We start from the raw sequence: 261,535 nt of genomic DNA on the forward strand, positions 1-261,535 counted from the left end.
CTGAGAACTGCAGCCTCCATTAAGCTGCTGTTAACTATCAGTCCATTCTTACTGAAGTCACAAACTCTACTTGAGAACATTAGGTGGTTCCTCAGCCCTTAGAAATTCACTCCTTCATGCTTTCTTTGGCTAAAATGTCTTAGCTCTGTATTAATCAGTTTCTTTGACTTTTTGATTATATGAACTTTAAAAATATAAATACCTTCAATCTTCCTGAGATGTGTCATCTTTGATTTTTTCCTTTTCCTCTCACATATTGCAGCTGTGAATTGAATACAATATTTTTGAAGAGTACCATATATATTTTCATTAATTTTTATATTAAATCACAGAAATGTTCAGAGTCATACAGCTGCTAGGTTTTTTAACATACAGGAATGTAGTAGCCTTTTTCTACCTTACAAAATTATGCTGTCACTTGTATCTGTGCAATTCCACATGCATTTAACTCCATGTGCATTTAACTAAGGTCTGAGTTTCAGGCTCTGAATTAATTAGTCTACCTAATAATCATTCCTGTTGGCTCCAAGATCTATCCTGTCACCTAAGACAATAAAACAAACTTACTGCCTGCAGGATTTAGAACTAGCATCACCAGTAATCGTGCCTCCCATAATATGCTTTTGGCAAGGACGGTCTGAAAAAGTGATTCGACTGGAAGTGAACTAAATGATGTCAGCTCTGCTACTTGTTTATTTTACCTCCTGCTCACGGATAAGAGCTGAAATAAAAGAAAATACTGCACAAAAGGAAATATGAGGGGTCGTGTTCTCCAAGTTCAATAGCAGTCCTCACTGAGACAAAACACAAAGTCAGAATGTCTTGGATGGAAGTCTTCTGTGAATATCAAGCGAGAAGATCAGTCACTGATGCCTTGCAGTCATGAAAACTGAAGTAGATTTTTTACATATTTTAAACTATGTTTGAAAACAATCCTTGATTCTGTGGTTTTTCAATGGAGAATCATCACATTTGAATGTGTATAGCCAAAAAACAGAATAAAAATCATACTGGCAGCCTGCTACACTGGCATAACTACAAGCCCCCATGTGGACAATGAAGGCATGAGATTTAGTCATTAGCCTTGACTCAGGGAATGCAATTCACAGAATTACAGAATCACAGATTCACAAAATAGTTGGGTTTGGAAGGGACCTCTGGAGATCGTTTGGTCCAAAACTGCTGCTCAGAGCAGGGTCAGCAAGTTGCACCAAGAGATCCAAACATTTCCAAAACTCAGTTCCTGCTCCTGGGAGAAAACCTGAGATGTTACCATCTTTCTCCCTTTGATACTTCATTCAGAGGAGAAGGTCTCTTGCCCAATCTTTACTGGGAGAAGGCGGAGCCGCCTTTTCTAACATCAGAGCAAAATAGTTCGTATTCAATATGCTAAATGTATATTAAACATAGTTTAATATTTTAATTCAAGTAGAATTTCAGCATGACATTCATTTTGAGACCTGTATAGAGGGGAAGTTAGAAAAGATAATCTGATACAACTGATACCCTCTTGTCTACTGTTGTACCGTAAACTCCCATGTACCATTCAGTCTTTTGTCTTTCTAGAACTTGGTTTAGCCTCTGCATAATCCTAGATCTCCTTTTTTTCCCCACCTCTCCTTGCCTACTGCCATTGCAGAAGTAAGAATATTATGTATATATATACTACTGAGTCCCAGTGTTGCACCAGCCTAAAAGACAATGAAGTCCACAAAGTATCTTTCTTGGAACCCACAGGTTAGAAATGCTTCCCATAGGGTCCTAAGTCCAATTGCCTTTCCCATAGTGAAACAATCAATAAAAGGACACCCCAACATTTTGTCAGAAGCTTTTAAAAGACTCTGCAGTCTCCATTGTGGAGGGAGGAGATCCTTTCCCAGGATATTTTTTATGGAGATATAGGCAGCATCATTCAACTCTCCTGCGCTGATCAGAAGCAGGGCATGGCCAGACAAGTGTACTGACCAACCCTGTTTACATGCTGCCAATTCCTTTTTGTCTTCATATCCCTCTATTTTCCCCAATTTATTCCTTCCCAAATCACCCAGATCTCTCCTTTTCTCCACCTTTGTTTCCACCCCTAAACATCCCAAAATAAGTCTTGCACAATCCCATAATGCTCTTCCGCTGGACAATGTGTCCCATATCCACACCTAGGCAATAACCTCCTCCAGACCGAAGAGGGGACCTGCTCCTGTTGACTCAGCTTGCTGGGTTTCACACCTGGACCATGGGGCAATGCTTTCCTGGGACAGTCCTGGGAGGAGCTGGATGGGGGGGTCTCTTTTCTGAGGAGGTAATTTGGATTCCCACCTTCCACTCTGCCTCTGCGCTCCTCTGTGCTTGTGGAGATGAGCCCTGGAAGGATTGAGTGCTCTCCTGTGATGGGAGCAGCCAGGTCAGAGTATCATTCGGGCTCCACCACTTGCCATTGCTCTCTGTGTTCCTTCATGCTTCTGGAGATGAGCTCGTTACCACATAACCTAGCAGATACATGTTTACTCTTCTACAATACAAATTTTCCTCAGTGTATTTTTGCAGCAATCTATCAGACTGTGCTTACCTACCAAGAGACAACATGGTTAGCACATAAAGGAATAATATGAGTCATTATTCTAGGCAAGCCTTGAATAAGTACAGTACCTAGCAAATGTAAATATGAATACGAAATGTGCTTTTGTTGAAATATCAGATCTAAAGCTGTACTTAAAAAGCAAGACAACCTTGTCAAGATGAAGGAAAGAGAGAGATACATGGAAAAAAGCTGTGTAGTTTCTCTGAAGTTTTGTCAGTTAGATGTGTGGCATTGGATTTATGAAGTCAACTTTGTACAACGGAAATGTACATCTTATGGTTAGGCAGCCAAAAATGAGTGGAAATGTCACATCATACTTCTTCGCTTTATCCTTCTCTCACATTTTTGCTTTTATTATTGGGAGAGAGGGAGTTGATTTTTATTCAGTCAAATGAAACAAGGGCTCCTGGAATGGCACTTGCATGGACTCTCATCCCCAGTTTGGCCTGAATTGCTGTGGATTTAGAATAGCAGTATGCACATAGAAGCACAAGTAAATGCTATGATAGCTGTCCCTCTATTGAATAAGCTTTGTTACAGGATGGGATGCCTTATTGTTCAGGACTTAATTACATGGCTGTAATTGGTAAGATATCCTGTACAGGCAAGAATAGAAAATAGTGCTGGAAGGGACCTTGAGAGATTATGTAGTCCAATACCACCCAGGATCAGCTATCCCTAGCCCTGCCCAGCATTATCGATTCATCTAATCTGTCCTTGTAAGTATTCAGAGAAGGATATTTTTATACGTTATTAGAGCATCTATTCTGATGCTTGTCTAGCCTTACTGTAATAATTTTTCTCTAATATCTAATGTTAATCTAATCTTCCTTGCTATAACTTAAGCCCCTTATTTCTCGTTCTATCCTGAGTAGGATAGAATAGGAAGAGTAGTTTTTTCTTATTTTCTTTGCTGTAGCTTTTCATATACTTGAAAGTTGTTATACAGTCTCCTCCAATCTGCTTTTCTTCCACTAAAACAACTCCCTCAATCTTTCTTCAGAGGCCACATTTTCTAGGCCTTTTAATTATCTTTGTTGTTATTCTCTGCACTCTTCCCAAATTGGTCCACAGTTTCTTAAAGGGTGATGCTCAAGGACTGAATGCAGCTCTCCAGCTGAGTTTTTGCCAGTAATGAGTAGAACAGATGGAATACTTTGTGTGTTGCCTTATATTTGTAAACTAGGCTAAAGTCATGCCTTTTCTTACAATATGTGTGTGACATTCTTTTACTTACGTGTTGTTTGTAACTTCTAGGCCCTTTTCTAAAGAACTGAGGTGTGGTTAGTAACTCCCAGTATTATAATTACACTGTTTATTATTCCTGTTTAAGTCATTTGGTCTCACTGAATTACATCCTATTTATTTTGGATCGTTTCTTTGTTTTATTGAGGTTATTTGAAATTTTGATCCTCAAATTCCAGCTTCATACAACTTCTACAACATTGATTTTTCACAGTAGGGACCCACAGTCTACTCCCACGTAGTCTACCAAAGCCACAGTTACAGACTAAAATTGCCTATGCAGGATAATCTCTATCTCCCTGCAAAAGTTTTTGAAGTTCACTGGAGGATTTAAAACTGTTTAAATAAGGTTACCTTCTAGTTATAGCACACAAATCAGTCTAATGTAGTATTTTCATTACTGGACATTGGAATCAACAAATAAATAGACCTCATCTATCAAACTATATGCTTGAAAACCTTTCTGTTCCAAGAATTGAAGGTAAGCATATAAATGTAAGGTATAGGTTCAAGAATAAGCAATACTTGCTTATATATATCCTAAAGAATGACTATAATATTATGAGTGAATATAGAATCAAAAAGGGATGAATGAAATACACAACTTAAGTATATTTGTAGATCTTTCAATTGTGCCATGAGCTCTACTGTGCATATGAATAAGCCACAGATTAAAAAAATGTTGTTTTCTAAAAGAAATCAGTAAGTATATATGCCAAATTTTCAAAGGAAATAATAAACTTTGGGTTTTTTTTTTAAATCATACTGAGCATAGATAGGTAAGAGGTCCCATTATATTTGTTTTGCATATTTGGGTTATTCCTATTGGGAAAGTTGGGGGGGGGGGGTTTAAACAGACATAAATGTGAAGTATTTACCCAGCTCTGATGACGGATGACAGCTGGCAATGCAGGATCTACCAGCTGTAACTCAGATTACAGAATGATTAATTTCCTGTGCTGCTGGAGTCTGAAAGTGGGGCTTGAAGGCGAGATGGTAGACTGGCAGACACTGGCAGACACATGGCTAAATATTGCACATGATGATGTCCTGCAACAATAAAGACCTTACTTAACTTGCTGAAACAGAAAGAGAAGCTGGCTGAGGAATACGCATGGGAGAATATGTATGAATATTTTCATGAGATTTGAATTTCATTATTTTCTGCCCATCCTTGGATCTCCTTCAGAGTTTCTAGAACTGGGATTAGTTCAGTAGGTTATTATGTAGTCCGCAGTTCAAAAAAAAGAGATTGTATCTGCATGTGAAATGTGAACATTTGGCACAGTACAGCTATTGTCCAGTGTACTTCAGACAGCTGAACAAGGGGCAGGTTCTCCATATGCTCAAAATAAATGTGTCATTTGTATGCTTCCATTGGCCATAAGTGATAATCAATCATTTTTAAACTATGTTCTACCTAATTATCCTTTTACACTTTTCTGTAAAAGGAGTGTAAGACTTCTTTCTTGATATTACCAATGAACAATTATCTAGGAAAATAAGGGCTGACCATCTGAAACAACAAAACAAGCCTTTCCAGAAGACTACTTTTTCATCAGGTCTCATATAAAAAAATCTATGTTTTTTACAGTGTTTTCATAAAATATTTTTTGCTTCACCCTTTTTGTCTCATTTAAAAATCTGCAAAGCATATTTAATACTTTGTAGCTCTTAGAACAGGACAGTGCAAATAGAGGGCTTGGGATCAGGTTCAGAATAACTATTTCAGGTTCCCCAGCAGGATCATTCAGAACTTCCACACTCAACATTTTGGATCCCTGTAAAGGCAATGGGAAGAGATAGCTGAGGATCAGAACACAAATTCTCTAGCTGAAGGTAATTGCCCTTAAAAAAAGTGAGTAGTGCTCGCTTTTTTAAAGGAGAGTAGAAGAGCGGAGGTAGATACCACTGTTTCAGTGAAGCCTGATGACTGAAATACTTACCTTCGAGGTGGGAAAACTGCTTTCAGTTTCTCCTGTGTTCCAAGGATGTTCAAATCCACATTTCTGACCTCCCAGAGAGTGCCCAAATCATCTGCTGCCTACATTCTATTGGAATTGGGTTATCAAGCAGACAATAATATTAGTGTTAAAAAGAGTATAAAAAGAAGGAATCCGATTGTGTAGCGCAATCATTAGCTGGGAGATATGCAAGAATCTGACACACACACACACACACACCCCGCATCCTGCTCCAATAATATTTCCAGGAACTTTTCAATAAAAATGCAGAAACCATCCTAGCAACAAGGACTGAAATGAGAGGTACCTCCTTTGCCTCCTCCAGCTGAAGAATCTTGCTTTCTCTCTTCAGCCCTGTGAGTTTTGTAATCTCTCCCATATAGCAGCTTCAACAGGGCTGGTCTCCAAATCTGTCAAGCTTTTAACCTAGTGATCAGGTCACTGTCCTAGGAGGTGAGAAATATGGGTGGAAACCTCCTCAGGCAGAGGGAGGCCTAGAGTGCACATCTTCCCTTAAATAATGCTCTTGTATTTAATAAGGTAGGAACCACTGTCACCTTATTTTCAAAGAATGAGTTTTTCCTCACTTAAAAGCACTTGAAAGCAGGAGGAGATGTGATGTGTAAATTTCTGTCTCACATGAGCAGGGAGACATTCTCTCCCAGGGAGACAAGTAACCCCAAGGAGAAGCATAAATTTCAGAAGCACATCTCAGCATTTCTCATTGCCTTGTTTATGCATTACCTCTGCTGAGCTTGTGTTTGCTCATGAATACCAATCTGAGACACCTAGCACTTCACAGCACTTCCCATGCCATATACAGGAAATGTAGGTCTGTGAACTTGCCCTGTGCATAATCATCTGAGGCATTAAGGAAAGGTAATGCCAAGTATGTGCCTCATGGATTTGCTCATATATAAATTCATGGCACACCATCATCAAACAAAATTCAGCTATATATCATGCTCTTTCAAATAAAGGTAGTTTAAAAACCTAGTTAAATTGGTGAAGGGACTCAGTAGAAATAAAGCAGTATTAACCACTAAAGTATTTGAATCAGAGCAAACATATGTAACGTCAAAAGTCACTCTCAAACCTTGAATTTAAGCTAGTCCTCAAAACCAGCCTTAATCTTACTTCTTTGTTTCCTGCAACCATTGTTACTGTCTCTCTCCTAAATCAAACGTTGGGAAGGGAAGCCAAACTCCTAACCTGCTAGAAACTTTTGCTCTTTGCAGCCTTCCACAGGGAATTGCTGGAAGGATCAAAAAGCTAGCAATGACAGTAAATACACGTTAAGATTTCCCTGAGGCAATCCAACACTATAACAGTATCATCTGAAGTCATCATATGTAGACACACATGAAATGTGTTCTTAAATGCCATTTGGGGGAAACGGTAATAAAATTGAAATGGACAGGGTAAAACTGTAGGTTAATAATGTGATAAACTGTAAAGGAATAAAAATAATGAAATGTAGAAAGTAGCATCTGTTTGGATCAAAATCAGTCTGGAGAAGAAAAACACATTTTAAGGGAGTGTAATGCTTGGAGTCTTTTATATGATCAGTTTCAGATGAAGACGTAAATCTGTACAAAGTCGTTAAAGAAATAATTCATGTAGTGTTTGTATTCTTTGTGGGACTTTCTAATTTAAACAATAGGGAGAATATCTGCTATTCTTGATGTGACAATGTACCCATGAGAAATTACCCTTTCTCAGGCTTAGTTCTACAAAGTAGCGAGAACTTTAATGAAAACCTGATGATAGACACTAACTTTAAATTGAGTGGTAAGCTGATTCAGTTTACTGGAAAAATAAATAAATATAAGGGTAAAACTAAAGCTCTTTTTCCCAAGAAGGAAACTGTATCTCAGGAGTGAGTTGCGGTTATGAATCTTTAAGAATTTAAGATCTGCCTCTAGTTCCATCCTTCCTTTGTCTAGGAAGTCCCAGGTTCCTGTGCCTTCCTTCTTCACCTCTTCACAGAAGTTGGAGGTGCCTTTACCTGTGCCTTTTAAGCTGGTAATTTACTTTGCTCTAAACTGGATCTGTGAAATGATCTGATTAGAAAAAGGTCAGTTTGTTGTAGTTAGAAGAATCACTGAAGCCATCTAGGGTCAGGTTGCTAAGAGGCTTAACCATGAAATGGCATCTGGAATTTCTTTTAAGCTGGATGTAAAACTTCATGATGCTTGCAGCCCACATTAAGAGGAATACATATAGAGGTTGCAGGTCTCCATAAATTAAAAAAAAACCTTTTATAAAGAATGTTAGAAATAAATGATAGCATAAAAGAATTAAGGAGAAAATGCTGCATTAATGAAGAAATCTGAGTTATATCTTGCAAAACAATGAACCACAAAATGTTTATTTGAAAGTTATACAAATCAAGAGAAATAGGAAATAAATAGAGTTGGTCCTACATGGAGAATGGGAAAGATAATCTAGGTATGATGCTCAAACAAAGGAATATTTTGTCTTGGTTTTCAGCAAAACCAGTGTTGTGAAGTATGGGACTGTTACTGGGAATGAGGTTACAGAAATAGAAATATTGAAATCAAGGACCAAAACTAAGAGTATTGTTTTCAGTAATCTCTGAGTCCTGAAAGAAGTAGCAGGTGAAATTAGTAGTCTGATAGCTATGATTTTTAGGTAAGCTGTCAATCTGCAGTTCATGTCACAAGACCGTGAATATAATGCCCACTAGTCCAACATCAAGGTTGTAGAACAAGTTTTAAAGCAAAAGACAGGCTTCACTGAATTTGTTGAAAGTTAAACAAGTAGCTGAGGCAGAAGCCTGAACGCAAAGAGTCTGTGCTTCATCTGATCAAAATCCCAGTCAGAACTCCAGGGCATCAGCCCGTCTTTAACCAAAATTAGTTTCAGCGTGTTTAAGAAGGAGGGGGCAACTGAGGACAGTGCGGCTAACTAAGAAGTCTGAAGCAATAAGATCAATAAGCATTAAATATTCACATACCAAAGACTGCTCGTTAGGAAAAGGAGACAGTGTGACCACTACAAAGACAGAAGCATTTCAGGGTAATTGGAGCAATAAAATACTTTTATCTTTTAAACTTTTAAAAGGAAATCTTTTAAATCTTTTAAAATCTGTTAAATGGACCCTAGCAAGCTACTAGCTTTTCAAAGCTTAAAAATGTGTTGGCTATGATTAGTGTCCTCTGGGACAACTGTTTACAGCTTGTTATCTTTCTGTTTGTTGCAAGTTCGTAAAACAGCTTCTGGAACATATCTAAGTTGCTTGGGTTTGCCTGTTGGTTAGTTTTTTATTAGTTTAGTGTTTACATGGGGTTCCTCAAACTGTTAACCCCTTATCTGAACACTCTTCTACTTTAGGTCACAGAAGATGTTGAAGATGAAATTGATAACCGGCCCTCCACACTATAGTGATGCTGCACAGTACCTGGTTCCTGCAGGAAACTCTCTGACCAAACGGGAACTTGTCCAGAGAGTTTCAGCTAGGTCCTTCTGGAGCATGAGATTTCTAGGTTGCTTTTTGGGGTATAGGCTGCTGCATTGCACTTTAAGATAGAATTTAAGTGGCTTGGATCTTGGCCAAGGGGATTCTGAGATTTTAACATTTTGCTTAGTTCCTCTCCTAAAATACTTGAAAATCTAGTTCCAAATGAAAAGCTTAAGATCTCACAGAGAATCATTTGATCTTATCATTTTATCATCTCATTCTACTACCTAAGAGGCTCAGATCTGGTAATTTCTTCAAGTGATTTTTATTGATCGTAAATTAAAATTAGCTAGCTAGGAAATAAAATGTGATTTGCAGTGTCATAGAGTTTGGTTTTAAAAGAGCAAACATCAAATGCTTACTGTGAGCTGATCAGGATATGTAGCAAAAACCTCAGAACTAGCAAAAATATTGACACAAACAGAATAATGAGTAATATCAATGTTTTCAGGCATTAAATACATTTTAATCTCTTTGATTAAGCTTTCAGTTCCCCTGGAACTCCTATAATCCCTTGGATTATTCATTTCACTCCAATTTGGCAACCTTTAGATGTTTGAAAGGAACTTCAAGCATCTGTACTATAACATCTCATTTTAATCCCATGATAGCAGACCACACTGTGTGTTTCCCAGTATAATTTAAAGCAGGTCCCTAGTGAATAATGATGATCTAAGGGTGTGCTAAACTGTAGTGATTTACCTCTATTATTGTGCCAATACTGAATAGTCAGTGCTTAGTGGACTCCTCATTGCTCTTCCTCTCTAGCCTTCTTGTTATGTCAGGGAAAAAAGCCCACTACGAAGTAGCCTAGTTTAAATAAAGTTAGCGGTTACTCTATGACATTGTCTTCTAATCAAATTTCCAGTCACTTTTTTTTAATCTCCTGCAGATGCCAGTTATGTTGACCTTCTATTCCTTTATTTTCTAAAATAGTCTTTTTTAAAACTAAAATTTAGTGTGCTCACTACCAAAAATGGCAGCTTTTCCATGTCTTTGGCAAAGAGCAGCACCTATGAACATCCATTTGTTCTGTTTTCATATACTGGAGATCACTATTTAATGTACAGACTATTTCTTCCCTCAGTTTCTCATTGCTTTTTTTGTGATACCATTTTAACTCCAGTTATCAGTTACATTAAGATGATACTAAACAAATATTGACGATATTGGTTGAAAGTATCCAGATAATATTTTTCCACATATTCTCAAGGTTTCTGCAAACTCCATGAGGTAATAGAAGGTAAATCATTCCTCATTAATAGCTCTTACTGGCACAGATACTATAATATGTTTGGCAGCCATACTATATTTCTGTATAGAAATATAGACTGCTATACAGAACTTTTCTAGTCATAGAAAGGTTCATACCTACACCCAGTTCCCTACACACATGTGGGCATCTGATAGACAGAAACAGGACGTAAACAGGGCATCTACAGACATACAGTTTGGTAAATCGTTCTCAGAGTAGCTTCACAATTTTCATACTAGTATGGAAGAACACCATCTCTCCGCACAGAGACAGAGCAGGATCTCCCAGTTAAAGGGAGTTCTCTCTTTTTGCACTTTTGTGTGGTTGGGATGCATTGTGTTTTAGCTAAAATAAAGTCATTCTTCCGAGTTTTGTAATTCAGGACCAGTTGAACTTGACTATAAGAACGTTTTAGTGACTAAGGAATGCCACTAAATGTAACTCATTTTGTTAATCTGGAATGTTACTCATTTTGTTAGTCTTCTAATTAGAAGCATATTCCCTTTTTCATCCTAAATATATTAACTGCTGAAAAAAATATTTTTGATGTGTATTAATAAATCACAAAAACACAAGCATGGCATTATGCCATTACTGAGTGAACCACATCATAGCAAAAATTTGCTCTTTTAGGTTATTATTTTGGGCAAGTTGCAATTGTTGAATTAAAGCATTATTTTGTTCATTAGCTGTCTTCGTGACAGATCTAAAGCAAATGGAAAGGAGTATTGTTTCACAAAATGCATAGCTAAATTTTGGAAATCCTTGCCCTAGGAGGCTGGGCATGTTCACAAATATAGAGAGAGTCAAAAAGGCTGGACAAAATTATGGAAAAAATCCAACAGGGCTATTGAATACAAATAGACCCATTCTGGCTCAAGAATCCTTAGAAGCTTGGAGGTTATAGGTGGGAAATTTTATTATACACGGCATAGTTTTTATATTCCTCTGGGCATCTGCTGCAGACAATTGAAAAAGATTACCATATTTGATGGACCTTTAGCTTTACTCAGTATTGTTTTTATATCATCCTTCCTTTCCTTTGTGCTGTATAGACCTAGGTGTCTCAGTCAGCTTATGTACTTCTTTCAAGAGACCAAAAATGTATTTCTTACGGCACTTTCAACTGGGTCATTAGCAATTTCTCCCATTTTAACAATTTACAGGCAACAACTATGATACATTATGTAAGTTACTGTGGAAATCACTCTCCAAAGGAAGAAGGCTTACTAATGGTAGCCATACATACTATGGCATTTGTGTGGAAGTGGACACACAACAGTGTTTGTTGGTAGCCATATTATAGGTGGAAAGGAAAGCCTGTAGTATGTTGTACATATATTTTGGTCATGAGCAGCTAGAGCAGAGCTCCCTTCCCAAAGACCGGCATGTCTGCATCTTGCCGTGGTTATGTGCTGTAATTTGTATATCATTTACCCCCATTCTTGCTTTACTGCATGCAGTTCCCGTGGTTCGCCACTGGCAGGGAGCAGCTCTGGCACCCCAGAGTCCAACTGCACGAGTCTATACTGACTGAGTCAGCGATACATCTGTGTTAGCTGTAGCTGAAGAGCGCTGTAGTCCAACACGGTCAGGATGCCATTCTAAAACACTTTACTAGTAATAAAAGCTGCTTTCATTCACATAATTCATTTTATTTGTGTACCTGGGATGCCTGGAAATAAAAGAAAACAGAATTTCATTCTTGCTCACATTTTGTGAGCCAGTTTCCTCATGTGTGCTCTTTAACATATTATACCATAAAAGACAAGCACAAAGTCCAAGTTCCACACATCTGAGAGCTATTTCAAACCATAAAAAGATTTTACACTGAGGAGGGCAGACATACTATTAACATGGACAAGACTTGCCAAGCTGCAGATGAATAAAATGGAAGTGTTTGCATAAAAATGCATTTTAGATATGAGAAAAGGTCAGGAAAATGGAAAGAAAGAGAGGGATAGCCTTCCTCTTTAGCTATCAGTAAACCTACACGTGGTAACTTTGCCCAATTAAAAGATTTAGATAGCATGGTACATGTCAGAAAATATTGGATAGTCAACAATAAAAGCCAGACATTTACTAACTTTATATTTTATATCAGAAGTCTGAAAACATTAAAGAAGTAAATATATACATATATTGTCCATTGCTTTTTTCTTTTTTTTTTTTACACTATGGGCATAAATCACTGCTCATACATACGCATAATTCACCTCTCCATTTCACCTTTAACTCACTGCACTAATGACACACTTTTGGGAAGTAAGCTCTGAAACAGCACGTTGCAATTGGCATAGAATGGATCTTTTTTTCTCCAGTACTTCACCTGAACAGCAGCTTTTTCTTGATATGAAAATTTGCATGGCTAAGCACAAAGTACTGTCTCTGCTGATAAGCCAGGCAGGAATCCTGCTACTCTAATGAATAAAAATAATCGAAGGTTTGCATACACATTGGAAGCATTTCTAATATTTTCCCAGATGTTCATATTACAACTGTTTTATTTTATCTTCCTTGCATTTCATTTTTTTAAGAATGAATTTTTCATTTTAGGTACTGCTTTGCCTTCAAAGCATTTGGCAGATAACAGATATTTTGAAGTGCATTGTGTGTCATGGATATGTTTAAATTTATGCAAAAGTTCAAGTTATTGACCATTCTCCCCACCTGCTTATGGTAAAAATAATCCCATGATCCAGGAGTAGAACAAGTTGAATATAGCAGACAAAAATAATGAAGAAAACCCCTCAGACATTTGGATACCTATTTCAGTTCTCTTAGGTATTTGTTCTGGTTATATCTGCATTTATATATGCACTCAGCTGCCATTTATGTTCTAGTAACTTAATTCGTTGTCAGGAATGTTTGCTAAATAAAAGAAGAGAAAAGACTGAGAAAAAAACAGAGTGCAAATTTTTATCTTGATACTAGAAATGGCAATAAATTAATGAGGAAGTAGGAACATGCAACATCTTATAAGCTATCGAAACAGCTTTCAGCATCCAGGTATTAGCAACATAAAGCTGAAGAACAAGTTACCATCTAGGAAAATCCATAAACATCATTTTACATTTTAAAGAATTAATAAATTTAAAATGATCACAATCTGTTGAGTCAGTCTATTCATAATAAAGTATACATTTATTGTGCATGACATTTTATCCTAAATGTCAGTTATAAATGTCTGAAGTAGTAGATTTCAGCCACATTTAAAAAACAGAATAAGTCTACAACAAACAAATATGTCTAATGTTATATTGTCGGCTGCAGCTAGCCAATTTCAAAAAGGTGAGTGGTAGTCAAATGAAAAAGTTAGGGGAAAAAAGATATTTGTAGTACTTTAGGACCTTAGTGTAAAATACAAAAATTAAATTATAGCTCATTTCAAGGGTTAAAATTGCATTCAGTTATACTTGAGGTGTAGCTTGTAGTTCTTCAGCTTGAAGATCCAAATCTCTCAGAATGAAAAGACAGACTAGGTTAAAAGGTAATTCTTTTAAACATAAGTATAAAGAATTAACAGAAGAAAGATGAAGATCATACATTGGTATTTGGGGATTAAACTGAAGAGAGTACAGCTCCCATGAACAGAATGGAAAAGCAGAAATTTCAGAAGTGGATTTAGAGGTACATTCTGGTCCGTACTTTAATTGGAACTATAATTAATAAAATTGTCTAAAAAAGAATTGACTTCACAACACTAGAAATTTCCACCCTTGTTTTCCGGGAGGATCTGAATTATATATGTGTAGTCCAGTCTGGAGTCCCGTGATTACAGTTCGTCAGGCACACAAACCCCTTCTTCCCTTTTACCTTTTAGCAATTCAGAGAAACTTAAGTTTGGAGCACAAGTTCTTCAAGGTCCTTCTGCAGTCAGGGAAGGCTTCCAGACAAGCCTGTCCAAGATTTCCGTTCTCTGGAGGCTTCACTGCCTTTCTCTCCTCTGACCCAAAGATGATGTTCCTGACTTGGGTGTCTCAGTTCAGTATCTAAATTATTTTAAATAAATCTGACCCATTTTGCCATAGATAATATAACACATGCTAAGAGAAGACCGTCTATTAAATAGGATGTGGCATCTGTGTTCTGTCCTTAGGTGGTACATGTCATAAATAGTTCTGCTTTACATCCACAGCAGTTCTGCAGGTATCTTGCACTCAGTGTGGAGCCAATGAATTTGCTGACTCACTCACTCACCTGATCTCTCCGTCTCAGCATTCAGTTGCCATTTTCTGATAGTAACACCCCTTACAAAGCTGGGACCATCCTAACAATGAGACAGTTTTTGCATTGCATTCAGTTTATGGTTACCAGAAGGGTTAGTATTATTATATTATATTATTATTATATATATTATATATATTATATTTATTATATTATATTATATTATATATATTATATATGTAATATATATTATATTATATTATTATTATATTATTAACTTTTGAGCCAACACAAATAAGAGATCAAGAGAGTTTCATGACAGTGAACTAATCCCCTTGCATGCTCCAGACGTCACTCTTATTCTTACTCCACTATGGGCACAGCCAGGTGCCTAGGTGACCTTCAGGGACAGGCAGGGTTTCCGGGGTTTGTCTGCTGACAGCTTGTCAAACTAGTTCATATGAAACATGGCTAACATGTGAATGAGACAATTAAACATATTTTTCATGGCTTAGGCTCCCAGGGAGAATTGCAATTAAGCATCTGATTTTTTCAGTTGATATCACTTGTGTGCCCAACTCCTGTTGCCTTACTGAAGATGTAGTCCAGGTTGGCTAGAGCTTGGCCACCACTGTGTCCTCTAAAAGTGCTAATGGGCCACCAGAAAAACAGCTCTCCTCTGAAGAATTTCTAATGATCAGATGGTGAAAAATTGATTGAATTTAGCTATCATCAAAATTTCAGTGGCTTTCTTGCATCATGGCTAAGCACAAAATATAATGAGAGGCACATAGACATTTCCCGTAGTGGAAGGTGTTACTGAATTCTGTGAATGAGTCTTTGATCAACAGACAGTTACAAGCCCAGTTTAAACTGAAGGATGTCCAGTTCAGCCTTCTTCTATGTTAAGTAGATGCAACAAATAAAACTCTTTCACATATTGTCAGCTGAAAAAATTAAGAAGTCGTTTCCTAAAGAACTTCACCGAATAACAGAACCAGCACAGAGATGAGCTGTACTCTGTGACATGCAACTGTTTGGCAAAGTGGACACACATTAAGAGAAGAAAAAAGGCAGAAAAGCAGTCATGCACCTGGTCCCAAGAAGAAGAGAGCTCTGTGGGTGCAAAACTGACTGAGAAGGTTGCTGGAGGAAACTAAAGCAAGGTTGTTGTTTCTCTTCTGCACAGGGAAAACAGATTTTGTGTGTAGGACAAAAAAGAACCTCATTTTTATCATTCATTTCTTCTTCAAATGGAGACAGTCCTGGGAGTTCCTGTCTACTGACTAACAGTTCGGAGAGGTAATGAATAATGGAAGTCACAGAATCCTCACTAGGCTGTCTAGGAAATCGATTCTGTAAAAATATGTGATTGTCAGTCAGTGGATACAGCAGATTATTTAGCGCACGTTGGCAGATGAGCTACTGCCTGATTCTTCTTTTTGAAATGCAGTTCTGCCACCGGTGGGAAAATTACAAGGGTTGTTTTTTATCATACTTAAATGACATTAGCTTAATGATGAAGTTAGAGCAGATCCTCTGATCTCAAGGGATCTTCTTTCCTCAGACACTAGCATCCTAACTATTAGCTGTCTTTATTATCCTCAGATGCTGCTCATCTGTTCACAGGGGATCAGAAAGCTAATTTTTCTGTGTGTCAGTACAATGGGGAGGTAAGACCAGTTTCTAGTCAGATTGTTGAAAAAGGAATCTACATTCATGATATGCCCTAAATGTTGTCAGGTTACATCTGTGTTAGTAAAGTAAACAATGTCCAGATTCGTTCTCTAGTTCTGAGGCCAACCGGCACAGTTTGGCTGTGTCTATATTGTTAAACACCATCAGTCTCCAAGACAGAGAATTGCATTATTCATATATTATATTTGGCATACTCCTTCATCTGTGCTTCCTCCTGAGCTATTCCCAGGAATTCTTTGGTGGAGAGTTATTTAGTGTGGTTTGAAAACCAGGTCAAGAATGATTTTAACAACTTAACGTTGTGGACACACAAGTTCCAGTGCCTGAGTCTATGGCTTGGTACTGATGACAGGTTAAATGTTTTTTTGTCATGGAGACTTCAAGTGAGATCTTTCTTCCTCCCCCCCCCCCCCCCCCCCGACAGTTTGCTGTTTTGTTTTGTATCCTAAAGCACAGGATAATGTTTACTGTAAAATGAGAGGGAGTAGTGTTGTATTTGAAATGTCTCTGCCATCAGCATGTTGGAAAACTTTCAATTTTTCTCAAATAGAAACACCCTGTAAAGTTCCCATGAGTTGATGGCAGCTTCTTAAATCTTTGTATATATTCTATTTAGGCAGCTGAAAGCAAGGAGAGATGTTATTGCCTAACACAGAAAGTACTTGTGGGTAGTGAAATTCTGCTGTCAGACTAAAATATAATCGGTTTTGGTTCCTTTCCTTATTATTATTTTTAATATCTATTATCATCTCTTTCATTAAAAATCATTTATACAGTAAAAAGAGAGACAGAGGTTTTATTTTCCTATTCACTATAGATAGTTTTGCTGTAAGCCAGTCATCTGCACCCCTGCAAACATGCTCCTTTTTCAGACTCTGTAGGCTGTTGCCTGAGTGAGGGAGGGTAAAGTGAAGTGAGTGGGACTAAATCTCTGTGTGCTAAATGCAGTATGTGCACCCATGCCAGGAGCTATTTCCTTGATTATGCTGAAGATGTAACTATTAACAGAACTCCATTTCTGGTGTGTCCCTGGAAATTAAAATAATGGGCAACCTTAAAGAGGGATCAGAAGAAAATAAGTTCTGTTTATTAATGGTTTAAACAAGAAACACTAAAATAGAGCTGTTTTTTCTTTGCTGCTTTCTTTTCTTCTTTTTTTTTTTTTTAGGAAGATCCCTAGCAATTTTATCACATAGGGTTATTAAAGTTTCATAGCCACAAATACATGGCTGGAATCAGCACCTGTGTCAGAGCTTGATGAAACCTCCCTTAACTGGTATATTCACATTGTAACTTCGTAAGACATGAGCTAGAATCCTTCAACTAATTTAGTAACAGACTTTCATTTCCTGTGAGCAACTTAATATTAGAAATATACGGATTACAGCACAGGTTATAATATTCCAACACAGGTTATAATACTCCTTCCTTATGGTTGCAACTAAATTCTGCTTGGAAACTTTTTCAAGTGGCTCCCTAGAAACTTCACATGCCATCTCTTATGTACCTAAAAAAAAATTCTGGGATCCTCGGATAGGATACAAACCCAAGTGTTTTTAAGTCAAGACATTTAGAAGGTTTCCTAATTTTTTAAGGTACTTTCTTATGGGAACTTCTGGGAGAAAAGGGAACTCTTCATACATTATTAGACCCACCTGAACATTTCTGCAGTTTGGTTTCTGTCTTGAACAGGCATTGAGGCTTTGAGCAGGGACAATAATTCAGAATAGGCCTAAGCTGTCCCTTGCCCTAAGAATACAGACGTAATAGAAATCTCCAAGTTAGAACAGTCAGTCTGTCCAGTCATGCTCATGCATCTAAGGAAATATCCGTATGACATTGTGTCACATGCCTTTCTTCAGTCCAAAGCAAACAGTTACTAAAGAATATCACCAATAAAGTTGAAACAGATATGTTGAAGAGTATTAGTTAATGTATCTAACTCTTTGGTTATCACTGAGAATGACATCAAGCTTCCGGAGAACATTGACAGGAGTTGTATACATCCACACATGCTTGTGCTTATGCTGGTAAATTGAAATGCAATTGGGGTATGGTACCTTATTTTGCAGGGTGAAAGAGTCTAATAGTACAGATGCAATTGCTAGAGAAATGTTGCTGGCATACTAATTTATTAGTATAGACATAGCCTCACTTTCATGATAAATACCACTTATTTACTCAGATGGAAGCTCCCAGGAGAGACTGGGAGCTGTTGGCAATGGTATTTGGCTGCCTGCCTTGAAGCACAGTGGGTTTCTGTACCAGCACTTCTGATGTGTTACATTTAAACATCATCTCTGAGAAAACCTGACCTATACACTGTTAACTGTCCCCCCTCCATGTTCTGGGGAGCCAAACTGAGTTTGAGAGAAGCCTAAATAGGTGCTGATTACGAGCAGTGCTATTTCAAGCCTTTTCAGCAGCCTCCCTTGCATGCAACCCTCAATAGGGATCCAATAAAGGGAATGGCGGCTTTGATTAACAGCTGAAACAACAGGGCACACAGTCAAAGCTCTGCTGTGATCAACTGCTTCAAGAGAAGAATCTAGTTTCAGATGTAATAAATATGTTAAAATGCTTGGGTTTGTGGTTGCCTAGATTTTCAGCAGGCCATATCAGTCACAGTCCTGTGGTTCTAAGGTGCAATGGTCCAGGGTACAAGATTTGAAATCAGGGGACATGAGTTTGATTTCCAGCTGTGTGAATGATTTTCTTTAGGTCATTACAAAAGGTCTTCACATCTCTTTTTTTCCTGTTTCCCCTCCCACATTTTTCTTTCTTGTCTGTTCCCACAAAAAGCTCTTCAGGGATGTTTTTTTAACACTGTATTTTTATGTTTTCTAGTCTATTGTAGTTTTCTCTTAAACTCAGCTTTTTGGAATAAGAACAAGGCAGTTTGTCCTGACTTTCATGGGCTTTTATTGATTTATAACTGCTATGATTTATTACCTGCACTGCCTGATTTCATTTAAGTAAAAACTCAGTCCAAACATAATGCATATAGCACTTGTCACAGAAAACATCAAAAGGTGCTCCTCTTCTTCCTAGGAGAATACATCTTCACTAAGCAAATAGTGTGCTCAAACAGAAAATAAATATTAAACACAGCAGTCTGTGGTATGTGCTGCCAGGACCTGCAGCCGGGATCCACAGGAGACGTAACAGGCTGTTCCACGCTTACCTTTCAGCTCAATCAGCAAGCTGTAGACTGGGACTGCACCATCATCAACCCAAGATCTGGGTGCTACTAGGTCACCCAGCAGTAGCAGCTGCATCCAAATGAAAATAAGGCCATGAATGTAGGTCTGTTGATTTAAAGGGAACATATAACATGTTGTTTATTATGGTTTTATGCTAGCTGTGCAGAACTGATGATTCCTGACCTGGCTTAAAAACTCATAAAAAATTATCAACACATTTGTACTAGCAGACAGTGTTTGTACCGGTTAAGCATTTCACATCAGACAACTGTGAGCTTTTTTATCTTGTCTAGCCCTGAAAGCAGATTTGCCGCTGTGCTGAACCGAATGAAAAGGAAATACAGAGAAGGTGGAAATGGGGATGGGCTACTTGGGGGACTACAGAGGTGTTGCCCAAGCATACAGAACTGGAGTTAGGAAAGCCAGAGGTTAGCTGGAGTTGAGACTAGTGAGGTACGTGAAGGGTAGCAAGAAGAGTTTCTTAATGTGCATCATCAGCATTAGGAAGACTAAGGAAAATGTGGGATCTCTTCTCAATACCCTCATCTAGTGACAAAAAACACAGAAAAGGCAAAGGTATTCAACAATATTTTTCTCAGTCTTTACTGGTAAGATTTTCCATTAGGTCTCTTGGATCCCTAGGCCTGTAGCAGAGGGTTTGGGAGCAGTCTCTTAGTGACCATTAGCTGGTCCCTAAGGAAAGACTTAGAATAATTTTATAGTGTGTCACAAAAGAAGATGCTACATCTTACAGAACAGCAAGGAAGCTGTACTTCTTTCGACACAGGGAATGGCAAGAATATCTGCAGAAAATAATCAACAAATTATTTGTGTAGGAAAAGGCTCTATAACTTAAACAATAAATGGTAACCTAATTACCAGCCTGAATAATGCTTTTAGATAAAAATTTAAAAAGGAATAAATATAAAATTCTTAAGAAATCAAATTAGCATAGTATGTTGCCTTCAAATTAGAATTTAGGACATGGTACTCTGATTCACTTGCTATACAGCTAGGAAGGCTATTTCTGTCTTTTTGTTGCTTATTTAAGTGTACAGTCTACAATAAGCCAGAACACTTTCAAAATGAATTAAAAGACTGTATTCTCTTCTAACTTTCTCATGACTATATGATTAATGCAGATCTTGCACAACAGACTGAAAGAAATAGTACTGCAAGTTACAACATACTACAGTGCAGTATTACAGCAGTGCAGTACAGCATAATACAGTATATTATCAATACTACACTATACTACTGTTTGCATCAATACTGATAGCAAAAGGAAGCATTCAGGAGCCAGGTAGAGTGTATTCCCTCTTAAATGTGTTTTCTCCTCAGGGTGTGTAGACATATGATCAGACTAACTTGTCTCTGGTAAAGTAATGGAATAACTTTGGGATAATGAATTAATTACTAGTTGCCTAGGAGATAGATTGATACACAGGAGGCAGTATCAGTCCTTTTCTCTGGAGCACCGCTTGCTATCCAGCGTACTCTCAACATACAGTATTAAGCTCTGCTAATGGGGCTGGGAATAGAAAACCTGATTCTGTGCATCCCTTGAATGTCTTGAATAACCAAAGAGCAATTTAGGACAGTTTCTAGGTTACATATTCTAGCCTGTAGTTTTCACTGCAGAAGGAGAGCAGAGTGAGGACAAATAGAGCATTTATGAATGACTGTGTTACTATAATTCTGTGAGGTCATCTTCCCTACATACACCAGACACCCACAATATTTTGCTGCTTAATCTGCATATCTGAGTTGGAATTTCTGTGTCCTGAGGTGTACACCTATACCACTTTCACACTGATGCTTCAACAGAAAGTCAAACCTAACTGTTTTCTTAATTACCCCAGGAGAAGATTATAAATGTTATATTCAAAAAGCAATATACATTTCTTAAATTATTTTCCTTTAACTGTTTTTGGATTTGGACTGATAACATAAAACTTGGAAATTGTACTTGGTTCAGCTGTAATCTGCCATCGTTGCTGTTATTTTGTGACAGGAATAACAGTTTATCTGTAGACATTTTGTGTACTCACAGTGGATTTAGTGGAGACAAGAAATTTAGCTGGATTTAAGGTGCTGCCTTTTACATTTATTGGACAGATTTCATAATGCATTGGTCTATGAGCAAGATGATCCATGGTAGTTGAATTTTCCATAGGAAGCTTCAGAAATCTCACCTAATTTCTAAAACACGAAAGTTTTAAAACCTGAAGATAAAGGCTAAGCTAAAACTTCTGTTATAATTAACAATGACAACCTTAAATATTCTTGTTATCTATAGAAATGACCAGGCCTTTTAAAATGTAGCGAAATTTTTGGTTTTAATGAATTCTACATTCTATTTTTTTGGAAGAAAAACTGTTGGATCTAGCCTGCATTTTCCGCTACTAATTTCATTCAGTGATTCCTTCTTGTGCTGTGAGCTAGCGAGAACAAAAATATACAGTCTGCTTTCCTCTTTCTGCTCATTATTTGGCTTTTACTTATATCTTCTCTGATTTGTCTCCTGTGGTAAACTATCCCTGTTTTTCAGATTCTTTTCAAAGATAATGTCATTGCCTTTATTATTCTCACCAGCCTTCGCCAAAGATCATCAAAACCTGACGTGTGCTCTTTGAGTGGTGGACTGACTAGCACTGCTGATGGTATTACTGATAAGGCATCATCATGGATTTCTTTAATGACATTATATTTTTGTATAATTCTTCACACTGTACTTTCTCACTCCAGATACACATTAATTAGAGATTTTTCAATAAACTTTAACAGCAGTGTAACTAATAATTTGCGACACACTGTTAAGGACTCTTTATTCAGTGCAGATTCTCCATCTCATGGTCTAGCTCACTCTCATTCTCTGGCATGGGGAATAGAAAATCAAGATGCAATTTATAGGTTCTGTAACAGAATACATATATCTTTATATAAGCTATGATCAAATCTATTTAGGTATTTATATACGCAAATAGATATTTTAAAACCAGACTCACCTGTGTTTACTTCTATGCAAAATGAATTGTTAAGCCAATTTATAGAAAAGGGACAAAATAACATGCAAAGGAAGGAACAGTCCTTTCAAGTCTATCATTTTGTTTGGCCTTTGTCAGTGCACCAAATGAAGTGCCAGGCTTTCTGCAACTCCTATAAACTTTAGCACTCAACTTCTCATCCTTCACCTCTTTACTCTTCTTTCTAGAGTCCATCTATTTATATGTATCCACTTCTTGAGTTGATATATTTGTAAAAATACTTTAATAGTAATTGTACTATCATAGCACCTGCAAGTCATAAATATGGATCAGAATCATATTATATAGCCTTTTTCCTCTTCTATTATATATTGTTATCATGTGCTAGTGGGCTTGTCAGTCAGCCACTGACTTTCTGTCTATCTACATAGCACCACATGCGTCAGCTAAGGTACTGTGAAAATAATGATGAAGTCAGCTACTGTAATAATTGAGATTTTATCTGGTCTGCATTTTCTTCCTCTGAGCTCCAACTTTAAATGCTTCCTTTTGTATTTTTCAGGCTATCAGCCTACACAAAAACAATATCTTTGGGAGCTACTGTTTATATTCAAGCCCTAAAGTTGTTGGCTACAGTTGTTGGCAAATGCAAGAATTCCTAATGACAGCTGTAGGAGGCCAAGTCTTGGAAATAACATCTTGCCCTGTGATCCCCCTCTAAATAGCTGAGTTCTGTGCAAATTTCAGTCAGAAGTATAAAAACAAAAGGCTATGTATTCATCAAGATATTTTTAATGATTAACGCTAAAGACCTTTCCTCCTGCCTTTGTTTTTGTCAGAACCCTGTACATTTAGTGAGAAGTGTGGAAATAGTTAGGAATTGTATGAGATTCTGAAGAACAGTTGAACAATTCTCATATAGCACCTTCATTTCATGTTTTTACAGACCCTCATAGTAAGGAAGTTCTGTGAACTCAGTTTATAGGTGGGGAATTAGAAGCCGGGACTAAGTGATGACGGAGTTTCCTATAGGTTGCAAGCAACTTACTATGATGTGTATTAGTATACAGAATCCTCATGAAGTTCATGTAATCCTGTTTGCAGTGAAAGTGCTGGTCTGTGTTTCTCCAGAGATGGCTTTTACACCTAGAGTTACGAAATCCAGAAGAAAAAGCCACTGACAGAACTGAGGAGGTTTAAGCATTTAAAAACAGGAAACTTGGAAGAGGTAAATAATGTTTTCTCAAATAATACTTTCTCAATATCTGGTCGTGCCTTAGCATGAGATCTTTAGATCTTCAGCTGAAGATTTTGGGTAATCCCAATCCAGCTGGATTTAAACTGAGACAAGGCTGCCTTGTTTCCATGTTGTTCTATAACAGTAAATGAAACGTGCAGACAATATAACTATATTTTTAAAGTTAAAAAATCAGTAAATTAAATGTTACCATTGACAACATTGAAGTGTATTTGAACAACTTTTAGGCTAATTTATCTAAAATGTGTGTGATTTAAAATTTTGATAGGCTTGTTTTATAAAAACACAGATGCAGCTACTGTATGTACTATGTGTCCCTTCTTTAATTCCTTAACATTTATGCTTCTTCTAATGGGGAAGTTTGCTGGCTTTTAAAAAAAGCCAGAGAAAATGCCTAGGTATGCCAAGCCTTTGGAAACAGATGTGCCCTGCAATGAGTTCTTCAGAGCCCCATATGTTTTGCCATACATTTAGGTAACAGGTAATATCTATAAACACTATGTTAACAGCTACACAGGTTAGAAGAAAGGCTGTCTATGAGAGTGAGTGAAATACACAAGTGAACACACCACAAATAAGCAACTTGATCCTTTTTTCAACCTATATAAAGTGCTTACAGATCCTGAATGTGAGACTAATTGACAGGGCAATTAAACTCAGTTAATCAGTTTACTGATAGTAATGTATTTTTTCATTTCCTAATACAAAAAGCTGTCTAGAGGTTGTTTCTGATGGGACTGTATGGTGTTACGGACCTTTGAAATCCCTAGCTTTGGTTTTCTTTAGAAAAGGAAAAAGTTAATAGTGGCAGTAAGTGAAAGTATGCTTTTACTGTAGCCTGAGATGCTGAGAAAATGGATTATCTGTTTTCCAAAATACCAAAAGGATTGCACAGATACGGACTTTCCTCCAGAAGTGGCAGTGGAAGGGCTCTAAGGTTGCCAGTCTGCTAAGGTCTCCAGGTCCTCATACTCATGGCAGCACATTTTCAATTTCACAGAAAGGTGCTGCTTAAGTGTTTGTCCTCTTCAGTTCTAGTGCCCCAAAATGTAACAGTAATGTGAAGGATTATAATGACTTGCTTATACACATGGCTCTGACAGCTTGCATCTTGCTCATAAATTTATGAGACTGGTGAGACTGTATGGTCTAGCAAGTGCTAGGTTCTAGTGCTGAAAGGTTTCCAGTCCCCTGGTGCAAACCCAGAGCCATGCCTGCAGCAGCACACCTCTGAGCCTGTTCAACGTCCTGTCAGTCCCACTGCACTGCCACACAATCCACGTGCTCACAGGAGTGTTGCCCCAGTCCTGAGCCTTTCACCATTGCCTTTACAGGTAGCAGAGAGAGTCCTTAAATGACTTCCTCCTCCTCCTCCCCTCCATAGCTAACAGGCTCATCCTGCAAAATACACACACATCTTAATTTTAAATCATAGATAAAAAGAGATTTTTTATAGTAGGCAAAAATATAATTATCTGAGGCTCAAAACCTGCCTAGTGGAAAAGCAGAGAGAAAAATCTGTCCCTAATCATGAGGACTGGTATTCAGGCATGAGAACTGAAGCTAGATTTGACTCATAGAATGCAAGGTGACTTGAATTAGATAGAAAAATATGGGTTTAATTCACTAAAGGACTCATCTTATATTCAGGCTGGGCTAATTTCTAGAGTACAAGGTTGATCTGCATTTAGGCTTTTTAACATTCCCACTCCTTTTCATCTATGTGATATATTTTTCCTTCTTTTATTTTATTAGCTTTTCTTATTTTTCCAAGTTGAATCTTTAGTTTACAGTGTTTAACAGAATAAATATCTGAGCCAGCAGCTGTCTAATGGGAAATTGGATAATGAATAGTAATGACAGTATTCTCTGATGCACAGCCAGGCAAAGTAAGACTTACTGAAACATGGAACTGACAGTAACACATGAATACAGAATGCAATATTCAATACTCGGGGAACTGAAGAAGACTACTAACGGTTCTAGTTTTAGTGATTCTACAGCAGAGGCAGCTTCTGTTATTTATTTATTTTTGACCCAGTATGACCTTAGGGCCTGAGTTCTTCACTGTTTTGCTGTTTAGTTTCAGACTTCTTGCTAACAGTCTTCTTCAGTAATTTTGCATTTTATGGATACAGTAGCAAACTGTAGGAAAAAAAAATCAACACAATCTATGCTGGCACAAGAGTCCACTTTCACCCTATACGCTGAAACATTAGAATCTTGTCCAAGAGGGGTCAGATCAAAAGACATAAGAAATGCCCATCGTTTTCTTCAGAAATTGTATGTCAATATATCTTCAATTTCTAAGGCAGAAAGTATGCTCTTATGCCACAAGAAGCCTTAGAACAGTTATGGAAATAGAAGTAATGTTTTTAAATGCCACACGAAAATACCAATGCATAAACAGATTATGAAATCACTGTTTAAGAATCAAATAGCAAACAGTAGAATAAAACATTGATCCAAATGATTTTGATGCTTTGCATACTGCTCTCATGATAAAATACTTCTGTGTTGTTTTCTTATGACAGTGTAAAAATGGAAATCTCAAGACGTCACATGAAGACTATAGTAGGAACAGGTAATATAAATACTTTGAGGGAAACATGTTGAGAAATGTCCGTAGTACCACACACAGGGCTAGAGAGAGTGCAAGATGTGTGTATGTGGTTAAGAAAATGGCATAGAGAAGAACAGAGGAAATTAGGAATGGAAATTAGGAAGAGCAGAGGAAATTAGGAAATGGGTAAACTTTAAGAATAAATGGACTTTATACAGGAGGGAGATAGTCCATCCAAAGAAAATTATATCCATTGATGATACTAAAAATCAAAATAGTTGTAGGGAAGTTTTCAAACTAATGATCTGAAAGCCAACATGTTGGAAAGTACACAACTTGATATGATTCATCCTCTGGTGATGAAGTTATGTACTCTATATTCAGATGAAGCATAGATCAAAAGTCAGCAAAATTCAAACAAGCGACAGCAAAGAAAGACTAAATGAATAGAGTCTCATTTAAACACATAGGCAAACACCCAAACACACACAAGAAGCAGGATCGTACATATGAATACTTCCATGCAAAGTCTGGAAATCTAAAATACAGGATAGAGAACCTGAAATGACTGTTTGAAGTGAGGATTTGGACAGACGGGCAACTCAGAAGTGAGGAAGTTATTCAGCAGAACTCAGTAGGTATGTCTACAACAGTAAGTGGAACAGGACCATGGCACAGGCTCAAACCTCTCTCAAGCAATTCCCTGGCACAGTTCAGGGGCTGGCTTAGCCTGGAGAGCCTTCCAAATTGGCAGCCAGCACATGATCAAGACATTCTGCAGAAAGGAAGGAAAGGTTTTAAGCAGCATGGACATAAACCAGGTCATATCTGGCTTGTTTCATAGCCAGCAATTCCTATGTACAAGTGATGTAGGAACATCCAGCAGTCTGCCTGTATTTGTCATCTTAGGGAAAATATATAGCCCTAAAAGATTTCCAAGACCAGTTGATGCTTACAACAGATACTAAAGGAGTTAAAATGCTGAATTATTGGCCCAATAGTTATAACTTGTAATTTCTAGTCAAAAACCATACAGGAGCAGTGAAAGGTATCAAACATGAAGCCAGACTTTTAAAGAGACCCCAGAGGAATCTGAAAAAATAAAGACCCCCTGCTCCTTCTCTGCATAGCTGCTTTCTGGCAGGTCGGCCCCTAATCTGTACTAATGCACGGGGTTATTCCTCCCAGGAGGCAGGACTCAGCACTTTCCTTTACTGAGCTTCATGAGGAGAGCATCCTCATAATACGAGGAGAGGCTGAGAGAGCTGAAACTGTTCAGCCTGGAGAAGACTGAGGGAGGATCTTATCAACGTTTATAAATATCTGAGCGAGCATATAAAGATGGTGGAGCCACTTTTCAGTGGAGCCCAGTGACAGGATGAGAGGCAGCGGGCACAAACTGAAACACAGGAAGGGCCATCTGAACATAAGGAAAAACTTCTTTACTGTGAGGGTGACTGAGCACTGGAACATGTTGCCCAGAGAGGCTGTGGAGTCTTCATCGTTGGAGATATTCAAAAGCTGTCTGCCCAGGGTCCTGGGCAACATGCTCTTGGTGATCCTGCTTGATCAGGGAGATTGGACTAGATGATCTCTAAAGCTCCACTCCACCCTCATCATTCTGCGACTCTGTGATCTGTTGGTTACCTCTGTTAGCTGTGCTCTCGTTTATTCTATTTCTTACAATGTATAAGCAAGTAAACCAAACAGAAGAAGGTTTAAAGTTTTCAAAGGAGCAAAATTGTGGCAAACCATGGAAATCATTGCTTCTAGTTGTGAAAGGTAAAAGCTTGGATGGGTTCAAAAAACAATAGAACAACTTTATCGGAAGAAAAACCCATAAAGACCTATTAACCATACCAAAAATGTTTTGCCTCAGGAGACTGTGAACTTGGTGACTGCACAAAGATGGAAAGTTGTAATGATGGAAAGTATCGCTGCAAACTTGTCTTACCTTCACATTGTTCTCTCAACATCTATTCCTGGCCACTGTCAGAGATGTAACAGAGATTAGAGGTATCTTTGACCTCATCTTGTATGGCCTGCTTTTGTGAGGGACTAGAGAACAAAGTCAGAAATAGTCTGATGAAAACACAAGGAAAATCCAGTACTTTTTGTCTGATCTAATGTCAGTGTGGCCCAGTAGATCAATGAACCTGAATGCAGAAAATACAGATCATAGCCTGTCATTTATCTTCTGCTGCTCTGTCATTTATCTTCTGTATGACTGAAACTCATATGTCACTTAAAACCATCTTCGTGACTGTTCTGCTTCCCACTCTTAATTTGTCTTCTCTTCTTCAGGTGCACATTCTGCAGAGTAGAGATTGCCCCTTGCCACATGTTTTAAATACCCAGAGCTCTAATCTCCATTATTTTCTATAAAAAATACATTTTTTTCTAGATCACTAGATATCATGCTAAGTTTACCTGAAAGACATTGATTTCCTTTAAAATAACCATGATAAAATTCTTTCATAAAATTCTTCATCAAAAGCTCTGTGCCCCTTCCTTCTAAGTATTCCTCAAAATGCTCAATATAAACAAAATATGAAGAAGTATTTATTTCTTTTCTGCTTATTTAAATTTGCTGACTGATATTTTCATTGGATGCATCTTGTCCGATGAGAAAGAGTAAAAAGCCATCCCTCTTTTGGTTTCTGTATACAGTTTAGGGACATTTTGGGGAAAAGGGTGTTGTAATTTGTTATATCAAGGTTATATCTGTGCCCTGACCATTAATGATTTATTTGCTTTTAAATCTTTGTAGACTTGGTGGAGAAGTGCATATTGCAAAAGGAATTGCCATTTTTTTCTGAACTACCTTTAGTACTTAGAGGTTAATAAACAAATAGCCCGGGGAATGGATGGAGGAGCAGTGTACTTGCACTGATTTTTTTCTTTCTTTTTTTTCAATAAGACTTGTACCTAGTTGGAAATTATACCTATAATATATAGGAAAGGTGGTAGGCATTTGTGTTGGTGGCTGCGCTGCAGCATTTTCACCAAGACTCAGATTCTTATATGACTTTTAGATCACCTGCATTTGCACAACTGTGGAACATATCATTTCAATTTGTATTACAGCAAAGTAACCCTACTGACATGAATGAAGTTGCTTCTAATTTACAGCAGTGTGAATGAGACTAGAATCAGACCTTTTCACTTAAAATACACTGGTGGATATTAATGATGGTGATGTCAATGATTTAACCAACTGCTGATCTTTTCTTATTTGATCACTGTAGTATTAGAGCAAGTCACCCTGACCGTGCCTCATTTTAATTGCATTAGCAAACAAATAAATCAATAGAATATAGCTGATATTCTTGATGAATTTGGGTAACAGTGCCTTAGCAAGCTCATTGGAATTTTTGAAACAGGATCCTGCTGAACGAGACCCTGCCTTTGTTTATAAAGAGAAAAATGCCTGAGGTTGGCTAAACAAGGTTAACTGCTGGATGTTTCTTGCATCACCAATGGTTCCAAAAATTCAGTAGCATGAATGAATATCTGTCATGTTAAAACTAATCTTGTCTTTTAAACTTACAGTATATTACTAAATTAATGCTAAGACAAAAGAGAGCCTAAAGGAAAGGTGTTTCTGCAAGTATGTTATTTGATGGACCATAGTTACGTGTGGTTATAAGGTTTGCTGATTAGCTCATTCTTTCCGTAAACTATATAGCCTTCATTTTCTTTTGTGGCTCCTTACACCTTAGTGACTGGTAGTTATTATCCTTTCCCCATGGAATTTTATGACTGTTGAGATTTCCAAACCTGCCTTTTCTATCAGTCTTTCTCTTCTGCTCTTAGCTTCTCTCTTCTTAATTAACATCTTCCCTTCTTCGCAATCTGTTTAGCTGATAATAGCCCAACTGCTACACAGGAGCTACTTAGTGCTGCTGCCAGGGAAGCAGCAGATCCACCTTGACTTACTACTATGGGAGGAAAGATACCAGAGGGGCTTCACAGCCAAAATCTGGGACATGACCAAGCAGGATGGCTACGGCAAATAAACAAGAAGGTTGTTTTTTCTGTTGAACCATGATGTGGCATACTGCATAATAGAGAGAAAGGGGGCAGAGAAAAGCTATTAAATCAGAACAGTCAAAGGAAGATGAAAAAGAAGGCTGTATTCACACAATTAATCTTTACTGTCAATATAGCAGTGTATTTCTCCTCAGCAGCCATGCTTATGGGGTTTGCTTCCCAAGAATGAAAGCACTTGCTAAAATGTTCAGCAAAGGTTGAACGGTAACCCTCAGGCTCATCTACCTTTTTAACCGAAGTTTTCAAAAATGTTAAAACTTGCTCTGCTGTGAAAAAAGGCTCCTAATTTAATATGCTATTAGATTAGTATGGAACTAATCCTCTGAATCAAATAGATTTTAAAATGAAAGGGTTAGTCTAACATATGAAGAAATGTGGTCTATCTGTGTGATTACTACGAATATAAGTCTGCAATAGAATGATCATTATGGAGGGGGAAAATGTGCTTGACAAAGCAATAAAATTTGGATGCTGAAATAGAGTTGGTTTATTCTCTATAAATGCCAGTTTCTTTGAGCTACCAGATGCAAAAAAGCATAAAATTGTGTTTGATTTATATTCACATGGTCTAATATCATATAATAACTGGCATTAAAAGCCACAAGACACATCTTCCAGGGCTGATAATTTCATTTCAATATTTCGGGATTAGCAGTGGAAATTTATGGATTAGAAAAGATATTAATGTACATGAACCTTTTAGCTAAATAAAGTATGAGACATTACTCTCCTGAGGTAAAAAGGTTAATAGGTATAACCTTGAATTTATACTTCTTTTAAATGTTGAGTAGCTAGTATATTCTTTGTTTTATAAATTTGTAAAACCACATGTTAAAGAGGTTTTGAACTGAAAAAACAGTTAACAAAATAAGACTTATATAATTTTGAGCATTTACTGTTCACTTGCATATAAAAGGGACAAATTTAAATTGCATTAGTTTTGGTGCAAATATAATTATAATTTTATATATATACATATATATATGAACATAATTTGAAAAAAGATAAATCAGCATTACAATTCATCAGGTCAATCTATTTTGCTAATACGCTTTCAGAGATTGGAAAGCCAGAAGGGACTATTGTAATCACCTAGTCTAACCTCTTGTATATTGCAGGTCATACGACTTCTCTGCATTAATTCCCATTTGAACTAGCACTTATCTTTTAGAAAGGCATCCAGTCTTGATTTTAAAATGTACAGCTGTAGTGACTCAAGTTGATAAGCTTTTCCTCAGTAGCAGATTGTTGTACATGTTGCAGATTTTAGCTCGTTAGTCGAATTTCCCTTATACTTCTGTATACCTTAATCTACATTCAGAGCTATACAGCTATAAGTATTCATACCATCAAGGATCGCTTTAACCTTTTTGGGTATGTATTCATGATGGGAGGTTGTGTTTAGCTGATTCTTCCTGATTTTTTTAACATCTGCCATCTTCTTCAAGGTCAGTAAACGTTGAGTGTAATAGAACCAAGAGTTGACCTGTTTGAGACCAGTAGAAATGCACAGGCTCAGTGATGATTCTTCACTTACCATTTCATTCTGAGACCTGTTAGTCAGCTAGTTTTTAATTTTTATAATGTGTGCCATATTGATTCCTTATTATCTTATCTCCCTAATCAGACTATGCTGTACCAATCAAAGCAAATGTCTTACTGCAGTCTGGGAATACCAAATTTATGCAGTTGCCTTTATCAATCAAACTTGTAATCTTGCTGAAAAACAGTGAGTTGTGAGATCCATTTTTTCATTAAACCGTGTGGATTCTTATTATTTATATTTCTTTGATTCAGTTCCTTACTGTTAGTGAGAAAGAAGGATACACTCTTTCACTCCTGGCACTCTATGCTAAAAAGGCATCATCTGTTTCTGAGTTTATGGCAACTTGGAAACAAATATTGAAGCCATGGAAAAACATTGTACCACATGAAACAAGCTGGAGCACAGGTGTGATATCTGTTACTGACCACCAAATAGTCAAGTTCTATGTCTGTTCACCATTAGTGAAGATCATGACAAGCTCCTGTACCAAATACACCTACATTCCTGCATTCTGAGGAGATCATAAATACCTTCCAAAACCTCATACCACAACTAATATACTCTTAGATGTTTTCATTATGTGCAGAGTGTCTAGTCTTTACTTATAAGGCTTGCAAAGTGTACCTTCCTAATCTATGTAAGATAGGTGGTGATCCTACCTTTATATCTGAGTATACCTCACTCATTAATGTATTTATCCTAAAAAGTCCTCTCAACTTTCCTGTGGAATAAAAAAGACATTTTTCTTCATTTTACAGAGAGGGAACCAAAGTGAAGAGAGCAGATATATAGAAACAGGTGCTCAATGGCAACAACAGGTGTGCATATGCTGTGTTGGACTTTGCAGTCAACAGAGCAGGCTGCATGCCTATAAAGAATGATTTAAGTGCGGTCTATAGCTAAGCACTAGAGTGTTTCTGAACTTCTGCCTCTCTATGATGCTCACGTGTTGGAATTAGAATAACACAATAGTTCATTCTTGTGGAAATGCAGACCCTACACGTAAATTACTTAACTGGATTAACTGAGCCAGGTGTGTCATTGCACAGCAGAAGCGGTGGTTATACCCTGCTCATTAAATCACCCAGCTAGGAAATGAAAAACCTAACAGATTACTTGGATATCAGGGTTTTTCCAGCCAGGAGGGACAAGTCCAGACTTCCTTTCCCTTCACTTTCAGGAATAGTACACTGGGCAAAATATGAATATAGTGAGGAAGCCATGACCAGAAGCCATGGGACCTACCATGCTGCTTCAGTAGCGCCCGGCTCTGGGCACTGCTCGGCGGCTCTCTGCCAGGTCAGCCCAGTCGGGAACAGCCAAACAGCGGGGAGCTGCTCTCCTGAGGTCCCGAGCGGGACGGCGGAGGCACCTCCGTGCGGGGAGCCTACACGCTGGGCTAAAGCCTACAGTGAGCCCTCACCATACCAAAACCCAACAAAACCACGCGCTTGTCTCTTCAGTGCCTTTTTTGATTTTTTCCACCGGGGTTAATGAATCTGTTTTGGTCACACAAGCAGCAGGACTTTTTGAGCGGCACCCTGAGGAGAGGGGCTCGTTAGCTACCCATTTCTGGACAGCTGCCTTTGCCCCACGGCCTCCCGCCGCCGCGGGTGAACTCGTGCCCTTAACGCCCAGGTGCCCTGAATTCGCGTCCTTTCCTGCGCGACGCCCAGCAGCGGGGGAGGAGACGAGAGGCGGCCGCGGCCGCGCGGGGGGACCAGAGGGGGCGGGGAGCGGCCGGGGAGCTCCGCGTGCGCGCCGCCACCGTGCGCGGGCTGCGGGAGGCAGCCGGCGCCGCGCGGAGCCCCCCCCCCGCCTCCCGCCGGGTCCCTGCGCGCCCGCGGAGCGGCGCGGGGCCGGCGCGGAGCCCAGGCTCGGCCCGCATTGGCTCCCCCCGCGCCCGCGTCACTTTCTGCCCGTCTCCCCGCGCGCCGGCAGTCGCGCGTCTCGATGGACGGGCTGGAGGGCGCGCCGGAGCGCTGAGCGGCTCTGCTCCGAGCCGGAGCGCCACCAGGGATGTCCGGCACCGGCCCAGAGGATGACTCCCCGCCCTGCAGGAACTGGTCGTCCGCTCCAGAGCTGAACGAAACGCGGGAGGCTTTTTTAACCCCTTCCGCCGACTACGACGACGAGGAGTTCCTGCGGTATCTCTGGAAGGAGTACTTGCACCCCAAGGAGTACGAATGGGCGCTGATCGCCGGCTACATCGTCGTGTTCATCGTGGCGCTCGTCGGGAACGTGCTGGGTGAGTTTCGGTCTTCAAAGTTGCCGTGCAGCCCGCAGGGCGACCGCCCGGCGGCTTTCCTCAACGGCTGGAGACCGGGCGCGTTTCTCACCTCCCGCCGCAGCCTCTGGAAACACGACTGTCTCCGGCAGCGGGAGCAAAAGTTAGGCGGCGCGAAGGACCCCCGGCGCGGGACAGCTCGCACGGGAATCGCCCCGGCTCGCCCGCGAGGGGCTCGGGCAGCGCCGCGGCCGCGGCGCCATTCAGGGCCGGCGCCGAGCCCCGCTCCGCCGCCGCCGGGCTCCCGCCCCTGTCCGCCGGGCCGGGGTGCTGAAACCGCCCTCCCGGCCCGCGGCGCTGGGGGAGGCGGCCCCGCCTCGCCCCCCACCGCCCGCCCGGGGGCTGCTGCCCCCTCCCCGCCCCGGCCCGCCCAGCAGAGCCCTGGAAATAACACACACACATATTTTTTAAGGGACAGCCTCGGGGGGAGGGCTGGCGGCGCCCCGCCACCTCCCTCGGGAGCCCCCAGCCCGGGGAGAGCCGAGCCCGCGGCGGCCCCGCGGCCGGGGCGCAACGGCCCCGAGGAGAAGAGGGGGCCCGGCGCCCTCCTCGCCGTTCATTCAGGGAAGCGAGGGGAGGCGGCACCTCGGAGCCCGCCTCCTGCCCGCGCCCGCCCCGCTCCCATTCACCCGTGAAGGAGCCGGCGGGCGGGGCCGCGGCCGCCCCGCGCCGGGAGGGGCGGCTCGGCGGCGGGAGCGGCGGCGGGGGGAGGAGGGGGCGGCTGGGGGGGGCCGCCGGCGCGGTTGCGGCCGCGCGGGGGGCGGCTGGGGAGGGGCGCGCGGCGGTTGCGAGCGGCGGTTGGGGCGAGGCGGGCGGCGGTTGGGGCGGGGCGCGAGGCGGCTGCGGGCGGCCCTTGGGGCGGCGGGGGAGGGGCAGGGGCGCCTTCCCGCACACGCGGTGCTGTGCGGGGCTGCCGCGGGGAGGCGGCGGGGAGGGGGCGTCGCTCTCGCTCGGTGAATGAAAGTTTCATTGAAAGCTGAGGGCAGAGAGGAGCGGCCAGCGGGAAGGTGCGGGGGGGGCGGGGGCGACGGCTGGAAGAGGGAGCGTTTACGGGAAGCCGCGGGGGTGGGTAGGGGGGTCGGTGTCACGGAGCCGGCGGGCGGCGGAGGCTCCGACCGGGCCGGCACGGGAGCCGGCACCGTCCGTTGCACCCCTCTGCCTCCCTCCGCGCCCGGCCCCGCGCTCCTCCAGCGCTACGGCTCCTCCGAACGGGCGCGGCATCCCGGAGGTGAGGCTGAGCTGCCCGGGTGTACCTCCGCCGCGCCGGCTTTTTAGCGGATCGTAAGAAAATGTGTTCGTGCCCGTGTCCGTGGGGACAGCGCACACCGGCATGGCTCGTGCCACCGCTGCCGTGGTGATTGCTGCTCCAGGGCGGTGTGAGCACGCACACACACACACGCACACGCACACGCACACACACTCTTGGGGCATCTGCATCCTGACCGACTTTTCCCTGTTACTGCAGACATTTCCATTTTATTTTGCTGATACTCGGATTAGCTGAGAATACATTCATCTTAGTGAATCCTGTATTTATGAATGAACACGCATGCAGTATGACCGCCAGGGAGCTGATTACGCCATGAGAATCCACTTATCACGGCCATTTGCATTTTTTATTTACATCAGTGGTATTTTCATGAAAAGAGTGGCGCACTAACGTACGGAACTCTGCCTTAAGGGTCTTTCATTCATGTTTTTAAAAAGGATTTATGTATGGCAGGGCTGTCATCTGCAAGCTTTGTAGGCTGCTCTAGCTAAGCTGCAAAGCTTTGAAGCCAAAAGCAAAATTTTGGAAGTCTTTTTTTTTTCTTTTAAAGGACTGATATTGCTGTTTTGTTTCTGTAATGGTGTGTTAACTGCTGATAAATACTGAATATGCACAAAACCAGTGTGTCTTTAGCGAAAGAGATTACATTATTCAGAAGCCTGAAAATCTGCTTATTCGCTCCATTGCTCGGTAGTGGGCTTGATAGACAGTGCTAATAGCCTTCCTAAAGAGGGTGTACTTTAAACTGAAAAGAAAATTGTCCTTCATTTTGATCCTGAGCAAAGAGTGTTTTTGGAAGGGATTTTAGGATCTGTCTTTACCTATTTACCTCCACCCGTTCTGTAAACAAGCTGTCCTCTAGCCTTTAAAGACTCAAGGTCAAATCTTCGGCTATAGGATCTCTCACCCTGTTTGCACTCTTTTCCCCGTGAAAGCCACGAGGAGAAACAGTTTTTCCTCTTTGCACTTGCAAACAGAGCCAATATTGGTGCCAATGTGGAAACGTTCCTCCCTGACATTTGTGTACATTATCTTTTTGTTTGGGACAGAAGTTGGCATTTGGCTGTCCAGCCACTTTTCCTTTGTGTTGGACCGGGTGCTGCTTCTGCCAAAGTTGCCTGCCGTTTGAAGTGCCTTTGGGGGTTACAGGGACCTCACCCACCCAAAGTGCTGCTTCTGTTTACAGGCAAGAAGTTGTTTATGGGGTCTGCAGGTGCAAGTGCTCATTAGCTGAACACTGTCTCATCTTTATGTAAGAAACCTCATAACGCACTGATTGCAGGCTCATGTGAATTTGGGGAGAGGAATGGATGTGGTTTATGCTCTTTTTCTGAAGACATTTTTTGCAGCCTTCTTTGTTTATTTGGCTACTGGTATCTGATATAAAGCAATACACATTCTGAAGTTTTCCAGGGGCTAACTATTCCTATTTGAAAAATCCATGTTCCAGGTTAATCTGGAATTTATTCCCGGACCACTGTCTTGAACACGACAGAAGTGTTTCTAATGAGAGTTTTAGTGGCTTATAGTGTCATCCTTAGTGTTGCAATGTGTTCCTCTGCTTAAGTCTGAGCAATGTTGCTGGACTGGTGTGGCATGAGAAGCCAACACTTTGGTTCTATTTCATCCACGTCCTATCCAGATAGCACTTAAGAAACCAGGGAAGACCTTTCCCCTACTTATATTGATCTGCAAAATGACATATCCATCTCTCACTTTCAGTACTGCATTTGCAGGGCACGAGGAAACTCATTGTGTCCCCTCAGTAACATCTGTACAAGTGGAAGGCACAGCACATCCCTCAGACATTAGCAATAGACTGGGTTAAAACATTCTGACAGTTAACAACAAAAGATAGAATCAGAAGCTTGAACTTTGATTGACATCTACTGGGCTTTTGGCTGAGCTGCACTGCAGGAATTCTCCCTACTAATAGGGAGAATAAGTAGCATATAACAAGGTCTGCATTGCCATATAGCTTTCAATTTAATTAGGAGAATTGACATGCACTGTCCAAACTGCTGCAAAAATAGCTAAAATGAAAACCATCAGCAAGTCCTTGCATTTGAATGCAAGTCGGATTATTACAGTCAAGTGCTTCGTGTCACCGATTCTCATGTGTGCCCACATTGGCTGCCCACCAGAGATTTCATCTGGAGCCACTGAAAAGAAACATGCCCTTATTACATAGTTGCATTTTGACCTTCACTCTAAAAGCTCAAGCCACAGATTATTTTTTTTTCCCGAGAATTACTGGCTGAGGTTTTAAGGTATAGAATGTGAACCCTGGGTGATAACATCAGCATGTGCTATCTCCATGTTGTATTTCATTTTCAATTGGTCACTGTGTATCTCTAGAAGCAGAATAGGTATTGAGGGTAAGGACTTTCTGTTTTGCACGCAAGATCAAAAGATATCTCTGCCACAGCCCAGGAATGGAGATCTTGCAACTACCTGGTGGTGCAAAACAGGACTTGTTAACTGGATATGTAAGCTGAGTAATTGTTTGTTTCTTCTTTATTAGAAAACATTGTTTAAAAATAGAAAAACAGAAAATTGAAGTAGGAAAGGTATTTTTAGGATGCACTGAGGTCTTTAGTCCCTGGACATGATCATTCCACTTTAACCAGTTGCAGCAGTTAGAAACTGGAATAAGACTGTAAGGGATTAATAGTCAATGCCCAACTCCATACATTTAACTGTTTATACAGGTAAAAAGGATGTGAATGATTCTTGTTTAAGTTGTTCATCAGAGTAGGTCAGAATTTTTCTGATGAAATGCTTTCCCTCAGGGAACACTCACTCGTTCATCAAAATCAAAACATACAGTAGACGTCACTTGGTTTCACCAAGACCCAGCACAGAACAAGGCAGCCTCCTGGTTTCCTGCCAATTGGCCTGCTGGGCCTCTTGGCAGCCCTCCTCGGAGCAAGCAGGAGCTGAGAGCCTGCCAGCTCTTAGCTTGACACTCCACAACATTGCTGGCTTCCAGGGCCTGGGGACACTGCAGAGCATTAGAGAGAGATCTCAGAGATTTTCTTTACTCACAGAATTTGGTGATATTTGTTTTTCTTTACAACTCAGAATAAAACTAAGTTCCATTGACAGAGAATTAGTCTTCTCCAGATAGGTTTATTGTCTATAATCTGTTTTATAGTAACTCCTAGCAACACGCTATGCCGAGATCTATACAGAACCCAAAAGCAGTTATTTCCTCAGAGTTCACAGACTGACTCATAGAGCTCAAGAGCATTTGTTTGTTATTTGCTGTAGTTTGATTTTAGGCCTGCTTTCTTCTTGGGTATAGAAGAAAGGTTTTGCTTATAATTACATATAACACCTGAGTTCAAATCAGTGTCTATCAACAAGCAACTGTAATCTCTCAAGTCTTTCTCTAACATGATTTTGAAGATATTTGATGAATTGCTGAGGTCTATGTATACATGCAAATGTTGGTAGAATAGGATGATTCACGTGTTCTCTTAAATGGTGTCATGATCTTCATGAATCGTTTTTGATGGCTGTAGATGAGGCATATTTCATTGCATTGTATTTTAAGTTATTTCTTTCCATTTTGTCCAGATTATTTGGGGAATCTGGCATTGAAAGGGCTTTAGATCTGTAATATCAGCATGAGATTCACTTTTATCTCTTAGATGGAGAGTAACTAGGATTGCTTAGTCGTATTTAAAAAGATACCACATAAGAAATGATATGGTACTCATATCATTTCATCTACCTGTGATGTAGAATGCATGAGTTTCATTTACGTAAGATGTAGAATTTCAACTGACATACATTGATGTTTGCATAATATCATGAGGATTACTAACAAGAAACAGCCATGCACAGCCTTGTGAAATACATCAAGAGCAGAAATATATTAAAAGATGAAGCTGATTTAAAATTATGCCTATTTCTCTATAGATTTTCATATCCAGATGCTTAACTCTAGTTCTACTATATAATCCTTCTGACCAGAGAGTCCAGAGGGGACACAGCTCTATTTCCCACTAGCATCCTTTATGTTGAGAGGCGACTCTGCGTAGTATGAATGGTGCAGTCCTATTGTACCTGACTCTGAAAAAGGGCAAAAGGGTGGGGACTGATGAGACTGAAGGGACTGAAGGAAGATGAGCTCCAAGAGGTCGCCTGCCAACTTGAATGTTAATACAAATTTTGTTGATTTTCATTTCAGTTCTTCTAAAAGAAATGACAGTTACATCTGTCTGGAGGCTGCTCTTATAGTTGGATAAAAAAGGAATCTACTTGATAATGTTTTTTTAGTCAGTAAAATAATAAGCAGTTTGACTACTTGTATTCTAACATCATTCCAAAAGACGCTAGTTCTGCTGTAAACTATTCAGTGATTAAGGAGGAGGACTAGAATTTAAACAAATGGAAAAGGCCTCAGTCTCAAGGATCAAAAACTATAAAAATGCATTGAAAGAGAAATAAAAATTATATTATTTTTCCAAGGCCTCTCATATCCTGTTTAACTCACACTTACCTTTGATTGTGTTGGTCTTATTTGTGGGGCTGCATGTGTATGTTGGAAACTGAAAATTTTGGACTCCTCTTCCATTAAACTCTCTTCCTTTCTTCTGTCTACAGCACTGCTGATGAAATCTCTCTTATATCATAAGCCTCAGCCTAAGGGCTGGCTACTCGACAGCTCCCTCAGAAGAGCTAACTAACACCAATTAGTCATAAATGCCAGAACATCAGGTGAGGTGGAAAGGGAAAGCACACTAACATGCATTTGACAGATTAAATAGGAAGTAAATAGCAAACTCTTCAGCCAATGCACAACACTAGTGAGATTGCTAAAAACAGTAGACCCATGTCTACCAGGAACTGAGCAGAGACTATCAGATCATATTCATTAGGTCAGTGATGTACCCTTCAGACAGAAGTGTCTTTGGAGCATTACCAAATGAAATGTAACTCAAGATTGTTGTCACTTCTTGCTTTAACTCACCATCTTTTCAAAATGGAAAGTTTTGGAATGCTGCTTAGTTTTCTTTTAAGCAGTGTTTATTGTCTGTGCTGCATGTCAAGTGAAGCGTTTTTCTGGGTATTTGTTAGCAGCTGATTTACTTGCTTTCAATACTGTACTTCTCACAAATGGAATTTGTCATAGAACAGCAAGAGCCGGCTGTTCCCCTGGGAAGGCGAGCCAGGAGCCGAGGGTGACAGCCAGGCCAGCAGGGCAGTGCACTCACCGGCAAGGTCACAGCCCCCAGCACCCAAGCAAGGAGAGCAGGGCAAGTCCAGTGACAGTCACCAGGGTCAGCCACAGCCCAGGGATCACCAGGCAGGTCTGTAGGGACGAGACAGGTCTGAGGTTAAGCCAAGAAATCAAGTCAGTGGGTCAGGATAATGACCTGGATCAGCAAGGCTCACGACCAGGCACAGGCACGCTTGCAACACGGTCTCTGCCAGAGCTAAGGGCAAGAGCCTGAGCTCAAATGCAGCTCCCAAGTAAATAACAGACAACCTCACAGCTCTCACTGATGCCTCCCAATCTCTTTTCCCAGCAGTCTGACCCCATCTTACATGGCTGCACTGTATGGGAGTTGGCCTTGGGCTCAGGTGGCCAAACCCCAGGCTAGAGGAAGGGGCTGCAGATCCAAGTGGTGCATTTGGCCCTGACAAAGCTGTCCTCTGCCTCGTGGTTCTCAAAACAGACTTCATGGGTTTTAGCCCACTTTTCGGAATACAATATTGGCAATGTGGATTTATCGTGTAGCTTCAGATGTTTTATACTGTGCAAGATATTCGCTATAGCATTCCACTGGCATAGTGAATTGTATTTTCTTTGTATAGTCTAAAGAAAAGGAATTCTTACACCCATATTAGAAATAAACAGGAAAGGGTTTTTTTCCTAATGTAACTCCATTTAATGCTGACTGATGGATGCATTTTGAAGCATAAGGTTTCAAAGTTGCACAGCATTTCAGTCACAAAGTTTACCTTAATTTTAATGAGCCACTTGGATTTCAATTTGAATCATATTGAAGTATGGAATCTTTTCATTGTAGAATCATACAGTATGACATTTGTATTTAGGGTCCTTACATCTCTAACATGCATTGTGTGTCAGCATTTTGTAGGCTTTTTATTGTTATTACAGAGAGACAAATAAGTTCTTCAAATGTGATTATTAAATCACTGATCATTCAGTATAGCCAGCTCTGCAGAGATGACCAGAAATGTCAATTCATAGTTGTAATGATGCGTGTGTGTGCGCGCGGAGGGACAATTCATTTTTTTAGTCAGTATAGTTAGCTCAAGAAACTGTGTGATGGTGCCTCTCAGTTCCTCTACAGATGACCAAAACTGGGATTTTTGGCAGACCGTTTTTACTGCATAGCTGATCTTCTGATAATAACTCCCATTCCCATTAGACTGTTAATTGTCTAAGATTATGTAATGGGACTAAGTTAGAAAATGAACCCCGTGCCAATTATATGATTGTGCTATTACTCCCAATTCTGCTTTGTAGAGAATAGCTTCCAGCAAGCATAATTTGGTTCTTGTGTTCTTCTCTAGCACCATAGTAATGAGGCAGTACATAATATATAGAAGTGGATAGGAGAACACAGAAGTAATCAACAAACTCCAAATCACAATTCCTTTTAAAAGCCAGAGTGCAATAGAGCACTTGGTAGCTAGAAAGCATGTTAGGAATTACATTGCTATAAGCAGAGTAGTTATTACATGCCTACTTTTATTTACGTAGATTTTCTTTGTCTTCTGTGGGAGACAGTTCCTCATAAATACATTTTAGCTGGGCTGACAATCAAGAAAATATTTTAAGATTTCATTTTTTCAATGTTATTCAAATATATTTCTTACAATTTCAGTATATTTCTAGACTTTTACTAGAAAAAAGTGATAGATTCCCCCTCACATGGACTTTTTTACTTATGATGCATAGGCAGCACGTTCTAACCACCTACTCCTTTTGTAATGCTTCTGTGATTTTGTTCAAATCTGTTGATGTGTTTCTAGTGTGTCTTATGAAGAGGAGCTATCAACTCACTGACAGACTATGTGATTCCTTTGTATATACAGCCAAGAATATTATCCATCTTTTCAGCTGTCACATCACGTATACAAGGACAGTTCTTATCTGCTGGGCATTATTATCAACTGTAGAATTTTTTCAATATATTTTTATTACAACAAACATTGTATAAAAAGCATATTCTCTTTATGTCACTATTTCTATTAGTTTTTCAACCTTAACCTGATTCTATGATAGATTTGTTTTTTTCTAGATAAGATTAGTTATGTAAAAATGAAGTAATGTGTGAGTCTAGAACTTAATAGTTGGTAAGAGATTGACAGCCTAGGAAATAGATATCCTCTTCTTCTTCACAGATGCAGTCTTTGTGTTTCAGATCTTTTGTTCTTGCTGCTGGTCTCAAAAATCCCTAATTAAATATCCTCTGCAATTTAGTCAAAATGCTTCTCTCCCCTTAATCAAGATCATCATTAAAATTATTGAAAGACTCACAGAGCTTATCTAAAATAAGTAAAATAAGCTTAGACTTAGGCACCTAATTTTTGTACTCTTAAATTAAAGCAGAAGGATTCTCAATCATGAATAGATCATACTGACAGTAGTTTCAGTCATAGCATTTTCCCTTCCAATAGTGTACATTCATTCAGTGTCTGAGCGGAGGCTTTAGCACACCAAAATCACATTTGGTTGCCTATCTACCCAGCTTTTCTTTCAGTGTGATTGTGTTGCTAGACACCTCACCATCAAGACCTTGATTCACAGTAGATAATGTCATCACACAAAAAAAGAACAAAAGGGAAAATACCATATAAGGAACCAATTATTTGGCTGGAGGGGGGAGGAGGGCAGGAAGGAGGAGGGGACAGCATATAACCCAAATCTATTAAACACGTATTTCTTATAACTGTTGTTTATAAATCATGATGAAGTAAAGTTCTTTAGAAGTTTTCTGCCTCATACATTTGAAGATGTTATTGGTCAGTGCTTATAACCACAGAATTACTTCCATATGACTTCTATGTACCAATATTATGATATTTTAGACAATTGATTGTGATATTAAATTAATAAAGCAAAAGTAAGTCATCAAATTTGTTATGATGAAGAAAGAAAAAAATAGTTCTTTATTTATATGCCTTTGGGATTGAACATTCTTATTCACCAAAAAATGAGATAAGAGGTGGTGTCATTCATTTATATGTGGAAATGTCAGGTATTGCTAGTTATGGAAATTATTTTTTTATTTGGACTGAGAAGTCCAACTGGAAGTTCATCCATTGGATGAGGTTGATGAGACTTCTGTAGTGTTAGAGAAATGGTTTAGAGCTAACATGTAGAAAATAATTGACAGCTGAGCCAACTATTTTCCAATGGAAGGACTGTAACATAGTGTTTAATATGCCCAAGACAGCCTAAATCTTCCAGGATGCAATCAGCTGCATTTTATACCAGCTGGAGCCTTTGTATTGTTTTCATATTCAGCTTCAGATACAATGAGTTATGCTAATTGAATAGATGGCATTACAGCCTCTAATTAAAATACCCCAGGATACTAAACCAACAAGGATTAAATTTATACATGAACAATACCAGTCTAAAAACCTCACCATACTGTGATATTTGAGAGGGTTTTTTCTTCAGGAATATAATGAGGTACCTGAAGCTTTCTTGATGGCCTTCACATAGCATCTGTCTTAAATTTTTTCTCTGATTTGAATTTGTTGTGTTCAGTCCTTCACGAGACTTGCCCGTGAGACTTTTTTTGAGGGAGATGATGAGCATTTGGAGGGGTGAGTTCTGAAAGAAACTTCACTGTAATAGAGCTCTTCACTGGGGAAAGCCGCCACAAGTTTTTCCAAACAGAGTCAGCCAGCAACTCTATATAGTTTCCAAGCCTTCACTGACACTGTGTGGCAAAGGTAAGAATAGCAGTTGTTTTGCTTAAAGCTCCTCTCTTAATTCTGATAAAAGAAACTGAAGGCATCAGTGGTGAGAAATTTTTATGCAAGGAAGGAGTTATGACAGTATGATTATGTAACCACTAAAAAACCAGATGCTCTTTGTGATGACTGGCCTGTTTGTTTTCATTTGCAGGAGGGTTACTAACTGTAACTTTGAGCATTTTTATAAAATAAAAACTAAAATACAAAAAATAATAAAATAAACTGGGCAGGTAATTGCATTCCAATAGAGAGTTATAACAGTTTTGAAGAACTTACAAAATAAAGGAGCTTTTCTCAGATTCATTTCTCTCACATTTTTCTCCTACTTTTCTTTGAATTTCTGATCCTCCCTTCTTCACTGCCCATGTTAATATTGTGCCTCCTGCTTTCTAACTCACACTTGTAGCTGGGTATATCAAAGGTCATGTAAAAGATTTGCATATAATGTTAAATCATGATTTTATTCGGGGCTATTTTTACTAGTTCATAGATTTTCAGTTGAGGTCCAAAGAGTTTAAGACACTATATTGTGCCCTAGCTAAGCAGACATCCTCTTAATTCTGTGCTGTCTTCCAGGTTTTTTAGGAAGGCTGGTGCTGGCCTCATCTCCTGCTGTATGATTTTGGACTACTTTTTGGTAAAATCCACTTCCAGCTGAGAATCTTTACTACCTGTCTCTTCATTGCTTCTCTAAGCTCAGCAGAGAGCTATTGCTCTCTGCCATTTCACTCTGGTTGGTAGATAGCATTTCTTACTCTATGAAACTTCCCTTCTCTAGCATGTTTGTTTAGGGCTTATATGGAAGCTGAGTGCCTTCATTTCCTTGCAGGACTGGCTGAGACGGAAATGGAAATGCATATTTAAAGGAGTGAGAGAGGAGTAGAGAGAAGACAAAATCCCCCTGTTCTGATGTTTAGCCAATTATAATATATTCAGTGGCATATTCAGACTACTTTGCACTCCCAGAAAAAGATTAGCTTTTGAATATAGCATAGAGACACTTTCTTGATCATCTGCTAGATCATCAGCATATGAATGAAACTGTTGTCCAGGACTGTTGAACAAGCTTAGCACTGTAGTAGACTCAGAAAGATATCAAGTCTGGAGAGGAATAAATTGAACTAACTTTCTGTCATTTACATCATTCTGTCCTATTCATAGCAAATCCTTATAGTTCTGTTTATCCTTACACTTAAAGAAAACACCATATACTTGCAGAGGTTCAAAGCAATACTTCAACCAGCAGAGGGCGATGAGTTGGGGGAAAAAAGGCTGACTGTCATTTTTAAAATACTTTCTCTTCAGAGATTTTTATAACAGCCTCTCTTGCACATACTCATTTTCTGTATACATTCATGCAATAAGTTGCTGAGAGACTTCTTAATTATTATGGTAGTATGTAAACACATAAGTTAGGATGTTATTGCACTAAGCACCATACAAAGAGAGAACGGAAAATGGTCTATGCTGCAAAGAACTTATCAGTTCAAAAGGGGAAACAGACAAGTATAAACAGAGGAACCTAAAGTAACAAAATATCTTACATTTCTATGCTTGTAAATCAACTTTCCTCCACCTTTTAGGTGCCTCTTGCCCCTACAGACTAGAATTCAAAGGAATTAAGAGCTACTTTCTAGATTACTACTCCCTGAGTAGCAAGGGGAACAGTCTTTTATATTTCTCTGAGGAATAGTAGGCACTGGAGTTCATCTAAATTCCATCCTTGATAAGCCAGTGTGACATGGAAGTCTTAGTACAGAGCTGAGACTTCGGAAGTCCATGTTTCTTACTCTGGGTCTGATTTACTCAATGGCCTTTGCTGACTTCTGTACTGTGCTTTGCTTTACTCACATCTAAGATGAAAATTTTCTTAGCTGCCTGGGGTATTGTAAGGATTCATTTCCTCATACTGATAGAAAGCTTTGAATACAACATGCAAAATGCTATGAATTCATTTTTGGTACTGTCTGTGGGCAATGAGATTAACCTCACATTTGTTACTTTTTGTGGATTTTTTTTACCAAAAATAATATTTACAACCAGATTCTTTCCCCAAACATGGCAGCACAGGAAGAAGAATGGGCTTTGTCAAAGAGTACGCATATCTGCTTAAATCTGGCACATTTAGGCACTGACATCTTCTGCTGGAAAATAGGCACTCGTATGAATCAGTTAGCAGTGTAAGACTGTTGAAAAACATAGCATGAGAAAAAAGCAGCTGAACCTTGAACCTTTAAAACAAGATCTTATTTAACTGTTGCCTATTGTTAAAAAGTAGCAAATACAGAAAAACCTGGATGCTTGATATAACTTTTGCCTAAGACAAGACGGTACCATACTTTCAATATGAATTAAATTCAAGACAAAGAGAAGGCCATAAATAAAAGCCAGAAGCATTAACATTGTTGAAAGTGAAATGGTGTTTGCAATTTTTTTCCAGCATTCCTGATGTCAGTGAAATTCCAGAGAGGCAGCAATGTACTATCTCCCCTGTTACATGCTACCTCTACACTACCTCAACTTATCATTAGTCATTGTTGTAAGTTATAACCGTATGGATCAAATAAAAACAGTAAAGCCCTGAACAGTTATTTTGTAACTACCATGTGATGCTATACAAATAATTACTTCATTAGGTAACTTAAAATACCCAAATGAGCAGTCAAGACAATTAATATGGTATTTCCTTTAAGCTTTGATTTATAAGCACTGCCTTTCAGCTATTTGAGGCCAGAGTGAAGAAGAACTGAAATTCTGTATCCACAAAGAACACAATAGAAGAAATGAAAGATGTGACAAATTTTCTCCAACAGCAGTCCAAGGACAGGAAAGAGCCTTGCAAGGGGGATTTGACTTGAATTTACAGTAGCATGATGGATGTATATCAAAGATTAAATCTAAGCAAGCTATATTTTGAAATCCTAGATTTTGCATCCAAGTCTGCACAGGTCAGAAGACAAGAAGAGCATCTATTGTGGCACAACAGGGTTTTACGTGAGTCTTGGAAGCCTGCTTCCTAAAAGGATAGTTGATAAAATCAGCTTCTCTTAGAGAAAGTGAAGGCCACCTAGCCCCTCTCTACTTGCCCTAAATTATCCCCAAATGTCCAAGCTTAGCCTTCATGAAGGAATGTTCCAGTCTTAGCTCCTACTAAAGCTTTAGTAAAGTCTTGAATCAATATTGCGCCAATTTTGGGGCAATGCACTCTGACAAATAAGTTGTGATCCAATTTGAGGAACATCCAGAGAACAGCAACAAGGATGGTTGCAATAGCTCTGAAAATGATCAGCAGTAAAAGGTGAAGATATCTGAAGTTTATAGCCTGAAAAGATGACTGGGAAGAAACGTGATAAACAGTCTCCACATATGTAAAACATTGCCTGAGGGAAAAACTGTTCTTTGTTGCCAGCTGTGTACAGAAAAAAAAATATATAAATAGCAGCAAAGGAGAAGTAGATTACAAATAGAAAATCTTTTTTTATAGGGAGGATCATTAAACACTGGAACATATTTAAGACAGGCATGAAATCTTCCCCAGTAACAGACTTTAAAAAATGAACTTGCCAAGAATGGCTTAGTAGTAGTCTTACCGTAGTTGTGTTGGTCTAAAGACTTAAGTGACACAAGATTTGCAGGGTGAAGTAATATATTTTATTATATCAGCTGATGCAGCTGGAAGATGCACACAAGCTTTCAGGCACACCGTTCTTCTTAGGATCTAAAGAAGCACCTGATCTTGACAGATTATGTGCCTTAAAATCTGTCTATTTTTTTTCCAACTGTGTTAGTTTAATAAAAGGATGGCTTAACTCTAGCTGATTCTATTTTAGATTTGGACAACCTCCTGAGAACCTTCTCACTCTGTTCTGGAGTGCTCTGTGATCTGCTTAACATATCTGAATTGAGCCTAGTGCTATATCCTGAAAGATTAAGGAGACTTTGAATCTTCTTCCAGATTTACATGATGGATGAATTACTCTTTAAAGGAGAAGAACCTTTGATGTACAATGAATTGTATTGTTTTCTTACAAGAAGTATTGTGGTATTTCAGGAAAATTTTGTAGATTAGTTTTTAAAGAGCTTTTAGTGATTGAAGTCTAGAAAATTTGAAAGCTATCAAATGCTCCTATCTCTTAGGGTTTTACTTCCCAAGTTATTCTAAAACTTATTTTTTTTCAGGCTAGCTTCTCAGACTCAATTTTGGCGTTTCTAATGTATTATCTTATGCATTTAGTGCCACCATGTTCAAGGAATGATTTGCCTCATTTATAAAAGCCTTTCAAATTTGAAAACAAAAGATATGAAGCAATCTTTAAAGGCATATCTTGTAGAGTATTTGCTACATGCTGCTTTTGATCACAATAGTCGTGATCAAAAATATACCACATTTAAAATGGTTTGCACTTAATACTCTAAAAATTAATTTATTTACTTACCTCAAATCCCAAACACCTTTTGCCTAGACAACAGTTACAGATTTTCTGCAGATACAATGGATATAGTATACATAGCAAAATATTTTACAAATTATTGCGTAGATGCCATGCCATTTACAAGACTCCATGTGGTAGCATTTTAAATTGAGAATTACATTGTCATAAAAAAATGAATTTTTACAAATGTAGACATGTATTTCCACAGAATATAGCCAAGTGATTAAAACAGACATGAAGACAATTATTTTAACAGTTACTGAAGTTAGTACTTGCAGTAAAATAGGCAGCCTTATACATCACATTAATATTTCTCATGTTGTGGTCTTTGGAGAACTACTCTTTGTGTATTGAGATTCTCCCCATGTACTACTCTCTTGTTTCCACTCTAACACAAAACACATTTTTTATCCTAAACTACATATTCAAGTATTCTTTATTAAGCAAAGGACATGTTTCCTTTAATTCCACAATGCAAAGTGTTTTCTTGTTGAAGCATTGCCTAGGTTATTCGTAGCACACTAACTTTTCTTTCCAAATTCAGTTTGCTTTGCAGTGTGGAAGAATCATCACATGCGGACAGTTACCAACTATTTCATAGTAAATCTCTCTCTGGCTGATATTCTGGTCACAATTACTTGTCTTCCAGCGACTTTAGTAGTGGACATCACGGAAACTTGGTTCTTTGGGCAGCCTCTCTGCAAAGTGATTCCCTACTTACAGGTATTGTATTACTGTGTTTGCACACACACTACCATTGTTATGAAAAAAACCAAAAGCATATTCCTAATCAAGATTGTGTGATGGAAGTTTATCTCAGCTAGAGTAGATCTCTCAGGATACCTGCATAGGACTAAAGGACTGTTCCACATGTGAATTATATGTTTATGCTTAATAAATATTGTTCTTGATGCAACTGATTGGTAGACTTGGACAATACATCTACTGGAACAATTGCCCGATGCTCTTTACTCTGTGAGATCATTTAAATAATTCAGAAAGGATATAAAGTAATAAAATGTAAGTAAATAGAATTACAGGCATTTATACTCTCTGTATGTGAACAGGAACATCTAGTAAGTGCCCATGACAGAGAATCAGACCCTCTGAAGAACTCTGAACTGAGTTTATACTTTAATATATACTTAGTGACTTACTGAGCATTATTTAGAAATAGTCAAAGTATCCTCATGCCCTGGAAGCTGATCACATTGTGTCCCTTAAGCAATTATTGTCACTGTTCACTCATAATCAGTGGACTTAGTTATGAGAACATATCCATCAAAATGATTGGCACCTTTTCTAAGTATATCAGGTTAGATGAACAATCTGGGCTTACTAGAATGACAAGTTGTTTGGTCTTGCAGTCACTATAAATCAAAAGAATTCAGCAGAATTCCAAATGTATCCAGCACATTTAATGTTTTCAGTGGATCCACTGTATGTTCAGGCTGAAGAGCCACATTGCCAAGGGGAATCATTCTCCAGCAAGTATATCCTCTACTGGATAGAATCAAGATCACAAACTTCTTTCAAAGCCTCCTTTCTAGTGGAAGAAAATCTGAAGCAAAAGTGAAATGATCACCTAATGTATAGAGTGAAAGAATAAAACCGAAGTCACAGATCATTTCCTATATTGAATAGAAGGGTAAAATGGCTTAGTTTGCTGTAGGCTGATTGATTGTTTTTTCATGAGAATTTCCATTCTTCCTGTGAAAACTGGAAAAGCAAAATGATAATACTGGTATCTTGAGTACAGCATATAAAAACAAAAAAAAAGTATTCTACAAAATAAAAAAAGGATTATGTTTTAAAAGTAATTTTTCAGATAATGTTTTGTAAATTCTAAGTTGCGTAATTTTATTCTTACAGCATCTGACCCTGCTACACCTCTTCACCTTGGGTAGCACCTTAATTTGTGAATTGTCCTATTGAGTCCAGTGGGACTGCAACAAATGGGAATATCACACAAAATAAATAGGAGATTTATACATTAGTTTGTAATTCTGTAAGAAGTGATTTAAAAGGAAGACATTTTTCCTGGGAATAATTTCTACTTAATACTGCAAATAAAGAGCTAACGATGTTGAAAATATAACTCATTCTTAAAATTCTGAGAAAGTTTATATACTATTTTCTTTTCTTTAGACAGTTTCAGTCTCTGTGTCTGTACTAACACTGAGCTGCATTGCTTTGGATCGATGGTATGCAATTTGTCACCCTTTGATGTTTAAAAGCACAGCCAAGCGAGCAAGGAACAGCATTATAATTATCTGGATTGTGTCCTGCATCATAATGATTCCTCAGGCTATTGTTATGGAGTGCAGCAGTGTGTTCCCAGGACTAGCCAATAAAACCATCTTATTCACAGTGTGTGATGAACACTGGGGAGGTGAGTGTATCATTGACCATAAACACTGAATTTGTACTGCTATTATGTAATAAACATATCAGAATATATTAAAATGAAGTCAGATTGTATAAGCATATCACAAAATGTTAATTATATAATCTTTCCTAGAACTACTGCTTTTCAAATACTCTGAAATTACAATTTCTTTTGTATTGCTAAGACTAAAAGTACATTTGAAACCAAGCTTAAATGGATGAGGCTGTCTTGTGTCTTGACCATGTTAATGCTTCCCAGAGGGGAAAACTCTTCCCACCCTTCAATACTTCTGCTTATATAATTCTTATTGATTGATGGACATTGCAAATAATTCAAAGGCTGCAGTATTTAGCCTTCAGAAATAACTACATGAGAATAGAACTTCTATTTACCTGAGATACTGATTTTACTAATTGCTGATATTTGATTTAGTCTTTATAGAAATCTTCTGTGACTTCAATACAAATTGTATGTCACTACAGAATTTAGAGATGTCATTAATATGGGGAGGAAGGTTAGTCTGCAATTTGGAATTTATCATGGACAAGATTATTTAAGTAACTTGGAAGGTGTAGTCAGTTTCAAATGATTTCAACCAAGAAGTGTTACTCTGCTTGTCCAGATTAACTTTGAATCTAACTTGTTATGTGTTTGAATTCAAGTGTGAGAATTCCTAAGGGTTGCATGGGAGCAACTGCTTCTGTTTTGTCTGCCTTCACCTAGCAAGTAGAGCTAGGCACCCCCTTGAATGGTTCATATCCAGCTCTGGTGGGCCTTGGCACAACTCCAATGCTAACAGAGTATATGAGTTACATGCTGTGACTCTGACACTGGATAAAGTGGCCACCAGTAATACCATTATTCACACACAGGAATATAAAGCCAAGTTTGCCAAAGCGTGTAACTGAGGGGTGCTTGGTTAATAGCCTCAAAGCAGACTAAAATACAATCAGATTCTCTTTCAGAACTGTCCCTGTACAGAAAGGCTCTAGTCCTGTGAACAATTAAGATAAATTAGTTTAAGCCGTTTGAACTGATGAGGGCTCTTCCATGTGCTGTTCTGAAAGTTCCTTCTCTGCAGGGCCGGGGCAGGGGATGAATGAGGAGATGCCAGCCATCACATTCCCTGTTCTTTATCTCCTTCATCTCAGCTGGTCCTCTGAAACAGGGCAATGGCTGGTAGACATGGCCATTAGCTACCTGGCAGCCGTTCAGGCAAGGATGTGCTGCAAGTTTGTAGGTTAATGGAAACCTCTGTTAATCTATGAGTATTGTACTCACTGTTTCATTGAAGAGGACATGTCTGCTCTTTACTTCTAATGTTCTTTTTTCATCTGTGAACAGTTTTGTATCCCAATCTGATGCTGGATGCTGCAGTGTTTATGTGACTATTTTCTTTCATAGCATGCACTCAGGGTACAATTTGTGTTCATCCATTTTGTTTGAAAGCTAATTATCCATGCCTTCATCACTTCAAGGTTAGATCTGCAGCAAAGATTCTTTTAATCAGCATAGGAAATGAAAATGATGGAAAGCTCTGCAGTTAATTAATTAGGGAGTCAGAAAAGCATTTTATCAGGAGAACACAATCCCAAAATTTCAAGATCTATATTGGCCACTTTTTGATTTCCAACAGAGAAGTGTTAACTTTCAAAGGACAGAGTCTGTAGTAGCTCTGGAACTATTTTAAAGAGTGCCTCTTGTTCCTTTCTTCACTAGAATAGTTGCAGCCCACAGATATGCTTGAGCTGAAGCACCCACTATATAAAAGAAAAAAAGCTCCCACATGTGTTTGCAAGACCCTACCCTTCTGGATTGTATTTGTCCAAAATGAAATCTAACAATCTTCTGACTATGTTATGAGTCTCAACTCAGACTTTTGGAGAGGTAGAAAGGGGTATGACAAAGGCAAGTACTTATGCACAGAATGAAGTTCTTTCTGTGTTTGGCTTCAGAAATGAAGTGCCAACACTCTAGAATGACTTTTGTTTTATGTTTTTTTATTAATATTGAATATAAAATGAAAATAATTTTACATTAAAAATACATGGAAGTTTTCTGAAGTAAGAAGATTTTTATTTCACTTAAAAATAACAATCCTGATTGTTATTAGATTCTGATGAAACCTTTGCAGAGTATTGCATGTACTTCAACTACCATATGTCCCAAGGGTGTTAAACCGCAAACTGCCAAGGTTGGGACTGTAAAAGGGGGTGCTTAATGACACTTCCCAAAGTGTTTTGGAAGCCTGTACTAGTTTGGGGGAAGGCAAAGTTGTTGAAACATGAGGTACTGTGGAGGAGTAACAGACAGGAAGCTGTATCCAGGAAAATGTTAGAGATGCCAAAGCAAGTGACAGTGCTGCACCCTACCCAGACTTAGGTCCAGCTGTTGAAATCCCCATAAGTCTGCTGAGTGGCTGGAAGGACAGTCTGTTCAACACTGTGACACTTGGATTGCCTTAACAGTGATCAAATAGTGGCCAGCCTGACTAATAATAAGATTTCAAGTATGCTATTGGAGAGCTGCCAGTGACTGCAAATAGAGCAATAGTTCAGCCTAAAACAAGGCTCAATTTATTTTTAATTGCTTCTGCTATTCCTGAATATGAAATTCATTGCTAATTCTGGGCTGAGAGTTTTCTCATTTCTAGGACTGCCTAATAACAATATTTTATTTGGGAATGCAGAAAGATCCAACATGTGACCTAGGCAGACTCATTTAAGGAGCCAGGGCTGGCCATAGTTCTATAGGAGTCTGTAATTGCTATGTGCTGAATTTGATGATAAAGTACCAAAATAAAAGAAATATATATTGAAACAAGTTCATCACATGTCCAGGCCAGCTAATCACATTCTCTTACAGCTGTTCATGAAAAGAGTGTTAGCCAAAGTGTGCCAGCCAACCTCTTTGCATATGATAGAAAGAATATGAAGATAATTCTTTCCCAATACTATGTGGTTGAATGGAAACAAAGGGAGGACTTTCTGTATTCCATTTCCTCCTAGATTACTCATAAAATAGTAGAAAAACGTATTTTTTTATTGTGAAGAAAGTAACACAGCTGGAAATTGCATTATTACATGAAGGTTTATACATGCAGTTTATCTAAGTATTCAGCAGTTAATTCTATAATACTAATTATTACCTGCAGTGCAGAAAGACAAACAGGTTCTAAATCTTGATCCATGACTCTTCCTTAGGTGTACTTTTCAACTATTAAACATGCACAACAATTAGATTGCATAGTGTTAGAAACTTTGGGAGTTCCGATTTGACCTAAAACAGGCTAATTTGAGTGATACTAAAGAGCCCATAAATTTCTGATGTCCAGAATAAATACAAGGAATGAGAACATTCAGACTACACAGTTTCAAGTGATTCAAAAATGTAGAATTTAAGGCAAAACTTCTGGGCCATTTTTATGCAGGAGTTAGAATATTGTTAATACTAAATTATGCTTTGTGGTATAATGAATTGATAATACAAGCATAATATATCAGGTTTTAAAATGTGACTTTATTATTAGCAAGCTGTAACTACAGTGATATAGGAACATTAATCAGAAGGCATTATGTTGTGTAATCTGATTTTTTCTACTGCAGGCACCCACTTCCTAATATCTCCATCCATTAGGCTTTATCCTAAAAGCATACTTTTTTACCTGTCTTGCTTCTCCTTATTGGTTACTCCAAAACCTAACAGAAAATTTCCTGAGACTAGAGAACCCAGGATCCCTCCACAGATGCTCATAAAATCTTGATAGTCTTGTTATTTTTCTCTATTGGTATTCTTAGAGAAGCTGTCTAGAGCCAAAGAATTTCATTGTACATCTGTGGTTTAAAGGAATATTTCATCTGTTAGACATATTAAAACCGTTTGAGCTTAGGTGTGTGTATGTGTTTAGTAAAATTCTGGCAAAATCCACAAGACATAGTTTCACACCTCTTCCTCCTTGCTTCGTTGAAGAACGGCCTGGAACTGGAATACAGTACTGAGAAGGAAGCTTTAAAACAAATTTTTAAATTTAATAAACCCTGCAGCAGACAGAAGAAGGCGTGTTTCAACATATCATTTATCAGGCAGAGTAACCATACTATCTGACTGGTACTGAGTAGGAATGCTGACCTCAGTCCAATCCCTGTGACCACTTGTTTTCTTTTTCTCCCCTTTCCCCTTTTCAGGAAAAGAAGAGCCAGTAACCCAAGAATCATTCATTTCTTCTTAAAAAAAGATGGCTTTTGCAACTAAGAATGATCTCCCCTGTCCCAAAATCTGTTAAGTGACCCATAGAAGGCAAAGATGCTTTTCTCCCCTTCTGCTTGAGAGTAAGAGGATCAGAGGTTCCAGTCAGGCAGCTGATATATCACCAACCCCAAAGGCTGATTGATGTTCTCATTCAAGGAGCTGGGAACTTACCCAGCTGATAAATGAACAGTATCCCAAACCAGTCCTTCTTCCTTCTTGTCACTGTGATTATCAAACAGCTTTAAAGCTTTTCTTTGGCTTGAGAAGCTAAACAGAGTCATTCTTCTTAAGGAAAAGTTCTACAAAGTGATTTGCCCTGAGTGGAGGAGGGACAGGTTTCCTTTGATGTTTTGCAGCTGGCACTTTCCAGGTGGCTAAACTTCAAAGGCAAATGTTAGGATCTTCCTCCAACCTGGCTGATCAGTTCTTTGTAGATAGCTAGGCTCATTTAGTGTTTCTTTTTATTTGGAATGCTAAACTGGAAGCAATAAACTCCAGATGGCCTTTTAAATATGTACCATCTTTCTACCTGTGAGGAGCCTGGCTGCCTGCAGAGTATTGATGAGGCAGGTGACACCTCCTTCTTAATAGAAAGAACGTACTCTTAGCTCCCTCACTGACCTCCCGTGATCCCAGTAAGTCACGTTACTCCAGGTTCTTCTTAATCTCTCCACCTGTGAAACATGAACACCAGTATTTCACTGTCTGACAGGATTGTTGTGAGGCTGCATACCCCGAAGTGCAAAATCATTTTGAGATCATCATAAATATACAAACCCAAGTTATTGCCAATTATAAAATAACTGCCCAGAATGGTCTGCCTTCCCCAGGAACATTAGCAAGAGCTAGTAGCTGTAGCTGCTCAGTTAAGAGTTAGTAAGTTGGTTTGCTGAGGAATCTCAGAGCAAGTAAGGAGCCAAATCCTGCTCATCTGAATTGTTTGAACCCTGATCCATCAAAGTTGTCAGCTATCAATGGCTATGTCTCTATTGCCTTTGTAACCACAAACATGTGCTAGATTTTGCCATACCAAATTTCTATTTCCGTGATACTGAATTTTTTATGACTCGTGAACAGCTTCTTCTCTCCTACATGTGATAGCTTTGTGTAATGTCCATTCCCTTTCTGAGGCTGTCTGTAAATGTAAAGTTGTAATTAATATCAACATTTAGTAATACCAAATTACATTTGCTAGTACAAAAATGAAACCAAGTTTTCCAAGCACCCACTGCACATTCTGCTATAATCTAAAAAGGAGCACTCTGATAAAACGTTCTTAAAGTCATAATATATGCACAACTCATGTAAGATATTCTTCTCTAATAGATAATATCCATAAGCTGTCCTTTGAAAAGAGATCACACAACGTTAGGACACAAGGGTAGCAAAATCACTGTTCTTGAAGTGGAGTCAAAAGCTCATGAATTTCCTAACTTCAGAACACTTGGCTGAATTAACTCTAGTTTATATTTTTTCCATGTAGTCTTAATAATATATTACTAAGTACAGCTTGAAGGTACATTTATTCCACCACTGAAAAAAAACCCACTGAAAAGTGTTTTAAGAAATGCCTGCCTCTCCCCTCACTGATATTCTAATGTGCATGCACTTCTGTGCTGTAGTCTACGTTCTCTGCTTACGAGAGACTGTACAACTCACTCAGGGATACATAGCAGCCCTTGCAGAAGGAAAACTAAAGATAGTTACACAACCTCTTAAACACATTAAAAGATGAGATAGTTCAAATAAGTGTTTAACTACTGATAGATAGTGACATGTTCTATCTTTCACTGATTTAATACAACAAAAACTTCTCGCATTTGGCTTAAATTTGCTCAAAGTGTTCTTAATTTGGCTGAAAATGTTTTAAAATGTATGTATATTTAAATGTTTTTAAAATGTATGTATATATTTCTATTTGAATTCTCTTTCCAGCTGAAGTTTACCCCAAAATGTATCACACATGTTTTTTTCTGGTGACATACATGGCACCACTGTGTCTTATGGTGTTGGCCTATTTGCAAATATTTCGAAAGCTGTGGTGTCGGCAGGTAAGTCGCCTGTACTAGCTCTATTTGCTTGCTGTTGTGACAGTGTGTCTATTCTCATGTATAACCTTCTCCATATGTTCCATATTGTCACTTGGGATCTTACTTCTATGGATTTTTACATTCAGCGTTATTACCAAGTTCAGTTACACTGCTGGGTACAGCTCCCTGGGTTAAGAACTGAGATGCATTCAGAAATCAAGGCAGTCAGACTGCCTTGCTCAGGTCTATGCGAGACTCCTGAGAGGGAGATAAGGAGAGGAAAAGAGTACAGAAAGACTAATTTCAGGGAGAAGAAAGATTTCTCCCATTCTTTTTGAAATGCTTAATGAAAGATAGACATAGGTGACCTTATATGGTGATTTTATACTGCTAAAATATGCTGTAGCAGTCAGAAGTTAGGATTATCTTTCTCATTTTGTTAGTAGTCTGTTCAGCTGGGTTTTTTTATTGTTTTTCATTTTCCTGGCATATCAATTTCATAGAGTCCAGGCTGAACAAAAGTTGTACTCAAAAGTACAGCTATCAGAGCTGTGAAATTAGAATTCTTTGTTGTGAACCTGGATATTTCAGTCGTGTTTGATGTGAATTATTACAAATAATTGCAATAGTTTCTAATGCCAACATATAATTTCTCAGGCTTCAAATTAGAAAGACAGGTCAGAAAAATAAAAAAAATCTGAAAAACAAACAAGCAAGCAAGCTCACAAAGAACATTTGAATTGAAGTGGCAAAAATGATGTGGGTTGTTTTCAGGAACATTTTTCAAATAACAGCATTTCCAAGTGGTTTTAGCTTGCCTGAGAATCATTTTATGGGTGCAAGCAGTGCTGTAATCAGTCATACATCAGTTCATGGTTCCATCTGCTGCTTTGCCCAGGATTTATCGATAGTTATAGCCCCCCTGTTTGTCATTCTATAAAGGGCAGTAAACTCATCTTGTTGAAGATATTATGCAAGATATTCCCTGTCCTGTCCTCTCAAACAGCTCTAACAATGGCTGTCATTTACATCAAGATGTGAGCATGAATTATTTCTCTCTCACCATTATGTTTGATACTATCGAAATTTGAGGCTGTCCTGTTTTGGGCATAATACAGAAGCACCACATCAGAAGCATGTTCTGCACAGTTCAATTTAATCCTTTAGAGAAATCATAAATATACTTTAATTTTCCAAGTATATGTATGTTAAAAATAAAAATCAAATCTTGTACTGACAAAACACGTGTCTCACACAAATAATGAAAATAAGAAACAAAACTGTCTTAAAGGCATTTTGATATCATCTATTCATCAGAATAGCAATTATTCTCATTTCTAATCATGTTAAGTTAAAACAAAAGAAAAATGTTGCTGTTTTTCTTTAAGTAATTATTTTTATTTTTAATTCCTTACATTTATAAGATTACGTAATAAGATAGTTTCAACATAAAATTTAACCTTTACAATTTGGGAGGACCCTGTTCACCAGAAAAAAAGGCTTAGCTCTGTTAGTTTTGAAATTAAGTTCAATCTAACATAGATTTAAGATGCTTTATGTTGTTGAATAATTATTTGTCTCTCTTTTTGTCCTGTAGGTCCCAATGACCTTATCACTATTAGCTTTCTCTTCTGTGCAATCCACCTATTGTCTCAAACTAACCATTAATTAAGTCAATGTAAAACAATTATTCTTAACCTGTGCGTGGCTTGAAATTTGCTAGTTAAGATTCAGAGCAGAAGTGTCTGGAAACTAACCTGTTTTGTTTTTTTCCTCCAGTCGCATTAGTTGGCCTAATTAAAGTTATTATCCCTATACATCTTGCCAACTGAGAAACAAGGTTAGGATGATTCTTACATATTTTTTTTTCCAGTGGCAGAAAGGCAAATGCTGCTATGGCCTTAGAGCTATCAGTGATGGAAAATTACAGATGTCTGTTTTCCTAGTGTAGATGATAGCACTATGTATAAGGGGCCACACTAAGTGAAATTAAAACCACTTCACATCTATTAGCAACTGTGACTTGGCTGCAGATATCAGGCATTTTTCTAAGTGAAACAGGTGCACTGTAATCAGTCATGTAGAGCAAATGAATACAGTGGTCTACATATATTATTTCATAATAGCTTCTATTAAGAAATCATGCTGTTTACCACAACTGCAGTTAAATATGGTGATTCTCTTGTGAGCTACAATGAACCTTCCAGATGTACGCAATAGAATAAACACTGCAAACAGCAAAATCGTTCTATGCCTTACAGTTTTCTAAAGGTTATTTTTTTAAATGGAGTATGTTGTACATGCAAATTTTCAGATGACTAAAGGTAAGACAGATTCACAGACCATCCCTTCCATACTCTGTGCACTAACTCTTACAACTAATGATTATGTCTTTCCAGCAGGTCTTTGTGTAAAAGTGTAACAATCTTTAAATTAGAGACTGATCCTTGTAAAAGGAAGAACAGTTATGCCACAGATACCAGAGATTTTGAGTGATTTATTTTAATTACTAACAAGGAAGTTGTGGCTTAAAAGACTATATTCTCTTGTGGATTTTAAGGAGGAGATTAAAAATAACATTTCAACAAATAGGACTGAATGGTCTTATGATAAAAGTGTTGATACATAATTTATATATTAACTGCTTGCATATTATATATTTGGATATATTGATGTCCAAATGCATTTATACTGAAGCCTTTTTTATATTAACAAACAGGAACCCTGCTCCTTTTTATTTTGACAGCTGAAATATATCCTTGCAATCTTTAGGAACTATTACTACATTTGGAGAGATTTCCTTTGTTCTTCAATAAATCCCATGATAATGATTTGAGGGGTCAGAGGAAAGGTGCTTAAGATGGTAACATTGTGGCTTTTAGTACCTGTTAGGGCACAGCTAGTCAGTTTTTTGTGAGTTATTGGCATTATACAAATTCTACACAATTATCTCCATAACTGATTCAATAATAAAAGCAAATGTATACATTATGCTGGCAAGTGTATACTTGCTAGAATACATGTGTGTATTTACACATACACATACTTGTAAATGTATCTGTACACATACATATGTAAACACACATGTTTATGAAGTGTTATGCTCCTTAGATGGTGCTGGTTCAGCCACCCTTCTGTGGATTTTTTCTTCTTTTTTTTTCTGCCTGAAATTTTTGCTCTATTACTGCTTACTGGACTACAAGTAGCAAAGCCCAGTTATTTGCCAAGTAAAGACAGAGGAGAAGAGGATTCTGTAGAAACGGTCTCCATACAAACTCCTGCAAGATCCAGCAATTTGATATGTAGTACAGGGAGTTCATATATTGTATCACAGCCTCTACTTTTAATCACCTCTTGCTATTAAAGACTGCTTGAAAGCAGGTAAGACCTTTCTACCTGCATGGACACATACAAGCAATGTACACAGTCATGTCTAACATTTCTGTAGAAATAGTTATTCACAGTCTTGAGCCAAGATTCTGTTTCTTTTCCTCTTAGCTGCATCTAGGTACTAAAAAAGTTGACCATGTCAACATACCTATTTTTCTTATTATAGCTGCCCATAGTGTTTGTTTCCCAAGGTGCCAATAATGAGGATGCCACTTACTGTGTGCTTTTTTAGATCCCAGGAACTTCTTCTGTTGTTCAGAAAAAATGGAAACCTCTGCAGTCATCAGCACTGCCCCGAGGGATGGGACAATCAACAAAGTCAAAGATTAGTGCTGTGGCAGCTGAAATAAAACAGATTCGTGCAAGAAGGAAAACAGCACGTATGCTAATGGTTGTCCTCCTGGTTTTTGCACTTTGCTATTTACCAATTAGCATCCTCAATGTCTTAAAAAGGTAAAAAATATAAACACCTGGTAAAGCTTTCTGCTAAAAACAGTTCTCTGTGGTATGATTCCTTTTATTCTGAGAAGTACTTTTGAGAGAGAAGCCTATATATTTCATGATAAAGAAACTGAAAATATGCATAAGGTTGCAAAAAATATATAGCTAACCTATCTATAGCACAGAAATTGAAGGCCAGATTGTAGAACTCCTATTAGCAAGCTCTGATTCATGAAAATGGTGTAACCTACCTCTAAATTGTTTCCTTTGTCATTTACATGGGATTACAGCTTGTTTGCTGTAAATGCACACACAGACCAGCACCACCTAAAGGTTAGTGGAAGACTGTAGTGTTGTGATACGGCCCCAAGGACTGAGAAATACTGCTTTCTCACCTAAGGTCCATCACGTGCAATAGTGAGACCTAAGGCTGATCCTTCAATTTGTATATGAAGATGGTTTTTTTACGTTTTTACCTTTTTCAGTCTTGTTCACTTGGGACAGAAAATTGTTTACATGCTGTTTTTTATACAGTGCTTAGCAGTCTTAGAGACCTTTGGAATACTGATAAATAATGACGTATAGCAGAAGAAGTTTCTGTCTTGAAGCCATTTGCTAATTTCCAGGAAAATATATCTTAAAATAGAAACCCTCTTTTGTTGGAGGCTTGTGGTTGGGGAACATTTTATTTTTTAAGGAATAATTTCAAGTTGGACATGGAGGCTTAAATATATCCCACTCAATTCTGTCACTTTCCTGAGGCATAATTAAAGTGCTTATTCATTTTTGGGTCCCTTGGTAGGCGAAGCAGAGAGGGAGATGTATTTCCAGAAGAGAATTCAGGTCACCTATGAGCAGAACCACACACTGCAGAGGAATTAGAAAGGCTGCGTAGGCTACAGCAGGAGTCTAGGCCCCTACTTATATTTTCGTTTAAATAGCAAAAGTTAGGTGTAAGGAATCTGGACAAAGAAGATTTCTCTGGAGGACAGAAATTTTGGGGCCAATTTAGTGTCATTCTAATTCCACAGAATGCCTGTGTACAGGAGACTGAGCCCACAGTTGGAAAGCGCAATGACATGAGTAAGACAAAAGCAACTTGGCTAATCTAACAATCATTTACTTAAGCTATTTAGCAGAAAAATCATGCATCTGCACCCCTACAAAGCAAAATGATTATGAACTCTATGTTGTACAAAACCATTAAGAAAAGAGGCTGATAGATGGGGAGAGGTCTTTATTCTCTCAAGAAAGCTAGCAGTGTTGAATTAGCTTTTCTGTGATATTGCAAATAAGTCATCTGAGATAAATGTAGACTAGAAGTTGCATGTAACTTCTTCTTATATGATTTCCATTGTTACCATCTTTCAGGTTTGCTTTTCTTTTCCCTTAGGGTTTTTGGGATGTTTAATCATGCTGACGACAGAGAAACTGTATATGCCTGGTTCACATTCTCACATTGGCTTGTATATGCAAACAGTGCAGCCAATCCTATTATTTATAACTTCCTCAGTGGTAAGTTGCAGTTATCTAAAATTCAAGTTTAATGTATAGCTTAAATGTAATGAGCCGCAGCAAAGATTAATGGCTGTGTAACATCAGCATAGCTCCTGCAGTGGGAGCTAGATCCTCTTTTTGGATGAAGTTGCCTCATGTATCCCATTACTTTCAGGCTATGTACCTATAACTAAACTAAACAGTGCCAGGGCATGGGTCCAAGTGCTTGAATTTGACTGTCCATACCATTAATTTGTTAGATAAGTCCCTGGCATGACTGCAGCCTGAAATAATTGCTATTCCCCCAAACACTCCCTGGATACAATCTGAGAGTTAGCACAGGCCAGTGGCTGTCCCCATTTGGCATTTTATTTGCAGCCATGAGATTTTGCAGGCTGTGAGGGTTTACTGGTATGGGCATTGCCAGACGGTGCTAATTAGCTTTCCGTCCAAAAAACACACTAGGATGATATTTAGTTTACTAGTACAGATTTGTCTTAGTTTGGATTTGTCTTATTTCTCTTATTTGATTTTATTTGGAGTGCAGAATCAGGACCTAAACTGGTCCCCTATCGTTTTTTATTGTGTGTAGTGTGAGGATGACTTGAACCATTTACTCTGAGCTCTAAAAGCAGGTTAACGAGCTATCATACACTTTGAATTTTCTTTTTAAATGTACTCAAGGTGAAACACAAATTAGCCATGCCCTCTCATTTCACATGTCAAATAATGATTCAGTCATTTAAGCCCACCAGTGTTTAATCATTTGCTTTCATTAGATATGCTATTAATCAACAAACTATTTACAGCATAATTTCAGAAGTCATTGTAGTTTGCCTGCTCTGTCTAGCCAAGAATAATATGGGATTCATACCATGTCTCGCGTGTGTTCTTTTGAAGGTTGTGTCTTTTCTGTCTTTCTCTAAACTGTTGAAATTAGGACTTCCTACTTCAGTGGTGTTAGGAGGACATTTGCATAACCTGGGTTAATTTTGCATTAGATAACTGCTTTTTTCTAATCTATAAACTTCGTTGGAACATAGTTTACGACACAATGTTTTCATGAGTCTTTTTTGTGATTGACAGGGAAATTTAGAGAAGAATTTAAAGCAGCATTTTCTTGTTGCTTCTTTGGCATTTGCCATCACCACGATGAGCGGCTTACCAGAGGTCATGCCAGTACAGAGAGTCGAAAATCGTTGACCACCCAGATCAGCAATTTTGATAATGTTTCAAAACTTTCAGAACATGTTGTATTGAGCAACATAAACACACTTCCAGCAAATGGTACTGCACCTGTTCCCCACTGGTAGTATATTTGTCTCTGTGTCTTCTGATGCTGTTTGGCTGTAGATGATGTTTTGCTCTATATCCATTATCTGTCATCATTCTCCTGTTTGGGCCTGCCCTATATTGACTTCTACACAAAAATCTGTAGTTCACAGCAGCATCTGGATCAGAAACCATAAACTATTTAAGAAAGGGGATTTAAATAAGTAATAGAACATGCTTAAAATGTTTAACAGTAAGAAAATTAAGATTTATGCATTAGAAATCCCCTTAGCCTTCAGTCAGGGAGTCTTTGCTTAAAATTTGCAGTGCAATTCGGAACATTTCCTGGTAGATCTTTTTCTGGTAGATCTTTTTGTTAGTAGATCATCTTTATATTGTTAAAAGACAGTGCGAGTCACAGGGTGAGCCAGTCAGCTACCTGTTACAAGCAGTAAAATCACCTTAAAATCTATATTTTCTGTTACAGGTATCACAGCTACACTGAGCCCATTGAAATCAGTGGAACTGCATCTCCACATACCAGGGATGAGTGTGACTTCAAATTTAGATGAAGCAGTGAGCGTTTCTGCAGAAGACACTGGTGCAGCAGAGAATGCAAAGTGGGATAAATTAATCCCTAGCATAACTAAATTTACCTCGATGGAGTTACAGCAAGGCTGACTTTGGCTCAATATGTTAAAGACCACCTGAAAATGGCGCATTTTTAGCTGTGTTGCAGACTAGAACAACAGGACAAAGGGATTCCTTCAAAATGACTGCCTCTGCTATTTCTTCTCAGTCTTATGGAAACCTGCTTACCTCACTATGAGCTAAAGAACACATCTTTACAAGTCTTTTTAAAGATTGGATTGTACCATACTTTGTAAATACTGTAGATATTTATTTTTATACATTTTAGATGCTGTAGAACGTTCTAAATTGTATCATACAAAGAACTATAAGCATTTGAAAGCAGTCTCAAACATCATTTATTTATATCCTGTTTCTATTAATGAGTGACTTATTTGCAAGGAATGCTTACTTATGCACTAGTGATATTCTGGAATTATTTTGCACTTCTTTTCCTGCTACTTCACTTGCAGTAAATTCTATGTTTGTTATGGAAGTTTCACTTCAGACTGATTTTCTGATATTCCAGGTTACTTTACTAAGCACAGACATGACTCTTAGACATGAACCCAAAGCACTGCAAGTCACACATGTTTTCACAATATTACACTAAATTGACATTTTTTTTTTCTTCAGACTAGAGTGCCTAAAAACTAACTACTTAAGTAAACTTATGCGATACTCAAAGGTGCTATAAACTCAAAATTCCTACTCAGGCCAATAGGAATAACAAGTGTCAGCACCCCTGAAGAACAGGACATTAACTTTGGTGGCTCATTTTAGTCCATAATGTCCACAAGTGTTGCTCTAGAAGATCTCTGAGGATCTTTATAATAGAAAATGTTGGTTATCTTGTATTTTCTATCTCAACTGCCATTTAATACTAGAAATCCAAAAAATTAACAGATTTGTTTGCCAAGATAATGTTTAATTTTCAACAAAAATTAAAATAGAATATTTTTCTCTGGAAATATGAAGGAGATATCTCATTGGACTGGTAGATCAAGTACTCATGTATCCATTTTCCATTCATGGGATAAGCTCCCTGGCCTGGGGCTTCCTACCATGTATTGTAATTTTCCTTCTTAATGAGAGAAGATGGTGCTTCACTGGAGACTTAAAATGCTAGGGGAATATGCTGGTTAGAAAGAGGCTAATTTAAAAGGGCCTAAGACACAATCCTGGTGTGGCAGTATTCCTAATTCTTGCATTTCAGATAAGATTTTGCTTCGGAGAAGAAATTTTTTTCCCTGGGAAGGGTAAAATGGGAGGAAGGACTTGCTTTTCAGTAAAAGATTGAGCATTTGACAGGACTTTTTTCATACGATCACGTTTTGTTGAAAAAACAATCTTTCATAGAGAAGACGTTATTGACTAACGTATGTAAATATTTTTTCTAGGATTTACTTTGACCTAAGCCATGTCATGCAATGTTCTGTCCACCGTGAGAGCTATAGTTTTATAAACTGCTTGATCACTTTATGCTTTAGCTTTCTCCAGTACTTGTTTTACTAGACATTGTTAAAATTTACACTGGTGTAAAGTGAGATAAAAATCTCACGTTGTTTGTATATAAAAGTTTTCTTTTTCTAATAAATGAATAAGGAGAAATACCTAAATGGAAATAATATTTAACCATCAAATAAAATCATAGGAATTATTCCTATATTCCTATGTGTAAGCTTAATTTTCATGTATAGCTAATACATCACTGTTATTTGAGGAAATTATTTTACTTTGTTTCTTCTAAGAAAAGAAAATCCAAATAATAGTGTAAATGAGAGTTTTAAACTGTGTGGAACAAGATATTATTTTTCAATATAATTTCAAATGATCAGAAAAGCAGTTGCTGAATAAAAACATAATAAAAAGAGGCGACTGGAATTTGGACATGCCAAAGGATGTTTGAGACTGCACCAACACTGCTGCCAGCATCACTTTTTTGTCTGGTCCATTAGGGGGCTGGTGGGCTCCGGTTCAGACCCTACCTCAGATTACGGTTAGGGTTAGGGTTATGGTTACAGTTAGGGCTAGGGTTAGGGGTAGGGTTAGGGTTCGGGTTAGGCGAGAGAGAAAGCCTAGAGCCCCATGTGGCGTGGGGATGTAAAGGGCATGTCAAAGGAAGTGTGAGGCTGCAGCAACACTGCTGCCAGCATCCCTTTTTCATCTGTCCCATTAAGGGCACTGGTGGGCTTGGGTTCAGGCCCTGCTTGAGTTTAGGGTTAGGATTAGGGTTCGGGTTAGGTGAGAGAGAAAGCCTAGAGCCCCATGTGGTGGGGGGCTGTAAATGGCATGCGAAAGGAAGCATGAGGCTGCACCAACACTGCTGCCTACACCACTTTTTTCTCTTGCCCAGGACAGCAGCTGGGGGGGTCTGATTCAGACCCTACCTGAGATTAGGATTAGGGTTAGGGTAAGTGTTAGGTGAGACAGAAAGCCTAGAGCCCCATGTAGCATGCGGCTGTAAAGGACATGTCAAAGGAAGCGTGAGGCTGCAGCAACATTGCTGCCAGCACCAATTTTTTGTCTGGTCCATTAAGGGGACTGGTGGGTTCCGGATCAGGCCTTGTCTGAGATTAGGGCTAGGGTTAGGATTAGGGTTAGGGTTAGGGTTAGGGTTAAGTTTAGGCGAGAGAGAAAGCCTAGAGCCCCACGTAGTGTGGGGCTGCAAAGGGAATGGCAAAGGAAGTGTGAGGCTGCAGCAACATTGGTGCCTGCACCCCTTTTTTCTCTTGTGCAGAAAGGGGGCTGGTGGGGACCGGTTCAGGCCCCACCTGAGGTTAGGGTTGGGGTTCGGGTTAGGGTTAGGCAAGAGAGAAAGTCTAGAGCCCCACGTAGTGTGGGGCTGTAAAGGGCATGCCACAGGAAGCGTGAGGCTGCACCAACATTGCTGCCAGCACTACTTTTTTGTCTGGTCCATTAAGGGGGCTGCTGGGGACCGGTTCAGGCCCCGCCTGAGGTTAGGGTTAGGGTTAGGGTTAGGGTTAAGGTTAGGCGAGAGAGAAAGCCTAGAGCCCCACGTAGTGTGGGGCTGTAAAGGGCATGGCAAAGGAAGCATGAGGCTGCAGCAACATTGCTGTCTGCACCCCTTTTTTCTCTTGTGCAGGAAGGGGCCTGCTGGGCTCCGGTTCAGGCCCTACCTGAGATTCAGCCTAGGGTTAGGGTTAGGGTTAGAGTTAGGGTTAGGGTTAGGCAAGAGAGAAAGCCTAGAGCCCTCGTGGCATGGGGCTGCAAAGGGCATGCCACAGGAAGTGTGAGGCTGCAGCAACATTGCTGTTTGCACCACTTTTTTGTCTGGTCCAGGAAGGGGTCTGGTGGGCTCCGGTTCAGGCCCCACCTGAGATTAGGGCTAGGGTGAGGGTTAGGGTTAGGGTTAGGGTTAGAGTTAAGTTTAGGCAAGAGAGAAAGCCTAGAGCCCCACGTAGTGTGGGGCTGAAAATGGGAATGGCAAAGGAAGTGTGACACTGCACTAACATTGCTGCCAGCACCCCTTTTTTCTCTTGTGCAGGAAGGGGCCTGGTGGGGACCGGTTCAGGCCCCACCTGAGGTTAGGGTTAGGTTTAGGGTTAGGTGAGAGAGAAAGCCTAGAGCCCCACGTAGTGTGGGGCTGTAAAGGGCATGCCAACAAAAGTGGGAGACTTTACTAGCATTGCTGACAGCACCAATTTTTTTCTCTGGTCCATTAATGGGGCTGGTGGGTTCCAGTTCAGACCCTACCTGACATTAGGGTTAGGGTTAGAGTTAGGGTTAGGGTTAGGCGAGAGAGAAAGCACAGAGCCCAAAGTGGCATGGGGCTGTAAAGGTCATGCCAAAGGAAGCGTGAGGCTGCAGCAACACTGCTGTCTGCACCGCTTTTTTCTCTTGTCCAGGAAGGTGGCTGGTGGGCTCCGGTTCAGGCTCCACCTGAAATTAGGCCTAGGGTTAGGGTTAGAGTTAGAATTAGGGTTAGGGTTAAGCGAGAGAGAAAACCTGGAACCCCACGTGGCATGTGGGTGCAGAGAGCATGCCAAAGTAAGTGTGAGGCTGCACCAACACTGCCGCCAGCACCCCTTTTTTTCTCTGGTCCATTAACAGGGCTGGTGGTTTCAGCTTCAAACCCTACCTGAGATTAGGATTAAGATTAGTGTTAGGGTTAGGGTTAGGGTTAGGGTTAGGGTTAGGGTTGGGGTTGGGGTTGGGGTTAGGGCTAGGCGAGAGAGAAAGCCTAGAGCCCCACGTAGTGTGGGGCTGTAAAGGGCATGCCAAAGGAAGTGGGAGACTGCACTAATATTGCTGCCAGCACCACTGTTTTCTCTGGTCCATTAAGGGGGCTGGTGGGTTCAGGCTCAGGCCCCGCCTGAGATTAGGGCTAGGGTTAGGGTTAGGGTTAGAATTAGGGTTAGGGTTAGGCGAGAGAGAAAGCCTAGAGCCCCATGTGTCATGAGCCTGTAATGAGCATGCCAAAGGAAGCATGAGGCTGCAGCAACATTGGTGCCTGCACCACTTTTTTGTCTGGTCCAGGAAGGGGTCTGGTGGGCTCCGGTTCAGGCCCCACCTGAGATTAGGGCTAGGGTGAGGGTTAGGGTTAGGGTTAGGCGAGAGAGAAAGCCTGGATCCCCACGTAGTGTGGGACTGAAAAGGGCATGTCAAAAGAAGTGTGACACTGCACTAACATTGCTGCCTGCACCCCTTTTTTCTCTTGTGCAGGAAGGGGGCTGCTGGGCTCTGGTTCAGGCCCTACCTGAGATTAGGCCGAGGGGGTTAGGGTTAGAATTAGGGTTCGGGTTAGGGTTAGACAAGGGACAAAGCCTAAAGCCCCCCGTAGTGTGGGGCTGTAAAGGGCATGCCAAAGGAAGTGGGAGACTGCACTAGCATTGCTGACAGCACCAATTTTTCTCTGGTCCATTAAGGGGGCTGGTGGGTTCCAGTTCGGGCCCCGCCTGAGATTAGGGTGAGTGTTAGGGTTAGGGTTCAGGTTAGGCGAGAGAGAAAGCACAGAGCCCCATGTGGTGTGGGGCTGTAAAGGGCATGGCAAAGGAAGTGTGAGGCTGCACCAACACTGCTCCCAGCCCCCCTTTTTTGTCTGTTCCACTAAGGGTGATGGTGGGCTTGGGTTCAGGCCCCAGCAAAGATTAGGGTTAGGTTTAGGGTTAGGCGAGAGAGAAAGCCTAGAGTCCCCTGTGCCGTGAGGCTGTAAAGGGCATGCCACAGGAAGCGTGAGGCTGCAGCAACACTGCTGCCAGCACCACTTTTTTCTCTTGTCCAGGAAGGGGGCTGGTGGGGTTGGGTTCAGGCCCCGCCTGAGATTAGGGTTAGGGGTAGGGTTAGGCGAGAGAGAAATCCCAGAGCCCCCCCCCCCCCCCCCGTAGTGTGGGGCTGGAGAAGGAATGCCAAAGGAAGTGTGAGGCTGCAGCAAAATTGCTGACAGCACCACTTTTTTCTCTTGTCCAGGTAGGGAGCTGGTGGACTCCGGTTCAGTCCCCACCTGAGGTTAGGGTTAGGGTTAGGGTTAGGGTTAGGGTTTGGGTTAGGCGAGAGAGAAAGCCTAGAGCCCTCGTGGCATGAGGCTGCAAACAGCATGCCAAAGGAAGCGTGAGGCTGCACCAACATTGCTGTCTGCACCACTTTTTTGTCTGGTCTATTAAGGGCACTGGTGGGGTTGGATTCAGGCCTCACCAAGGATTAGGGTTAGGGTTAGGGTTAGGGTTAGAATTAGGGTTAGGGTTAGGCAAGAGAGAAAGCCTAGAGCCCCATGTGTCGTGAGGCTGTAATGAGCATGCCAAAGGAAGCGTGAGGCTGCAGTAACATTGCTGTCTGCAGCAATTTTTTCTCTTGTCCAGGATGGGCCCTGGTGGGCTCCGGTTCAGGCCCCGCCTGAGATTAGGGATAGGATTAGGGTTAGGTGAGAGAGAAAGCATGGAGCCTCAAACAGTGTGGGGCTGCAAAGGGCATGCCAAAGGAAGTGTGAGGCTGCATCAGCATTGCTGTCAGCACCACTTTTTTCTCTGGTCCATTAAGGGAGCTGGTGGGCTCCTGTTCAGGCTAAAAATTAGCTATGTTAGCATAGCTATTACTATGTTAAATATTACTTTGCTAAAAATTAGCATAGTAACAGAGCTGGAAAATAATATTCACTGATCTTTTAATTATGGCATGAAATGTTCCCCCTACCACTGCCAAAAGGTATGTCAAAGGAATGATACAAAGCTATATTTTCATTTCAAAAAATGTATTTCTATCTTTTCCTTGAGGAGAGAGCAAGAATGTAAAAAGTAAATGATTATGTAAAAGAACTTTGTCAGTATGAAAGGGGAGTATGCACATTTATCAAACACATAAGGTTCACCAGTGACTCTGGAGAAGCCAGAAAGATTCTTGCGCCTTGTGAGGCATGTTGCCCAAATCCCTGTGAGATGAATATATGTGGAGGGGAAAGGATAAAGTACTTCTAACTTGGGTGGCTAACAGAGCCAAATAGTAATGTTCATGGCAAAACTGTAAGTATCATCTTTCTAGAGGAGGGCTGAATACAACCGACCAATTGAATTTATCTTCTTTTTGCTGCTCCCTTAATGCAAGTGGCATAAATTGTGTTAGTTAATATGAGGTAAGAAGATAGCCAAATGTCACTGGCAGCTTTTGACTCCTGCAGATGTTCTGTGACAGGGTAGAAAAGGAAGTTCTGGCCTTAATTTTCTCTTTTTTGCATTCCTGATTTTCACTCAGATCCCCAAGAATAAAATATTCCAAAATTACTGGGAATTTCTTTTAGTCATATATTTAACCTAATAATACTTTTTTGTGTGGAGACTGTAAGAGATGGTATTTTTTTCATTGACATACGGATTTGATTTTGTTCTGGCCAAAATTTTGTTGCTTAAATAGCGTATCTTTCAGACGCAAATAGTACAATCAAAGTTTTTTGGAAGTTTGAAAATCTAAGGACTAGTAAAAAGTGTAAATGAAAAGAAAACACCTTCAGTTTTTTTCCTTACAAGAGAATGCAATGTGACAATTAAAAACATATTATCAAAGTAAGGGTTGCCCACCTGAGTAGAAAAAAGCAAATGTAGTATTTTTAAAGGACATCATAGAGACAAAGTAGTTATAAAACCTGGTTTAAAATACAGCATTAGTTTTTCAAAGGTAAACTATGCCAAAGTAAATCTGATTTTTTTTTCTTTCACACGTTAGATCAGTTTCTAAGTTAATTAAATGAGAGGAATCTCCTCTGTTTAGCCATCAGTGAAGCATCTAATATAGTCCCACATGATAAATTAGTACTGAAAATGGGAATAGTAGGCAGACCGTAAGATAAGTTGGATTCTATCTAACAACAATGCAGCTTGTAGGGATGAGATATCAGGCTGAATAGACACTAATTGAAAGTTTTAATTTATTTAATATTTTCATTAATGGTTGGCACAAAAAATAACAGCATGGCAATGAAATTTGATGGTAACATAAAACTGTGAGTAATAAGAGGTGCAAACAAGGATCAGGATATCACACAGGAATCACCAGCTGACCTAGAGAATGAAATGAATTTCAAAGTACAAATTCCAAGGTCACGAACCTATCAGTTAATATCAAGAGTGTCATGTGAAAACTAAAGATTCATTAAATGGAAACTACAAACACAAATAAGGAAGGATAATGCAGAATCACTTATACAAGACTTGCAGAGGTGGGATTTGAAAAGAACTCTGTACAATCTATTATAGCCATCCCATTGCCTGTCTGTTAATGCATTCTGGAAAAAGAGGGAAAATCCTGGGAATGGCAAGAACCATTTTCTGGGCCATGAACGGGAATACTACTGTTCCCTTATAAGAAAGCTTTATTCAGCCTGTAGTGTGAAACAGAAGAATTTACAGGAATTTACAAGAAATAGTAAATTACTGCCCTGAGAGCATCAATAGGCCTTAATTTGCCCTGATGAGGCCCGCCTGGGGCCACCACCCACAGCCCAAAGGCTCCATTTAGCTCAGCCCTGGGCACCCAGTCTCTGCTGGAGCTATGCTGTTGGTGTCCCTGTCTCCAGACCTGTCTTTGGTCTGGCCTTCTGTATGGCCCTCGGCTCAGTGCTGTGAGTAGCTCAGGTCCTTTCAGGCCATTCCTTCAGTTTGTTTCCACCTTCTAAATTCTGAATCAAACCCTGAGTGTGGCTATAGCTTTCCTCAGCCTGGGAGTTACCTGCAGATTCAAAAGGAGTATTGAAATAGAAAATATAACAAGATCCAAGGAAAGCAAAGGCTTTGCGAAGAGGAAGGAAAACTAGCAACAGATGAGGCCGAGGAGGTTGATGGGTTAAACATCTTTTGCTTCACTCTTAGCTGAATAAGTCAGCTTCAATTAGATGACTAACACAATTGGCATTAACAACAAAGGGGTAATAATACAAGCTTCAGTAAGAAAAGAAATGGTTGGAGAGTCCTTTGATAAAGTAAATGTTACCAGTCAGGCTGGCCCAATGGTACTGACCCAGAGGTAATTAAAGAACAAGCTAAAGGAATTTCAAATCAATTAGCAATTATTTTTGAAAACTCATGGAGGATCAGTGAGACTCTAAAAGACTAAAACTGGAAAATCATTAAGTATCTGTCTTTAATAAATGGAAAAAAGAACTCTGACACTGTAGACCTATCAGCCTAACTTGTTTCCTTTGAAAAATACAGACTCTCGATAAATGTTATACTGAAACATAAAAGAAGATCAAGAATGGAGCTTGACTACTCAACACCCAATTGTCCACAATTCTTGATAGTTTTCTTGCTTGTTGGCTAAGTTTTGGGCCTCTTCAATTAGTTCTTTCCAAGATAAAGCCAGGACATGATTTGGGTGATATTTCAAGGGAACATTCCCCAAAACAGAATAAATAATTCCAAAAGTCAGTATAAATGAGGCTGTACCAAGCTGACCTTCCTGTAGTAGCAGTTCTCTACCAGTACCCCAGCAGGTTTTATACCTTAAATATTCTCACATTTGATTATAGAGAGCATGCAACACATGCAACAGATACACATCAAATGCCTTCAGTTCCATAGCAGAGCCCCTTATTTCAGGCACTTTTCTAGAGGAAAAAATATATATATATGTTCCCCAAAAGAGTGACTCTATTTTAAGGCCAGAAGGGAACCGAATGGAGCCCAGAGAAAATGCATGTCAGATGCTATGGAAAGTGGATAAGGCCAGTTTGATCTAGAAAGAGGTAGTCCTAAACTATACAACTTTGGAATGACTTTGCATTAAATATGTTTTTGCTGCATGTGTCACAGTGGTATCCAAGTAGTTTCTTGCAGTTGTACAAGGCTTTCTTTAAAATTGGTGAATTCAGAGGCTTCTTGTTAGGAAACTTAATTTCAATAACTTAGGGAGAGGCTTTCATGCTAATGTGCTTTCAAAAATGTCCTGCTTGCTCCTTCAGGCACCTAATACTTCAAAAATCCAGTCCTGAATCATGGTTTTGACCCCATGATTATTAAAGTCCTTTCTCTCATATTTATTCTGTTTGGTTCATAATTCCCACCACAAGTCAGAGATGTTAACAATTATGTGGATAGAATTTCATTCCAAGTAGTTCACTCCCAACTAAAAGTCTGTGGTGTCTTTTATTTACTAACCCTAAGGAGATAGAATCATTGTACTGAATTTGAACCTCAAATACTTTGAAACACCCAAGTGTATTTTGAAAATCAAGTATTTGAAAAGCTTTGTGTAGGATCAACCAATAGGATAGTTTTAGAAACAGTACTTCTGAAATGACTGGCTTGGTGGTTGAGGAAAGAGCAGTGGGTGTTGTTTACTTTGACTTTAGTAAGGCTTTGACACCGTCTCTCATAACATCCTCACAGAGAAGCTAATAAAGTACAGGCTAGATAAGTGGTCGGTGAGGTAAACTGAAAACTGACTGAACTGCCAGGTTTAGAGGGTTGTGATCAGTGGCTGACCACAAAGTCCAGCTGAAGGCCAGTCAATTGTGGTGTGCCCCAGGGGTCAATAGTGGGACCAATACTGTTTAACTGTTCGTTAATGACGTAGATAACGGGACAGAGTGCACTCTCAGAAAGTCTGCAAATGATGCAAAATAGGGAAGAACGATTGATACACCAGATGGTTGTGCTACCATTTAGAGGGACCTCAACAGGCTGGAGAAATGAGCAAATGAGAATCTCATAAAGTTCAGCAAAGGGAAATGCCAAGTCCTGCACCTGGGGAGGAATAACCCCAGACACCAGTACAGGCTGGGACCTGACCTGTTGGAAAGCAGCTTTGCAGAGAAGGAGCTGGGGGTCCTGGTAGACAACAGATTGAACATAGGCCAGCAATGTGCCCTTGTGACGAAGGCGGCCAATGGTATCCTGGGCTTCATTAGGACGAGCATTGCCAGCAGGTCGAGGGAGGTGTTCAGCCCTCTGTTCAGCCCTGCTGAGGCCACACCTGGAGTGCTGGATCCAGTTCTGGGCTCCCCAACACAAGAGAGACATGGAGCTACCGGAGTGAGTCCAGCAAAAGGCTACAAAGATGATGAAGGGGCTGGAGCGTCTGTCATGCAAGGAGAGGCTGAGAGAGCTGGGACTGTTCAGCCTGGAGAAGTGAACGCTCAGGGCAAATCTGATCAATGTGTATAAATACCTGGTAGAGGGATGTAAAGAAGACAGAGCCAGACTCTTCTCAGTGGTGCCTAGGGACAGGACAAGAGGCATTTAAAATACAGGAAATTCTGTTTAAACATACTAAACTTTTTTTCCCATGAGGGTGATCCTGTGAGGAGTGGAGTAGGTGGCCCAGAGAGGCTGTGGCATTTCCATCCTTGGAGATATTCAAAATCTGACTGGGCATGTCTCTGAGCAACCTGCAGTGACCCTGCTGTGATCCAGGGGTGTCAGACTAGTTGATCTCCAATGTCCCCTTCCAGTGTCAACCATTCTGTGATTCCATGGATATAAAGCAGCAGTTTTGAACTACTAATTATTGCCCAATTATTGCCCAACCATCAGATATGGTTATCAAGCTAAAGCTTTGTCTGTTTTAATGAAAAGGTTTTTCATCAAAAAATTGCTTTTTTTTGAAAGAATTTTTTCTTTATAATTTTTGAAGAGATATTTTTATGTTCATTTTGTTTTAATTCTTTATTTCTAACAAATTAAAAAAATATTGAAATGTTTTCTTCTTCAACCACATTTTCAAGCACCATTTCATTGGAAAAACTTTGTGAGCATGTAAAAATTTGTCATTTACCTGTGTAAAGTAATGGAAATTTTTTGCCACTTCTGCTGCCTTTTACTCTAGAAAGATGTAAATATTTGGATACATTTAAAATATTATTTGGGTGCATTTATTTTTGAATTAAAGTGATCATAGGAAATTTTCTGTAAAAATAAACTGCTATTGAAAAAGGAAAATGCTGTAGAACAAAACAGTGATAATAATGCAGACCAAAATGACTCTAAGACAAAGCTAACATTTTGAGTGCAGTACCGGATCTTAAAGAAGTTTCTGACATATGGAAAAAAACTTTAAGTTTTGATGAAGCAGGAAGGGAGGATGACTGACTAAGTCATATCTACATTACGAAACTTTGCCAGTGTGGCTATTTTGATGTATAGCCAGTCCTGCCATCAATATGAACAGGACTGTAAAAACCTCCTTACTCCTACCTTCTTAACCATCAAAAAGAAGCAGCTGAGGAATGTATGTTTCTTACCCAGGCTGTAAATATTGAAAAGCGTTTGAGAGCTGAGCTTTAATCAGGGTTTGTTATCTCTAACTGCTTTGGTGTACTAATATCTCTGTCAACAATTTAAGAGCCTAGAAACAGCTTTCCAACGCCAGTCTCTCTGCTCCAGCACTGTTTGGTCACAGAGACTTCAGGCATAGAGTCTAAATCACAATACAGTTGCTCCCATGTGCATAAATTGTTGTACCAACATCATTTTGGTACTTTGTCTCTCAACATATTTCACACTTGGGTCCTGGAAGATCAGAGATATCCCTGCCTTCTCCCTCCCTGTCATCATTGGAGCGCTAAGCTTCTGCTCTGCAGTCACGAAGACTGCAAGACCACGTCTTCCTTCTCCACCTCCAAAAGGGCAATTTTTTCTTTCATTTTGCATAGAGGGCAGTATGTTATCCTCTGATATTAGCAAAGTTGATGTATGTTATTAACCTGGAGAGTGTTTTATAGGCAAGAAAGTACACTAAACATAAGCATAACTCAGCCCTCAGTGTATCACAATGTATTGCTGCATATTACAATGGAATTACGCCAAAGCACATTTAGCCATCAAACCTAAATTTTATCTCCCAGCTGAAATGATATTCATCTTTCAGGCTACTCCTTTCATCTGATTGTATGTCTCTTTTTTTTTTGGCTGTTGGATATATTGGATGAAATAGTATTTTGTTTTATTGAACATGCTTTCAAAGAATGACAAGCTTTTAGCTATGCTGGCATTAAGAGCTTAAATAAAATATACAATAAATCATGTAACCTAAAATCTAAGTTAAAAATGAAGAAATTAAATGTAAGCTTAAATTTTCTTTGGCTAAACAGAAAATAGGCAAAATCTTGACTTCATTCAAATTCTATTGTGCCAATGGGGACAGAATTTCAGCCAGTATATCTCTATCTCTGCTAGATATTCAGAAAGTTTTATGATGTCTTTTTGCTCTCAGTATTCAAGGACCAAATCCAATTAACAATACTATAAGGGATAAGCAGCTTGCAAAAAGAAGACTCAGGAGTGCATGGAGAAATCGGTACAGACCTGTTGTTTACTATTATCAGTGCAAGAATAACAGGGCGTCCAATGACGCTAGCAGGTCTCACATTCAAAATAAATTGTTTCTTTACAGACACCACTTGTCCATGTGAATGCTAAAAGTTTGCATGGGTACACAGGGATATGTGGCTTCTTTATGGGAGAGGGTGCCACAGGACACTCCTCCAGCTCAAGAAGTTCCTGAGCAGCAAATGGTTGTCCTCTAAGGATTCAGGGAAGTATCACTTTATACTTGTCTTATACTTTTCCCGAAGTATATGCCTTGTCCACTCCTGAAAGAGGACACATAAATAGGTGTACCTTTCATCTGAGCTCTTATAGCAAATTTAATATTGTTATGATCCATACCATCTACTCATGCTTCAGCTGGACCTGTGTACTAAGGTACACTACTCACATGTTCGTTCTCTGAATTGTCAAGTAGCTATGCAGTCTGAGGATTGTTCAGTAGCCAGAGCGAAATATGCAGCTGTGCATATATCTCAGTTTCTCTTAACCTAGCCCTTGCAAAGAAAGCATTGAAATTGGAAAAGGGAAACATCATCTGCTGCTCTCATTTCCTGCATTTATCTACAGAGAAACAGCCTAAGCTGACATATTGTTGATTGAAGGTTTATGATTTGTTTGTTTTTTATTAAATATCCAAGTCAGTTGCTGACTCTTTTACAGCAAAGTGTTAGTGAAACTCCTGAAGTCAGACCCATAGTCAATATAGATTGTTTATTTGTTCCTCTGGCTTGCTGTCCAACATGCTCTATAGCTCCTCTTTCTCATTCTCAATCATGGGCCACATGCGAGACAAAGGCAATCAAATTCACTTCTAAAAGGCATTGTAAAGTGTTCACGGAGGATGATCAGACTTAGCAACAGCTAAACAAGACCAAGGGCTTGAGATGTCATCTTCCTGAGCAGCAGCCAACACCGTGCTCTGTTAGTTTCTCCTGAAATCAAATGGCAAGAGGAGGAAGAGGGCAGCTAGACTGTATGAGCAAGCCTAAGAACCACATCTTTTCTAGACTCAGTCCAGCTTAAGGATTGCGAAAAGGAATGTAAGATAAGAGTTCAATAAGGGGAGTTCTTGAGGGGAAAAAAAAATGATCGGTGTACTGCTTTTGATCAGAAGAGGTGGGAAGTGTGACAGGTCTGCCTCCCTCCGCCCTTTGCGATGGCCATGCCGGCACAGCGCCCTGTCTACAACCCGCCCTGCGCCGCTTCCCGCGGCAGGCGCTCCGGGACTGCCAGCGCCGGGCTCCGTCCGTCGCGCCCGCCACATCTGCTCTGCGAGGCAGCTCAGGCCTTCGCCGCCTGCCCGTCCCCCGCCGCGGCCTGCGGCGCCCTCCCCGGCACCACCCCGCGCGGGGCCGGGCGGGGCCGGGCGGGGGCCGCGCTGGGCGGGGCGCTGTCCGCGCCGCGGGTGCTGAAGGGCGGCGCGGCGCCGGCACCTGCCGCCCGGCGCGACCCGCTCGGCTCGGCGCGGAGCTGCAGCCGCCAGCGCCCGGCCATGGCCGCGCTCCTCGGCCTCGGTAAGTGCCCCCGCTGCTCCCCCGCGCCTGCCCGCATCTCTCCCGCCCGGTCCCCCTTCCGCCTCCATCCCTCGGCCCTGCCCCTGGACCCGGCAGGTGCCTGTCGGGGGTTCGCACCGGGCCCTGCCTACTGCGTGGCACAGACTTCTTCAGACTGTCCCCATTAGCGTGACCGGGGCGAGGAGTAAGGCAGAATAGCAGGGGCAGCAGCGCCAGCACCGATAAAAAGTTGGGCCAGCGAGGAGACGTGGAAGTGGCATGCCTCATCTAAATAAACAGGCATTTGTTTCCTGGGGGGAAAGCCCTGAGTGCTGGCAGTGCTTCAGGGAGGGTTATTGACATTTCCCCTTGAGTTTGAATGGAAAAAGGGAAAAATCAACAAAGCAGGGACAGAAGGAGCTGGTGAAAGAGACCACAATGAAAAACACACCCCCAAATATAGACAGCTTTTTTATTATTTCTTTAATCTTCCCTTTTCCCTCTCTACTTTATGTGTATGTGCTGCTTCTCTCTTTAACTACTCTAAATTCCTTTTCTGTGGTTAAGAATATTCTGTAGGTAGTTCTGCCCTAGTTTTTACTTCATTAGAATCAAACTGTCCTTTACCATATCTGTACCCCTAAATATACAACTATAGTTTACTTTTTCCCTTGAAGCTCACTTTTTTCCCTATCTTGCTGCTCTTGGAGTTAGATAAGGAACCACAGCTAGGGAAATCTGAGTTTTCCATTATTCATTACTATCTGTCAGAGAATTCTATGGTCTTGAGAGAGACACTGCAATTCCTCTGTGCCTCTGTTTCCCGTGTGAAAATGAAGGTGTTACTATGCCCCTTTCTTTTTCATTTCATTTTACACACTAAATTCTTCAGAATAGGGAATTTGACACCTACCCAGTATGTCAGCAGACATCTGTAAAACGTATAGACACCTGCAGAAATCTAAATTTGTGTGTTTTCATGTCAGACTGGGTCCCCTGTAAATTAGCTTTTATCAGTAAATTAACTCTTAGACTCCCTGAACTTTCTTAAATAGGATCCACTCTCTGAGTACTCCGAACACTAGAGTGAATAACTAGAGTAAAGGACTAAAGTAATGCCAAAAAAGCTATTTATAATATGCCATTAGATGTGCCCCTTTCTTAGACTGAAATAGATTCAATCATATATTTTGCTACTTGAGTCTTTTTTTTGCAAAGGCAGCTCTTCCTTTTTGTGGGCACAATTTCCAGACGAGTTCCAAATAAACACACTGAAGTAATCTTTAAAAAGATTTTAAAAAGGAAGGTGCTAATTGGCTGTTTAATCAGTCCCTACTTTGACTATTCATTTTCAGCCACTGGTTCTGGAAAGCCATCTCAACAGGAGGGAGATAGCACAGCTTCTTTCTGCTGTGGACCCCAGTCAGAGGCCTATCGCTTCCCCACTGTGTTAGTAGCTACAAAATATGTAAGTGGTCACCCAAAAAGATATCCTTTCTTAAAAATTCCTGGGTTTGCAATTTTATAGTCTTATAGTGTGTTTTTCACCTGTAAGGTATATGGCAAATGTTTTCCGGTCAAAAAATGTCATCTAAATAAACAGCAAATAACTTCACAATTAGAAAGAATATTTAGAGACAGTCCCACGAATGATGTTTTGTCATTAAGAGCTGAAGCTATTCCTACAGACAGGCCACCTGGACCTCCCTCGGTATCTAGTTAGAGGGGCTGTTTCTATTGATTAGTCTCCAAGCTGAATGACAGAAGGCTGAAAGAGTGGCTCAGGTTGGAGATGACTGACCTCACAACCAGCTCTGCCTAGATCTTCTAACTGGGAGGAATATGCACAACTGGGAAAGGATTAGCACCAGCTTCACCATCTTATGGCAAGCATGTGTGACTTCTCACACATCCCTGAGGCACACTAGATGTTACTGCACCTGTCAGTTAAAAATTACTAAATGGTATTGCATCCTTGTCAACACGTCTCCAGAAAGTGTTCCCTACAGCAGCACTTGTGTGTCACAGGAAAGCACCATTTCCAGAAGGGATGACATTATCTCTAACCAGTAGCAGCTGTTTAACTTTATTAAGAGATATATCAAATATCTACATTTCATTTCTCTGGACAGGGCATGGACAAGTCCTCAGAGAATATTTTATGCCCCTTGCAAATGATGTTTAAGGATTTAAATAGTACTAAAAGTTCCTCAAATTCCACATAGACTTGCCTGAAGAACACAAAAAATAAACATGGATCTGGGAAATGCTGAGTGTCCTTCAATACCCCCAAAAAACACTCCCAGCAGGTATTTAACAGTTAGTCGGATGAGGCCTGAAATCAGTGTCTGCAACTTAATTTTACAGAAGATTAAGACATCTGGTTACCAAATTAGAGACCGTGTTATCATGGGAATGTTGATGAAAGAGCTAAACCCAAACTGATTTCTCTTTTCTTCGCAAAGCAATCTAATTTTCTACTGATAAGCCAGAAGTGGTACTGATTTAAAATTCTTTACCTTGAAACCTCCATAGCAGTCTTAAGTTTTAGAACATATTTATGCAATTAATATGGCCTTTAAGTTCAGTGCATGCAGTGAAGCAGATAAAGACATGAATTTGGGGATGGCTTTCAAGAAATGACGCATCTGCAAAGTAAAATCAAAGAGGAGGAAGAGTATTGTATTCTGAAATAAAATCCCATTTATTATCTAACAGTTTTGTAACTGTTGAATCTCTTTCATATGATCTACTGATAGGAATTCCTGTTTAGTCTCTAGCTTGATAAAACTGCAATTGAAATAAAATGTTATGTTTCCTCTGAATTTTATACTCAGTCTTCCTTTTCATAATTTATTATAGATCTCAGCATAGCAGTCATTTTTATATATCTATGGACCGATGTCATATATAGCTATGGCTGATGTTATAGTACTGGGGTAAAGTCAATACAATTTTATGACACTGCAACTTTGAAAATTTAAAAGTTGAATTTGAATTTGCAGTAGTAAAATTGAGAAAAAGATTTATTTTACTAAAAAGTGAATTGCTAGCTTATTTAAAATGATCAATAAGCTATAGTAAAGTATATTGTTATAAGCCAAACATAAATGAAAAAAGTCAGTACAACGTCTGTCATTATATTCTGTTTTTACAGTGTTGCTCATATACTTCACAAGTATATCTGCTGCCCAGACTACTGACTGTGGGCATCTGAGGGAACAATGTATAAATGCTGCAAATGGATGTGAGGGTGTCTGGAATGTCGTGGAAGATGTCTGCAATATTTCAGGTAATTCTTTATGGTGCACATGGAATTATTTTGAGTTGGTGAATGGTTGCATATTCATATCATAATATTACTGGGGTGATTGAATGAAGTCAGTGAGATTTCAAAGAGCAAATGACAGCAGCAGGCAGCCAACTTCTGAAATCTTTGACAGTAGCCAATGCTACCTTCAGTAGCAGTCACAATGTCCAGTCTTTAATGTAATAAACTGCATTTCTGGAATGTAACTGAAGTCAAAGTCTGAAGCAACTCAACAAGTGGAATTCAGTGGAAATTGTGCTTTTTTAGGATCCTGTTATGCAAAGCAAGCATTTAGCGCCATATGTTCTGAACTAGGAAGTCCTGCCCCTGCCCCAAAAGAAACAGAACTGCAGAGGAGCTGATTTTATATCATACCTGAGGCAGTGTAGTAGTTACTTACAATAATTTTTAAAAATAGCATTAGAATAAGAAACAAATCAAATAAAACATGCCTCAAAGAAAGTTGAGGGGAGGCATATTGTATTTGTTCAGTGAGTAGTACCTACATGTCAAATTGATCCACATCCAGGGAATGTTGGTACAATAAATTGCAAGTTATGAATATTACTAATACTGCTTCCATTGTTAAACAGATTCTCACATAAATGAAAGCAGAAAATCAGTCTCTCCACCTTTTCATTGCTATGCTAGTAAAGTATGACTATATTTTAAGTGGGGGAAGACCAGATATTATTAGTTTGGCCTGAAACTCATCCTAATCCCTACTGTAGTCAGATGAAAATGTTATTTTCTCCAACAGCCTATTGTCTTCTTGAACCCACCACATCACAAAATTTCTTGGGTATAAGTCACTATCTCTCCCTTTCCTTAAATCTTCCCAAAACCTTGCTACTAAATTTTGAGTATTCACTTTCCCAGTACTGTGAATGTGGAAGAGCAAAGAGTGGCTGGGTGAAGCAGGGTAGAGCTATGTCGTTAGAAGGAGCCTGTGATGACCCCTTTGCTGATGGAGAAATGTCAAGGGCTACATCAGTACTAGTAAATAAAAAGGGCCGGGGACTATTTTCTGGCCACGGAACAGCATGTACACCTACAACTAAACTTTCCTACAGCCAGGCTGGCTGCACAAAACTGCTTTCTGGGGGTGGTACCAGGCCCAAGCTATCTTCTCAACTATGACAAAGCAATAGCTGGAGAGTGCTAGTTTGCTCAGTCCAGACCAGGTACTACGCAAAAATGCAGCAGTATAAATACAGTCACTTGCCATTGGCTTAGTCCAAGCCTTATTCATAAATGTAGTCAAAGGGATTTAGATACATTACTGCCACTTCTAGCAACTTAATTCCAAAATGTAGATTCCCAGCCACTGAGAATCACCGAGGTACGTACATTTCCTGGACATCTAAATGTCCATGGAAACCTCTCTTCTCCTTATATTGGCACTACCTGAACAAAACCATCCATGTCCTGATGCCATAATCAGTCCTGCAGCAGAGTTCATAAAATGAACTGTCTAGCTTGACTTCTGGGACCCAGTCTCACAACTGGTCTGTGTGGAGAATCCAGGCAGGAGAAGATACTGCCTGACTCCAAGCTCGGCAGCCCATCTGCAAGAACATGCATCTGCAGTGTGAACTACCTAAACTCCTCTGTCTGTCAGATTTATTGCAGGGATTTGAACCCAAGTCTCCCAGGTCACAAGGGAGCATTTAAAATGCAGCAGAAAATTCTCTGCATGTTCCTTCTTAGTGTCTGCTGTTCTGGATACATATATGTTTTGCATAAAATGTCTGAAAACTCTTAGAAGCATTGAGAGTGAATGAAAAAGACACTATATTCTAATGATTTTGACAGCCTCCAAAGGAACTAGATTTTAGCTCATTTCTACTGAGTCTTTAAATATTTTATATAGAGTAGACCAGTTTCAAATGATATGGTTGGTATTAAAAGGAAAGTACTGGAATATCCAGTACTTTCAAGGTCAAGACACTCACCTAAAGATGAAATCTCCACACACAACCCTCTTCTCCACATCAGAGGAAGAAGTTGAATCTGCATCTCTCACATCCTGCACAAAGGCATTAGCACTGAGGCTGTTTGGCATAATGGGCTGTGACCAGGTGAAGTGACCCAGCATGACAAGTGCTGTGGATTCCCTTTTGGATTTGTTGCATAGTCCCATTTTATTTGTGTGTATGGTTAAAATACTCCATTTCCTTCACATGTTGTCCTATGTGCTTATTCACTGGTATTAATGGTGTTTGTAACTGGGCTAATGGTATCAGAGAAACCTTCTGAAAATAAATTCTTGCAGTTGGTTGGCAGTTTTTTGATTCTGTATATTTCATTAGGATAACAGCCTTTGGCAAGGATTGTCCAGCATTGCAGGACAGTCAGATATTCTCTTAGGTCTGGAAAAAAATATTATAAATACAGTCACTGTGTGCTATGACCTCAGAGGGTAAGAACACACACTCAGACAGCTAATGGTATTTCTCAGAGAACCCAGCCAAGAGGCTTGATTTGGGGGTTGGTTTTTGCTGGTTTTCTTTTCTTTTCTTTTCTTTTCTTTTCTTTTCTTTTCTTTTCTTTTCTTTTCTTTTCTTTTCTTTTCTTTTCTTTTCTTTTCTTTTCTTTTCTTTTTCTTATTTCATGAGAAACAGAAAATGCTGTGGCCTGGTCCAACCACAATAATACATTTTCCTCATTTTTCAGAACTTCCAACACCTTAATTCCAAAAAAACTCAGGTTGCTATCAAATTTTAAGGAATCACATTGTGAACTATATTTGAAAGTAGACTTTACTTTTCATAGAATGGCAGAATAACAGAATGAGGTTGGAAGGGGCCTCTGGAGATTTCTAGTCCAACCTCCCTGCTCACAGGAGGGTCAACTAGAGCATGTGGTCCAAGACCATGTCCAGTTGGGTTTTGAATATTTCCAAGGATGGAGACTTCACATCCCTGGTAAAAAAATCTGTTCCAGTGTTCGATCACTCTCACTGTAAAAAAGTCTTTTCTCATGTTTAAACTGAATTTTTGTATTTCAGTTTGTGCCATTTGCCCCTTGTCCTGTCACTGGGCAACACAGGAGAGTCTGGCTCCACTTTCTTTACTCCCCCCATCAGGTATTTATGCACAATGATAAGACCTCCCTGAACTTTCCCAAGTCTCTCAGCCTCTCCTTGTACCTCAGATGCTCCAGTCCTTTCGCCACCTTTGTCGCCCTTTGCTGGACTCACTCCCATATGTCTATGTCTTTCTTGTACTGGAGAGCCCAGAACTGGACCCAGCACTCCAAATGTGATCTCACCAGGCCTGGGTAGAGAGGAAAACCCAGTACTTTCATCTACAGTCTTCAGATGCAATTCTCATTGAGATGATTGAAGAGCTGACTATGCAAGAAGAAAGATTATCACCCTGGAAGTGTCAGCATCCACTCTGTCCTGCATCTGTTTGTGGTCATATGTGCACAAATTATGTACATATAAATAAATCAAATAATGAATAATGGCTGCCTAGAATTAAGTCAGAGGGTATTTTTTGTAAATGCCTTGGTAGCATATGTATTAACTAAAATATATTACCTAGAACTAATTATTGATAAAGCAACAATAATTGAAAACCAGCAATAAAATATTTTCTGCTGTTCATCACAGCTGAATCAACACAGTGTACAAACAGACCAATACTGATAATAGGTTATTTCCACACTGCTTTTAAGAGGCCAGGAAAGGGAACTTTATAAATGTGATGTGCTTCCTGATTCTATGCCCTTTGAATGTTCATAGCCCCACAACCTTTACATCTCAACCCCTGGTTGTCACATGCTGTAATTTAGGGTAGCATGTTCACAATGCATAAGGGCGTTCTGAACACAGAGAGTGCAGTTGACTAATGAATGCAAAATATTAGTGCCATAAAGGTGGCTGAGTTAAGTGGAGCTGAACTGGGTAAAAGATACTAGGATCTCTATTTCTTTTGCCACCAATACCCACTTCTACCCTTGAAATGTCCTGAAGCCCATGAAAGAGGCACTCATATATTTTGTAAATTAGCTCACTTTTATGCAAGCCCTTTCTTTTCTTTTTTCTTTTTTCTTTTTTTTTCTTTTTTTTTCTTTTTTTTCTTTTTTGTTATTTCTACCCCTGAGAATCCTCCCTCTGAAGTTCTCTCCTGAAATTCATTTATTATCCCTTGCTTATTGGATAAAATGTAAGGCAGAATACCCACCCACCTACCTTTGTGGACCTCTATTGTTCTCCCATACCATGACATACTTTCAACCCTATATTTACCATCAGGGAGTCTCCTATGTCTGCGATCTTCAGTAGCTCCTACTAGACCTCTTGAGCTCCTTGGCTACTGAAAGGAAAAGAAATGTGAGGGCTAAGGTCAGGATCGTGATTCTTTTCGAGATGCATATGGCAAGCCAGAGATGGGGTTGGAGAGAGACGAGAAAGCCCAGGCATCATGATTTCCTCCTGTTGCTGATATAAGACATGAAGTGGGAGCAGAGACTAGGAATTGTAACTCTTGCTGGGCTGGGACACTCTCTGTAGCAGTTCCTCTTTTTCATACACACCAAACGCTCCTTAGCTAGCAACAGCAATTGGAGCAAGGGCAATGCAAACACCGGTTGAAAATGGTCTTTGGGGTGGTAGAATGGGGACATACACGTCCAAACAGTTAATTTTCATTCCTTCAGGCATAGGCAAAATGCAGTATTTCCTCTTGCAGACCTTAGCCTGGACTGCTTTCCGCTGCTATTCATGTCAATACTGCATAAATGATGTTAAAAGTCTGCCAGCAGCAGGTCACATTAAAGCCTGTCAGTGGCAATGATGACACATGGCTGTTAACTTTGAGTTTTACTAGCACACACAATCTCTGCTGCTCCACACTGGTTACCTAAGAAGCAGCGAGGTAGGAAGCCAGACATCACCTTTGATAGGGCAGAAAGAATAGCATATGCATTTAGTTGATTGAAACAGATCCTCATGCAGCCTCATGAACAACCTGGAACTTTTGAGCCACATATTCCTATTGCTATGTATTTTAATATAATTAATACTCAAGAGGCAAAGAAAGAAATGTGCTGATCTGGGCAGCTGCACACCCGTTTTGACCAGGTAGACTATGCTTTTCACAAAATAAAAGTTTCTTAAATGGTAATAAACTACTTCTTAAGTAACTTTCTTAACTAACTAGGAAGTTCCTTAAGCAATAATAGATAGCAAAATACTTCTAAAACTATTTAGTCCATAAAGTACAAGGTTGGTCTATTTACCTGTTTGCACCACAAGCTGGTACATGCTTTTTATTTTTTACTATTCATGACACTCCACATGAGTGTCTCTGTCACTGAGTCCAAGCGCACATGCAAGCAGCTGGCTTGAAGCTGGAGTGGCAAACTAAGGCTCTGCTCTGTTTCTGTTAACGTTCTAGGCTAACTTCTCCATTTTTTTTATAAAAAATAAAAATTAAAAATCAGAATATCCACTTCTTGGACTGCTTCAAATTTGTTATCATAGCCAAACTTAGGTAGTGAAGTTGTTCTACAGGGAAAATCATTAGAGCTCTAAGGGCATATCTAAATGACCAGAGGTTTGCATCATCCTCAAATGAACTAGGGGCCTGAACCAGAGGTGCTTTCTCTTAGCATGGGGTTAGCATTATCATTTTCGTGGGACTGCGTGGGCATGTAGGATGTCGACATCCCATCTCTTACCCCATTATGTGGAGGCACCTCATTCAGCATTGTGATTTCCAGCCTCAAAGCCAGGCACCTCGTTTCTAGACCGGCCCAGGATGAGTGTTTCAATGCCTCAGTCCAGGATATGCCTATAGATTCTGATGCATCTTTTTTAGCTTGAGCTCTGTGCCTCACCTGCCTAGAAAAGAGGTGCAGTTACAGTCCAACACTAGCTGTTCTCCTATACACTTCACTGCTGCGTAGTGTTGGTTTTATCTGCGTAACCAGAATCCCACTGAGGGGGAATACTGATTTCTCTCATCCCAAGGATGTCCTGCCTATTTCTGATAGTCAGTTTGCAGCAAGCAACTAGTCTCTGCACATTCAGCTAAAGCAGTCTCAAAACGCAGCTGTATTGCTCCCCAATTCTCTTTCCCTGGGGCTTATTTCTATCAGTGAGATTCAGCACAGCAGTGTATGCTGGCTTACCTCACTGTAGACCCCAGTGAATATAGTCCCTTAAATGGACTCTCTTGTAAGCCAAAAGTACACTAATTCTGTTTAATTCCTGTCAAAAGTAATTATTTTAAGGTTTTACGTACTTTGGAAATGCAAGCTGAGACAGATATTCCAGGAAGCGGTCAGTTTGAATAAAAGGCGGCAATGTTGTACCCACATCTTTATTATATCACTGAATATTATTTTAAAATTGTGAATTATGACATGTTTTCAAATAAAGCTAAGTCAAAACCATCTTCTCTTGGCAAAGCATATTATTTCTGTGCTTAAATTGAATTGTTTTATGTAACCTTATCCCCTAAGCATCCATAGACATTACTATATTTTTAACTGTGAGTTCTAGGTAACAGATGCAAGGCTGAAGATGCCGTTGGCTGTAATAGAATCATCCAGGTCCTGGCTGATGAATATCCAGCATTTAAAAACTGCGTCTGCACTACAAATGGTTTCTGTAGCATCACAACGTTGCTTGAGAAACAATGTCGTGTTATTAAAGGTAATTAATTACAGATGATGCTTTAATTACACAGAACAAAAGAAAAATATAACTTTTTAACTCTCATTTTAACTGACTTGTTTTTTTACGTATTTCTCAAACCTGATAATTTCCTGAAAGAATTGCAAAGTTTTGTTTTGTCTTTTCTATGACATTCATATTCCAAAATACATATGAAAGCAATGTCATATTTGTTTTAAAATAAAATCAAGGAAAAACAGAAGGCATGTGAGAAATTGAAATAGTTTACAAAGCTCTTGTTTAATTCGATGGAAAGCATGAGTGAAAACATTATGTGTGTTAAGGGCTACTTGCCCAAGGAAACTTAAGCATCTCTGAGGATATGCTGTGTATAGAGACAAGCACATTCAGATGCCTTGTGAATGAGAGTGTGAGTAAATGGGGCTGTACAGCTCTGTAACTGTGTCATGCTGTGTTACAGGAGCATATTCACTATATCTACTAAAGGTTAATGGATGTGGGAAATAGTATTACTGCCTTTATGAAGCCGTATTTACTACATAAAATACAATCTTTTTTTTTTTTAATTCCATTACAGTCACTGGGCCTAGACCCCTTTTTTATTTAATTATGAGAACTTTTTTCTCTTGAGAAAGCTTATTTCTACAAATAAGAGCTAGTCGGAAAGGCTTTTAGTTTCTGATCAAGAGTCTCCTTGAGTAATGATTAGCGAATCTGACATAAGAGAGATAAAATCAGCCAGGGAATGAGAGTCTGGAAAGTGAGCACAGAGGCTGATTCTCTGCTCTGAGCCATGTTTCCACACAGGCATCAGTCAGTGCATGTCATCAAGTAGTAAAATATATGGCTTTATTGCAGAGGAAATAATAGCATCCTGTTCTGAAACTCCTTGCCCCAGACGAATAGTGGGTATCTAAAGCCTGATGTCAATGTTATTGAACTAGTTGCTTTTGCTTCTAGCAAATGGAAGTAATTTTATATTTTTGTTGATTAGACATGATTGCATTTCTTGCCAGTATAACAAAAATGTTGAATTAAATTGCACCATTACTGGGTTTGCCTATAAATGCAGAATGTTTCATACTTGTAGTGTTGGTAGGTACTTTCAGGAGTAATTCTCCCTGTCTGTATTAAACATATATTTTACATAATTAACCATCCTCTGCAATTGTCTTTTTCTCCTCACGGATTATAAAGTGCATCTAGAAGATAATCATGATATGTTCAATTTGTAGGTGGCTGAAATTATGTGAGACAAATCTCTTTATGCAGTAATTTCAGTGAGGGTTTGTCATTTTAGGGTTATCATCTGAATCGCTAAGCTAGACTGCATGATGCAGACACTAGGGCACAGTAAGCAGGAGAAAGATTCATAACCCTGCAAGAATCTGAAATGATTATGTATGTGCATACCACTGAATTTAGTCATGGCATAGTTATGGCTGTTTAAATCATTTCATTGCTTTAAGACAGTTATTCTTTTCCTAAATTTGTTTCAAGGTGACCAGGAGAGAGTGATGATGTTTAGTCTTCCATTTGACTTTTATATCTGTTTACACCTATTTGTACAGATTATTCGGATACTTCCTCAAGACCAGATACTGAACTGAGTTTCAGGCAACACAGCACTCCCAAAGACCAAAGACACCCAGATGAATCAGAGAATGACTGCAGTATCGCAAAGCAAAGCTGCCGGGAGGACCCTGACTGTTTTTTAGCATACAAGAACTTCCAGCGAGTTTGCCAGGCAGAAGTGGCGAAATGCCGGCTCCAGATGGCTGCGCAGCAGTGTTTATCAGCATGGAAAGAGCTGAGGAAAACAGCACTGGGAAAGTGCAAGTGCTCAGAGCCACTTCAAAAGAGATGTGCTAAAATATGGAAGGGAATATTTAACAACCCTTGCTTACAATACTCTGAAGAGAATCGAGCTTCAGCATCTAGTGAAGATGATGATGATGATGATGACGATGATGAAAATCAGGACTCTAACACAGGTTAGTGCTAATCCAGGAGTCTGAACCCATTCATACATACAATACAATCCACATGTTTGTGAAAAAGCTTTTTTGGTCATTTGCAGTTTACCATTGGAAATCGAATAGTTTTATTTAGATACAAATAAATAATCTGGTAGTGAAATGACAACCTGAGTGCAAATAATATTTTCCTTCAATGTGTTAATTTGAGGCAACCTGGTCCCAATCAGCGTCTTTTAGTATTATGCTATAACTAGAAATAATAATAATAAAAACAATAGCAACAATCTGGTAATAATAGTAATTCTCTTCCTGCGTTGACTTTAAATCATGATATGTGGTTGTAATTTAAAAACTGGGTATATTGCTGAGCATATTAAGGTCTCTGGCCTTTATTTATTCACAAGAAATCTGATTTTATACTATGCTGAACATCTCTAGAAATTTCTTGAGATCATAAGTTGTATAATTATGTAAAGAATGGTATTAACAATCATCGGGAGATTGTGTGCATTCACCTCAAAATCTATGAATATATGTAACAACACTTTTAGAGTTTATGAACAAGCTGACAGTTTCTGTCTATCAAGCTAATTTGTTTTATTCTTGTTGACTTTTACTACTGACTCTATGCTAGCATCACAACCAGTACTTTAAAGTTTAGAACTAAGGTAAGACATGATTTATCATTCCTGCTTATGCGTATATCCATATCTTTTTGTTCTAGATAATATTAGTATGGAAGCAAAATTACAATGGAATTTATCCACCCTCTCCAAGCAAGGTAATTCTGAATTTATTTATGAATCTTAATAACTGATTTTAGCTCTGTTTTAAGATATTGAACAATCTCCGTCTGGATTAAAGTGAATAGTTTTAATTCAAATTACTAAAGAGCAGGGAATCAATAGATCCCAAAATATTTTCAGTTAAGCTTCTGCATATATAAGAATCCCAGAACTGATAGGTAACAGTCCTGATCCTGCCAGATTTACAGAGGCAAAACCTTACCCCAGTTTAAAGGTCCAAATTATCTAGGTCTTTCTGGAAGGTTTATAGCATAGAAGTACCTGAACTAGCTTTAAGAACACAGAAATGTCATGTATGTTATCTTCTTCATTAGTTACTGTGGAGCATAATTTAAGGTTGAATTTTGGAGATTTCAGCAGTTCAAAGCAGCCACTAGCACTCTAGAAACCATTACAGCAAAGGAACTTTCTCCTTGCCGCTTTTCACTTTCTTCTCTCCATTTACCTGTGAAGGACAGAAACCTGCAGGAGGATTGCTTATGAGGCCCAGGAAGGGAGAATTTTGAATAATGTGCAACAGGCTTTAAAGAGGCAATGTTGGAAAAGGTGGTTCGGAGTTTTGGGAAGCCAAACTTGTCTTTAATGGGAATACTGAAGGCAAAATAACTACCTGTCATCACTTCAGATGGGCTTTCTTATGATTACATTTTAAAAATCATTATTCTTTTTAGAATACACAGCAAACAGAACCTGTTTGGATGTGAACAAAGAGTGTGTTGAAGATGAAGTATGTAACAAACAGTTGTCCCTATACCTAAAAGCTTGCTCAGTAAATAAAAAATGCAACATGAAAGAATGTCAAGCAGCCATAAGGTTCTTCTATCAAAACATGCCTTCTGAAGTTGCCCAAACCATGACCTTTTGTGATTGTATCCAGCCTGATGAATCTTGCCACAGAGCTAAAGACCTTCTTCACGGCAAGCCCTGTGCAGTGACTGCAGTTCCTGCCCCGTCATGTCTAGATGTAATTCCCATGTGTGAAGAGAACGATTTGTGCAGGTAAGTAGAAGAAAGTTTACTTTTCCTGTGTTTTGCCCTGTAATGTGCATGAGAAAAAAAGATTTAATCAAGTAATTATATATATATTTATATGCCATATATCTCATCTATAGCAAAATGATTTTCTGTCCTGCATCTATTCTATATTATTACTTGTATCCGGCATGTGCAAAACCCGTATTCTATGGATGCAAACAGTGGAAAGTTTGCTGTCTTTAAACTTCAATCCTGATATCCCATTTAACTGGGAATCTTGGAGCCCAGTTCTAAGCACATCTTAGCCTTTCGTGCCACCATTTATTTTTTGGACAAGACCTGGTAATCATCTTGCAACAGTGCTCCAAACTATTCGGATTTCCAAGGTATGTTCTAAAATTCTAAAAGTCTTTGCTGTAAATTCCTTTTTCTCTGATAGGGGATAAAGTCAAGAGGAGACAGATCACAACCGATATTTCTAGAACACCTTCTGCTCATTATGCTGTTGTTGTTAATAGAATCCAGACGTTATGAACAGCAGAAAGCTAACCACACAGCACGTTCACTTTTTCAGCCACACAGCACTTTCACACACTCACACACACCCCCAACACTGCTTAAAGCAGCAGCTGGGAGGCCAACTCCAGCTGTGAACTCATACAAGTAGGGTTGTACTGGTGGGCCAGTGGCTTCCAGACAGATGTTAAGAAAGTATCTCAGAGGGTCGTCCCATGTTTCCTCAAATGTCTATATAAACCTGTAGCCCCCAGCCGTGTGCAGCAGCCACGGCCATCGAGGGGGCGATCCGAGCTTCACAAAACCACCGTGGACGCCAGAGTGCACGGGTGTTTCTTGCAGACCCAACAACTCTCCAGCGGTTGTCAGCCCTTAGGAAATTGTTACATGTCACCTTCCTGCTTTTCCTCCCTTCGGCTTGCTGTTTGCTGGTAGCAATTTCTCCATCCAAACCCATGGACACCTGCATAACCCCTTCACAGGCTCACCCAGAAGGGGCCTCTGTGCACCTCGCCCAAGAGATGTAATGGCCACACTGAATGTTTGCATGAACTTGTTCTCCACCCAAATGTGCTTAGATTTTACCAGGTTAACTTACCCAATTTTAGGAGTCAAAAAGCTAGGTTATCTATCACTTGGCACAGACATTAGCAATTCCTCAAAGCCTGTTCTCATCTGAAAAGTGACTATAAAATGGAAGTTTCACCTGTACGTCTGTCATAACTGTCTGTATCAACTGTGGTAATTTTCCAAGTAAAATAAAAAGGTTCTTTTTCAGCTAAGGTCTGCAATTTAATATGGACTTTTCTTCTGCCTGTGTTTGACGACTTTTAACACCACTTTTGCTGGACAAACTATGTTGTTAGGTATTTTCATTACCACTTTCTTCAGATAACACCTGCCAGTCTGCACCTTTGCCCTCTAGCAGTTTAAACAAATTATGCAGCAGACTGGGCAAAGTTTGTTGGGTTAAAGTAATTACCTCCTCCACCCAAGAGTCTGACCCTTTGTATCTAACTGTTGTACAACCAGCTTGGCCTCTTTGTAAAACTTTCCTTTTATTCTTTTTAACTCAGACTGACTGGCATGCAAAAAACTCTCTTGCTAGCCTGAAACATGCATAGACCATCGAAGTCATGAAGAATAACATAAGTTTCAGATTTTTATTTTATTTTAGAAAACATGCAATAGAATTGGTCCATATTCATAGTGCTACTTAATTACCGACATTTGTGGATATCAACTGGCCACTTAAGTTTTCAGTGTCGTCATTGGATCTTGTGTGGATTAAACCTGAAGTTTACCTCCTAACTGAGCTTAAATTAATCTTCAGTAAACAAACCGAGAGACCAAGAGAGACTTTCAATACTGTGCAAGCTGTTCAGATTGACGTCAGTGGGAATTGCCCCCTTTTATATCAAGAAGATTTGGGCTACAAATGTATGTCTGTGCATGTGTGCACATGTAATACCATAATGGACACTTGCTGAATTACCTGTTATTTTGGGAACATTAATGTTTCCTGACAATAAGTGGACATAATTAGCAAAATTACTCTGTGAATTATGGATAGTTATATCTATAAATTAGGGGGCAAACAAAAATGATTCCATTAACACAGAGGTGGCATCTGCTTTGAACCCTTTGCCTGTGTAATGAAAATACTTATAAATAAGGTCCTAGCTGGTATCGTAACAGTCCACATTTTTAAACGTGATTTCCTTTATAATAGCTACACAACAGCAGCACTAAATTAATAGACTAATCTTTATGACTAGAGAAAGAATATTTTAATATATTAATGTCCAATATCCAACAACAATTTATTTCTATTGTCCGTAAATATTTAATGTAAGTGATAAATTAGTTTCTAATCAATATCTTTGCTTTTCTTAGTTAACTTTTAATAGATGTTTTCTATTGTCATGCATAGTGTATTAAAGGCTAATTTTGTCTTACCCCAAGAGCAAATAAACTGAAACCATTTGAGATTATTGAGCTGGCAACGAAATTAATCCTTCCTGTAACTCATCTCCATTATCAATTAATTTTTTAAGTCTAATAAGTGTAGCTGAATTCCTTCTAATTTATCCAGATTTTTGGACATTTTACATTTTGTTAGTATTCTGATCTTTTTAGCAGTGGACGTAAATTATTTTATGTCAAATTAATTCTTCCTGTCACACTACCCAACAAACTTATCCAATAGAAAGCACCTGTTTTACTCCTTTACCCACATTCCTTCTCTGGGTATCTGAGATTGCCAGTACTCACACTGAGTTTTACTGGACCCTGGGAAAATCTCCGCAGGTGCTGATTTGGAGTACAGTTGTTTTTTCTCAAAAACTTTTTGAATAAAACTCATGTTTTCCTCAAACTGCAATTTTGCAATTTCACTGAAATCAATCAGAGCTAAATCGGAGCAGAATTTAGTTCAGCTGCCATTGAATATCGTGACTGGTAAAGTTTAAATGGCACCTTTGGAGAAATTCTCTTTTTTTCTGATTATCCTTGAATGTCTTTTTTGCGAAATCACAAAGTTTTTCAACTGTCATTGTGTATTTCTTTTTCTTTTCTACTAGGAAAAAATACAAAACCTTTCGGTCAAAGTGCTGGAGGCATGTGACAAAAGAGTGCTACAAAGATGAAGCTTGTCTTGAAACTTTAATCAAGGATGACATACCCTGTTCTGCAAATGCTGCTTGCAAAGCAGCTTACATCAGCACCTGGGGCACGATGCTGCGTGTGGAGTGTACCTGCCCTAACTTACCTCCCCCTGAGCAGGCTTTATGCAAGCTCTTCCATCACATGCTTCATAGCAAATCCTGCTTCAGTGAGTTACGTGAGTAACAAATAATACTTTAAGGAGGAGTGGTTTAAAGGATTATTAAAATGCTTGTTCGTGCCAAATTATCTTAGCAGTAACCCCACTGATTTCAGCAAGGTTTATGTCTGGAGTTTTTAATCCAAATTGAAACACAAATTGTAGGTGCAGTTTTTTCTCTGGTATTGGAAATATTTTGGATTAGTAATAAATCAATAAAACTGCCTACATGACTCATCATATGGATTTGCTGGAATCACCATAAAAGAATAGTTTCTGGGGACTATAATACTATGTAGATTAGAAAAGTTCCAAAGCATTTCTGCCATTGGCTTAAGATTGTACTTTGCTGCAGTACTTATAAATAACACAGTATTTTTTCTTTCTTTTCTTATTGGAGTCTAAATATTAGTACACCTTACTCTGTAGGTTAGCTAACATATATTTGGAAAATTATTTAATAAATGTTAACCTTAAAAATATCTGGCATTGGAAGAACAGTTCTGTTGTGAAACATAATAAAAAAACAGGAGAATTAATGGTCTTCTGTCTCCAGATAGTTTCTTAATAGAAAAGAGTAAGAATACTAAACTGAACCAAGAGTTTTCTAGCTTTAACTTCTGAACACAGATCTTGTTTGCAATAGAAATCAGGACGTACATAACAATGCATTAACTGTCATTTTTTTGAGAGTAATTTATTTATTTTTATTTGCTTTACATATAGTGGTAGAGTATTTTGCAGGCCTACATATTTAATAGTAAACAGTTTCAACTTCTTGTATTCAGAATGGTATTGATATCTTTTAGTTTCATTCACTTTGAATTCATATCTGTGTATCTACCATCTATCAACATCATCACACCCCCAGACAGGGATGGCTGCATCCAAAATGACTATTGGGAGCTGGGAAAGGAGTCAGGGCCGTGCAAACGCCAGAAGCATGCCTGGGGTCTCGCTGCCTGGGAAAGCACTGGCTGGCCCCAGCCAGAACCCCAGCCTGCTGGTAGTATGATGGCAAATTATCAGATAATTCAATAACTATTACCAATTAATAGATAGTTAACTAATGAAAACTTAATTAACATGGGCTGATTAAAAATGAAAAGTTGGACTGGGAAGCCCTACGCTCATTTAGCAATGGCTTCATTCTGCTGAAAATAACTTTAATGATTTAAATAGGGCCTCTAGAAGAAAAAGCTGCTATGCACAACGAATAGAGGCTTCAGGATTTGACCCTCAGTAAAAACCCTGGGTTTAACTCAGGGAAGCTATACTTCCTCAGAACCATTCAAGCCTTTTATGTGCTAAACTAGCTATTTATTTTTGTTAAATATAAAAGTCGTTGCCAAATCCTACTTTAACAGGGAATTATTAGTGCAATGAATAGCAATATGGGTGCATTTATTAATGTTTTAGTGTGGATCAGGAATGTGCTTTGAAGCAAATCCCCTCTCTGTCCCTACTTCCTCCACTGTGGTTCAAACCGCAGGGCTGTCCCCGGGCAGATGATCCCACTGGATAAAATTAAGCTGGAAGGTTCATCTGCCGCATCTGCAACCCTCCAGCTACTACCAGTCCCTGGCACCAGATTAAAGACCAAAGTACCCACTTCTCCCCAGATCGGTACACAGTGGAACTCAAGTCTATTACACCAGCTCTTTCGCTGTATAAATCCCTTTGGGGAACACCATTTGCTAATATACCATACCCTATGTTAGTCATCTTCTATATTCTCAACCTAGCTTGGGAAAAGTATCCTTTCATAATGATTTCAATGAAAAGCAATGTCAGCAATGACTATCTCATAGTCCCAGCTAAAGGACTGCCATTTAAAAATAGATCGTAGTTGTATATATGCTTTTCATTGAATTAAGTAGCTATTTTTTGAGTTTTAGCAGCCAGAATGTTGTCACCGATAACTGCTTAACTTTTGCTTGTCACTCATAGAATTCAAAAGCGACCCAGAAATGAAAATTAAATTGTTGAAACACTGCCCTCAAGCTTACACGGTCAGTACTAAATTTCAGACTATAGCATGAGTTTACAAATTTAATATAAACTCCCCTGGAAAAGTGATACCATAACACTTATAGATTTGCGACTGTACTAGCTGTGGTGTTACTGATGAGCATTATTTATTTGTTTGTTTGCTTTATGGCTTCATTTAATGATCCAAATGAGTGATCACATGATGGGATGAGTTATCCTTACCTATAAAGCAAAAAGATGACCCTCATATCATGATAATCAAATAATTGCTCATCAGCTGCTGCCATTCCCTGAAGCAGTCTCAGGATAAAAAGCTTTTCATGATGGAAACTTCCCTAACCCAATTGAGAATGAAGGAAAAACACTTGCCTGCTCCTGTGGCGCAATGAAGTTCCTGCTAGTTAAACAAAAATACTTTGGGGATCTGAGGCCTTGGCTAAGTATAGGGTTGGCATCTACTTCACTGAACATTAGTATGGTGTTGTGAATTTTGCTTCTGTTTTTTTTCTAAATGCCCAGCCGTGATACAACTACACTAAGAAAAACATGATTATGTTGTTCATTGAAAGGCTGTCATGTTCGGTGCCAACACTGCAGTACTGTATGAGATGTGAAGTGAGTGCTCTCTTGTAGCTCATCCAAGCTCTTCTGCAAACTTGCTTGTTTGGCCTGGGTGCGAACTTTGGAAAACTTCCACTTTCTCAGTGATGATGACTTTTTAACATTGAAGTCTTTCTGAATAGGCAAATGCCCAGGACCAGCAAAAGGGATCTTTGTCTCTAGAACTGGTGAGAGCAGAGCTGAACCTAGACAGCTCTACCTTCCTGCAAATGGCATTTACAGCATCACGCCTTCCTGCTATCACATGGGATTGCCTTGCTACAAACGTTAGCTCTTGGGGCTCTGCTTACAAGATTAAAGCCTGCAGCATGCACAGTAAAAGGCAAGAATTGCAAATGGCTGGCTGCTGTATGAGACAGGAGCACAGTGTAAACTAGTATCAGTGTAGGCTCGGTGTCCCAAAAGGAATAAGAAAAAATACCAGTGACAGAAAATAAAAGGTTATTTTTCCAAAGTATTTTAACTTTGGATTGTACTGTTGGATCTCGTAGAAATAATATGGTACAAGGAGATTTAGTTCAGGGCTATTTAGATGCTATTTCAGACTGCAGACATGATTTTTTATGTCTTATTGTTTTCATTCCTCAAGGGAATAAAAAATTGTCAGCTTGCTCCTGTTCATGTGAGTGATCACGCATATCCTTGCATATTTTAGCCTCTTACTCTGTAAACTGTTCTACTCAGGTAGACTTTTCATTGGGCCATTTTTCTGTAAGATACATATTTTCAGATACATTCATGAAATTATGCCAACTGAATGGAGTAAAGCTTTGTAAAAGAGTCAAGGTCTAGAAATTCACTTGGAGAATCAGCTTTTTGAAACTACTTCAAACTACTACCCATCCTCATCATTTCTAAATTTTTCTTCCTTTTGATGGACCTATTTCTAAACTTGTTACTTTCGTTTCTGTAAAAAGAGAATTTAATCAGTTTTGAGGCAGAGAATTTTTTTCTTTAAAACACACTTCTTTCCTAAAACAAACTACAGTGGAGATACAACTGAGACAAAAAAGGAAGACTCTGTATTCACTCATTCATTTGGTTCATTGAGTACCAGTAAACCACACTTTTAAATAGCTGCCTTCATAAAATTCTGTGACTTCTATCAAAACAACCAAAAAAACTATTCACTTAAGTCATCACTTAAAAATCAACTTTTTAATAAGCATTTTCTTTTCAATATTCAGGTCAAATCTCAATTAAGAAAAAAGGTTTCCATTGGGTAAATACAGAAATACCAGCAGAAAGGTTTTCCAGAGCACAGCTGCATTCTTCTTCAATTAATGGTGAGTTAGCATGAATCGCTTCACAATTTTACTAGAGGTACTCTTGAAATTTCCCTTATGTATGACAGGGAAGACTAAAGGTTGGGGGTCTTGGATGGCTTCAGGAATGTGAACTAACTCTACCTGTAGCTGCCCCATTTGACATAATGTGGACAAGTCTTTCTACCTGTTTGTCTTAGCTTATATAACTACAGAATAAAGATAATGAGACTGACCCAGTTTTGCCGATAAATGGTTTTGAAATAGATGGCTCAAAATCACTGTATTATAATTGGGTAAAAGTAAGCTATTAAGCCTGCCAGAGCCCGACTCTCCATACAGTCATTAGAGAGCAGTAGTCATAATGTGTAGTATCAATGATTAACTTTGATGTCACACCTACTTCTCTCTTAGCTCTCTTGATGTTTTGTGCCATAGTGGTTGCAACAACTAAATTAGGAAGCCCCAGTAAGCAGGCTGAGAAGGCTGAAAGTATTGTGTCACTCTGCATCTGACACTACCTCCTCGTGCAACAGAAGGGCATGCTGTTGTGGATCATGATATCCCACAGGTTGAATAGCTGCATCTAGTTTTATTTTCAAGCATTTACAACACACAATTGACATAAAGCTAAAGGATATTGAATTAATATGAAAATTTTCTCATAGTTGGAAGAACATTAATTTTATATTTCCTTTTGAAGGACCCCATTACAAACTGAGAACACTGGAGAGCTAATGCATAAATATTGACTGTAATGAGAATGACCTGCTCTCCCTTACATGGAGTAGATTGCAATACTCTAGACATTACTATGAATTAGCTGCCAGAAATGTTCACACTGAATGTCTTTTACAGTGAAAAAGTAATTCAAGCTCTGTGCACAGTATGAAATAAAGGGTATTCTGTTATCTCTAGCCTTCAGCTACCCCTGAAGTGAGCCGCCTGGGAGGTATAAAAATAGATTGTCATGACTGGGATTCCTGAGACCTGTGTGTGAATAATTAAGCATTCGTTTGTTACTTTAGCATTAGCATTACTTCCTCAGTAATCACGCATGTCATCTGCGTGTTCTGTGTAGTTAAAGAAAGTCAGGGACTGTCAGGGGAGGATGATCCCATTTTAGGCTGTCTTTGCTGGTATCCACGGTGTCCTGGCCTGCTCTTTGCTGACTACAGGGGCAGCCTGAATCTCCAGGTGGAACTCGACTCCAGTGTTTAAATAATTAAAGTTAAGGGGGAGAAATCCTACTCTTAACTGAGAAAATGTAAGATGTGAGGTATTTCACCCCAGTGACTACTATTAACTGCATATCCTTTCAGTGGGCAAAATGTATTATGCATTTTCCTCAGAGATCCAGATAAATGTTTGCAAAAAGCAGGCTGCACCTAGTTAATTCTGCTCCCATTGAAGTCTGAATACTTTCCAAAAACCCATCCTTGAACTCCAACAAAATTTTGGATGGCCTTAGACAAGTAAAAAGAATGCTGACCAGCCTTAACCAAATAATAAAATATTCCTCCTATTGGAACTGTCATGTGTGCTAGTTGGGAACTCTCTTAGCTATAAATGTCTCGTAGGAAGCCAGGTCAAGGAGAAGAATCTGATTCAGAATATCTACCTGATAATAAAAACCATATTGCAAATTGTTTCATAAATCCCACTGCCAAAAATATAACCCAGTATCCTAGATTCATATGCTAGTAAATGTGCATTACTCCAGCAGCAGAGGCTTACCATCTTTACAAAACATTTATCTTTACTAAAATTAAATCTCAAGCAGAATCTCAGGGTGCAGAGGCAAACAGTTCAGTGGTCAACTGTGGCCTTTTGTGTGTGTGAAGATATTTGCCAAATTTGGGAGGCAGGAGATAAGATTTGCCGATATCTTGTCCCTACATCAAAATTTCAGAAGGATCCTTTATCAGCTTGCCTTTGAAAGACAGAAGGAGCTCTTTCACAAAATCAGTTGATGACCAGCTGCAGATGAACATGCTAGGAAAGAAACTCTATTTCTTCAACTGTATTTTAAATCATAAAATTCAAAAAGAGATAAGATTTTTGTCTTCTATTCAGTGGCACTGCAAACCATGCCATCAGGAAGGATTGTTTCTAAGTAGAAGTGTTCTTTGCAGGTGATAACAGGATCTTTCAAAAAATATAACTGCGTTTACACTCATTTGGATACCCTGGAGGGTACACGGAAACGTAGTCATCTGTGGGTTAATATAACCCAGGTACCAAGATGAAGTGTGGGCAGAATCCTGATCTTACAGTAGTTAATGAGACTTTTGTTGTAGGTTTAGATGGGGCTGGAATTTTATATCATTGTGAAAACAGCAACAGAAAATGATAAAGCCAACAAAAACTCTCCCAACTTTAAAAATGTTGTTATTGCTTACCTAGCTTTGCACTTTCAGCCTGGTTTTGACTTTATACTATGCACATTATCCCCCTGATTTTAAAGATTCACATCATTTAAAAGATTACTGCCTACACTTTAATTTGAAAAATGATTCATGTATGAAGATAAGCATTTACTTTCATCAGTGTAGAGCTTTGCAACTAAAGTATTTTTTGGCTGGAAAAGGAAGCCGAGAATACAGAACTCTTATCTGCTTCTTGTGAGATAAAATAAAATTGGGCTTAACCCAAAACTGATTAAATTAATCTTATTTTCCCCTTAAAGTGTAGAGCTATCAGATATTTTCTATTGCGGAGTGTTGCTGTACTGAGAATCTAGACAAACAAGTAATTGGCAGGGTTTATCTATAATTATACCAGCTGCTGTGGGAACTGAGATTAGTTCAGCTCCAGTGACTTTAATTTGAAAAGTATGAAACAGTGTCAGTCTCCTTGTTTTATAAACGTGGAATAAAAAGCCTGTGACAACCTGCAGGTAGCCAATAAACCTCTGAGCATCAACTGGAATTAATCTGCCCAATGAATATTCACAATATGTATACATAAACAGGTAGATTTACAGATGAGACTAATCCCAGTAATTTTTTCCACCTGCTGAGCCCACAGCTATCCTTTCCCAAACTTTATCATCAGAAACGTCCTCATGTCTACCACAGCGAGCACTAGCTACTGCCTCAGTGGTACCTACCACCCCCAGCTGTCGTGTCCCTGCATCTTTGCAGCTTGTCCAGGGAAGGGAAAGACATTTGCCACATGTAGCACTAGCCTGCCCTGGGACCCTATAGAGCTGCCCCTATAGAGCTGCTCTGGGCCTGGGCAGGTTCACGCTCTGTAGGATGGAGCTGAAAACATCTCACGTTTTACTCACTTTCTACTACCAGGCTTGAGACACCAGCTGTGCCTCTCACATTTTCCACCGTACATACAAAGTATTTGTACCCCTTTCTCCGCAAAGTCAGAGAACCCAAGCCAGATTTGCAATTTTGCACTTCAATCGGTTGAAGAGAAGCTTAATACATACAAAACAGAAACAGCTATTTCTTAGGAGAGTAATGAAATAAGCGTGTGGGTACACTACATTTTTTACCATTTCTGCTAATAATACGAAAGTATTCCAACTTTTAATGGTGTTTTTAATTCTTAATGATGGATTTGTCTGCTTTCTAGTGAGCTGTGAATGAGGACCCAGCAGGAGCACTAAGGTTCTTTACAGAACCACACCTACAAATGTGCTTAATTGCCATTAGTGTACTTCTTATTTATCTCATGCACTGTTTTTTAAGCCTTATGTCATAGTTAAATTAGTCGTGTGATACACAGTATATAGAGATACAGATGTAGGCAGATACGCATATATACATATGTGTGTGTGTGTGTGTACATGTATGTGTGTATGTATGAATAAATATATATATATATGCATATTTAGATGATCAATATCATGCATACAGTGATCAAAATGGGATGATGCAAACTGTTATGTCATACTGCAATTTAAATGTGTATTCTGATAGTTTTCATGGAGAGGATTTGGGATGAACAGAGCCAAAATTTCATATCTATATTTCTAAACTTCCATAGCACTATTTTGCATTTCAACAACTGAATGGATACAGATGACAAGTGAAAATTAATGCAATTATTCCTCTGAATTTTTTTAAAAAAGGAGAGTGTCTATCAAGAAACACACCTCTACCAATGTTTTTAATGGAAGGTGAATAAGCAAATTCATGTAGCTCAGCCACAAAGAATATAAAAAAATGAAGAATTAACTCTTCTCCCACAAAAGTGTTCTCTCCTGTCTGCTTTACGAATTCCCTCCCTTTTCAGAAGGCAGGAGAAAACATATGGCCTCTAGCATGATCTCATCGTTAACATCTTTTCTGTGTTTCCCATAAAACTGATAATCTTTATTCAAATCTCTTTTATCAGAAACTGCGTCACCAAAAACATACTATTATATAAAGTTTTGACAGAAAATGGAACATTTTGGTTTCACTTGATCATTTTATTTGCGCATTTCATTTAATCAAAATGCAACAATTTTTCCAACTTTTTAAAGAAAAAGATTACTTTAAAATGTTACAATGAAACAATATTTTTGACCATCCATGGCTGCTACTGCTTAAAATTTTTCCTAATCTTTGTAGCGATATAAAGTGATTTTAAAAACTTCCATTTGTCTTAAATATGTGCGAATCTTGCATTCCACTTTAAAAATAATCAGAAAATCTTGTAGCCCCTTCAGTGGTAGAAAGTTTTAAAAATCAACTGAGTGTACAATTAAGATTCAGAAACCACAAAAAAAATCAACATTATTATTTTCCTAAATATCATCATTTTAAATAAGTATAACCTAAGAGGAGGAGAAATTTCTAATCTGTTTTTAAACATATGATATTAGCAGTCCTGCCATTGGACAAAAATAGATCCCTTTTCATTCAAAGATTCACTACATTAAATATTTTTCAGTAGCCTGCTGCTTGAAAAGCTATGTTCATTCTACATAACTTGCAATAGTTTAATCATTGTTTTCATTTTTTTCTTTTATCTGAGAACTTGACTTTTGGATAAATTCTGGAGAAAAAGTGAGTGCCATCCTGGAACAGAAAATAGGCAGGTCCAACTCCCAGCTCAGCTCTTCTCCCACTGGTTACCTTGCGCAAGAATGTATATTCACTCTCTCTTACTGGAGCTGTTTCATTATTAATACTCCCTTATTGGTATTATACAATAGACTATACTCATTGCATATATGTAGTGTACACGGAAATATCTTACTTAAGGTCTATACACCCACATAATCCCCCCCACACACACACTATAAATATAATAACTGGTAACTGATTCATAGACCAGAATTTGGCCTTCTCACAGCTTCTTACAGGCCCAGGGATGGGGCTATGGAGTCAGTCTCTTCCTCAATGATTATTTAATTGTCTATATAAAGTGGAACAGCTTAGGAATGTCTTAAGTCATATTTTGCCCTTCTAAGTTTGGGCTTCTGTATCAATAAAATTTATTTAATTATGTATACATAATAGAACCAGTGCCACAGGAAAGTAATAGAAGAGTCTCATGTTTTATGCTTGTGGATCTGGATTGGAGTCCTGTTGTCAAGTAGTCTAACCTCTGCACTTCTCATTCCCAGATTCTGGGTTATTATTGCATTCTGAACTGAAAATTGTCCTCAGAATATTTTATCAAAACTGATGCATTCCTCCAGGAAAAATCAATTTCCCCTCATTTTCTGAAAGACAGAAGTTGAAACGATTCCCAGTTTTTCCTCAACAGTTGGATTTTTTAGCACATAAGGCAAGTAAGTGATTTGTTGGTCAGAAGCCCAAAAGAAAGAGGAAATTCTATGGGCACAAGGCCCAGAAACAAAATGCTAGGTCCCATTTTACATTAGTTTGATCAGGTATTGCTGCACGCTGCAATTATAGTAATATATCAAAAAGAAAAAGAGAGTCTAGAAGATGGTTAAGATCCAGATCTCTTGTAATACACACAAAAAAACTAATACCTTAAAGTCAGCCAGGAAAATACTCCAAAATGCAAATCAGAGTAACAAGATGGTGCAGTTCCCCTGGAGCACTAAAAAGTAGTGCCACACATAAAAAGTGCTATTGGAGTTGGTATTTACTAAAATGAGTCCAAAAATTATTTTGCATCAACTGGTGAAGGAAGAGTAATTCCTGCTGTTGGCATACAGGTCTGTTTTCTCCTTTTAATGATATCAGAATTGGTTGCTAATTTAGCTTGCATTTGTATGTATGCAGATCTCAAACCTGATTCTTACTACTAAAGAAAGAAATTTTTCATGTCTGCTTTTTGATTTTGGCTTATAGGTGAAACAGTCTACATTATTGCCTATTCCTCCTGCATAGTTCTCATCCTAGGAATAGTCCTGTTGACTCTTCTAAAGATCAGGTAATTTGACAGGAATATTAATCTTTGGTTCTAGGAAATTGGAAAAGCAGAAAATAAACTGTTTCAATGTGGTTAAGAGGTTGGCATGGCAATTGTCTTTAGAAACAGTCCAGCATGTCCCAGAGATGGAAAGAGCCGACATTGCAGGTGTCAGCAGGAAGACGTGAAATATGAGGTGTACCTACAATGCCCTCCATTCGTACAGCGATCCCAGGCTTTCAAAGGTTTCATTTCCTGTTCCATGGCAGGGGAAGGTGAAGTCTGAATTCAAAATTCTGGGAGGCTACCTTCGTAGCCCTGCAGCAGGCAGGGGTAATGTAGAAAGGAAATGAGAATATTCAGCATTATAGCATATTTAGAAATTGAACCGTGAATGCTGCTATTGTACTTAATATTGTTGCCAAATACTATTATTGCTGATAGGATTCTGTAAACATTCCCACACACACAGCATGAAAAGCTGCACAGTCACCAGTGCTTGGTAAGAAAACAGAAATGTGCATTCACTTAGTCAAATGAACATGGTCTTTTCTTAAATGATACATTTTCTTGGACCAAATTAAATGGCCAGATTTCAAGAATTACAGTGTCAGATGATAGGTAACAGAACATGATGTAGCAGGAGCTATATATAGTGCGAGGGACATTGAGTCATATTTCATTATTAAATTCAGAGGCAGATCAAAGAGGAATCACGCAGAAAAATGCAAAAGTAAAGTCAGGATATATGAGAACAGAGGCTTTCTCCTTAGGTTAGCAGTTACAGGAATATCAGCATATAAATAAAACTCAGATTTAAAGAATACAGGGGATGGAAGAAAGAACAGCACATTAATAATGGTGCAGGGAATTATTTTATACCACAATGTTCATCATGAATAGAGGGGAAGTTTGCCACTGATTTCAATTAAGCCAAAGTTCAACCAAAAGCTGTCTAGTTGATTGTTAAATACATGCACATTCTTTGTTTTCAGAGCCTGCAGAACAAAATATGAGTCAAGAAGTCCCTCGCCAGACCATTCTTCTGAAACATTTATGGTCCATTATAAAAGTCACAGATGAACTACCCTGTTGCTTATGCTTTTTAAGGCTATTCTTGAAAGCCAGCCTGTTGTACATATGCGATAATAAAATATATATTAGAAAGCCTATTATAAATTATGGAATTTTGTAGTTGAGCATACAAAAGAGTTTTATATTTATTAACACATATTAAACCTTTCACAGGCTAAAAAAAAATAGCACTGTATTCTTTTTCATTTGTGTAGATTCACAGATCTGTCCCAGGCTGCACATTTACTTCATCTTTAGATTCACATGACACTAGTATAAATGCTTTATCAGCATGAGTCTGGCTTTGCTACACACCTAGGAGTGGCAAAATTTGAAACCCACCCTTCTGATCCGAATTCATCTGGTGGAAAGGAAAAGACTCTGCTCAGAAACAATTTTGGAGAGTTTTGAAAAAACACATATTTGGTAGTTTTGTACATTAGTTCCCCTTAATACAGGGAGACCAAGTATCTAATGAGATGTTTGTGTGGAAGCACTCACAGGTAGGCTGTCTAAAGTTTGATGGTAGAGCACTTTCTGGGATAAGAGGAGATCAGGTTTTAACACCATTCAGTATGAAGTGGAATTAAACTCCGACTATCTGGGCTAACACTTTGACCACTATGTTGTTGCTGGAAAGATAAGCCATTATCATCACTAGTTATTCTTTCTCCTCCAATATGTTGCGACAAAGAAAAAGATGAGCATTGCCAATTTGAAAATGATGATTTTAGAAAACATTCTGGTTTCTGAATCCCCAGTGGACAGAGCTGCTTGTTTGGGGCTTTAAGTCAAGCGCCTATTTCTCTAGAAAGAGAGAAGTTAAGACCCATTCATCATCTGTGTTTCCTACTCATTGTCTCCAGGCAACACCTGAAGTGCCTAATTGCACATGCCATGCACTGTACTGGGAGTCTCGGTCCCTAACACACCATTCTGGATCCCACTGTGGCTTTGAACTCTGGATTTCACTCTGTAGCTGTTATTTTGGTAGGGCTAAGCTTTTACTTATTACCAACTGATTGCCTTTGTTAGATCTTTGTTCTGGTTCTGGTCAGCACAGAATAATGGACTGGCATTCCTTGTATTATTCTGTTACCATAGGTAGCATATGTATTATCTTGTTATGATAACATGACGAATTAATTTGACTTTGAATTTGATATATTTCAATTTTGTGTGGATCCCCACTAAATGTAACTCACACAACTAATTGTATATCAAGAATGAAATACTGATTCAGTTCCAAGTTTAACCACGATTGATGCAGATCCTACAAATTCAAAATTTCTGACATGATCGGAAGAGAAGGAATCTCTACTCTTTAAATTGACTTTTGTTTCTGGCTTCAAAAGCTTGTGAAACAATTTACTGTAATTGCAAAATCTTAGGCGTGCAAACCTATGGTGGAAAGTTTTAAAGATTTTAACCATTATTATACCATCCCTTTCCTCTTTCCTTGGGACATGCATAAAACCAAGAGTTCCTCTTTGTTTTGCAATTAGATGCTATCTATCTCATTACTAAATCAGCATTTCTACAAAAATGCAACAGATATAAACAATGGAAAATTGGGTAGTTTGCTAATCAAAAAAATCTCCTACATCAGGCCACCAACTAGCAACATTTAGTATATCTCCCACCAAGTAGGTATTCTGGGAGTTAATAGAGATTAATACTCTTAATCTTCAAACTGTAAATAGGAAAACTTATGAGAATACTGTTGAGAATACATTCTCAGTGTTGAATAAAAACATTTTTTTATTATAGGAAATATGCATATGAAATGAATCCTTTGCTGGTTTTCAGTCTGACTTTAAAAAACAATGATGCAATGCTGAACAACCTGTGTTGTGAAATTTGCAGAAGTCCATTTATATTCAGATTTAAATAGATCTCTTTATTCAACTAAAACATTCATTAAAACTTTTCTTGTAACTTTTTATCTTAAACCTTTCATTTTCTAATAATTTTATATTTAGATTTTAGGAGCTCTCTGCATATATGCACTTACACATATATTTTCTCCACAATATATGTAAAATGTATCTATATCACAATTCTTTTGATTTATATTTCAGACTGATACTGTATTTTGTCAATTGCAACTAGGCGCTAATTATTAAATAAAGGAATTTCTGCTGTGATGATCTGTATTCAGGTGACTTAACAACTAGTTAGAATCTGAATTCTAACTGCTTCTTGAACAAAGAATAAGGAATGCTACGCAATGTATGCTACTCATGTAGCACTAGCTAAATAAAGCCAGTTACAATGCAGTCAATAACATTTTCCAAAGAGCAAGATCCTCCAGTTTGGCCATTTTAGTCTGACCTCCTAGACACTTTAGGAAATACCTAACAATATCATACGCTATGCAAAGCAATTTCAGCCATGACTGACAGAAGTGATCTCTTTTATAACAGCCTCATCATTAAAATATTTCCCTATGAAGTGAGACATCTGCACTTAATTCCAACTGAGGAGAATTAAGCTCACATTGATGTCATTGAGAGAATGTCTTGGGATTCCCAGGATATAGGTCATTTTGGATAAGGACACTGCTTGCCTCCCTTCCACTGGAGCTGGGACACCACACTGAAGAAATGAAGACTGATTGGGCTAGAGGGGGAAAGCACGAATCTTATTCTTAAAACACTCTCATTTGAAAGGGGGATACTGGGTTCCAGTGTTTGCTTTCAGATTGTTTATACAGTTTATCTAAGGATTTTTTCATACTAAATGAGTAAAGAGTTTTGGGGAGAAGTACACTGGACTATCTGTTCCTTATGCAGTATCCAAGATACAACGCTGTAAAGTTAAGTCTCCACTTCTCCTCTTGTCTTGCCCCAGGGAGTCCTGAATTCTTCAAAAGAAGGATTTTCCTCAGGCATCTCACTTATTTGTGAGGTGAGAGAACACACTTCTTGGAGAGAGACATAGACGCAGCCTTTTCAGGCTGTAGAGCGAATTACACCCTGGTATTTGGCACTAGATGTCAGATCAAACCACTAATACAGAAGATGGATGGAAGCAGGACCATCACCATCCCCAAGATGCCGCCCTAAAAGGGGGGACACCATTCAGTTCTTTTGAAAATGACTGTGAGTGTCGCTCTATCAGAGAAAACTTTTAGCCACTGGATTCAAGCTGGTGAACTGAACTGATTGCAGCTCAGGTTGAGGCACAGCAACACTAGCATGGGACGGGGAATTTTACTATTGACTTTCCCAAGACATTGCCCTGATTGACATGCTGTTTCAGACCACATACTAAAGTAATTCAGTCTCCTGTGTAGTGTGTAGGGGGTCTTGGACATCACTTACAGGGCACTGATTTCTACTTTGCAGTGGAACATCTAAAGTTAGATAATGCCTCATTGAATTTTCAGACTCCCAACTCCATTATTTGATGTAGCTTTTAATGTCTAGTTAATGGAGGGAAGAAATGTTTCCCTAGTTACTTAGAAGAGATTTGTCAGCTATAAAAGCACACAGGAACAACTGATAGAGAGGTAATCCTAAGAAAATGCACTCAGAATGGATTACGAGGTAACAAAGTCAACACAAGCATACATGTCAGAGTGACAGCTTATATTTACTAACGCCGTGTGTGTGAGCTGGTTACTCAGAGCTGCTGAATCTGGCGTATTACACGAGCATATCAGTTTCAATAAACACTGAGATAAATTTTATTTCATCTTTAACATCACACATTGCAAAATCACAAATGTATTTAAGCAAGAGGGTAGGTGACAACTTCTTAACAAATATATCATTGCTTTGACATCTGATTTGAAGGACTAAGTTGACTTTGGCTTTAGTCCTTCTGCCTGCCGTGATGTTGTAGCAATGAAGACCAACACTGCATTAGAGGAGGACTGCAGAGAAAAATAATCTTCAAAAATGAAACATGACAAAAGCGTTTATCAGCAAGTCAAGAATTGGAAAGCAAATGTCTTTCATTCAGTTTTCCACACTGATTCTTCTATTTATTCAGTTCTCTAGGCATTTCAGGTACCTAACACTAATTAATTATCCTGATAATGTTATATGAACAAGACAAACATTATTCTTTTTTTAAAGAGAACTTAAGGCAGTCTGAGAAATCATACAAAAATCGAGTGGCAGAGAATCCTCATTTTCAGGTATTTAACATATAACTAAACAATATTTCTGCCCCTTAAAAATAGCTCAATGAAAATTATAGGCAGATCTTATACATTCACACTCACTCTTTGGACAAGTATTACTTCATCTCAACAACATTCATCCCAAACATAGGAATTTACCTCACAGTCTTGCAGTCTTCATTCAGTGACTCCTTATTAGAATAATAAAAGTTTTATGAACTCAAATGACGCTATTAAGAAAGGAAAATTAGCCAAAGCCTCTCTGGACTTATTCACAAGACCAGAATATTCACATCTTATTCCCATAAACCTTGGTTATACATGAAAATGAAACATTAAAGTGCTGGTCCAGAGCCAAGTTGCCCTAATATAAAAGTTTAAACTACAAAGCAAGTTGCTGCTGGAAGACATTAGCACTATCCCTGTCACTGCTGTCCTGTGAAAGGCACTGAAGAACAGTTATGCCTATCGCTAATGGAACTAATCAACTTCTCCTCCAAAAAAGTCTTTTGAAAACTATAATATCTTGCCCAGCCAAAGAAGCCACTATTTGACCTTCTAACTATTGTCAACAGCATGGAAAAAAAACTATTCTGAAAGTATTAGAGAAAGTTCCAGTAATACGTCACATTGGTCAGTTGTTGTGGATGCTTCACAGGTTTGGCCCAGGGCACAGACAAAAGTCTGCTCTGGCAACTCCAGTTTACTTTCTCCATGGCACAAGTAAGATGATCTCCATGCTGTTGTGTCCACTGCACAGACCTCTGCAGTGACTTTGACACAGTGAACTACAGAAAAAAACAATATTCAAAGCATTGAAGTAAATATCTTCTTGCATCTAATAATTTCTCACTAATAAGACTCACAGAAGGCAGTCGATGACTACTCTTTCCCTTCTCTGCAGCTCTCAGAGTCTATGCTATCCCCTTTTCAGCATTTATGGGACCAACAGCAAAATAAACAGGGAGTCATCATGTCCCCACATTCCCGCAGTGTGATCATGACAATCGGTTCTCTATTATTTTTTCTTGATACCTTTCAATATATATATGTACTTTTTATAATGACATAGTAATAAGAACACCTGCTTATGGAAGTGAAACACCTAGATGCAAGTCTTCTGCAGCCAGAGGAAATTAAAGCTCACCTTCAGGGTGAAGTAACAACAATGTACTCACTGGGGAACACTGAGAGGGATTAAGAGAACAGGAACCACTGACTGTGGGTCACTCTAAAGATAAACATAAAGATTTAAAAGGTCAGAAGCACTGGAGAGCTGCGGCACCATCACATCACTTACCGTTCTGGTCATGCTTTTGAACAGATGTAGTCTCAACTGCTTTACTGTGGGCTTAGCTCACCGCTGCCTATACGTGTAATGCACGCTCATGGCATAACTACTGGATTAGGCCCTGAGCTAAAGGGCAATATATGTCTATTTTGTGAAGCCAAAAATTAGGTGTTAAAATGCATAGTATAGACGAAACAACGTTGCCGCAGGAAGGCAGAGCAGTAGAACTTTATGTGCCTAACAAACTTTAGTAGTGAGAACACGAGACGTCTAACGATTCTTATCCACATTACAAGTAAAGAAGGATTTTGTGGAGATTGCTCACCTGGACCTGCAGACCTAAATTCATCCCAGGTGGCACTTTTGGCACATAAATGTTTTTTTGAATCTGGCTCTATGGTTTTTCCTCCTTTATAATGATCCTGACAAACGATCTGTGACCTCCACCCTGGATTACTGTAACTCACTATGTGGTTGAAGCTGAATGTGAGCATAAAGTACAGGATCCAGATGTGACTGCTCATCTTTTCCACTGCTCACATCATTACAGAATAACAGACTTTAACCTAAGTCTCCCAAGTAGTTTCTAGAATAGACTCAATAAAGAACTGAGGCATTTTAAGTTGTTCATCTCTATGATGAAGTAGGCATCCAGTTTCAGAACATATGGAGAGGCAAGACCCTTAGAACAGTAAACTGGACAGCCCAGACACTGAGAAGCCTATCACACAGCATTCACAGAGATGCATCTGAAAACTTCTCCAGAGCTTAAGGGTCCCCTAGAGCCAAAGTCAGGAATCCTTCATGGTAGATTAGGATACAGATATCAAGAACTCCTCTCTCAAAGAACTGAGCAGAGTTAATTCTCTCATTACAAAGCAAAAGTTGGGTGGTAGTGCAACATTCATGTTTATTGAAAATGTTGCAGTTAGAATACTTACTGAAAAAGAGTGGACAAAATCAATTCAGTTCACCCCCATCTTCCAGGACAAAACCCTTATTTCTTACAAAGATGCTTTTTCTCGTGATCTCTCTGGTCTCAGGAATTTTTAATTCTGTCCTACACAGTGGCACAACTTCATCCAGATTTACTAGAAAGTGTATTTTTTTTAACTTCGTGGTTAGATCCATTAATTATGATACCAAAAAATGTCTGTTTAAACCCCTTCAGGCTGAGTAGCAAGCTGATCTCATATCTTCAATTGTTTAGTCTAACAGTCAGGCTAATATTTACAAGGTGGGTTGCACCACAACTACTTTTTTCTAAGAAAAACTTACATTGTTTGAGAAGCTCAATCCTGCTCATGGGGGTTAAACATGCTCACAAGGCCCTGGATGGAAGAACACTCCTTAGGCCTTACCTGTGCAATGGATACTTCAGCTCAGTATGAACTAATTTTTGCATGCACAGAAGCAAATTGAAGAGGAAATTGTATTATAAACAGGAGTGTTATAGTGTGGTTAGGCACCTTCAGGGGAAAATGGCATCTGAATTAGAGTGTCTTTAGATGTCAATTCTGGCATCTCAGTTAGGCTTAGCTACTAACTACTGGACTAGGTACAGCCTAAGCACTGCTGTGGGTTCCTCACTTTTTCAAATTTAATCCATTACAGAATTTTCAAACCTATAGATGGTTCAAGGCCCAGTTACATTAAACTTCACATTTGATATAAGGGCCATAGTGACTGCTAAATCACAAAGCCCAGTTATATCTTGGGAAAATGAGGGTAGAGCATTTTTTGTGGAGATCCAGCTAAGCATCCAGAGAAGGTCAAGCAAAACAGGGTCTCCATGTCTTTAAGAGACCTTGTAAGTCTTCTTACTAGAAGCCACAAGAAGGGATGCAATTTAGCATTTTGGATTGATAGACAAGGTATTTCCTGCCTCACCTAAGCAGGATTTCTTTGCTTATTCTTTAACTCTTACCCTGAGAAGAGTGAAACAATGTAGTTTATACTGGTTTTCACTATCATCACAGCATAAACAGGCAATGTATTAAATTTCTAGCTTTAAGTTATCTGGCACGCCAAGTTTGACTTTCCTAAGCTGTGCCAATTCTAAACTACAATACTGGCTAAAAGATCTCAGGAAAGGTTCACTTGGGAATTTCAAAGGCAAGCTAAGACTCAGCTGTAACTTGGCAGAGCTGAGTTCCAGACAACTATGATTCAGCCTTTTCCTTCTTTACATGTTATCTTTCACTTTCTTTCACCTTACCTTTATCAACCTTTCCTATTTCAGAGGAAAATGGAGAATATGGAAAAAGCTCATAGTCCAGGGTTTTGGACTCCTATGTTAACAGATTATTTTCAGAAGAACTACAGATTAAGGTTAAGTACACAGAGAATTACTGAAGGATACTGCACAAACAATAACAGCGCTCATGTTTCAGGCTGAAAAATGAAAGTATTTTCATGGAGCATTTGAATAGTTTATAGAGACGATAAGACTCTTCTTTGAATTTGTCTATTATTGATCTACAAATGACAATGCAGTTCACTACCATCCAGCTGAACTAAGACATTTAAAAGTACAGTATCTCTACCACAAAACCACAGAGAAAAATTGTAGGTGGTTCTCTCTGTGTAAGCTAGTCCAGTAGAGTATTATCATCCTCAAAAATTCACAATTTATGATAAGCGAGAATGTCATTTCATAGATTATAAAATGAAAAGTCAAAATGTTTGATAAGATTTTGGACAAAAATCTAGCCCATTCTATGCTACTACTATGCTGAATGATGGCTGAAAACCTTGCCATTTTTTAGTTGCTTCATATAATTAGGTTTTAACACAGTTGATGAAAAAGGCAACTACAACAAATTTAACATATGTAACAAATAAGGAAATTTACATTAGATTTGGAGGATCTGGCAGGCTGCCATTCACCACAAAGTCCTGGAACAAGATAAAGTCATCCATATATTTAACAGATGATAAACAAAATAAAAATATAAAAGTGTTATTGCTAAAAATTTCTTATGGTGAATTCAGATTTGGCTCTATGTTCATAACACAACTGACTTGACAAATGAAAAGTATATGTCCAGATAAATAAAACATAATAGAAAGGCCACACACAATGTGGGATCTCATAAACTACTGCAAATATTTGTACTGTTCTAAAGTCTTCTTGATAAAAATTAACTATGTATTCTCTGCTTCTAACCACTTTTTCTAAAAAGAACTTACATTTAATTTAAATACATGGTAAACTGTCCTGGTGTGTATACATTTTCTCATCTGTAGAAGTACCAAGCATATGCTTCTGCAGTGCAGTCATTTATTTCTTACTTGCAAATCAGACAAGGCTTGACAAACCACTAGAGTACAGCAACCCTGCCCATAAGAAGTTGTTACATCTGGCTTCTATTTTGGTTCTCTGCTGAAATGGTTTTCTTGAATTTGTTTTCTTGATATAAATGTCCTTGGTCAAGGTATATGACAAATTAAATTAATTTGCAAAAATATTTCATTTAATTGACAGTTCTAATATTGAAGGAAGCTTGTGCAACCTTTGAGTTTGTTTTCTTGTTCAAAGCTGTACAGATGAAATTTCCAGCTTCCATCACTGTGTAAAGATTTACTCCCTAAAAAACAGAGGTAAAAAATGTTAATAATAATAAATACACACACAGAAAATGCTTAAACTGCATGTTGTCTGGGTCTAGATTCTAATTTTTGCAAACAAAGGGTCTGATACATAGCACAGGGAAATTATGGAGATGAGTAGAGTTATACTGGCTTACACAATAACCAGTTTCCTATTCTTTGAAGGGTTCTGCATTTTGAGAGTGATTCCTTGTCCTAACAGCAGTGTGTGGAATACCCTAGTAATATATCTCAGACGCAGAAGAAACTGGAATAGATGACTGGCATAACAACTAGAAGAAACTAGATGAAAAGTGCAGTATCAAAATATGTACTGTACTTACTGATCACTGAAAACTATGAAACTTCATGTTTATAAGTAAAGTATCCCATTCACAGCTCAGGAAAATGGAGGAGACTTACATTTGAATTGGCAAGAGAAACCCGTGAGAAATGGGATCCTGCATTCTTTTAAATAAATATAATCTTCTTCTTGAAGAAGTTCACTTCAATTTAAAATTATAATTTACATTACTAACGCAACTGAGCAAAAAAAAATTGCAGATGATTGATCTGTCCTGGCTAAAAAGACATTCCTTGAGCAATCAACTGGTTTTTTTTTTTAAATAACATAAGACATTGGTACCTCTTGATTGCTGAAGTGCAATCAGATCACTGATCAAGGAGGAAAAAATGCTTTGTTATTAGTCTCCTGAACTACTTATGTAGAGTTAAACTTTTAGAGTTAGATCACAAAAATGATATAAGTACTTGCTCCAAAGATTGGGATTTAGAAGTCAGTAAAGTTTCTGCAGAAAGGATGCAAAAAAAGGGATTTTGTACTGTCAATATACTGAGCAGACAGTTACATAAAACTGGGGGAAGTGTGTCACTGGGCATTAAAGAGTACATGTATTGCACTGGAAATACACTTTCATAACACTTACGGATTTACGTACTACCGTCTAGTAGTGCATAGACCTGATTTAGATGCTTAAACCCTTTATTGGATCTAGCACTTATTTCCATGTTCTACAGTAATCTTTGCCTTTTTCACCCTTGTGGTCAGCTAGAAATGTTAATGAGAATAGAAATTATTTCACAGAAAAAGAATCAAAAACATTTTTAATTCAAAACAAATGTTTCAAAGTTTCTGATCAGCTCTAGTACTTAGCACCATCTAAAACATATTGTTCAAATACCTCCTTTTATAACTCTGACATCTTTACAGAGTTATAACCAGGGTGATTTCAGCTCATTCTGTTTATCCTTTATTGGCCATTACTTAGCTTCAGTTTGTAGAACGCTATTGTTCACAATGTCATCTAAAAAATTCTTAGAGCATTTGTGCTTTTTTACTAGGAAGAAATGAGAAACATGCCACCATAGACATACCTGGTAGTTAGGTAATGGAAGATGCCAAAAAAAAAAAAAAACTATAGAAAATTCACATTTTCAGCACTGTAACACTGCATAATGTGATATGTGCTGACAAGAAACATATGTTTACAGTTCACATTCACTAAATGGAATACAAGCATCTCTGCCATTTAAATTTTCTTGCTTATATAAGTGTCATGAACCAAAGAGGATTACCATGAGGGCACAAAACCCAGCATTTACAAGCATGATTCACAGATGGGGATGGGAAAAGAGTAGTGACAAAGGTTTGTAAGGTTCTTGTGTCAAAATAATATGTCTTCAGTTAGATGCTCAGAAATGTGCTTAAACATGTTTGGTAACTGCTTCATATACTCAGAATTATTCTCTGATACCATGAAACACAAGCAAACACATGTAGCTCCAAAAGCATCTCTGATCTGGGACAAGCGACCTAAGTCGGAACCCTGCAAGAAACTAAACAGCTTCTAAAAGAAGGTAAAATCCTTTAACTCCCATTGACTTCAAATAATCAGGTCTCATTCAGCATTCATGAATACCAAGTCTATTATCTCTCTGAACTTTGGGTTTGCTGCCTGTAATGTGAGGCTAATAGTTGCTTCTCAGAAAGGCTTACTGTTTGCTAAGCACTTTGAAGGCATCATAACCATAAGTACTATTACTGTAATTACATAGGAACCATATAGAAACTGTCTTCATATAAAGTACATCTTCCTACAAATTTTCATAAGCATTAATGATCTATGACATAATTGTCTATTCATTTACCATGGTCAAACAACTCAATCTCTTTGTAAATGGACTCTGCTAGAAATTTACTTCACCTTTACCTTGTTAGAGATTAATTTCACATGCCACTTCTTGGTTATGCCTTCCAAATAATGCTATAACACAAGTGCTAATTATTATTTTGATGCATCCAGTCAATCTGAACACAATAATGAACACTTAAATATTGTCCATCCTTTGGCTGACACTTTAAGCAGTCTTCAGCTGTAAAAAGACCTCAGCTTCTCATACAATGAGAGCTTTAGTGCATAGCCGAATGGAACAAGAGAAGGAGCCCCTTGGAAATGAACACCATTAGTAATTATAATTTTAGTATGTGCCATTATACAAAAAGGGACATATAAACAGATTGTATTGATAATGATTACAGAATTGACCATGGTACCAACAAGAATCAACATGGCAAGACCAAACCTCATATATTAATATAATAATTTTGAGGCTCCACATCTACATTTGGGAGTTTGTCTCTTCTTAATGGGACACAAAAGGGTCAAGAAGCAAAGTCTTGTGTTTTGCTATTGCATAATCTAAAACTAAAAAAGGGGGAGAACTAAATATGTTTGACAGTGGGGAAAAGGACACTTATCTTCACAGGATTTTGTATCAGCCTTTAGGACCAGTTAGATTCCTGCCTGGAAACTGGCTTGTTCACAGTTTAGTAAATCTTATCAACCAACCTGGAACTAGGCACATTTCATTTAATCAGGATTATTTTATCTAATTGATTCCCTTTGCTAGGAATCAGTTAGAAAAGTCAATGGGTATTTTGCCCAAGGAAAGAGTATACTGAAAGCCAGTCTGAAAGGTGCACAGCAACGTAAACAGTGTGAAGTGAAATGCATGATTTCTCCTCCTCATTCCAAAGAACTGTGTTATTTTAAAAGAATAAACATATTCTTTGTGAAAAAAGCAACCCCACAGCACGTCTAAAAAGTTCAAAACAGAGTCCACTTACATAATGGGCACTTGTGATTAAATTTTTCCCATACCGTTATTGGACACCTAACCAGAACTCCCTATGAAGCACATGAAAGCAGATAAGCATTACACTGCACTCTGTAAGGTACTAAATATGATTTAAGAGTTTGCAGGGGATGTACGATTTGGAGACAAGTTCCATGATCCTTTTATGCCAAGGAAGACTATTAGCACGCCTGCAACACTGAACTGCAAATAATAGACAGCTCCCCAATAACTTAGATTTTTTTATGTCAGAAAGCAGGCTTTTTTAATTTCTTCCTACAGTAGTTTAAATGCAAACCATGCAAGTTCCATTTTTGGCAGCTCTTTACCTGTTCTCCTTTGAACTTGACTCTTTCAAAGTCAATGTCTAACTTAAATGTAAAGTCATTGTTTTGCTTGAGTTAGTAAAAATTCATTATGCCACATTTCTAGAATAATGATGACCAACAGAGACCACATCCATTGCAGGAGGCAATATTACCAGATTCCCAGGAATACTGAATAATTAACATGTCAACCCAAGTGGGGATACTAGATGTGTGCTGCTGAAAGGAGGAGGCTTACTGGTAAGGTTCATTAAGTATAGCTCATGCAGATGAGTTGCCTTGGCCTGTCCTCTAAGAACAGGGCTGGAAATAAAAATGTCTCGGAAGCTTGCAAAGTCAGTTCTAGGCAGTAACGGATTTTGTACAATATTGAAAGGCATTAAATGGGTACATGACAAATAGCACTGTCCTGCGCTTTGGCTCCAAATACTGCTATTCTTTTGACAAAATATGAATAAGCACTATGAACCAAATCCAAAGCTCTGTGATCCCTTTTGTCCAAAGCAGAGATCCCCTTCGTCTTTCCACTGAAGAGACTATTAGCCTTCTGGGGCAACATCTACACTGGTGAATTTTTTGTGGTGATTGAGGCAGAGCATTGACTCAAAGCAATTGCTACTGAGTTTGTCATATCTCTATCTACAGAGAGAGAGGGTTAATTCAAATTCCTGTCAAATAGTCAAATTAGTTTAGACTACTGCCAGTGTAGAAAATATTAGTGATGTCATATGTCAAGCAATGTTAAACCACTGAGCTGGCAAAACTCCATTTTCTCTCAACATCTTCTTGTACATCGCAAGCAATTGTCAGGTATGAATTTTATGTTTTGTAGAAAAACATTTTTTCTTAAAGTTTCAAAAAGTAGAAAGTGAGGATATCTTACTGTACTGATCCCCAAACCATTAAGCATGTATATCACATCCTCTGTGGCCACATTTCCAGTAGCACCTCTTGCATAGGGACAACCACCCAATCCTGCAACAGATGAATCCACAACAGCAACTCCCATCTGGAAAATAATAGCACAAAAATGCAACATCAGCAGAGATTATTATTTATAATTATTCATAAATATTAGACCATGCTAGCTACCATAGGTAAAATGCATATTTCTCCACAGATGGACATGTTCCTCAGTGGAAATTCCCTATAATGGCTTCAGTCTTGACATTTTTATAAGGTAAGAGTCTTCAAACACAGGATATGGAACAGAGAACCAATGGCCCATTTCATGTGATTTTGGCAGATAAGACAATGCTGTTTTAGAGCCAAACACAATTTTGTGTTTTCTATGTCTCTACATGTTGTTTTTAAGTAGCCTGCATCTAATCCTTCGAAGGTTTACACACAACCAAATGCGATCAATGGGTTTATTCAAATGTGTAATTTTAAGCATATGTATAAGCACTGGTAAGCTGGAAGTCTTAATATTAGCATCTGACTGTGTCTTTCAAAAGATTTTGGGACATCTATCCTCTAAAATGTATTTTATATTAATGGCTATCCTTCCATGAAGAATATCCCTTTTAGCATTTTCTCTCTTCTGATTTTGTCTTTCCTCTTTATCAGAGATCATGAAACCAGTATGTAAATAATTTTGTGGAAATTTTTTTGTTCTAGTTTTAAGGGAAGGTATTTTCATCCAAGTTAAACACTGCACCTTAAGGAAAAATTATATTTTGGCACATCTGTCAAAGAGTTTTTGAGTTCAAATTAATGGAAAAAAGGTTTAAAGAACTTTATTCTGGTGAGTCTGACCCTTTGTGTATAGTAGCCACCAACGTAGAGGAAACACAGTCCCCCAGAAATAAACTTCCCACCCTGGCACAGTTTTGGAGAAGCAGTCAAAGGCTCCAGTTTTGAAGGTGCTTGGAATAATCGAATAGCTTGGATATCATGGAAGTTCTCCATGGACATAGATTCTAATTTTCACTTTGAATATTTTTAAGGGAATTCTTCATGTACAGTGTTAAGCTTGCTCATTTAAATTAAGGCTTGGAAAAATAATCAATCAATAGATCAGTTTTAGACCTCACTGTACAGCATGCTGAGTTCTGTTGCTCTCATTCATCAGAATGACTGTTCCTAACTGTTCCTGTATGTTCGACTAGGAGCCGGAGTTTCTTTCTCACAGCCATGAATACAACTAGCTGGCAAGGTAGCCAAAAGATTATACGCTGCATGTTGCAGTTGCTAAGGTCCCTTTCCAAATATACCCATCAGGCTCACCTTATATGTGGGAGGTTTTATTTAGTTCTGAAAATATCTTCCCTAAGGCTTTGCTATATTTGCTTCTTATTTTAACAGTGCTTTCCATAGTCTTATCATTGGTCTCATAGGCTGTTTAAAGTTTCAGGGTAATAGTAAAAGTAACACAAAGGAGTGTTGTCCCAGGTCCTACTCAACATGGAAAATTACCCTGAGGTAGGTAGCTGCTCACAGCCTCTAATAAGAACCTCAAAGGACACAAAGTGCAAAACCGTGACAGGCAAGACAGTACTTTCATATTGTTCACACAATGAGGCTCTTTAAGCATGGATATTGTACTTAAAAGTACACTAATCTGTGAATTATGGAGTGAATCACCAAAGTACGTTTCACATTTCAGTCACTTGTCACACACTTTGTTTGTGTAACCCACTGGTCAGAAAATGTGTTATACAACACATCTGCGTCCAATACACAGAGGATATGAGTTTACGGTAGCTTTCAACTAGAAATTCTGTCTCTTTTGCACTAGCTGCTAAGATTCATGCATTTATTCTAGAAGTTATTGCTTCGAGCTCAAAATGGCAGCTGTCAGGCTTGCAAGCGTCTCTGCAGAATCTCACCTAAGGCCTCTAACTGAAAAGACTCCGGCTACAGAAGAAGATCCAGCAAAGAATGGAGAGTAACATGTAGATGCGCCGGTATGATATGAGCATGCATCCCACTATCAAGTCTGCTTTCTCAATCTGATTTTCAGACTTCCATCAGAAATGACAATTTTCATGAGAAATGAGTGTTTCAAAGAGGAAAACATGGAAGGACTCCATGTCCTTCATGGAGTTTCCCTCCAACTGGCAGATTATGATGTTACTGCTAAACACGGAGCATTCTCCTTGCTGTACTCGTTTTCAGTAACTTTTACATGGGGATAAAAGTTATAGATAAATAATGTGCTGAGGTACATCACAGTTGTCAAACTCCCAAGGCACATCAACAGACTAAGGAACAGCTTCAGTATCACGTAAGCAGTCACTTTTTAGTGCTAGCGAATTATCTTATGAAACACTTGCTTTTGTCCAAAATGGGAAAAATACCAACTAAAAGCTGTATTTGGCAGCAATTAAACTGGCTTCTGAAAACAGGCAGAAAAGAAGGATGGGGAGAATTTGGAATAGAAATCTCATAATATGGAGGCACAAACTGCTTATTAGTATCTACTGCAAGTGTTCACAAATACCTGGTTGGGTACTGGGTGTCACGGCAATGTAGGCAACAAAAAAGTAACACAAAGTACATGCCTTTGTCGAAGCAAACCTCAATTTTCCCAGGCAGCCTCATCTCAGCTAATTCAAACTACCTTCGCTGGAAGCTGGAAAAAGCTCAGGCAATTTTCCCTATGTGGATGCAAGAGCATTAAAGTGATGCCTTGTGCTGGCTAAGCAGTTGGAGCAGTAACCTTCAGATGACAGGCAATGATGGTTCATCTGTGGTCACTACGCCATCAGCTGTTCTGGCTAAACAGAGAAGAGAAAGCCTGTTCACAGTTTTACATCAGTAACATCCTCTATACCACTGCTTTCGTGCTAACATGAGACACTTCAAACCATTACTTCCCAAAGCAGGGTATAAATGTGTTATGACTCGTATCTGCATTAGGATGGATTTGCCATTTTAACATTTAGCCAGTTGCAGACAAGGTCTTAACATTCATGATGCTATACACAGCAGCTCAGACTAACCTCCAATCTAACATGTCTTCAAATCAGTGGTCTCAATATGTAAGGAGTGGATGTCTCTTTATTTTTAAGATATTGTGCTTAAAAGTTCTCTAAAACATTTCTGCTAAGACGTCTATTCCAATATATGGCTATTTCAGCAGCAGGCTCAGGTGCTTCTTGCATGAGGTACTTCTTTCAGTGACAAGCGAATACAGTGCATTTTCTGATTCATGTGCGGAATCACTGCAGTTCATCTCCAGCATGGCCCCGTTCAAAAAGTCCTTAAATAATCCATGCTCCAAGCTTCATTCTTACAGTGCTAAAACCAGATGTTTGAAAACATCCTTCAGCAGCACCACTAACTAATTTTGGGGTTGATATCACAGCCTAGCCTGTCCCAGCACAGAGTCTGAAATCGCACCTAATAAATAACTTCTTTGCAAGTTTAAGCAGCTATGAAGCTGTTTGCTTCTACAGTCCTCGAAAATCATAATGGGTTCTAAAGGAAGAGCTAAAAATCAAGGTAGAGTGTAAAACAAGGCCTCATACTCCATCACATGTACAATACTTGTCAGGCTTTTAGAGGAGATAATGAGTCGCAAGCCTTTCAGCAGTGTGAGCTTGCAAAACATTCACTGTCAATATGATATCCTTAAAAAGCCCACAGTCTCATTGTCACTTCTGACAGGCACTAAATTGTGCTGTGATTCATGAGAATTTGCACTGCAGCTATTTCATAGGATATGTCCAAGATGAGCACTCACTGAGCTGCTTATGTGTGGAGATGTGTGGGGGTGAACAATGGCTTGGCTTCCAGGACAACTTAAATGCTCCAGTCTCTTCTGACACTTGCAGAGGTTTGATAATCACTAAAGCCCTGACAGTGGTTCCTGAACAGCTTCCAAACTTCAGCTTTGCCTGGCTTTAACTTACTCTCTGGAGAAGGCAGAAGACTTTTTGCTGCTGTCCCGTGTTAACTTCCTAGCTCCCCAATGAGAGAGCAAGGAATTAAATTAATCATTTTTGTCAAACAGCCAATTTTAACAGGAAACCATTATTGCCAGTGAATAATAAATGCTTCATGTTTCTCAGTTTGCTTTACTGCCTCCTTCCCCTTAACTTCTTGTTGGGACAGTCAGACTGTTTCTTTACTCATCTTAAGCCTAGTTTCATCTGACAGAAATGTAACTTTGTCTCTCTCTTAAAAATGGCCGGTTCAGCATCACTAACTACAGACATGCTTAGCCTATAAATCAGAAACCATACACCAGGTTTCATATAAATTAGGATTTTTTTTTAATTATGAGGTTTTTGAAACCTATATTCTGGATTTTTTTATCTTTTTCATTTTTTTATCATTTACATTTACAAAGTATCCAGGAGGTCTAGGTAGGAAGCAGTATCCTAGATATGCTACTATATATGCACAAAATAGGAACAGATCTGTTATCCCAAAAACTTTAGGGACCACAGCATTGTGAAGTTCAGTACCACAGTGCCTTAAAGTTAGGTGCATTTAGATATAACAACATACCACTATATTAGTTCAGCATTTGCACAAGGAAGAAAGAGAGGAAGAAGTGCAAGGAAGAGCAGCACACATTAAGTCAAAGATTGTCCACACAGAAGATGCCACAAGACTAATAATTCAAATTGCCGAATCTTGCAGCCCTGTCAGTGCCTAACTGGCACCCTTGACACGCTGTGGCACTGTCATATCATTGTGTCTCAATGGCATTGGTCTGTTACCCATCACCACTCAGTATACCCTCAGGGAAAAATCCCTCTCCTGGCATCTCTCCTGCAGAGGTACAGATTACCATAGAAATATAAATAACTATGGCAGCAAACACTTTGTAAGGTGGCTCTGCCCACGGAGACCCTTCCACAAGTTATATCACCAAGTTTTCTAAAATCAAGGTTTGCCATACCCTTTTATTTCAATAAGACAAAAGCATACAAACAAGTACTATTTTAGCAACTGAGCTGTATTAGTAACTGCATTGAGTATATATTTTTACATGTAAAGCAGTAAAATGGGACAACATCTCTTTTTGTGGAAACGCTGCAAGCCAATTGCATTTCCTTTTTGCTTCTTTTCCCTCGGCTCTTGCTAAAGGGCATCATGGAAGAAAACAACACTTTCCAGAGTCAACTCCATCACTACTGACCACAGGGTGTCACCGTTACATTAAAGTCTGTAATTTCCTGTTTCATTTATTTACAAAATTAATACATTCAGAAAAAAAAATTCTCCTAAAATGCATTGAGATGTAATTTATAGGCAAACTTACTGCATAAAATAGGTTAACACAGCATTCCTTTAACTTATTGCACACATCTTTTCACATTGCTACTCACACACTTATTATAAGCAAAGCTGGCAATGACACCTAGAGTTAAATGTCCCTAACACTTTCCATCATAAGTCCCTACTTTCAGTTGTTTATTACTTTGTCAGCCTTTATCTGCTGCATCTTATATTTTCCATGCCTTGTCCAGGTTGGATTCTTTTGGAAAATTTCAGCAAAAATGGGGTTGGCCACTTACGAGAGCAAGTTTTGAGGAAGAAAATGCTTTCTTATGCTAATATTCAACAATTCTAACCACAACTTCATAGAGACATTCTTGTAGCTTTACACTCTCAAAGTTGGCACAGGAACAGCTTTGTTTTTAAGAGATCACACAGTCTAGGCTAAGCTATAAGCTTATGAAAGTTCTATCTCACAAGCTAGAAACTGGTCAGTCAGGGAGCTAAAATGCCTGATGATCCACCTAGAGCAGTGCTGCCCAGCCCATGAGAGCAGCAGCTGACTGTGTTCTTTCCCTCAACAGCAACAAAGAACTATGCAGCAATTTCTTTGAAATTATCAATTAGGAAATTCTTTGAAATTATTAGTTAGGAAAGTCTGTGTCTATGGCCTACACTGCACCACCTGCACAGGAAGTAACAAGCTCTCACCAGTTGGCTCTAGCACTTCAGACCTGTGTTGTGGATCCTGTTTTTTCAGAGAACTTTTGTGGATGTTTTGGGGGAATGAATATCATGAAATGTAAGAGCAATTTTGGTTTTGATTTTGAGGTTTTAAAAAGTTTAGAAAGTCATAATCAAAATCCTACACCATAACAAAATTAATATTTGGAAGCACATGTTTAGAAATCACTATTAGCATCACCTGTGCAGGCTTATTTTGTTCCCTTTTTGACTATGTACACTGATTTTTCTCTACAAGACATGGTTTGCTTATCCAGAGGCATACACAATTAAAGCTGCTTCCCTGCTAAGGATCACAGAAACTGCAGGGGGAGCAGGAGACACATTTCAATGCCACGAAGATGAGATGACCATCAGAGCACAGAATGACTTTCCATTCTCCCTTTCTCCCTCCTCCCCCCCAAAAGCAACACAGGGCATTGCCAGACTTCCCAGCTCAGCTGCTGCTGATCTGGAGTAAGTAGTTACTGCCCCAAATGCTCCTCAGCAGAAGTTGTTTCTCTGAAGTAAACCTCTGGTGGTTTTCAACTGTCTGTCTGCTTGGTATGTGTTGTGAAATAATTCAATTTAAAAATTTGTGGTATCCATTTTATAGATTCAGGCTAGGACACGGTCAGAAGATGACGTAAACAAGTACAGCAGAGAAGACAATAATCTTGGGATCGGGGGGAAAAGAGACCTAGAGAGGAAAAGCAATGGACAGGTACAGGGAGAAAACCTCTTAATCCAGAGACCCAACAATTGCATCAGGTCGTCTGTGCCCTCCATGCAGTCACCCTCACATGCTACACTCCAGTGTATTTGATTAAAAACAAACCAGAGAATAAACTGAGGGCTTGCAATGGACAAGGAGGACAAAAAGATTACTTAAATTGATGGTAAAGTTACTGAAGGTTTTCCAAGAAAGGAAAATTTTGCTGAGATTGAAGAATGTTTGGAATTGATGTCACTGAAGAAGAAACAAAATCCACTCACTTTGCAGTGGATGTCTCACAGAGGATAAGCTAAGGAGAGAGGTACCCATTAAAATAAAATTATGGTGTAGATCATAACAGTTGAATTACAGAACATCAGCTGAGAATGAGTCGAATAAAGGTTGGAACCACAGATGATAAAAAAATTCTGAGATGGGTTGCAAGGGAAACACTTCACTGTGGATTATGATACTGAAAAAGGACAGAGTGCAGTTATGGGGCACTGATGGAAAGGCATAGATCTAGTATTTGAAGTGCATGTATCAAATATGGAGCATGTGAATCCATCAGTGAAAATGGCAAATCTGATCTGAGCATCACACACTCAGCTGAGCCAGTGAGTTTCTGGAAAGGTTACTTTTTCCTAGGGTCAGGGATTATATAACCTAGATCATCTATCTTAGGTACCAATTTTATCAAGATCTATGCCTTGGAAAGAAACTGCAAATTCTTTCAATCTTGTCTTTTGGCCCTGGTTAGCTTCTGCCAACTCCTAACTCTTCTAGTTGCTGAAAGACCAATTCCTGTTGATTCACCCAGTGTCTCATGCTGGGTGGCCCAACTAAGATACTCCTGGAGGTCTATTTTCCCTTACTTTGCACAAAATGAATACATCTTTTCTGCATGATGCAACAAGTGGCAGAGGACACTAGCTTGTAACAAGGTGGCAAGAAAACTAATTTTCTTTTCTTTTTCTTTTCACTAATCTGGGTGGCAGAAAAGCTAATTCTTATACAGTAAATGTGTAGCAATGACGGTGTTTATAAGAAAGCTGGGAAAGCACAGCAGGACTATTTCTTTCCACATTAGTATAATGGTATGTCAGCATCAGGGTATCTAAAGGAATGGAATGGTAGCACAGCATTTAAAAAGCCATCTGATTTTAATTCAGCCAGAGCCCTCACACAGCAGCACCTGACTCCCCTAGAGCCAGGAACATTACCCACCCACAAAAAACACTTTGTTTTGACTTTCGTTCCCCATCTTATCTCTGAAATCACACCCACCTGCCACCCAGTCAGTGAAAAGGGGGACCTCCCCCATGTCTCCAGGGCTCATGTCCAGATGTGCTGTGGAGTCTCCCTGCAGAACTATCATCAGCCCATGTCTAAGGGCTGATCACCCATACAACATGTGTGGTCTTCGAAGTCTGAAAACTACCACTGGCTCATTGGTGTGGCAGCCAGGGATCCCTTAAAGGATCAACATGGGTGGAGAGGACACGCAGCAAGACATCAGGAATTCTAATGGGATCTCTGGAGGTCTGAAAATATATCCTAATGCCAGCCTCCTCTTCCTCTGCATGGCTTTCTCCAAGAGACGCTAAGGCAGATTAAACGTGAGGTCCTAAATTACACTGTCAGATACTAACCCTGATGCATGTTAGTCCTAGTACAAAACCATTTACTTCCACAAGTAGTTCAGCTTCACCCAATACTTCCAATGCTACTGCATAGCGGACTTCTACATACAGCGTGAAAGACCTTTTCAGATATTAGTGAGTTTTAGTCATGTTCCCACTCAGCTCTTGGCAACTAGACCTACGCTTGCTTCTCCTGGATGTGATGATAAACAAAAGAGCAGTTGGTAAACATACTTCAGTCTAAGCCTCCCTTGTCTCTGCCATAAGTCAGAAGGTCTCTCTGAAGTTTTTGGCGGGTACCCCAAACATGATGGCAGTAGTGATATATTAAAGGATCTGCTGCTCATCAGAATTTAAAGTAGCTGAATGCTCCCCCTCCATTTTAATACTGATGACACCATCCATCAGAAGTGTACCTTGTTTCAGTTCCTTTCCTTTAGCCTTGGCTAACAAATCTCTGTGCAATAAAGTATGTGTAGAAAATAGACCACTGCAAAATATTGTTAGCACTTCTTTTCTAAGAAAAGACAAATCTGCTTTATTTTAGACTGTAAGTAACTACTAAGAAAATAAGCGAATGTTTAATCATGTTCAACGACTATAGCCAAAAAATTTGGTTCTAGAGACTTGTTAGCTATGAACAAATTAATTTTTAGTATGACAATAGTTTTAATATTACATCATACTTTCACTCAGAATTTTCTTTTTCACAGTTGTTTTTTTAAGGCAACCAACAAACAGTTTCCTATCTAAAGGTGCATTTGCAAAGTGAGTGGCTTTATTGCTGCAGCAATAAAATAGTGGCTGCTGAGGCAGATCTGTCTTGGGAATGGCTGCTCTTATGTATGTTTTTGTGCAATCTCATGTTTCCAAGGCTTTTCCTTAGATGTCAGTACCCGTGTCTTCCAGAAAGTTGCTCAGGTTCCTGTTGTAACTGTTATAACCTCTTCCCTCCCATTTCACCTATTTAAAAGGAATCAAGCTAGGCCAGAGTCAGTGCACGGGACTGATTCTTACTTGACTAAAATCATTATTCATTGGGAGCTTGTTTGAGTGAGGGCATGGACTTCAACATTATATCATTATTATTATGAGTGTTTAAACAGATCTTAATAACAAGCAATGAAGTATCAAGATTCACTAATACGTGGGCAGAAAGAAAATGACCTGACTGTATCAAAGACCAAAACTCAACTTTTTAACTGTTTGCTATCATTTCCATCTTTTTGGGGGGGCGGGGGGGGGGGGTAGGGGCAGAGTAACAGTTCTGTTAACTCCTGGGACTTCTTATTTTGCAACAGAAGATACTAAAGAAACTAAAGATACTAAATATTCTAAAGAAACCCATGCATTTCCAACAGGGTGCATGTGTTATATTGATATAATTTGTGACTTAGAACTAGGAAACTACTTTAACTTTCACCAAATGTATAAATGTATTGCTTTTATGTATTGCATATTTGTTTAGATGAATTCAAAATGTACGACAAGAATCTACAAGATTTTGAATTCTAGTTTAGCAGTTTTCCCATAATCCATGGCATTTTCTGCATTGCATATTAATATATATACTATATGCTTCATATTCACAATATATATAGTATAAGTTTATAGCATTTATCTTCCAATGTGATAGATTCCTCTTCCTTCTCATTTCTAGAGATATATCTCATTACAGAAATGAAAAATCATATATTCTATCTAAAGCTTAACAGATACATATCTGCACCATTCACTAACATTATGTACTGTATTTAAAGTCCAGGCCAAAAATAATATGTACTGTTAATACTGTTAAATAAAAAGCAACACCTTTGAGATTTTTTTCAGGCATAAATATAATTTTGAATCTCTTAATTCTATTTTCATAATCCCTTGAGTGAAACTACTTTATTCTATTTTAGTATGCAGGATGTAAGAAAGAGTTCAGAGATATTGCTCCCTAATATTCATTGACAGAACATACTCACCATTAAGAAAAGTAAATTGCCAAGAAGTATGGTAAACTACCCTTAGAAAAAAACTCCTGGCATTTATTATATCATGTGGATAATGCAGGTGCATATCCATCTTCTGCCATATTTGGAAAATAAGAACTGTGTTCTCCATTTAAATGCTTTTAACTTATTTACAGCTAGATCTGGAGACTTAATATTTATCATCACAAAGTATAAAGCCAAATGTCCTTTTTCTTCAGGAGCACCAAAGATTAACAGATTAGAATGTTTTCCACATGTCCATTTTACTGTCAAGAGAATATTAAAGAAGTTTTCCAGCTTCCGCAGCTCAGCCAGATGTCAATGGATCCCACAGTGAAGCAAAATTGGCAGAGTAGCCTTCTCATGACCCCAGCATTGTTTTATCAAGGATCAGTTTAAAAGTATAAAGGGCCGTTTCTTGCTGAGATCTGTAATGTTTTTCAGCCCTTTTCCCCTGCAATTACACAAAAGTGCTGACTTTGTTGAACTACTGATATGCAGTAGTATTTCTTATGACTTCTCTCACACTGTGCTGTAATTGCTGTTTGTGTTGGCAGAAGAAAAGTACCAGGTCTTGTTTCCACTGTACGCTTCCGGACTCTGGTTTCAGTAACATCAGTATAGGATATTGTACTGGGCATATGTTTTGTTGTGTAAACATTTGCTGGTAATTTACCCTGTCAATCTCCACAGTATGGCCTCTAATTACCAGAGGTTGAGGGACTTCAGATGGACAATTTCTAACATATTTGCAGTAGTTATACTGCTTTTTTTTTTTTCTTAACTGGTATCTGTGTTCTGAAAATCACTGCAAAGGAAAAAACCTAACAACATAAAAAACAAATGTACTTCAGCTTGTACACCTCATTCTCTAGAGGGAATAAAGACTTGGTTCCCATCTTGTTAAGCAAAATTTATAGCAATATTGTAATAAACACTATGGTACAATAAAGTATTAGATATTTCTGGGGGGGGTTTGATGTGTTTATTCTCTTCTACACCTTTTGTAACAAAAAACAGCAATTATTTTTCTATCTGCACTTTTTTTTTTTTAATTCCATACATTCCCACTAAATAGGCCCTGAACTTGCAAACCACTATGCACAGGCTTAATCTGATTCAGGACTCAGCCAAATATATTTAGCAAATGGGAGTAGTAAGGTCTTGTTGGAAAACAGAGCTTCTACTGCAAAGATTCAGAACGAAGAAGCAACTCCCACCTCTTTTAAGAGCTCTGGAATATATGTTTTATTCATTCATCTACACAATTTCAAGGAAGTAGAACTTTGCATTCTGTGCTAAAATATAATGCCCTGAGTAGAATTCCAGGATGGGATTAAACAGCTAATACTTACAAGAAAGTGACCAAAGAAAATGTGATCAAATAGGGCATCTTTTTGGAAACCATAGCCAGAGTGAATCGTTATTTAAAATAAAGTTTTTACCACAGTTTTCATCATAATCCAGTAAACTTCTATGGTACATGACAGTTTCTCAACTTCTCCTACTATTCCATCATAATTGGATTAGTTTTATCATTTTCATCACTTTTATTAAAACACCTCCAAAGGAACCTTGCCTTTCAATACACTGACTAATTAAATGCTAGCACTGAAGTGGGCAGCCTCAAAACATTATCTATCTATCTATCTTGAAATTTTCTTTTCCTTCTTTTCTGAATAAAGTTTCTTTTCTTAAAAAAAGACAATTTCATTTTGCTTAACCAAAACATCTTTCAACAGTAAAGCCAGAACACTGCTTTTATTAAAAAAAAAAAATCCGCTTAGCATCTCATCTTTTGCTAAAAATGAACATTGTATTGCCTTGCTATACCTACTTCTATTCTGTTCACTTGGTTTATTCTTAACACAAAGCGATACATTAAATTAAAAATTGTTACCATTTGTTCCAACTGCTAGTGCAAGTAAAATCTAACTGTGATTAATTCAGATTAGAGAAGAATGTTTCTTTCATTCTGTAATTGCTAACTTTGTGCATTTGTGAGGTCTTTGTGTGTGTCTGTCATTTGCCTCTCAGTCTACTACTGTATAGCACTTGCACTAAGCAATAAAGAAGAAAAAATTAAATAAACAGGAAAATACGAAAGTTGGCAAAAATCAGAGTGTATAAAACTATCATTCATTTATCTTGAAAAATGATCAAAATCTTTTAACTTCTGAAAGCCTTGCTGTTTCAATCTGTACCATAATATTTCAAAAGAAAAATAAAACAAATACATAAATGACAAATTAACTGATCAGAAGACTGGTTCAGTGTTGCCTCCACACAGTGCAGAAAGCAAATATGATTGTCATACTTCAAGTACTGCATCAGCTTTGGTTTCTGTCTTGACCAAGTCATCTTTGACTTACTGCACTTATGCAAAATAGTCACCAGCTCTCACATGGCTACAAAAATCTATCTAACATACTAACCTAGAGTGAATTCAGGAACATGAATCTGCCTAGTCATAGTATCTCTGAACTTTCTGCACTTTAATTTAGGAAACACCCTGAAAGTTTGTTTAAAGCCATCTTACATATCTCAACAACATGAAGCAAATCCTCCTCCTTCACTGCTTGCTGGATCATAACAGAATTGGTTCTGTGGAGCCATAAATACACAAGAATGGCCAGAGGTTTAGGTCCACCCCCTCAGCACAGCTGTCTGTAGAGCTGCCCAAAAAGGAAGTAAGCCTCATCCTGTAAACACTGCTCTTCCCTATTGGAGACACTGGAATTTGTGACCCAGTTGCAGCTATTTCCCAGGACTGTTCCTGCCACAGCAAACTAGCCTCACTCTTACATGGCTCTAAATGTCAGCTTGCAAGGCAAGACCTTTTTTTCCAGGCATAAACCAGAACAAGCACACTCACAAATAACAAAAGGTAAGGAAAAGAAGCACCATTTCTAGCTGGGAAGTGTTGTAGCAATGTTGTCCTTGTTTTACACTTACCATTAAACTTAAAAAAGAAAAAAACTCTTCAGGGGAAAAAGGGAGGGGAAGTCATTTTGCAGAGCAGAAAAATACACGTCTAAAAGCCATTTATCTTCTAGCCGATGTGTACAGAGTTACAGTCTAATCAATGTGCAATATGACTTTTAGAGAATTTTAAAAATATAAGTCAAGAACCTCTTATAATTTCTTTTGAAAATTCAATTAAAATGATTTTCAATCTGAGCCCAAGAAATTAAGGAATCAAATCCAGAAGAATAAGAAATTAAAGTTACTGTAAATAACTGTATCCTCACTGAACTCTTGAAAATTTTCTTTCACAATTATATAGAAATATTATGTTATTTTTGTCACCGCACTACATATCTTTTTAGTGTGCAGCATGTCAGCATGTCAGTTCAAAACCAAAAGAAAGTGAAAGGAATAAGACTATACCAGTCAATCAAGAAAGACACTAGATGAAAACATAAAGCTAGATACACAAGTATGAGCATACTCATGTTCTAGATTACAGATTACCAAAAAATATATGTTCTAGAATCATCATAAGTACATCTTTATCACAGAAACAAGTAAGAGGTCTGTTAACACAAACCTAGTATGAATCTAGAATGTATTTTAGATTACTATTTTTGAAATACAGACATCAATCTTGTGGTTATTTAAATTAGAAATTTAGTTTAAATCGTCATGTTAGCCATGCCAACTACAGACAGTGGCCAATATTTTCTCTATTCAGATTCTCTGGTAAGCTGCTTACAGCTTTGCCATTTTTTTTTACCAATCAAGCTGAAATTCTGTGTGATGGACAGCTGCCTTGAACTAAATTGCTTTGGAAAAATTTAGCCAAAATAGTTCAGCTTTTAAAAACAACATAAATATACTGCTTTCCTCATATTAGTAAATTATGATATACTCTCTTTTTAAGTGCTAATGTCCCCATGGCTTGGATCAAAGACTTGTAATTTGGGGAGTTCCACCTCAGCCATATGCATGGATACACTGTAGAGATGTTTAGTGAACACTTGTTGCAGATCTGCAGGGAAAATCTCCAAAGACTCCAGCAGCACAGAATATGCTCAGAGCAGACAGAACCTCCAAAATCTCATCTCTGGGGACACTGCAAAACAGCCACTGAGAACAAAAGCAAAACACTCTCTTTTGTGCTCTTAATGTACAGCAACTTCTGCTTTCTTGTGGCTATCTATATTACTGGTAAATTAAACAGCGTAAGGGAACACTCTCAAGAACTGAAGCTCAATTGTCCACTGTCTGTAATTGCTGTCAATCTGGTAACAAATTTGGTAGCAATTTGTTTTTGGTAGCAATGTGTTTTTGCGACTCATTCAACATCACACAGGCACTCCTTGGTCCACAGAAGGACAGTCTAGTTCTCCACAGTTCCGCAGATCTCCAGTTGGTAACCAAACCAAATTGTTACCTGGCACAGTTGTGGCCTGGGCCAGGCAGCACTCTCCCAAACAATTCCTGCAATTCCTGACACATTCTGGAAACTAGCACAGGTTAGGGAACATTCAAAGTTGGCAGTTTGGAAGTGTTGACCCTGTTTTGGAGGGTAAGAATTTGGTATTATGGATACAGGCTTTTCATATTAATTGGTAGCAGTGCCAGAGAAGTCCAAGTATATTTAATTTACTAGTACAGACGTAGCCAATTAACACTTTGCTGGACCTAGGCAGCACAAAGGAGAAAGGTGACTGATTAAGGTGCAGATATGACAACAGTAAGTAAGCTCTGGGGAGCAGTGTGAAAAAAAGGGAAAAAATATAACTAGAATAGGAGGATGAGGACGTATTGAGGCTGGAAACATGTTAAAGGAACAATATAGTGTCTATTCAACTAGTCTGATACCCAAAATTATTGCGACAGCTTATGAGATGGAAATGGATGAAGAAATGCAATTTGGGGCAGGGGACTGAAAGGGAGAAGGGGACAGACTTGCAAGAATAGGGCAGTTCTGGGACGAGTCAGTTGTGTAGGAAACTATCTGTTTGCAGAAATCCCATTTCATTTTGTGCAAGTTGGATAGTGTGTGAGAAACAAGCAAGACCTTACAAAAACAAAAGGAACAAGTAAAATAGATGTGGAGACCTAGACTGTCTTCCTGTGAACCAGAGTGCCTATGTGATGTTGAATGAGTCAAAAAAACAAACTTTACATCAACAAAAATTCCTCATTTTCCAGTCATCTTGCTAATCTAGACTCCGATTTTCAACAAGTGTATTGAAAACTGTCACAAAATAACAGTTATCAGTCTCATTTCTGATTGCTACAAGCAAGCATCTCATCAAACCCACAGCAAGCCATGTAGTCTCCTGGGGGAAAAAACAAACAAACAAAAAAGACAAAGTACTACCTTTTTATGTATGCAATCCAGCTGAGGCACAATAGAAAAATGCATGGGGAATTTGACATCAGTGTACCCTCATTATTTTTTTATGTATGCAACAGATCGGTGACTTCAGTTTTCCAGTGCTATATTTTGACAACTCCTAAAAGTACTAAATATTTATTTTAAATTGGGCTTAGCATTTTGAAAACTATTTTATACTAATTTGTTCTATAAACACCTGAAAGCCTTTTTTGAAAAGCCTTCTTACATTTCCAGCATTTGGAAGTAATTTGTCTCTAGTCCAAAAAAATGAATGTCCGTCTCTAACAGAAAGAGCTGGATTACTGCCCAGTCCACTTCAGAACTGGATGATGCTGACTCTTAGCCATTTAAATAGTCAAGTTAAACAAGAGACAGTTGGGCTGATAAAAGGAGGTCTGTAGAAAGGCTATTGCTCTGGCCATGTGGACTTACAACTATCAAACAATGACTAGGAAAATAGTGAAAGAGAAAATTGCCAAGTGCCAGAGAAAATTTTAGGGATTAGGTGAATGCAGGGGCACAGTATTTGTTCCTATCATTCTCCCTTCTTGTCAGTGAGCTGCCAGCACTGTATTCACTCCACTTATGCACTGAAGGAGGCAAAGAATGGCAAAAAAGAGATTGCAAAGGAGAACAAAGGAGAGGGAAAGCAGACAATAACAGTCTATACAGAGTATTACTCTCGGATGGGCCTACAACCTGCTGGTTAAGTATATCTAAATTATTTTCTGAATCTAATTACTTGTGTGAAAGGACAAATTTGCAAGGCTGTTATTAACTGGCAAATGGGGAAAAAAAAGACGATTGTCTTCCCATATTCTTTGAAATCTGATCTTATTTTGTTTTACAAACTGTAGTTCCAAATGTGAAACTTGAAGAATAATGCAGCAGAGTAGAATCTGATGAAGAATAATCATTTAAAGCCGATTGTCTGAATCTGTGTAATTTTTTACACAGAATTCTATCTGCAACAGCAGAAAGGTGCACAGTAATGCACAGAAGTAATACCAGAACACTTTTTAGGTGTCAGTCCACTAAATCAGAATGGCCTTACTGCTTCTGGATTTAATGAAACAGAAAATTATCAATGAAGCTGAAATTGAAACATACTACTGACATTGAAGAAAGTGAAACGTGCAACTGAATGTTATTTGCAGCATGGGAACTCGAAAAAGAAAGCAAGCATCTAAGATGAGATTAGAAAAGCTACAATAAAAGAGCATTGCAAGAAAAAAGTGTAACTAGACAAGGAGACACAAGCACAGAAAAAGAGAAAAAGGCATAAAATATCTGGGCCAGATCCATTTCTTCTATAAATCCACAGCTTAAATGCCATTAGTACAAAGAATATATTTGGCTTTAAGATGGAAAACTGCTAAAAAACACTTTAGATTTTATTTCTCTAGTTGTTGCAGTGATTTCTCCATTCATATTCCATTTAGATCTAGAGTGATAAATCTGTATGTAGCTGCAGAGATATACAGAGAGATAAGTGGATTTGCATGAGAAATTCTAGGTTTAAAAATGTTTAAAAAGACAGCTGAGGTTTGAGTTTAAGCCAAAGGGAAGTTGTGTCTATTGCTCCAAGTGAGCTGTCGTCGGAGAACCTGGAGATGACAATAATCTATAACTGATGCAGGATCTTTTTGTCTGATTAGGATCCTGAAACAGACTTAGACCTGAGGTTTGCTGGTTCAGTAACAAGGACTGAAGGCTTCTGAAACTCAGTCATCGCATTCAAGGTAGCTAGAACAATGAAGATTTCTATTATTTGTTAATCACTTAGGATACACTACGATTCATTAAAAAATAAGGCTACTTATTAGTCTGTTCATGTAAATACATCTTTGTCTTTGGACCTCTGGCTACTAATTCAGTATATACTAACAAATATAGTCCCTCTCCTATCCTAAAAAGTTCAAAATTTAAACATTCTGAAACAAGTCAGAAACTTTATTGAAGTTTGAACTCAAAAAACTTGTTTAAACTTTATTCCAGTAATGGGGTAACAGTTGTAATAATATCAGTGAGGAATTTATTTGTGAACTACCAGGCTATCAAGTTTCTCTGAAGCATAGGAAGAAAGGTCAGAAAAATTCAGCTCTTCAGAAACTGCATACTATGCACACCCTGCAAAAAACAGGAGATAGTAATAAAAATAGGGCTGCTCCTTCTTTTATACTGATCTGAGAAAAGAGCAGGGGTGGTACTGTTTGTTCATTTGCTTTCTTTTTTTTTTCTTTTTGAAATTATAGGCAACAGTGTAAAATTAGTACCTTTATAAAGCACCCCCCCAAAAAAAACCCAGATAAAATACTTCAAAAGATCTCTCAGATTTTCAGAATGAATGCCTATGCTTTCATTTTCTTCCCATATGTAGGTCTGATTTATTCATTTCTGCAATATGCTTTTTCACTTATAAAAGCAACTAGCCGACTGTTCATAGTAGTAGTATTATCTGACATTATAACAAGTGTTCTTTTACTTTCCTAAGGTACACAGCCTCTTTTTAAGTCTTCTTCACAAAAACCTTGCAATCTGGAACCTTTTCACAATTCACCTGCCATTTTCCTCCTGATTTGTCTGCTTTCAGATACACACAGACTTATTCGTCTTTGTTTTGTTACCTATCAATCTTTCTTACACAATTTTAATCACTCCTTCCTTTCTTAATATCATGTATTTCTTCAGCTCAAATGTATGAACTTTGTAATTCTTAGCATTGCCTATGTGTTATGTTGTTTCTATACGGAAGAGGGACAAAAGGAAACAGACACAAAAAAGCAAACCCATGTTTTCTAAGGAATTTTGTTTTAGTTTGCTGACAGATAATTCAAAAGTATTGTTTACATTTTTAAACCCAGAAAATGTCTGGTAAGTGCCTAGGATAAATTAGTTCCTATAGAAACCTAAAAGTAGAAAGCTGAAGGAAGATCTTTTTTTTAAAAGACAGGCAAGTTGTACCAAATAATCTTTTACCTTACCAAAAATTATCCATATTCCTACTCTTCTGTTTTTATCCCCAAACGTTTTTCTTTTGCTTGCGTTAGAATATTAGCCACATTTAGTTAGAACAATTGCCCCTAACATGAGCAGTATGGTACTGCAAATTATTCATTTAAGCAGAAAAAGCTGGGACCCACAGACTGATCCTTCCACTACCCTGCTGGTGGGTGCTTTCCAGCTTGAAGAAATTCCGTTTTATAACTCCCATTTGTTTCCTGCCATTTAGCCAACTTTCCACTTATTACATGTCTCCACGCCTTAATATTAACTTCCAGTACAGAACACTGTGAATTGTTTTCTGAAAAATCAAAGCATATGATGGCCACTGTATATCCTTTGTCTTCTTTGGCAGTGACTGCCTCAAAGAATTCCAGTGAAATACTGAAGCATGACCAGCCCTTCCTGAATCCCATACTAGCTATTCTCAGTCAAGCTGTGTTTTTTCTAATGTTTCCCCATCTGAACTTTGAAACCTGGAGCTCTCAGTCAAGAGCTTTGCAGTTTTCTAGCACATATTTACTCTTTTGTAAACAGCATTTTACAGAAGAAAGCAAACCTGTGAGGTCTACTGAAACCTCTCCACCTCTATCCCCTTCTCAAAACAGGAATGCAAAAATACAAACATTTTTCAAGATCTCAAAATATATCAATGTTTCATAAGGCAAGCCTTTTCCACTCCCTTGCTGTACAGCAGAAATTCTACAGAATGCCAGGCTGTGCAGGGGAAGGGAAATGGAGTGTTACAAAACTCCGTTAATTTGAATGGACATGTATATATTTTGATCATTTGCCCACTCATATACCTTAGCTTTTTAAATATCAATATTACAGTCTAAACAAAAATTCAGTTTTCAAACTACAATTTCAAAAATAACTTTTAAATCTGGACGACATAAAAATAATTTGTACTTTTTCAATGCTCTTCTTCTGTAGATTTTTTTATCATTTTACAAAAAAAGAGATGAGCCTCATTGCTGTTTTACAAATGGAAAATTGAAGAAAAGTGATGTGCACAGAGAGACATAGCAAACTGGGAGAAGACAAGCCAAGATTTTATGGTCCCTGCCTCCCGTACCTCATTCATTCTATATAATACCTCTCTATTGGCTTTAGAAACTGTCTTTAGTATAGTGTTGAAATTTTAACTAAACCTATCATAACTATTTTTGCTCTGTTAAAAATGAGTTTAGACATAAATCATTTCACTGCTAGGCTCTGGGTACCTCAGCACACAGTTGATTGATAATAAAAAAAAAATCCTAGCGGTATTTAATGTACTGTTCAAGCAAGAACTTTGGCAGCCCACTACATACAAATTCATCTCCTGAATTACAGTACAAAGTCCAAAAAGCAGTATGTTTTACATGTGCAGAAGCAGACCAATATGGCTAGACTGCCTTTCCCACTACTCAGTTCATACTGGGCCGTTCCATGAGAAATTCCTAGCCCATCTCTAGCATAGTGACTATATGGAGGCTTCACACTTCTTCATGGTTGCTGATCTATCCTCCCTACCCTGTAACAGAAGTGTCATTTGTTCTTCTACTATGCTTTAGCTCTGAATGACTGTGCTTTGTGGGAAATTAAAAAGACAGCATTTCTTACCAAAAAGAATGATCTAAGATGAATCTAAAATTCTACCACAACTTTCAGCTTGTGGTCATTAGGAAGAGGTAGATTACCAGTGATGAACATAAGGTCTAGGAGTCAATGGTACATACAGCTGGGACACAGGAAAGAACATTTTTAATCTTTATTAAAGATTTGTGTATATGCTTTGGTCTCTGTTTTACAGAGAGAGTGTGAAGGAATTCAGATGTTCGTTAAATCTAGACTGTAGGCAGACAAAAAGCAGTCCTGAATTTTGATCGTTCAACATGATGGCCACTTATATCAGCACATAAATAAAAGTGCACACATGAATTAATAACACTTTGAGTTAATCTTGCCTCCTTCGGTCTCTTTTAAAGTCTGTGTTTGGCTATCCAGCATGCTGTGGATTTTTTGATTGCTGTTTGATACATGCATGAGCAAGGAACCGAGTTTTTAGTTTTATTGCTTAATTCTTACTTATATCCTGTACTCACAGTTCTCCTCTAATAAAACATTTTGCAATAAAGCTCATCTAGTTTTAAAATCTCCCTTAATATTGTGACCCTGTCCAAGGAACTGTACACAAAGTTTAAAGAGATCATAACCTAGCTATTGTTTTGCATTAAGACCATGAAAAAGGGGCAATTTCAACATGAATCCAGGACAAACTTGCTGGTTTTAACTTCGTGTCTGTTTGGAAATGAAACCCAAAGAAGAAATTAAAAAAGCATAAAGCTCCTGAAAACTAAACCCAAAGAAAATATGTTTATGAGCTTCTGTAACATAAAGTTTCATAAAGTTTTGCTTTAAAAAATTATACTGTTGGTTCTTTCTAAATCAAAAGATTAAACTGTGGCTGCATGTATGCTTATACGCGTAACTCAGTAAAAACACGAGGTAACAATCACCAACAGAAATCTTAGAATGGTTGAGTATTTAATTGTGTCTAGTACACAAATATATTTGCCTTCTTCCCATTTGGCCTCCCACCATTGCTATCCATACCTTCATGCCATTCTACCATTATTACTTTTTACTACTTTTCTGTTTTATTCAACAACTCTAACTTGTATGGCTTCCAGCTGTACATACTAGTCATTCACTGGGATACACTAACACTTCACCTGCATCCTTGTAGACACCTACTAAACTAAACTGGACAAATCAAGTACGCAGGGACTGGCTGCAGGATACAAATGTGAAGGGGATCTTCTAGCACAGAAATATTCTTATTGATGCTATATTTGTTTCGAAATTCATCATTATATCTATACTCTTTCAGGTGAATTAGTCCCAGAAATACAGGTCTAAAAACTTAGGAGGATTACGGCAGCTAAAGAAGATCTGGCACCTAAAAGAGCTATTTAAGTTCATAGAACTTAACATCATAGAACATGATTGACAAGCCATACCACTCAGACAGACGCTAACTTCTCAGGCTGCTTTTTTGAATTCTTTTTTCCCCAGCAAAGTTTCCAGTGCAGATCTGTTGGGGCTTTGTGTATACTCAGACCCAGGCAAATGCTTTCTGGATTTAACTGACTGGCAATAGCTCGCCTCTCTGCCTCTTGACAGCAGAGCTTAACAGTGAGCTGGTTTTGGACAGCCATCTAAAAGGGGAAGAGCGAGCCCCAGGCCTTGACAGTCTGTACTATGGGCAAGCTGAACAGCCACAAACAGGAAATCTTGTATTTAAAAAAGGGACAAGTCAGCTACTTAAATCTAGGAGACAGTTTTTGGTAGAAAATTCATCTCACTTAAGGCTTCAAGTGTAAGTCCATAAGCATCATGGAAAAGGAGGATTTCAAACACAGTCCTTTTTTCAGTGCTTAACTCAGGCCATACCATTGCTGGCTGTTGTGAATTCTAGTCTTGTAGCATATCGATCCTTATGAGTTAATATGGTGGGAGCTTAGGTATCTCTGTTCTGATTCCTCCTTAGTTCTGGCACTTACAACATAGGCATATCAACACTAACTGCCTTTGTGTGAATCTAGTCCTATTCCATATGCAAATCGGTGCCAAAAAATAACCTACAGACAAATTGGTTAGTCTCACCAGTGTGAATCAAAGGGACTGGAACCTGTTTAGTTAAGTGATAGATGGATGAGTTTAGCAGCCAGCCATTTCTGTTTGGATTTAAAAAAAAAGTTTATTTACTCTTTAAAGTTCAAGCACCTTAAAGAGATTAATAAAACTTTATTAAATATTTTCAGCTATCTGTAAGACAATATTATCTATTCTAACATTGATAATGAAAAGCTCTATATTCATAAGTTTGGATTTTGCTGCCTGAGACACCTCAAAAGTTTAATTATAGGCTTGCTAAATTCCATTTGTGGTACTAAAGTGTGGATTTGGGATTGTTTTTAATTTTCCCCAAAGTTTCTGTTTTCTGGAACAAGAAAGCACTAATGAAAAAATATTTTCATTTGGCAAGTCATCAAACTCATTCATCTCATAGTGTCCAATAAGGTCAAAATGATCACACAAAGTGTTAAAAATCCTTGTTTCTGGTAAGTCATTAGAGTTTTACACTTCCTTTCTGTAAGTTAGGACATGATTCCAGTAGTGTAAGTAAGGATCAGTTTATATTAATGAATTAAGATTAGTGATTCAAATTTGATAACTTTCTGTGAGATTATCATGCAATTGTTTCATTCATGGAGCTATCACTACAGGCCAAATCTCCTTTTTGTCTCTTGACATATTCTTTCTCATGTTCAGATATGTGCTATGAAAACAGACTCACTCAACTATTTCTGGCAACTACACAAGCTATGCAAGAAAATAGTTCTTCCATTAAAAGACTCCCCCCTTCTTACCCATTCTGTAAATGCTATGGGAGTTAATTGTCAAGGTAACTCAAATCTCCTGAGATCAGTGGTCTACCTTATTGGGGCCTCTCCAAGCAGAGAGATTTCCTGATCCATCTTTTTACTCTTCCTTGAACAAGGAATTACATTTCCTGTAACAATTTCCTATAAATGTTTTACTATTTGTTTTAGCTACATATTGTTTTTGTCACATTAGCTAACCTATATATAAATTTTACTCAAAATATCACAACTCCTAATTAGATCACCACACCACTTCCCATCTCCTGATTTTGGCGCTTGAATAAATTGTATACTCTGAATTTTAATATTTTACTTTCCTGATTCAGCCAAGTTTCTGCCAGTTAATCAAGTGCCAGACATGTTTCTGCTTAAAATGTTTAATATTTTGTTCTGAAACATCACTTCATGATCTTCACAACTTTACACAGATTCTCTTCTTAAAAGAAAGTGTATCTCCCTTCTCTGGGCAATGCTTTCTATGTTATTCACTTCGACAATTTAAAAAATTACTTATCCTTTAAAAGTTGGCGTATCTTTCCTCCATCTATCACTACCTATCCTTTTGCTAAAACAACACACACAAAAATGAATACTAAAATTACAATGTTACTTCCCTGCTAATTTCTTATACAGATACAGCCTGTCCATTCTAGATGACTTTGGATCAGCCCCAAACAAAAGAAAATATTCTGGGTAGTATAATCCTGCATGAAACAATGTGATTTGTATAAAAAGTCACTTACTGAATCATCAGCACCTCTTTCCATTCCTAGGAGATCTCCCATCCAAGCACTGCCTGAATTAGTGTAGAGTGATTTGTGGCTTTCCAGCTGTCGTTCATTAATTCTTAGAAAATACAATATACAATAGTATTCAGCCTGAGGTTGGAGTCTACAATGTCTTAGGAAGAAGGTAATTTGCTTCCTGAATATTCTTTATAATTGTTTTCATACAGTTGTAGCCTGTTATTTCTATAACCCCTCAATCACATTTTATTCCTTATGAAATACTGTATCTGTCATACAGACCCATAAAGAAAGAAGGGTTAGAAATTCCATCTGTGGCGAATCTGGACAGTGAAAAAAATTACTGAGTTTAAGACAAGAGATGTTGCTTCAGCACCTTAAACCACCCTGCACTTCTCTTTGGGAGACAGGAAAATACAAACAAGCCTGACGGCCTAGAAGCGACTTGGTCGTTCTGATCCAATGGCTTTGGCACTCTATAATTGAGATGACCAGTAAAAGCTGCCCTGTTTTCTATAACTCAATGCTAGTTGCCAATTTTCCTCGAACAAAGTCATTATTTGGAATCAGTGGTAGGCTACAGAGACAGGAAAGGATGTTGTGACATAGAGGCCCAGTTTGAGGATCCAAGAGTCAGGGGTCTTACGTTCAGACTAAGCCAAGGAGCAGCCTGCATAAAACTAGTCAGAGAGCCTGTGTAATGCCTACTTCATCAAGGACTTTTGGCTAAATCTATGGCAAGTTCAGTGCAGCCGAAAATACAGCACCTTTAGGCATACACCGTAGCAGAATATTAGCACATAAGGAAGTTTTCTGCTGGAATCTCAGGCACCCTTGGCTTCTCAGTAATCTGAGAAGGCTGGGTAGGGAACTATTTTTTAGATCTATTGCTTTCTTGAATTTACATCTTAATTAGCCTAAACTGCACATTAGGTACCTAAGAGCTTTTTCACCTTTTAGCTCTTGCAGAGTTAATTTAAGAAGTAAATAAAAACATAGGAGCATGAGGTAAATGTGAAACGTACCCCTCATAACAGATACTGGGGTTAACAAAGCATAGTCATTGTTTCAGCATTTAGTAGGCACTATGACAGCAATTATTTTAAGGAAGGATTTGAAAAACAATGCTTCAAATATTTTTATGAAGAACTCCTCCCATGCTCAGGGGTTTTCATGCTTTTAGCTATTACATCTGCAACTGAAGCTAACTGTAAAATTAGCAGTTTATTTATCCCATGATTCATATGTACACATTTGCAACACTAAAAGCAAGTAAGGCTCAATAGTGAACATCACAAGTAAAAGTTAGAACCTTTTTAACTGGATTTTGACATTCACTATCTAATCGAATACTTGCTGAGATTCCCATATTGAAACATTTCCCTGTTCCTTCTTCTTGCTGATACCATTAAAACTGTTAATATACTGGTGTTCTTTCTAAACAACATATGCAGCATGTCAAACTACCAAGTCAAGAAAGAGGAAAGATGACTGTTGTATGAATTGCAGGGAAGCAGAAATAAGAGACACTACTAAGCATAAAGTAGAACACACAGACCTACAACTTGTGAACAGCTTTTGTTTCTGTAACTTTTAGTAAGTTTTAGTAAAGAAACCTCTCCTTTGGAATGCATACATATTTGAAAATATTTTTCATCAACATAATATCCTTACAAAATGTACATTAGAATTAGTAGTCTGTTTCTTATAGTAAGTATTCATATTTTTAAGAAATATAAACTCAAAGGAAAAGATATCTTCTAAGAAAATTAACTATTTCTGCCTATATAGCAATAGATTTGAAAGAAGATTAAACAAGATATAAAGTTATTGTTCATCTTATTTGGAAGGCATAATTGCTAAACATGAAATAATACTGAAGGCAGGTTAACAGTGGGAGTACTATCTAAAACACTCATTCTCTGTAACATGCTCCCAAGAATTTAGACTTATCAGTGTGAAAACAAATACAATACATGTAATTATGCATCATTCTATTTATAATTTATTTATTATATTTATATTTAGACACCTCTTTAAACTAGAAATTTTAATTTAGTAATATATGAATGTGCACGTTCCTAACAAAAGAGGAATCTGAGACATCAGAAGAAAATACATTTTGTCTCCCTAATTCATCCAAAATCAATGGCATTTAATCACCATCACTGTCTCTTAGTGTTTTTGTATGGAATTCAAGGTAATAGGTAGACAAGAATTCAGAACTGACAATTTCCAGTTTCACGCAGGGTTGCAGGAAGTGTTTTGACATTTTCTTGGCATAAGCAAAAGCTTGTAGCTTTTAGCTATACCTGTAGACAATCTGAAGCATAAGCAATACTTTCTGAAAGTCTGGTGAGTGCCTGTTTCCTATTCTGTTGATTTCCTTAAGGATGAGATTTTTTAAATTATGCATTTGAATTCAAGTAAGATTATTACTATCATATCTATAAAAGGAGGACCTGAGTTACCTGTATGGCTGTGAGGATATTGGCTAACGCCTGGCCATACGTGTCATGACAGTGAACAGCAAGAGCATTCAGAGGAATTTCTTTCATAACAGCTTCCAACATCCTTTTCATACTTCCAGGAGTTCCCACACCAATTGTGTCTCCCAGAGATACTTCATAACAGCCCAGATTGTAAAGCCGTTTAGACACCTGATTAGAAGCAGAGAAACACAAAGAGGTCAAGATGAAAGAGTGAAAAATGGGGTTCAGAACATACAGTAAAAATGTATAGCTGTTAATGTATTACAGGGTTTTGTCCCATTGAAGTGGACCTAGTATCAGAAATCCTCTATGTATTCTTCAAAACTGTCACCCACAACAACAACCCATAGACTCTCTTCTTGAAGCTTTTAGTTCTGCTTCCATACGTGGAATAACCAACTAAGCCAAATCCATCAACAGCTTGCTTTTCGACTCTCCCACAGAATGCAAAGAAGCAAGATTTTACACTATGGATTAAGTTTCTGTCAAGCCCTTTCCCAACATTTTCCTCTCTCTAGGCATTTTCCCACTGTTTGGTTTTCTCCATGTACTTTTCAGCTTACAAGTTGTACAGGGTAAAGACCTGCCCTTTTGTTTGCTTATTACATGGAGCCAAGCACTTGGCTGAACTAACACAATAAATAATTAACTAGAAGTCTGATTTCGCTTTCTCTTGGCACTGAAAACATCAATGAAAACTGAAGTTTTAACATGCTGTAGCTAGTATCAATTTTGTTTGCTTTTCATAACTCCAAATGTTAAAATACAAAAGAGCAAAACTGTAAAACAATAAACATTATAGTCCTTATGTCTTAAGATTTTTCTTAATACCAAAGAAAACCGTATACAAATGTTTCTTACTCTTCTACTGTAAGTAGAGCCCTAAATGTTTCTGGAATTATGGCTTTGAGGAGTTCTTTGTATGAATAAGGGATCTGAGGTCTGGTCCCATAATGTCTGTACGGAGAGAGACATACACTAGGAAGCACAAAATTATGTTTGCACTGAAAATACTGCTTTAGAAATTGAATATAGGAGCTTTCTATCTTAGCCTGTTGAATTTATTTGGAAAAGGTTTCAATTTATTTTCAGTTCCTGAGTATGTTTGTCCCCTTTAGCATCCCCCACTGTGTATCAACACTCCCAGAAGGAAACTCCAATGGCGTGGAATCCCAGTCTAGAAATCAACTGTTTAGAAATGAAAAAATATACTCTTTTTCCAGGACAACTTCAGTTGCCCTGCACTTTGCTGTTAAAGCAATTCCAAGACTTCATCAGTGGGATTGCTGTGAATATGTCTGAGGAAGCTGACAAAGCGCTGCACCAGCAGTCCCGGAAGTACTGGATTAATATTGCTGTTCACATAATTCAAAGAACAGCTGAAAAAGAACTTCAAGTAGTCTGAATTGCTCTGCTCAAAGCTTGCAAGTTCTATGACTCTTGCAAAAGTAGTAAAACTCTTTGTTCTTTAAAGTCAGAGAGTCCTGGATTCATACCACTGTAAATTCGATATATGCTTAAGAAAAGAACATTCACCAAGATTCCCTCTTGCACCATATTTTTATATCATCAACACACGGCAGGTGTTTAAACTGGACTACTGCTGTAGGAAAAAAATGGATCATCTGCAGTTAGTGGCGGATTACCTCTAGATAACCCCCAAACTTTTGTTTAATATCAGGGTGAAAGCAGCAGACTGTATCTTTTTTTCTAGATGTTCTTTTTTTATTCTTGATTCAAGGTATTTCTAGCTGAGTATCTTAGTGATGACTAGGAGACTACGTAAATGGCTAGAAATCATGTCAGATTCACTTCTTTTGAGTGTTCAGTCTGTGGGTCTTTCAGCTTTTGGAAAATCAAGCCCTGAAAGGTCTTGATAGAGACTGGTAACAAGCTGAGCATCATCACTGACTTTTCATGATCTAAACTTAAATTGACCCCTAAAAAGCAGAGATATACATTTAATTCCAAGAAGAATGTGCATGTTTGAAAGCTGAATGATAGTTTTTCGTATTGGACTTGCTATCCTACTGTCCTATCCTTTCTATCTTATCTTAGGAGAAGGCTCATTAGTTGTAGTTTTGTAAGTGTTCAATATGGATTTTGGGGAGGAGAGTGGGGGAGAAGAGAACACATTGTTTTGTCAGTTTAATCAGAACATGATGATGAGGCTGCAGCTTTGTTAATAGAAAATGATTGTGCTCTGCACTCACTGCTCAACAGTTTTACTATGCATGAGTCTTGTGCTGCTCCTCATGGGAGTACTGCCCTGATGCCAGGCACTGACCAAAATGTGAGCTGCTGATCCAGAACCACAACCCCTTAAGCATGTGAACAATCCTATTGCTGGAAAGAAAATCTAAAACTACCCTCTTAAATTGAATAGAAGCAGGTCACATTCCAGTTACAGATGTTTTTTTAAGTGAATAACAGCATAAAAACACACTGCAATCCTTGTGGTGTAAGGGAAACTTTGTAATAATCTAATTAATATTGAAACAAAAATACATACATTTTCTGTGGCCTGATCAGCGAGGGGAAATTACTGAAAGCTGGACAATATTTGTATGAATTCACTGATCTAGGTTAAAGGGGAACCAAGGAAAGAAAGAAGCAGGCAGAGAGGCAACAGCTCCAGAGAAAAACGACCGAGTATGTGCCTGGAAGATAATGGGCAACACAGTTGGCTTCAAGGATGTTACCTTGTGTTTCCAACAACTTTCAAGCCTTATTTGCCTAAGGTTAAAACTAACAAATTGGAGGATTATAAGTGGTTAAAAAGTGACTCCATTTCAGGAAGCGGGGTGATAAAATAGGGCTATGTAGCAGTTTATTTTATAGGATGAGAGAAGAACCAGATGGATGTGCTAGATGGATTCTACAAGTCTGACAGCATCTGAAGTTTAGACCCATTAGATCGCTATGCATAAAAAGGTTATGTATCTAGTAAGCCAGAAATGCCCGTAGTTTGGTTTGTGATCCATCTCTCCTAATTACTTTTGCTCCAGGTAAAAAAGCTTTTGCTTAAAAAAAATCTGGTCACTGTCACTGATCCTGGAAGAAACAGTATAAACCTAAGTCATAGCTGCTGATTGCAACACATAGTCAAGGGAGTGATGTGCTCCCATCCTGAGAAAGATGATGACCGGTGAGGTAGCTCTCTGACAGGGTTTAGCAGCACAGCCAGTAATTTTGATAATCCTGATTCAGCAAAGAATGAGTGCATGTGTTTATGTAAAACCCATTAACAGCTAATCAGATGCTTCTAGATAAGCATCAATGCTTGCTGAATCAGGGCCTGAATTAATAACTTAATGAGGTACATTTTATTTTTTAAGCACATACAGAATGGTGTACAGGTATAAAGGAAAAAACTTACTGGGATGAACACAGAAAATCAAACATCTGTGTGAGTAAAAGTTTGCAGGTTTGGAACACGAAATAGCTCTCCCACTGTCAAACTGAAAGGGAGCTCTTCTGTGCAAGGAAAGTAGTTAGTTTTAAAAAATGAGCAACACATGGAAAGAAGCCTGTTGGGGAACACGATATTGCAGTAAGCAATTTACCAACAGCACAGCTGAATCTGTCATCACTGCTCTAACTAAAGCTGTGTCACTTCTAACTTTCACTTCATATTAAAACCAATTTATTTAGAAATACTGAATACCTTCCAATTTAGCTATTTTTTCAAAGAGTGAGAGCATACGTGGCTGCCGTGGGAGCAGCACTATCACAAGTTCCATCTGGAATGTAAACTAGAAGAAGATGCAGGACAGGACCTGAAAGCCACACACACAGAACACAAGATATAAGACAAATACTGACTAACAGCTACAGAACAAAAAGAATGGTTTGGAGATTCTGCTATGTTGCCAAAAATAGGTAATTAAGAGTAACAGGCACAGTGGAAGAGAAGGCAAGCCCTTCTCCAGGAGGAAAGTCAGCATGTCTTCCACTGTGCCTCTGGAATTCTCTCCTCACTTTCATGTCCACTGCCCATTTTGCCCTCTTTGCCTTCCTGCAAAATATGATAGCTGTGTTTCACTCTCCTGCCTTTTTAGGCACTCATCTCTTTTTCTGCTGGAGAGAAAGGCTGGACAAAACGTCTCCTTCCTTCTCCTTTATCTTACTTGGAAAAGGGCGCTGGGAGGGAAGATGCGCCTTATTCCATCATACGAGTATAGTAAGGTAAGTAGCAGGAAATGATGTTGTGGACGAGTTTTGGTTCATGCCTTAATCACATGATGCTAGTACATCATGTGCCAGAAACACAGTGTTTTAGTAGTGGCACCACGGATGGACAGTGAGCAGTATGCTCATGCCAGCACACAACAGATTTAACAGCATGTTCCATTTGCAGGAGGTTGTGCTGGAAATCATCTCATGCAACACTGTCCACTGACACATGTGCTTGAGTCTATTTCCTTAAGCATTTCCTTGCCATCTTGCTGAAGGAAACAGCACATTTTTTTTCTCAAGGTTGATTATAATAAAAGCACATTATTTTCCCTAAACTTGACTGGATATGGTTTAAAAAAATAGTGAGGTTATGCAACCAGTTTTAGAGTAAACTAAGTGTTGTGTTTGTTTCCCTTAAATTTTATTCATTAAAGATTTTTTTAGGATTAAGTAGAGAAAATAACTTAGGCACATTTTAAAAGGTATATTTTTATCATTAAAAAGACAAGCCAGAAGTGCATTCTTACTTCTGCCACTTTAGCTGGTGTAATGTTTCCTTCATATGGGCATCCCAGTGCACATGACACATACCTACAATAAAAAGAACAACACACAAAGATACTTTTGTTTTATATAGGCTTATCTATATTGGTCCATGTTACATTCAAAAAAAGGTTACTTTAAATATAACTTTGAATATTTAAGTGGGTCAATGTAGAATAGATTTGAATGAAAAGTTAAAATTGCATCAGATGAAAATAGCAGATTTCTCTTTTTTTTAAATCACAGATCACAGTTTTATAGCTTTATTTACGATCAACGTATGTCACAAATTGTAAAGGATTGGCAGTGCAGCCAAGTTAATGCTGCTGGAGGAAAATTCAATTTTTCCTGGTATTTCCTTTTTAAATTGTAAGAACCAGCTCAAGGTTTTTCTTGCCTGGCCCACACAGGGTATTCAGAGGAAGTAAGATATCATTTACTTCCTTCTGCCAGCTACCTGATAGATAGCAACATAAGGACACAAGCAACTTATAACAGCCCTGCTACTGTATAAGTAGAATTGTGGTGAATGGAGTAGCTCTAATCCTACCCCACTGAATTTCTCTGTTGGCACTTCTATCCCAGCACCCCAGAAAAATGATAATTCCATTGCTAGCTGTAGCTTAGGTATGGCTTCGGACAAGAGGAAACTGAGAAACCAGACTGTGTCTCTCAGCAGCTATCTGCCCCACAAAGCGCAAAAAGTGCCACAACTGAGCTTTCACTGATCAGTCTTAACAGCTTGTTAATGCAGAATTTGGTTTAAATTTCTTTTTTTAATGATAATTAAAAGCCATGAAATTCCAATTAAACTTTTAATTATTTATCTTAAATTGATTAGGAATAGGATTAAACTAACCAGAAACAGGCCTTCAAAATCAAAATAAGTGTGGCTGTAGAGGGATTTACAGCAGATTCAGAGGCACGCAGAGCCCCAGTCCCAATGGGAGGTTGCTCAACCGCTTAATAGGAGAACAAGAGTCTTCATCAATTCCCCATCACTCCCCTTCCATCAACACTGAGGAGTAAAATGTAAAATTATACACTGTATAATGCAAACTGGATTGAATGGATGCCAGTTTGCATGTAGTCAAGATCCATAGGGTAAAGGATGTATTGTTTATTTGCAGTTGAAGAAGAAATTGATTGATAGAATGTGAAATCAGGATGAGTAACAGGCAAAAACAAATTGTGAAAAAATTATCAGCATTTTAACATGTAGAACATATTCCATTCCAATAGGCGAAGGTATGGTGTTGCACAGTGGAACTAGCAGTAAGAAAGAAGCAGCCCATGAACCTAAAAAGAGTCTGATTAGCCCTGACAAAGAAATGGAAATGAATTTTGTTTCCACAAAAGTGGTCAGGTCCATTACATCCTGCTCATAATTCTAGTACAGATGCCTAGTAGGCAAGATTCCAATTATCTGTATGTTATTACAAAAACCAGGTTTTCAAAACTTGGCCATAGACTTCATCAAATACCTCCCCTCCCCCCAATTTAGATGTCACTATTTAAGTTTCAAAATTCTGAATTTACCTATCTACACTAAAAAGTAGTTACTTTCAACAGTAAAAACACTGCCTTGCTTTTCAGTGACACATACTCAAAAACAGCTCAAGATAATTTCCATATGTTTTACATGCATACACACAGATTTTCAAATGAAACTAAGCATGAAAAATCTCAGACCCAAAAGGATTATTTTTTCATACTATGGTACCTAGAGTTACAGAACACAAAGACTTTTACTGAAACTGTTTTGCAACATAAGCCACAACACTCATTATGAAGTGAGCAACAGTACTAAACACAAAGAAAGTAAATACAAAATATCCAATGTATGTTTATACATGTTCCCTCTAATTAGCTAAATCTTACATGTTCCTAACAGCTATATATATTATTAACAAGAAGACCTGCATTTGGTAGTGATAATGTGGCATGAATGACATCTGGAATGGAGTAGAGCAAACAAAAGTAAAAGCACACCAAAAGGTATCTAGAGAACAAGGAAATACTCCCTGTAGTTCACACTAGCAAGCAGAAACCCGCCTGAGCTCACATAATTCAGCTGGGCCTGCTGGGGTATGAAAGTATGTGATGACCTGAGGAATCTGTCTACTACAGTGCATAAATCTGTTTGAGATTATGAGCTCTCTGCATGCTTATACCATTGTGTTTAGGCTAAAATTTTAAACAAGGAAAATATGGCAGATATAATCTATCTGGACACTGATATTCAATATTAAACTGGAGAAAATAGGATTACTAAAAGAATTAGACAGGTAAGAAGCTTCCTAACAGAGAGAAAATGAAGTCCTGTAGAGAATGAAAAAAGAAACCCTTTTTAGTAGAGTTTTTCAAGAATGAGTTTGGTACAATTTTTATTTAATCTTTTCATGTAATGAAGTGCAATAAAAAGTAGAAGCATGATTAGAACATTAAATACAGTGGCATTGTACAAAAAAGTACTCTGATTCCATGAAGAAAGGACAGAAGCAATAGAAATGGGACTCAGTTGATAGCAATGACTAAGAAAGTGAAATGCTTAAAATGAGGCTGTAAAAGAGTCAAATACACTCCAAACATACATCAGGAGAAGCATTTTCAGTAAAGATTATAAAATATGAATACTATTTGACAAGATCTTGTTATGTTCTCATTTGAACATAACATTTGAACATTGAAATAAGAGATACAATTTGAGTCATTCATAGAAAAAGTAATACAAGTTGGAACAGATGCAGAGAAGGGCTGGTACAGCTGGCAGGGGTATGGAGAGCCTATCATAAAAAAGCAGAAAATATGTGTGTCTACATGAATGAGGGATGATAATCAACTATCTGCTCTGAGCATCTGCCAAGACATCTAGACTCAAGGCAGCTCTGGGTGGAATGCTTTGTAATTGCATTTGTGCAGTTTCAAATTAATACGTTTCAGTGAGAGGAGATAGGTTTCAATAGAAAGGTAGATCTGTTATCTACAGATACATTTGGTAGTTACATTTTCTCTGTAGTGTTTGAAATAAGCCATAAGGCATAAAAAGAGGAAAGAAACCAGCCAAAGCAGAGCCCCAGGACCACCATTTACGCCCCTCCAACATGGGAGATGACTCCAAAGAACATGCTGAAGGAATGCTTAGAAAGAAGAAAATCAAGAAGACAGAGCCACATAAGGCAATACAGGATAAAAGTTTAAAGACGACCCTGGTCAACTGCAGCAAACACTACTGACAAGTCAAGAAGAATGAGGATAGACTACTGTTTCTGAGATCTTGTCATTGGGGAGCTTGGTGAGAGCTGTTGCAGTTGCAAGCAAGGAACAGAAGCCAAAGTGTAGGAGTTATAGGAGGGAATCACAGAAGACGGTCTCCAGACAGTAATTATAAACAGCGCCTTCAATGAGCTTAGGAATGAAGAAGAGATAGATGATGAGATACAAGATGAAGAAATGCGTGGGGTCAAAGGTGAAATTTTTAAGAGACAAATGCTTGCTTATATTGCAATGGAAAAGAGCCAGAGGATAGTGAGAGGTTAAGAAAGAGAATAAGGGAGGGAAGAAATAAGAGGGAGAGCAGAATTTGGGGTCACTGGGGCAAGTGGAAGGGGTACAGACAGAAAGTAGACAAGAAACTTCTGCTGCTCTGACAGTGGAGGAGAAAAAGGAGGAAGGATTACAGAGGGAGAGAGAACAAAACGACAGAAGGAAGATCATATTATATCTATTTTTCCTTAGGAGAAATGAGCAAGATCCTGTGTGAAGAAAAGAAGCAGAGGGAAAGAGAGAGAAGAGTTTGAGCAATGAGTTACAGAGGCAACTGGGATTCAATTTTGGGATTCAATTAAGTTGGAGAATACAGCTGTTTTCTAAAAAGATGGCAGGACTGAAAGAAAAAAGAATTTGTAATGAAAAAGGCTGTCCTGGTCTCAAGATATTCACCAGAGACACTCCACAGTATGAGAGCAGAAGCAAATTTCTGGGAGTTCACAAAGCAGACTTTGCAATGGAAGTGTTTAATTCTAAGTATGTGCTTAAATCTTTGCTGAATCAAGGCCAGAGTTTTTAGTAGCTTAACCACAACTTTAGCATACAATTGAGAAAAGAGCCCATGCAACCAGAGGTGAAAAGAAGGACCTGTAATATGTGAAGGCTGCAGTATAAAGCTGCTCTAGGAAAACACAGGTAGAAGCTCTTTTTCTCAATCAGGTTCTGTGAAATCAGAATTACTCCCCGTAGTAAAAAAGTGATAAAAAGAAGTTCTCTGCTTGTTTCATCAGGCAGAGCTTACCCAGACTCTTGCCTGTTCTCCAGATTTCATTGCAGGTGAGTATTTCAGTCGTCTCATAAGTTGTTGTTTTTTATGCATATAGCAACAGTAAAAAATAAAAAAATAAAGCCCAACAACTTTACTGTATAATATTTTGGACAAAAATGCTGAACAGTCTCTAGGGATGGGGAGGAGAAGGAAGAGAGTTTTTAATTTTTTCCAATAAGCCAAAACCAAATTGCAATGTTCCACAAATAGTATAGACCGTATATGGTCCCCAAGATCAAGGTCACTAGGAATGGTGATAATCACCACACCAGCCCAAAGACTGTGAAGTGCAGGATAAAAAACCACAAAGAGGGTAAAAGAGCAAACTTTTCATAACCGAAGTATGTTAAAAGCAAAATGAATCCAGGCACAAACTGAACTCCATGTTGTAATCAGCCCTTTGTCAGCTTGTTTCAGCAAGACTTCCAGAGCCAGATCCACAGCTGCTACCACAGCTGGAAGCATGGAGCCTCCTGAGAAGCCAGTTGCAGACTCAGATGCTGCTGTTTCCTGTTTATTATTATAGTGTAAGTTCGCATATAATTTACCATGTTCACTGCAGATGTATTTATTTTTATTGGATGTTCGTGCTAAAATGTATACGCCGATCATTTGGTGAATTCATAATATTAAGGTTGATATATTCTGTCTCTTTGCAGAGGAAGCCATTTGTTAGAAACAGGCAATCTTTACTGTAAGGAGAGGGAAAATAGAAAGAAGAAGGGAGGGAAAGGAGATTCTTCCAGAAACAGAATCTCCAAGCCAAGTCCAAAACGGGTAAATAAGGCCAGCATTTTTTTTCCAGGAGAAAAGTAAAAAAACCTCTCCTTTTATTTAGTACTTATTTATAAACAACAGACATGCTATTCAAAGTGAAAACCTATGATAATAATGTTCGTTATTACTTTTTGAGTGCCCAGAAACACCGTTACAGTTTGTGTAAAGCAATGGAAAACATAACTTTCGGCTTAAAAACAGAGCAAAACTATCACTATAACGAAGGGCCACTTAACCACTTCAGATTTAGTATATCTGATTATCTGTGCACCAGTCAATAACATACCAGCCGACATACTGTATTGTTATCTTATAATTTGATACTAACATTTACAGTCTCATTTTACATTATTCTTCTGAAGAAACAGAAATCATTTTGAATTTCCTCAGGTGTCACATATTAAAAAACAAAAGCCACCTCCCCCTTTGGCCCACCAGTATCACTTTCTACCTTTCTGAAGACACAAAAAAATGTGTGAAAGGTGGTATAAAGTGATTCCTAAGGAAAAGCTCTCCTCCTGCATAGTGTAATCATCCAGTAAGATAGAGCTAGTATAATGGCTCCTACATCTTTTTCTTAACCTGTCCCCAGTACAGAGAAATACACAAAATCCCCACATCCTAGCAATCTCTGGATTCTCAAGCTGTGCCAGGGGACTGCGAGCAGCTGGCTTAATACAGTGTAAGCACAAAGACTTGTTTACCACATACACACTAAAATGTGTTGCTTCCAACTAAAGGCTCATCTACATTGTGGTGTTTGCAAAGCCTCAAATTTAGGCTGACTTATAGTGACATGAAGGTGTTAGCTGGTTTTAGTAAATACCTGAAGTGGTAATAACAGTGTAAACACCCTGCTATCAATATAACTGTGACTATACTAAAGAACTATGTAATGTAGTCAAAAGAGGGGAGTTTAAAGCAATAACAAAAAAGTGTACTCCAGCCCTAAGTATTCCAGGATGCCAGAAAATAATTGAGTTCAAAGTTTCTGTCTGTATTTTTAAAATACATGCAGCTTTGAACTGCATTGATTTGTGCAAGACTGCATTGTTGGAGTTTATTTCATGGTACTTCTAATTAGGTATATAAAAGACAGTATTATAAGGCCAGCCAAATGTCTTGTATTAAAGAAGTTAATATGAAATGTAATAAAAGGAAAAGGGGCATTATTAAACTGAATTATAAAAATCAGATTATCTTGATAGTCAGTATTTTCTGGAAATATTCAAATTAAATACCTGATTATTCATTTCCAGAATTATTTGTTATAAAGTATATTAAAATCAATGTGTTCCCCAAAATGCATTTTTTCAAAATAAATCAAAATATCACTAACAGATTCAAGAAAATCAAATTGATTTTTTTTAAATTTGTATTATTTTGCATCTTACCTTGTCCATTATCACAGAAATAAAATAACAATTCTTTCCTATAATCAACAAGGAAATGTATCTGTAGTAACTTGTAACTTGTAACCTTTATTATAACGTAATATAAAAAGTATCAGTTGTGGTATTTAAAGACATTAAATAATACTGCAAAACAATAATCAGTGAGGTACCTGTCATAGCAAATATTATTCTCGTATCTCAAGTATATTAACTAATATTCATTTTATAAAAAGACAAATATAAGCTAAATATTAATATGTTTCAATATTCTTTTATGTATTGTGAATTTCATCATACTGTTCATTCTTAAAAGTTATAGGTCTACAAAGATATTTTAAAGTAATTACATACATCAATTTAGAATTAATGTATGATTACATGTGCTCTAATTTATGAAGCAGCAGCTTCTTAAAGAAAGGCCTTTAGAGTTAAAATAGTTATTTTACAGCAAACATTTCTATCTGTTTTTCTAACACTGAACCTCTAAACATTTGCATGCACACTCACATTTGCACATGCAAATAGTCCAGCCGCTCTCAGAAGGGCTATTCACACAAAACCTTTTCAGGATTGGGACATAAGTATGTAAGATGGTTTTTAAAAGATGGTCACAAGGAGATGCTTTTTTGGTGCAGAAAAAAAACCCAATTTTCAGCTTTTATATTCCCAGTAAATTTGCATTAGGACTACAACTGTCATATACAGAACTGACTGTTTCAGCGGAAGTTAGTCTGAGGCTATTTCACTGTAACAGGACACAAGGCATGTGCTGAAGTTCCTTTTGTGGGAAAACAGGGACAGAGGACTCCTTACTTCACGCCAACCCAAGGAACTTGTTCTTCTATTGTAGTAATTGCAATTTATTTCTATGTCTTTAAATTCTGGAATACATTCACTTGGAGCAATCTAGCTTAACTAGAATGTATTTGTCTAACATTTTCTCTATATACTACACATAAACTTACATTACATACAAATTAAAACACAATCCAAGTGACTACTTGCAATTAGCACATGCCACAGCTTTCCACCAATCCTGGCTGTTTGTCTTCATCTTTATGCACTGGAAAAATAGTAATATTTTTTAATAGTGCCTGAATTATGCATTAAAAGATGCACTCCTAAAAGCAACAGTATCTTGTGCCATTCCACATGCAAAATATGCATAGTAGTCATTAGCTGACCACAGTTTAGAACACTGATTTGGCACAGTGTCTCCACAGAATGTGTCCCAGATGTTATTATAAAGTTTTAATGCACGTACCAAAAATAAAAATAAAAAACCCTTTATGACAATAATAAATGGTCTAACTTCTAAGACCATATGCAAGATTTCAATTCTTCATAAACATTTGAACGAATTTAGTAAACATTTAGAAAACTGTGTACTGTGCTACAGATTTTAAATATGACAGCTGACAACATAAATTTTCTGGATGATGATTGAGTCAATGTTAGTGCAGCTGTAGCAACCGTAAGACATGCAAAAGCTTAAAGTTTAAACTGTTTGAGTGCATTTTTCATAAGATTCAAGGATTGCCAATGATTTGCACTCACTACATAAATTCTAAATTGCCAGTAAAAATAGGAAATAAAATTTGAACCCCTTAAAATTATTTTTGGAAATATTTTCCAACTGCATGAGTAAGGAGTTAGGGCAAAGCACTAAATTATCCATTTCCTGCAAATAAGTAACACTTTAAACAACAATATGCTTTAGAAAGGAAACAATCTCTGTATTGAAAATAATATAAATACAATTTATGTATATTAATATTTTTACTACCCAAGTAATTCAAGCAAAATATTTAGCCTACAAAATTTACATTAGAAGCCAAACTGTGTAGCTGTGGGAGTTTGCTTGAGCAAAGCCAGCAGGTTTTTGCCTTGGTTCTCTAATAGGGTGATAAAAATTCTCAGTGCACAGAGTGCATATCACTATCCACTGCTTTATTCCATGTTATCCTGTACCACTAAGCCTACTAATGCATTTATTATATCTATTGTAATTTACATAAATTACAAGGTGCTAATCCTTGGTCAATGCACAGGTAGGATCGGGTTCATCTGTTCCCACTTCAGATATCAAAGAAAATCATCTACATCTCATGCCTTAGATAGGCCATCTGTGGGATTACGAATGTGATTGATAGCATTCAAGCTCCTTTAGAGCCAAAAGGAAGGATTACCCCAAGGATGAATCATCTTATCCAAAGGTAGGGACTTAAAGCACACAGGATAAATGGCCTGAAGGCTGCCTATCCAATAACTGAAAGAAAATTTAGGGTGACAAGCTCAGACTTAGATACCTCATGTTACAACGATAGTTGTAAACAATATATAATTATCATAATTAAATTGCAGCCACTCAACAAAATAAAGCCTGAAACTAATATTCTCCTTAAAATTAAAAAAAAAAATCAGTAAACTAATGAGTACCAATTCAAAATACTGAATGTAAACCGACGTATTTAACATCCCATCCTTTTATTTCTAAAACGCTGTCTCTGATAGCATTCAACAGAAACTCCCAAATTCCAGTTTTTGAAAATTCCAAGTTTCTGCTCCTCTTTCTATGGCTGCTTGATTTGCTCACAACACAGATCTGGAAAGAACATGACATAAAGAAAAACTTGCCACAAAGCCCTGACTGTTTTGGCATTTAGAAAATTCTGCATGGGATGCATAAATGTTTTAGGAAAATGCCATTTCCCAAATCTGTCACTCAAAATAGCCTTTTCAGTAGCAGCTAAATAAGGGAGAAGATCATAAATCAAAGGCTTTGATAGCAGATTTTTTTTTGATTGTTACCTCTCCAGGAAAAAATCCACCCCTTGATTGCAATGAGTATTTCTATCAAGCTGTTCCTAAGTTTCACTTTCCGATTATCTTTCCTACACCTCGTTTTCACTTGGAAGGGGAAGCCCTGTGTTTTATATAATAAATGTTTGTGGAGTTCTTGCTACTTGCTTGTATTTTTACGGTCTTCAGAATTCTACTCTACCAAAGACAGTACACTGGAGTTTAACAGAAAGTACTGAGGTAGAAGGACACTAAACAATCCTTTTGATTTTTTATTTCTAAGCAGTCATTAAGTCTCAGTGCTTCTTACAGATCCCCATATTTTTGCAACCCACGAGGCGTGCACCTCAGTCAGTACGAATAGGGAGGAACAAGACTCAGTGTATCACAGTACTTGGTAATTATTCTCTTGAAAACATATTTATCCAGATTCTAATGCATAGCAACAATTTACTTTTCATTATTAACTATTTTGTCTCCTTTAAAGATGTCTAGGAGAGATTTTTTAAAAGGGCACTCAAAGTCCAAACAGTCTGTGTTAACCAGTTCTCTTTCATCTTCTAACTTACTAACATGCTCAAAACTTTCTTTTCAGTATATTCATATATTGAAATCCATGTTCAGTCAATGTTTTAGAGGCTGAGAATTATTAACATCAGTTAGTCTTCTTTGTCATGAAATAAAGATGCATATTCTCCAATTTAGACTCTTAGCAGATTCATAGCAGATTAGCTATTTCATTATTCAATCATTTGAGACCCCCCTGGACAAATACCAGATAGTCTTCTCCTGGCAGCTTACTGATTTTTAAAGTATAACTTTAGTCCAGCATCTTATCTCTTGATGTTTCAAACTCTAATTCTAGCTAGAACAAACTAGGTCCAAAGCTAACATCCTGTGGTGAAAAGAGCTGTAATATAAATTTGGCTTCTCCTCAGTATCATTATTGTCTCTAATTGGATTTTTGACTCAGGTATAATCCCACAAATCCAATGATTCTTTTGATGGCTTCCTGATTCTGAATGATTCACTTTTCTTAGACCTGTAAGCATGAAAAAGAAAGCTACAGATGGAACGAACTTAAATCAGTTTCATTCATGGCTTTGAATGTATGTGCTTTGTAACATACCTGATATTAAGCAGTCCAGTGTTGAAGCATTGTGTAACATATTGCATATGGCATGACAGACTTACTGAAAACATCCTGTACATACTGTGTGAAGGTTGCCACATTTGCATACTGGTGTGAAATTAGAGATTTCTATATTAGATGCACAAAGTACACACTTTAAAAAAATATTTTGGCTATAATATCACTGAGTTCAATTTTCTCATCTCTCCTCATCTCTGGATTATTGTTTTTTCTCTTGGCTTCATTACCTGGTACCTTATACCTCTGTCTTTGTGCTCCCTTATCTTGTTTTCCTTTTTATTCTTCATTATTATAATATTCTTTTCTCGTTTTCTGCTCTGGCTTTCTATCTGACAATTTTCCGCCTCTTTTTTCTTTCTCTCTGCCACACGGAGCTGATCAGGTAGTAGACAATGAATGTATGGAAACACTAGAATTCTACCGTGGGAACAGTCATTTCCATCACATCAGTGTGTAAGAGCCCAGAATAACTGCTACTGGCATGCTACAAATGCCTTAGACATACATTATGTGGAAAAAAGCAGCAGGCTGCCACTTTATTAAACATGTACAAACTAAGGCAGAGAAGACAAGTTATGATTTTATGCTCCAACATCAATCTAGAGTCCACCACAGGGAGACTCCTCAGCACCACGACTTTACATCTTCTGTTGCAAAGTCCATTTGTTGACACTCCTAGCTATTCAAACATACAGACAGTGTACAAGCCTTGAGGATTCCCCTGATGGTAGCCTGGCTCTGCTGTACCATTTGGCTGAATTTTGGTGGTGAAATACAGGAATATGAAACAGAAACTATTGCCTGATATGCTGAGACATCTGCGAAAACCACAAAACAAAAGTTTTTATTTAAAACTTTTGCCAGTGACTAAGTGCTTCTCTGAACTGACTGCCTGTCTCCTACACATATTTGGGACCTAAAATTTACGTATCCCTGAGCTTAATCCTCCTGAAGAATGCAATTTGTTATTATGTTCTCAGCACAGAATTTAATTTCAGAAAAACATGGCAAAGAGTAGGACTAAAGACCTTTTAAACAACAGACCTCTTGTAAGAGGTCAGGAGGACAGAGCTTGATTCTACCTGAGAGATCAGTAGGTAGGTAGAGTATTTAAATTCTGGTACAAGTTTTTATTTCTTAATCCAGTGAAACTTCTTATTTTTTTATCCAGTAACTGTTCACCTAAAACACTTAACTAGGCCAGGGAAAAAGGCCCCAAGCAGGTATGAGATATGTGTTAAAAATCCCTCAGGCTGAGGCAGCACTAGAAGTCAGATCTCCCTTTTTCAAGGCAAATGCTCTAACTACCACTGTATTATGCAAAAAGTGAGCAGTAGCATGACCTCATCACTATTTCTGGAGGAAAGAGAGATTCCAGTATTATTCCCAGACAGGTTTTCAGGCACTGAGTCTCTGAGGTACCTATCTCTATCTATTTGCAGCTCCAGGTACTTCCTGAGCTGGATGTAGTTTCTCTTAGTAATAGCCAGTGGATCTCACTGTTGAGTTTCCCCTTAAACCTATGTAAGCTTTTTTGCGTTCACAAGGACTTTCACAAATAACCTTAGATACACAGTTTTGTGTAATGCAACAGAAAATGCAACTGAAAAAGAGAGACTGCTCAAGGGCCAGTCTCATTCAGGAGTAATTCAAGTTTAAAAGAAAATACTCAGAGAAAGATAAATACTGGAAGAATTAAGAGTTTTATGCACTGTAGACTCCACATACTTCAGCGCTTGGAGTTTTCAGAATAAATTTATCAAGAATTTTTTTTTCTGTAGGAATAAATTTGTTCCATCATTTTTATACCTCAATTCTATAATGTATGAATTGATGTATAACCAACACTACATAAAATAAAAATACGCAGAATATGTTTCAAGGTTCAGCAGCACAGTTCTTAGCAGCACAAAAAAAAATTATTCTGTCATCTGTGGAAATAAAATTGACTAAATTTCTATAACAAAATGGATATTTATATACAACTTATTTTTTGCAGTTTCCAAAGAAAATTAAACTTACCAATAGTAGTTACAAAATATGGAGCAAAATACTAAATTTATTCAATTTTTTATAAAACATTTACATAACAAAGACTGTTATTTCAGTTGAAGTGTAAAAATTTGATAGCATACTTTTCTACTGGTACAGAAAAAGAAACCATAACAATGACTCCAGTAACTACGAATTACTTAAGAATCTTTATATTTACCCACGCACTGGAATATTCATATTTCTTGCTGCTTTAGCAACTTCTTCAAATTTGTCTATGCTTTTTTCAATTGAACAATTAATATTCACTCTGCTAAAAGAGTCAGATGCTGCACCAAATACTGAGACTTCTGTAGCCCCTGCTGCAATCTGAAAGATATATGTCAATAAAACAGAAGAGTAACAACATATTAAAAGATTGTTTAATTCTGTAAGATATTATAGAGTTTTAGTTTTAAGTACATCAGAAATCTCACCCATAACTAAAGTATAAATGCAATTTTAATTCCAAGTGTTCTTTAATCTTTTTGCATGTTAAGAGATTAAAATTAATTTTATGAATTCATTTCACTATGGCATATTTCCTTCTTCTTCTTGTCAATTGCATAAGCACACATTTTTTAAATGATAAATGTAGGTATGAGGATGTAGGAAATTATATAAAATCCAACTATGAAAATAACAGTGATAGATATTTATATTTCATTTTTCAAAAAAGAAGGAGATCATATAAACTCTGAAATATTCATCTTCTCTATGAATGGCAGGACTCTCATGCTTAGGACAAGCTCTGTGACCTGCACATGTCGAGGGTGGCAACAACATCTGCTTCTGCAGAATAACATTTAAGCTTCGGCAACCCTGACATGAACCAAAATCTATTCCAATGGAAGGGAGAAAATAAATATCAACAAAAAAGAATTCAGGACTCACTCACAACTATTTTACTTTCACTATATCACCAAATAGGGTATAGAGATATAGCAGATGCAATTCAACTCATACAGCTACCATTGCGGACCAAGTGTAGTACTATACATCTGACTACGTTGCTATAGTTAAATCTCCTGTGTACATAGGTCGCATATGCAATATATAAACTGAATCAGAGTAAGCCATAAATGTCCAACAAGGAGTATGCATTCCAAATATGGCTTGTCCTAGATCCAAAGTATAGAAAGCATGAAAACTCTTCAGAAAACACAAAACACCTGTAAATATTTGACTATCAACACGTACTGCTTTAAGAAGACTGAAATGTTCTATTTCTGTAAGTTCAAACACTTCATTCTGGGTTTATTACTTTGAATATGTCTTGTATAAACTGAAAAATTTAAGAGTTTTTGAACTGTATTGAAATGGGTTCAAAATTCAAAAAATCTAATACAGTCCTACAAAGCATTTCATTTAATTGTCTCATTACTTTCAAATAAAAACTCATTCTTCAGAAACTTTTCTAGGACTAACAAGTTAAAGAATGAAAAGGAATTTTCTTTCTCTGTTTATAGAAGTATCATTCTTAGCAACTTGCAAAGACTGATTGATACTGCTATTAAAATACAAAAACGTAGTATTTAATGTCATTCTGTAGATTTGGTCATGTTTTACCACAGAAACTGACAGTTTTTCATTAAAATATAGCTTAGTTCTAACAGGACAGGGTATATGATATTAAATAAGTAGTGTTTGGTACTGAACTGAAAGTATCTGAAATATGAAAGCGCCAAATGTAGACATCTTCTAGGAACGTACTTACAGCAGAATTAAAACCTTGAAGATTAGGTGTGAGAACAGGATATTGGACTCCAGGATGCCGCTCAATGCCTCTCATTACTTCTTTGTGATCTGCCATCTAAAACAGATAAATATTTTGTATTGATTATCAGTTATTTTCTGATTTTATATAGTAAAGCAGAAATTATCTTACATTGTTTTTTTGTCTTGATTAGGTATCTAGTTCGTAAAAAAGTATAACAGCAAAGCAGTTAAATAGAGATTGTATAATTTACATTTCTTAACTTTTGAATACTTGAGGTGCAAACTTTCTAATTCTATATTATTACAGAACCGGAGATAAAATTTCTAGAGTGTTTCTTTTGTATCTGTAAAATATATAAATTGCAACATCTATTGATAAAGTCATGATCATGTGGATTGCTGCAATTTTAAACCTACTTCAACAGACTCAACCGGTAGAACTAACAGAAAACAAAAATTTCAAAACCATCAAAACCTTCAAAATTTTCCAAAAAATTCAGCCTGACCGAAAATGGCTAAAAAAGACTTTACAGTTTTAAATGTAATTGAACCTGAATTGTACTCAACATGACAATTGGCGTGTCTGAAAAGACCAATCACAACTAAACTATTCTTAAAAAATAGAGCAAAATCCAGTTCTTTGTACAGTGTAACTTCTTAATATACTTAGAATTTTCTTTTAAATGGAAAAAAATCTGTTTTACTATAGCAAACAACATGTTATGAACAGGTCAAAAAAAGTTACCTTATTCAAGCATTTGTTTCCATTCACAGTATCTAACTGCGCAAGCTGTGTCCTTCTGAAGAGAAACTATGTTTTTTTAAGATATACTTATACTTTTCTCACTCATGATTAAATATAGCTCTACGTACTAATCAAGAAGATTAATCAGAGACTTATTCATGTAATAAACTGTAGATTATTTAGACCAGCACATTTTCTAGAAAAAAAAGTAGGAAAAATGAGTTTATGTTTTAATAATGCCCATGTCTGGAAACAATAAAATTAATAAAGAATATCCCTCATATTTCATGTCTTTAAGACTTTCAGTTCAAAAAAAAAAATCTGAATAGTGTGCTTTCAGTGCTGTTTAAATCAGCTCTCACATGATCATATCTTCCAAGCAAACAATACTTGTTCTGATATTAACTTGCCTTTCTGATTAATTCTTTTCAAGCTGATGAAAAGTCAATTTAGGACTACCTTAATAAAAGGCATATGAACAACAAAGCTTTTGTTACACCTTATTTACAATGGATAATACATGGACAGCTTTGCAGTATCACAATCCTAAATATATGAAATATTAAATTATACTGTATCATTAAGTGGCAATACTACTGGCATCCTGGAATCTTCCTGTCACTGATTTCCTCTTATGAAAATCAATGTATTAAAAATACCAGAAAAAAGCATGCATGCTCAACATATGTCTGTAAAGAAGTGGATACATGGTATGGAAAGTGCCTTATAGCTACACACAACTAATTTCTCATCAAGAATCAAGTGGTGGCACAAAGCAACTTTTTGTAATTGTTTCTATGTAAAGTAAATCAGTGTGACCACCTAACACATGCGATAATCTCACAAAAATACATTCTATCATGCCTCATTTTTTAAAAAACAATTTTTCATTCCTTAATTTAATAGAAACAGTATCTACATTTCTCAGGAATAGGAAAATATTTGAAACCAAATGATTAATTAAATGGCAAATGCTGGAACTAATTCCATACTTTAAAATTATAGCCTGACTTAGAGTATACTAGAAAAGCAAAACGACAGCGTTTCAAACAGCATAAAGCTGCCAGGTCCAAGTATTTTATGTATTACATTTGTCCCATTGCTATTTTTCCTGTAAGAAAAAACCTATTTTAACACATATTGCATGTTGTAAGTTTTTAAATTGTAATAAAATATTTCTTTTCCAAATTTCTTTAAAAATAAACTTTTAATGGTAGATATTTATAATTTTTAGCCATTTAGGTTATAGGTGTAGGATCCTGTTTTATATGGCACCTTGCTACTGTGGAACTTTTTCTTTTAGCTTCTTTCAGCAATAAAATCTTTGCCAAAAAAAACACTGGGTGGGAAACCATAAAAGAGCTTTAAAATACTAAAAAAAGAAATAAGTGAATGACTGATCTAAACATAACCAGGAATTCTATTCCCATGACCTATGAAAAGAAAAAAGAAAGGAGCCCAGAAAAGACAAAGTCAAGACTGCACTCCCTATCAAAGCAACATAATCTTATCATTTAAATAAAAAACATTTTAAACACAAATTAAGCCATTAAAATAAAGTACTCAGACTTGAACTTAAGATAAGAAGGGATTGTTCTTTTTTTTCCAAAACTGACAAACCAAAGCTAAATTTGGTACTCCTAAGGGCTCACAGGAAAAGCAAATAATTAACCAAGAAAGGAAGAAATCTACCTCTGCTTTAGACTTTCCACTCGCATATTTAAAATCCCTACATTATTCTTTGTTGCTGTAACTGCCCAAGGTTGATGGCCCTTGGAAAAACCTAGCCTAAGCACTTCTAATGGAAACAATCTCAAAGCACATTGTTGCGGTGTTGACAATAGGAAAATCTGCGTTGTCACTGTTCTCTTCTCCTTTCATTTTATCCTTCCTTTGGGCCTTTCCCTGGTGGTCCCGGGAATACTGAAATACATCGAGAGCCTATTAGAGAGTGCTATACAGCCAGTCTGCTCTGTTGGCTACTGAGCAAGGTAAGGTACAAGCCTACCACGTTTTTCTCAGAGGAAAATCTGGAACACAATCCAGTCCCAGGGTGCATTCTCAGTTTAAAATGGATAAACATTTTATACATTTTGACAGAAGACAACAAAAAGCATTAAAAATTATTTTTTCTATCAATTAATTTCAAGTTTTACTTCTCAAATAACATGTGTAGTCCTTACTAAACATACAAATACTCAAACGTTTCTGTGGCTGCAAGTATGGAACTTCTTGAAAATGAGTTTATATGATATAAGCAAGGATTGACTTATTTCTTTACCTCCAGGCAATAATTAAGTTTGCACAAACAGGAGCTACATAGTATACTTCAGGACTAGGCCTGAATTTGTAGCATTAAATCTCTAATGAAAACCTGGCACCTCTACTGGCAATATAGTTTTGCTGCTGACTTCGGAAAAGCTGGGATTTCTGTTGAACTGTAGCAAAAATAGAAATTAATTCTGGAAAAGTAATGAGCAAATTATTACAATTTATCAAAACTCAGTATGGCCACCAATAAAGTGCTAGATCTGTAAAATAACTAAGGTGCCTAACTGCTACTACATATGCCAAAGTCTCAAATTTAGATCTTCCAAACACATTCCCAATGTGGGAAATTAAATTTTATTTAGGGGAAAGAAAAGAAGTACATGACTTTTCTGTTTTACATCAATGTTTATTTGTTCTCAGAAGAGTAGGAAACAGGTAGGAACAACTTTAAATTATGTTAATGACCTATCAGCTCAGTTCTTTAGTCTTTTAGCTCCTTAGTTCTTTAGTTACAGCTGATCGAATATTTAAACAAATAAAGTACAAAATAAAACACAGGAGTACTTCTCTTGTCTCTATTCCACAAGTACAACATAGCACTGAGCATAAAGAATTTTCTGTATATTAGTGATTATTGCAAAAAGTCTCTGCCTCTTTCAAAGCACATTCAAAATCCATGTAGAATCTGCAACACTGCTCCCTCAATCAGAATCCTTCAATACGCAAGTGCATGTGCGTCTGTATGTGTGCAAATGCTTATGTTACTGTTTGGGAAAGGAAAACTGCATGGTGGATAGATACATGAGAATCACAGAATCACAGATGGTTGAGTTTCGTAGGGACCTCTAGAGATCATCTGGTCCTACCCTTCTGCTCAAGCAGGGTCAGCTAGAGCAGGTTGCCCAGAACCATGTCCAGTCGGGTTTTGAACACCTCCAAGGATGCAGACTCCACAACCTCTCTGGGCAACATATTCCAGTGTTCAATGTACCAAACACAGCAGATACTCAAGGAAATTGAAGTTTCCACGACACTCCACACAACCCCTAGGCCTGGGGAGTCTATTCCCTTGGCTGGTGCCAGGGAGCACTGCTATGAAATCTCCCCTGTTTGCACAAACCCTGCACACCTAGCTTTCCCTTCTCTGATTGTAGGCTCTGAATTAGTGTTGCTTCCACAGGAGGTTCCACCATGAATGTTCCACAGAGATCATGCCCACTGCTGTTCATGCAAATATTCAAACCCAGTACTCTACACCCTGACAGTTTCATCTTCTCAATTCTCTGTCATTGTGTCTACACTCAGCATCCTATAACCCAGTTGCCCTTTACTCCGTTGTCCCCCCACCTCTTATCCACACTCAGCATCCTGCAATCCAATTCTCACGTTCTCCCTTTATTGCTGTCCCTTGCACATGCACGCACATACACATTCCTAGCCTGCTTCCATAGACTCATGTTGCAAAAGGGAAATTTACATCCAAGACTATTTCTCACACCCTATGTAGTAATCACTCCAAGTCATACTCCTAGCATTTCTGTCTGTCAGGGCCCAGAGTGCACTGCTCCTCTCCTAAGAGTTTAGCTGCCTGCACTTAAGGACAGCTCATTGATAAGATGAGGGCAGTCTGAGAAGCCTCAGCCAGCTTTGGACGTCTTCAAGAAAAAGCTAGAGGGTTCAGCAGAGGATCCCCTAAACAGCTCTGTTAAGTGTCCCTTTTCACTCAGAAGCAACTCCTAAGCTGGGCTCTCATGCGCCCTCCCTGCCTGAGAAACACTGCAATTGCATCGCAGCCAAGCTCATGCTTGGCTATGTATGCTGCTGATTGTAACTCTGTTGACTGACTCTGACTCAGGAACTTGACTTCTCAGCTTGACCTTGGATCTGCCTCAACACTATGGATTTGTCTGCAGATCTGTATGCTTGGCTTCCCTGGCTACTTTCACCAGACCTGCTCTGCTCTTGGGTGGGACTGCCCCTTCGTCAGTGAGGCCACAATCTCTGCTCACCTTGTTATTGTTGGCTCCCAGTTCCCCATCCTTTGTGGAGCCACCTGCCCTTGCTGCTCCCTAATTCTATTGATAGATTTAACCAGGTTCCTGCCTAGCTTGCTGGCTTTTCTTAAAAACAACTTTTTTGACACTGACTGTGTCTGCATGCACTGCAGATGACCCCACAGGCATACAAATTAGGGCTGTGGTACCATGAGATTGGCAGAGCACCTTATAATTGGAAAGCCCTCATGTTCCAACAAACACTTCAATGGACAGATGAAGATATCAGAAGTTCTTTCAGTTTTAAAACTTTATCAATATTCAAAAGAAGCTGGTGAAGTATCCAAGAAAAAGGAAATATCTGTGCCACAGTATCTTGATATTTTTCACTAGAAATTAACTTGTGGGACAGAGAGATACATAGATAAAGGTATGTATATTCTTTTACACCTTACTACTTTTAAATAATTTGCCCAACTTCAGTGGACCTGGATAAAACTGTAAAACTTTTAAACTGTGTAAATGGTGTAAATTTTACAAAAAACAACAGATTACTTCTGACCCATTTTCTTGTATAGTGAAACAGGCGGAGGTATTAGAAAACTCCATTGCATGGAATAGCATTTAAATTTAAATAGTTCTAATGGTGATGATTTTACATACCTGAGGCACCCATTTGGATGAAACAAAACTGGTCACTTCTATTGCAGGCAGGCCTGTTTTGGAAAGCCGGTTGATTAACTCAATTTTGATATCAGTTGGGACTATGACCTATGAACATGGAGACATACTATTGTAAAGTATTTCACACAGTAAGAAACTTTTGGAAGAGAAATGTTCTTAGCACATAAGCAACACTTTGTTTGAAGTAATGAACTATGCTTATACAGTATACCAAATCTATACCCTTTACTGACAGTAGGAAACTACTGCACAAAAAAAGCACTAAGCAGTGTACATGATCCTATTTCATTTTTTGTCCACCATAAAAGAATGTGAAAGCACTTCCATGTAATTGCATATAGATCTGGCCTCACTGATTATTAGCAACCAAATACCAGCATACCAAAGAAGTGACAAAGGAAATAGTAACACAGAATAATCCAGCCAAAGGAAAAAGAAAACAAAAAAAAGCCCCATAGTTGAGGCAGAGTAATTATTTTCTGTTAATACTATTAACACTATTAACATCTTTGTCATCAGTAACAACAACATATGTAAACTTCATCTATTTGCGGAAAGAGGTGACTGCTTTGACATGTGCACCCTATTTACATAGTCTCTTTTAATCTTCTTCCATGCTTCCCTACTAGCCTTTGGGCAAATAATATTATAAAAAGAGTACTTTTCTTTCTTACATACCAATTCAACAGGAAGTATGATAAAATCTATTGCATTATAACTACTATCGTAAGACATACAGCATGAACACGTTATGAAGAGAGCTAGTGTTTCAAGATGTTTATCCATTACGTTACGACAGAATGTAATTGGTTGACAAGACAAATTCCAGAGAAAAAATGGAGGATGAGTAACAGTAAAGCTAGTTAACCAAGTATAGCAAGAAAAAAGTATGATGTAACATCTGATAAACAATAATATACTTTTATACAAGGCATAATATACTTTCATATAATATACAAGGCTTTAATATATAAATAAATATACAAATATAGTTATAGTACATAATGGAAGACAAATTATTAAAATGATATTTCTATTTTACACAATGGCAATAATGCTTATATCTATGCAAAAAAAAGAGAGAAAGATTACCTCTTCATTTTGTAAGCCATCCCTTGGCCCAACTTCTACTATCTTCACATACTCAGGCAGTCCAGATGTTTTAGATTCCTGAAACAAAAATCACACAATGAACACAAAACAATGAAGGTCACTAAGATCAAAGATACAGCTTGCACATGTCTTTTCATATGATTCTGGGCATGAAGTCATTTTATCAACAGTAAGTTTGCTCACTACCCTTAAAATTTTGTGAGAACATGTTCTGCACCTTGAATTAGAGAATAGAAGTTAAAAGCAGAAGTTATCTGCATGCATGCTCCATTGCTCCTCTGAGGCCACAAATGTTTATTATAAGAACGTATATAAAACCATAAATGAGCATTGTGTTTTATAAAGTGAGAAACAGTCTGATTTCAAAAAGCTTCCAAACAAACGATCCAATCCTCCAAACTTTATCTGAATGTTCTCAATTTGTGAACGGTTACTTCTGTGCAAATGTTTGCAAGACGAGCCTGTAAATCTGAACAGAGCAGAGAAATCAAGAAATGCTGAAGAGATTATTAATGAAAGATGAAAATAATCCCTCTGCTTGATGAAGATGAAGGTTTTAAAGAAGGATTTAAAGGAGGCCAGGGAAGGCCCCTGGTAGATGAGAAGAATTTTCCAAGTGTAAGGGCTGATTTGAAAAGGCAGGAGGCTGAAGGTGAAAGGAGGGAAGGAAGGCAGCAGTAAGGTCAAAGGGCTGAGGAGAGCACGGGGAGTTGGAGGTGGGGGAAGGAGAAACAAGAGCAGAAAAGCAGGTGAAGGGAAATGAAACTTCCTTTTTTATTATTTAGCTGATCTGTTATTGAATCAAGTTGACAGGTGTGGCAGTTAAAGTAACCTGGGCTTTTAAGTCCTGAAACAGTTCAGAGCAGTTCTTCAACTGACCCCAAAAAGCTGTGTGCCTTCAAAAACAAATCAAATGGCTAACTCTTGTATGAGTAGAGGGGACATACACATGCAGCCCCATCAGAAGCTCGGGGAGACATTCTGCTTTCTGCACTGCACTGAATACAGAATCCAATCCAGTGTCTTCATTCCAGTATTTCAAGCCCTTGATGGGATTAGTGCTAGCTACTTGAGAGACTGCTGCTCCCTCTACAACCATGACCTCCCCTGACAGTTAAATTCCACTGGAACAATGAAACTGTCAACTGGGAGGGAAAGGCGCCCAGATGCACAAGTCGGAGCCTTCACAGCAACCAGACGTAGACTCAAGAAGTCATGTCTGCAGTGCATAAATAGGACCACTAATCTCACAACGTTCACAACTAGATGAAAAAACCATTTTTCATCCCTTCCTTATTAGCATCATCAGTGTAGTTTCAACCAAATGGCTGGCGGTTTCTCCTCACAGTAATGGAAAATGAGCCATCCGTACCATACTTTTACAGCACCTTTGGTTCCCCACCACCACCACCGATTTCAGTGCCCATGGATTAAGTAAGTTTTCTACAGTAACAGCCACAATACCAGCTAAAATACAATAAACATATTTCAGAGCATTTACTGCATATTTATCTAGGCACAGTAAAAACAATGGGAAACAGCTGTACAGTATCTATTGGATCACGTGGAACATCTGGTAAGTTAAAACTTCGTCAAGCTGTGCTAAGCCCACACTCACTGACAGCATAAACCTACTTAAATGTGAAGGTAAAACTTTCACATCTGCTGCATATTGTTTCTTTTTTTAAAAAGTTATTTTCATGAATATGGCACAGCTTCAACACTAAGGGCATAAATCTGGGTTACTTCATGATTATCAGTTCCTTCTTGTTACAAGACAAATGCCACAGCTGTGCTATGAATAAAGCTGTGACTGAAAATAAAGGGAGCTAAAACAGATTATGTGAACCAAAGCTTAATTTAGAGCATGAAAAATGTCCATAAAACTTTGGTGGCAAAAATGTTCAATTTCTAGGCCAAATCATGTAAATCCAATTCAGTTTCTACTGTGGTAAAACTTCTGCTGAAATCAAGGGCTCTATCTGTCTTTACTGGACAGTTTATACACCTATATCATGTGCCATTTCAGTAGCCATTCACATAACCATTTAAGAGGATGGCTGGAGTCGTTGGATTTCACAAAGAACAGAAATTTGGAATGGACATTGCAGAAAGGCAATGAGTATTGACTTTTATTCAAAAGTATTGATGTTTATTTTCCATCTGTGATATTACAGGTGTATAACCTCATTCAGCCATAGTCCAAGTCTCTCATAAGACAGGGTCTTCATCCTGGTTATCCTTGTAGCCCTTCTGCCCTCCAGTCCCACCTTGAATTCACCATTCTCAAACATGACACTGAGAAGTGTGTACAGGATGATTCTCACATGAGTCACCTAGCAGAAACACAAAGCCTTATTACAGACAAATCCTTACTTTTTCCCAGCTGATGAACTAACAGCTTAGAGTAGACTTCTTGGCTCTTAGTCCACAAGTGCCTTGCTTTGCACTGAATTTAATCTACTTTCTATTGCTCCTGCCTTCATGGTCACTCAGTTCCTCCTGTGTGATATCCAGTGTGCTGCTGACAATGTCTCCTGTCTTTCTGTCATCAGCAAATTTTACCACCTTAATATTCCATGGAGAAAATATTTAGACTAACGTGATTATTTTAGCACAAACATATTATTTCCATAAACTTGGTCTAGTAGTATTGAAGAAACATGTTAAACAAAAAGACCTGAGGAACTCCACCAGTAAAGTCCCTTCAGTCTAATAAATCTGCTTTTAACATTATCTTGTTTCCAGCTTCTTACGCACCTCACAATTCCTGTTCTCATCCTCCTCCTCTCCAGTTTAACTAGTAACTTCTGTTGTACCGTATTGCTGAAGCTTAGATAAAAAGCAAGAAAAAGGGATGCAGAATACTTAGATTCAGTCCCATGTGTGCTATTTATGCATTTTACAGTACATAGTCATTGGAAAAAGCTCAGAAATAAATCAGAGACTATACCAGTACATGCTCTGTTTTCTGCTACAATGACTAGCATTTTCTCATTCTGTGGCCCAAGTTCAGTAATAGGAGGAAAGAAGTACCTCTTCACCCTAATCTCACCCGTCTCATGACTATTTAGTAAGGTAGCAGTCAGGACATCCTTCCAAGAAGTTGGAGACTTGAAAATGTTTTCAGGAAGGAAATGAAAACAGACTTCCTGCTCTCTTGGAAAGTCTTCTGATCATAGTGCCACACTTGCAGAATACTTGAACACCACTTAAAAATACAGCTGAAGAAGTGACCAGTCCATTTTTGTGCTGGACTCAATGCCACCCGTAGTCATTAGGCAAACTCCAAATGCACAGAACAGACTGAAGTCCTTCTGAACTTAAGTAAAATTTAAGCACTTTTCTACTGTCTGGATGGCATTAGACCTTAATCAGGACTCAGACATCCAAGATCAAGGCATCTAGTCCCCCTACTTGGAGCATTCCAAAGGTATAACCATTTGGGGTAAAAAAGCAGAATTTTCAGAACCACTAATGAGACACACTTAGAGAATTTTAGGTACCTTCAATTATGGTATTAAACAGTCCACAGAAAATAAATAGAAAAATGAAAAATAGTTTGTATATTTTAAGAGAATCCAAAAAGAGTGAATGTTAGAGAAATGCACAAGTATTCATTACACAAGTATTTATTTCACTAAACATGTCATGAAAATCTTTCCTGTTTCAGGAAAAATATTGCATAAAATTACTTTATAAAAAGTATTTTCATGTAACAAAGTATAAAAAGCAGTTTTTGTAGATATTTAGAGGTGACTGTTTATTGAATTATATACTGGCTCTGTTAAAAAGTAATGACTACCAAAGTACAATGTTTGGAATATCGAAAAGGAAATAGTTGACATAAAAGACTAAGGGCCTGGAAAATTTGTTTTTTCCATGCATCAAGCCTTGCCAAGGGAGAACAAAAAGCATATAAAACCACAAAAAACTGCCTTCCTCAAAACAGAATGCAGCCAAAGATTCTTTAAAAAAAATGAAAAAGGAAAGCCATACTATTCAGCTTCAGACATTGTATGCCAAATTTCTGTATGGAAACATTTTCCCTGAGTTATAAATAGCTAAAAATATGAGTTTATTATAGAAAACCCTATTAACCATTAATTAGAGCAGCATAATCTTCTTAATATAACCATAAATGTAATCAAATTAAATAAACACATTTTCTTAAGCTTTGTCACTGCTTCAGAACTTCTAGTAAAACTGCTGACGTTCCTTCAGCTTTCTGACTTTCGTTCCATGCAGCTCGTCCATATGGGTACTAATGGCACTGACGAATACTCCCAGAGTTTTTCAGAAGTAACTAAAAGGACCCAAAAGAAAGGGAGAAGAATTTTGAATCTTTCCAGCCAAGCAAAGACGAAGCTCTGCTTTCCGTTTCCACAAGGTGGTGTTCCGGCACAGAAGACAACTGCGTAAAGGTAGATAGATCCATCCTGCAAAAGGAAGAAATGTTTCTGAGAACGTTTTTAAACTAGGATCAGCAGGGAGGTGGCATTGTAACTCCATATGTGCATGTGCAGTGACATGGACAAATGCCTAAAAACTGGGAGAAGGCTCTGAGATAAATAATACAGTTGCTGGAAGGAGAACAAAGAAAACAATGGTCAGTCTTCTGAACACATAGATGCCTTTAAACTTTACAAGACATAGAGGAAATAAACAGGAAGAAATTAAAATGTTAGTACATAAATAATAATTGAAGCGGCATTGCAGAGACCTGTTTATACAGTTCACACTACTGGAAGATAGACATAAAAGATACTCATTCCTAAGTTAACTAGGGGAAAAAGAAGGAGATTCACCAGTGAGATATAAGAAAGATATACTGATATTCAGAAAATAGTGGCACACAGACCTGATGATTGTTTCTAGATAAAGATAAATGGGAGGAAAACTGATACTCTATTGATAGTATACTATACCAAATCAGGATAAGCAGAAAAATGGAAGCATTTAAGGGTGATACATCCTCCTAGACTGGAGAAGCAAGAGTCTTCTATTTTGTACTGTACTTTAGATTGGAAGAGAAAGAGAGAGGACACAAACTGCAAAAATTCGTTGGACACAACTTTTTAACACAGTAGATAAAGCAATTTCTGGAGTTTCTTGAGACAGCAGAAGCCAGCTTCTGCCCATCCTGTATCATACATGCAATGAGTACCCATCACAGAACTTCTGTCACATGCTGCTGACATGACTGTTGGGAAAACAGTAGCCAGGCAGAGGCCTCTACCAGCAAAAAAATTCATCAGCCTTTGAAAGGCTTTCAGTAAGTAAATTATTCTTATGATATTATTGAGTATTTTCATTAATATCTTGAATGATGGAATAGAAACACCACAATCAAAGCAGTTGCAAGTGCATTGGACAACAGGATTAGAATTCAAAATTCCCTTAACACACTTGAGAAACAAGTATGATATGTTTCAATAAAGACAATACGTACCACAACACTTAGGATTATCCTTATTGTTCCAGGTATTGATGGATTAATTAAGCGAATAGCTGCATGTTTGTCCTTTAAAGATTGTACTTACTTTTCCAGTTTGGTAATTTTGATTAAAAAAGGTATTTGGCAAATAGAAAATGGTGAGTACCTGACTAAACAGAAAAGGACTGGGACGTTAAAAAGGCTAACAAACTGAATATGAGACATTAACATCATGCTCCCAAGGAAAAAGAAAAAGAAAATGAAATGGCAACCTAATTCTGGGATATAAACAGGGACATCATAGGTAAGACACTAGCCTGACATTTGATGAGTAGAAAAACTGTGTCTAGTTTTCGTCTCTCTACATCAATAAAGAATTGAATCATCAGGACAGCATCCATAAGAGGGCAAAATAGCTATCCACAAAGGACATTGCGAAGCCACACCTATCCATAGGCATCCTGCAGGCAACCAGTGCAATTCTACCTGGCTCTTAGGCAGGTTGTAGGAAAGGTGTAGGAAGCTCTTAACACTCTAATAACCTCCCAGTGAAACAATACAAAATCTTGACATAAAATGGCTTTCAATTATTTAGCCAAGACAAGATGTAAAGTTATCATCCACATCACAAACACCTCCAATTCTAAATCCTCACGTAATTGTTCGTCTTTTACATTTCTCTATTAAAGGAGCTTGTTTCCTCCATATGCCATGAACAACCCCAACAGAACCAATAAACAAATATTGACAAAAATACATTAATATTAGCCAAAAGATAAAATGCAACTAAAACACTATGGAATGAAAATAGTTAAATGCAGAGATAAAATATCTGAAACAAATCACAGAATTGTTGATGCTGGAAGAGACCTCTGGATATTGCCTAGTCCAACTCCCCTGCTCAGAGCAGGATCAGCTAAAGCAAGTTACTTGGGATCATGTCCTCTTGGGTTTTGAATGTCTCCAAGGATGGAGACTCCACAACCTCTCTGAGCAACCTGTTCCAGTACTTGACTGCCCTCACAGTAAAAAAAAAAAAAAAAAACCTTACATTTAAATGGAATTTTCTGTACTTCAGCTTGGGCCCACTGCCTCTTCTGTCACTGGGCACCACTGAGAACTGATTGGCTTTGTCTTTTTACTCCCCTCATCAGGTATTTATAAACATTGCTATGATCCCCCAAGCTTTCTCTTCTTCAGGCTAAACAGTCCCAGCTCTCCCCGCCTTTCCTCATATGACAGGTGCTCAATCCACTAATCTTTGTGGCCCTTTGCTGGACCCACTCCAGTATGTCCATGTCTTTCTTGTACTGGGGAGTAAACCCAAAACTACAGCTTTAGTCCATCTCTTCGAATTTAATTTTAATGTGCTTAGAAGTTTGCCAATATTTTTTATTAGAGGGCTTGTGTGAGCTCATGAAAGAATAGTTGTTCAGATATATCAGGAAATTATCTGAACTGACTAGGAATTCACTGTAGAGATTTGCATTGTGAAGTAACAACTCTAACATTTCTACTGTCATTTCCATTAATTATGAAATTCTAATATTCTACCAGCACACTTATGAAATTGCTGCAAGGTTGTTTATAAGAAAATGCAAGTCATTCATATGAAAGCAGAGGAAACAATTGTAAGCACAGGGGAAATTCAGCTGAACTATAAATGATTAAGCTGCTAGAGTGGCCAGTTGTTCAATTTAACCCTGCTCATAAAGAGGACTTTAATGGTGAAGAAAAAGGTCATAACAATGCAAATGATATAAACTAATAATGAGAAAAATCTACAGCTTTTATTTAGAAATTACAAATGAGTATTTTGAAAAAGAATTCCATCAGGTGGGTGGAAGTTTAATGATCTGACAGTATAAAACGTAAAAAATGACATGAATAGGGAACTCTCTCAAGCTTGTAAAAATATTGCAGTGTTAAGAATATAATATTCTTAACACAAAACTACAAAATTCAAGTCACACTCCAATCTACACTACTCATGGACATATGGTTATAGATTTAAAAAAGCAAAATACCATCTATATATTACTATGCCTTTTGGTAAATGCTTTAGGATCAGACTTCGAAAGCTACAGAAGAAAAGATTTAGAGTGATATTCAGCTCAAGGTTAAGTTACCTCAGCTCATTTCTGTTGTCAAAACATGTGTACCTAGAGTCATTCTGGATGACTTTAGAGTGATGGCCTCCAAGTGCTGTTCAGGAAAGGCCCAGATCCCATTTCACCCATCTGCTATAGGGTCCCATTGCAACTCTGTCATGATGTCCAGACACTGTAGGGCACTAGACACACCTGTTTGGGCAAGTGAAATCGAGCTTCTAAATTGCTCTCTATATGTAGATATCTAAAGGCATGCTAGATTTTTAAACTTCCATTACAGCTGTATAATTCAACACAGCTGATGGAGCATAAAAAGTCCAATTCATCCTGAAATTGACACCTAGTGGCTGATGATCTGCAATGCCAGGTTCATTTAACTGTGCTTGACTAGGGGACTGAATGCTATTCCAGAAAAAAAGGGGGATCCTTTCCATGTTGCATCAGATGTGCCTGCCCCATATGAAAGTCTCATATACCCTAGGTGTTTCAAATGGCACTAGGCACCTGTGTTTAGGCAACTGAGTCCTGCCCTAGGTCTCTACTGCCTATCAGAGGAACTTACAGCTGCTGTGGACACCTACATGTCTTCATTTAAGTGTCTTAATCTCAAGTAGAAATTTGCTTCAGATGAACTATATATCACCTAATGAGGGATTAAGAGACCAAACTCCTTTTGAGTTCCTCCTAGAGCTCAGTCAGTGATGTCTTCTTTTTCTCATTCTAAATGAAGATTTCACCCTTCTTTGCTGATATGGTTCCCTGTCTATCCTGCTGCTGCATTTCACCTTTGCCTCAAAACTCTTCCTCACAGGATATCCATCTACAACTCTGAGAATCTGGAAGACAGGTAAATACACAGGAGAGGGGAAATAACACTCCCTCTTGCAGCAGACTGTTTCAATCCAAAACACATCCTCATCAACTGCTGTCTTACAGCCTTATACAACAGCAGCTTTCCAGGAATAAGAGAGCCAACATGTAGCACACATATTTTAGTATCAATCCCACGAAGAGGATTCTAATTCCTGTTTCAGGGCCTCTCTTTGGAGCAATTGGCATGGTTTCTGTCCTTCTGCCCAAGCTACTAATTCGGAAGCAATTCAGATCGACTGAATTCTTGCCTCGTTTCCAGGTAACTCCTCTGCAAACATACCATTCACACATCAGTTTGTGAAGTGGGAGTATAGTAAGAAAAATCCTCAGATAACAGATGTTACTTCTTGTCCTCCCATCAGCTTTATTCATTGTTCTGTTACGCACCACGGGACCTCTCCCCACACTTCTGCCCATTGACACAGGCTCCCCCAACTGACTTTCCAGCTTGACCTCCCTCATCACTATGGACCTGCCTGGGGGTCACTAGGCTGTGGCTGACCCTGATTACCATCGGTGGGCCTAATCCTGATCCTGACTCACTGACCTGCACTCCCAGCTCAACTTTGGACCTGCCTTATCACCACAAATGTGCCTGATGATTTGGACTCTTGGTTGAACCTGGCTACCATCTCCAGTCCTGCCCTGCTCAGCTCATTTTGGTACCGCAGGACCAGGCGTTGGTTGGTGACACCCCTGCCCTGCGCCCCCTGTTTACCCTTGGCTCCCCTCCCTTAGGGAGCAGCTGGCCTTTGCTGCTCCCTGGTAATCAAGCTGAGAGAAATCTCTTATTCTAGAGTTTTTCACAATATCTGAACCTTGACCCCTGACATCCAGCTCAGACATATACCCCTTAAGCATTTCTTTACCCCAAGTGGTTATATATACTGGGAATAGAATGGAGCCTACTCATCCCTCTCTTTGCCCCTTTCTGTCAATAGTACATAAACAGAAAGTTTAAAGTGACAGTTTCTAATGGCTGTCACTTAAGTATAAGCTTTTCTGATTGAGACCAGTAATGTCATATGCTCTAGATTAGGGCAGCAGCAGTTGTAAGCTTCTCCTGAAAGTTACTGTTTTGCACACTAACTCTCTCTGATCCTGCTGCATCGTTTCCTTACATGGTGGAGGATACGGTGATCAGTTGCTATGAGAATAATCCCAACGGATAATGTGTTGTCCAAGCAACAAACAAGGGTCTTTTTACAATCACAGGCCTCTGACAAGAAAAAACATACCAAACTTCCATCTAATAGTAAAAGAGTTCTGTCTGTTACACAAATACAAGTCCACTCATAAAAGAGCAAATTGAGGCACACTACGCATTTGTGTTAAATCACTTCCTGCTAAGAGAATCACAGGAGTATTACTAAGTGTGCAAGCTGATTTCCCAGCATGATACCTCCCAGGTCTTAGTAATATCAAATAAGCAACTCCTTTCTATATGGAAGTATGTTTCTGTCAGGCCAAACACAAAATAACACACTTTCCAAAAGCACTACAGAGTTAATAAATCAATATAATCTCTGTCTGCAGGAGTCAAACAGAGGGACTAGGAGAAGAAATTCCTCACTTCTCGGGATATTTTTCTTTGTACTAGATCAGAAGAGGTCAACTCTCACATTTCACTTTGTGTGAAACACCTGCTGAATATTGTTTTCTTTGAGTTGGAGCTTACCCTTTCACTTACAGTGCATGTGCTTAGCCACTCAGAGATGCAAACAAAACCTGCAGGTGCCTCCAACATATAACTTCCCTCATATAACCAATTCAAGTGAACTCAGCTTGAACTATGAATACACATAAACTGAAATCCTGACTCCTTCCTTTTTGTTTAATTGAAAAGATAGTCATATATTTGAACACTGTCTGGAGGTGTCTACTTTCACTTTTATTTCAAAAGCATAATAAGAAGTTCTAATACCTTATTTATCCACATGAAAGTCTGAAAGCTATTTCTGTTGTTCTTTTTCCATCACATCAAAGACTAAACTGACATTCATTGTTATACTATTCCTCATTTTCCTTTTTCTTTAGGAAGTGCCAAGTTCGGAAGTAATAAACACAGTTAAAGTTTCCTTATTGTTTTTTATCATGTTGCGGTTTTGCAATACATTCTGAAACTATTTCTCTTAGTTAAACAAATCACATGCTGCCATACTGATCTTGCAACAATATTATTATGCATTTCTTCACAACTATCTCAGTTTCTTTATAAACTGGACTTTTTTTCAGATTTCTCCATTATTTGAAGTGAGCACAGAAGGTAACAATATACCTTTCTGGATTAAACAGCAACACTGAACTACTACACCAAGCATGTGTTTTTCCCAGTAACAGTGTATGAAACAATGAACTGCTAGCCTATAACTGCTAGCTTTTTAAAGACTTCTGAATTGTATCTGAACAGACTAGTTAACAATTCCATCATGGCCCACACCCTTTTGGTTATCTGCTCTGTGATACCATGGCCATTTTCAAAGAATATAATCTTACAGTTTAGTTTGAAAGACTGAATATTTACTACAGCTGCACTGAAGATAAAGCTGCAGTGAGTACCTACCTCCTCCCATCCTTCACTATTTCAAAAGTCAAAAACCGACACTAAAGTATCATCATTCCAGGGTTTGGTTCTGATGATGTTCTTTGTCCTTGCTTTATAACTTTTCATATACTACCTCCAACCCCACAGACTGTGCAAAGCACAGGTACAGTGAAATAACAGAACACAATTTAACTGATGGCTATATCTCAGACACCCAGTAATGGTTATGCTGGATAGAAAGCTAACAAAAGCTAAGTTTCCCAGCCTACATAATGACAAACGGCAGCACCTATTAAAACCACCTATTCAAAACATAAATATTTATGATAAAACATACATAAATATGATTATTACATAAAATATAATTATTAGTATTGCTTCAAATATTAGATATACATATATTCAGGGGAAATATATATATAAAACATAAATAAGTTTCTAGATTTATTATTAATTTACACACGTTAATGTTTTAGAATCTTATTCTTCTTCAGATATGCTGATACCTTTAATAATTTAAATAAAGTCCATGAAACTATATTGGTAAACGTGTAAAAATGAACATGGTATTAAGACAGTTACAGATTCCTAGAAGTCTTTCCCTTTAGTAAACAAAGGTGAGAAATGTGAACACTGTGAATTACATAGTTATGCATTTAAAATTGTAATAATCAAAATCATGATAGTTTATCCTCTATTATAACTATACTGCCAAGGAAAACAACCTATTAAGTGTCAGTAGAGAGTCACACAAACATTTCCGGTGGTCGTGGCTTAAAATTTGCCAAATGCAAGCAAGTGGATCAGGAAATTCCACAGGCTGATACAGGCCATTGAAACTGCTGCTTTGACAGACAGCCATGAAAAGGTGAAATCTCAGGAACTGTGCTCCGAAGGACGAGTGTAACAGACGGAGCAGATATCCACGGAAGCTAGTTCTAGGAGCAACTGCAAATCATGTCCAATTCCCTGCCATTGATGTTGGATGCTCTGAAAAAAGCAGTAGCATTAGAGCACAAAAACTCAGAAGGATAAAACCAAGCCCAAAGACTTCACAATCTTTGAAAACAAAGAAACTCCTCCTCTGATATTCATGCATGTATTTTACTTAACGTTCTTCATAATCTCAAGTCTATCAAATAACAGCCTCCTGGATGATTCTGAACTGTCTGAATTACCACTGATAACTTGGCTTGCCATTTTCCACAAAATATTTGTTCCTACTTTCTACAAATGGAGAGTCTGTGCAATTGCAGAGGTCTGAATACAAGTGCCAACCATAGCTAACAGCTCATATGACCTAAAAGCATATAGGCGTGTGCAGCAGTCAGAGATGATTTTGGATAACTTGCAAAATAATGATTAAGAGAATGTATTACTAGAGTCAGGTGGTAGTAGAGGCATGGACAACCATAGTTAAACCTGTATTACAATGGAATCATTGATAATAAAAGGTACCAGAAGCCTCTGTTGTTAGTAAGATCCCAACACAGCTAGCCACTCCAGCAAAAATTAAAAATGTACTTTCATGACATGGTGTACACATTATCTTTTTCTATTTCCCTAAATGCTTCTCTTGGCTAACAAGCAACATTTCTCCATTAACCAAGTTGATTTGCAGCCAACTCACTTTCATCCATATCCCTATCTTGGTCAAAGTCTGGAAAAGCAATTATACTCTGCCATCTGCACTGGATGAAAAGGATACAGAGAACTGAGATCAACAGCATACTGATGACACTGGAGCCAAAACCTCCCACACTTTCCTTTACTATTATTTATGGTAATAGCATTATGGTGTGTATGGTGTATGGTGTTTTACAGGCAAGACTAAAGACAGAATTCTAGAAGGCAGAAAGAATGGTGTTTTTCCATACACATTGAAAAAGCAGAGGCATGATTATCCTTACAAGACCAACATGTGAAAGTAATTTGCCCTTTACAATGCTTTGGGATATCAGTAGGGAAAAAATGAATACACTGAAGAATCAGCCCATCCATCCTATTAGATATGCCTTCATTGTCAATAGAAGTGAATATTATAAATAGATCTTTTACGAACTCAAGTTAAAACCTGAAAGTAAATCAAGGATTCTCAGTTATTTCTGTCATCAAAATCACCTTCTGTGTCAGAAACCAGAGCCTAAAAGGCCAAGGAAATCTTTAGTGCAAGTTCAACTAGCCCACCACCACATTTTCCATAGCTCTCTCTCCAAAAGACACTGATAAAAAAGACAGTAGTTTAATGGCTATTTATTTAGCCATAGTTGGCAACCTGTCCTTCAGGAGAATTGGAAATGTATAAAGCTCCTCTTTAGAAAAATGACATCTGCAAAGTGTTACCATAATAATTTCCCAGTAGTAGGGAGGATATTATGGTATCTTGAATGCTACACCATGCTTAATGTTATAAAACATGTTCCATTTTCACAATGCAACCAGTCAAATATGAGTATATTTAGAAAGCAACATTTTCTGCCATTGAACTGAAAACAATTAAAGCTACTGAAAATTTTCTTTATTTAAAATCTAGAAATAAAGACAGACAGGAGGCCTTATTTTTAAATAATTTTTTTAAGTTTTTTGTCTGCTTTCGTGAGCTTATTAAACAGTACATGGATTATAATGATATACCTTAGTAAAGAAAGATATCCATACTGTATTTGAGGCTTCTGTGAAACTGGCTGAATTCCCAATTTATTAAATTAAATAGTGATATAATAAGATTTTAAGCAGAACAAAATAGACTGATACCGGAGAAGCTATAACAAAGGGAAAAATAGAATGGGATCCTATCATTTAAGAACGAGAGGAATAGAGGTCATGGCAAAATGAATCATGAGACTTCCCAATTGTTTACTGCTACCATTCCTTGACTTTGTAAATTTAATAAGTTTTTTTTTTTTTAGGACTGATATTCTGGGTAATAAGCTGGGCAATAGATGAGAAAAAAAATGTGCATTTTTGTAAAACTGATAATAAGATCAGTGGGTCAGTGTAAACAAAGTGTGAAATTTGCCAAATATATCTAACAGTATTACCATCAGTTATACCTGCATCTTACTAAGACAAATAATTACAACAATCTTGGCAAAAGGATTGTTCTAAACTCTGCTGATAGATAATAATAATTAGGGACTAAATGGCAATCCAGCCATACCACCCACTCCGTTCAAAATGCTCTGAAATGTCCTTAATGGCAACATTCAATTGGAGTTTAAGATACTTGACCTTATGTATATACATATGGGTGTCTACAGGTGTGCTAGGTATCCCATTACAGTCAGTTTATATATCGGTATGTTCTTAAGGTTTCCAAAACACAGCACGTAGGATTGTGCCTTTTTGGCAGCTGGAGGTCAAGATATACCAGAGCATCTTAAATAGCACTTTGAATGAAGTGTGGGCAGCTGAATCAAGCCATTTCTCTGCACTGTCAGCATTGGACCAAGAGCTACAGAAACAACTAAGCTGAGTAGTAAGGGCACAATTCAGTTGGCTAATTATAAGCATCTAGTCCTTTTGAGATGCATCCCACTTCACCTTCAGCTACCAGTCCAGAGGATACAGATCTCTCACAGATTCTGTGTGGTATCTGCAAGCCCTGTGAGCTATCTGTTACCCTAGGGCATCTCAAGTGGTATCAGACAACTATGCTTAGGCAACTGAATCAAGTCCCAAATACCAGAAAATGACAGGGAGACAAGAGACAATTCCCAATCACCAGCAGATTCTTCTCTGTACAGGCAACAGGCAGCTGATTTAGTAGCTTAACTTTCCATCTTCTTCATACCACTCAAGCAGATATGAGACATAGCAGGGCCAAGGAACTTGCCTATCCTCTCTCTTCTTTTTTCCAATAAATTCTTCATGTAAGCTGTTTTGCTTTGCATGACGCCAGCATAGAGTTCACTGCATATTATGTTTCCAGACTTTAAAAATTCAGCTGTGATTAGCCACAGATTCTGTTAAATCTTTTTCCTAATCCCAGCGTTCCACATGATATACCTTCATCACTTAGCTTGCTCCCCCATTTCTCACATACTAACACCTATATTTAATCTCATCTTAACTACTTACATTAAAAGTAAACCCTGAAGCCACATACAGTTCCTTTCCAGATGCTGCTGTTGAATTATTTCCCTATGGGTTTCACCTAACATTCCACCAACGTCCTCTGGCGCTTCAGTCCACATCTCATGGATTGAAAGCTTTTAAATTCTTTTTTTCCAAGAAACTCATAAACTAACACCTTTATTCCCATACAAAACAGCTAACATCTGTGGACAAAAAAACAGCCAAACAAAGAAGAAATGTCTACCCAGCTCAGTTTTTTTACCAATACACCTTTTAGCAGTTTTTGCATGCAATAAATCTATCTTTTCATAGTAAGAACTGTTGAGAAGCATTCTCTCATACGGATATTTAATCCAAAAAATAAATTCACATGTCATATAATAATTAGAGTAAATTTCATTCATTTACCTAAACCATAAAATAAGTCTCTATTTAACACAGGATCTATCTAAAAATGTATCAGCTGAAACAATGCGCCAACAGAAAGCATAATTTTCTTCACAGGACCTGCAGCTTCTTTTTCACATTTTGCAGCATCAGAATTTTGTCCCAAACTATGATCAAAATCTTCACTGTCAATTACCACATCTAGCCCTGTAGAAGTCTGAAAAATCATGAGCATATCATTTCCAACTGTAATACCCTATGATTAAAAAGCAACCCTTAAAATTATCCGTGAAAGTATTTTACTGAAATGTAAATCATGCATTTATCAGTTTTCTGACATAAGGTTTACACTCCTTCAGAGTGAGAGACTGATGAAAAGACCTAGAAAGTTTGAAAACAAAAGTCTGTATGTGATTCATAATCTCATATTTAATAAACTCTTGACTCTCCATTACAATCTATGTTATTAGAAACATACTACAAGATAGAAAAGACTTTTATCTCCACTGCATTGCTTAGTTTCAAGGTTTGTACACTGTTTTGACATTTCTGCCCAAAAAGGGCTAAACAAATGTGAACCGCTAATAAAGCAGTAATAAAATATTTCCCTTTTGCTGAAGAGCCAAAATGCTAAATTAGTTTTACTGGTATTTAAAATAGCACAGTATGAAAGCATGATTTTGATTATGGAGCTATAGCCTTATACTACATGCTCTTACCTCACAAATTCCAAATAAGCCAGTAAAACTTCTCCCAGAGTTTCAACATTCTGTTGAGTTTTTCTATGTGATAGAAGATGGATGGACTAGATAGCCAAAGGGAACCTTTCCATAAAAATTTGTGTCTAACAGCTTTTCTTTCTCAAGTCTTAAAATCAGTATTTTTCTGTGCCATTACTTTCTCAAGGTCAGTTTATTAATGACCCTTACTTTTCATGAACAGCTGAGTGCTCAGTTTTTCATTACATGGCAAGTACGTCAAGGTCCACATATACATTACGCTGTGCACTGGTACACGATGTAAGGTGGTACACATGGTAAGATGAACAAGTTCACAATAGCACACAACATCTTTAGTATACTTTTTCTCTTTTGTACTTCATATATCTTTTTAAATATACATTTGGGGAAAAAGAATAATGTTAAAGAGTCAATCCTTGTTAAATGAATTAAGGAGCTAAATGATAGAGGAGGATTCAACACAGCCTGAAGTACTAAACTGCTATCTTTCTGAAGTCCCCCACCATTTCTTTAAACACAACTCCTTTCACACTTGACACATCAAAGGCTCTCAATAACTTGCAATTTCTAAAATTTCAGAGAATTGGCACCTTGGTTAAATGCTTCAAATATTTATGTCATGAAAGAGCAGAGGTGACAAACTCATATCAGCTTTATCTCCAGACTGTACTTATACTGCACCAACTTCACATTGCGTGATATTCACAGAGAAACTGAAATTCAACCACACCTTCACAGCCAAGTGAATCTTTCAACCCATAGGCTGCAAGAACTGGAGCCATCATTTTCCTTGAAAGATGAAAAAACTCCCGGCGTTAATACTATTTCTTAGTCTCCTAATCAGACATTTCAAAAATACAAAATTTAACTAAACAGCACGTAGTTAACATTAAATAAACAAGTAGCAATAAGTATTTTCCTTTATGAAAACTTCTGTGTCTGACCAATTGGCAGGTCTTACAGTAGATAAAACAGCTTTAGAGATTACCTTAACCAAACCAGGGCAACTAAGATGCTAGAAGATCCAGAAATTGTAAGTGAAATCTTTATTAAAAATGAAATCTGAGCTAATGAATATATTCCCATTTATTTCGGTAGGAACTAAATTTGGATCTAGCTGACCTTAGGCAAGTCGCTTATCTTCATCCTCAGCCAAGGCAATGAGAAAATGTAGTAGGAAGAATGATATCAAGATGTATGACTTTAAGATGTATGACTTTCAGTATAATGATCTGAAACATGGGGTGTCTGAAATTAATCTTTTTCTTTGAGCTGGCAAGTGAGGAAATGAACATCACTGTGCCCATGTGTAGTCTTTGAAGGAGGTGGAGGTGGGACAAGTCAAAAACAGGATCTCACCAAAAAACAGATGTTGGCTCTGAGTACAAATTTCCTGTGTATTTTTTTTAATTCCCAAATTTGCAGAGCAAGATCTGTAAAATCCTTTACAACATTTCCAGCTGTAATATAAAGTACTAAACCCACATAATAATCCAAATATAACATAGATCCGTATCTGCTAAGAATTTTCAATTATCTTTCCACTATTTACCATCCAATTGCATAAAAGAACTAAAAATCAATGACTCCATTCAGGTCAAACTTTCACTTTATCATCAGCCTTTTAACTTCCAACACCGGGTCTGGCAACTTTAGCACGCTTACCGCATAGTCTTGCTTAGGCTTTTGTTTCTTTCCGTCTTCAGCACTCCACCCTCCAATGTTCTTGAGCTCTTATTCCACACCATGAAGACTATCTGGCTAAAAAATCAAGATGAGTCTACTGACTTGATCTGCTATAGGGAAAACTCTTCTTGACTTCAAAGAAAATTTTTAAAAGAGCTCAGCAGTGAACTTCTATTAAATTGACTGAGAGCGTCATTTACCATCTCCAGAGTCATCATGAAACAACGCAGCATGCTGATATGAACTTAAATAGCTTATAATTTAATTTCTAAATTGTTCTTAACTTCTTAATGATCCTTTTTACTTTATTCACCTATCTATTTTTACTGTTTGAGTACCGTTCTATATTCTATACCTTACAAGCATTAAGAAAATAAAAGTTGCTTGGGAATGCTTGGTAATCTGCAACAACAAAGAAGTCCCATTCTTGTGAATATACTTTGAGAAAAAGACCTATCCACAGGGTCATTTACTGACAAGGCCTATATGTGTAGAAGAATAAAAAGGGTGGAACACAGGGACTTCAGAGCGGTCAATCATTTAGTCTTAAACCACGTGGAAGACAACATAAATTCTGAATACCTGGGAGGTTCAGGATTAAAACATGGACCATAAGAATGGTGGGTAAAGGAGAGACAGAAAGAGAGAAAAATGGACACAAGATCTTTGCCCTACGTAATTAATATTATTTCTCCGATTTCGTTAAGTATCTTTAAATAATGTCATCCTTTTTAAAAGTCAAGAAACAAGAATTCTGCAATATAAAGTTCAGGAAATCTGGCTTCTTTTTTGTCTCTTGAAAATACACTTTATTACACAATTATCAGCAAATAAGTAAACGGAATGTAAACTATGATGTATTTATATTTATTTATATATATTTATTATGTATTGTAATTGTCGTAATAACTTAATACTATTATCTGCAATATCTTTGAGAACAGATTGCTGTAGTAATTCTTAAACTAAATAAAATAAATTAAAAAAAAATAGTCTAAATGCTTACTTAACAGGCTGCTGGTGTGATCTTATATACCACTTCTTATATATTTCTAGGAAATTTTTTGGTGGGGGAAGACAGCTGGGTTTTGATTTTTTAAGAAAACGTGGTACAATCTTCAGAAATGATAGTAAAAAAGAAACAAGCACATACACCACTTGTCTATGTTAAAGCAAATGTGAATTTGTTCCTGGAATATATAATTACACTGAGATAAAAGAATATGAAATGTAGTATGTCTCAAATCAATCACTCTGAGGTGCAGCTTAAAGATTCAAATAAAAGACATGCCTTCTCATCCTAGGCAGCATGATACCATATGCCTCATTTTTATGTTGTAATTTAAATCAAGCACCAACCTTTGAACACAAGAAGTGGCTAACACAAATATACATAAGCTAGACAAATGGTCTTTGTTTTTATTACATTATTTTTGATTTACTTTAAAAATAAATTTGAGAGATTGCTAACATATGGTTACGAACATGAATGTATATTACAAAATCTAAATGACCAATTTAGAACTGCAGAAGTAAGACAACATTATCTATCTCTTACTCCAAGTGTGGCAGCTGGTGAGGAGATCAGGGAATCTTAGGCTGTGCGTAAGAGGCTATATTATTCTGTGCAAGTTAGGTCCAAATTCTTAAAAACATTTAGGCATGTAGCATATAAATCAGTGAGACCCAGTCACTGAAACAAAAGTTAGCTGTCTAAATTGGAGGACTTGAATTTTTGTTCAATTAATATAAAAGCTACTTATTTAGCGTAAAGATTGTGTCCCTCTGTAGTTACAGAACTGACAATGATGTACACTGTGCCTTCCAATGGGCACATACTGAACAACTGTTAATAATTCTGGGTACTGCATTTTACAGGATAGACTAAATCTGTGACAGCAAGCCTACTAGACAACATCACTCACATCAGCATTATTTAGATTCATTCCTCCAAGAGTCAGAGCCACATCTGACAGAGCAAGAGACTAGAGTTTTGTCTTTGATTCATATTTGCTTTGCTTGTACTAAGGGTAGGCAGCCCTCACCAAACCAGATAAGCCTTAATATACCCATTTTATTACATGGTGCCAGTGGTACATTTGAACACAGCTGCCCAAGAGAAAGATGATCATTACTTAGTTTTGTTTAGCCACTATCCTCTTGCAGAGTAGAGTAGGATGCACTGATTTAAAGTGGCATTGAAGCTGACACTCTGTCCGTAACTAAATCCATTTTTTCCAACATACTGTAAGCCATGTGATGTAATCAAAAACCAGATTTGGAATTGCCTCTATTCTAAATCATTTACATGACTATTCCTACATTTCTTATTGCATAAACTTAAAATTCTCTTAAGAACCGTCCCATTCTTGCTACTACGGACACCACATCATAATGTTATTTTTAAACCTAAACTTCGCAAGTTATTTACCCTCATTATTTTCATTAGAAAGCTATTTAAGAATCTCATCATTTGATATTTAGATTTTTTTTAATATCTACTCTATAATTAATATGTAGACAGATTATAGCTTTTGTGTGTTTGTGTGCTAATTTTACACAACTCTTTCTTCTTCTCTCCTCCCTTTAAGCTCTTCCCCCAGGTCTTAGCACTAGATATTGAACGAACGAAAGTCATCTTACATTTCATCTTCATTTTCCTCATCATTCTGGTGGTGCAAGACCTGATCTGTTCCAGCTGGAATTCAATTTTCTTGAACATGACTAACCAAAACTGTACATGCCCCAGATAAGGTCTTTTGCAATGGCACTAACATTTCATTGTCTGTCTTTCAATAATTTCACTCTTATCTGATATATCCTAGGATTTCATTTTATTTTTTAACAGCTGTACTGTATTGGCAACTCACAGTTCTCCTATGATTTGTTAGTATTCCAAGGTTCCTCTCTTCCTCAATCACTTCTAACTGATAATCTCACAGTTTATAGTTTATAGCAGAAGTTTAGGTTATTAGTCTCCAAGTACCTCATCATTTTGTATTCTTGAATTTCATCCCAGTCTTTTACACCACTTCTTTAGCCATCCGGTTCTTCCTTGCTGTGTTCTCAGCATACTCCTAATCCATTAAAATTCCATTTTAATCTATGTGAAAATATAACATTAAATGTGTAGGATGGGACCAATGTCAGTTGTTCTCAGAGCATGTCACCTTCCTGCCAAAAGGCTACCCCTAAGCCAGAGCACAACAGCCAGCTGCTGATACGCAGCCTTCCTCCCTGCTGCTCAGACCAACCTTTCTTCAAAACAGAACACACAGCGTACGCAGCAAACTGCAAGCAAGTGCCATGTGTCACAATCAGCACCAATCTTGATCACTGAGGAAATGTGCCTAATCCTGTAACAATGTCCACTGTCATCTCCTTTTTTAGGTAGAGCCTAGCCCATTCTACAGTTCTTACAGAAACCCATGTCTTTAACAATTTCTAAAGTAGCACCATATCAAAAGTACTCCTGAAGTCTACGTATATGTGGGCTAAGGCATGTTAATTCCTTCAAAGTGTTTAGTCAAATTAATCAGACTTATTAATTAAAACTATGTATACCGGGGTAACACTACAGAGATGAACCTCAACTAGGATCCCATTATACAAAAGGTAAGAATAAGAAATGAAGAAAATGGAGTAAGAAGATGAAGGTACTGCAACAAGAACAGGGTGTCCTATTGACTAGTCAAGTGTGCAATAGTTTACCTGCATAGAACAGAATTAATATATTAAATATGAATGAAATTGAGAAACTAGTAAATTTTACTTATTTTCTGTCTAGCTGTTAGCCCAAATACCTTTTGCTTTTCACTTCTCCTTTTCAATAATTTTACTCCTCAAGAAGCCCAGTGTTTTAAAGTTAAATATAGCTGTAATAACCCTAAAATATACCGGCGACAGGAAGCATGAAAATTAAGGGAAAACAAACATCCAAGACTTCTAGCTACTCACTTTAGGCCCTATTGTTTTGCCTCAGACACAGCTCCAGGTGATTTAACCCGGACCTTTACAAATTACTCAGTATAGTATATAAACAAATTTATACACACTTGTTTTTTCAAAGAAAACTGAATGATTTTACTTTTACAAGAGCACCACTAGCAACACTCTAATTAAAACACCTACATTTTGTTTTGAGTTTAAAGAAAACTGAAAAATTTTAGCAACAAAACTAACTCCCTGTTTTCATTAGATGTTAAAGCACTAAATTATTTCTGAGAAACTGTTTTCATACCTTCCCTTTCCCCTATTTTATTTCTTTGTGTACCTGCAAAACTGTGGTTACAATGTCCCCACAACTGTCTTGCATGCATTATCAAAATAAAAAAATCACTTTTTACTACCACCAATTGAGCTACTACGGATTCTGTGTCACATAAAGAGGAACACTTTTTTTCCAAAACAGGATTGCTGCAGAACGCGCTCAAGCATAAGGAAAATATAACAGCTTAATTGCTTTACAGGCTGTTTTAGTGTCCGTGTGAGAAAAATGGAACCTGGAACAGATTCTTGTAAAGTAGAAAAATTATTAAAATTATCTAATAAAAAATCACAGGGAGGTAATGCAGAGGTTGATGTTAGAACACAAACAGTGCCAACTCTGGACTTAATATGACTAGTGTCAGTGGTCTGAGCAGGCTCTGCAGCTTACAGTCAGATCAATATGCACAGGGAGGATAAGCAGCAAATTCTCATGTTTGCTGCTGCTACTGAGGAAGACATTCTTCTGTATCTTTGCAGGAAGAAAAAATGGTGATGAGAACGAAAGAAACTATAGTCACAGAAGAGCACTGCAAAAATGAAGCAAAAGTTACAAGCATCTATTAAAATAAAGAATTCCATCATGTTTTCTTGACCTGTGAATTTCTGGGAAGATATCACTGCTTGTCTCTGACTTCAAACCCCCTCTTTTTTTAATAGCCCTTGAACCTTTCAGATCCTCTGTTTGATAGAGGTCAGAAACTGATGCAACTGAAGTGGCAAATCAAGATATTTTGAAGGAATTTTTTAAAAAGTGTTCACATCTTTTGAAAGAAAATGATGCACCAAAATGTAGCAAGGGCGCATAATGTCACTGAAGAGGACTGTGCTTTGCTTCATGTCTAATACAGAAAAATTCCTTTCATTCTATTTATTTATTTTTACAGTAAGAAAAGGCTTTTCTACATTTACAGAATCAGCCAAGGGAACTGCATTTGAACTTTTCCCCAAAATTCATCGCTGGACAGACATCATGCTCAGGAAATTATAATAGTTGGAAATTGTAGGGTAGCTTACCTACACAAAGTTCTGTGCTCAAAACAGTATTTTTTAAGGCTTGACAAATTTTATATCTCCAACAAGAATTCCTCTGGCTATTCCATACACATAGCTTTTGAGATGTCAAGCCCAGATCCTCTGAAGTAAAATTATAATGAAATATTGCCAGCTTTCATGAGACTCAAAACATTGTTTTTTTCATAATCTCTCCACCTCTGAAGTTACACTGCTACCCAACAGCATCAGCACTTCAGTTGCTTATGGTGGAGTTGCTTATGAAAGACGTAGCCTAGGTGTATTTGAAAGGTGTAGAAACCAGAAGACAGATACAATGAACAGCAAATGCATTTTTTTAAGCCATGATTTTTAAACCAATATCTGTTCTAGACCTAGCTCATGGTTTTTGACAGCTGGAGTGCCTACTGATCACTGGAATCTAACTCCAGTAAGAATGATAGTTCAGGCACAATATGCCTTAACAGTATATGGGCTATTACAGTACGGCCAATCTCATGCTCCAAATGATTTCCTTCTTTGAAGTAGTTCCTATTCCATATTGACATCTTCCTGAGATGTCCTTCCAGATTTATCCAGCCTCTCCCCAAAAGCCACTGGCAGCTTTCTCTTTCCGTCATCTGCTTCCATGTGCTATGGTCCTCGTCTGCCTGCCCACGTGCCTCCTCATCTAACCTCCTCTCCCACTCCCCAGCCGCTTCCCAAATCTGTTCACAGCTGATAGGCAAGAGGGCAGCAGCTATCTTCGTCCTCCCCTTCATGGCAATCCCGTCGGTGCTAAGAGCACAGCAGGCCAGAGGAGGGGGAAACCGTCCCCGGGGAGCAGGCGGCTTGGCCCTGCGCTCCCGCAGCCGTCGGGGCTCTCCAGCCGCCGCGCGGGCCGGCGGACACGCCTGCCTTGGCGGCTCGCGGAGCTGCCCGCCGCTGCCGCGCTGTGGGCACACCGGCACAGGCCAGACACCAGGAGCAGCGGCTCCGGGGGCTCAGGCTGCCTCTGTGGAAGGATTAACACCGGAGCGTGCGGGGAGCGAGAAGGGTGCTGTGGCCTCACCAGCAGTTTTGCCACTCTGTGATTTCACAACTTTGCCACTTTTCACACACTGGATTATACTGGAAGGGGCGGGCGTACACGTGGGGATTTTTTTTAACTCTGCCTCACCCTTGCCCCAGCTCCACCGGGGAGGTGCCCACATGTGCGTACTACCAGTGGGCTGTTTCAGCTCTGCTGTGCTTTAAAATATTGGATGAGGAAGGGGGAAAACCGTGCGGGGGAGGGCAGAGCCCGGCGGGCGGCCGGGTGCCCCTCGCTCCTCTGACCCAGCCGCGGCTCCGGGGGCGGCGGGGCGCCGCGGGCAGCCGCTGGGCCGGAGCGGGGCGACGGCCGGCGAGGGCGGCGGCCGCACCCAGGGCCGCGGCAGCCGGCCGCGCCCGGACATCACATGGCGGCCGCCGCGCTCCGGCTTCCCCCTAGCGGCGGCCGCTGCTCAGGCGGCTCCGTCCCGTCCCTTCACCCCCCGAGGCGCGGGCTGCCCAGCGGTACCTGCCCGGGGTGCAGAGCCGCCGCCGGCTCGCCGATCCACAGCTGCTCCTCGAGGAGGTGCTGGTAGCTGAGGCAGTGCTTCAGCGCTGACGGAACCGTGCCCATGGCGGGGCGGCGGGGCGCCCGGCAGCCAGCCGCAAGGTCAGCGCATCCTCCCGGCCCGCGGGGGGTCCCGCCGCCGCCGCCGCCGCCGCCGCCTCCGCCGCAGCCCCCGCCGCCGCCTCCGCCGCAGCCCCCGCCGCCGCCGCCGGCTGCAGCACCGCCCCGCGCCGCGCCTGATTGGCCGAGAGCGCGGGGACCCGCCGCGTCGCCATCCCCAGCTCGCCCGCTCCCGCCGTTGCTGCGGCACCGCCGCCTCGTGCCGCCAACGGCCGCCAACGGCCGTCCGCGCCGCGGCAGCGGCTGCGGCCCGCCCGAGGGGGACTCGGCGGGCCCGACTTCTGCCGCTGACAGGCTGGCCTGCCCCGCCTCGCCTCCGCGGGCGCGGGGGCGCCTGGCCGGGGGAAGCCCTCGCGGAAATGGGAGCCTGGAGCGGCTTTGGTGAGGGGTGGCCAGGGCCGCGGCACCCTGCCGCTGCGGCGGGTAACCGCTGAGGAGACCCGGGGGCACAGGGGGTGTGCAGCACCGGAGAGGGCAAAAAACGGGGGGAGCCACCGCTCCTACCCCAGGTTTCTGTGGGAACTGCGCACATGCGGGGGAAATGGATATCCCCAGCTGTGCTTTAAATTATTTCTGATGGGTTGGCGAAGGAGGAGGGCAAGGAAAAGGGCCAGGACTGCGGCAGGATCAAGGCGGCTTGCCTTGTTTGGCATCGTAGGACCGCGCAAGCAATCTTGAAGAAAGCGTGTTGCAGTCCCTGGGTCATGCAGGTGGCAGCAACTCTTTTACAAGGAGTTTTATATACACATTTGCATCGATGCTTTTCATTTATTCGGGTAGCAGAAATTTCGAACACAGCAAAAAGAATACTTGTCAAAAGGAATACTTGTCACATTTTGACAGCTCTTTCAAAAGCAGCAGGTTATATTTTGTCATCTTCAGCATTCAGTGAGTTAGTCAACTTTCCAGGCTACTCTCAAGTGAAATACCATATGCATTTGAAATTGTTCCTGGATCATTCCTTTTCCGGGGTATCACTGAATTCTTGTTAAATTCACTAACCTTTCCCTAGGCATTTTCTGTGAAAGATTATCAGGTTTACAGCCAAGTCACTGTCCCAGTCCTTTGCTGATAGGCATTATGCTCTTGAAGCAGTTGTCTTTTTTACACCTTTGAGTTTCAAGCTTGCTGTTCTGTGCATCCAAATCCTTCCCTCCTTTCTCAGTGCCATTGTAAACAAAAACTGGATACTGTTTGCAGGGCTGGGATTTTTTTTTTCATTTTGAAGGTAATGACATCCCTTCAGAATTATTTAAAATATCATTTAAAAATTTATTTTTAAGTCCTTCTAGCAGGCATTTCTGCAATTTCAAACCAGGGCACAGACAAGTCCTGTGTTATTTCCCCACTGACTGAGATCTGAGGCAGTGAGTATATTTTTTTCTCTTCTTCCAGTAAAATATTTGTGTATTCAAAATTCCAACATTTTCAGTTTGAGATTCCACTAAGTATCCAGTACATACTGCGGGTACTTTCTTTGGTCTTATTACCTGGAAAGCTAAGGATAGAATACACAAAGGCTAGAGAGAAAATCAAGCCTTTCTTTTTGTTTACATGTGGGTTTTTCTACACATGAAGAGAAGAACACTTCATTGATACACTTTCTATACATTTCTTATCTAATTGGTATTAGGACAAAAATGCTATTAGGTGAGGAAGTTAAAGTATTTCTATGTATAAAGTATACCTCTCTCTCCTACCTACTCAGCCCACTCTCTTGTAAGCTGCTCCAATACTGAAGCCAAACAATTTGTTCCATTTCATTATCTCTCTTACAACTAGTTCTGACATCAGCTTCGTTATAACCCTCTGCAGATAGCTTATCCATCAAACTGCTGCCTACTCCTTATTAAATCCCTTCTAATAGCAGTGCTTCTCTGTCATTGTTAAGTTATTATAAACATAACTAAACCAGAAAAGCACACTGCCAAAATTGAATGTCTATTTTTGTAGGGCTTAAAGCTTCAATGTGCTCTTCCAGGCTAAGTCCACTATGAACATTTTCTGACGCAAACCCACTTTAAGACTCAGAGTGCCACTGAATACATTCAGTGGAGGAGCGTTCTTTATCTGAAATCCAAATGTTGTTGGGTTGAGAAGGAAAATACAACAATGATACATTAAAAAGTAATCCTAGTAAACTTGATTCACATTCAACCATTTCTCATTGTTTTTCCTATTGTACCTCTTATTCTCCCTGAACTCAGAATTTTGCTTTTCATCCTTACCAATATAACAATTTTTCAACTATTTCTCATAATTCTATGTAAAGCAGTTGCTTCAAAATTGAAAGACATACTTCTGTGAATAAAATATACTCACTTGTCTCAATGAGGTCTGAAACTCCATGTCTCTTGAGAGAGGGACATGATCAGTTAGCTGTCTAAAAAAGCACTATGTTAAAAGCTTTAAAGCTAAACCAAATCATTATTCCTAAACAAGAGTCCCTTGGGACAAGACAATGTCAAAAGTAGCTTCAAAAAGGATGCATCTCAGGCAGCCATAATCGTGCTGATACTGTTCTTTAATTACTGTTACTGTTCTTTAATTACAGGGGTTAAAGAACTTATTCTACCCCACTTTGCGTTAACATGAAGATAGATATGGTACAATATGCTGTTTAGCCTTGTCTACCTTGAATGGTAGTACCAGTATATTTACTGTTAGAAGGTTTTACAAAATAATGTAAGGAATAATGGAGACTTCTGGCAGATCTTTCTGTAACAGCATATGGGCCTCTCATGGTCTGGACCTTTATATGCCCTGTGCTGTTCCTTATTTTGATTCTGCATATTTTTTGTTCAGCAATGGCATTTTGGAACAACTTCAGTTTACTAGAACACATGGAAGGACTCAGATGTGTTTAATGCTACATGAGGATAGTGAATAGAAATTACACATGACTGGCTTTTGGCTTTCCATCTGTTTCTTAAAACTATATATCACTGTGATACTCCTCTGAATCTATCATTCTCGTTGGCTCACACTCCATTCTGGTCAAAGGTTTAAAAACGTTTATTAAAAGGAATGCTTTTCACAAAAGTAAATAATCTCTTGTAGAAATCATGCCACCAAGTCTACTAAATGGGAAGAACACAGGAGTTTGTATAATACAGAGAGAAACTTGAAAAATCACTCTGAGGGGTGTTTCTGTACTGCTTATTGTCCCCATGCAACTATACAGGTAGTTGGCAGTCAGATCATTACAAGTGGAAACATCAAACTACTGGATATCCTGCAGCGCGACACGAAACCTTGGCCAAGAAAGGCATGGTAAAAATAAGTTGATCATTTACAAGCATCTAAAAGAAAATAAGAAAGTTGTTTAAAGAGTGATTTGATGACAGCAAGAAGGACAGAATCAGAAGCAAGGGAGCTATTCATACTGCTGATAATCTAAGTGCCAAACTGGCAAGCAGCCAAGGTGCCTACTAGGCAGGGATCAAAGACACATATGGTGAATCTCAAACAACAAATAAGCCATAGAATTTTGGCAAGCATTACAAGAATAATATGCTCCAGCCTTGACAAAGAAGATGAGGGCTAAAGAAGAAATAACTGGGCTACCAACAGTGGATGATACCTCAGGGAAAGCAAAGCTTTCATCATTTCAGTTTTGTTGGAGAAAAATGCAGATAACTTCTCACATATGGTGGGTCTGGTTGATCTAAATTGATGGGAAGTGTAACAATGTTAAAAAAGATTCTTTAAAGTTGTGGCAGTAAACCAGTGTTCCATTAGCAGTGGCATCATTCAGAGACAGCATTCTTCAGAGAGTTAGTAATAGAATTACTTTGCCAAAGACTACACTCCAGGTGATAAACACCTGGCATTTAAAACAGAGACAATCAAGAAGAAAGTCCAGGTTACATCTTGCCACATGTTGGATTCTGTTCTTTTCTATTTTTTCGCCAATTCAGTCAGATGGCAATTTTTTTGCCAACTAGATCACAGTGTAAAACATACAAACAAAAAGAATTCAAACATTTTAATTTTATTCTAGTATTAGTAGACAGTAATAAATAAAAAGAAGGAAAATCTGTGAGTTTAGACCTACTTTCATAATCACAAGAGTTATACAACTATGCACAGAAACAAAATAAAAGAATGTACCATAAGCTATATAATTTTATATTAATGAAGGACACTGCCTTTTGCATTTGTAGAATGGTATTCTGCGGCCCTTTGGGTGGTCTCTAAAGTGTCAAAGTTACATAGCTAAAAATTACTGTTACGAGGCTTATCAAAGAAAACAGCGAATTGTGGCAGAAAGTATTTATTTATAGAAAACATTTTCCATGTGAGGTATTTCCATAACTGACGGAAATGCTGATGAACCAAATATGTCCTTTGTCTAACACCATCCTTTAGACAGTAAGGTCTTCATCTCAGTGACCTGATCACCACTGGGCATTACCGTCAGAAATAATGAGCCAATTCCAGAACAGATTTTCAAGGTGTTACTATAATATTTAAGAAAATATTTCCTTTTCAGAACAAGTATTTTGCCTACCATTAGACAGACTGCATTTCTATCTCCGTTTTTCACATAAATGCAGCTGATATCTCCCTCTCTTCTCCACCCCGTCTTTTCCACCAATAAATACTGATGTTTCTTATATGGATTATAAGGTAAAATATGCAGTAACCTCTGATTTCCCTTCTCCTTTTATGCTATTAAGTCAACCAAATAGACAGCATTGACTGTCAGTGGGGCCAATTTTCCTCCTCTTCCAGTGAGAATCCCCTTTACATCACTTAATATAAGGAGAAACTATATATCATCCTCAGGAAATATTTACTGAGTAAGGAGATAGTGGGAGAACTTTTGTGCCACATCCTTTTCTTCCAAAATATAGAGTATTTATCAGATACTAGAAGATAACCACTTGGCAAGGGTACCTGTGCTGCATTCTGGCTATAGTGGTTTCCAGACAGAAAATAAAGACCTGCATCATTTCTGTGTTCTTTTAGGGAGCAATTCTTCTGACTTTTTTTAGCCACTTACTTTAGGATCAAATGAACCATATCCTAAGGTATGTATTTGTCTCCACTGACTCTGCATAAGATTTGGTGCCAAACTTGATCTGTTAAAGATTATGGGGTCATAGCTTTAGAGCATGTAAATAAAGAGATGACTAGACTATCTGTCCATCTTGCAGGCCATTGTACCTGGATGTAGTTTCAGCTTGAAGGGGAAAGTAAAAGAGGTGGAGTGAAAGAACTTGAGTGTTTCTGAGATCACCAGATAGTCCAAGGACCTGTGTATTTAAGCTATGAAATCATAAGAGAAATAGATTGATTAGTTGCTAACTTGCTTGTTGGTGACTTTATGACAAACTCTAGGAGGATCTAATGCAAATTCCCCATTTCAAACTATTTCAGTAAATGAAAAAGAATTAGGCACCATCTAATAAAGCAAAAATATATGTAGACGATATGAATCCAAAACCTGTACTTCTGTATTCTTGGTTTAGTTTTGTTCTCAAACAATATTACTACGTTAATATACAAAAAATATTTTGTGGGAGTACCAGGGAAAACTGCATTTGGAATTACTGTGAGGCATTTGCTGTATAAACTGTACTTTATAAATGATTTGGTTTACTCAATTGCTTTGTCCTTAGCATTAAATTGCTCCAAAAAACAGTAACAGTTTAAATTCTGGTTTAGCAGAGGTCAGTCTCTTTAGCTAGAACTTTTTATCTCTTCTCTGCCACCAATACTACTCTAGTTAGGACCGAAAATAAACAGAGAAAAAATCTACTGTGCACTATAAACTTGCCTAATTAGGCAACCAAAAAGTGAAAAAGGTAGAGGTATAACTGAGTGGACAAAGAGCATTTTCTCAGTGCAGATACATCAACCATAGTTGGATAGTGTGGCTAGTAGCTATGTAAGACCAAAGCATCAAAAGCTGTGCAAGATGACTAATGTAGTATCCTCCCAAAAATCTGAGTTCTAAATGACGATGCCTTAAAACCACAATGGAAGATGATAGCTAACTTGATCAATAAAATGGCTTTTCCAAAATGTAGGTGTCCAAAGCACAGTTTATTTTCACATATCATTAAAAATATATATTCCGTAATCAGAGTATTTTAGAGCAAGAAGAGTTATTCTATATATCTTTTTTTTTTTTCCTGGTTTTCCTAGGGTCTGTAAGAATGTATAAGAACTCAAGCTGCAGGCACTAAATGTTGGAGATTGACTTTGCTATGAATACAGAGAAAAAGTTTTTACCTAACCTATAGGGGATTTTTTTTTATTTAGAATGCACAAAAGACATGAATTCCCATTAAAAAATACAGCAGCTACCACCTACTGAATACGTTTGTACTTGTGTATAAAAGGAGAAGTTTTTATATTATTTAATATTTGAATTCTTTTAACTTTTATGTTAATTCTGAATTTGATAGGGTTACAACATCTTTGTATCTTCAATAAATTTTCCAAACATCCTTAGAAGATTTTTATTACATCCTTAAGTTACCCATACATGCTCATTTTTTAACTCCACTTTAAATTGCTTTCTCCTCATTTAAAATAACATCAGTGAAACAGACAGAAATAGCTCATCCAGTGTAGAAATGTTGTGTTTGTCAAGGTAAGCTCCATATGCTTAATATGGCTGTCTGATATTTTTCAATTTACTCCATATCATTTGTCAAAACAGTGCATAATTAAAAATGCATACCCATAATAACTGAATGCAGTTGTTAAATTAGCATAGCGAGAACTTTTGGACAAAATACTACTGACTAATGAAAAATAAATTGAAATAATGTGTAATACAGAATAAAAACAAATATCACAAGCACCATAATAAAAAGTAATCTGTGATCATCAAGTAAATGTGTGCATCATTTATTTCTTTCATTTCTGTTTGTACTTAACTTCAGAGTCAGATTGCAGGCTTCAGCTGTGTCCTGTGATCTAAAATCCTCTTTGGTATCATGCATAAGTTCAGACAAAGGACTGTATTTTTTGGCTTCAGTAACAAAGATTGTACCAAGTCAATGAATACAGTAACTCTAGAGAAAAGACTCACATAGGAAATGCTGTAATGATACTGACATTCATGGATTCACTTTTTAGCATAATGGTAACAGCAACACATTAAAATAAAACACTTGGAAGAAATGTTGTTTTCTTACGTCTACTTTTCTATCTTCATCACTAAATTAAGATGTAATCATGTAGGAATTAATGTACACTACTTCATATTACAGTTGCAAAGATAAACATTTTCTTGAGTCTACAGCATCTGAAACAAAAGTGTATGTGTAAGCCTCATCTGGAGACACAAAAAAAGGAAATAATACCTTTAAAGGAAAATATTGATGCCATGTTGCAAAGCAGAAGACTTTTTGCATATTGTTTTTTAGGAGCCCACAATGTCAGGTAAGCAATATTCTGTAAAAAAGAACAATATTCTTGTTTTTCATAACAAGAATGTCATTTACAGTATCAGCCATTCCACTCCACCCCTAATGATTTCTTTGTCCAAATTAAAATACAATTCACATCCAGAGCAGACTCTTGTACACCATGACAAGAAGGGAATGGTTTTCACAAGGCACCTGGGGTTTTTAAAGTTTCTGTGTCAGCTCACAGAATTATGTGACAACATAAGAATTAACTTCCTTAAGAAAATTAACAATTTTCTAATCCTTCTGGTTGCAAATAATGGCTTTAACATGTGGCATTGTGGTCCTGGTACAGCAGATATTGCAGTCTATCTCCATGAGACTACAAAGAATGCAAATAAGTATGGACAGTATTAGGAACTTCAGTGTTGGGCTATAGTCAAACCTCCTTAACTTAGGCACTTAGCTTAGGCACTTAGGCTTTGCAGCATCTAGAAGCCTTTAGATAGTTTTAGACTGCCTAAGCTGAATTTTTCTACAGAGTAAGGTGAGCTATGTGTCCAGGCTAGGTCTCCTGAGGGGTTATTCAGAGTCACTTAGCTACGGGCTTGCTTCACTGCAATAGAAGCAGCTAAGGTACGTCTTCTATACAGTGCTGTATGTCTATATGTAGAATGGGTAGCCGCTGAAATTTGGCCAGTAGAAAACATCAAGCATAGAGAAATATCCATGAAGTTCCAGGCTCAGGGTTTGAGAAACCTTAAGGGTATTGAATCCACGCTTCACATTTCCTAGGAGAGAATCCTAAATGCCAAGCCAAATGTTGACACTGGATCACTGTACAGCCAGGAATTTGAGTAATAAGGAATCAGGAAGTAAAAACAATGCATAGAGTATTTCTTTAAGTTCTATAGTAATACATTACTGTTACAGCTCTGACTTTTCATTGACCTTTGAGTATTGCTGGTCTTAGTGCAGAGAGATGCTTAAAAAGCTATAGCTTACCTTGAGGACAACAGGTAAATGGATTTTCAGGATTAAAATTAATCTTTATTATTTTTGGAAAACATTTTTTCCTCTCCTGCACTTCTTCTGTTAAAGTTTCTGAGGTGTTTGATACCATGTTAACATAATTTGACCCAATGTCTCAACTATTATAAATCAGATTTACAATTCAGAGCTCAAGGAGAGAGCAATCAAAGATGTGCTTGACTGTAGTGTCAATGGAGGCAGGCTGAACCCTTATGGGCTCCTCTTTCCATGGGTCTTTTGAGGAACAGGAAGGACAGGGGACAGGTAACCATGGGGCATCAGAAGACCCAACGCAGGCAGCAGAGGAAGTATTGTAGCCGGAGAAGTAGTAGGACTGATCCAACGCACCACAGCCAGGAAGAGAGGCTTTAACTTTCTTTCACAATTGGTCCCAGAGAGACTTTTGCTCTTCCAGCCTCATTAGCCTCCATTTCCTGCTCCCTGCCATAGTGTTGTCACCACACGTTCTCAGGACAATGGACTTGTGTTCCCATTACTTCTCCCGCTCATGGTAAATTTGCGCCTGAAGTAGTGACCACTATATTTAAGTTGCCAAACTTTTTCTATTACAAAAGTATGTCCAGCTAATTTTAAGAACACAGACATCTCCATGTCTTGCAGCAAGAATTTGGAATTTAGTAGTAGGATAGCCTGGAGTAAGGAACATGCCCTCCATTGTCCCAGTGAATATCCATTTAATTTCTAAAACTGTTGAGAAATACAGTTTTCTGGCTGTGTTTTGCTCCTTTATGTTTGCTAAGGGCTAACAGCTAAGCAGTTTAATATTCCATTTTCTCTGAGCACATTTGCTCTGGCATGTTGCTCCAGCATGGGAAACAATGCTGAACCTACATCTGGAACCCAAACACAATACAAATCCTGCCACTACTCCACAACAAACATACTCTCAAAGAGTGAAACTTAGTAAGACACTAAAGAAGAGTTCTGGAACGAACATAAAACTTCATTCTTTAGGGCTTCAGACAAACTAAGTATTAGGGCTTAGGATGAGACCTTCTTAATAGAGAGATAATCCAACGTCTGCCTACTGTAAGGATTTTTTGCACCTTTCTCTGAAACATCTGGTGCTGGCTACGATCACAGACGGGATGCTGCACTTCATAGACTACATGTCCAATTCATATGCTTTTTATAGTAAGGATAGGAAGTTCATAGAATGCTAGTACACAGAATACTAGTTCAGAAGGGATGCTGTTGTAACTGTGTAGTTTTTGGTTTTACTCAAACAGCAATTTCCAGCAAGAGATCATTCTGCTAATAAATATAAGATGCTAATTATGAATATATGAAAGTACCACAGTGCTTGCATGTTATTTTGAGCTTGGCTGTGTGCAGACAGAAAAAAAAATGGTCCCTGTCCCAATTTATCAAAATGCCAAAAGAGAGCAGAAATACAGGAAAGGTAAGGTAAATCAGAAAATAATGAGCTCTTAAAAGCCTTCCATTTACAATAATGATACAGAATAGCCAGCACTGTTTCTTTTGGAGAGAAACAGCTAGGAACGATCTGTAGGCAAAAAGTGCTGTTCTCTATATACATGTGGTGACTAGACTTTATGAATGAGCTTATTAGCTATGTAGGGGTAGATGCCCTGCAGAAAGCCTTTTAAGAAAACCAAGAAATAATCTCTGTTTTAATTTGTTAGGTATCTTAGCTAATCATTGGTTTGGTGTTTAAACAGTACTATGCTACAAAGAGAATAAGATGAGCCCTGCTTAAATGGAGGGGAGATCAAAGTCATGCTCTCTGGGCAGGGGACTAGGTGGAGCACCCAGAGTGGGAGGTGGAACTCTAATCAGAAGGAACTCGGTCTGATGAAAACTCCACCCATAAGAGAGTTGTATGGAAAAGGCAAAAACAGTTCAAGTGCCTTTTCTGCTGGAAGATGTGAAGCAATCTGCTAAATTAAGGAGTACATTCACTGCGTGATGAATAATTCACCACCCTTATTAATCCTCTGGTCTGCTCAGACACATTTGGGATATTTCCGTAGAAACATAAATGGTCTGTTAAACAAAGTAATTATTGTGTTATTTTCGAAATGCAGTGTATTTGAAGTGCACTGTCATGAATTATTATGCAGCTGGTACTATATACACACATGGAATACAGGAATTAATTACAAACATTAAAGTAATAAGAATCTTAACTGCCAGTGGGTCTTATATTTCTTTATGTATAGCACTAATGATTTCTGCTTTTGATGAGACAAAGTGAGAGCAAATAAAGTCAAGAATCAATGAGATGCATGTTAAACATGAACTAGACATCATCAAAATAAGTGAACTATTATTCTGGAAGCTTAGAAAAGAACATGTTTGAGAAGTATCTTTATGACAAAAAAATAATGCATCTTGCCTAAATAGGTAGTGTAGCTAGTCTGAGAGAAAAAAAAAGGGGAGGGAGGGTTAATTGAAAACATATTTCCTGAGGAATGATATCTGAAAACAGTGATTCAGCTTTTAAAAACAAACTGCAAATTATATTCCCATACCATTAAGAAAGCAAATGATTCCTTTGATTCCTAACACATGTCATCATGACAAATCAGAAAAGTATGATTTTCTAACCAAGGTTAAAATTGAGTATGTCACATTTTTCCCTTAAAGCATAGAAACAAGGATGAATTTCATGGCAGGCTGAACATTTCAAACTGATGAAAATATTTTTATTTCAATATGTATTAGCCAATTCTTAACTAGTAGGGTTTATTATCTTTGCATAAGATATCATGGAAGCTAAGAGCTTAGCAGAATTCTAAGGACTAGTGTCCATATGCATGAAAATATAAACCTCTATAAAACAGAGGTTAAGAAATATAACAAGGATTTACCCAGCTGACACTTGGTAGAATTAGACAGTTTCCCCTACAAGCAGGCTTTGTTATTGAACCCTATCAGATTTCTTACAATAATCAATGGATTGCAAATCCTGAGACAGGTTACTGATAAGCTAGACCTTACATCTGATGTAGTTTATATGTTAATCTATAATTCATATAAATATTGCCATACAACCTTCATTTAAGAACACTGATGATGTCAAACTTTTGAAGTAAGGCTTGATTGCTCCCTTTTATAGTGCTGTAACTAAGCCCTTCCATTTCTACAGCTACAAGAGATAAGGCTGTATATAATAGCTGAAAAGACAGTAAGCATGACAACTTAAACAACTTGAACAGTTGACAGGTGAATAACTTGAACAGTTTTTCAGCTCTGATTTCACAATAGATAACGTGTCCCTAGCAACAGCAATATAAGGGCATGAGGGATGATGTTAGAAGACAATAAAGTTGATGGATATGTGGCTGTGATGAAATCAACCTTCTCCTAAAATAGGCTGCCCAGCAACCACTATATAAGGATTGTCTAGGCAACATGGGAAAACTGACTTTATACAAGATATGACCCAAGACTTTCATAGTAGTTTATTTTTTCTGAGGCCTCATATAGGTAATCAGAACATCCTATTCCTTGTGTCACTCATTATTCTGCAGAATGAAGAACTGGGGCTAGCATGATCATTGGCCCTGCTCCCATTCTTAGCCATTACTGGTGCACTGGTCTGTACAGAGATTTACCATCAAAGTCTGTTGTCCTGACTTGTGCTGCCAAAACACAATTACAAGGCAGAAGGAGTCTTCTTGGCCTCAGAAGCAGAATTAGAATTTGCCCCAAGGGAGAAAAAGCACTTTATTTTCCTCATACAATGAGAAATCCTGAAATCCTGCATAATGACACAGTATTTGGCCTTTGTGCAGGTGTTGCATGTAGGATCTGGAGAAAGACAAGTTGCCAGATGTTCATTTGTGCTCTTAACCTGGCCTACTCCAGTATATCCTGATATAATAGATGCAAAACTCACCTTTCTGCAAAGCCCAATACACTGTCACCCCTACTTCCTCACTCATCATTGCCTTTAGACCAGTCACAGCATTAAGCACAGGATCTTCTTACATGAAACTTCTGGCGCAAAAGGCTCAAATATATCTTACAATGATATCAGTGAAACCACTCATATCTACTCCGGGATTTCATACTGCTGCCTAGTATTACAGTATCTGAGTTTTTTCTACAGCAATGTCCCAGCTTTTCAGAAAAGCAAACTCATTTTGGACTGGAATTTTTATTTTGAGGTGCAAGATTTTAATCATTTATTTTTGCTTATATGGTTTTATTCTCAAATATTAATACTTGTAGCATTGCTGTGGCTGTGATGGTCTAAGGATATGCATAACAAGTTTGTATGCAGAGGCAGTATCTTTAGTGAAATTAATCAGTATATCTGGAAAAAAACAGATAATCCCCTGGGCATGTTAATCCTTCCAAAATGCTAAAATTTTTTCTGCTACAGCGACAAGTTGACTAGTTTGGCTATCTGGTTTTTTTACGAGAAGACAAGTCGCAGCTACAAACATTGTTCTACAGCAGCAAGGTTTTTTCGAAGAGGGATTTTGTTAGTGGAATGAAAAGGTTAATAGTAGAAAAAAAGAAACCTGTTTTGTCTAGTCTTACCAGATTATCTGGTAAGACAAACAGAAAGCTTGGTTCCTCTGGAATATGATCCTGCAGATTTCCATGTGTTCCTGTTAATTTAATGCCTTGTATGTACTTTTACAGCTGGATTCATAAGCTGAAGCTGTTAAATTTAATTTCTAGCGAGCTAAATAGCTTATGGTCTAGTTTTATTATTCATATTTCTGAACCTTAAGCAATAACATGTTGCCTGTAGGGATGTGTTAAACCAACATATGACTAATCCGCCCCCTGAGAGCATGAGTAAAGGAGGGGCCATATATACACAGCTGATTCCCAATGACTTTTTCTCATTATTCTTGCAGACAAAATAGTATCATTTTAAAATTAGTGCAATAATAGAGAATAAAGCTTGGTGGCTAACCTGATGAAGTGTTCAAAAAATTTAATAAAGCAAAAGAAGACTGAAAGATAGAGTGGGCTGGAATGAGTCTTCTTGGTATCATTCTTCACATTTGACAGACTCACCTGCTGTGAAAGGAGATAAAGGACATTTCCCACTGAGGTGTAAACTTTTTAGACCCTGATCCACAAGTCGCAGAATGCTGAAACAGGTCTGAGATAGGCCTGTCTCTCCAACAGGAATCTATTTTAAAACATTCTGGAATTTTGCAGACACATACTGTTTTGGATACCTATATTAATCTTTATGATAAAGTATATGTTCTCGGATAAAGCTGTAGTCTTGCTTTAAAGTAAGCATTTTATTTTGTATTTTAGCTCTACTTGTGTATTTTTCAGCAAAATCCATTTATGTATCTTTTCCACATGAAAAATGACAAGCAAACTACGCTTACATTGTTTGATGCATGATTTATGTTCCAAATTGGGACTGCTTTCAATTTGAAACATTTTGTTTAGGCAAAAGCCTCCTTGTGTGTAAAACCTCCCTCACAACAGATGAGCGCTTCACAGACTCACCACAGAAGCTTGACAGAGTTCAGCACATTTGGCAGGCTTTGCTCAAGAAAGGCACAGGCCTGTAACAATCGTGGTGTGGCAGATCAGAAATGAAATGCAATGGGCAGGCAGTATGGGGCTGGTTGCTTAGCACATGTCTGCGATGCGTTTGGTTTTACCGAGGTACTGCCGGTTGTGCAATCTTGTAAACTGGTGTCTTACTGTGAGGCAAAGGCGACACACCTGAAAACAGCAAACAGCTGTACCTTGTGAGCAATATAATATCGATTCCAAGTCTCAAAAGTATACGTTTAGTGTTAACTTAATAAAACGCAACTGTATGACTGTGCAGCTTAAGGACCCTGTTTTGTGAGGTGCTGAGCACTCTTAACTTACGACACTTAATATTTTTAAATAAGGAGCTGTACTAGACAAAAAGAAAGTCATTTTGTTATGTCATCAGGTCTAATTAACCAAAATAAGAGTGTTTAGTGAACACCTCAATATCCCACGTGTCAATTTTAAAGGAAAGCTTTAAACTTAAAAGCCCTGAGTCCATCAGTTCATCAAACACCTCCAGTATTTGAGCAGATTCAATGTTATTACCATTTTGTTCTATAAAATAATGCTATATTACACTAATAAACAAGTATTAGCTAAATTGTTTAATGTGAATTTAAAAATATAAATAAATGTAACAGCTCTTACATAGAAAGAATATTTATTCCAGTTGGATTTTACAACTACATGACTTGGAGGATGATGCCTAATGCATATTAACAATGTATGTTAAGTCCTTCCTCTGTATGTGTGAAAATGTATTAGATTAGGATTTCCAAGAATATATTTTCTGAAGAGAAGTACACATGCATATACGTACACACACGCACGCACGTTCAGGTACACTTTTAATTATTCATACTCAGGCATGAATTTGCATAGCAGTCACACAATATATGTGAATATATAACAGTATAAAAATATGGATGTGTCTGTATCTACTATACTTAAATTACACACGGGATACTTGTCCACTAATGAAAGGAGCACCAGACAATAAGTGAACCGTCCCTTATAAACATTTGCAAAGAACAGTCTCCCTATATTTGCAAAGAACAGTCTCCCTATGGCATCTTCACTATTAGGTCATTTGAGGAGTGATTCACGTTCATAAACATGGATGCCTGATGTCTTTTGGCCTTGAAGGTAATGGGACTTTTGTAGGGGGCTGACAAGAAATATGATATGATATGATATATGATTTATATAGGACTGGCAGATCTACAGGACTGTGATCCATTCCCTTCTAGAGTGTGTGAGTGTCTGTTATAATTGTCTAATAAGTAGCACTGTCTTAAGGTTAAAGATAAAGATAAGCAGCTCAGGATCCTCCGAATTGTAAGCTCTGTCCCATGCTCTGCCACCACAGCTTCTATTTGCATTTGCTAATGAGCAAAACAGAAAAGAAGGAAAGGGCATCCACCTATATCACCCCATCTCACTTACGTAGGTATATATTTTACATAATGCAGCAAGGCGAAACAGCTTTTCTCTCTGTTGCCTCATACTTCTCATGTGACAGTGGTGAGTGTCAAAACATATAAGCTTATAAAGATTCAGTTTTCTGATTCTAAGGTTCAACCTTGGTGTTTTTGCTTACTCACCAATTAACAATGTTGTTCTTTTGCAATAGCACATTCTGGGCCCAAAGCGTCCTATATTGGTACAGTAAGAACAGATTTTGCTGGCTCCCAGCAGTGCAAAGGGAAACAAATGAAGTCTTCCAAATATAAAAGTATAAACTGTAAAAATACTAAATTTATATTTTCCTTTTTTTCCTCCGCTGTTTGTTTTTTGGCAGAGTGTTTTATTTGGGCTATTATTTTCACAGCAAAGTAAAACTAAACTGCTGAACTTAAGCCATAGCTTCAAAAGCCTGAATTTTAATTACAGCATATACAGCAGCAGCTGGTTCAGAAAGCTGGCCTTTTTAAACATTTCAAAATGGTTAGAAATATCATCTGCCAGAAGCACATGGAACACCTCTTAAACAGACGCAGAACAGTATGCTACAAAGGACACTGAATTCAAATGCCCTTTAAAACAGTTAGCCAGTTTTAAATACAAGTTGAAGTGAAAGCCAAAAGACATTCAAGAGACTGAAACACCACAGCTTGGACTTCCTCATACTGTGTGCTGAAGAAAAAGCCAGATAGTAAAAAGTCATGAGCTGAGCTTCCATTGACCTTTGCTCTGCCTTCTTAACTCTGAAGAGCTCCATGCTTCACAACTGTAGATAACCATAATCATGCTTCAAAAAGAGATAGTCCAGATTCAGGATACCTGCTAATGTACACATAAGTAGCAGAGGAAAAAAAACCTAATCCTCAAAGGTAATGTATTTCCACTGGGTAATTAACCACAACAGAGTGGTTTGGGAATAACATTTCTTTCTGATAAAAACTCATTTAAACTCATTATTTTCAAACTCAATGTAAAGGAAAAAACACAAATAAACCTTCTACCCCTCTAAAACCAACATCATCAAAACACTTTTGCTAGTTCCACAGATTTTTAGACATCTCAGGAGAGCTATATCCAGCCACAGTGTAACATCACTAATGCTTTAGACAATAACTTTGTGGTTTTGGCCTAGCTCTAACTGCTATATAAGTATTCTTCAAGTTTATTGAAATTTTTTGGAATTCATTCTATTATCCTTATGAACTACAGCTTTATGAATTACCATCTCTACAGAGATATGTCAGATGTCTAAAACGAAATAGCCCTGTTTTGTGGCAAGCTGGCCTAATTGCAGGCATTTGCATAAGTGGGTTTACAGTGTTGCTGACCTTACTGCTGCTGATCTCTCTGGGGATAAGCAGGAGGGAATTATGGTGCTTGTCTCACATCTCCCTACCATAGCTAAGATTCCCTTCTCACATACCACAGTACTGCTTGCTTCACTCACACAAATAACTTCCTTTCATCCAGCACAGGCCAAGCAAATGATAATCCATTAATAAATCAAGCAGAAACAAACAAGCCAAAAAAAACCCTGCAAATCCTTACGTAGATTCATTTTTCCAGTGCCCTCGAAACAAGCTTAAGAAACAAAGCATTGGTAATATCATGTGCTGGCTGCTTTATTCAGTGGGTGTTCTGCTGTGTTGATTTAGCTGAAAAATTACAGGAAGCTTAAGGGTAGAAAATGATCCTCAGTTTGGCAGACGAGGCTCTTCACTATAGGTTGAGATCACAGTCTTGTTTTTTCAGCACTCATTTTGGGAGGAAAAGGAATAGTATACTCCATTTCTACCCTCTCCTCCTTTTCCTTTCTTCTCTGTCCTTTTCTAATTCTTTTTCCATCACCAGTTGCAAGAGACTTGGGTAAAGCCTGCCCTTGTGCCCATCATTGGATTAATGAATTATTGTATTTCCTGGCTCTCACCAGCAATAGCAGAAGCAAAGCTGTTATGATGGCCTGAAAGTGAGCTACCTAAGCAAAGTGTCTTCTTCCTAACTGAAGATTTGCAGAAAAAAGTATCAAGTCCTATTTTTTTCTAGGTTTAGTATTGATACCAAGTTACCAGATAGGTTCATGCGAGCTGGAGCCTCACATATTCATCTAGATGTGTTATATGTATGTGAATGAGAAAGACTGAAATTTGAATATATACAACTCATGTAATCACTGCAAATAAAAAAGCTATAGTCTAGTGATTTTTTTAATAAAAATCACAGCTTTTATGTGTGGGTGGTGGGTGTGTGCGTGTGGGTGTGGGTGTGTGTGCGTGTGTGGCTCAGGGAGTTAACAGCCGGGCCTAACTTCTTCCCATAACAGTGAGTTTCCAGCTGTTGCTGTGTTCATTGTTCCTACACCAGTGAAGCTTAGCCAAGCACTAGTGACAGAGACATGGTAGCAGGGGACCGCCTTTTCTGTGGAGAGAATACAGGGAGTTAGGGTAGCAGATAAAATGATTAAGCTAGGAGAGAAGAACTTTCTCACCTTCACCAGCTAAGAAATTCAATTCAGAGAATGGGGGGACCGAAACCTTCTCAGAAGGAGGGAGTCACAAAAGGCTTCATTCTTTCCCAGTGGAGCAAAATGAAGCTAAATGAACTGGTGTGAAAGATGGGAGAGCCACTATTCCAGAAGAGCTATGAAACAAGAATCCCACCAATGTGAACCATAAATATGATTGTTACATTTATTTCTCAAGGAAGGAAAAGATGCCTTGTGAGGCACTCCTCACAAACACACATTAGAGAAAATACTAGCAAGAACTTATATTCTGGGGGAGAGAGAGGGGGCTGCTTGAACTATATGGGACAAGTAGCAAAGCAGAGCTTGTTCCTGTGAATTCTCATCCCTTTTGAGTAGCTCAGCTGGAGTGAATGTCCCGTTGTCCTGATCCAGGGAACCTCAGTCACCTTTTGGTCAGTGCCTGAATGTGCATGTTTGGTGGGCAGGAGTCAGAATTTGGGCCAGTTTGTTGTTTTGCAAGCAGGAAGGTCCTGAGGTTTTTGATTCTATGCTCTTCCAAAAAAAAAAAAAAAAAAAAAAATTCTAGTCTTGATATTCGTCTCATATCAGAATATCAGTGAAACTTTTTGATTCCCTACAAAGCTGGCAGGGGGAGAAGTGGTCAACACACATCACTCAAGAATTGCAATATATTTTCTTATTTTCCAAAGATGGGAACTTACATGAAACTGTCTTGACACTTTTCTAAGGGTGGGGGGAGATAACTAGAGACTTTTTAAAATGTTGTTTGTTACCATGAAGGTGTGTTTTTAGAAAAGTTAATGTAACCCAGAGAGTCTGGGAAGAGAAGATAGGGGTATTCCCCGCCTGTCCTGTCCTAGCGTTACACCTTCCTTAAATTATGTCACCAGAGTTGTGAAAGGCTTTCTTCAAGGTTAGAGAGGGAGGATCTGAAGCAGCTATATGTGAAGGTAAACTCAGTACTCAAAGGGAGTGATAACAGCATCTGCTTTTAACATTCCTCAGCATCCTCTCTTCACTTGAACTGAGGCCCTCCAGTACTTATTATAGCGATGTTCTCTTCCTGTAAGCTAGGCTTAAGTGTTTGATTGCTTCACCATCTTGAAGGCAAAATACATACTTTGAAGAAAGCACAGTTCATATTTTAAGATGTTTCATCACTCAAGGCCACAGCTGGTCAATACCAAACAACCAATCAAGAGACTAAAGACTGTCAACAAAGAACAGTTCTTTACATCACAGAATCAGACACATTTGCACTCAATTAACACTTTGCTTAAAAATAGACAAAGATAAGCAGTAAAGAGCATGGTGCCCCACAACCCTGTCCTTATATATACATAGCGATGCTTAGTAGTAGTTATCCTAATGCCTTACCACTCCATTTGCTGTAACAAGAAAACAAAAACACTGCCAATTCCTTATCATGTTTTGGATATATTTGGAGATATTATCACAAAGATGCCTCAGTGATATAGTCAAAGGGATGATAATCTAGTATTTGTTTTAAAAGTGAAATTTATGTAATCTTCTTCTCTTTTACTTAAATTCCTTGAGGCTGATTAAACATAATCCTCTGTCATGTATGGGTGGCAAAGATGCCTTTACGTCATTTTCAGTGTTTTTGAGGTTCAGCAGAAGCCATTTAGAAGTTAGCTCTGCCTCAAAATTATACAAGCCTGTATATAGAAACAAAAATATAGGAATCAGTGGAGTGCAGGAATGCTCTGGACCATCACCTTTTCAGGGATACCCCACTCCTCTTTTTCATGGATAAAATCAAATGGTACTCAGCTTTGCAGCCCTTTTCCATCAATGCTACGTGGGGATTCAAGCACTCAGAAGAATTTAAATATGCATAGGTCAGCTAACCCAACAGCTGTTCTGCAGCACCTGAGTAGTGCAAAGCAGACAGAATTAGGCTGAGAAGAAAACTCATGTTATAGCAGGTAAAAATTCAGAAAAGCATTCTGCCTCTCCTCAACCATTTCCATCTGCAAAGCTTTATCTGGAGAAGGCGTACAGCATTTGCAGAGCGCTCAACAAAAGAGTAAACTCTTTGTCATTTTCTATAGCAGCTTTCCAGTGAAGGAAAACACTTGTAGAACAACAGTAATAACTTTGCTTTTACAGAAGTGTAGTTCTTTAGAGATGGTTCCCACATGGAGAAGAAATGCCTCAAATTTTTTTTTAGCATTTACTTGGCACTTGGGACCTATTTATTACTTCATATACTTGGATGTAATGGCAGTTAACACACAGTTATGATGGGGAAGTGATGTAGGATTCTAACAGATACAAATTGCAGTACATATTGAACTTTAATTTGCTGCCAGTCTTGAGGCCTTCAGCTTTCCTAGGACTGCATGGCCCCTCCAGAAGAAGCATAGTGGACATGAGCTGTAGCAGCTCTTAGTTAAATCTGGTGCTGCAAACCTGCTCATTGGGGGAATAATATCAATATGTTCTCTTCTCTGTACAGTTCCATGATGTTATACAGATGTGCATAAGTAAGTGATTGTAGTTTTTGTAGAAGTGTGAGTGTGCAATACCTGGCTTCCCCTATCACCTTACAAATAGGTGGTTTACAACATTTGTATTTGTTGCAATGTGTTCTCTATATCCATATAGTTTCTCTGATTGCAATGGAAGCACAGGAAAGAATCATAGTTAATGATAAGATTTAGTGCATGATTAAGACACCTAAATGTATGTGTCTACATGTAATTGTCTACATGTATGCTAGGCAGATAAGCTCCAGTGACAGCCAGTGAGGACCTACCAACGGTCAGTGGAAGTGGAAGAGTAGGTCCCAGCTCCAGGCACCAAGTGTATTAATTTACTCTCTAGGCTACATCAATTAGATAGCCACCAACTATTACAGGAGCTTGAACACTCTGATTGAGATTCAGTTGCCTAACCTTACATGCCTGCTTGCAAGTGCCCAGTGGCATCTGAAATGCCATAGTCTCCTAGCTGCCAGTCCAGAAGAGTCTCCTGCGGGTCCTGTGATATCTGTCAACCTCCTGCAGATGTCTTAGACACCCACATCACCTCAGGTGGTCGTAGGTGCAGCCTAACCCCTAGTGTGTCTGTAGACACTTGTATGAGTCCCACTGTAAGTGTTTATGGAATCTGATCTTTTCTCTGTACAGTCCCTAACGCTGAGACTGTTTCTTCAGGGGGGGGGAAAAAAAAAAAAAAAAAAAAAAAAACAGTAATAGTCAAGTACTGCAATTTTGAATATTTGGCACCAGAATGCAACTCCCTGGGAGATTTCACAGCCACAGGATAGATTTCCTATTCAATCCCAGGGCAGAACCTGGGACCCAAGAATGGGATTCACAGAAAGCAGAGATGTTGACCTGGGATCAGAAAAAGTAGTTAATAGAAAATGCTGTAAATAGGATGTTGTCTTCAGCTTCATCCCTTGTAAGGATCTGGATATTTAATTGCAGATTGGGTAGAGATACATCTCGCCAATGGCATTTCACAGTCTTGCAACTGGGGCATTTTTTTCTTGCAAAAAAGCCAAAGTACCAAGTACCTTCTGTTCAGCCACTAGTCCAGTGGTTATGGTTCAGATTCCACCTGAGCAGTCCTGAACCCGTGTATGTAGCTGAAGGAGTTTCCTAGCCATCAGGCTATAGCTTTTCCTGTGGTAATACCTTGCATTAGGTGTCTCCATTTTCTCTGAACTGTATTTCATTATTTAGACAAAGAATGAAATTTTCTCTCTCCATTCTTCTGAATACTTTAATAGGCAGGGCATGGAGTCACTGACTTTCTTGATCACAGTCGCTGACTAGTAAGTATTTAATTAGTCAATAAAAAACCTTTAATCAGCCAAAACTGATAGCTTTTATGCCCTGAAACCTCTGAAGTCGGGCACTTTAGAAACACTGCTAGATTCAAATCCTTTTAGCCAAAGGATGGAACTGAAACCATCTTTCTCATACATGCTAGGTGCACTTTATCTGCTGGGCTTTCAAATAAAATCTCTGCACTCTATGCATTGAGACAGGGTCATCTGTGGATATGCTGAGAAGCAAAATTTGAGTTACATGAGCAACTTTGATGTCATAAACTTAAATTCATAGGAATTTTTTATACCACTAGCGCTAGGCATTAGCTGAGTAAGGAGTTAGGAAACCTATACTTTGGAGTTAGGTTTCTAAAGAGGCATTTAGATGTATAAATTCTGCTTTAATCTCAGTTATGCTAGCTCTTAAGTAACTAATTTGGCAATAAGATTGCTGTTCAGTTACAGCAAAAAGTTGATTAAAAATATTCAACATTTTAAAAATATCTTAACATCAAGTTAAAACTGATTTATCACCCAAATTATGTATAAATCTGCTGTACATTAACATTATATTTTTCTTTCTTATACCTTAAATCATCATACTGCATGATGGAAAAGATAAGCCAAACATAAAAGCAAGCATAATTTTCAGCAGTCTACTACAATTTAAAGTAACTTTCAGCTTTTGCATCTAGAACTTGAATACATGAATTTATGAATTTATCTTTTATCACAACATAACAGAATGTATTTTTATGACTAAATTAATGACTAAATGTTAAATACATTATTTAATACTAAAATTTGAAAACCTCAAGGAAATGTCAGTGAGAACTTCCTGGATGAAGTCAACTTATCACTGAATAAATAAATATAGAACAAATACGAAAGAACTTGGAAAATAACTATGACTACTTTTAGATAATGGTATCCTTCCACTCCTTGAGTGATTATAACATAACCTTCAATTTGGAAGCGTATAAAAACTTTCACTGAGTCTTACGCAGCAAATATATTTTCAAGAGAGGACAATATATCAGAACATGCATCTGAAGTTTTTCTTTTGTCTTTTGATATTACTTACCAGAAGATACTATGGTTTTTTTTTTCTTTTTGAATCTATTTTTCTTCTCTCTCACTTAGAAATATTTATAATTTTTAGAAGGCTGATAGAAATCAGGACTGCACTAGCCTTATGCAATATGTAAAGTCTAATAGGTGTATTTGGTTTCATGAATACACTTAAGCAACTAAAGGGATTCTCAGTGTTCAGGCAGTAAGTGCATGCCTTTAGTGAATTGTTTTAATTTTACATATTTACACTAGAAACATTCTATGCTTGAGTGGAAAGGCAAGGATACCACTTACAATCATCTGAACTGTAATGTACTCAGATTCAAATGATGAGCATTATCTTCTAGAAAGGAAAAAAAGGTCTGTTAGCACTCTTAAGCAAGAACGGATTAATTTTTATCTTAATCCAGTTTGTATAAAAGCATTTCCTCTTCTTTGATGTGGTATATATTAAGTGAAAACATCATACTCTACCCATCAAAATCATGCAAGTGGTCATTCTTTCTTTTGCACTGATGTTACAAAAGGAGATAGCCTGCATGGCTGGAAGGTATCCATGATATTAAACAGTTCATGGGGCTGTGAAGTGCTGAGAGCAATCATGCAGAGCAACAGGCCACAGGAATGCAAATCATCCACAAAGCCAAAAGTGGAGCTAGCAGGTGGCCTCTCCTATTCATCTGATGTCAACACACTGTTCAGATCAAGCCCTTTTAACATCTGGGTAGGCCCACTATTGCTTTTAATTAAATATAATGCAGCCATTCAATGTTCTCACATACAAGAAAACCACACAGTAAAAAGCATATCTTCTACACACTGAGGGTCACTATAGTTATATAAATAAATAGTACCATTTAACTTCGATTGTAAGGCAGTTTAAGTTTCATATGCTTTCCATATACTATTCAATGTTCTATAGTTAAAACCTCTTTGACATTTCAGTGACTGACCATATTTCCATGGAAAATGTTCTTGCTCCCTCAGAGGTTTTGGGGGGGGAAGCCTTATAATTAACTTTTTCTACCTTTGAAACATTTCCACTGTAAAAGGTTTTGAACAGAAACATTTGTTCTCAAAATTAGTTTACAGAGAGAATTTAACTGTGTTAACATATAAGCCATGGAAACTGTCATAATATCTAATTAAATTATTACTGACGTTCCAATCAGTAGCAAAAAAACATCTGTAACTGTAATTCTACTACAGAGAAAGTATAATTAAATCTATTCAGTAATGGGTAACAAGACATTGCAAAAGCATACTGCAGCGCTTCAGAAAGCTGGAATGCTTCAAATATCTTTTTCAAGTATAATAAACCATTTTTTTAAGTGGGAATATGAATATATGCATTCTTCCGAAAACCCTTTATTAGTATTTAATTTCAATGCATTTATGATTACATTAGTTTTTCTGTTTGAAATAGACTGGAAAAAATAACTCCCATCCTCCAGAGTCTTGGACTGAAAAGCACATAAGTATATGTTCAGTCTATTTCTATGGAAAGCAAACAGTAATGTTATGCTTCACTTTAATTTCATGAGACAAGTGCATGCTTAAAATAAAGCACACAGTTAATTGTTGTCCTAAAAAGAAATGTTTTCCAGAATAGGAGCCAGAAATGTGTGACAATGCTGAAGTGCACTAGTGTAAGATATTAAGAAAGTAGATGACTCAGGAGGAAAGTAATGGGGTATGAAGCATTTAAACTAAGGTCACAAGGTGACCTGTTGGTAATGGACTGAGAGTTTTAATGTAAATGATGGCTGTGCAGTAGCTCTGTTTAAAGAGAGATAGATGTCCAGTCCCTAATGGGCAAATGTGATCATCCCATAACTATGTCACTCTTGCCTTTTTTTCTTCCTTCAGGCAGAAAATATTGCATCCAACGAGAATCTCATCCACACAATCCTTTTCAAGTCAGCACTAGGTACGCTAGTAGGCCAGAGTTTGGAAAGCTGCCAAGACTGAAATTGTCTGTATTGTAATTATACATATATTGCAGATATTTTCTCCCTCTCTTCCAAATTTGAAATTATTAATAAAACTATAATAGACCACAAAGCCAAAAACACATCAGCCTTCCAGCTCAACCACTCACAGATGTTAAAGACAAAGTTTGAATTATAAGCAGTCATATTTCTCTTCTTCCCTGTACAAGCTCTCCATCCACCAGTTCTGTTTCATTCAGATACTCAGTAGCATATATTACAAACAGACAATGTCTATTTTATGTTCATTATTCTGATATAAAAGCCCATTTATCTACTAATAGTAGATAATAATACTAACAGTCATACAATATACAAGAAAACAGTACTTCAATAACACTTCCAGAGTGAACCTCAGGTTTCAGCTGCATAACTTCTGCTGTTTTGCCAGGGATTATGTGTCTAAAAGCCCTATTAAACTCTTTCAAAATTTATGGGTATGTAGCTTTTCCCAGTGTTAAGTTAGTCTAACTGTAGGCACAAATATGTGGCAGGCATTGTGTAGATAAGAAGTTTATTGGCCTGCAGGAAGAAAGGAAGTTTAGAGAGTGTTACTTCTATTGAGATCCTTGGCAAAACTTCCATTGATTCTAACTGAGGCAGAACTAGGCCTGGAGGGAAAGACATTTTCCTTCTCTTCCATGTAAATTCTCCTATTTGCTTGGTTTGAGCTGGGGCTGGTTGCCTGTGCTGAAGAGAGGGAAGAAGGAGAGAAACTGAGATACCATCTTTGTTGCTAGCAAGCTCTTGAGAATTCTCGAGAGCTTCAGGATTGCAGTCACCACACTGAGTACGGAGATCTGTCTATTCAGTTTATGGCTACTGAAAAAGAAATATGTAATAATAATGCAAATTAATCCATTCTGATTAGCTGACAACCATTATTAGGCAATTGGAGTCAAGGGATTTACAAATTGCAAATTTAGAAAAAATATATAAGTGGTCAAGCAAATCAGATACCTAGCACTAAAGCATTTTGATATTGTGTAAATGGGAAAAAGATACTATACCATTTAATTTCAGTAATTATATAAAAGCTCTACAGTTTTCCATGCTGTAAAAAATCTTTTCCATATATTAACAAAATGTTTCTTCTTGGACACAAGGAAATATATACATATACTCAATGGGATATCTTATCAGACATATATCTTTTTAGCACATTTTAGTACTTGATCATTCTTTCCATAGTTTATAGTCTCTTCAGTAAAGAAGATGGAAACACTGCCTGGAATGATCAAATAGAAATAATTATTTCTATACCCACTGCCTTCCAAAATACCGAAATCTCACAAAGACAGTAAAAGTTCAGAGAATCTCAGAAGTGATTCCAAAAGTTCCAGAATCATTTCAGTTCTTAAATCAATTCAGCAATTCAAAACCTATTCAGATTTTTTGTATTTTGTCCTGTAATGAGGTGCAGTGCAGTGTTTTTGAAAATAAACCATTTGCATCATTTTCATTGGCATTAGGAATTAATTCTAGGATCCAACTAAAATGATTCTACCAATCCATATCCTAAAAGTGCTATAATGACATTGAAATAATTGGTATTCTGAAAGCCATGTGCTCAGAGCTGATTTTTTACCTCCACTTTGTTATAAGGTTCCTCTCTTTTCTTGGAAATACCAGTCTTGCTTAAGTACTTTAAAATGCAGCATTTCAGATGTATTTCACTGAAGGATCCACACCTTTCTTTTATTCATTTCATTGTGGAAGTAATTGTGTTTTCAAGGTGTTATCTCTGTTAAATACTTCATGACCTATCATACATCTGTCAAATCTATTTTTGCAAATATGATACTCTTTGGGGGAATTTTGAGGCACTCATACAGATTTCAGCTGGATTAAGTGTTGTAATGAAAATGCTGCCCAAGTGTATTTTATACTACAGTAAGTACTTACTTCAGAATTCAATTACACCTACAGGAATATATTCCGTGTATGATTATCTGGGATATAGAGCATTTTGGCAGAATGACTTCAGCTCTGCTAACTATGTTAGTGCTTCTGAAGAAGAGATTGGGTGAAAATATTACATACAGTCTGATTTTCCTCTTCTGGTCTACCAAACAATGGTATTTACTTCAGAGAAGTGAGAACAAGAAGGCTGCTCTCTTTGCTCCCTTTTGCATGTGCTCTTAGCTTTTTCACTATGGCTACATGATTGGAAATGTATCTCTTAGACCTTTTAAATTACAGCTTAAGGAAAAAAACAAAAAAAGAACTGTGGCTTGGGATAGTACTGTACTTTGCAAAATCATGGTGTAGAAGAGCTATTCCAGGATCCTTCTGCGGCACAAACAACAAACAATAAAAACAAGAGAAAATTCTGTTAGGCAGAAAGATAGGTTTCCTAAGTATTTCATTATGACTATATTTTGGGAAATAGAAGTCTTAACTTCTTACTCTGTGTTTAATTAACACTGATTAAGAAAAATAAATAAGTAACATTTCAGGTTTGCATTTCTGGCTATTTACATCATTCGCTCCTATGTAGAAATTGTTGACATTCTCTGTCACTTCTGGTTCTAGTGAATTCTTTTGGGGCTGTCTTGATGTGCATTCAATGGCTGATCTCACTTTTACTAGTTCATTGGTTTACTTGACACATTCAAACAAATTCAGTTGTACAACTGTTTGAAGTTCATTATTTTGTTTAGATGTTGGTTGTATGAGCTGTTTAAGACAGATTCTATTGCTATTTAGCTTTCTTACTGTCTCCTAAATATTAAATGATTCTCAGGATGTGATTCTGTGAAATAGTTTTATCAAAAATAATTTTATTTTTAGTACTAAATATATTGCTGTAATGCACAGAAAGGACATAAAATATACAAAATCATTAGGACTGAGAATGTATTAGTGTAAATATCATTTTATTTATAATTTTGCACCTTTTAATTTTTTAGTAGCTTTAGTATGCGTTACTAACTTACTGATCCTTCCTTTTGTCTTTGTTGAAAAGAAACTAACACATTCCTTTCCCCAAATCTCCTATCTTTCTGACCTCTTGATACAGTGAAACTTTTTAAACTTTAAAAAGTTTTACAATGTGTTATATGACAGTTCCCATATAAAATCATCCATGCATTATCTTAAAAAAAAGTTTAGAAAACTCACTATACATAGCAGATATTCTAAAAGAACCTACAGACATGGGAAGAAGAATAGATTTCTAATAGATTCCTTCAGGCTGTGATTTTCAGTAACACGGGGATAGGATTTTAGTGATCATGTATATTTATTAAATCAGTGGTGTTAGAAATAATCAATATGCTTTCAGGGACACAAGACTTTCTGAACATCTCCTGCAAACTTCAAGCTAAGTTCAGACTGATTATAACCCTTCTGAATTAGTCAGTTACATGACTCAGACAATTTGAATAAAGGAGGATGTCAACAACAGGAAAGGTGATGAAGTTCTTAGACCTTTAAGACAGAGACACATTTTTAGAGAAACATGTTCCCCTGAAGGTTGGTATTCAGGGACAAATCTAAAACCATTCATTTTTGTTGACATTTCAACTCTCATGTTTACACTGGGAATGTCAATTTACAAGATAATTATCAAAACAGAGATATCTTGGGTTTACACATTCTATTCTGCCTATTACAGTCAATCATTGCTCTCGTTAGATTCCTCCAACACCTCCTTATTTTGTGCCAGCCTACTAAAAACAATCTATTTAATCCACATTGAAAGCCAAAACCAAGCCAATGGTTATGTCAGGCCAACAGTTAAAGAACCCTTTCTAATGTATTCAGGATACCAAAATATCAGATATGAGAAAAAAGTTAATTTGGAAAGCAATATAGGCATAGTGCAGGCTAAGACTGATTGTTCTCTAGTTGTTCCTCTGCATTCACCAGCTTGTACAGTTCATACTCCAATACAGCTTAGCATATGTGTACTTAGCCAGTGTGAGTGATACTCTCTTGTTTGGGCAAATATTGAAAAGAGCATTTTGATAAGGCTTAACCACTCTGACTTGTAGGTGCTAGCTCTGGAGATGGATTTCATAACATTCAGTCAAGAATTTGCATTCCTACACAATGAATTTTGAAAGTTAGCCCCCTTAGGAGGGTACGGATGACATCAGCCTACCTAAGCATGAGGGACGCAGCCAAAGGAACTGCCCAGACTTCTGACACTCACATCCTTCAGCTACTCTGCAAGAGGGATTCAGGTGCTGAAACTACCTAAAGCATCACCTAAGCACCTAAAGCATCATGCTTGCCTCATTGGGTATGAACAGTTGACCTGTTATTCAGATAAGAAGTGGTAGTAGTACCACTACCACTTGCGTAATATCCTAGTGCCTAGGGCATGCACCCAAGAAGTGAAAGACCAAGGTTAATTTTCCACCTTGACCCAGGGGATTCGAATGCTTATCTTTCTTCTCCCAGAAGGTGAAACCATGTCTCTGCTGTTCTACTGAAGGTGCATCACTGGGCAGTCAGGAATATAAATTTTGGAATCAGAAGGAGGTCTAGTAGTTAAGATCCTCTATAAATAAAAGCAAAAAGGTTTGCATTATTGCATTTACTACATTAGATAGAGAGGATAAAGAGACACAATCTTGATAGCAAGGACTGAAATGGGTAGTTTATTACTAGATTATGCTGATGGATTAGGCTAGGGAAACATTCCTTAAATCAGTGCTCTGATGCTAGTTAGTTCTGCGTGGCTATGCAGTGAACTTGACAAATATGATCAACATGTTCGTCCGGCATCATGAACAGTAGTGCTGTAACAGGATTTGCTGAATATATTCCAGTTAATTCTATTGATATGACCAAACAGAAAACGTAAGATCATGTCAGACAAAGTTCTAGTCACTTTCAGATTATTAATACCTTTTGGGTTGTGACTGCCTATGCTAATTCTGTGGGAAACACTTTTGTGTAATTAAAGTTCTGTAAAGATTCAAATAAAAATGAATAAGTACATCAATTTGTAATACATTCAGATAAAAATATCTGTACAGTTCAGAAATGAGTCTGGCAAGAAAATATTATCCTTTGAGTAACAAATTTAGCATTTGGCTTCATGATCTTCTCAACACTTCTTTCATCCAGGCTCCTACAAAGTCCTCAAAATATGTGAAATGATATATTGTGTTCTGTTTAATCACTGAGCATTTGAATAGATGCGAGTTTTTTAGATGGGAAAAAGTGCTTAGAACTCTCTTTTTATGTTCTGTACTTCCTTTATTCATGTCTAAGCAAATGCCCCAACAGTATATATTCTCTTAGTAAAAGAGGCTATAACCAAGCTGATATTCTTCCCATTTACATAAGCATGCTTTTTTTTTTTCCTGTTTTGGAATCTTCTTAACTAACATAACCCATCTGTGACAGCTGCTCATGATAAAAGCTCTCTAAAAGCTGCTCTGCTTGAAAATATTATGTGCTGTATTTTTCTCTTTCACAACACTAAAAATTATTAGAAACAATTGGCTGGCTTTTCAGTCTCCTATTACTTTGTTATTTAATTTTGTTCTATTATTTAATTTTCTTCTTGTATTCAATTACATTTCTTTATAATTATGATTGAAGGAATTCTTGATTGACTGGATCAGAATTCAGGATTCTTATATAAAGAAAATGTCAAATAAAGTGGGAAAATACCTCAGTGATTAGGTTCATTACTCATGAATGACAATTCTAGGAAGAAGAAAGGATCAAACAGGATTTTTTTTAGCAGTTGATTGGGAAATCTATTAAGTAAATATTAGAGAAGTTCAAGAAAACTTTGTAAAGTAGACACAGGGTAAAAGATTAGGAAAGAGAGAATAATGTATATTGTGATTAAGACTTTTTAAAAAATATCTAGGTGTATTTTAAACTGATGCAAACTGTATAGGATTTCTTGCATTTGTTTATATTTTATAAAACTAAGTTAATATTATAAACAGTCAGAAGTTAGCAATGCCTTTCATTCTGGAATTTCTAAATTGTGACTGTCTGAATATGCAGTTTGATTGCAATTCTTTAATGTATGAAGAGGGTCCTGGGCTTTTTTAATAAAGGAAATTGAAAAAAGAAAAACAAAAAGAACAGAAACTCTCTGTCACTGTCCTTTGATTTCCCAATACACCAGACAAAAATTCTTCCACTTGAACAAATGAAGTAACTTGATAACACATGCAGAGTGGTCTTCCTCTTTGTTCATTATCACTAGAAGGGGCTAAGTCACTTTGTTAGTGTTTGCTGACATCCGAGTTGATAGCAGGTGAGGAATGTTGGGTTCTGGACTGAAGAGGAATAGCTGTTAGTAAGAAAGGACTTTTCTGCCCACTGTGACCCCTTCCAGTCCATCAGCTCTAAAGTGCCTTGGTTTGGGCCTCATTACCAATCTAACTAAATATGTGGTTACCATATATCCCCCCCCCCCTTTTTTTTTCCACACAGAATCTTTGTCCTGGAAAAATCTGAGTACACTGCCATCTGCATGGCTATGCAGATTTCTGGCTATCTGGTATTCTCATCAGAGTAGTAGCTCTGGTTGGGCTATTGAATGTCCAGAAACTCCAAATGAGAGGCTACTGCACGTGTGCAGACTAACACAGTAAGCATAGTGAATCCATATTACAACAGAGCGCGCCATCTCATTACAGTGATTTTGGTCTATCACAAGCATACCCCTTAACATAATGCATACATATATATTGCACTGGCAGTAGGCATTGATCCCAAGACTCCTGGTTGGCTCCCCACTGGGCTGGTAGATTCACCTTCTGTCTTGCAAGTTCCCTAGGAGCATCCTGCTCTTGCTGTTACCCTCCTGCCAGCATCCTAGTCACAGTGTTCCTAATCCTAATCACACTCGCCGTGTCACATTCTTAAACATGCTTTTCCTGTGATAACTAGTGCTTTTCCTATCAATGCCATGGCACTGTTAGGCACACAGCACATACCAGGAACCATTCTTAACCAGCAATGTAGTTCATAAATTGAACCAATCCGTTGTTCAGTCAGTACAGAATAGTCTAATCAGTCTAGCCAGTTTGCCTTCCTCCACCCTACACAGTCCTTCACTATCCCAGTAATGGTTGTGCCCAAAGGCACTCCCACATGCTTTTATGCCACACACCTAATTAAGGGCCATGCTACGAAAACACAACTTTAATGGACTGCAACATAGCCCTCAGTAGTTCAGACACCCTGAACTGATACTCCCTCACACACGCACACACATACGCACACAAACAGTTACAATTTAGGGCTAACAGAGCACTTCACAATACCCACAGGCAATGCAGGGCCAAGTCTTATGTGCTATGACTGCAGCAAGGCCACCTCACTTGGGCTCCGAGCTAGGGGATGGTACCTGGCCCTGCTGCAGTAACATTAGTTTAGATCACTGAAAAGTGGCCACAGGAATAATCTCTTATCTGCAGTTATTGGATATCTGGTGAATGCATAATGCCTGGTAAGGCACATCCTAGGGACCTGTAGGATAGATGTCATATTTGATGTGTGGCATGGACACACCTGAGTTTCGACAGCCTTGCAGTCTAGAGCCCTGTCAGTCAAGAGACACTAATGAGCAGCCTGCAACTAGTTCTTGTGCTTTGATGTGGCTGCAGCAATCGCAAACTAAGTTGCAATTACAAGGAAGGCTGTAATTTCTGATATGTATGCCTTCAAAGCTGGCTTAACTCTCAGCCAGATTTGGGCACATTATCACTGAAAGCATATCCCCATAGACTAGAGACCACTGATATGCCAGTCATCCCTGCTAGCGTGAAGGCGTGAGGGATTTTCAAAGAAAAACTCACCAGAGAACTCTTTTTTTGTTGTTGTTTTGTTTTGTTTTGTTTTAATGTGGGAAAAGAAATGTATTGCTTGTAAGGAATGCATTGGTCTCCCTAACTTTCAGGGAATCACTGAAAAGATTTAGCTGAAATCTTCAAGTAAATAAATATATGCCCCATACAATTATTTGAATGTGAGGTGAACTATTGGCTTGGAACATTTCAGCCCAAATGGTTAAATTTCAGCAACTGAAAACAAGATTTTGTAGTGGAAAGTGTCAGGCAACTTGAAATAAACTGAGCTGACAACCCTGCTTGTAATAAAGCTTCTGCACATGCACATACACACACACACACACATGTGCTTCCTCAAAAACCTCGTATGTGCCCTCGTGTCTACTTCTGGACAGAGACAGCAGAACTGGCAAGACGCAGATGGGAAGAGCACAGAATTACAAGAGTGAGCCTGAACGCTCCGAAGTCAGCCAGAAAAGGGAGCTCAGAGCCCTGGCCGCAGTTCTGCACTGCAGACAGTGGCTCATAGGTCACAGGCATGCTGCGTGTGTGGGTGATAAACTGGAGAGCTAGGAATAATTAGAGCAAGTTGTAGGTCATATGTATGCAGACATGACCAAAGGGCAACAGCCCTGGCTGGCAGCCAGTTCTGCTAATGATGATTTGGTGGGTGGCACTCTTCTTTTCTAGTCAGCGCTAAATCAACTCCACTTTAGTGTTCCCTGCCTGTATGAATAGCTGTCTAACGGGAAAAGGTCCTCCCTAAGACAGGAGTCAAGAGATGCACATAGCATTTCATTGCACCCCCGACATCATTCCTGTTCAGCCAGCTGCCATAAAGAGTGGATAGAAATGTGGAATCTACTTGTTAGGAGGGTGAAAATTGTGGGTGGCCTATTTAATGCCTATAGGAGTATGTGGTTATTAATGTACCCTCTCAAACCAGAGGCAAACCACTAAAGCTGCATGTTAAGGGCATTTAGGGGAGCTCCCATAGACTGACAGCTTCAAGAAATGCTTTACAATAAACATAGGGCCCTAAGAAATAAACCAAATAATGACATATCATTAAAATTAAAAACATATTATTAGAAAAAGGGCTTTATGATAGTGTTTCAAGTATTTTTCAGGTTTCTTGGCTGCCACTTTCCTCCCTGCTGTTCCAGACTTTCCCACAAGCTTTGTCACAGCTATAGACTTCAACAGCCCTTCATCTGCTCTTGAGGTTCTGACAGCTTTTTTCTCCCATTAATAACTACACTTAGAACTATTTAGTAGTGTCTGTTCTTTTTGCTTTTAATATAAAAAGTAAGCTAAACTACACAAGCATTTAGTAGTGTCTGTTCTGTTTGCTTTTAATATAAAAAAGTAAGTTAAACCGGGCAAGCGTCTTTCTTGAAGTGAATGAGGAGTGACGGCAATGAACACTGACACAGAAAGAGAAAACACCAGATGCAGTCCTTTATTTCTATTGTGCAGACATTTTTTTCAGGCTTCCACTAATATTGCCTATTGCTAGCCTTTCTCTTTATGCTTTTCCAATCTTTCTGGTGATCTAATGTGGTACTATCATAGACAGTAGCTAATGAATTTTCCAGGTAAAAGGATTTTAAGCCTCATCTTTAAAGAGAAACTTAAAAGTTAGAAAGTCTTCTGAGAGGAAATGGGCAGACTCAGCTGCTTCTGTGGAAGCTATTCTGTTTTATGTAAGCACATTCCCACTAGGACAGGCACTGAAACACAGGCATCCACCATTTGGTGAGTAACTTAACTAGGCCAGAGTTACTGCCTATCTGTCTCAATATTTTTAAGGATAGGACTGAAAAGCACTCACTTCAGGAGAGTAGTGTTTCCCAGTATTTATATTGCTGAGCATCAGCTGAGAGAAAACCGACCCTGTTGCATGCCCTACTGGGTGCAGCTCCTCACCCTCCCGCCTTCCCTTGCCCAGCCCCAAGACTGCTGCTGCTATTGCCCTGCAGAACCAGAGCTTGGCCTTGGTAACTCATTTTCGTTGTGCTCACACCTCATTTTCTGATTTGGAAACCATGTGCCTAAGCTGTAGGGCACTCATCTACAGGAAGATGACCAGATTTGAATCTGTTTCAGGGCACACATGTTGAAAGATGGTCAGGACAGTGTTAACTCTAGGGTTTTTTGAGGTATGTCTCTCTTTATCCCTCCTATTAACTTTCAAAATTTCCATTTTTCAGTACGTACTTAATTATTTGCCAAACTGGAGAGATAAATGTTTATTTCTTGGTTCTTTATTTCTCTGTTTCTTGGTTCTCACTGACACTCTGACAGCTGAGAGTTAGCAAATCTAGATACACTTTCATTCACAGGGTGGTCAGTTACTCATACAAGGTAGAACAATGTTAACAGGAATCGTTAAGAGTTCAGCCCTCTAACGTAGCATACCTGCTTGCCTTGTGGACGGGACACTTCTGAGAGGCTGAAGATTTGGAAACTGAGGCAGTTCCACCACTACTTAATAGCTCTAGGCTGCTGGATATTAAACATATTCCCAATATGTTTAGACTTCCCTATTTATTACTTTTCTTAAAGGTACCCAAATTATTTTATGGCACATCAAATGAGATATTTTGACATGAAACATCATGGTTTGGCCAACAAAACTGAGAAATGCAGTTTCGCTCATTCCATTCTTTTTCTTTTCTTCAGTAATTAAATAAATCAATGACTAGCAATGACCTCCTCAGGACTGCCTTCTGGGTGTGCTGTGGAGCCAGTCTTTCTGTTGGTAAGGAGGGAACTAAGAGATGGGGTGGCTCAGTATGAAATTTGTCACTAATAGAAACGTGAGAACATGGTTTTATTTCACTGCCTAATCACTGGAAGGTTTTCCTGTTGTTAACTTGCACCTTCCATGCTGTAGTTTCAGCCTATTACTTCTCAATCTCTCCTTCATTGACAGAGATCAGATTTTTTTTTTCTTCTTTGTTTATTTCAGATTTTCCCATGAGGTACACTTCTTTAAGCCTAACACTTACAATTCATTCATTCTTTCCTGGTAGACCATACCTTCAAGATCTCAGATTACTCCCTCTCCTGTCCTTTGGACCTTTTTTATTTGAACTACATTTTTCCTGAATGTGATGCCCAAAGCTGGACAAAGTCAGACTTGATCAGAATGGACGGATTATTTCACATGCCTCACAGTCTATGCTCTCACATTATAAAAGTTTTCTTCTTGTCACTTCAGAAACTTCTGAAACCTACTTGTCACTCTATAGTGAATTGAGTCTGGCTTATATAGGCCTTAAAGCCTTCTCCCCACTCCTACCCCGGCTTGCTGCAAATCACAAGAAGATTAATGATTAATTGAACACAGATGCTTTGACTTTTTCCTACATCGGATAACTCACTCTGTCACAACAACCATGGAATTAAAACAAAATAAAACAGTCATTAAGAAATCAGGTTATAGTATGGAATGGTCACTTAGAGGCAAGCAGTCCTTAGGTCAGTGACTAATTCAGTCAGCTTTTTAGACTTCCGCTTACCTAAACCACAGCATCAAATTTCTTTATTAATGCAACATAATGTATCCAGGAAATCATCACCCAAAAATTTAGCATACAGGTAGTAGGCTGTGCAAATAATTGACTTTTCTCTACGACCACAGAACCAAAATATATGATATGATACAGTTTTTATTTCTAACCTCTCACTAACCAAAATGATGTTAATTAATTATTTCTTACAAATATTAGGAGTTTAAACAGGAGTTTGTGGGGAGAGAAAGAGTGATAGAGAGAGTCACCACACAATATTCTGCAACAAGAGGTTGAAAACACCCCAAGGAAAAAGCAGGCAGAGAGCTCGAATAGGATATCTGCTAAGCAAATGTCCAAGCTACTGCTTTGTGTCCTAACTATGAGAGTGCTGGCAACAGCAAAATGGGGTTATGAAGCGTACCTTAAACTTGCTGTGAACTGAACCCTAGGGTCCAAAGCATTTGGAAATTTCAAATGAAAATGTCTCATTTCCAAAATTTGTCTTTATTTTTCACTCAGTAGGAACAATTAAACAAAATACAAGTCCAATTTGCAACTGTTTCTGATTGACTTCAAACTGGATTTTAGAAAAGCATAGGAAAGGGTAAAGAGGTCCCTTACTGGAAGAAAAAAAAATCATCCAACTTCAGCAGTTAGTAAGGAAAGTATACATCTGAGTCTCTATTCAAAGCAAAACACTGAAAAAACCCTGTAAATTTATCATGACAGTATAATAAAAATTTAGACAATATAAATCACTTTAAACTACTATAAATATTGGCTTTTATTTAAACTCACATACAGATGAATTTTTCTCAGTATGGAAAGCAGGAGATTAAATATGTTCTGCCAAAAAAACAGGATTAAAAGATATAGTTGCAATGCTGGGAAAGATGAGGGATGGTAGTGATTATTTTAGAGCTCCACCAAGCACCTTTGTCCAATTAGCCAAATGCTTTCTTTTTCAGAGCAGCCTGGAGGAGTCCAGAGCTGCTGGCTGGCCTATAAAGGAGACATAGTGCTGCTGCTGAAGATGGTTAATCTTTATTTTGTCTTAAATCTGATATTCTTTAGAGTGACAGATAAATACTCATTCCAAAAAGCAGGATGCAGGTACAAGAACTGCATAAGAACAAAGTGATTTCGTTTCATAAGTATTTTGAAAATGTGTCCTTTTGTTTCATAATTTTTCCTTCTCCCACCTAGACATTAAGTTTGAGTCCTCATTCAGACAAAAGTTTGGGTCTTCTCCCTGAGTGGTCCATTGTCCTGATTACTTCAACAATCTTATCCTGGATGTATATTTTTCTTAATCTCCTATAACTTCTTACATAGAGTTTAAATGAACTAAAATATTTTGCTTATTCTGAAAAGATCTTCGGAATAATGATTTTAGCATTTCTTTTTTATAAAGCTGAGCTTCTTCAAATCACAAAGCCAAAAATTAGAGGGCTTAAGAATGTTGCATCTGAAGGTTATGGCTACATTAAAAGGTTCTGACAGGAAAACCTTAAATAGTTATTAAACATTTTTTTAAATAGACTAAAACTGAAAAACAGTGATGTTAATAATAATTGGTTAAATTTTCCCTCTCATTCTCATCCTATATGAGTCAAACTCTCAAGTTAAAATATGGGTAGGCCATTCTTTAACTTTCCTATTGACAGAAATGTATGGATATTTGTATACCCGAGAATGCTCAGATGATCCCGGAGTCTCGTTGCTTTTTTGTGATTACATTAACTTCAGAGTACAAAGCCCACTGCAGGGGATGTCTCTTTAGCACTGGAATAATTAACACAATGACAGTTGGACTGGTAGAACAGTTGATATCAACATAATGAGCTGGCCCAGGTATTTGCCTTCGGGGTCCTTAAGAGCTATCCATGCTGTGGTGACCTTATGGATTTCATGAATATGAATCTACCCATAGGGAAAACAGCCGCAGAGCACTGTAGTGTTTACCACTGCGTAGCACAGTAGGTAGCAGTAGGGGCTTCACAAGACAAATTACTAGATTCACAGACCAGAAAGGATCCTGGGCTCATTCAGTGTCTTGTTCTATTTAGCATAAGGCATTGAATTTCACCTAGTTGCCATTTCTGCTGAGCCCACTAACATGTGTTTGACTAATATAAGTCTTTCAGGAAGACATCCAGTCTCAGTTAGAAGAGATATAAAATCCAAAACTTCCCTTTATTGGTTTGTTCCAGTTATAACATCCTCCTGATTAAGGCGTGCCATTTCATTTCTAATCTGACTGTGTTTTCTTTCAAAGTTCAGTTGTTAATTCTTGCTGTGTCTGCCTCTGCTTGATTTAAGAGTCTGTATTTGTACCTGGAAAAATAATGGATTTTCAGTTCAATGGCCAAACTGAAAAACAAAAAATAATTTTTATTCAGTTCAAAACAGATCAAATTTATTTTAAGTTTTGCCATGAAACTAGCAAACAAAAGGTTTGGATCAACTTGAAATGTTTAGATTGGCTCTTTTGTTTGACCTCTTTTCACTTAGGTCGATTTTTAAATAAAAATACTATTTTCAAACAATGGAATAAACTCTAGCTTCAAAAGCCTCAAAATGAAAAGCTTTTCAGCTTTTGGCTGAAACTATCCACATTTGCTAGTCATTTCAATCATCACGAAACTCCTGTTCTAGGTGAGTTTACGATGTCAAAATATTTCACAAGAGGCATTTATACACTGCAGTCAAGTCACCTCCCAATCTTCTTTTTGATAACGTAAGCAGACTGAGGGGCTTTAGACATTTTCTCCAGCTCCCAAATCATGTTGCAACCTCTCCAGTTTCTAGAAATCCTACGGAAAATGCAAACACCAAAGATTTCTCTGCAGTCTTTAGTAACCATCTAATGTTCTGAAGAAAAATCTAGTGTTCAGAAGAAAAATCAGCTCCCTAAGGTGGCAGGACAAAAGAATAAGAAAAATATTTGACACGAAATACAAGGGGAGAAAAGATATAGTCACACTGGAACTACTCTCCCTTTTAAGCTTAAGATGAGTATAGGTGATAGGAAGACAATGGCTGTGTCAATTTTTAAAGCTCAGACAGCAAAGCAGCATTTCTGCAAATAAGTTCAGAGTATCCTACAGGTCTCATTGGAGGTGGTATGGAGGCTTATAGAAGTTTAACCACATCAGAAGCCATTTTTACAGCATTGATTTCAGAAAGGTGGTGCCTCAGTCACAGAGAGGAGCTTATACTGAGTAGGAATAAGCAGAGTTTCTCCCAGGATCAAACTAGTCTGGATGACAGTGGTCTAGCTGATGGAGGAAAGGAAAGATACAGAAATGTGAAGTTGCCCGTTTTGTCTGTCTGACCAAGCAGATCTCCTCAGATCTCTGTCTCCCTGTGGATTCAATTCAACACAGAATGCATGCCGCCTTGGGGGCTCCATGTGCACTCAGTGGGATTACTTAATGGAAATGAAGGAGATGGCCAGGAAATCACAATAGGATGAAGCTACTGGCAGAGGAAGGGGGAAGGGTTTATCTTTCAGGCATACACTCAGTCAACAAGCCTGCCATCAATCCCATCTCTTCTGGCTTCTTCAGAGAGTGGTTGTGCCACAGGCATGAAAGCAAAACCAGAAGACTCTGCCAAGCAAGACCAAGCACAACTTTCCAGGCATTAACTTGTCAACTTTTCTACCACTGTAACCCCACTACACTGATTTTGCAGGCAAGCATCTTCTCTGCTTGCCCTGGCCAGCTTAGTGGCCAAGTTTGCTACCACTATTGTCAGCCTTGTCCTGGTAATTCTTGTTTTCCTTTGCTTGAAGGTTTCTGGATACTTACCTTTAAAATTCTCTCTATGCCCCTTTCTGCTTATCTTCTCCAGCACTCTCTTCTGCAACAAATCCCCAGAAAATGGCATGAAGTACATTGAAAAACCAGTTTGAACTAGGATGCTCTGGCAAGGGAAAAAAAAGGACACTAGAGAAGAGGATATAAAACTACATGATGTCTATAGTTTCACTCTTTTGGAGGCATGGTAGGAGTTGCCTGTATATTAAGAATGGGGTACTTATTCTTAGACAGTGACCCCACTACTGTGTCAATCACACAAGTTCACGACACTGTTCACTGTAGCATCTACACCAGAAATTTGCACTGGAGCACTTCCACACAAGGGCCCGGGGGAAAAGTATGTCTGAGGCAGGACTAGAAGGGGCAGCTCCAAGAGTGGCAGTCATTGGAGGGGAAGCCTAACCCCATTAAAGTCCATTAACTACAGTGGGGTCAGGATTTCACCCCGGCCTCTTTTTTCCTGCCTTAAGTGTGTGATTTGGCAGGGGAAAAGTTCAATTGAAGGCACACAGTTAGACTAGACATAAAACAAAGAGGCGAGGAGGAAAAAAAAGCCACACAAAGGATTACTTTAAAGTTAGACCTCAGCCCCTTTAGCTTTACACAATGAAGGAAAGCACATAGGTTTCAACAGGATAAAAGCAGACTTTATTTTGTAAAGAGATCTCACATGAAACAAAGGACTGTAATTGTACCTCCTATCTGCAAATCTGAGGTGGTGAAGGAAAAGAAAGTGGGTGGATGGTTAACAAGAATAGCTTGAAACCATGCTTTGTTAACAGAGTAAAATTAGCTTGCTGAGAACCTTTATTTTCCACATAACTTTTAACAAGAGCATTATTTTACATATCTCCATGGTAGAGAGCCCATTTACAAATTTGCAACAAGTGACCACTGAACTCGAACTAATTTTTCCCTCTGTGTTCTGTTTCAGCTGCTTAATTAATGGCAATACATTTGAGTTGGCTTACTGGCACATCTATAGCTGACAGTCTGTCAGCGTTTCCCTTCTACACATCTTGTGCACTTTCACATTGGCCTATCAGTGGCTTCTAAAAGCACATTCTAGCCTGATGAAACTGGAAAAATGTTTGTAGGTAAAAGTATAGCTTATTTTTCAAAAAAATCATTCATGTGGCTATATTTGAAATACAGGATGAATCAACTAAAATGAAAACAGAGGAGTACCAAATTCAGATGTCCTTGACATTTATTTGATTTTTGAAAATATGAAAAGCCACATTTGGGCCAGACCAAAGGTCCATCTAGCTCAGTACCTGCCTGCAGCATGAGTTAGTAGCAGATGCTTCAGGGAAAAATGATACCTCTTCCCACCCCCACCATACCTCCCAGCTACTGGCATAAGATCATCCCCCACAGTTGTCATAAAAATAAGCTGAGATCTGTAATTTATGCCTGATTTTTTGTAATCACATTTTAGCAAACATGTACAGTACTTGCCATCATAAAACCTACTTCTTAGTACAGATGTATTATTAAATGACAATTCATTCTGCTATTTCTACAAACCATCTGTGGTGGAGCAGTGCTGATTACACAGGAACATATTTTTATTCTTGCATGTTTGTGTTTGTATGGTGCTTAACACCAAAGAAATGTTGCAGCCCATCAGTGCTGCCATCCAAAAACATGCTTGGAACTGACCAGTCTATTTTAAAAATCTGGCAATTGTTTTCAGTTTCTTTTCTAACCTTTTCCGTGATCTTCAAGTCTTTCGTATTCCAAGGGAACAAATGCAAGATACAGACTGTCCCCATCATTTGTTTCAAAACCTCGTCAGTTTTTGGCTAAAAGTGTCCTCTACAACTCCACTCCTGAAATACAGATTTTCCGCTCATTTTTTAGGGCTTTTCTACCTTGCAGAGTGAATTTCATTGTGACTTATGTCATGGCAGGTGTTCATCTCCCTTCACCTTCTTAATGCAGGAAGCATATGGGGCATTACCCACAATAATAACCCCACTGAATGTCTCTACCAGCAAAGACGACAGGAAAGCCAACTGGCCAGTCTGGAGTTCCCTTTCGTAAGGGAAATTCCATGGGAGTTCTGGGGCTTGTATAATAATAGCCTTATTCTGGAATATTTTCCTATATGAACTTCATGTTCAGGTTATGGGCTTGGGGAAAAGAGTTTTAAAAATTATAGGAAGAAACTAACATTTCTGAATAACAACAGGAGAATGTGCAGGTTCAGACTGAGTTTCAAACTGTCATGTTTGGGGAATTATTGATTCAGACTCTTGATGTTGTCTGAATGTATTTTTCTAGGGTTTCATTCTTCTTTTAATGTTTAAGTTCATTCAAATTTATTTAGCAGATCCATCTTTGGAGGAGGAAATCCCAACATTATTAAATTCAAAGAGTCAAAGAAAGGAAGGTAGAAAAAATATATGCTACCTGGAAAAATCAGTTGATTGATGCTGAAGGGCTGTCTAACCAATTTAAAATTAAGATTAATATCACTACATATAATATATGGAAAACCATTTAAAAATTGCAATTTAAGAAACTATATTTTATTCTTGAAAAGTTTGATTTCTTCTGTCACAGCAAAATGAATATATATTTGCACTCTGAATTATATATATATTTGATTCTTATTCTCCAAATAATTTCTTTCTAAAATGTTCAGTAAGCCTATAGCAATACTTCTTTAACATTGTGTATCCAACATTTTTTGTAATACAGGAGTTGCAATATACAAAGTACAAAACCAAACCAATCAAATAAACACTTAGCTATAGAAAAGATATATTTCAAGGTTTTTATACTGCTTCTTTTATCCTTGGAATCTCTCCAGATAAGTTTTTGCCCTTAATTTCCCTTTCTAACACATCAGTTATTCTTTCTGTTCCCTTTTTATGGTTTTAGCCTGAACTGTGCTGCCCAGTTCAGACTGTGTGGTATTGTTCATAGTGTGCACTCTGACTAGAATACAGCAAACAGTCTCCCATGTCAGTGGGAAATGCAGAATTTCTACCACTAAATGGAAATGTTATTTTAAAGCATTCCTTGCTGGGCCAGATAATGCCATTGCATAGCATAGCACCAGATGTAATTTGGCTCAAATGCATAGATTTTGCAAGGCTGGGATAAACTCCTATGGTAAAAATCAATCTAGCTATTCTCGGAATCTCCTTCTAGCAAAAGTATAGTATTTGCCAGCAAAGCAATGCCCTAGCACATGAGAACCAGAGTGTGAAAGCAACTGTGTTCTCTTTTCTCAAGTGAAAAAGCAAAAAGTAAAGACACAGCATAAAAAGTAAATGATGAAGTTGAATATAAATATAGATATCTAATCAAAGGTGATAGCTATTAACACAGCTGATATAGTCAGAAAGTAGGAGCTGGGGTAGATATACTGCAGCGGAAAGGGAGACCATAAGACTCACTGCTAGGACCACAATATCATGTGACGGGAAGGCTGCACCACCAGGCAACACTCCACTTCAGCACTGGACTTACAGCCAATAAACTTGTGCAGAGGCTTACTTATGTAAGGCTGCCTAAAACGCTTGCTAGTGCTAGATCCTGTGTTTTCAATTACGTATAAGTTTTCCCCCTTAATAAATGTCCAGATTTTCTAAGAAAGATTTAAGTGCTCTCCTGGAGAAGGGCTCAAAATACATTTTATTTCTGTGTTCAGAAAATTAATTTAAACCTCTGTGATCCAGTCTGATCATCTGGAGACAGAATCCTTTAAAAATCAGAGGTAAAAGAGCCTTTGTATATGGTTGAGGGAAATGGTAAACCAATTGAACATAGGGCCTTTTTAATTATACTTCTAAATAAGAGGCCCCAGCTTAGTGGTCAACCTCACAGCTCCAGTCCTCAACCCCTTCTTCCATCCCTCTTGGTAGTTACTGTGAAGGTACCCAAGTAGCATATAAGCATATAAGCATCATATAAATTCACCAAATGAACCCCACCATCTCCAATATTCAGTGGTCTTATTCCAGATGCACAAAACACACAAAATTGGATTATTATCAAGATCAAAAGTTCTGTGACAGTAAGGACTAAAGCACTGATTATTCACTGAAACTGGGAGCTACTGTGATCTGCTAGTTAAATAGCACAACATTGAAACTAGTGTTAGGACTTGAATGGTGGGGCAAAAGCTTTTGATAAAGTCCTAAATATAAGTCAAATTACAAGAGGTTATCAAATCATCACACTGTCAGTGGTCTAACATGCTCTGTTACATAACTGTTTCCCAGCCGCTCACAAATACTGGTGAAACAAATATGCAGTATGTCAGAGGATTCTCCTGTAAGCCATCTATTAGAAGCTGGCTTATTTCCTGAAATGTGTGATGCTTTATGTCTCCCAGCATTCTCATCTGTATATTCAGGCTTTACTAGTCTAATTCTGGGAGTTAGAAATATAGTGGTAAATGTCCAGCCTTTTTTGGATCCTGTCTCAATGAGCTCTTGCAGCAATGAGTTCCACCAGCTAACCATGAATGGCATGAAGAAACATTTCCATATGTCACTTTTACTGCCAGGAAATCACTCTGTTTTTCCTGCTCTCTTTCAGCCAGTTGATCTTTCTAATGAACAAGGTGATCCACCCAAATCTAGCAGCTGTGACTTTCTGTGATTCACACCGTGAGGAATGTGGTATTGCATGGAATTTTACACAGAGGCAGAAGCACAGCCATCCTTTTAGAAGGCTGATACACAACACACATCATGGCTTTCTTTACAGTCAAATTCTGCAATAACCTGCGGAGCTAGTTTAAAGTTTGAAAGTGGATGAGTTAAGTGCCACTGAGGCATTTTTTAAGTGCAAGAAGTATTTTGAAAGTAATTGTCCTTATTCCTTTGATGAACTTTGCCTGAAGGCTAATGACCGTAAACATTCCTACATAATAGTAGTCTTCATTAACAGACCTTCGAAAATTGTCTTTACAAAGAAAAAAAATGTATGAGATCTGCCTGTGTTTGAATGGCTTAGAGGAAACACAAGATTTCTTCTTTTTTTCTTCTTTTTTCTTTCTTTCCCATTTTTTTAGTGAAATGGATGTGATGACGCACTGACTGCTAAGATTTTCAATTTAAAAACACTCATGGTTAATATACTCTCCCCAGTGATACTATGAAAGAATTAAATTTATGTAACACTAGGAAGTTATGAGGCTTGCAAAAAATATTAGCAACACAATTTTTTTTTCAAAGTCTTTTGGATTCTAATGTTGCCACTGGCTTCTTTTTTTTGTTTTGTTTTGTTTTGTTTGTTTGTTTGCTGTTGAATTATTCTCTAAGGGGTTTATTCACATTGTACAGATTTGGTGAAAGTTATTGTGAAATCTGGCTTTGTCAATAGTGTGGGCTATTTCAGTCACTTTCCCCAGCTCTGGCCAACTAATGTTGTTAGTCTTTATTAAGTGACTTAAAATGTTTGGATTTTTATGAGCTTCTACCACAAGAAATATAACATAGGTAAAATCATAGGTTATAGGTTCAGCTTGGAAAACATGACATACATTGGAAGTGTCCATCTTGTACTTCAGAGGTGAATCATACATGGATTTATTCAACATGCTTTTGCGTATACAGTGTCCACTGTGTGACCTTTTTGAAAGCTAAAGGTTAGACAAATTTTTCCAAAATACATCTTGAATGTTTTTTCCTTTTGTCATTATGGAACATCTGAAAGAGAGAAATGGAGAGTCTTTTTTTTCCTCAGAAATAAATCTCCGTAGAATGGAAATTGATACAAAGCAATTATTGTTCAGTCTTATTCCGGGAAAATTTTTAAAATAGTGTTAAGTGAGTAATAAGTGTAAAATGGAGCAAAAAAAAATGCATTATAACATTCTGAAAATGGAAAAGGAAATGAAAAAGGGAATGGAAAAGATTTGAACTCAGTTTTAAACTTTCCACAGAAAAAGAGACACAAAGACCAAGTGCTACATTTCCAGACTATGCAAGACATATTAGAGGGATTTTTTTTAAGGAATTGTGGTAGCTATGCAGACAAACATTCTTTTAAAAATTATTAATTAGTGGGCGTACAGACAACCCTTTCCCACTATTTATTACATTTATAGTAGCTTTGCTACAGTGTCACAATTGTCAGCAGAGGCAGAAAGCACATATAGCTGTTTCTCTCCTCACGATGCTACAGTACTTATTCTACCTGATATGACCTAGCATTGCTGGATAGAAATTACCTCTGCATCCCACAAACAACTTACGATTTCATAATGCTCTTTTCTTAGCAATTTGACGCTAAGGACAGCTGACACCCAAATCTTTCAACAGAGAAACTCTTTATGACTGAGGTAAATAAGCAAGCTGCGGTTTCAGTAGCTGAAGCTCCTATCCTGTCAGCTTTTAATTATCTCCGTTCTATAATGACTGGTAATCTTGTCACTTTGAGCTTTATTATACCTGTTATCCTTTCCTCCCTGAAAAAAGCCAGAGGTAGATCCTCCTGTTCCAAGCCTTTCTTACTACTGCTTTCTTCGCATTGTGGACTGACGGTTCTAACTATACATAAATGCTACATGTATCTAAGTTCTGGAAGGATGCCTATATAAATATAAATAAATAAATAAGGCTTTATCCCAGAATCACAGAATGGTTGATGTTGGAAGGGACCTCTGGAGATCATCTAGACCAACTTCCCTGCTCAAGCAAGATCAGCTAAAGCAGGTTGTGCAGGACCCTGCCCAGTCAGGTTTTAAATATCTCCAAGGATATGGAGACTCCACAAACTCTCTGAGCAACCTGTTCCAGTGTTCAACCACCTTCACAGTGAAGAGGTGTTTTCTTATATTAAGACAGAATTTCCTGTGTTTCAGTTTGTGGCCGTTGCCTCATGTCCCATCACTGGACACCACCGAGAAGAGCCTAGTTCCATCCTCTTTACACCCTCCCTTCAGATATTTATGTGCATTGAAAAGATCCCCTCTCAGCCTTCTCTTCTCCAGCCTAAACAGTCCCAGCTCTCTCAGCCTCTCCTCATATAAGAGATGCTCCAGTCCCTTCATCATCTTTGTGGCCCTTCTCTGGACTTGCTCCAGTAGCTCAACAGCTCTCCTGAACTGGAAAGCACAGCACTAGACCCAGCACTCCAGGTGTGGCCTCACCAGGGCTGCATAGAGGGGAAGGAGCACCTCCCTCAACCTGCTGATAACCCTGTGCCTAATGCAGCCTAGGAGGCCATTGGCCTTCTTTACCACAGGAGCACATTGCTGGCTCATGGTCAACTTATTGTCCACCAGGATCTCTAGGTCCTTCTCCGCAGAGCTGCTCTCCAGCAGGTCAGCTCCTAGCCTGTCCTGGTGCCTGGGGTTATTCCCCTCCCCAGGGGCAGGACTTGGCACTTGCCTTTGTTGAATTTCAGAAGGTTCTTCCCCACCCATTTTTCCAGCTTGTCATGGTCCCTCTGAATGGCAACACAACCATCTGGTCCATCAGCCAGTCCTCACAGTTTTGTATTATCAGAGAACATTCTGAGGGTGCATTTGGTCCCATCCAGATCATTAACAAAAATGTTAAACAATATTAGACCCACTACTGACCCTAGGGGACACCACCAGTGACTGGCCTCCAGCTGGGCTTCGTGCCACTGAGCCCAGCAGTTCAGCCAGTAATGTTTATATGTTAAATTAAGTGTAACCTGTATGAAGACTTGGTAACCTGTATTTCATTGGCTGAAGCCAATTTTTCCTCAATGAATTCAAAGTTCACTTGCTATTTTAAGAGATTCCGGTAAGATTCTGTTCTGGGAGAGGGTGGTGATGTGGGGAAACAATGGGTTTCAGTTTACAGTTGGAATAATCTGAAGAATTTCTGATTTTTGTCTGCATTCGCTTTTAGCAGATTAGTCTATGCTGAGAGATTTACTGGAGCCTGCACAAATTAGAAAACCAAATCCACTTATGGTGGAAACTTCTCTACCCTGTAAAAGCTTGCATAGGTATTCTCTGGGCAATCCACCACTACTCGCTTTCCTTAAACACCTGATGCTTGAATTACAGAATCAAAGCCATATGAGAAGAACATATCTTTTGGTCCTTGGATGTGCTTTCCTGAAAATATGAAAGTTGAGCAGTCAGACAAAGAAGAGAAAAGGTCTAGAACTTCTTTCTTTTCATTGTTTCTCCCTAGCCTAACAATTATTCAGGAGGTAGGTGCCTTAATTTTAATATACATGGCAGTTATATGTTTCTATTCTAAGAATAATCCTGCGTATGTGAAGGAACTACTATTATTAAATGATTTTGCTACTTCTGTCTTATTTTTGCCAAGCTTCTTCCAAACAGGCTACTGTTTGTCATTGGAATCTGTAATGAACATTTTCTATGTATTCAAAGCTCATTTATACTGATTTCACATCACTATAGCTCATTTTAGCTCATGAAGTTTTTCTGTATGTAAACAGTACATATCTGAGCAAAATCAGACTTAGTAAAGAGAACTAAGGTCCTATTGATACCAGAATTCATAGTGCTTAAACAGAAGAGCTTTTATTCATCTGTCAATATTACTGAAAAATGTTTCATATCATGATACTTAGTACATAAATCTTAGTTAAATCTTGGTTTGCTCTAAGGAATCCCAATGTTTCTTCCCATGTCATTCCTTCAGTTTCTTTCTCTCTGCTCACACAATTTGTATATTTGTGTTTTATACTGAAGAACTTTTAACAGAGAAAAACGATTTGCATATGTAAGTCAAATTTAGGAACCAGAAACATGAGAAGGCTACTTCATGGATTTCTGGCCTGGTATCAGAAAACTGTGGAGACGTAAACATTACATCTCATCTACTGACCATGAGGTCATAGTACACTCAGTTATGAAAAGTCATTTATAAACTACTACCTCTGTGGTTTTGGTGAGGGGGGTGCTCTTTAGTTTGCACCCTAACCCTAAGGATTCACTCTTCTAGGAAGAAATCTGTCAGTTACGTTAGTCCAGGACTGGGTGCTGCTGCTAAATGCAGAGGTTTCCTTATTAAAAAGAAAGCCGTGCTGGGACAGGAGGAACAAGTTATTTGCACTGTAGCGAGAAATCCTCAGATCAAGCAGCTCTTTTCAACGTGTGATTCTGGAATGTAACAGCTGCTCGAGATTCTGCTAACTTGCAGGAGATTCATGACCAGTAGATTAATTTGCTTTTCACCAATTATAATTTATCTTACATCAGGACTGTTTACATTTTCTCTGTCATCTACATGCATTAGCACCAGGTTAATGTGCAAACCATGTTCTAAATTATGTCCTGTATAAATCTTTCCTGCTAAATACCACAGTCCTTGTCCTTACTTCCTGAGAATAACCTTTGATCTTCACATCAACCACAAAAATAATTACCATCTCTGCCCAACCCAGGACAAGTCATTTCACTCCTAAATAGCTGCACAGCTGGAGACAGATGTGTACTTCTCCCTGGATAGACCCTAAAGGGTCTTCTACTAGGCTTTATATCATACTTGTCATTCGTTTATCAGTGTCCCAATGTTGTACACTGGAAATGTGTGTAAAACATTCTCAGAATTTCAAACAATAACAAATCAGAATGGGGGAGGGGAAAGAAAAGGCTGTAGGAAAAAATAGAAGTCTTCCAGCTGTGCAAACTTAAGTAGCTGTATTAGCAGAAAACAAACTCCAAAACTTACATTATTACCATCTTCAGCAAAAGCTGATTGAGGGAATGCATGAATGATTTACAAATCCAGCGCAATACTAATGAAAAAATGTTTGAAAACTTCCTTCAGCATATACAAAGCCATCAAGGCAGTGGTATTCTATTCAGAGCAATAAAGTAATTTTTTTCAGAAAACTGGTATTTTTTGACTAGGTTGCAGAACACAAAGTACTTCTGTTTCCCTTTTTTCAGGAAAATAAGATTTTTTTTCCTTTCAAGCATAAGTCTCAAAGTTTGATTCTATTTTCCCCTTAATTTTACTTTTATTTATATTTTAAGACAGAAGTACTTTCCTGCATTGGTTTCTTTTTTATTTCTTAATCATATGAGAAGAACTGATTCCGCTACATTAGAAAAGAGTTTATTAAATAAGCAGTATGAATAAGGGAAATGAGGTATTTCCAATCATCTTTTCATGATATAAAAAACAGAAAGAATTTAAAAGAGAACAAAAATAGAAGAGCTAGACTAAAAAATGTTTTTACCATTAACTTGTGAAATTCAAGCTTGCATGCTTATCAGCATCAGCATACAGCTACTGATAAACAGTTTAAGTTTAATAAAGAAAGCTGTGTATTTTATATAAACCTTCAAAGTCAATGTAATGACCCAACTCATATTAAAGAGAATTTAAAAAACCCTGTGAGACTGGATATCATACTGATTTGATCCAATATGGCAAGTGCAACTCAAAATGAAAAAGGAAGATGATGTGAGGCAGTCTGAATGATTAATCTCTTAAATACTTTTTTTTTCCTTTTAATTCAGAAATCAGTAGGGTTCAGTCAGAAAGTGTCAATCATCTCAAAATGAAATTGAGAGAAAAAAGAAACTTAATTAGAGAACTCTTCCCTTTAGAGCGCTTTACATTGTCATCAGTCTGCCTGGGTCTCTGCTGGAAGCATGGGCAATCCTGAGCTGCTGCTCCTTTGTCCACCCCAGCAATCCTTTTCACCTGAGAGCAGCACCTCTTCCAGCTCTCCTAATTTAAAACGTTAGGATGAAATTGAGTGGAGAGACGATCCAGAGGCCAAAAAGCGAAATGGCCTGTTGTTGAATGGCCATGTTCACTTGAGTACTGTTGGTGTACTCCACAGTTTGAGGTAACTGGGCAGAACTACAGCCTTCTCTGGCTGAAACAAAGATCTCATCCTTGCTGAACGATCTTTTTGGTCCTGTAGGTATGTGTCCACCTCCTAGTGAATAAAATGAGCCAGGACTCACCCAGCTTCCACTCTAGCTCTAAGGACAAATGTTTTGGTAAGTACACATCCATGCAGCCCCATTCCCCCCAGGTAAGATGGCCTCATCCATACGGCCTATTGGGAACAGTCCCCCTAGCCAGTATTATCCCCCACGCCTTGGCCTTGTTTAATTTGTTAGTGTAGACATAGGCAGAGTGACCAGAGTTGCCATCCTGATTCATGAGAAATGTTTCAAATACATAGATGAAGCAAACAGACAAACTTTTTGAGAACACTTGCATATCTGTTGTACCTGGTCTTGCTATTTTATTGTTATAGACAGTTCTTCAGCACAGGAGTCACAAAAAAAATTTCTTCAGTCTTGTGAAAACAAGATTTCAACTGACATTAGTGGAACAGAATAAACTTCACATTACAAGATCAGGAGAAAAGTTACCATACTTTTAAGCTATTTGCTGAAATACAGTTGTATAAGCAATTCCCTTTTTTTTTCAGTGAGATCCCCCAAAATAGTGAGCTGGGTCTGATGAAAATTAGATCAGCTACTATGTAAAGATCTCATATTACGTTCACCAGAGAAATGCAGTAAGCTCTCTTGGTCTACATCTTTTTAACATTTCTGTGAATGGGAGGCTTCACAGTAACCGCAGGGTTCAGAGTCCAGATTACATATCCTGAAGCAGCTGGGGAGTATCACATTCTATATTAAACATTTTTCAGCTAATATGGCAAGCAGTGATACTTTCAAAAGCTTCTAAGTGACTTAAAAGCGTAAGTCCCCTTTTCAGCTGGGCCTCTCTGGTCTGTATACGGTATAGTCATCAAAAAGCAGAGCACCACAACACCAATGGCTTACACACCTCACTATCTCCAAGAATGCTCAGCTGCAGTTGCCCAGTACTTAGGGAGAGTTAGGTGCCATATTGGCCCCCAGCAAGCTGAATGGAGGGCTAACTAAGCTAATGAGCATATGGTGATAAAGCAGTTCTGGAAGATTTGCCAAAGTACTGCACGATGAAGGCTCCATATAGCTGGAATTCATGCTATGAATTCCTTTGAAAACTAGTATATTTGCAATCTTAGGCACAAAACCTGGTATTGGAGATAAAAGCTAACAGCTAAAAGCATTTCCTTTAACCTGAAAAAATGAGTGTTATAGGCCAACATGTGGTAATTTGGCATTCAGAACAGCTTGAGGGGATTGGAATGCATGTCTCCCACAAGTTCTCCAGTCATTAAGGTATTGACCCTCATAATCATAAGCATATTTCCTTTTCTACAACAAGATTTAAGTACACCTCCAGAAGAAGAGCAATTCTGTCAGGCAGTACTAAGGCCCCTTTATCCCAAAATAGCCTTTAGAATTGAAAGCCACCCTCTGTGACCCAAAAGACATGCCTGTAGATATCCACTTAATTCTTAGATAGCTGAGAACAGGCTGCATGCTACACACCTGGGAGAGCAGAAAGGACAAGGAGGAGCTGCAGGAACAATTCATAGATGGCTCCCTGCGTTCCCATGGGATGGAGTAGGCTAGGTCTCAGGAAGATCTGGCAGTGTCAGCTTCAGCTCTTGAGTCACTTGCTGCCACTGTGATGATTCTGGATATGCCACAGCTCATGTGGCACAGTCAGGTGATCTGGCCTCCAAATGGGAACCACACTTAAACTGCTCATGAACAAACAGGGACACAGTAAAGAAAAAAGAAAAGTGGAAATCTTTCAGAGTTAATGTGATTAGAAACTGAACCTTTACAACCATTGGGTTGTTGAACAGTGGGGAAAACATTTTCCCTCCTTCCACCTGTGCTTTGTGTGTGGCCCAATCCAGCGTGCTCTGATGATGAGTTTCCACAGCAGCCTGAGCTGGCCTCACCACTGGTGACAGTCCTGCCCATCCTTTGCTCCCAGCCTTGCTGTTCCACCCTTTCCGCTACACTGACTTCAACATTTGGCCAGCATTGCCTTGAGCCCAGTCAGCGTGCTAAGAAAACAACTGCTTTTCTTTTTCACATTACTTTTCTGTTGGATTTGCATGCTGAAATGACTCATCACAAAGAGGGCCAAATAAACTCTGAAAGAGAGAGGTCAGGACTCTGGCATCCAACAGCTCAATCAGGTTATCCTTGCACACCAACCCTTTAAACCTGCCAATGAAACCAGTAGGATTGCCTGGGCTTTGCTTTAAGCATAAAGAGTTTAGCAACTTAGCAAGTGTTGCCAGTCCTTGAACTCCCAAGAGTAGGCATTTAAGCACTTTTAGGGAATTTCACTGGGAGAAATTAGACTTTAAGCAACTTGAGGATTAGATGATGCTTAAGTTCAGATTTTTTTGATCTACATTTGGATGAAGGTGCTTTTTGTAGGAGTTAAACAGCATGTGGATTCCTAAATCAGTTAAGTTTTCTAAGTCCGAGTATCACAGCTGCTTTTGAAAATGTGATGAAAGTTGCTAATTCGCCTAGATGTCTTTAAGAATTTTAGCCACTATGATTCCAAACCATTTGAAGATATATTATAAATGCTTTAATAAAATTAGTGTTTTAGAAGTGACTACTGACTGCAACTGCAGTATGGTACAAGATGATATTACATAGTATCAGCTAGAGCTTCTTGGAAGATTGATTGTCATTATGGTTGCCATAATTTCTCTCAGAACAGTCTTTTTTGATAATGATTATTAGTATACTGCTAGAAATATAGCCATCACTTATAGTGGCTACTTTATTAGCTTACTTTCATACAACTTTGTTTCCAAAGTTGTCTTAAGAGAGAAATTATAAAAACCTGGTCTGTAATGTTTTATTCCCAACAAGGCATTTTCATCCAAATCCTGGGTAGATTTCCCTCGCTTCCTCAGATCTTCCTGGGGCCCGGAGGAGTATTCAGCAGTCCTGCCAGAGTCTGCCATTCTCATACTCTTACCTACTTCTCCAGACCTTCATGGAAAAAGATACTTGAAGTATAAGACAGCAATTAAAGCATAAACACATTAGCTGAAAAGATAGAAGCTCATCTTTATCTTATTTATCTACCATATCAGGTAAAAAAAAAAAAAAAAGAAAAGAAAGAAAGGAAAAAGAAAGGAGTGATTCTACTTAATCTATTTCAACAGCAGTAAGGCAGAAAAAAACGTGGGAGCCAGAGAGGGAACAAGAGATTATGCTAGGATGCTAATCGCATTTCCATCATGTAATAAAATTGTTGTAAATGCTTTTTATCAAACAAGAAGAGTAAATTTATAAATTATAGAAATTCAAGACTGTTTTCAACTGCTAGTAGAACCCATGGGATTAAAATCTGAGCTTTTTCTTCTTTCCATTATTTGTCATTGAGATGTATGCCAGCTGCTGGTTAAATTCCATATCCAGGTTTCATTTCTGTGTGCACAGCACTGTCATTGTGTGCTGTGAGATGGGAAAGCTTCATTTTTCACTGCTACAAATGAGAGTGTCAACTCTTCAGGTGACGTGAATCAAATGTAATAAAGCTACTTTAAAAAGCTCCAGCTGCAGCTCTAGTCCAAAGACTGAAATTTTAAGTTGTATGCATGACACCTTAGAGTACAGTAACAGATGACAACAAAGAAACTGTCTAAGCACTATTGTTTTCATGCAAAGACACCACAGCCTCTTGACAGCATGTGTTGTGACAGATATATGTGGACTGAACACCTGTGCTCAACAAACCCCCAAAAAGAGCAAAATTTGTCTGAAGGAGGACGTGAAAGCCCTGAACCACACGCTTCTTTCAGTACAGTCCATTAGGGAAAAAGTTTATTGTACTCTGGAACACACTGTGCTACATATAGTATCTGTAAGAAGCCAAAAATCAGGCAAGTACAGATTCATAGTCCAGAGAGACCTATCTTTTTACAAGTGTTTTTCACCTATCTTCCAGGAAGTTCAGAAAAATAAATTCAAAATGTAGAGTTTGGGGCCATCACATTGTGCTCTGGCCTTTCTAGTGAGATTCTGAGTCCATAAACCAAATCATTGCACTCAACAGTACATTACTTGTTCGAAACAGATTGAGTGAAAAATAGGCTAAAAGGCATTTTAAAGAAATCTGGTCTGTACCACAACAGGAAGTTCTGTATATATACATGCAGATAAAGCACACGAATGATAAACATCACACTGAAAGGCACACAAATTTGCAAATAATCAGAAAATTGTGTACACTAACAAATGGATATCTAAAATCATTTTTCAACAGTAGTGCTTGGAGAGGAGAACGAAAGGTGGCAGAGCAACTAGTGAGGCTGAGAAGGGTAAAATTAGTGAAGGGAGATTATCATGATTTAGAACTTGTAGCATATCATGACTTAAAGTAATACAAATATAGAAGTAAATTTTCATTAAGATTCTGTAGTATTTTATGACACACTGATCTAAAAGAACAGATGGTATGGCAGAGAAATGGAATTTTGTATTGCCACTATTGCCACTTTGTGTATATAATATATAAAATGTTGTATTTCCTCAGCCTCGTACTCTCTTGAACTGCATGCTGCCCAAAGAACACCTTAACTTTTTCTTGCAAGGCTGAGCTTGAAGAGCCATTTGAAGGAAATGAGAGGGAAATTTATGGGTCAAATCATGGAGGACAGTGATTAGAAAAGGCACAGGGACATTAATATGAAAAGCAGGCAGACAGGTAAGGTTGTCTGCAGTTTGCCATCGTAACAGGTAGCACGAAGAGAGATGTGGTAATGAACAAGAAGAGACTGGCCAAAGAAAGAAATGTGCAAACAGGCCTTAGTGTGGAAGGTGACCATTTTTGATCAAATCAACAAGGAAATGACCTAAGGTGTGCTAGTGCAAGACAGAGGAGCAGCTGGGGCATATTTTGCACTTGGAAGTGCTTGGATATCAAGGGGATAAGCATGATAGAATCACTAATGTAGATATATTGAATATACTTACAGTTCACCAGTGTAAACAGGGCTAGAGAAGGGAAAGTTGAGGATAAAGTTAAGAAGACAATGTTTCTGTGGGCTTCTATTTTCTTCCTTAAAGACATTTGGTCCCTTGGGATGTTCTGAGTATGCTATTGGTTGTGCAGGAGATGAAACAAGTATATATAGCCAGAAATCAAAACAAGAACTAAACCCACCTAGGGATATCACCTCACCAGTATTTTAATTGAATGCACAGTCTTCTTGCTCCAAGCTATTTTAAGATAGTTCTCCTCTTTCTCATGACCCTTGTGATCTATAATTTCATCTACCTTTTTTTTTTTTTTCATCTGAAGATAAATTCAGGGATGGGAACAATGAGTTTTTCTATCCAGCAAGTTCACCATAATTTTGGAGATCTGCTTCCAAAGTAAAAAAATTGTAGATGGCACTGAGTGTGCTAAAATTGAAGCATAAAACCAATCCTTTTGCTTCTAGTGACACTGAACAAATTTCCTGATGGAGGTAAGCTGTAAAGAATGTTACCATGACCACCCGTACTTCTCTCTGCGTTATTCACACATAGATCAAAGCTATCAGGGAAATAAAGATCAATGCAGCTGCAATTTCTACTTAGGCATTGATTTCAGTTCTCTAGTGCCCTGTACCTTGCACCAGCATTTACACCTCTGTAAGGATTTATGTGATGCGATGAATCACCCCACTTTGTCACTAATTAGAGAAAACTCCTCTCAGTTCCAGTGAGCCATCAGCTGGGATATTTTATATAGTTCTGCACATCTTGTTTCTCAGATTTTTTTCACAATATGTGGATAATTCAGAGAACAAGAAAATTAGCCTTTCAGAGTCTGGAGAAAGTCATTTATGAGGAATAAATACAATAAAAAAATTGAGAGCCTGAGTAAATAATCTCTTTCTGGTGATGGCAAAGAAGTTCTTTAACAAGGAGCAAACTATTAGATTAATCCAAGTGAGCACATTAGAAGGAAAATTGGAAAAGAAGGACCCAGATGAATAAAGAGTTTCGTCATTATCTAATGATGAAATATATGAGATAGTGTGTGTATATAAATAACATATGTGCACTTAAATGACTACTGATATATCTGAGTCCCTCATTATCATTGATGTAATTATCCTCATAGTTCTCCTGTGATACTAAGAAATGCTGTTACTGCTGTATTACAGATGAGAACTGAACAAGGTACTTGAGTCCTACTAAGCCAAACATATCTTTGAAAACTCTGACCTGTCATGAAAAGAAGTATATAGTGGAGCAGAATTAGGAAACAAACTGGCAATATCTAATGCCAAGAACAGCACTATTTCTGCTCTGCCTTACAGATTTGAATCTCTAAATGTGTCACAAATACTAATTAATTTCAAAGTGCATATTTTCACTTCTGTTTTATAAATGCATGTAGACATGGAACTTGTTTTCCAAAGTTTTGTATTGAATCAGTGACAGAAGCAAAGAGACAACCCAGAACTTCCAAGCCCTTCTCGCTCTCATAGAAGTGAAGCACAATATTGCATTTGAAACTACACTTAAGTTGTAATAGTAACTTATATAAAATGAACTGGATATTTGACTTCAAATAACAGTCCACAGACTTTCTGAAATTGAGTAAATAGTTTTGATAGTCAGCAGCCAGTCAGTACTGTTTTTTCTTTACCATTCAGATAAAAATGGGAAGGAAGCAACCGTATGTACTTGAACATAGCCAAGAGTCAAAGTACATATGATCTGAAAATTATACAAATGCAGAGACTGCTTTGGGAAAACAGCTCAGACCACTTTTATTGATCTAAAGGTTTATGTCTTTTGTGCATACAAAGCAAAGGTGAAATAAGGCCGCTTTGTACTATATTAAAACTTTACTAACTGGACTGTATTTATACTGTAATAGACTCTTGAAAATAGAAAATATCTCTAGAAAATCTTGATCTTGAGAGAGGATGAGAAGACAAGTGCTGTCAGTGGCTTCTACTCATACACAACTTAGCCAGCATCAAAAATAGGAGTGGAACATTTTTTATTTTCATTTAATTCTCTCAGAGTTTTCATTGGAAATGTATGTACATTTCAATATTAGGCTGCCAAAGTTAAGGAATTCTCAGCACTGCACAAGTGACTATACTACTTAGTATCTGATTCAGTTAACCACTTCACCACATCTTTGAAGCAATGCATGAAGCAGCAAAGCAGTCACCTTTTTGCAAAACTAGGATTCTCAGAGACGCAATGAACCAAAGATAAAAATGGTCAAAAGTACTCTTGACAGGAAATTAGTCAGAAGATGGTGCTATTATAACAGAACTTCCAGGGCAGCAGAGACTATACATATACCAAGGCATACAATACAGATGCAAGACAAAGGAAAACCCAAGTGTTAATGAAAATTTGATTGCAATGACAATTGATGCTGAGCATCTTGTTGAACACAGTTTACAGAAACAGACTCACTGAAATGCAAGACTCTTTGATTTTATGCCTTGGCTTGCTTGCAATATTCACAGCAAAAAGGAGACACAGAAAAACATAAACTTAACAACGCTGACATTCACAGACTTTTGCAAACTCATTTGAATCTTTTCAGCTCACCTCAGAGACCTACGGATGATCAAGAAGCAACATTTTAATGTATTTTACACCATTTAGTGTACTGCCATGTCAAAACATAGGTTCTGAATGAAATGCTGCTGGTATTGCAAACAACTTGGAAAAATGCAGTAACACAGTTGCATTGCCTCTGGGGCAGGATTAACTCCACTATCTACACAGAACTGGATTATGTCACATAGAATAGCCTTCAAAATATTTGCTTCTCTCTTTCTAAGGCACAAAATGCAAGTTGCCCAACTTTCCATAAACAGAATACCAATTTTTCTGCAGTGTAAAAAGATTGAAGTGTGACTGTGAATTAGAGAGTGGGAAAATGAACAAACAGGAATGTAATCACCAAAACATCTGGGGCATGTAAATGAGTGTGTTAATTACCTAGAGATCAAAAAGGTGATTAGAAATGCATCAAATTGGAGTAGTCCACAGGAAAGTTAATTGTAGTAATTGATATGATGAGTGAGATACCTTCTGCAAACTTTGGGCAGTCATGGAAACTAGAGAAAAAGGCAGAACCATTGAGCAGAGAACAACATAAGTGGGTTCTAATATGTGGCAGAGTTCTCTCAGCTTGTAGAAAAGCATAGTATCATTTTTAATATCTAGAAAATAAAGAACATATTTATCCAATGAAAATCAGAGTGGTGACAGGTGTCTTCTTCATGATCCAGGAAAGGTAATGGAGGAGACACTTGTCCCCAGTCTGATCCCCAGGAGGATCTCCCAAGAGGAGACACCGGTCCCCAGTGAGACTGCTCCTGTCTGTGCTTCTATGTTCTCCCAAAGGAAGTTTGGTATTTAGTGAATAGTGAAACAGTCTGTTTAAGAACATGCAAAGATCGGCTTGATTAAGCAGCTTAATTAGCCTGATATTGCTTGAAGCACTCAAAATGAATGTTCTGCTTAAAGACTGAAAGCATTAATCTGCTCTAGGGCTTGGAGCAGGGCCAGGACAGGAGCCTTTTGCACTGCTGTTGCTGCATACGGAAGAGGACATCTGTCCTGATTTCAAATATACCCTCCCTGTATAAGACACAGTCACACCCAAGGCTTTCAGTGCATGTGCACACCTGCAAACAGCTGCAAACTTATACAAAGCTGTTCTTCCTGCCCTGTGACTAAAGACTGAGAGGTGATAGATGTGTATTATACCATATATATAAATGTAATACATGGATCCAGGCTGATTCTTGCCTTGACCATTATTATTTGACTCCATTCTTACAGCTTTTTCAACAGCAGAGGTCAGTTAAGGGCAAAGATTCAGAGGAGTAAAGGTCTGGCAGGAAGACACTGTAGACAGTGTTTTGCAATACTACTAATTTATTCTAGAGTAAATCAGGACAAACACTGTTGCTTCTAATGGAGTTTGTATTTATGTCATGGGAAAAACTAAGAGAATGGTAAAAGTCTGAGAGATGGTCAGTGGAAATGAGGTGTAACATGACTGAAGAAAGGGGTCAAATTCTTTCCTGCTCAAAATGAGCAAGCCTCTGTGAAAATGTCAGTAAAACTTCACTCAAAAGTATCAGTAGAAATTTTAGCCAGCAATAGCATGGGAACTTCACAATGTCAAAAAAAATGTCAATTTATTGAAACAGACACAAATCTATAAGCACATTTCTAATGAAATACAGGCATTTTCAGCAGAATCTACCATGCACCACTCTGTCAGCCTTGGATGCACTAAGATGCGTGGTTCCCAGACAGCCCTGATGTCTGGACTGTGTCAGAGCAGGGAACCCTGCAGCTTCCAGGCTCCTTTCCATGAATCTGGGAACTTGCATTCCCTGGGAATCCTGGCTCATCATCAGGATGCAGAGGCACCCCACGGCGCAGCTCCTGCCAGGCTGCTGGGCCTTCCTGCAAGGTATGGAAGCAGCCCCGCTTCCCTGCCTAAGGCAAATGCTCCCCTAGCCCTCGTTTGGGCTCTGTGGCTCAGTAATATTTTAGGTTTTTTTAACCTTTTAATGGAAGTTTTGGAATTTCCGCTTTCAATTCCATTCTGAAACACGAGCTTTTTTTTTGCAGAATTTGAAGAATTTTCAGTCCTGACTTTCAGCTGATTCTCATTGTGGATAGGTGAGAGGAAAGAATAAAAGCATAGGATTTTTGTTATGAGGAAGATAAATCTGAAGATTAAGCAATTAATTATTTTCTGGCATAAATAATATTTTGATTACTTCATTGTCCAATACCGATAAACAGAATCAGAAATATGTTCATGACTTTTTCAAGGCCGCTGTTAATTATGAGGGATTTTGTACTGACATCAGTGTATCAGAGGAAAAATATCTGGTCCTGGCATATAAATCCTGAGGCAAACAATGTGTCTAATTAGCAATCCTGCTAATTAACAACTCATTAATTTTGACTAAATTAATAGATATCGAAACATCAAATGTAAGGTAGCTCAGTATTTTGCTAAAAATTGTCTCCTTAATGGGCATCAAAGTTTTCTATCAGCTACATCCATCTTATTAAAGAGGTGACCGCATGTGATTTGTTTTGTTTCTTGCTAAATGAAACAAATACAGTTCACAGGAAGGTTTCATGGAACACTATGTGCTTATCTGCATATCTTTAGCCACAAGATTTTAAATCATGACAACAAACCAAGAAACTTCCCAAATGCATGCAAAAATGAAATAAAAAGTGAGAAAAACAATTTCTCTTCGCTTCACATCCCAATTAAACAAGTAACTGACTTGGCAGGTCTTGTCTTTGTTCAATCCCTGCAGCACAGTCTAGGAAAGCGCATTCCCTGTGGGAGTTGTTAGTCTTGAATAATAAAACAGATAACATGCCGAAAAGGCTGAAAAGAGCTGTTTTAGAGGTTAAGGGAGAAATGCTAATTTTGAAAATGAATCCCAGTGGTGGATATATAATTGGCCCAAATAAAAGGGAACACACTTTCTTGCGGCAAGTTAATACATGATGGCTCAGCAAACAAGAAAATAATCAGGCATGAAAAGCTTTGTTTTTCAGTTAGATCAATTTAGGGAGTTTGATATATGTGCCATGTTTCTTCACCACGTCTTGTCTGACTTTTAGTCTCTATGCAGTTGAGTAGCTCCAGGTTTGAGCCTGGATTTCTCCTTTGTGGGAGGACTTCTGAGAGACAGAGATGCCAGAAAAAGCCCCCTCAAGGTTTTCTCCTCAAAATTTCATGGAAGACCTTTCTCATTTTTACAAATGTTTCTGCTCACAAGTCTGTTGAAGACCCAGAGGAGACCAGGACAAATTATACAGACATCCTGCTCCCATATCTCTGCTTCAATTTTATTCTCCAACAGAGCTGTTCCCTAGGAAATATGTTGCCGTCATATCTCCAGCCAACATCTGCCCTGAGATCCCTTGCTACAAAAATATTAACAGTCTTAACTCATCGCTAAACTTTCCACTGAGCAGGAAGAAAATGTGAGGAGAAAAAGTGAGGGAAGTATCACTGACCTCAACTCTACTGCTGCAGATTGTTGGAAAATGTGCTCCGAGATCTGCTTCAAGGAGATCTTGGTTGGTTTCAGAGGAGTAGCTTTAAAATATAACCACCCCCACATAGGAAAGGTGCAGTCTGCACCCTGGACATCTCCCAGTTTTGTCAGCCACTGCTCAGATTTCAGCAAACAATTGTGAAACTGCAAAACTACTTGGTAAATGCAAGGTATAGGTCCAGCTAAACCCCTAAGAATGCCTATAATCATTAAAAACCAGGAGGGACAGGAACATGAAGTGTATATTTCATGCCAAAAATGGTGTGAGATAGTAGATAGAGCACTAGCACACAGGGGATCTGGTTGTCTCCCCTACACTGCCTCTCTTCTGCTGTTACCTTAGGCAAGTCTCTCCACCTTTCTGTACCTGTAAAGTAGCAATAATAATAACACTTATCTTTTTTATAAACCATTAACCTCCATTAAAGCAATGAAAATATCTTCATTCATATTAACAATGAGAATTGATGGTACCCGTCTGGAAGCAAAGAAGTGCAAGAACAGAGCACAAAGTATTTAATCGGTAATACAGCAGTCATATCATCTGTGCCATGTGTTGTAAATATGGAGGACAGAATACAAAAGGCTCACTTAAATCTCATGAGATTCCTGATTCCTCATGTACCACATTTGGCGCTGATATACTGGAATTAAAATGGCAAGAAAACCTCCTCTTGCTGTTTTTTTTCTTGGAGTTTTTAGTGTAGGTTTCTTTTGTTTTTAATCAAGTTCTTGCTCAAGCCATGTGAATAAGAATTCAGTAACACATTGTAAATCACAGTTTGCAAGTCCTGTGACTGCAGATGAGATAGTAAAAGATAATGCTATATAATTCACATGTGGCTTGTTCGTCATTCAAGCACCACATGTCAAATTCTCCCTATGCACAGCTGAATGTGTGAGCAGAGAAGTTAGTACAGATTGTAATGAACATAATTTTAAAGTCTTGGCTATTAGAATCCTTTGGTTTTTGCAAAAGCAATTCAGAATCTTTTGAGTACAAGCCTTGATTTTTTCCTTAACCATCTTAACAGCATATCGAGTCAAAGTCAATTTACCATCAAGCTGTTTCAAAAGAGGAGGTGACAAAAAATGGAACAGAAGAAATATCCAGTCAGCAATCCAGGCAACTTCTTCCAAATAAATGGTAGAGAAAGTCATATACCAAAATGGAAATGTCTAACATCAAGATAACAAATAGAACTTTTACAACAACATAACATTATTTTAAAGTTATCAGGGATTGTCATTTACTACATGTGCTCAGACACGAAGGTCTATAGCACAGATGTTGTCCGGAGCTCTCTTTATAGTCTTTGGAGAGAAACAGGTGAATTGCAATCCGAAAGTGCAGTTTCTCTCTATTGACCCTAAAGGAAGTCTAAGTTCAGGTGTCTACAGTATAGATGTAACTCATAGCACTCATGTATGTAGTGCTTAGTAAAATGAAGCCCCAAATTGTCTGACACTTGAGTACCATCATAAAAAACCCTATATACTGTATCATAGTTCTGTAGGTACCAGTATGAAAAATAAAGAGCTGCAAAGTCCTGTGCAGCTATAAAGGACATCAACTCAATTTCTGAAGATACCTTAGCTCCTCATATGGCTCCGTTATATAACCTACTTAGTCACTTAACACAAATGCAAATTTATCTAAAAACCTAAACAGACCACTTCAGAAGGAAGAATGATAGGGTTAGAAAGGACGTATTGTTCGGGATGGACTCTAAATTATATATGAACAGAACATGGCGATCATCCCATTTGTCATTGATGCTAATGTTTGTCAGAGACATCTCTAGCTGAGTTTTGTAGTGATCGGATGTACTCCTATGTTATCAGCTATCAGCCAGTTAAAAAAGGCTAATGCAATCATAACAAGGAGGTTTTTGACTATCAGTGAGCCTCTTCCACCCCTATTCCCTAATTAATGACTTTTAAACCTT

At 38.1% G+C, this 261,535-nt stretch overlaps 3 protein-coding genes across 5 annotated transcripts; 2 read left to right on the forward strand and 1 right to left on the reverse strand.

The window, feature by feature from the left end:
• The first annotated feature begins 33,773 nt into the window (after positions 1–33,773).
• On the forward strand, positions 33,774–66,749 carry HCRTR2 (hypocretin receptor 2). Of its 2 annotated transcripts, XM_064508585.1 has the most exons (8): positions 33,775–34,246; positions 49,509–49,687; positions 51,113–51,356; positions 57,537–57,652; positions 61,254–61,474; positions 62,856–62,977; positions 64,046–64,246; positions 64,719–66,749. In XM_064508585.1, exons 1-8 carry the CDS (start codon positions 34,018–34,020, stop codon positions 64,910–64,912), a joined length of 1,506 nt encoding a protein of 501 aa, XP_064364655.1. In that variant the 5' UTR covers positions 33,775–34,017; the 3' UTR covers positions 64,913–66,749. The 2 variants fall into 2 exon arrangements, with proteins under 2 accessions (XP_064364656.1, XP_064364655.1); XM_064508586.1 differs by lacking the exon at positions 64,046–64,246 and having other exon boundaries at positions 33,774–34,246.
• Positions 66,750–78,790: 12,041 nt separating this feature from the next.
• Positions 78,791–108,543, forward strand: GFRAL (GDNF family receptor alpha like). Its single transcript, XM_026103056.2, has 10 exons — positions 78,791–79,148; positions 82,285–82,419; positions 88,955–89,107; positions 90,661–91,083; positions 91,793–91,849; positions 92,546–92,873; positions 95,948–96,207; positions 99,990–100,088; positions 106,343–106,424; positions 107,399–108,543. Exons 1-10 carry the CDS (start codon positions 78,791–78,793, stop codon positions 107,484–107,486), a joined length of 1,983 nt encoding a protein of 660 aa, XP_025958841.2. The 3' UTR covers positions 107,487–108,543.
• A 2,601-nt stretch (positions 108,544–111,144) lies between these two features.
• Positions 111,145–197,911, reverse strand: HMGCLL1 (3-hydroxy-3-methylglutaryl-CoA lyase like 1). Of its 2 annotated transcripts, none has more exons than XM_064508587.1 (9): positions 197,637–197,911; positions 172,940–173,017; positions 171,827–171,934; positions 166,152–166,247; positions 164,616–164,764; positions 151,944–152,007; positions 147,217–147,405; positions 120,857–120,982; positions 111,145–116,490 (listed from the first exon to the last, which is right to left on the reverse strand). In XM_064508587.1, the coding sequence occupies exons 1-9, from the start codon at positions 197,739–197,741 to the stop codon at positions 116,377–116,379; spliced, it is 1,029 nt and encodes a 342-aa protein (XP_064364657.1). In that variant the 5' UTR covers positions 197,742–197,911; the 3' UTR covers positions 111,145–116,376. The 2 variants fall into 2 exon arrangements, 1 of the variants encoding a protein (XP_064364657.1); XR_010388230.1 differs by lacking the exon at positions 111,145–116,490 and adding an exon at positions 144,743–144,845 and having other exon boundaries at positions 120,895–120,982.
• Positions 197,912–261,535: the final 63,624 nt, after the last annotated feature.

The sequence above is a fragment of the Dromaius novaehollandiae genome, chromosome 3 (genome assembly GCF_036370855.1).
Source record: "Dromaius novaehollandiae isolate bDroNov1 chromosome 3, bDroNov1.hap1, whole genome shotgun sequence".
In the NCBI taxonomy this organism is placed as follows: domain Eukaryota; kingdom Metazoa; phylum Chordata; class Aves; order Casuariiformes; family Dromaiidae; genus Dromaius; species Dromaius novaehollandiae.

Bases quoted from the DNA above. Each gene is read 5' to 3' on its own strand.
- GFRAL (XM_026103056.2), top strand. From the start codon at position 78,791: ATGGCCATGCCGGCACAGCGCCCTGTCTACAACCCGCCCTGCGCCGCT. The intron at 82,420-88,954 runs GTAATTCTTTAT...TGTGAGTTCTAG, and splicing joins AGATGTCTGCAATATTTCAG to GTAACAGATGCAAGGCTGAA. The intron at 91,084-91,792 runs GTTAGTGCTAAT...TTTTTGTTCTAG, and splicing joins AAATCAGGACTCTAACACAG to ATAATATTAGTATGGAAGCA.
- HCRTR2 (XM_064508585.1), top strand. From the start codon at position 34,018: ATGTCCGGCACCGGCCCAGAGGATGACTCCCCGCCCTGCAGGAACTGG. The intron at 49,688-51,112 runs GTATTGTATTAC...TCTTTTCTTTAG, and splicing joins AAGTGATTCCCTACTTACAG to ACAGTTTCAGTCTCTGTGTC. The intron at 64,247-64,718 runs GTACTGCACCTG...TTTCTGTTACAG, and splicing joins AAACACACTTCCAGCAAATG to GTATCACAGCTACACTGAGC.
- HMGCLL1 (XM_064508587.1), bottom strand. From the start codon at position 197,741: ATGGGCACGGTTCCGTCAGCGCTGAAGCACTGCCTCAGCTACCAGCAC. The intron at 152,008-164,615 runs GTAAATATAAAG...TTTTTATTGTAG, and splicing joins ATGAATATTCCAGTGCGTGG to GTATGTGTCATGTGCACTGG. The intron at 147,406-151,943 runs GTAAGAATGCAC...GCTTCTAATCAG, and splicing joins CACCAGCTAAAGTGGCAGAA to GTGTCTAAACGGCTTTACAA.